This window comes from Thunnus maccoyii, chromosome 1 (genome assembly GCF_910596095.1).
Source record: "Thunnus maccoyii chromosome 1, fThuMac1.1, whole genome shotgun sequence".
Classification (NCBI taxonomy): Eukaryota; Metazoa; Chordata; class Actinopteri; order Scombriformes; family Scombridae; genus Thunnus; species Thunnus maccoyii.
The window spans coordinates 22,437,499-22,725,856 of NC_056533.1; the positions used below are offsets into that span (position 1 = coordinate 22,437,499).

At 39.1% G+C, this 288,358-nt stretch overlaps 8 protein-coding genes and 1 non-coding gene across 28 annotated transcripts; all 9 read left to right on the forward strand.

The window, feature by feature from the left end:
- Positions 1-2,613: 2,613 nt before the first annotated feature.
- Positions 2,614-44,086, forward strand: dennd5a (DENN/MADD domain containing 5A). 4 transcript variants are annotated; one of them, XM_042406927.1, is made up of 24 exons: positions 2,614-2,866; positions 13,150-13,221; positions 14,040-14,149; positions 14,743-15,427; positions 21,670-21,857; positions 28,034-28,345; positions 29,647-29,862; positions 29,968-30,202; positions 30,611-30,694; positions 31,738-31,888; positions 31,998-32,091; positions 33,570-33,701; positions 34,227-34,379; positions 34,475-34,562; positions 34,664-34,751; positions 37,897-38,025; positions 38,463-38,584; positions 38,696-38,841; positions 39,772-39,890; positions 39,986-40,167; positions 40,505-40,587; positions 41,191-41,314; positions 41,415-41,583; positions 42,541-44,086. In XM_042406927.1, exons 1-24 carry the CDS (start codon positions 2,767-2,769, stop codon positions 42,722-42,724), a joined length of 3,966 nt encoding a protein of 1,321 aa, XP_042262861.1. In that variant the 5' UTR covers positions 2,614-2,766; the 3' UTR covers positions 42,725-44,086. The 4 variants fall into 4 exon arrangements, with proteins under 4 accessions (XP_042262861.1, XP_042262877.1, XP_042262871.1 ...); XM_042406943.1 differs by lacking the exon at positions 30,611-30,694; XM_042406937.1 differs by lacking the exon at positions 13,150-13,221.
- Positions 44,087-44,972: 886 nt separating this feature from the next.
- sinhcafl (SIN3-HDAC complex associated factor, like) lies at positions 44,973-49,565 on the forward strand. 5 transcript variants are annotated; one of them, XM_042421456.1, is made up of 6 exons: positions 44,973-45,075; positions 46,139-46,293; positions 47,020-47,119; positions 47,210-47,324; positions 48,218-48,371; positions 48,472-49,565. In XM_042421456.1, the coding sequence occupies exons 2-6, from the start codon at positions 46,166-46,168 to the stop codon at positions 48,653-48,655; spliced, it is 681 nt and encodes a 226-aa protein (XP_042277390.1). In that variant the 5' UTR covers positions 44,973-45,075; positions 46,139-46,165; the 3' UTR covers positions 48,656-49,565. The 5 variants fall into 5 exon arrangements, with proteins under 5 accessions (XP_042277390.1, XP_042277422.1, XP_042277408.1 ...); XM_042421488.1 differs by having other exon boundaries at positions 48,221-48,371; XM_042421474.1 differs by lacking the exon at positions 44,973-45,075 and adding an exon at positions 45,093-45,267.
- Positions 49,566-52,082: 2,517 nt separating this feature from the next.
- scube2 (signal peptide, CUB domain, EGF-like 2) lies at positions 52,083-72,838 on the forward strand. 5 transcript variants are annotated; one of them, XM_042416982.1, is made up of 23 exons: positions 52,083-52,746; positions 53,284-53,403; positions 53,780-53,905; positions 54,309-54,443; positions 55,332-55,457; positions 55,586-55,702; positions 56,935-57,024; positions 57,808-57,924; positions 58,032-58,154; positions 58,824-58,940; positions 59,100-59,222; positions 59,544-59,660; positions 60,839-60,928; positions 61,082-61,204; positions 61,927-62,094; positions 62,454-62,660; positions 67,535-67,705; positions 69,095-69,262; positions 69,798-69,959; positions 70,113-70,310; positions 70,689-70,841; positions 70,956-71,035; positions 71,552-72,838. In XM_042416982.1, the coding sequence occupies exons 1-23, from the start codon at positions 52,659-52,661 to the stop codon at positions 71,696-71,698; spliced, it is 3,066 nt and encodes a 1,021-aa protein (XP_042272916.1). In that variant the 5' UTR covers positions 52,083-52,658; the 3' UTR covers positions 71,699-72,838. The 5 variants fall into 5 exon arrangements, with proteins under 5 accessions (XP_042272916.1, XP_042272931.1, XP_042272922.1 ...); XM_042416997.1 differs by having other exon boundaries at positions 62,457-62,660; XM_042416988.1 differs by having other exon boundaries at positions 53,287-53,403.
- Positions 72,839-74,263: 1,425 nt separating this feature from the next.
- On the forward strand, positions 74,264-81,319 carry tmem9b (TMEM9 domain family, member B). 3 transcript variants are annotated; one of them, XM_042422044.1, is made up of 6 exons: positions 74,264-74,503; positions 75,831-75,922; positions 76,027-76,135; positions 76,992-77,126; positions 79,977-80,157; positions 80,548-81,319. In XM_042422044.1, exons 1-5 carry the CDS (start codon positions 74,432-74,434, stop codon positions 80,130-80,132), a joined length of 564 nt encoding a protein of 187 aa, XP_042277978.1. In that variant the 5' UTR covers positions 74,264-74,431; the 3' UTR covers positions 80,133-80,157; positions 80,548-81,319. The 3 variants fall into 3 exon arrangements, with proteins under 3 accessions (XP_042277978.1, XP_042277985.1, XP_042277971.1); XM_042422051.1 differs by having other exon boundaries at positions 81,211-81,319; XM_042422037.1 differs by having other exon boundaries at positions 79,977-81,319.
- A 1,756-nt stretch (positions 81,320-83,075) lies between these two features.
- dennd2b (DENN domain containing 2B) lies at positions 83,076-131,986 on the forward strand. Of its 4 annotated transcripts, none has more exons than XM_042408366.1 (20): positions 83,076-83,223; positions 100,018-100,116; positions 103,960-105,240; positions 106,644-106,789; positions 111,049-111,170; positions 111,536-111,751; positions 112,154-112,250; positions 112,429-112,473; positions 112,891-113,075; positions 114,006-114,115; positions 114,485-114,554; positions 116,000-116,077; positions 117,272-117,412; positions 117,630-117,778; positions 125,588-125,765; positions 126,742-126,783; positions 127,087-127,198; positions 129,125-129,364; positions 129,645-129,731; positions 130,252-131,984. In XM_042408366.1, the coding sequence occupies exons 2-20, from the start codon at positions 100,043-100,045 to the stop codon at positions 130,284-130,286; spliced, it is 3,408 nt and encodes a 1,135-aa protein (XP_042264300.1). In that variant the 5' UTR covers positions 83,076-83,223; positions 100,018-100,042; the 3' UTR covers positions 130,287-131,984. The 4 variants fall into 4 exon arrangements, with proteins under 4 accessions (XP_042264300.1, XP_042264291.1, XP_042264283.1 ...); XM_042408357.1 differs by having other exon boundaries at positions 83,076-83,219; XM_042408349.1 differs by lacking the exon at positions 83,076-83,223 and adding an exon at positions 87,664-87,847.
- On the forward strand, positions 127,846-127,917 carry trnae-uuc. Its single transcript has one exon. It is a non-coding gene; the product is annotated as a tRNA-Glu (tRNA).
- Positions 131,987-132,597: 611 nt separating the features above from the next.
- Positions 132,598-150,887, forward strand: trim66 (tripartite motif containing 66). 3 transcript variants are annotated; one of them, XM_042416954.1, is made up of 18 exons: positions 132,598-132,676; positions 136,569-136,788; positions 137,619-137,832; positions 139,683-139,812; positions 140,139-140,255; positions 140,442-140,556; positions 140,824-140,970; positions 141,650-141,767; positions 142,111-142,946; positions 144,997-145,203; positions 145,847-145,976; positions 146,076-146,157; positions 146,252-146,438; positions 147,747-148,666; positions 148,778-148,901; positions 149,018-149,092; positions 150,253-150,405; positions 150,567-150,887. In XM_042416954.1, exons 2-18 carry the CDS (start codon positions 136,780-136,782, stop codon positions 150,801-150,803), a joined length of 3,801 nt encoding a protein of 1,266 aa, XP_042272888.1. In that variant the 5' UTR covers positions 132,598-132,676; positions 136,569-136,779; the 3' UTR covers positions 150,804-150,887. The 3 variants fall into 3 exon arrangements, with proteins under 3 accessions (XP_042272888.1, XP_042272904.1, XP_042272895.1); XM_042416970.1 differs by having other exon boundaries at positions 146,252-146,426; XM_042416961.1 differs by lacking the exon at positions 132,598-132,676 and adding an exon at positions 132,688-133,225.
- Positions 150,888-155,528: 4,641 nt separating this feature from the next.
- Positions 155,529-158,958, forward strand: rerglb (RERG/RAS-like b). Its single transcript, XM_042417317.1, has 5 exons — positions 155,529-155,580; positions 156,578-156,634; positions 157,148-157,238; positions 157,680-157,814; positions 158,673-158,958. The coding sequence occupies exons 1-5, from the start codon at positions 155,529-155,531 to the stop codon at positions 158,956-158,958; spliced, it is 621 nt and encodes a 206-aa protein (XP_042273251.1).
- A 1,754-nt stretch (positions 158,959-160,712) lies between these two features.
- Positions 160,713-178,317, forward strand: stk33 (serine/threonine kinase 33). 2 transcript variants are annotated; one of them, XM_042417311.1, is made up of 15 exons: positions 160,749-160,809; positions 164,955-165,068; positions 166,912-167,028; positions 167,567-167,680; positions 167,784-167,888; positions 168,000-168,138; positions 171,116-171,201; positions 171,762-171,849; positions 172,913-172,988; positions 173,101-173,213; positions 173,408-173,493; positions 173,580-173,652; positions 174,674-174,843; positions 175,492-175,578; positions 175,959-178,317. In XM_042417311.1, the coding sequence occupies exons 3-15, from the start codon at positions 166,912-166,914 to the stop codon at positions 176,184-176,186; spliced, it is 1,482 nt and encodes a 493-aa protein (XP_042273245.1). In that variant the 5' UTR covers positions 160,749-160,809; positions 164,955-165,068; the 3' UTR covers positions 176,187-178,317. The 2 variants fall into 2 exon arrangements, with proteins under 2 accessions (XP_042273244.1, XP_042273245.1); XM_042417310.1 differs by lacking the exon at positions 164,955-165,068 and having other exon boundaries at positions 160,713-160,809.
- Positions 178,318-288,358: the final 110,041 nt, after the last annotated feature.

Here is a 288,358-nt window from a genome sequence, read left to right on the forward strand (position 1 = left end):
GTATGAATGGTTTGAACATGTATTAACAAGGAGTTGATTTACATTTAACTCAAAAGTACAAATACAATTTAAAAACTTAAATCTGAGTATTACATGAAGTGACCACAATATCATATTCTTCTTTGGAAGTGTGTAACTTATTAAATAATAAGGAAACAGAAGCAGCATGTTAAGATTAAGATTTGTTAATAGCACAACTAACTTTGTGAGAGTAAGATGTTAGTTTTGCCTGCTGGAAATTCAAAGGCTTGATGTGTTTTGTTTTGTTTTTTTAAAAAAACATTGTCAATTTGTTATTGTGAGCTCATAAATTGTTAAACTGTGAAACATTATCATAAATCCTGCTGTGAATTGTTGAGCAACTGTTTCATAAAACTTGAGTCCAGCCTGGTGTGAACATAACAAAACTGTCTCATGAAAGAACAAACGATATTATCAGAGAAGGAACAAATCTGGCTTCAATATGTCTCACTGTATCAGCCAGTGCTGCATTCAAGCACTGTTTTATGAATAAATTGTACATGTAAATTCTATTTTACGCTTTTGTCAAGAATATAAACTGTATTATTCAGTGATCTACTCAATATAGCAAATGAAAGATCTTTACATCTCAGTAAAAATCAGAGCATAAGAAGAGAGAGAGGAGATGAGAGATTTGGAGAATTTTGATGCTTCAGTAAACAAACAGCCAACAACCACTGATCCTTTGCCTCAAAGCAAACTGCACTAGAAAATTGGAGGTCCAGTGGACAGTAATCATGGCTGCACTTTGGCTGCTGAGCATCAATAATCCTGAAACGTGCTTGTAAAAACATCAGCAGACTGTTGTGGGTGATGATTACAGCTGTGGACCAGAATGCATTTCGACTGCAACGCTCAGATTTTTTTAGATGTGTTAAACTAGAGAGAACCCGGAAGTTAAGTAAATTTCCTTCAAAATAAAACAATAATAAGTCTGAACAATAACAATCACATAAAGTACACAGTAGAGTTAATTAAATAGACACCAGAACGGACTGGGAGTGTTTATCATGTGTGTCATTTGTGCAATAATGGACTCAAAATGGTGTCACTCATCTTTTGGCTCAATTTGTGGGTCTGCATTTTCTTTCTTAAACCACTTAAATGATAGTAGCATATGTCTCAGAATCAGAATCAGATTTATTCGCTAGTAGCAAGTTCAAGGAGTTCAATGTGGTCCAGATGAAGCAATAAACATATGAAGCAATAAACATAAACATTAAACACAAACATAACAGTGTAAGAAAGGGAGAGTAATTTACATTTCTGTGTAGCGGAGGTGGATTATGCACTTGTATACTGACATGATAAAAACTATGTGTGCAAAAAAGCAGAATATAAATAGAAGTATGAATACCAATGTAGATATAAATATAAATCTGAGTGTAAATAAACTGTGTGTGTATTAACAGGATATATATGTACTGTTAACGATTTAAAAAATAAAATATATACACATCTACACAGTGCAGGACAGACAAAGAAACAGTATACACAATATGAATTAGAGTGAGAGTTGGTAAAAAAAAGTTGGTATGTTTACAGAGTTTTATTACCGGAAGTCTTTCAGCATATAGTGTCCATTTTGATCTCCAAATGGCTGACTTTTAGGGCATTTCTTTCTTAAAATATTCCTACAGAAAATAAACACTCAATGGTGGAAAGTAACTAAGTACATTTACTCAGGTACTGTACTTAAATACAGTTTTGAGATACCTGTACTTTACTGGAGTATTTCTATGGTATGCTAGTTTATACTTCCACTCCACTACATTTTAGAGGGAAATATTGTACCTCCTGCTCCACTACATTTATTTGACAACTTTAGTTACTTTTCAGATGAAGATTTGACACAATGGATAATATAACAAGCTTTTAAAATACAACACATTGTTAAAGATGAAACCAGTGCTTTCCAACCTTTTTGGCTTTTGACGTCTTACAAAAAGCAGTGTGTAGGCAGGGTCACATTTCAGGTGTCTATGAGCTATTAACAGCTCCACCAAATAGTGATTTTTTCCTCTAAACATGGTTTCATTTCAATAAATGTTCAAATGATCCAATATTTCACTAAAAATCAAAGATTATAGAAAAAGTCCGAAAACTGAAAACAGATTTGTGTATCAGAAGTTAGTTTTTTCTTCTTTCCCATTAATCAGCTCACAACCCCTCAGATTTACCTGGTGACCCTTTGGAGGGGCTCGACCCCTAGTTTGGGAACCACTGGACTAAACTAGCTAAGTGTAGCCTATATAAAGTAGTTGAAACCAGCTCCATCTCCAGCAGCTACAACAGTAACAGGCTGCTTACACACTGATGCTTCAGTATTAATAGTCCAATGATGTCATATATAATAATATATCAGTCAGAGGGACCAAACCACTTCTGTTACTGCAATACTTTAACTACATTTTGCTGCTGCAGGACTTTTACTTGTGATGGAGTACTTATACATTGGTACTTTTACTGAAGTAAAGGATCTGAGTACTTCCACTACTGTAAACCCTACAAATTAAAGTTTCTGTTTATAATTGTGGAGATATTGTTTTACTCTGAAGGGTCCTGCCGGATGTGGAACAGCCAACTGACGGTTGCTCTTAGCTCGTTAGCTTGGTATCTGTCGGTACTGATTTTCGAGCTTCGCAGTAACGTAGCATCCGTGATGGCAGGGAGAAATCACCTCCCCGAGTTCCTCTAATATGCTCCCTGTTGAGGGGATAAGGGAACCACCGGACCAGTCTCAAAATGACCACCGGCTTCAGCTCCGGTTCCTGCCGGTTCGCAGATTATTTTGTGATCTGCGGACTCGACACCGAAAGCGGGCTGGAACCCGACGAACTGTCCGGTAAGCTCAGTAGCCATCGCGGTAATGTCGCGAAGGGGGGTGGGGGGGCAGAAGGCAGGAGGATGTAGCCAGCATATAAAAACACCAAGCCAGCCTCATCCTTTAGATTTTACTGTATGTGTCGTGTATATATTTGTGTAACATTAACTGGAGGCTGTTAAGATGAATAAACGGCGTATATACCATTAATGTCAGGCCTAACGTTAGCTCATCTTTTCCCAGCCTGTTTGTTTGTAACGCGGCTCGGTGAACAGCGAGCGGATTACTGGCTTGTTATGTGTCTTTTAAGACCTGACATGAATTCTGATTTAAAGGTTGTAGCCTACATAAATTCCCTGCTGTTTTTTTTTATTCTCTTAAATATCAAAAAAGAGTCGATGTTGCGGCGCATTTGTAAATATTTGATGTGTAGCATTCATCTTAGTAGATTGAGGCCGTGGTGGTTGATGGTGTTAACACTGATGTCAATTTAAAACCTCAATACAACTGAAGATGTGGTCATTGTGGCTCTTAGCTGTCAGCGACCTAATTAGATTATACAACACACAGGGCAGGATAAACTTACTAAGTGTAAAAAAAAAAAAATGTAATGACAAATATAAAAGTGGATGATCAGAGAGGAACACTGGCATAGAAGGATAGGGTACAGGATATGTAGGTTGTTTTTGTTTTGTCTGTTTTGTTTTTTGTTGTTTGATGTTTACCCCTGAGGTCAAATAGGATGTGTTGTTAAAAGTGTTACAAGCTGTAGCTACAGCCTACACCTTTTTCAAAGTTGTGTTGTTTTCAACTGTGGTATCTGAGTATCTGCCTCTTCTCGATGTGTTTATGTATGTACAATATGTGAGTATATGAATTCAAATTTCAAAAATTTTCAAAAAACCCCCAACCTAGATGCCTCGGGGCTAAAATTTACCATGCCCCCCCATTGACCCCTGACATCCCCAGCATCCACACAGTGCATGTACACTATCCTCAGAGGGCACACCCTTCACAAACAATTATATAATATGCTTAAACCTCTACTAAGAATACAGTAGGTAATGACACACCTGAAACCAGTCTGTGTCTGGACCTGGAATCCTTTTTGATTGTGACTTGACTTGTGTCTTGATTGAAAATGAGAAGATGCTGCAAATACTGTATACATGCATGTGAAACTGTAGCCTGTGGGTCAATGGTTAGTCTGAGCCCTGAGCATGACCTGTGGGTAATAGTGCTGTTTTTACCTCATACCATAATGCTGATCAATAGATGTATGGTTTTTGCATCAATGTAATAACCTTTCTTCATTTGTCAGGTATTTTGTTTCACTGGATTAGATAAAAATAGAAATAATCCATTAACAATTTCTCATTGTATTTTCCAAAAAATGATCTATATGATGATATATATTGATATTATGATACAAAATTACATATATGATAGCGAAAGGGGAATTGATACATTACACACTTCTATCATTCAGATATTACAAATGGTTAAATTTTTTCTCTGTGTGTTTGTAATGACTTAATTAACTTGGATTTTCTGATATAAATGGTACAGACGGTTGGGAATTGGGTTACAGTAGGTCTTGTTACCCTTATTGTTGGTGTTTTTGGACAAGACACTTGGAGACAATACATGGTTTTACCATCTTGAGCATTGTGAGAAATGATAGACACTGAATCCAAGATACAACCTACCAAGCTGCAGCTGTTTAGTGACAAGCTAATTCATGTACCACATCTACAAAACATCTAAATAACATATATAATGAGGTGAAGGAGTCATTATGTGAAGCTGAACAGGAACCATTAATGTCAGTTTTGAGTATTCACAAAAACCTTAACTGTTAGCTGTTATATCAGTGACTTTAATGCGTAAAACCGTAAGTCTGTTATTGGACAGATATGCTCTTAATTGCATGTTAAGACATTTTACTGCAGTGATGTTGCATCACCCAATCCTCACAGATATGATTGCATTTCCTCTCAGAAATTCTGCTTTTCATTGATTAATTGACTTTATTTGATGATCCAAGACAAACAGATTTAAGATAGTTACAATCATCTAGAATTGTAGAATTGTTTTTGCTGCAGACTGAAATGTACAGTAGTACTGCATTTATTGAGTGAACTGTGGATGATTAATTTTCACTGTCAATGCCTTTTAAGTAGTGTTATTGAAGACTTTTGCTAATGAATTGTATTGGTTTTTTGTCTCTTCCTTGGGTACATTAGTGTTTCCGGGGTTGTGTGGTTTTGTGTCAATATAGTTTCTCCTTAAGGCCTTCCACCTTGGAAAAAAAATGATGTAGTAATGAATACTCTTGAGTCCTTGTCACCTCTGGGAGTTATAGTAGACTCAGGATATCAGTGGAGATGGGTGTTGTGTTTGTTTTTAATGGTGTTTTTGACTATGGAGATTTGTGTCATTTGGACTTTATGTGAATACCCGGTAGCGCCGACATTTCCCACATAAGATAATGTCAGGGTTTTCCACAGCACTACCCCTGCAAACAAAACATCGTGGAGGGAACAAGTATATTTACCAACATATGTAGTTTCAAGCCAAATGCTGTACTTCCTACTGCATTCACATTCAATTATTTTATACTATACACATTACGAGGAATCAGAAAATACTCTCTAAAACTGTTTTCACTCATGTTAGACTCCCGCTGACAGTTGTTATGGTTGAGTCAGGCAAAGTATCCAAGTGTAAACCCTGTAATGTGAAATAATAGCCTTAAGCCTGTTGTGAGTAACTGTCTTACGGTGTATAAGCTCTCGTTGACTGGGTCAATGGTCCAGGCTGTACTCTTCTGGCTGCAGACAACCAACCATTTTGACTGATTTTCTGAACACAGAAATGCGACACAGTGATTGATAAACTTGACCTTTTTTTGCCTTTATCTATTTTCTGCTCTGTTTCTGTGCGATTTGTTATGACTCAGCAGGTAACGAGAGGCCTGTAGAGTTGGCTGATGTAGTACAAAGAAAGTTTAGATAAGGGGTTTCCTCCTTGAAGCAATGCTTAACCAGAAATCATTTTAATTTTTAAAAACTCACCCCTTGTACTTCTCATTTTTACTTCCTTTAATTCGACTTCCTGTTTAGATCAAATTAATGTATTCATTGAACACAAATGGAAAGATGTTGACCATTTTGCTTTGAATTGAGGACAACCAGGAGTAGAGCACAGATAGACATTGCCTCCTATGTCTATACTAATGCGGTTAAGTCTGAAAAGGCATCTTTTTCTCTCTGTTTTGGCCTTTCGTCCACAGTAAGCCTGCATTGTCTGCAGCTGAGCACTGTCCGCTTGTGAAAGTACAGCTTTTGGAAAATGTGTAAATGCCATTCTTGCATTAGTGTAGAAAGAGAAAACACTGTTGTATGATTGTCATTCTTCAAAGCATGCTTAGTTACCATTATGATACCATTCAACCTGTTTGTTTTTGACACATGTAAATGCCATAAATAAATATACATTTTATTAATTTTTTTAAAATGGAGATTAATGTCCTGAAATTTGGCTACACTGCTCACGTTTAAACTAAATCAGCTGTATTCTCACGTTCTCAACAAGGTTTCTTTGTGGCATTTCCGATTGGGCAAAAATGTAAGCGGTTGAAACCCGGCACAGCAGTAAGATCTGGGGCTCTGTGGTTATAGATCACTGAAGTTGTTCTACTTAACTGCATGTTGCTGCTGTTTACTGTAGACAAAGGTTAGGGGCTTGCCCTCATCAACTGTTTCAGTTGTGATTCAAAGAAAGGAAATGATGTGGAAATTCCATTGTTACATATGTTTATTGCAGTTTAACATCTGCTATAGGTATACCTACCAGTTATTTTGCATATAAATTCAGAAATGAAGAGAAATGCACCTGTTGTTTGTTTGTTGTTACAAATATCGAAGTTCCTAACTATATCATACAAGCTCACTAATTAACATGTTAGGTCATGTTTGTTTAATTCGTAGAAAAAACTATGTAAAACCAAGTGGTGGTTTTATGGGGGGTTATGTGTGGACTATTTTCTGGCCAGGCGCATTGACTTCCTAAAGCCTTGGCTTATTTAAATATTCCTTTTAATGAAAGGGTTCTTGCCTAAAATTTTGCTAACAAAACTGCCGGCCATTGATGAATACTTAGCGCCATGAATGACATGAGCCAAATCCAACTCTCCAGTGGCTTCCTCCAGTATTTAACAGGACCACATTATGTTCCACTTATTTAATATGGTGCAGTGGTGATTCATGTACAGTGGAACACAAAGAAATGACCAAAACTTTCTTTAAGCGCAGTGTTTGGCAGCACAGCGAGGACCTGATTAGCATATGTATGACCTTGCCGCCTCACAGGCGACACTGGAAAACAGGGAGCCGAGGGACATATGTACACTCGCACACAGGCTCCACTTATTCAAATGCTAAATATCCTTTTGAATTTCCCAGGCAACCTCTCTCCCCCAATCCTACTCAGCAAACAAATGAGGTTGAATGGCTCAACATGAAAGCTGGCTTTAAATGCATGATGTGGGCTTTCATATTTTCACTCTAAGTTGTTTATTAATGCGTCTGTAAAGGGACCCCTGTCAGCGATTTAAAAATCTGCTTGATAATGTATCTGTGAAATTTTGGATGCAGTTTGAAGATTCATTCACACATCTCACAGTCCCCCTCCGAGGAGGGTGCTGTGTATCTTGATATTTTCACACAGAACATAAACATAGGCTCATAAGCTGTAGATTAAAGATTTTCTTATTAATCAATAATGGGCTTTATTATAATATCTGCTAATAGTCTGTTTTTACTTAAGTTATATAGATTTATTTTCACAAAACACAAATGCCCACAATAGATTGCATTTACACATGAATCTTGATTAGCTAACAACTTACTAGCTAATATAATCAGATGTTAATTATTGGAATTTATTCTACTGGAAGGGTAGAGTTTTACCTCTCTGTATATCTACATAAGCATAACTTTACCTTACTGAATTTAGGATATTGTTACCCATCTCTTCTGTTCCCCGTGTGGATAAGACTTTGTGTTGGTTGTCAGTCACCAGTTTAAATTTGCTCAGTCCCTCTTGGTGAGGACTTACATTCTTTCCCATCGGCTCAGAGTAATTAAACCTGCACATTCTTGTCTGCAAGTCTGTGTATTTTCTGTGGGTCAGGTTTTCAGTCCAACCCTTTCGCTGCTAACAGATGTTTTAAGAACTAAATTTTCAGGCTGTCTTGTGACGCCAGTGCAGTGTGAGATTCAACGACTTTCTGTCTACGTTGTCCTCCTGTTATCTGGAGATATGACATTAATGTTGGATGAGCTGGAATAAAGTTCAGGATAACAGAGGAGTTCCTGATTGTACTTTCTCTTTAGAGAGGGAGAATCCTGAGACGGCCTAAACCAGGCTACACCATGGCTTCGCTGAAAAGGTCATTTTCAATATTATTAGTCAGAGGAGCACTCTGCTGAGCTATAATACCAGTATGTGTGTTTGCAGTAAGTCCAGTCCCATTAATAGGATGCCCTGACATTTTCTTTATCACATCTTTTTTTCACCAAAGTTACCCATGAAACAAGATGCTGGTATATTTGGCAGCTAGCCTGTAAATGGTTTTAACCACTGATGTAGATGTTGAATGACAGTGACACACAGTTTACTGATGACTGGCACACTAATGCCAGTCATCAGTAAACTGAAATGCCATTTTAGCAGCTTCTCTCACTCTGTAACAAGTAAAAAATCCCTTTTAATCAGACAAAAACCCCACAGTCTCTATTGATAGTATAAACTATGAAGGCTTTGAGTTTAAACTGAGAGTGAACTATCATGTTCCGTCAGCACCGGATCCTCTGGGGGAATAAGTGTTTATGTCTTTACTGCCGAGCTGTTTCGATGTGTTTGTCGTGTCTGCACCGCATTCTGCTGCGGGCAGTCAAATCGAGTCGTAGATGAATATCACGTTCCAGTCAGAGAGGTTCATCCCTTCACGTCTGAGCCTAGTGGGCCGTGCGACAGTAGGTGTGAGGGTGTACGAATACAGGAGGGGTGCGGAGCTGTGGGTGGTCCCTGGCTTACAGACTGAGGGAAATGGCGAGGAGCCAGAGCTTAGTGACGCTTTACTCCCACTGCTACCGGTCCACGCTCACATCATCATCATCATCATCATCACTTGTTGGAGAAAACACTGTCCATTTGCTGGAGAATATGATAAATCAAGAGAGTGTCTACAGTATGGTGTTAGAGTTTGTAGGTGCTCTATGTCAATGAGTCTCCGCCTCAGGTAAAGCAATTAACGCTTAATTATTAATAATTACCAGGTGAATAAGTGAATGAAAGGAGCACCTTTGTAATCTTTGTACAGGAACAGGGATCGGCAGCCAACTGTGGTAGAGCAGGTCGTCCAATGTGAAAAACAACAAATGGCACACTGTCAGCACAGTTCTTTAAAATTAAAATTATATATTTAATTTAGTTTTCCTAGAATTATTGGAAGGAAAGCTATCATAGTCATATACGAGGGATAGGTACACACTTTTATTTATAGCATTTGCATTAAACTTTTCTATTTCAGTAGTTTTTAGGAGATTTTCATTTCCATTTACTTTTCAGTAACAGTATCTATTTGGTTTTTTCAATATCCACTTTCCTTTCTTGGTTTCCCTTTTCTTCTTAACATTTACTTGTGACCTGATTGTTCAGAGTCCTGTAGTACAGTATAATAATAGTTTATTTGCCATTTTCTCTTTTAATTTTCCATTTCCATTTTTTTTTTTCTTCTAATTTTCATTCTGGGTCGACTCATCCTCCATCCACCCCACATAAGGCATCTTTATGTAACCAATCAGTTACTATGCACGTAATCGATAAAAAGAAAACAAAGTTCACAACAGTCCTGTCAAGTAAACGACGCCATAAAGGAAACTTTCTGCAAAGTCACTCTTATCATTTAGCTAATTTATATTGATTTGACTTTGGAAAACAGTGTTGTTTTTTTCCGTATCTTTTGTAGTCTTTAAGTTTCCTGTAATATTCCTCTGGTATATGCTGTGATAATAAATGTGTTATTTTCACAATCAACAAGCTTTCCTGTGTTGGTGCAGAGGCCTGCTGTGTGCAGAATGTGGGTGTGAAATATGGAAATTGAACATTAGACACGATACATTAAATTCTGATGACTTTAAAAGAACGATAACTGCAACTGTTGGTCAAGTAAAGCAACATGTTGCGATCTACTCTGGTTCAGCTGTGTTTCACTTTGGTTGGTGTCAAGCCAGATGCCTCCAGATGTTTGTTGCATTACTGCAATGCTTGACTTTGACTTGAAACGGTTTACAAACAGCTTCAGTCACATCATCATGTTTCATGTTTGTTTGCAGTTCATGTCATGGAGAAACATGCATGTGAACAACAGAAGTGAATTTGTTATTTCAGCTATGCACTTAAAGCATTTAAATAAATATGTCCAAACATAAAACCAGAGTTTTATGCCTTAAATGTACTGATGAAACACAACAACAACATTATTTTAGGGCCATCAGTGTGGTATGAAAACATCAAAGAAATTATAAGGAAAGGAACTGAGTCATGTTTTCCCAGCCTTACTAATCATAATAATCTCCCCGTCTGACCTACAATATCTGTGGTTTCTGACATGTTTGAAGTCTGAGTTTGTGCTTCTGGCCTAGTTTCTTCCCTGTGGGCAGTTTTGATATGAAAGTAACCAACAGATTAAACCACTTAATCCTTAAGATTTTTATTCCCTTGACTGAGTTAGTTTCACTGTATTTAAAATGTTTAAAATGTTTGTCGTTCCACTCAACATCTCCTGTCTGCAGAAAGAGAAGACTGTGGAATTAATGGGGATATTTAATCTCTGATGCATTTGTGGTCAGATAATGTCAACTGCTAGCTCGAACAAAGACAAAACATTTATCCATCATTCTGAAAGTCTCAGCTAGGACGTGAATGTAGATTAAACAGAAATGTTCAAACAAGTGGAAGAAAGAAATTCATGTAATCACCAGGGAAGACACTTGAGAGAGTCTTCATCGTCATTTCTTGTGTGTGTGTGTGTCATAACTGAGACACATTCTTAGTGTAATGTAAATGGATTATCTGCAACCCAAACTACAAAAAGCCCTTTAAGGAAAGTGGAGCTACAATGATTAGATGATTAATCGATTTCTCAGGCAACAGAAAATTAATCGGCAACTATTCTGGTAAGTAATTATCCCCTTACGCCTGGAGGGCATCATGCCATTGGTCGTGTGTGTGTGTTCGTGTGCGTATCTGTCCGCAACTAATCTCACATACTACTGTACCCGTCAGCCTAATATTTTTTGTGCACATTTATGACTGTATGCTCAAGGACCTCTCATAGTTGTGATTATTCACAGTCTTTGAAAAGCCTATTTTATAACGCCATTCCTTACCAGCCTATCGTGAAGCTTAGACTTTGGGGGGGCAGGGAGGGGTTTATTTTGTCTGGTGTGTTACAACAAAATGTTCTAAATAAGTAACAATGTTTAAATTAAAAAGTTTGGACTTATTGTCCCGTTTATTGTTTCCTTATTAAGTCTATACAGTGTGTGTTGACATTGTGTCTCCATATAGTCAAGGTTACACCTTGATAATATAACCTGCATATTGTCTGCCCTTCATTCCACTACTCTCATTCTTACACGTCGAACACACAGCCCACCCTGCACTTCCTGTTCCCCACCCACATGACCACAGACCCACCTGACGGAGATCTGCACGATCCTGAGTGCACTCTTTAAGTTAGTGGTCATTTTTCAAGAAAAATTTGAGGATTCTCAAATGTGAGGATTTGATATTTTAAAATTTTTAATATGCATTTTTCACTAATTTCTTTTTTTTTTAAGACAAAACAATAAATCCACAAAATCTGCAGGTTAGATTAAAATAATTGTTAATTGCAGCCCTAAAGGAAAGTCTTAATTTGAAGCTGACATGTTGTAAATAGAAAACAGTCGATGGCATGCTCTCATTTGGCTTCAACATACTGCATGAATGCGTGTGCCCGCCAGCAGGACTGTTTCTTTGAGGCTTGGCAAATGTCATGCATGGAGAAGACTGCAAAAAGCATCGCCTGGCTGCATAAAGGTTCTTTTTTATGTAAAATCTTAGATAATCTAACAGCCCCGAGTCCAATTAGTCTGTAACACAAGAGCAGCCATTCACTCTTGTCAAACCCATGACTGTCTACTGATAAGAAGCACATTTCCATATAGACTAATTTGAAGTGTTTTTAGTGTGAGATCAAAAGGGTGAACTGTTGAAATTTGTCAAAATGTCACATCATTTTTTGTAAAATACAATGCATTACTCCTGGTAAATCATCTTAATCTGTAAGGTTGTTATTATCGTTTATATTTCTTATTGTCAACAAATCCCATGAAAAGAAAACAATTTGTTGGTGTCTCATTACTTTCTGACATCGCAACCCTGTCTGTGGCACTGGGCTCCAAGAAGTAAATGTTACCCAGACAGTTTAAGTGCATCAGTTGGGGACTATTTTCAGCCACGGATTAATCCACATTTGGTTCTCTGGGAACTATAACGGCAGCAGGACGGTGTGTGTGGGATCGATTCAAAATAAACTACAGTGTCTGCATTCATGGTAATGAAGGAACACGTCACCCAGTGGAACGGTTTGGTACACGGATGTGTTTTTGAGTAGTTTTTGGACAATAATGGAGCTTGAATGGAGCACAGAGAAATAAACAGTACCAGGCAAGGAATACTTATTAGAGGGAGCAATTCATTGTTTGGTCTTTTCATGGGATTTGTTGACAAAAAGAAAAATATTGAATATTGCCAACCATATCTTATAAATAATAGCACATATGATTGACATAACAAAAGATTTTCTTTCACTACACAATTCAATCTTCCATCAGTAACGCTGAATTTTTGCCACACTGGCAGGTTCATTCTAGTGTGTTTATTGTGAGAATATAATCCATATCAGAGCAGTATGGATTTGCATGATCTCCAGAAGAAGAGGAAAACTACAACACACACACACACACACAGAGTTACTGTATCCTTGTATCATAACCGCACCAGTTGTCTTGAATTAGCAAACCCACCTGACAGAGACACCATCATGTCTTGAGTCTGAGTGCAGCTTGTTCCCGGAGCAGAGCTTCGAGGACAGAGCTGTCAGGGTGTGTTTGCACAAACTGAGAAGTGATGCGCTACCCATCCAGAACCGGGCTTTTAATTATATTTTTGCTTTATTTGCTGTGTAGCTTTATGCCAATATATAGAGGCTACTAAATTCAGAGATGGGGCCAGAGGAAAATTGGCGAGTGCAGAAGAAGGTAACCCTCCCACCACACACTCTCCTCCCCCTCCTAACCTGTGCTCAGCTTCAACCCTTCAATTTTTAACCTAGCACACTTTTTTTTTTTTTTTTTTTTTTTGATTTCCCAGCAGCGCACTTTTGTTACTACAAATTCTAAGTTTTCAGTTATTTTCTGCACAGGTGTGGGGACCTGTCCTTTCTGTTTTGCGCACTCTTGATTTCTCTCCTCCTGGTTTTTTTTTCCCCCCGTCCTCCCATCTCCCTCCCATCCTTCAGCAGCAGCTGAACAATGAGCTGATGTTTGACAATCGCTGCTTCTGTTCCTCACACACACACACAAATCCGGTGCTGCCTGCGCTGGTATTGCTTGGTCAATGTTTACTCTCCCCCTACACTCTGAATGACTTTTCAGTACTGCCTTGGTGTGTGCATCACTTCTGCTTCATTCTGGGTTCAAATCAACTCAGTTTGTGCTTTCTCTGATTGATTATTTTGTGTGTTTCTTTTGTATTGCCATTAAAGCTGTCAGAAAGCATCGTAATCTTTAAAGGTTGTATTTTTTTTTTCTTTGATTCCTAGCATCATTTTGTTTATTTTCTAGCCTGGGATGCAGACGGCAGCTTTATATGATGCAATACAGTCTTCCTCTCAAGACAAATATGCTGACTTGCTCTTCCCTCTGGAGTTGTGCTTGGCACTTTAAACCTGCTTCTGATCAAACTGTTCCTGTGCTCCTCTAACCTCATCTAAAGTATTGTGCTGACTGGTTGTCTTCTGTTCTTGCTCTCCTTCTTCCTCTCCTTTCCTTTCTCCTCTCTTTTTTTTCACTTTTAGGTGAGAATTTTGAGCAGAGTCCACTGCGGAGAACCTTTAAATCCAAAGTTCTTGCACATTATCCAGACAATGTGGAGTGGAATCCATTTGACCAGGATGCGGTGGGCATGGTATGATCTCTACATAGCTAAAACATTTTTCTCATGTCTTTTAAAAATAATACTAGGTCGGGGTGTATAGTTGAAATCATGACAAAATGAATAAGAGTATTGTTCCTACATTGACTTGTATCATGTTATGGCAAATGTATGCAAAGTAGAACTGCAACAATTAGGTGATTAATCAATTTATTGCCAAATATTTAATGAATCGCCAACTATTTTTATAATCGATTAATCATTTTGAGTCATTTTTCAGAAGAAAAATTGCCAAATTCTCTGATTCCAGCTTCTAAAATGTAAACATTTTCTGGTTTCTTTAGTCCTCCATGATAGTAAACTAGTAAACTTTGGGTTGTGGAGTGTTGGTCGGGACAAATTTTTTTTTTTTTACCATTTTCAGACATTTTATAGACCAAAAAACTAATTGACTAATCAAGAAAATAATTGACAGATTAAATAATCGTTTGTTGCAGCGCTAATGCAAAGTTACATAAATAAATGAATAAATTCTATATGTGTTTAATGCAATGGACTTTGTTCTACTACTGATCTACTACTAACACATATAAAAGACAAATATCAGTAACTAATTTCTCCCACAGCTCTGCATGCCAAAGGGTCTGTCGTTCAGGACGCAGGTTGACTCTCGGGAGCCTCAGTTCCACTCCTTTATCATCACCAGAGAGGACGGCTCTCGGACCTATGGCTTCTCCCTCACCTTCTTCGAGGAGGTGACCAGTAAGCAGATCTGCAGTGCCATGCAGACTCTTTACCACATGCACAATGCAGAGCAGTACGACATCTTGCACACTCCCACTTCCCCACACGGACCTGAGGAGCAGCGACACCAACACTCCCAGCCTCGGCCTGTACTCCATGCAGCGCCCGCCATCTCCCGCCTGCAGCGTTTCAACTCGTATGACATCAGTCGCGACACGCTGTACGTGTCAAAGTGCATCTGCCTGATAACACCCATGGCCTTCGCCCAGGCCTGCAGGAAGGTGCTGCAGCAGCTTCACCAGGCTGTCACCTCCCCCCAGCCCCCACCCCTCCCCCTGGAGAGCTACATCTACAACATCCTCTATGAGGTGCCCCTGCCACCCTCTGGGCGTTCCCTCAAGTTCTCAGGCGTCTATGGGCCCGTGGTGTGTCAGAGGCCGAGCACATCAGAGCTGCCACTCTTTGACTTTGCCATCAGCGAGGTGTTTAATCTGCTGGGGGTGGAGAACGTTCTCCAGCTGTTCACCTGTGCCCTGCTCGAGATGCAGATACTACTCTACTCACAGCGTAAGTAGCTGCTCTGCTGCAGGTACACTCAATGTTGTCATGAAACTTTTAGTATCAGGCCATATCAAGAAGCATACAAGGTGGTTTGCATCTTGCACATGTTAGTGCCAGAGTTTAAAAACCAGATAGACAAGTGTGAAGTCTTCCATTGAAATCCTATGTAGCATGGACACAATTCATCAGCAGCATCATATAAGTTTTCTAAAGTGCTGGAGGAGGAAAATCAGGAAAAGAAAATCATGCATTATCTAAAACAGCTGTTTTCTAGGACATACAATAATGAGATCCTTAGTGGAGGTGGTCTGTAGACAATCAGCAGTTGCAGCTGGAGCTGGGAAACCGTATCAGGACATGTGACCAGACATTATCTGGGTTCATTGTCATTATATACTAATGTTGCTTAAAGGCCTTCTTTCCTCTTTAAAAGAGTAGATTATGGATGGATGGATGGATTTTATATTACTAGTTGTGTAAAAGTAGTCTCATTACAGATATTTAGTTTAACCTAAAAAAAAAACGTGTCATAAATATGGTGATTTAAGCTTTTGTCTATTGCCTAGATTTTCAGTATTTGTATTTTCCTCGAATATCCTTCAGTAAAATATTTATTGTGAGTTCAGGAAATGTTTTTGACCTGATGGTGGTCTTTTAAATTCCTGGTTGAAGCTTGTTTCCTCATTCGCCAGGGTCTAACAGAAAACACCGTCACTCAGTGTAGTCGGTGGCGAAAACAAAATTGCTGAGCTCTTTGTGCTTGTCAAGACAAATTAGACCGTCACTTCTTGGCAACGTCTGCCTCACCCAGAATCCTAAACTTAAAACATTAGCACAAGAAGAGAAAATGTTGCACCTCATGTCATTACTACGCTGTGGCTCTATAGTACAGCTTTATGGCCGGTTGCAGAGTTTTTTTTATTTTTTTAGATTTAAAATGTCCGGATGGTGCTTGTATAAGAAGAGAAACTGTGGCAAGGACACATGTTTGATATGCATGGCAGAACTATTATCCAGGAGATTACGTAACCTGTTGAGTGTTTCCATTAAAGTGATGCAGTGTGAGTACCAGCTTGTGTAAATGTCGGTCCCCTCACCCATTACAGGCGGCTCCTACTGCCAGGACTCACATGTAGATGTGGGCATGTCTGTGAGAGGTTTTTTGTATGAATTGCTATGTAGATGCTGCTTGTGGGCACATTTAGGATGCTAAGCAGAAGACGTTTTGTCGGTGGTGATAAGTCTCTCTTTGTTCTCCCTTTGCTTCATCCTTGCAGCAAACCCACAGGAAGAATCTGATAAACAATTTAATTAAAAAAAAAACTCTTTTAGAGGAGCTAAAATACAGAGAGCCTGTTAGTATTTATTCATAGTAGTAACTGCTCAGAAAAGATTCAGTTAATCCACACTTTGCAGAGCAGAACAGGTTTTTATAAAGGTGGCATTGTTCACCATTATGAGTGTGTGTGTGTGCATGTGGAGAAACAAGGAAATGATTTAAGGATACTGGGTCTACTGTGGTGTTTGGATCCATTACAATATATAATGGAAAAGTAACGCACACCAAAGGTTGTAGTGATGTGCTGATTACTGGAAGTAGACTTGAGAGTAGAAAAAAAGTGCTGCATACTCTGGTTCCACATGCATTTCTCTTTTATTTAGATGATGTTTCGGCCCTCAGGCCTTCTTCAAGATCAACAATAATAATAGGACACAGGCAGTGAGGTATGTTATGTAAAGAGTACCTAGGGGTAGTTTGTTTTCACCCTCATTTTCTAACTTGTAAATGGGCTTATTTGAAGGGAAGTTTATTTACTCATGGCTTCAAGGAGTATATATTCTCATGGAAGAGGTACTTGGATGATGTGTTTTGTTTGTTTAAAGAGTCCAAGACCCAGCGGGAGTCATTTTTTACATACCGCAACTCATGTTCTGAATTTCTGTCATTTACTATGGATTATGACTACACACACACATCAGTTTTTTAGATTTATGGATCACTAGAGAGCATAATTACTTGTATACAGTTTACTGACTACTGTTTACTAAGGGCAGATTCTGATCACCCCTTATCTTTAAAAAATTGTCTCCTGTTTAGTCAGTTTTGCAGATTAAAACAAATTGGCCAGAAAATTGATGATTTTGACAGGAACATGAGTGAAATGAAAAATAACTTTCAACAAACAGGATGCAAGATAACATTACGACAGGATAAGAAATCTGTCGCAATGATGCTGCCACTAAAATAAAAGACAGATCTAGGTCTGATCTCTTAAAAAATAAACCTACAGTGAAATCAAATGACCGTATAATATTTACAACAGATTATCCTAAGAGTGCACAAGAGGTAAGGGGAATAATGACAAAACATTGAGGTATACTTGAATCTGACCACCTGGTACACTCATATTTACCTCCTCCTCAATCAGCCTAAGCTACTTCATCATCTATTCCTGAGGGCAACCACCACTGTGGTTGTTGTAGTTAGTTTAATTTTAATTACCGTTGTAACAGTTTTAAACATCCTTTCACAGGTAAAGAGATCCCTATAAAGGGAGTTATTTCATGCCACACTAAGTTGGTCATTTATCTTATTACTTGCCCTTCTGGTAAGTCATATGTTGGAAAGACGAGTAGAACACTGAAAACTCGTATCGCTGAACATAGAAGCACTATGAGATGCAAAAACATGAATTGTTGAATTTAATCATCTTATTTCCTCTCTAAGATATATTAGTATTAAGAAGGTATCACTCCCCCCAAGATGAGGTCATTTGGATGATTTGCTTTCCAGGAGGGAACACTATTGGATCCGCCGTCTGAGAACCCTGCCACCTCATAGATTGAATATAGATTATGACTTGAAATCTATATATGTGATATTAGACATATAGTAGTTGTCACTTTGTTTGAAGTGATTTGATTGGCTGTAGTTCCTGTCACTGTTTGTTAAGAGTTCTGATTGACTGAAGGCCTCTTGATCGTTTTTGGAACATGATTGTCTAATCACCATCAGATGTGATACTAGGGTGTGGTCTACATACTATATACTAGTTCCTGTGTCTTACTATTATTGTTGATCTTGAAGAAGGCCTCAGGGAAATGCATATGGAGCTAGAGCGTGTGACACTTTTTTTTTTTTCTACTCTCTGGATCCATTACAATGGCAAGACGAGGCAAATGGTTTTACAAAACGGCCGGGGCCGGGGGGAGAAGCTCTTAAGGGGGAAAGCCGTGGTGTTGCTAGGCGACCCGGAGACAGGGAGGATAGCAGTGATGCAGGATGATTATTATTGGCTGGAAGTGACATCATGCCACCCCCCCACCAACCCAACCCCCCCATGGGACTCATCACTGCAGAACGTGTGAAGGGTGTTGTGTAGAGTTGAGCCCTGGCAATCTTCCACTGACGAGAAATGAGGGATTGTGAGGAACAAATGCTACACACTTAAACACACACACACACACTGAGGAGAGGGATGCTCTGCAAATAAGGAGACGACTGTATGTGTGTGTGTGTGTGTTGCGTGCTAAAAATAACGCTGGAATTCATATCTCTGATTGTAAAAACATTGGCCAGCATCTCTCCCATGCAGCCATAAAAGAAATGTTAAAATCCCGGCTGCTGTTTCTCCCTACCTTCTCAAAGGGGAAACTTGTCATGTGTCAGTCATGCGTCAGTCATTGTGACATGCTGCAATTAAAGTCATTATTTATCAGCATTATTTCACAGGCAGTTTCTGCTTTTATGTGATTTGTGCAGTAGAGAGTGACAGGGAAAATTGAGCGAGAGAGAGAGAGTTCGGGGTGTGTAGGAGAGATCTGAGCTGAGGATCGGCCAAGCGAGCCACCAAAATAGCTTCTGAAATTAAGTTTAAAAGCTTGGATTTGAAGCTGGATCTTTGACAGCACAGTGGATTTGGCTGTGATCTTAAGATACATAATTAAGCTTGCATTTCAGCTATGTAAAGACACTTTTACATTTTAGGGAATAGCATTAACATCCTTCCCACCTTTCTTTATTTATTGGATTAAGTGATTTAGTGCCTGCCCACTTCACTCTTCATTCAGTTTGTACCTTTGTGTTTCCAAACCTTGCTTTCTTTCTTCTCTCCCTTCAGCTTTTTAACAACCTGTCAAACACATTATCTCTGTTTTTTCATTTTATTTCTTCCTTAATCTGCAATATCAGTTAGATAATGTAGCTTAAACTAGTAACTCCAAGAACTAGACACTTGCTCCGATGAACAGTATCAGAATCTGTAAGTAATTTCAGTTACTGCTAAGTTACAAACTGTTGAAATGAACGCTGTCTTTTGTCACACAAGCTGTTTGGTCAGTTAAGTGCTGAGATGGAAGATCTGTAGCAGTTTCACTTCTGTGTGTCCAGTGTTAATTTTAGCTTGCTGTAGTGCAAATGTTTGCACTATGTAAACTGAATAGTGCAAGTATAACTAAGGATAAACTCCAAACTGCTTCTAGTTTTCAATGTAGACAAGCAAAATTGGAAAATTTAAAATCCCATTTTGTGATTTTATGGTTGTTGTTTACAAGAATCACAGTATTTAACAGTTACTTTTGCTGTGTTCATGTATAAAAGCGACAGTATTTGACTGTTTCATAAGTGGATGTGGTTTCTTCTTGTGGCCTCATTTAAGAGCAGACAGAGGATGTTAGTATTCTTGTCCCCATCCCGGGAGAGAGAGGACGCCTGGTGAGAGGGGGGGGGGATGAGGGGGGTTAGAGTCTCTTCTCATGGAGACCAGCATATGACCAAATGAAGGAATGGTATTTATTTTGGCACCATAACAGGAGAGGCAGAGCTGCTGCTGAATGTACAGTAGGTGTCAACAGGATAGAGCAGGAATGCAGATGAGGAGGACTGCACACATATTTGCATGTATACCAGTTCACTCAAGTGTGATACCATGAACATGAAGGAGTGTTGCTTTGTGAAGTCATGACAAAGGAATTTTGCGGTAGCCAGACGGCCAGCTGACTTTAGCTGCGTCATAGTTCAGAGACTGTGAGATTTTTCCCGAGCTCATAAAGGTCCTTCCAAGTTAAGGACCAGGACTTTGTTCTGGGAATAGCCCACAAAGCACAAATACAAGAGATTACAGTACAAGTTCAGTGCTGGAAGAAGTATTCAGAAACTTAAGTACAACAGTGATACCACAATGTGAAAATGCTTCTTTACTAAAAAAAAAAAAACATCCTGCCAAAAATTCTCCAGTGTTCAGTGGATAATGGAGCACTGAGGGCTGCAAATGACGTACTAGTTGTGTTGTCCAAATTCAGGCATATTGTTGAAACATTTCTGGCTGCGTGTGGAAGAATCTTTGAAATGTTGCTTTGTGTGCTTGTTATGAGATATTTGGTCTACAGATGTGGTCCACTCCCTGTATTTGGACACAGCTCACGTCTCATCACAGCTAATTCATGTAAAAGATTATTGATCCAACTCCTCTTCCACATTTACAGAACAGAGAATAAAGTTGCTTTCTTTTGTTACATTAGTCCACTCAGTTCTGGTTAAACTGGTGCTTTCTTAAAACTTTCATACATATTGTACATCTCTGATTTGGCCACATCTAACAGCTGTATATTGTTTTGGACATTTCAAAGTGAGACATCAGAAATTCCCTGCTGAATGTCCCGACCTTTATGTGTTCCTGTTGACCACCTTGTTGAACAGATGTGCTTGCTAACAAAGCTAATGCTACTGTTTAGCAGGATTGACTATCATGCTGTATAAGAAAGTTAATACATCAGAGAGTAATCAGAAGAAGAGATCTGTGTTAGATAAAAATAAAGACGATCAGGTTGCGCAACTCTTCCGTTTTAGAGGAATAAACAAAACATTTATCAGGCAAAGTCAAGCTAGCCGATCAATCTAGGGAAACATCATGAGTGACTACATCTGCAGCTTTCTTCCCGTATATTATAGGAGAAAATTTCCACTATTTACTGTTAAAATTTGGCTGAAAACACTGAAAATCCCCTACTGCTGTCATTGAGCAGGTACTTGACTGCAGTGAATTTTGTGGTCGTGCTGTGGAAACCACCACTCAGAAAACAAAGTGATTGCTGAGAATCATTACATTAGCTGTGATTACGATTCACAGAGCCTTTAAAATAATAATCAAGCCAGGAAATTAACCCTGAAATCTGCATTGTATGCACCTCTGGTACATTATATTAGTTATATGGTTACAGTCCCTGTTTTCTTTATGTGTGTGAAACAGATTACCAGAGGCTGATGACGGTGGCAGAGAGCATCACAGCCTTAATGTTCCCCTTCCAATGGCAACACGTGTACGTTCCCATTCTGCCCGCCTCCCTCCTCCACTTCCTGGACGCACCTGTGCCGTATCTCATGGGCCTCCACTCCAATGGACAGGATGACCGCACCAAGCTCGAGCTGCCACAGGAGGTACACACACTGATACACACAGTATATTCTTTCTATACTAAGTTAAGCTTGTCTGCTTTTCTTTTATTTCAGTATTTTACATCTTGCAAAGAATAATGAACAACTTAAAAGGTTGTAAACTGCTGCTAAATTCATTGTGTGAAAGGGGTCCATCCCTTTACCTTTGTACAGTTATTCTTGCTTTTTAGTGTTAATGTAGTTTACTAGCTTTTTACTTCTTTTTTATCTGTTCACAAAGATGGAAAAAAGATGTTCAGGATTTTAGTGAATCAGTCCCTCCTTATATTTAGCTTTTTTTTCTTCAGACACACAACCATGGTTTGTTATAACATGCCAGTGTTTTTATTTACACTCAGAGCAAGCAATTTTATTATTGCCATTCTGCATAGATAGACCCTTTGTTGTACTGCAGACACGATTATTTGCTGAAGGCCTCTTGACTGTTTTTGGAACATGATTGTGTAATCACCATCAGATGTATTACTAGGGTGTGGCCTACATAAAATACTAGTGCCTCTACTAGTGCCTCTGCCTCTATTGTTTATCTTGAAGAAGGCCTGAGGGCCGAAACATCATCTAAATAAAACAGAAATGGAGCCTGAGTGTGTGACACTTTTTGTCCTACTCTCTGGATCCATTACAATGGCAAGAGAAATGGCAAATGGTTTACAAAACAGTCAGGGCCGGGGGGAGAAGCTCTTGGAGGACAGTTTTACTCTTCGCATTCCTTGTTTGTCTTGGTTTTTTAAGCTGCTTTCAAGCATCCAGTGACTCCAGATATTTTGACTCTCTGTCTTTTAATGTAGAACATGCACAGTGCTCTCATTGTACAGGGCTGTTTCCACGGGCATCGCTTGGCTTGGGCATTTGGGGCTATATCCCCAAAGATTTTTTCTTTAGCCCTGACTAATTCTCCACTTTCAGCAGTTTGTCACTAAAGAAGACGGCAGTGTTGTACTTTTGTATCTTCAGCAAAGAGAATGGAGGCAAGATCATTGGGAAAGGTTTTCCAGGAAAATATGTGAAATACTGGTGTCTTACTGGCTGACATGTAATTCTTGGGGTTTCCATGCCAACTGCCAGTTCACACAGTCAGTCAGTGTGAGGAAAAATGGATATACGAAGGTTTTTACTGGTAAAAGGGTTGAAACCGAGGCAGTGGCACAAACATCCTCTCATGCTGAGCCAGGAAAACAAGGTGTGTAAAAGTCTGTATGAGTTCCAAGTTACGTGAACATGAAATGAGCAGAGCTTAAGTTAGATACAGCTAACGTACATTGGATTGCACTGCCCAGCTAAACCGTTAGCAATGATAGCTTAGTTGTGCCTCTCCTTGGCTAGCGATACCAAACTAGCCTAACTAAAATTACCGTTTTTGGAAGACAAAACACAGAACATAACAGCAATTGTATTATGTGTTGTGGATTTTCTGTCATATAGTAATAATGATAATATCTGATGTGACACTCATTTTAATGGAGACACATTTATGTATGTTGATGTTCATTTATTTGTCATAGAGCTGGAGAATTGACCATTAGTTTTTGGCTGTACTGATACAATTATCACAGATGAGCCAGACAGGATAGATGAGGAAGAGAGAACAGGTGATACAGAAGGAAAGGAGACAGAAGGGGGAGATAAAATAGACAGTAAAGATGAGGAAGACCAGAACAGAGGGCAGCGAATATCCCAAGAGGCAATGGGAAACATCCCAACTGAGCTCATTGATTTGGGGACTGCAGATACAGGGCCAAGGCGAGTAAAACATCTCTGCTTTCCATATAGCATGTTTGGCCTGCAAAAAAGATCATTCCAACTAAGTTGATTTGATACATTTGACTGGCTGGAATACTGTATTACTGCCAATGTAGATTATATGGCAAATCAAAACAGGCAAGGGATCAAAAAGATACACTCCCCACCACAGGTTACAGAAACTGGAAGAGAGCATTAGATTCTTTTAGAGAGCATGAAAAATCCAACATGCACAAGGCCTCAGTAATGTGTTGGAAGAGCTTTAAAACCACACAGGTCCAAGGGGATATCTCAGAGCAGCTGAAAGCTGCAAATGTCAGTGAGAATGTGGATTGTAGGGAGTATCTCACACGTATAGCACCAGTGACAGCCTTTCTTGGGAACAAGGTATTGCTTTTCAAGGTCACAATGAAGCACCAGACAGTGACAATAAAGGAAACTTTATGGAGTGCATGCAACTTCTTGAGAAGTTTGATCCTTTCCTGCAAACAAACAAACTGCCTTCATATGTGACCTACATCTCTCACAATCATCCCAAAATGAGTTGACTCAAAGCACCTCTGTTGTTATGACGTCAAGGATCATCTCTGAGATTAAAGAGGCAAAAATCTACTTGATAATGGTGGATGAAGCAAGGGATCATCGTTGGGAGCAGCTTGCATTGTGTGTGTGATACATTAGTCCACAGGGCTTGCTGAAAGAGAGATTCCTTGGAATTTCCCAGCTTGAGGCATTTGATGGTTGCTCCATCACTGACACCACAGAGAAGGAACTAGAGAAACATGGAGTAAGACATTCTTCTTACAGGCGTTGTTCAATCCTACGATGGTGCTTCTGTTATGAGTGGAGCAGTGGGAGGTGTAAAAGCTCGATTCAGACAAAAGCATCCAGAGGCACTGTATATTCATTGCTATGCCCGTGAACTTAATCTTGTCATTTGCTCCACTTGCAAAGCCATCCCAGAGGCATGCCACATGTCCATCATCATAAATTACAAGCTTTTATGAAGAAACTAGGGGTGGGGAACAAAGAACTTATCCAGCTGTCCAAGACTCGCCGGGGGTGCCAGATTGAGTCTGTGGATGCCACTCTACAAAACCTCCCTGCTTTGATCCAGACCGAAGGGAGCATTTCAGCACCTCTAGCTAAGCGACTGGAAAGAAAGCTTTGGAGATTCATTACCATCTACATGCTTGTCATGCTTCAGACACTGCTCTCAGTAACTCAGGGCCTGCACGAATACCTACAGAAAGAAACTGGTGATTTTGTGCAGGCAATAGAAGACAAAATGGTAGTTCAAAGTACACTCACATTTACTGGAACGATGAGAAAGCACATGAAGTGTCTGAGAAGACCAAGGCCCTGAAGATCTTGATATTCATGCTACTGGGACACAGAGGAAGAAGCGAAAGGCATGGAGGACTATGTACTCGAGACATCTTGTGGCACAAGGTCAGAACTCACTGCTGTTTGAAGGGGTTTGAGAAAAGGTTTTCTGGAGTTGGGGGGAAAAATCTTGATGGGCATACAGGCATGTCATCCTGCCTCAGAGCAGTTCCTGAATGAAGAGGCATGAACATTACAGCATCCACCATCCACAGCCTGCAGAGATTAATGCCACAAAATATTTCCTTGAAAGAAAAATAAAAGTAGTACCCAGCATCAAAGTGTCTTTTCCCTTTTGGATGGTGACATGTTCCCCTCCCTTAATGCCCTCTTTCAAGCTTCTTTGACCATCCTGGTCATCAGGCGCAGTTGTGAAAGGTCTTTCAGTGCCCTGCACCGACTGCACACATTGCTGAGGAATACAATGGGTCAGGACAGGCTAAGTCATTTGGCGATAATGTCAGCTGAGAGGGAGATGTTGGCTGATGTGGGCCGACAAGACACTTCCGCCTAGCACTTCCACCCTCAAAGTGCCAAGAAGAGAAGTGCGGACAGTAAACAGTTTCATAATGTCACAACACCCTCTTTCCCTTCTCCCTCTGTAACTCATGCCCTCACGCATAGTTACACTCAAAGATTGACAAGACGGAAGCCAAACTGCTTTTGGGATTGTCACAAACACCATTGTTCAAAACTATTTATTTTGCTTCTGATCATTTATTTGCATATATCTGATTAATATCATGTGATATTATATGGCTTGGTGGGTAAAGTTATGACCTTTGAACTAGTCTATGTTTACATTGAGAGAAAACCAACCTATGCTAGGGTGACTCTGAAAATAGTTTTAGTGTCATGGAGAGCACCTTTGTCATTCTGAAGTGTTATCTGTTCGTTTTTGATCTTAATTGAAAGCAGTTTAATATCTTGTGTTATTGATGTTATAGTCTATTGTGTAAATGTAGACCGATGATGCTCAGGAGCTTTTTGTGAGAACTGATTTTCAACACAAAGGGAACGTAAAGGCTTAGTTGAACCAAAACTTGATGGAAAAGAAATTGTTGCCGGTAAGTTGGATAATAGGCATTTAAAAGGTCTTTGACTTGATTGTAGAAAACATTCTGTAGTGATGATAATTATAAAAAATGTGTTGGTTTTACTGGCAAACTAGACAAGGCAAGTTTATTTGTACACACATTTCAACAAGGCAATTCAAAGTGCTTTACATAAAACATAAAAGGCATCAAGACAGAATGTAAAAGCCACACAAGGCAATGTAAAAAAACATTTAAATACAATTTAAAAAGTGTTAAATTGTAAATAAAAATAAGCTAAAATAGAATAAGACAGATGGAACAGGAGAGTAAAAGTTACAGAGCAGTGTAAGATTAATAAAAGGCAGCTGCAAACGGAAAAGTCTTCAGCTGTGATTTGAAAGAACTGAGAGTTGTAGCAGACCTGTGGTTCTCTGGGATTTTGTTCCAGATATGTGGAGCATGAAAACTGAACGCTGCCTGTACATGTTTAGTTTTGACTCTGAGAACAGAAAGCAGACCTGTTCCAGACCCCCTGAGAGGTCTGGATGGTTCGTAACGTAGCAGCAGATCAGAAATGTATTTTGGCCCTGAACCATTCAGTGCTTTGTAAACCAACAGCAGTACTTTATAATCAATTCTTTGACAGACAGGAAGCCAGTGTAAAGATCTGAGAGCTGGGCTGATATGATCCACTTTCTTGGTCTTAGTGAGGACTCGAGCAGCAGCGTTCTGACTCAGCTGCAGCTGGCTGATAGATTTTCTTCGGGAGGCCTGTAATGACACCGTCACAGTAGTTGAGTCTACTGAAGATAAATACATGGACAAGTTTTTCCAAATCCTGCTGAGACATAAGTCCTTTGATTCTTGATATATTCTTCAGGTGATAGTAGGCTGACTTTTTAATTGTCTTAATGTGGCTGTTAAAATTCAGTTGTGAGTCCATGACTACGCCAAAATTTCTGGCTTGGTTTGTGGTTTTTAATATTATCGATGGAAGCCGGGCGCTGACTTTTAATCGTTCTTCTTTGGCTCCAGAAACAATTACTTCAGTTTTATCTGACACATCCAATCATCAATTTGTTCAGTGCACTGACTCAGTGCTTGTACTGGACCATAGTCCCCTGGTGATGTGGTTATGTAAATTTGTGTGTCATCTGCTTGATATTACTAAGTAATATTAAACATTCATAGATTTCAAGACTGTACTTTTCACTTCCTTGCCAGCACAGTTCTATTTCTTTCTTTCTAATTGCAAATAATTTCAGTCATCATTTCATTTCATCTTACCCTTATGTCTGTTAACTTTCTTATATTGCAACATTTTCTCATGTTTTACTACTTGTAGCATTGAGGTAGAAATTGTGGTTCATATCAAGTAGATACATCAGCAATGATTTCGCAATCAAAATATGAAAGTTTACTCAGTCACTTTGAGTAGTTTTCAACTCTCTTTTGTGAAATTGACAGTGTATTATGGGTTTTGAGGATTTTTTTATCATATAGGCATAGTAATAATGGTGGCAGGTATGACATTTTGGTTTAAGACATTTGAGTGACTGGAATATTCATGTGCAGATTATAGGGTAAATCAAATCCAGACCCTTCCTTATTTCTCCAGTTTTCACATTTTTAAGCAATTTGTAGCACTCACATGCAAGAAAAAAATGCATGGAAACAGTCTATTTAGAAGTACCTTTTTAAAATGTTTTTGATGGAGAAGAATCTGGGCTCAGCCGCTGATGGTTGACAGTCCAGCCAATACCCCTGGGTGTTTCAACATCTGCTATTGCTCTCAGCACTGTGTGCCAGCTTCGTTTTTCAGTCATCAGTTTTGCCTCTCACTTTTTACACACTTCTATAAATAAGTGCAACATGTGCTGATGAACTGTCAAATGTACAAGGCCATAAAAAATATGAATTTCACAATGTGTTATTCTCCCAACTCACCTCATTAACTTCAATATTTTTTATATTTTTTGCCCTGTTTTTCTCCAGGCTAACTTGTGTTTTGTGGACATCGATAATCACTTCATCGAACTGCCAGAGGAGTTGCCGCAGTTTCCCAACAAGCTAGAGTTCATCCAGGAGATCTCAGAGGTGCTCATGTCCTTCGGCGTGTCTCCAGAGGGAAATATTCACTCTAGTGACAGCCATGCCAAGTACCGGGGCTTCCGATCTGTGGATATGGTCTCTGACAAGCGTAACGGCAACCTGGCTTCACCCCTCAACTCCTACCTGCTGAGGGAGAATGAAACTATTGCCAGACTGCAGGCTCTGGTCAAGAGGACAGGTGTCAGTCTGGAGAAGGTGGGAAGTGATAAAATCTCATAAATCAAAGTATGATATGATTGGGGGTTGTCTTCTCCAGTTGATGATCATAAAATATTGGCCGTTGATGTAGACAGTGATACATTTTCTGAAAGAAATTTTTCCGACTATTAATTGTAAATATGTCTAATCAAACTTTTAACAAATTTAAGATGTTTAGGATCAGGATTTCCATGTTAGTCATAACATGCAGACCTACAGTTGTATGTATAAAAACGTATTTGTGCCAGCAGCAAATATATTTGAATAATTTGAATTTGTAAGACATCGTCGTCTTGAAATCCTGTGTTTGATAACATGTAGATGATATAGTGAGCAAAGACGACACAGAAACCCACAATAAACACGAGAAAGCCCCTCCTACACTTCCCACTACAGGCAGAAAAAGAGAAAAGTGATGTCAAATGTGTTCAGTGGTATTTATCAATCATTGTAATCATTGATATATGAATGTCAGCTTTGAATATACTGTTCGTGTTTCACATCTGTGGAGCCTCAGTGTTGTGAGCGTCAGGTTGATGGAGCAGGTGGGTGATGAAGATGTTTTCCAGGAGACCTCTACACGTTCAAAACATCACCTCCTGTGACCTTTAAAATGCTGCTGGTTGACATCTTGTAGCTCGGATGGCGGAAATCTCTTTACAGACGTCAACAGATGAAGTTGGCATCTGTACAGTCTAATTTCCTTTTCGGCTCTTGTGCTTTACAGACAGTAGTAAGTCGTAAGTAGTGACGAAATACTCTGAAGGTTGATAAATGGATGAATTAGCTGCCAACTAGAGAAAGTCTACATGCAGCCTATAATCTGCTTTATGCAACGGTGGCCAGCATTAGCTTTCCTTGAACGGATTAGCTCATTAGTGTATAGCTGTCCAACAACGAGGTCAGGCCTCACAGATACTTATTACTGTACTGGATATGAGGCTCTCCAGTCATGTGATCATGTCATTGGATTGAGACTTTGTTTTCTTATTCATACATACATACAGTGGTAGGCCTGTTCTGTGTTATTTTAACCCCCCAAATGTTGGCATCTGTACAGCTGACCCACTGACATGCTAAAAATAGAAGCTGTGTTTCAGTTTGCTTTCAGCCATAAATCAAAACACATGTCCTTGACTTCCTTTCCCATAACCTTGCTGCTTCATTAGCAGCCTATGATAACAGTCAGAAAAGATAACATGAATATATACACTGATCTGCTCCTTTTCTTTATCTAAACCTCTTTCTCAAAGCAGTTTCCCTCATTTCTATCTTTTCCTCATGTCCGTGCGCATCAGCTGGAGGTGAGAGAGGATGCCAGCAGCAATAAGGATGCGCGGGTTCAGTGTGACGAGGAGGAGCTGAAGATGCACCAGGTTAACATCCAGCTGCGTGAGGTCTTTGCCAACAGATTCACCCAGATGTTCGCGGACTACGAGGTGTTTGTCATCCAGCCGAGCCATGACAAGGAGTCCTGGTTCACCAACCGAGACCAGATGCAGAACTTTGATAAGGTGAAGTGTTATAGATAGAGATTGTATAGTGAAGAATATTGTTTTCTGTTAAATATGACATTGAATTCCACCCTTTTAAATGTGTTTGTATGTGTGTGCGTGCAGGCCTCCTTCCTATCTGATCAACCGGAACCCTACCTGCCTTTCCTGTCTCGTTTCCTGGAGACACAGATGTTTGCGTCCTTCATCGATAGTAAGATCCTCTGTCACGATGACGAGGAGAAGGAGCACACGCTGAGGGTGTTTGATGCCCGCGTGGATAAGATCCGCATGCTGAACGTCCGCACGCCCACTCTACGCACATCTATGTACCAGAAATGCACAAACATCGAAGAGGCGGGTAAGGAAAGACATTGGCCCTTAAAATCCTTGAAGGCTTTGTGAATTTCAGAAAAAGAATAAAAAACCTTAAAAATAGCTTTTAAAGCACCAAACATTGTACTTGAATGTATCAGTTTGCCTCAGCTCTCTGGACGTTGGTTGTTGCTTTCCACTGATAAGCCACAGGTTTTTTATTTTGAAAATTAACATCTTGACTCGAGACGGGTAAAAATTTGACCTCTGTCATGTTTAATTATGACCCTGTCTAAAGCCAAAACATTGCAATTTTGTGGATTTAATAAAAAGACCTTCAATCATCTAAATGACTGTGGGGATAAATTAGCTTTAGAAAATGAACTTTTGACATACTACATAGTGTTTGAAGTGTCTAATTAGCTCTGACTGGTAATTGCTGTCTTATTTGCAGACAACCTGCTTAAAAAGCGATATGAAAAAGCCGATTTTGTCGCTCCTGGACCTCATGACATTTGTCTCGAGAACGACAAGACTCGTAATATTTGCTCTCTATATCTTAAACATCTTTGGGTGGCAGCTCTCTGAATGTGTGTGCAATGCATTACGTGTGGTACGCTCACAGAGGATAGACGGACTTGTCTGCATAATAATTGTCCACTTTAATCCAGAACACACAATAATACTGTTAAATATAGAAAACCTGCTAGATTAGAAATACTATGAATGTGTTTTTAATGTATTACTATCAATTCAAGATACCTCTGTGAGATCCTTTGTGCGTTGCATACATGTCAGTTTTTCAAAGCTTGGTGAACATAATCTTTTTAATCTAAATGCACTATCACTGATCTTTTTAGTGGTGATCTGATAACTGGCAGCATGCAGGGAAATGTGTGATAATTATTTTCAGGAAATCAAATCTTTGTACCAGTGAATCACAGCTTCAGACAGTGTGAGAAACGTTTTCTTTCAGTCAGTCATTGTCCCGTTTTCTCTGCTTTGTGTCCTTACATGGACGACTTGATGTGATCTTTTAAAAGTCTATTGTGTTTCTCTAAACTCGCGGGTGCTTTTGTTAATATGTGTGGGTGGGTTGTTAAGCAGTTATCAGAGAATCACTGTCTAAAGCTGCATTCATGGATGATTCTGAACTGGTTCCTTTAGAGAAAAAAGAACTTTCTGGGTCTTTAATCTGTCACTTCTTTTGCTTCTGTGGGAGTTTGGGATGAAATGTTTTGTTCAGTTTGAACTTTGTCTCTTTATTCAATTGTCAGACATTTACTAAATGAAAAATTAGAGGTTCTTCATTATAAGTATCCTGTTTTCCCAACACAGCATATATATTCATGCATATTTATTTGACATGAGAATAAGTTATTTATCTGGGAAAATCAGAATGCATTTTATTGCCTCCTTAATATCATTTTTAAAATTCATCCTTCACCAATGATATATGTATAGTTGTCAAGTCTTGACAATGAAATCACTATGATTTGGACAAATTAAGACAATGAAACTGATGGATGCATCCTGTAACATCATCCCCAACTCTTGCGTCCATCCCACATCTTCTTATAGAAAAGGCCATTGAGATGAGAGTGGTAAAGATTGACCACACTGCCCTGCACCCCCACCTGCTGGACATGAAGATCGGTCAAGGACGCTACGAGCAAGGCTTCTTCCCCCGCTTGCAGTCTGACGTGCTCTCCACTGGGCCAACCAGCAACAAGTGAATATTTCACATGACCTTTTAACCTTTGTCCGTACTCGACTTGAGTCTGACTGCTGTGTTACGATGTTTCACGACACAGTTTATTAAGTGTTGTCTTGTGTTACAGATGGACCAAGAGGAGTGCTCCTGCCCAGTGGAGGAGGAGGGATCGACAGAAGCAGCACGCTGAGCACCTTTATTTAGACAACGACCAGAGAGAGGTGAGAGTCCCCCGCGTTCTCAGCTCATATTCATACATATCGACTGGCTCAGCTTTGTTGTGTCTTTTCATTTTTGCATGACCGTTTTCTCTCTTTGTTTTATTTTGACTTTGCTTTTATCATCTTGTTCACCCCTCCCCCCCTCACACTTTTGGTCACTTTCTTTCTTTCTCTCTCTTTGTCTGCCTGCCTCGCACTCACGCGCTCTCACACACTCTCAGCATGTAGAGTGTTTGTTTCCGGAGCTGCAGCTCCTGCTGTTTCTTGACTACTACTGGCTCTCGCAGTCCTTCAAGCCCTGTCTAAAGTCGGTGACTGTGGATGTGGTATGTGTTGGTAGTTTGTGAGGCTTTAGCTTTCATACTGGGATCACATGACCTGTCCACTCATGTGGTCTCTACCTTTAGCTCTTTACCCCCCTCTGCTTCCTCCACTACCAGCTGAGCTTTACCTGATAATCCATGTTATGTCAAGGCTGTGTCATGTTTTAGGTTATGACAGTTGGAACTCATAAACATGAAATGATGCAAACAAAGTTGATTGAAAATACAATTAAATTTATACATTTTCTCCAGAATTATTAACTTACTTTGTTAAAAACCTGAACAATTTTAGGCCTAATTTGATAAACATAATTACTGTTCATCACAGTTTGGTTGCTATTTGCTATTTAGCCAGCCAGTTTTCTGGTTTCAGTTAGTGCATCTGTTACACTAGAAAGTTAATTTAAAGTTAAAATAATTGAGCTTGGGAACAGTACTTAAACAACAATTGAAATTATTTTGTACATCTATTGCATATAAATCTTTTCAATAATTATGTTAACATGCTCACTCACTGACTAGCCACTGATTTTCAATGGCAGTACTACACAGGAAAGTAAAGACAACAAAGTAAAGAAAATGTTCAGCCGCGTTAGAGCCACCTGGAGCTCTAGACATTGGTTTTACTTTTATAAAATGTAGCAGATCTATCAATAAAGTTCTTTTTTTTGATAAACACAATTTTTGTGAGTTTCACCTCTCATATCGGTTATAAGTTCAATATCTGAAGGCTGAAGTCTAGATATTTCCAACAGGAATAGTATTGACAACACAATTTCTCAGTGCAAGAGATAAGAAACTGTGTAGCAAACATATTTTGTATATTTGACTCTATATAGTGAACACTGGCAAGACCTTTGAATCCCTTTTAGAGCAGAAAAATAAAAGATAAAGTAACCCATCATCAGACAACCTTCATTACCTTCATCATTAGTCGAACAAACTGTGGTTGAACTCTCTGTGGTATTCCCTTTCTGTTATTGAGTGAGGTCGGTTCTGTGGTTAGACAAACATTTGTAAGAAATTTTGAAGTAACCTCCACTAGTGACGTCAACCCACCGGTATTCTGAATTGATTTCTCTGACATAGAGGTTCTCGGTTTCCTTTTGTGGTTAGCTATTACGTGACTGAATTCTCTCTTGTGTCTTTTATCAGAAATATATCCAGGAAGCCAGGAACCTGGGCACCACCATCAGACAGCCCAAACTGTCAAACCTGTCACCTTCTGTCATCGCACAGACTAACTGGAAATTTGTTGAAGGATTGCTGAAGGAATGTAGGAACAAGGTTTGTGCATGAATGAGCTTTAGTTATTCAGTTTGATCTGTTTGCAGTGGCCAACTCGGTGCAGCATTATTGTAGTTGAGAAATGCTCACTGCATTTTGTATTCATATAGATATTATAGATATTTTGGTCTTTAAGCTGGTTTTATACAAAGTTACTTAATGGGAGTGCTGCTGCTATCTCAGCTAAGAAAGATATAATTAAAAACAAAAACATCAATTTGACAAACTATAGTTGAGGCTTAAATTATAGTCAGTTTGTGTGCAGTTAATTGGTTCACAGAAATGACAATAAAACAGTGGAACATTGCAAAACCAAACCAAGGCCTTGTGTTTAGCTAGATGAGTTTCTCTATAAATCATTTTTTCCACTACAAAGAGTTGAATATCAGGACATGGCTTGTTCTGAAATTAGCAAACAAAACATGAAATAAAAATTCAAAATTATTAGTTTGATTGCGGTATTGTATTAGAACTTCAAGTAACAACAGATTGTGTGTTTATGCTTATCTGTTTACTTCCCGGCAGACTAAGCGTATGCTAGTAGAGAAGATGGGTCGAGAGGCAGTGGAGTTGGGTCACGGAGAGGTCAGCATCACTGGTGTGGAGGAGAACACTCTGATTGCGAGTCTCTGTGACCTGCTGGAGAGGATCTGGAGCCACGGGCTGCAGGTTAAACAGGTCAGGAAGCCACTCTGCACCTAATTGAGTCCCAACAGCTGGTTGATAAACTCTCACAGTATTTAATGACCATAGGGTATGTTTTTTTCTTTCAGGGTAAATCTGCCTTGTGGTCTCACCTGCTGCACTACCAGGAGAGCAAAGAGAAGAAGAATGCGACTCCAGGTGGTTTGGGACCTCCAGGTACAGTTAATGTTAAAATCAGCTCATCTAATTAATAAATTGATGAACAAAATAGTGACTTTTGACCTAGAAAGTGCCTAATATCCTTCTTTCTACCCCAGGTTTCATCCATGATACCGAGCGACGCAAATCTGATGGTGGTGGATCAGCCATGCCCCCTCTTAAAGTCTCCCTGATCCAGGACATGAGGTGAGGAAGGATGGTTGTCATTTAGACATGAGCTAATGTTGATGTCATGAAGGAATGAAGGATAAAGTCCCTTTATTCCATCCAGTGCAGCTAAACTGTTTTAGAAATGTGTTACTGTACTGTCAGAGAAAAGTAAACTGGATTAATACTGCCCCCTTGTGGTGGACTGTCAAACAACACCTACTCAGAGTTCAAGCGTTCACAAGATAGACGTCCTCAATGGAAATCATGTATAAAACTGCCTTTTCCCCACATACAGAACAGAAACAACAACAATCAAACACAAATAGTACTTTCCAAGAGTTTCCCCTTCAGACTAAATGTCCAATTTGGGGTTTGTGACGTAATGTGTGTTTGTTTTTGGTCACTCATTCAGTCATTTGGTCAGAATACATTTATCTGACACTCCTGTCTCAGATAAATGTATGCAATGGTCTCTTTATTGGCTTCACTTTTGTAAATAAATAACATGCCTGATGCCACACAGTTAATTAGTTGTAGCGGCACTCTTTTCTGTTTTCCACATTTGCCACTATTGAGTTAAACTCTGACAGGAAATAAATCTTCAAAAAAACAGTAACTGCCTTGTTCCACAGACAGACTAGTTCATTCTTCTGCACCAAAGAGCTGTTAGGAATAAGTCATGAATAGATGCAATGCAGCATCCCAGTAAAAGAAACATTTTAAATACTACAAGATTATATGTCGCAACACATTTTCAAGCCCACTAATATTTCAGAAACACATAAAAATTTCACATAACAGTGCAGAAGGTTAAAATACTATATCACAACATTAATCCAGATATTGTTTTTTCTTATTATTATAAAATTAGTTCTTCAACAAAGCAAAAGCATCAACTGAAACTTCCAAAATGTCAGCTTTTGGTTGACATTTTTGTCAGACTATTGCATTGAACATCCAATAAAATCACTCCCTTACTTATTACTATTATCTCAGTTTTTTAAGTATTTTATGGGAAATTAGGGGAAAGAGAGAATGGATGAAATGAACCAGAGGTCCCCAGCAAATCGGACAGCATCCCAGACCTTAGGATGCCTCAATTAGCTCAATACTTTTTAGTTTTGTATATTTATATTCAAAGAACACAAAGCCTTTGAATGGAGGTGGGAGCTCCTGCGACACACCCACATGCTGTAACAGCTGTGTGTTTTTGATTTGCGTGTTTGTTCGTGTATATGATGGCAGCCATTGCTGTCATCACGTCTGCTGTGCACAGCCAGAGTTGAGGAGTCAGGATTTGTGTGGCGTGTGTAACAGCACGTTACTTCCAGCCTAATTACCAGACCCCCGCCAGCCTGGCTGAGAACAGAGGAGGGGTCAACTTGGGCCACAAACACACACGTCTACACTGCACTGCGCTGATAGGTAGAACCTCCTCCCCACCCATGTAAACGTCTGACGGCATGATCATAAACATACTCTGACACACAAGCTACCATCACCCACCCTTAATGAGTTTTAATAATTAATAGCATTATCTTAAAAGACAGTAGATGTTTATACCTAAAACGATGAGTATATGTTTGATTTTATCACATTTCTTAAAGCTTTTTTGAGATGATAACAATATCTTATATTGGTGATATCTGCTGTCTTTTCTGGGTCAGAGGTCACAGTAATATTGGTGCATACAGTGGATGTTTTCCTCTGTTGCCATGGAGATAACGAGCAGAGGAAACTGGGTTACCTAGTGTGAGTAGAGGGTGGAGACATGGAGGGGGGGATGGAAGGTGGAGGAGGAGACATGAAGAGCTCTCAGAGAGCAGACGAGCTTATGGCACAGGTGGAGTGGAAGGGAATGTGTCTGGACATCAGAGCATGATAGTGGCTCGGAGCGATGACACAGGAACTAGCTCACACACTCAGGGGGCCCGCTGCAGTAAAAATGCCATGACGGAGGCAGACTGAGACATCTTTCTGGCCACAACAACGAAGTAGATCATTCAGTTTATGCTGCAGAAATACAATAGAAGTAATAACTAAGTCAGATTTTTTAAATAACATTTTTAGTGCTGAAACAATCAGTCCATAAATTAGGTAACACTTAAAGTTAGTTAATAAATGGTTTATAACACACTATAATTTAGTAATGTATTTGTCAACACTCATAAGTGAAGGCTGATATATAAACAGTTGTGAGAATATAAAATGTCTTCATAGGAGAAGTTAGAATTGTTGACACTGTACATTAATAAACACTTAAAATTGTCCTTATACCTGCTTCTAACCACACTGTAGTGTGTTACAAAGCATTTATCAAATGTTTGTATACTAATTATAAGTATATAATTATAAGTTTAATTATAAATGCTAAATAGGAGACTTAAAGTAAAGTGTTACCATAAATCAATTAGTCGATTGACAGAAAATTAACTGCCACCAATTTTGATAATCTATTGATCATTTATCAAGTAAAAAATATCAAAAATTCACTGGTTGCAGCTTTTGAAATGTGTATAAATGGGTGTTATATCATATCAAACTAAATGTATTCGGGTTTTGGAGACGTGCGAACAAAACAATTTTAAGACATCGCTTTGTTATCGACAAATGAATCAATAAAGAAAATAAGCATTAAGAGCAGCCCTAAATGTTTGCTTGGTATCATTTATCAGTTTAGACAATAGACTCCTGTATTACAATATCTGGATGTATTCATATCACCATGGTGGTTCCACTTATCTAGTAAATGAAAGTGCATGGACACTATTTTTTCTGATTTTTCTTTTGTTGATTGGTTGGTTTAGCTGATAATCATGAAATGAAACAACTACATGAATATAAGCCTCAGTAGCTTTTAGCATTATCTGGTTCTCTAAGATGCATTCTGCAATTTTGTAATCTTTATTGTTTGTAAATAATGTCTATTCTAAGCATTTTCCTCGCAGTATAAGATCTGTGTGTATAAGTTTGCTGGTACTGTGTATGACCACTAAGAAGTTATCAATGCTGTAAATAGTTTGAGTGTACCTTCCATGATTTTATATTCAATCCATCCCCATCTCTGCCTTGTCTTGTTATTTTCACACAATAATAATGATTTAAAATATGATCATCGTTTTCTGTTTATGTGTAAGTTCTTCTCCTCTTCAGACTCCTGACCTTGTCATTTTATTTCCAGACACATTCAGAACATAAGTGAGATCAAGACCGACGTGGGTAAGGCCAGAGCTTGGGTTCGCCTCTCCATGGAGAAGAAGCTGCTTTCCAGACACCTGAAGCAGCTGCTGTCTGATCACGAGCTTACAAAGTGAGCAAAAAGAAACAGAAACGGGACAATTACAACCGTGAATCTTACATTTTAAAACATATCTCATTGTTTAATTTTCCCACCTCATATTTCGTTGACCTTCTTTCTGCGCTTGTGGAGGAATGTCTGTCTCATATGAAATTAAGATGACGTGTGATCTACTCATTTATAATACATTAACTCTTTTGAAATTGCAAAGCATCGTACTGTAGTCCACTGCCGCATCAATAATTCACAGCTTGCTCCATAATTGATATCTGGGTGATGAACTGGGTCAGTGGGATTTTTTTTGTCTGCTGTTGTTATGTCTTCTACTAAATACAAAGCAATACGTACTTTGTTACCCATCAATTGTTGAGACACTGTTGAGGAATGTTTTATCTGCTAGTCATCCCAATTTAATAACGGAAAGCATCTTTGTGTATTTTCATTTTTAGAAAACTTTACAAGCGATACGCCTTCCTGCGCTGTGATGACGAGAAAGAGCAGTTTCTCTACCATCTCCTGTCCTTCAATGCTGTGGACTACTTCTGTTTCACCAATGTCTTTACCACCATCAGTGAGTGCTACTTTGATGCCATACAAGCCTGATAACACCGCCAATTAAACTACCAGATCGGTGTTGATTGTTTGTGACTGACATGACATTTCTCTCCTCTCTGTCTCCCAGTGATCCCCTACCATGTGGTGGTTGTTCCCAGTAAGAAACTGGGAGGCTCCATGTTTACAGCCAACCCTTGGGTGTGTGTTTCTGGTGAGCTGGCTGAGACCGGGGTTCTGCAGGTCCCGAGGAATACTCTAGAGATCACTTTTGAGGTTTGTGTTACAACTTGGGTCTTATTTTTTTTTTATTTTTTTGTGATTAAAGTGATTATGGTCCGGGAATGTGGCAGTGTTGCCACAATGAAATCCAATAGGACAAGAAACATGAGTGGTTAGGATATCAGACATTTTGTAAACAAGCCAACAATTTAGGCAGATTATCTAAACCACTTTATTATGAGTTAAAACTGAAAAGCAAGCGGACCCAAAATGTCAGTAATAATCACTCATTGCACAGGATAACTGTGTGTAAGTACGATAGGTCTAAGTTGATCCTGTAAGTTTATCTGTAAACTGTGATGGATGTTTACAACGCACAGTTTGTATTGTAATTTTACTGTTTGCCTTTGTTTTGGCTTCCAAATAAGTTTGGTAAAGTAGGGGTTTGTTTCATGTCTCTTGCCCAGCTGGCGTTTAAAGGATAGGTTCACAATTCCTCAAGTCTGTCTTAAAACAACAGTCAGGTGCCAAAATGAATATTGAAACAGGTTTTGCTCACTGTAATCATTCCTCCTGTTCATGCTGACCATTGGAATATCCCCTTCAAATGTGCTTACAGTGGAAATGATGGGAAAGTCCTCGTTTTTAAAAAAAAAGCTTTCTGCAAAGTTTATCTGAAGATAATATGAAGCTTGAAAATTCCCTCTTTGTGTCTCGATGGACGGTGTTTTCCTGTTCAGCTGCAGTGAAAGGTTTTTAACAAAAAGAGTGAATTTGGCTGTAAGACTGTAACTTTGAAAGATATTGACTAGATTTGAGTAATTTGGGAGGCTGAAGCTTCATATTAGCTTCATATAAACTTTTAAACACATTATTGGCTGTGGATTTTGTCCCCCATCACTTACATTGAAAGTGCATTATGATCTTTTTTTGACTTGATTGTTTACTACCAGTATGATATTAACATGCTTCCCTCTCTTTCAGTGCCAGAACCTGGGCAAGCTGACCACGGTGCAGATGGGTCACGATAACACGGGGCTCTACGCAAAGTGGCTTGTAGAGTGTGTTATGGTCCGCAATGAGATCACGGGGCACACGTACAAGTAAGCAATACTGTACCTTTTGAGGAAAATGTGCCTAATATTGCTTTAAACAGATATTTCTTTAAAGAAAATGAACACAATGTGTTTGTGGGCAGGTTTCCGTGCGGCCGGTGGCTGGGGAAAGGCGTGGACGACGGCAGTCTGGAGAGGATCCTGGTAGGAGAGCTGATGACCCCCACCACAGAGAATGATGAACGAATGTGCCGCACACCCCCGATGCAGCAGTCCCCCGGGATGATGAGGAGGTTTGTTACCATCTCGCCAAACAGCAAGCCAAGTAAGTAACTTAGCTGCATAACCATAAATTACCTGGAGCTTATTCTAAATAATCCTGGTGTGGGTTTTCTAGCTGACAGGAAGCATTTGTTTCCTCTTGATTCTCCTTTTTACACTTCAATTAAAGATTCAACTGTTATCTAAAGAGCAGGAGACAACAGTGCCCCCCCTTTTTGTGATGCTTAAAGTCTTGTTCTTAATACCTTCACTAGTAAAAATTGATATACACAAATGATAAAACACAATGACAAATGGATAAAACGTGGATGGGGGATTTTTCTTCCATGTGACTGCTCGTATTGTCTTACAGCATCTTTTTTTCTTTTCTTCTCATCCAGAGTTAAACACAGGTCAGATCCAGGAGGGAGTGGGAGAGGCCATCAACGGGATTGTGAAGCACTTCCACAAACCGGAGAAGGAGGTGAGAGACGGCAGTCTAGACAGGCTCCAACATGCAGTTCTATTATTCATCACAAATGAAGAGAAGCAGCTTTCTGCTCTGGTGGTCGCTGAGCCCCTCAGTAGCTCAGTAACAGACCGTGTGGTGTAATTCAGATTTTTAAAATGTGTTGCTGTTGTTTTTTGGAAATGTACATCAATCTTGATCATTTTTTCTGGCCTAGAATGAAGCCTGTTTTTCCTTTTTATGTGGACACTAATATCAAATTAATAATTATTTCACATGAAGTGATAGTTGCAATTCAAAGGAGAAGCACATTGTAACTGAACCGTTGATTGCAGGTTTTAATAGTCATTCATTGTGTAGTCAAAGAACAAAGGATTTTTACAGGGAAATCCCCTTCACTGTTTCTCCACCTGTTAATATGACTGACACGAGTATGTAAGTTGTTGTGTTGGGTTGTGTCTTTGCACCTTAGTCCTCTTTCCCTGCATCATATTGACAAGTTAGGTTGGTATGTTAATGGGTTACTTGGTTAAAATGTTTATGAAAAATTGTTCCATTTAAATTCACTTTTGGAAGAAAATGTCAACATGAAAGGAATCCTGTTTGTCCTCTTCACAGAGAGGCAGTCTGACTCTTCTCCTCTGTGGGGAGTACGGACTCGTCTGGGCTCTGGAGCAAGTTTTCCAGCATGGTTTCAAATCACCCCGACTCTTTAAGAATGTCTTCATCTGGGACTTCTTGGGTAAAGACCATCAACAATTAAATTATATTCACATTTATACAAGTAGGTACTGAATTATAAAGTAAATAATGTGTCTCTTTATTAAATGATGCTTTTACAGAAAAGGCACAAGTGTACTTTGAAAGTGCGGAGCAGCGAGAGGTGGCTCCGGACGAAAACTGGCAAAGCAGAGTGCGCCACTTCTGCCGCTTCATGCGGGCCATCAACAACACGTCCAGGAACATTGGCAAAGATGGGAAGTTCCAGATGCTCGTCTGTCTGGGTGCAAGGTAGAAACACTCCTACTAACCTGATAAAACAGATAGATTTATATGCAGTGAACAACCTAAACATTTGTTGGGGATGATAAGGAAGATTTAGGGTTCTGAGGGTCTGGGATACAAAGCTGTCCTTCTCGCTGAAATGTCCTTGGCTAAAGTGCTGTTCTGTATCTGATACTGCATCATGACCTGCAGGGGTCAAGTGAACATGATCTCTCCTCTGAGGATTCTTGAAGTATCAGATATTTTAATTGTTTCCTTTAGCTCTGCTTCCCCGACGAAGACTCTATGTGCCTTTGCATTTCTTCCGTAGTGATCCGGTCATTTATCTGTTACAGACTGTTACTGTTCCTCTTTACACAACAGTAGTACAGGTACAATTAGTCAGTTCATAGATTAGCTGATGGACAGAAAATTAATCTGCAACAGCTTTGATTATTGATGAATTATTTAAGTAATTTATCAGGCAAAACATACCAAATATTTGCTCATTCCAGCTTCTCAATTGTGATTATTTGCTGCTTTTGACAGTTTTATATCACTGTAAATTGAATGAGTTTGAATGAGTTTGAGTTTTTAATGTTGGGTAGACAAAATAAGCTATTTGAAGATGTTACCTTGGACACTGTGAAGTGCATTTTTCATTCGTTTCTGACATTTTATAGACTAAACCATTGATCAGTGCAATTATTATTATTATTATATTATATTATGCAAGTTAAATCTATAAATAAAATGATTAGTTGCACCCTTACTTCATAATACACATTTTTATGATGCCTTTCTAGGTGAAGGGATTTTTTATTACAGTGTAATGTAGTTTGTCCATGAAACAAACTTTCCTGCCACCATGGTTTTAAATTATTCTTATTGGAAAAATGCAGCATGAGGTAATTACTATCAGTGGTGCTGCGTTCTTTAGTGTGATGTTGTGTTGACTCGTGTGTGTGTGTCTGTCTGCTTCAGGGACCATTTGCTACATCACTGGATCGCTCTGCTCGCAGACTGTCCAATCACTGCTCAGATGTACGAGGACACTGCACTGATCAAGGACCGCTCATTGGTAAACTCTCTGATCAGAGTACTACAGACTCTGCAAGAGTTCAACATCACCCTGGAGGCTTCGCTCGTCAAAGGTGTTGGTATCTAAACCAAACCAACCTCCCACCGGTTGTACCTGACCAGGAAGAGCACTGGGGACCACTTAAAAGATTAACTGAACCTTTTATATGCAGGAACAGACTTGAACAAAGGATATCTTCTGGCTTATATTACAGCTACTGTTACATTTGCCATATATTAAGTGCAATGAGCCTTTCAAGACATGTTGTTATTTTTATCCTCAATGATGTTGCCATTAAATGTTTCAAATATGTTTTCTATTATGAACCATGATTTTCACATTATTGACGATGACCTACATGTGCTATAATGTTTTATTGAAAGCTAAATATTTTCATTGTTACCGTGAACTGCTGACAATGGCTATATTTAAGGGAAAGCGGGGATCAAAACTGTTAATATATTTTCAGAGAAAAACAGTATTATTTTGTTAAATCAGTCAGGTTGCTTGCTCTGTCGTCAACTCAGATTTCCAATGTCATAATGCAGAGCTTAAAGCAAATGATGTAGAAGTATGCTTTATAAGTATGTGTATGACAGTAGGGAGGTGAAGTGTGGAAGGTGATTTACCTACATAGGAATAAAAAAGGCTGTTACATTAGAGCCTTTACCTGGGAAATGTACTCGTATGCAAATCTTTTACATGGAATACCTTCAGTGGAGAAAAGGTTCCTTCTTGCGTGATACTGAGACTGTGTGGCTTAAGCCTGTATCCAGTGACTGACAGTCGGATAAAAGAAAATACCCCAAGTTATTGGTTTTTGCTCCAGACACAAGTTCTCCGAGAGATGCTCGAGCCAGCTCTCTGTGCAAAGCGGTTCACAACGACAGCCTTCATGTAAATACCTCCAACCAGCCCTTTCCTCAACCACCATCCAAGCCCTTACACTATATCTGCCCTCCTCTCTGAACAAAAACAGTGTCTTTGTAGACTCCTCGTGATAAAGGATGAACTCCTGCTTGTCTGTTGCGGCCATGTGAAGAGCAAAAAGGACTGCTCCCCCCCCCGCGGCCCCCCCACCTGATTTTGTTGTCATGGTTCCTTGCTATGCAATATCCTCAAGAGAAAATGTCCCCCACCCCCCATACAAACTCTACATCGGGGTCTCTTGAGGTATTACTGGGCCCTCCTCCTACATTGAACTGAACTGTGCAGAACAAGAGATTTGATATGTGAAGGACTTCTTTTCTGTGCCAACAACGTCTGGAACGACTGTGTTGTACTCGTCTGTGTACGACCCACACATGAGCATCTTGGGAGATATATATTTTTGTTTTCCAATACTGTTGTACATTTATTGACATAGCTGTGTAATGTAGTGTTTACTAAGTGAGCAACAGTGTACAGTGTAAAAATATATTAAGAATAAAGCATCTGTAATGCGTTAAAGTGGATTTAATTGTATTAGTATTGAGTAGTTGTCAGTGGTAGAACTACTCAAGACTACTCACTACTTTGAGGTACTTGTACATTACTTGAATATGGAAATTTATCTGCAACAATTTGAATAATTTATTAATTGTTAAGTATAATTTTTAAAGCAAAAATGCTGAAAAATTATTTGGTTCCAGCTTCTCAAATCTGATTGAAATCTGATCTTGACTGAAACTTGTCTTCTATAAATGTTTTCACCATTTTAAGACAATTAATCGATAAAATAACGGGCAGTTTAATTGATAATGAAAATAATCTTAAATTGCACCTCTGATATAAATGACTTCAAACTACAACAGTCAAATGCTACTTATACATTAATGGATCAACAATAATCCAATATTATAATTTATGATGGAAGCATTTCTGTATTGAGTACTTTGATTTGGAAATTTTAAGTGCATTTTGCTGAAAATATTTTTGTACATTTGCTTTAGTAATATTTTTACTGCAGAACTTGTAGTCGAGTATTTCTACAGAGTGGAATTGCTACTTTTACTAAAGTAGTAAATGGATTCAAATACTAATCCTGCGCTACTGCTAGTAAAGATTTATATTCTCTGCTTTCTCAGCTGAGAAAATGTAAACAAACTCGTTCGCGCCATGTCAAGTAGCTGTTTTTCTTTAAAGCCTCACGCCAGATGGCTTATGGGACTTTGAGTTCAAAAGGAGGCCGTTAACCACTGTTACGCCACAGAGATCTCTCGCACGCTCACTACACCTCCCGTCATCCAGCTCTACTGAGGAGAACGCGAGCTGCACAGCGATTGGTTAACCCAGGTTCAAACCCAACGGCTGCACTCCTTATTTGGTCATTGTACGCTCAGCCGTTTCATTCCGGCTTTTTATGCAAATGATATTCTAATGAGCAGCTGTATGCAGTAGTAGTAAGAGCATGCGCAGTGTGTGAAAAGAATACGGCGAAGATTCAAAGTTTTTGTTCAGTAAGTACGCTGTTTTTTTCCCTCCCGTTTACAACTTTTATTTGTGAAATGTCGCTTGTTTGTTTTGTGTGACGAGTCTGGTCGTGATGTGGTGTAATCGTAACCTGACGTTTCCAGACGTTTGCGAGGTTCATGTACAAAGACTCGACAACCGGATAACGTGGAAGTGAACGGGAGCGTGGCGTGGTAATGGTAGCCAGCATGCTAACAGCTAACAACAATGAGCCATATTTGGCGCTCTAGCGGGCAAAAGTTTAAATTTAAAGGGAAGGATGTGTTCATAGCAAGTTTTCATATCATGTTAAAAATACTGACACCATAAATTAATTGTGCCAAGTTGATAATCGTGTGATAATTATCCACGCGTGTTGCACGTAATTCAGCGAATAGCCCGGTAGCTTTTTGTTTGTTCACTCCAGAAAGCCGCCGCTGCTGCCCGCTTTTTGTTCCGAGATCTCCCCGCAAACACTTAACTCAGCTGAGCAATGTCTAACATCAACTCTATTTAATGTCTCTGTGTTAGCAAATTGGCAAAGTTTCTAATTTATTGACCACCGTGAAGGAAAGTAAAACCGAGGTCAGTTAACGTTACTAAACCGCTGTGTCTGATTCATCCTAACGTTTACCGTGCGGTGTGTTTGACAGTTAAGCAATTTATCGGTTGCAGCTGCAACAAATATTACTTAACTGGTGCTAATTATTTGTTTCTTTACAATAAAACAAAGAGCAATGGGTTATATAGTTGAATTAAAGTCAGTATTGTGTATTTTTGAGTGTTTCTGTTCCCGCGATTTAGCGTTGGATACTCGGACGCTAAAGTTAACTTTGTTATGATTTTTGTAGTTGTTTTGTGCAATGTATGTAGGTTTGTTGAATGCACGTGTTTCTTTTGTTTAAATTAACGGGTTAAGAGACTGGTTTCTTGCATGTCTGTGTGTGTGTGTTTGCTTGTGGGGACCGCCCCCTTCTCAGTAGTAAAAGCACGGCTGTCTGCAGACATCCACGGTGGTCATCACGGGGACTGGGCTGAGACAATTACTGATCTTTGTTTTTACATTTTCAGGTTTTTTTGCTTTAACACTGACCGACTATGTTTGGCTTTCACAAGTCAAAGATCTACCGGAGTAACGACGGCTGTTGCATCTGCAAGACAAAGTCCTCAAGTTCACGCTTCACAGACAGCAGTCGATATGAAGAAACATTCAGGCTCTGTTTTGGGTAAAATATCATATTCATTTATTCATCTTGTCTATTTGTCTTGTTTCAGCTTGTGTCTGTGTGTGTGTGAGAGAGAAGAGAGATTGCATTCACTGCAAAAACTCCCTCACTTGAAACGGTACAACATTTTCTTTGAACTAGTGATATTTGATCATTACAAGCAAGAAAATCTGCCAGTGGGGTGACCTTCAAACTATTTTTGTTTTGTTTTGGTTTTTAGACTTTGATTTTAGACAGTTTGACTTCATATAAGAAATGAACTATCAGAAATTCAAGTTTAAGATGCTTAAAACTAGATTATTTGTCTTTAAAGTCACCTCAGTTTATGAGTCGTGGTGTGCATCTTCTCTGTTTGATATTTAATATCTTTAAACTCTTTAGGCGTGATCTGATTTTTGAAATAAGTTAAGTAATCTCGTCTTGTCATGATAGACAGTAGTGTGATAACAGTGCAATCCACTTTTCATACTTGCTGCTTGTCAGCTCGACCTGAAAAATAGACTGCATACCTTACTAAGACAATTTAAGTCCAGTTATCTTGAGTCTAATAACCTAAAGTGCATGTGGTGCCTGACAGGAGTATTTGTCTTTGATAACAAAAAAAAGTTCAATCATTCTAAAATAAGATAACTTTCTTGAATTTCCTTTTTTGCCGTGTTTAGGGTGTTAAACTTCAGCCATGATACTTTTCATGATGATTGATTGTGTGTGTCTCATTTATTTAAGGTTGTCAGAGGATCGTGTCGGAGACATTTGCAACGCCTGTGTGTTACTGGTGAAGAGGTGGAAGAAGCTGCCTCATGGCTCCAAGAAGAACTGGAACCATGTAAGACATGTTTGCTCTCTGCAGTGACGCGATAATCCTTTTTTCTTTAATTGCCATGTTAAGGCTTTAAATTGACTTGACCTGACACAGGTGGTGGATGCCAGAGCTGGACCGGGCTTCAAGGTGACAAAACCCAAGAAGATCAAGAACAGCGATGGAAAGAAGAAAAGCAAGCTAAAGAAGCTTCACAAGTTAAAGAGACAAAGTAGGTTGTTTAAAAATATCCTTAATGCAGCACTAACTATATGTGAGAGATATGTCTATTTTGAATAGATTTGAAACTAGTGAGACAAAGATTGACAAGGATTTGTTGGATTTCTCTGATTTGTCGTTGAAGTGTTGAGAGAAAAGTACGTGTTGTCATAGTTGGACAAATAACTGCAGTTTCACTTTGTCAGTCTTGGGTTTGGTGTGTTTTTCTGGTTAGTCTGTACTGACGGTTAGATTAAAAATTACTGTTTGAGCAGCATCTTGTGGTTCTCTGGGTTAGGACATGCACTGTGACTGTGGTGTCTAAGGTTTCACATTAAAGCTGAAACGATTAGATTAGTCAATTGTTAGAAACATAATTGGCAACAATTTTGATAAAGTTAATTTTTTGGCTTTTTTTTTTTTTTTAGGCAAAAATTAACAGATTCCAACTTTTATAATGTCAGTATTTGTTAATTTTCTTAGTCCTCTATGATAGTAAGCTGAGTATCTTTTTGGTTTTGTGCTGTTTATTGGACAAACAAGCAGTTTGAAGTTGCCATTTTGGGCTTTTGGAGACTGTGGTGACCATTTTTTCACATTTTTAAACCAAAAAAAAGTTTATTGATAAAATAATGGGCAGATGAATCGATAATGAGCATAAGTGGTAGTTGTTGCCCTAGTTTGAATCCAGGCTGTTTTTTGACCCACTTATTAAAAGCAAAACCTTTACCAAAATGTTAAAAACAGTGAATGAATGAGTGAATTCTCCATCTCATTGTCAGTTTTGTGTCCAGTGAATAGTTGATAGCTGAAAATGATTTGAGATTTACTCTTTACGATAGACGGCAGTTTACCAAATGTATCTGGTGACTGATGCGTTAAGTGTTTTTGTTTTTGTTTTCTAAGCAGACTCAGATGCTCACAGTACAACCTCCAGTGTGTCTCCTGCCCAGTCTCCCAGCTACAGCAACCAGTCAGATGACGGCTCAGACATCGAGTCCAAACAGAGACGCTCAACTCCGTCTATCTTCTCTTTCTTGGACCGTTCCTACTGGAAAAGGTAAGCAATCTGAACTGATTAGACCACATGACAGGACAAATTTAACTGTTTTATCATTTGTCAAATAACTCAAAACTTTCATCTTTTTTCTTTTCTGTAGGCAAAAGGTGTGCTGCGGGATTGTCTACAAGGGGCGATTCGGAGAGGTGATCATCGATCCTCGACTTTTCAAGCCCTGCTGCAGTTCCAAAAAACAGAAGACACTGGTGTCAACGCAAGTGGCCACACACCTTCCAGACACACTTCCTCCACAACTCCCCGAAGACATGAAAGAAACCTGGTGATTGCTTTTGTTGAATCCCCCTGTAGGGTTATCCATGGCATCCACCTGGATTTGTCTCCAGTGGCAGACTCCCTATTCCCCCCCCCCCCCCCCCCATTAGATCAATTAGTTAGATGTTTCTTTTCTACGTAATATTCCTTTTTTTTATATGGGTATTTTTTTAAACTTTTGTATAGAGTTGATTTTTCTTTTTTTTTCTTTTTTTTTTTTTTTACAGAAAGCAAAAAGGAAAAAAAAAATCTTACGGGCATTAGTGTTATTTATAGGATGAGGAGGCAAATTCTGTTGAGGCTCCGTTTCTGATTCTGAGTTGTTTTTTGTATTAAGTGATCAACGTTATGTAAATATTTTGTCACTTTCATACATATCAAGACTGTTCTATTTTTTCATATTTTGTCAAATTGTAAGTGTGCATATGAAAGACACCAGCTATTTCTAATACCAGCTTTTTTGTGTGTGTGTTGCTGCAATGTTTTGTCCTTTTTTTTTTTGTTTGCTCCATATGTGCAAAAGCGTGATATGTAGGATTTTTTATTTTGTTTTCTTAGTACACAAGGGGCTGTTGGTGACACCAGGGATCATTAGTCCAACTGTCCTCTATGAATTTAATGAGCTTTTAATGTGTATATTAGATGCCAATGCATAATCTCTTGCGTTTTCACGGATTAAGCATGCCACACATTTGAAACACTCCATTATAATTTCAGCAGTCTGAGCACATTGACATCGAATAGATGTGGTTAGACCATGCATGCAGTACGTTCCTCTGCCTTTTTGGAATAACAGAAATGATGTATTTATTTCATTTGTACAGCCTCCAATGAAATGACAATGCATGTTGTAAAGCAAATGTTTGTTTTTAAAAAAAAATAGATCTTGTAAATACAATGTTTGGCTCTTGGTCCATCCAAACCTTTTTAAATTACAGGAATGGCAAACCACTACTAACGCAATGTTTCTGAAAGGTGCTGAAAATGTACTCTTTTCTTTTTCTTTTTTTTTTTTTTACGCTAAACCAGTGTATATCTGTATTCACCAACTTTTACCAAAATTTTTACATCTCATTTTCTCAAACACGTTTCTCTAAAATGCCTGCAAAGCTTTAGCCTGTGCTTTTTAAGTTTGCACAGAAATGTGTGCAAACTGCAGGGAAAGGTAGAGGCTTTGTTGCAGCATCAGTGTCTCTGTGAGCTGTTAATATTCCTTTGCTGTTTGATTGCTAATGGTGTGCATAGCTGAGGACTTATTTGTGGTCAAAGAACAGCATACAGGAAACACATGATCTCCGTTTTTTTTTTTCTTTAAAAAAAATATTGGTGAAAATGTGTTTTGATTGTCATTGCTGTGATTTATGTTCAGAATCAATTGTCAAAGTTCAAACTATGCAGACATTGTGAATGTGCGAAGTGCTCTGGGGCCATCTTATCACTTAGTGCTGTTATAGCGTCAAGTGATGGATCCTGATTCAACCAAATTGGCTTGTAAAAAGCATCCATTATTTCAGCAATAATTTTTACATTTTTTCAGTCACAATTCATTATTGTCTGAAGATATTACTAATGTATTTCATGTTAAAATAATGCTCAGATTGCACAGTTTTAGCCATGGTGCATACTGTCTCTCAAATTAATACTGCAATGACAACGGTTGGTTTAGTAAAAAGTATATTATTGTAAACCATCTCAAACTTCATGAACTGACAGGTAATGCTCTATTAAGTTGCTTAATATATAAACTTTATGCGGCAGGGTAGTTAAATGCTGAACATGTTTTATGATTCTTATTAAAAGGAGAATTGCTGCTCCCTTTTAAACTGGAAAATAAGCTTGTTTTTGTCCTTCGGGAGTTGCCATATTGTTTTTGCGAGGTACATTTTGGGATGTGAGATGTGCCTTAATGAATTACCTGATCTTTTCATTATGATGTTCATGTAATTTATATTTATTTATTACAAATCTCTTTTTTTAACTGAAATTTTGAGATAACTGGTGTAGAGCCTTTCAGAAAGTCTGTTTTTTTGTTTTTTGTTTTGTTTTGTGCACTTCCTTTGAACATGCAATGTAGATTTTTTAATGCTTCTTTTGTATACTGTACCACAAAGTAGAACTGTACTGTAATTAAAAAAAAAAGAGAAGAAAGTGTCTTTGAAGTATTTATTCGGACCAGTAGATGGAGCACAAGAGCCACACAGGGGAAGGCTTTGAATCAACGCACTTTGAACACACTGCTGTGGTGAAGTTTACTTTTGGTTATTTGAGTTTTCCCCTTGCGTTTCATTAAATTGGTTTACAGGTGTTGAACTAAATTGTAACATTCTTAATCGTACTTTTCCACATATTACCCAAAAGTGGTATTTAAATGCTGGCTATCAAAATCTGACCCTCTATAGACTCACCATTTTTTCTCTACAGTTATTACTATCTATCTACTATGGAGGTACCGTTTTTGGTAACATCTATCTAAATACAATATGTGATAAACTATGGTTTTAAAAAAAAACTATTTAGCGGCAATGTAGCTGAAATTCGTAATCTAGGTCACAGAATCTGATGGGTCACAATGTGGTATAACACTTCGTTACCGACAGAAACGAGACCTGCCGAGGACTCGCCTGGAAATACATCTTTTTACAGCCAGTTATGTTGGGAAGGTTTTTTTTTTAAGCTTTTCGTGTTTAGTTAGCGTTATAGTTTGAAGGAAAAATAATGAAATAAAAATAATTTCTTTGAAACAGTAACAGAACACGAGCTACGCGGCGTTCGTCGTCTGTGTTTAATGTTAGATACGTTTTTTAGTTTTTAGTTCAGGATCTATCACCGTAGTAGAATAATAAACTTCATATAACGGAGAGTTCCTACATTTTTAACGGCCATGTACCGTTAAAACCGACAAACGTGTGTTTCCTAGCAACCACGTTGTTTGATTGACTAACGTTATTTATGGTAGGTCGCTCGACACTTTAGATAAGTGTCGCTCGACAGAAATGACGTATTTTCGACAGAAAAAAGTGTCGCTCGATACTTTCCTTTCATGTTGCGCACCTTGGGAATTTTGTTATGTCGCGGACACCGTCATATTTTGTCGCGCAATTTGACTGGGTAGTGTTACTAACGTCGCCATGGAGACTGTAGCTTTCATTGATCTTCCTTATTCATATTTTAGTCTGTAAGGTAACTTTAGATAACTTGTAACGGTCTTCTTTAATTAGTCCCGGTCGGGATGATGTAATGTAACTAAACAAGCCGGCTGGACGGTAGCGTGTGGTTACCATGGAGACGACCGAAACCTTTAGCCAAGGCGTAAATTGGAAACGTCGTGCGACTCTTTAATTTCTGTTGAGCGACACTCAGTCCTATTAAAAGTGTCGAGCGACCTACCACAAATCAAATCTTTCAGGACTAACAGCTAGCTTTTGGTAGGTAGCTAAATTGGCTAACCAACCGTCACTGACGGAAATCCCTTAGATTATATGGCTGTATTATATGTATGCGTTCTTTTTTATTTCATTAGTTTATCTTTCTAAGACAGACACCAAATGCCGTGTTTACAGACTTTTAAAGAACTAAAACAGGTCAAGTTATCGATACGTGAAAAGGAAGTGTGGTCATGGCTTTCAGAATAAAAGCCTCTTACGCGCATAGACATTGTTACGTGTTTTACGTAAAGTCTCGCTACTTCCGTTGCGTCACTGGCGATCACAATGACTTGACGCAGCTCTGCTTCAAAAAGCGGGTTTTTCACTTTCTCGTGCACGCGCTCTCTCAATCACACACACACACATACACACGTGCACGCACACGTACACACACACACACACACACACACACACACACACACACACACACACACACACACACACACACTATTACTCACTCCTTTCTCTTTTCAAAAGCCCCTTGTGAAGCAGATTGACAGGCTAGAATGAAAATGAGGCGGACGCTCGGTCACGACTTCAGTGCGTACGCGTCCTTTTGAGAAGACCTCTAAACTTGGATCATATCACCATGGGAGCTATTTGGGCTGCAAGGGACTTTTGTTTGTTTTTGCTCTTGTTAAATAGTCGCCAAAGCGCAGCGCTTCCAGAGATTCGAGGTGGGACTATAATGTGTGTATGTGTGTGTGTGTGTGTGTGTGTGTGTGTATGTGTGTGTGTGTGTGTGTGTGTGTGTGTGTGTGTGCATGTGTATGTGTGTTGTGTTTTCCAGCCGTGGAGACTTTACGCACGCTTTCAGGAGTGCGCTCTTGTTGTTTCCACTGCGATGACTTAAACATTTTCTTTTAGTTTTTAAATGTGTGGCTGTATAAAAAACTGAAATTACCATTTCAGTACCATTGTTGCTGTAGGAATTGATGTGCTCCCTGTACGCATGAGTTTATAATACAAGTTTGTTTTGTCCGTAACTTATTCATTCAGTCTAAGATTAGTTTTCAATTTGCTTGTGGGCTGCTGTTATTATTAAGATAGTTTATGTTTTAGTCGGATTTTGTCAGTAAAATCCTAGTTGTCTTACCTGATGGTTTTAGCATACGCTTGTAAAATATGACAACGTTATTTTAAATAATACATATTAAATGTCATATTTGAAGTGTTTAAGCAGTCATAACCTATTAGACCTATATGGCTTCCAGCAGATCCTTGTGCCGAGGGAAGTGATGGCTGTCACATTGATGCTATTTGTCAGACTACCCAAGGCTCTTACAAGTGCACGTGTAAAGCAGGCTTTAAAGGAGATGGGAAACACTGTGAAGGTAATTGTGAACTCCTTTTTGTCGATCTGTTTGCTTCACATTCATATCTGGTTACCAAACACCAATATTTAATTGTCAAGCTGGGATCACTGAGTTTGGATGTTTAGTCACATATTTTAATGCTGAGTGGCCTTTTGGATAGTTTTATGTCTGTAAAACAGACTGCATGTTTGTAATTGCCATATCATACTCTTTTTTTTAATCTGTATGTATCAATTCTTAATACATATATTGGCACACAATTTGCTATGATACTGGTACCCATTTATTATATTTAAAATATACACTATATATCTTTCTATTGCACTCAAGTTCTTGTTCTTTAAACCTGTTTCTCAGTAGGTGAACATTGATTTATGTGGTGTTTACTTCTCAGATATAGATGAATGTGACTTGGAGTACAATGGTGGCTGCGTACACGAATGCAACAACATACCAGGCAATTATCGCTGCACTTGCTATGACGGATTCAATTTGGCACACGATGGACATAACTGTCTAGGTAAGATCAGTTTTACACCACTAAAGTAAACGCCTTTTTTGTGTGAGACAGAGAGCTTGAATCATCAAACCTGTTGGCAGAGTTAACACTTTGTGTTGGCTGCATGTGAAGTTTCTCACACTAACTCAGAGTTATTTTCTTGAGCCCTCTCTTGTAAATTTGCAAAAATGTTGCCCAATATGCACAGTTCTGGTTTTGTTCATGCAATCATTTAAAAGACTGATAAATATTTGTTTGAAATTTGACTAGAAAAGCTTTATTTATACTTGCAATGTTTGTAAACACAGACAAAACTGCCTTATTTGATTTAAATAAGTGACAAGCTCAGTTTTGAATAAAAAAAAAAACTCTTCATAGTAGCGTAAACACTATTCATTAATGAAATCAATGTGATATCCTGCAGATGTGGATGAATGCAAGTTCAACAATGGAGGGTGCCAACACACTTGTGTCAATACCATGGGCAGCTATGAGTGCCGCTGCAAAGAGGGCTTCTTCCTCAGCGACAACCAGCACACATGCATCCACCGCTCTGTGGGTGAGTGTACGACAGGCACACTTGTTCTGTAAACAGCAGCCGTGCCTGTATCTCCTAGCTTGACAGCACAGATGAGCGTGAAGTACAATTGAAGAGAGTTTTGTGGCAACTCCAACAGCATTAAATCGCTGTTTTAAAAGATCTGCAGTAAGTGAAATTTTCAACGGTGCCTTGTCCATTTTGAGTTTATTATTTGTAAATTATAGTTTATTTATCATGTGTGTGTTTTTGTGTATGCTTGTATGTGCTAATTCAGTCACGCCGTATGTAGCAAATTCTACAACATTCTCATACAAATCTAAGATTGACGGCACAATGAGGGCTGACAGCTTCAAGCTGGCTCCCGTCTCTGAGCTTTTATCTGCAGCAGCAACATGCTGTGGGAAAAGGATCTGTGTGTCCCGGAGAACAAAATAAGTTAATAACTGCAACACTCGGGTCTATGTGGTCTGTGTCACAGATTAGACTGAAGTGCCTTTGTTTTGTCTTCTTGACTGAACTGAACTAAAATGCAAGTGCTTTCCACTTCATCGGGTCTTGACAACCCTTTTAAATCCTGCGGGCTGATCCAGTCAGCTGTGACCCATCTATATAAATGGTGCTACATGTCTCATTTTCTAGCTCAAAGCATTATTGAGGATGTGATAGACGCAAGGACTGTTTCTGTTGTTTTCAAGAGATGAGCTTTTAGACAACTTCTGCGATATTTCCTTTTCTTTCTAGAGGTGTTAGAAATAACACAGTGGTTGATGTTTTTGGATTGTGTAAAGCGTGAGAACAATCAGTGTCTTTGAGGTTGGCCAGACTAATCTCTCAGTATGAGTGCCTTTGTGTGTAGCCGGTCAGTCACTGTAGGAGAGCTTCATTGTGTACCTCTCTCTATCCCAGAGGGCCTCAACTGTATGAATAAGGAGCACGGCTGTGCCCACATCTGCAAAGAGACACCCAAGGGGGGCGTTGCCTGTGAGTGTCGTCCAGGGTTCGAGCTGGCCAGGAACCAGAGAGGCTGCATCTGTATGTGCTCAACGGCATGAAGCTAACTTTACACCACACACCTGCCTACACACACACAAGCACACACAGATGGCTTCAAATGTTGCACTGACTGTTTGGCTCATAGTTGCATGTTGTTGACCCGGCAGTAACGTGTAACCACGGCAACGGGGGCTGCCAGCACACCTGCGAGGACACAGAGAATGGTCCCATATGCAAGTGTCACGTCAGGTACACCCTGCAACCTGACAGGAGGTCGTGTGTAGGTAAGGACACTGTTAGTTGCTCAACACCGGCAATGTAAAAACATGTAAAACATAATGCTGCTGTCAAAGTTCTGTATGTAGTCTGTCAATTCTGTCTTCTCTAATATTCTCACATCCATTTTCAAAACTGTCCTTTAAAGTCACATCTTAATCCTGTGGAGGATGTGGCCATATTGTCTTAACCTCTTAAACCCCACTGACCTGCCAGTAGGTCAGTCGTTGCACATCGTACTATGCTATATCTATAAAAACATTGCTAAAAGTTGCAGAATTTTATTTTAGATTCTAGGGGAGTTTCAAAAGTTTCCAAATAGACAAAATATGTCAGGATACATTTTTGGGAAATGTGTATAAAAATAATGTTGAAGACCACCAGAATATAAATAAATGGAAGGGTATCTTTGGTTTGAATGTTTCACTCAGTGTAAACATCCTATAACTTAAATTAAGAGCTGAAGCAAGCTGATACAGATTATACTGTACCTGAATTCTATCAGACAATGCAGAAGATTATGTTTTACAACCTTAAAGCTACTTAAGGGAAAACAAAAGGGGAAAACTGGATGTTAAAACTGGTTGTTAAAGTCATTTTTCAGTGTATCTTGTCAGCAATAATCTGACAGTGTTGGCTGGTTGTATTCATACATATATAAATAAAACTGGATGACAGAGGTGTGATTCTGTTTATGTTTTGGGTTCTTGTTTCTCAGAATGAATTGTTCTTAAAATCAAAATAGAACAAAAACTTAAGTGCGTACTCCAGGGCCAGCAAACTTCGTTTCTTTAGTAAAGCATCTGTTATCTTGATGAATGAATGAAAACACAGTAACTGGAAACATCTCTGTGTGTCAGTTCTTCTGTTATGCAGAGTACATTTTTCCTTACAATCGTTATGAAGGATAAGGATCAGCCTTCAGATATCAGGTAATATTGTTCTCTGCAGCACCAGCGTGTGTGAGGTCCAGGCGTATCACTGCAGGGTTGTCTCCAGATTCACTTTCCTGATGTGCTGCTGTTATCTGACAAACACCAAGCCACTACAAGTTGAATATCACAAGTGTAAACATGCATCTGGTTACTGAAAGGTGACCACCACAAACACCCAGAGGTGCTCACCTTAAGACGACTTCCTGAGAGTGAACAGGAAAGTCACAGCGCTTGTGTTATGTTGTAAATGTGGTGACTTTATGTACCATTTTTTTATTGTATTTTTGATTTGTTTTGGGTCACAGAGCGAGATGAAGCCACCACCGAAGCCTCAGACCATAATGCCACATCCTTTACTGAGGTGGACAAACGGGTCAAACGGAGACTCTTAATGGGTGAGAAGTACACTCCTAAATTCATTTTCTTCCTGCGCCAGATAAACTGAAACCAAATGAGGCTAACAGCCCAATTTTGTGCTGTACGTGACCGCATGTTGAGCTGCCAGGAACCACTCAGGGGTGTTAACCAGGGGAGAGGAGTAATGTCTAGTAAACCAACGCATTCCTCAGTCTTTTGAGCAAACTGTGAAATGACTACGCGCTCGCTCTCTCGCCCCCAGCTTCCCCCCGGAAAAATATGCATTTGTGACAATGTGGTACATTTCACATTTTCCTTCCATTTGGGAAGGGTAGAGTGTGAATCTTTTCTTGTATAGTTAGTATTTATCAGTTGTGTGATTTTGGGTCACTCTATACATATAAATCTTTATATTTTCAGCACTTTACCAAGTACATGGCTAGAACATGAGCTCTGGGAGTCTGGTCTTGTGTTATAAATAATACATGTTGTTACAGTAAGCCAGTGTATGGTGTTATGTACAAGTTATCCTTCCAAACAGTCCTCATTTGTCTGTATCTACGAGCAATTATAAATGCTTAATAATATGAATTCTATATTTTTCACAGCTTCAAATGTTCCAAGAACTTAAACTAATAATGCAAAATGTCTATAATGTAGAGTAGTATTACATCATCTCTACAGTCCAGGTGTTTTGCAAGCTAGATGCTCAGAAATTCAATGTTCTGTTTTATACCGAGAATCCGGTATCCTGTGGAATAACGTCTTTCACATGAAGAAAGGTCTTTCATATACATTCACATTGTATGCTGTAATTTCAGAGACCTGTGCTGTGAACAATGGGGGGTGTGACTGCACTTGTAAAGACACATCCACAGGCGTGCGCTGCAGCTGCCCTATCGGCTTCACACTACAGCCGGATGGGAAAACGTGCAAAGGTTAGACTGCTAAGTCCACTGAAAACCTCCAAGAGAGGAGCATGATTTGTGCATTTGTGTAGGAAGTCCTGTTAAAGTGATGCCAGACTATCACCTCTTTCCCACAGATATCGATGAGTGTGAGCTTCATAACGGCGGTTGCGAACACTTCTGCAGGAACACCATTGGCAGCTTTGAGTGCAATTGCAGAAAAGGTTTCAAGCTGCTGACAGATGAACGTTCTTGTCAAGGTAGAAACAGCTTCTGACTGTTTTCCTCAAACTATGGACAGTCGACATAGATTTTGACAAAGTTGTGATGCATAAGTCAGAGTGGCATGTCAGTAGGAGACATTTGGGACATCCATCGTTCCAATGTATATCATTTCTTGTGATTTTTTTTTATTCCAAAGGGCCCAATCCATCATTTTTGATCATGTAAATTAAAGTATATTCACATGTATAATTATAGAGTTTGACCTATAGATAGTAAACATGCAAAAGTCAGGCTTTTGTTTGTTTTTCAAGTGATTGGAATATAAGTTGGTTTTAATGCAGATTTAATCAAACCTTTAAAACATCATAAAACATTAAAGATCTGTCAATCAATGTGAGAGTGATTGCAGCTTCCATTCCTGTGTTTTGATATTTGGTAATGGATCAGGGTCTGTTCCTTCAATGATGCTGACCTGATGCAACTGCAATAAACTGTAAGGCGTCTCGCTGCCTTCTTTTTTACCTGTAATTACTTTCATAAGTTCATACTCTCTTCCCTAATGTAACACACACAACATTGCATTTCATTTAATGGGAGGATTCAGGATCAAATGTAAATGTGTGTCTGTGGGTGGGAAATCCCTCCTGATGAAGATTGCGACTGACTGCCCTGCTATTATGTCATCTGTGTGATTTTGATTACAGATATAGATGAGTGTTTTTTTGAGCGGACATGTGATCACACGTGTGTGAACTCTCCCGGTGGTTTTCAATGTCTGTGCAACAAAGGCTACACCATGTATGGACTGGCCCATTGCGGAGGTGAGACAAAGTTGGGTGGGGGGGGGGGGGGCTACACATACAGTAACAACTCGAGGGTAACACATGAGAGATGTGTTACCAAAATGGGAACCTGTCCATTGATGTTCTGGAAAAAACATAACCTGTAATTCTAATAATGATTTTCCTCTTTGGTCTCAGATATAAATGAATGCAGTGTGAACAACGGCGGTTGTGAGCAGGGTTGTGAGAACACCATGGGTGGATTTGAATGCTTTTGCCATCTTGGTTATAAGCTACACTGGAACAAAAAGGACTGTATTGGTAAGCCAGTGCCTCCTCTGTATGAGAGGCTGTCTCTTTGGAAATTGTGTGACGAAAACGTATATGACATTCACATTTTGGACTAAAACCTGGGGGACAAAAACAGGAGATACTTTGAATTCTGTTCTCTTTTTCTCTTTAATTCTCTGTCACTTGGTTTTTCTTGTGCTTGAGAAAAATATTCAAAATTCTACAGTGTGGTTGTTGCTGTCAAGATGTTGAACTTGTTTGTCGTTGTTCTTTCTGTGCCACCTCTTCCTCCCTGTTACAGTCAAAAGTTTTTCTTTTTTACCTTGGAGTTTTATTGTGGTTTCTATCTAGAGGCTGGGGGTTTACCACCTGCAAAACCCCCCTCTAAACCTACCTTGAACTGTAGTAAGCAGGAGGGAGGGGACCGCTGCTTCCTGACATGCCAGTCCCAAGTTCATTTCAGCAGTGGTGAGTTGCTTAAGCCAGATGTTCACATAGCAGGCTTTGGCTGTGCTGTACCTGCTGTGACGAGAAACTGTCCAATGAGCATATTTCTAACTAAAACTAACAAAACTACTGTTCATACAATAGCTCTTGCATAACATAAGTCACTGTCAGTTTTGTTACACTCCTGCCTATGTTGCTGCTCTTATTAATTATCAAACAGATGAAAGCATCATTATGTTCTCACTGTTCTGCTTTCATATGGTGCACTTCATCAGACCTGTAATGAAGTTTTCTTAATCCTTACAATATTTCAAACAGAAACATGCAGATTCTGCGGATAAAAAAAGCGCAGAAAAAGGTCCGCGTCTATGTAATTAAACAACAATTTAGTCCTTAATGGCTACCCTTTGTGGCCTACTCAAAACTTCCTGCAGCTGTTTCACATTGACAGCTTTCATCATTCCTCCATTTACAGCACCTTTTATGTTGCTGCAGTTCTGAGGCAGCATAAAAGGCAACATCAAGTGCATAGTAATGACTAACATTTTGATGGTTAAACACCAAAATCTAATCATTCATTCAACATAGTCTAATAGCAGGCATGAAGTGAAGAGATGGAGGTGGAGCAGCTGTAGAAAGTGTTGAGTAAAGCACCAAGTTTAGCCACCAGTGCTAAATTTCTATTTGATAAAAGTTGGTGTACACTTAAATTTGGATATTGTTTGATGATTGTTTGCCAGCATATAAGTTTGAAACATTGTAAAGGGTAAATAAACTACATTTGGGTCATTATGTTGGTTGAATAGTCAGAACAGTCACTTCTTCATTGCAACACGTCTGATCCAATCAGTTGACATGACATGATACACCTCAGTCAAGCACATCATTACATTTTGGTCATGAAAGCAAGCAAGACCTAAATTACAGGTTCCAGGGGACACAGCTATAACTGTGTTTAGGAAACACAGCTCGCCACAGTACTGAATGACGAGCAGAATTAAAACATACTAATGGACACATAATTAGTCAGTAAGTCAACCTGCTCAAGGTCTAGTTGTGTGAATAGTCGTCAACATCCTTCTGCAGAGCAACGCTTCATGTTCCTACATGCTGCCTGTTTGCTCTCACCGACTTGGCTTTTGTGGCCCAAACTTTTGTCTGTGTTGGTCTCTGTGTCACGGCCTCTTGTGTGTTTTCAGGGACGGAGGATTCCTACACTGTGACCTGTGGAATGCCTTTGCCCTGCTTGGCTGACGCACAAAAGAACAACAGTGGCTCGCATTGCTTAGGCAAGTACAAAAGATCACAGATTTACATCAGCTTCTCTCTTTCCTCTCTGCCACACAAAACAGCAACTCAAGAACAACTCGCACTTTGATTGTTTTCAGTTGGTGTTTAAGTTGATCAAAATGATGAGATTTCTTTGTTCCTCTGTCTTGCAGGTCCAGAAATGTCCAGTGTTCCACGCATTAAGACCACAGCCACTTTCAAGTCTGGCACTACAAAGTGCAACTTAAAACGGAGTCAAGACAGACTCAAGGAGAGCTTGAACTCAGCACGCTCAGGTACAGAGGTTGCCACACAACAAGCCTAACAGTTCCTCAAAATACAAGACTTAGATTACAGATAGACAAAGATTAAAATTATAGTTCCTTCATGTCACTGGTTAGAAAACATTTTGGGTTTACCGAAAACTGCCAGCATCTCAAGCCACAATCTTGAGAAGATAAAGCAGACCTGAAGGCTCCTTCAAAGTAAACCAAAAAACCAAAGGCAAATGTGAAAGAAGTTTGTGGGGAAAGTGATGTGGTTTTCAGTGTCTTGAACGTCTCAGGGCAGCACTTTGTCTGGCAGTGACAGGGGAGGATGTAATTAGCCATAGCATGCTTTTCAGTTGGGTCTGACCTAGCCATCAATCAAATGAGTTTCCGATTGTAGGATTATTTTGCTTCTCCAGAGGGTTTCGGCATGGTCTTTTACATCCCTCACATCCACTGAAAGGGCACATAATTGTTTCAAATAAAGGAAATTGTCACAGTGACATCCCATTCTTTTCCATTTTCCAGTCTACATGCACAAAGATGATCATATTAACTGCGTACAAGGGCTGTTTTAAACAATCTGTGTATGGAGTGGCATTATTATCAACATTAAATTAGTTTATTGTTACTTTGCTGTTATGCTAGCTGTGATTTTCTTTAACAATTATGCGATTGTTTGTGTTGTATGTGTGTGTCTGCTGGATGTGATGTGGTCGTCGGGGGGTGGTTGTCTCCCATGTCCACAGATAGCAGGTTCCTCTTCACTGAAAATGTCCAATTCAGCTACGTGAGCCTCCGCTGCACCCCCTCCGGGCAGCGTCCACGCAGCCGCCACGGCAGGAGAGCAGGAGAGGAGGACGGCTCCTCCATCACAGCTGAGTTTGAGCTGGATGTGAACCTAGAGGAGGTAACAGGTTGGTCTCTCTGTGCTTCCTGCCTGCCTGCCTGCCTGCAACCTCTGCTTCTTGTTCTCCCCCTATTTCTTTCAGCGCTTTCTGTCACTTAACAAACCAAACCGTTAAAGTATCTCCTGTTTTGACTTGGCGATGGTGGTGGTGGGCTCTAGTTTGGGGCACAGGGTTGAGGTGTTTTTGTTTTTTTAATTTGAATTCTTTACAAATGGTGGCCAAGATTGTTCTTTCCATGACTTGATGGTGCGTTTGTTTATGTGCATGCCTAGATCAGCATGTGAGCATCCAGACATGAATGTACTACAGGTGTACAAGATTATATTTTCTCTGGAGGCAGTTGTGGTATCTAGTGCTTCTCTCAGCAGAGAGCTGTGACCTGAATTGTGTGCGTCGACGGTCAGAGAAGAGGCTCAGGAAGACCATCAGGACCCTGAGGAAGTCCATCAACCGGGAACAGTTCCACCTCCACTTTGCCGGCTCCGACTACGAGCTCGCCAAGAGTCTGGGTCAGCCGGCAGAACTGCCAGGCCACTGTGTGGCGGGTCAGGTGCTGGTGGGCAGGAAGTGTGGTGAGTTTGGCTTTTGTATTTACCTGTTATCCAATGCAGAAACCATGATAAAGGTCAGGACATGCACCCTCCAGCCAGACATCACCTCTATTGGAAATGTTGATGTTTTTCATCTCTCAAGAGCACAGATCCAGACACTGTTGTCAAACAAAAAGGCAGCAATGGCTCTGACTAGGCCTATACACACAGTAGACTCATAGTCATGTCTTTAAGTAATTGAAATAATCCATGCCAGTGAGATATATTTAGACAAGCTGGTTTAATGATTGGATTTGGAGCAGGTGTTGGCCAGATGAGTGCCATATTTGGTTTGCAGACATGCTGTAATGAGCTAGTTGGAGGGGAGAGAGAGCTCACTTGGAAGAACAGAGAGACTGTTGTTGGCCCTCTAAGCTGTGAGATCTTCCAGCATCTCTCTGTGATAAGAGTGTAACATGAGGGCTGATGGCAGGTCCTGTGGTAGCTGTTGCCTCTCGTTTGAGTTTTATATACAACCTGCAATGGAGCAAATGTTCATTAAGTAAGACCGCACACTGTCAGTGTTACTGAGCTGAAGGCTGGCATGTGTTTTCTCTGGCTGTTGCAACTGTGCGCCCCTAGTTTCGGGCCTCACAGTAAGTTTGCTGCCTGCTACATGAAACTGGTGCCTTTCCTCTGTTGAAATGTCTAAATATTTGTTCAAATGGTATGCATTTTTGTTCGATATACGCACATGTCTACCACCAGTGTTGAAGATGTTGGAATCTGATGTAGGCCTAATCTCAAGATCTTAAGTAAACCTCACACAACTCTTCAAGTGTTTTTTGTTTTCCCCTTTTAAACCACCATCCTCCACTGAAGGATGGGGCTGATGGTGGTGTTATTCTTCCTCTCTAGGTTTGTTCATTTTTATTGGATACCAAAACAACTCAGTTACGCTGCAGTTTCCGAAGATGTTTGTTTAAAAATGTCTCAGAATCCATCTGCTTTGTGTTGCACATATCTCCCTGTATCACTATGTTTTTTCGGCCTCCACATTAACATTTAAGTTATTTCTGCTGTTAAGCTGAGCTGACATGATACAAACATAAACAGTCCCAGTTCACAATTTTTATCTCTCAGTGTTAAGTGTCTTGATTCCTTAACTCCCCCACTACACTTTCAGGTCAACATTAAGCAGTCTATTGGCCATGGCAGGGGTGTAGACATGTAATTTGGGAGAGGAGAGAGAGGGGTGGGGGGGGGCTGAAAGGCATTCTTAAACTCCAGCTCTTTAAAGGAGCTATATTTTCCCCTCCTCCCCCATCTCCCGCCCTGGCTTAGCTCTGAGTGCAGTTTAGTCCTTTTCAGTTTGCCCACTCCATTGAAAACCCCATTTGAGTCTTGTTCTCACTGCCTCAGAGGGAGTGTATCCCTCCACGACAACGCAGCCTCCTATGCATTTGGAGAAATGTGCTTTCACTTCTGTGCACCCTTTTAAGCATTTCTACTCTCATTCTGTGATGCGTTCAGGTTACTGGTTGAATTTCTTTATATTCCTGGTCATTGATTCTGGTTAAATACCTGTTATGGATCATTTAGTTTATTAATTATGCAACTCTTTTGTCATTCAGTTGTTTTTTTTGTAACTTTTTAGCTTAACATTGTCAGCATGTGACTGTGTGAACAAGTGTGAGCAGGTCAACAATTAAAAAGTTCCAGGGTTGCTGTGACTAGTGCGCGTCCACGCGTTCGCATCTATTTGACCGTTGTAGTCAACTTGTTTGCATGTTTGTTTTAACATTGAAGATGTTTAGGAAGTGCTGTTGATTCAAGCTGGCAGTTTGAGTGCTGCGTCCCCCCTGCCCCCCAGCTGGGGCCACTTTGCATGACCCCCAGCCACTAAACTGCTAAAGAGAATTGACTTCAGCCACACCATGGGAATCAATTAGCATCAGCTGTTTGGGCCTCTGCTTGATGGGCGCAAGCAGCGATTGGGCCAAGCAGAATGGGGGGATTCAGAAACCTGACCCCTTTTATTGGGTTCAGCTCCTTACCACTGTGATACCGTAGTGTTTTCCTATGTCATCAAATAGGCAAAGACTGAGGACTTGAATAGAGGTGAAAGGTCTTTTAAACCTCTTTGGGGCCATCAATTCGAGGACTCTATAGAAGCGTTCTTTGCATTTGAAAGGCTTCAAGGTTTTTTTTTTCTTTCACTCTTACTCTCTCTCTTCTCTCACTGCTTCCCTCTGTCAAATAAAAGCTGTTAGAGGACAATGCTATGATGGCTCCTCATGGTCTTTCAGAATAAACAATAGGCTTCAAAAAATGAACTGCTCTTGAGAGAATTACATTTTCTTTCTTTAAAGGAAAATCTAACAATTTGCTGAGCCACGTATAATGGATCTACGTTAAAGCTTTTGTGTGTCAAGCTTTTAGAGATAGTGGTTTTCTACTACAGCTTAAAGGCTACAACCGAGGCACATTTTGGACTAAAGGCCCGGGGATTTCATTGATTTATTCTTGTGTGAGATCAGCCTCAGTTTTCAAGTCAAGTTCTTAAGACCATCAGACAGACGCAGTAATTCCCAAATTAATTACAGGCATCACTCTGAGTGGGAGGAACCAAAGCAAAACGGTGCTTTGGTCCCTTTAATCAAGCCTTTGCACTTTTGTGAGATAAGAGGGAAATGCTCTCTTTGATTAGCTTCTGTGTTTGCTTTTAAAAGAGGCGAGCGTGCTTATGGTGGTATTAAAAGTAATTCCCTGATGCACAGCCATGTTATATCAAGTACTGGGACGTGTCAGATGTAGGGCACAAAGGCAGCTATGGAGAGAGGCTTGGTGCTCTTTTGTCTCAGTGTTTTTTTCATGGATGCATTAGTTTGGTTTGCAAAGGCATTTTAACAGCTCAGCGCTGTGGTTTTTTACATTTTGATGTGTCCCTGTCAGTTGTTTACTGTATGTGTATGAGTTTAGTGCATCGCATGAAATGTGAAACACATCATGCAGACCTCAAGGTCTCAGTTTGTGTTTTTGTTTATAGGATTACGCAACAGTTCTTTGGTCCAAAGAAAATATGATTCAGAGCTGATCCATAAAAAATACTTTAGAGTGACAGTGTTTAGTTACTGTAGTGATTACTCGTTGTAATGTAAAGTTATTTGTTTTAATTTTAAGTAAAAATTTGGCAGAAAACATGGTTATATTTTCAGTAATAACATTGTTGCAAATTAAAAGCTAAATGTCTCACCTTTGTTATCAATAAATATCCACTTGAAATTGAAAAAAGAAAACATATCCCAATCCTGATTCTTCTCTCTTTTTTTGGTAATCATTATTCCATACCATAATTTCCTAATTCATTCCTATCCTTTAAGACTGCTCCAGCTTGAATAAAACGTTTGCTTCCTATGTGGAAGTATTCCCTTTAGTTGGATTTGCAAATTTATGACAACTAAGGTCATGGGACTAAATCTAGCATGAGTAATGAGCAAAACTATTTCATTTTAGTATACAGCCCCACAACATTTAGTTACAAAAATCAGACAGTGCACCAATAAAATGGCAAAGAAATAGGATATAATTAAGAAACATACTCTTTAAGCTGTATGTCTATGAGGACCCTGTAGATTATTAACATGTCTTTTTCTCAATTTTCAATTTTCACAGTAAGAATACAACATTCATTACAGACATCTTTAGCAATATTTATGACTACTTCTCTATCAGAGGTTGTATACTGATAACTTGATTTAGAAGTTCAAAATATATATTTAACAATAATTACCGTAATTGCAAGTTATAGAAAGGTTTATGGGTACTTAATAACACATCAGTAAGCATGATCCGTTTTTTTACGTTGCTGTTTATGAGTAGTTATCTATCCATCTTTCTGACATTTCTGTCATGTAGTCCCATATATTCAGAAAATACCATGGCCAATAGCATTTTGTGATCAGCTAAAATAGATCATAAAACAAAAGTATTTTTTTAGGCTGTACCCTATTGAGTCCACATAGTTGAACTGAACTGGGCTGTTATAGTTTCTACCTGCTTTGCTACAGTTTGCTGCACCTCTGTATGCTGTGATAAACTGCATCAAGGTCAATTATATTTTTAAAGTTGTCAGTCATGTTGTGTTCACCATCTGCCCACTGCCAGGGTCCATTTTTTCACTCTCAATAATATTATTAGACAAGTGAAAATCTCAAATGTATTAATAGACTGATAATTTTATCAGAATCAGTTTGAAAATTGATCAGAATCAGTTAATTAGATGATTAAAAGATGCTGAGCAGTTAAATCACTCTTCGCTGTGTTTATCTTTTCCAAGTATCTACATGGTCCTGTTTGATTACACTTGAGAGGCAGCTGATGAAGTCTGGGTTACTTTTATGTTCTTGTCATGCAGTTGAAGTGCTGTATTTATAGTGTAAATCTACAGTGTGGTCAGGACTGTTTGAAGCCACAGGGCATACCGCTATTCATTCATGTCTGTATTTTACATTGTCTAGCTCCCCTCTCATGGTTTTTGTAGTAGAGCGCTACCTGACGCACCAGACACTGATCTGTCTGCTAAAGTGATGTAAATTACAAATACAGACGCAACACTGAGTTTGTGTTTATTAATTCTTTGTTTTCATTTTATGAGGAGAACGTTTTATTACACTGGCTTGAATTAACTACTTTCACAGCGTGTCTTTCTGAGAGAATAGTAGACACGTTTAGAGAACTCTCCGCAGCACTAAGACAAAACTATCACCTGTCAGAGATATGAGAAGCCACCACAAGCTTGGCAGCTCCTTGTAGAAACATTTCTGAAGTTTGGTTTGTGTGAGTCTTACTACAAGTGAGTAATTGCAGAAATAAACGTTCATCTATCCTGGTGTCATTCCCCACCTGTCTATTAGTGAGCTGCAGTGTTGGGACGCACTACGACGGCGATCAGGGAAGGTGTGTTTTGTGCCCGGCGGGAACGTATCAGGACGAGGAGGGACAGATGTCTTGTGAGGTCTGTCCTGGACCTGAAGGAAGAGAAGTCTCCAAGGTGGTCGGGGCTCGAAACATATCAGAGTGTGGAGGTAAAACACTGTTAAACAACCCACATAAATTATCCTGTGCTATCCAGATACAACAAACACAGAAATAATATTGACAGAACATTTTTCAAATGAAGTAGTTTGCCTTTATCTCTATGATTAGAGCAGAAATCAGACATTTTTAATGATTTTCTTGACATTGTACTTACTGATATTTGAATTAAGACACAGCCTTAACTGCAAAATGTCATTTAAAATTACATTTTATCTGGTAAGTTTGGTGTTATTGCCAACAAATCCCATGAAAACTGACAATGAATTGATTCTACTAACAGGTTTTATGTGTAGCCAAAGTCTGTTATAGCTTATTTTTCTTTGCCATAGACCTCAATATAACACAACTATTTATTTTTTTTTGAGTAATGTTTGCTAAAAACTGGAGTTTTTATTCTTATGTAGCCTTTTATAAACCTAAAACTTTTTATTTGTCACCCAATTTTAGAGGATAATGTCTTCAGTAGGAATGAAATGACTGAGTGCCACAGACAGGCTCTTGTTGTTGCTTTGGTCTTTTCAGGCAATTTGTTACAAAAGTTTAAAACATTGCCTTATCCTCTGAAGTAATCAGCGTCATAATATAAGAACAGAGCACATCTACAGTTCACCTACATTCACTGCCAACCAAAATCATATAATGAGGATGTACAAACAGATTCCATCAAAGATCTGAGAAAAGTTTTCTTTCATGCTTTGATATTGTAAGAGCTTGGAAATAAAAAAACAAACTTTGAAACTGCATAATCTAAAGGGAAATAAAATATAAAATCTAGAACAAATAAACACAGGGGAGGAACAGCAATAAAGCCACAGAAGGAAACAAAATGTAGATAAATGTTTAGTGAATATGAACAACACAGGAAGCGATGGTGCCTTGATAAAGATCTCTCCCTGCCAGATGTTCTGCTTTGTGTAAAGCCAAAGAAGCTTGAGCTTAGATGTTGAAGATGTATTTGAATTCAAAAGGTGAACTCCAGTTCTGAATAAAAGCTGAAGGAGCCATCATGTTTTGGTCTCCTCCGCTGCTGTTATCGCAGTCACTTTGTGGCTGAATCCCAGATCCCATCTCCCCTGACAGACTAAACAAGGAGAGCTATCAGCAGACTCCCAGTGGCACCCAGTTTGTATTAGTCATCCAGGGGATACAGAGTGTGAGAGGTGGTGCACTTGTAGATAAAACATGCTATAATTTTCTTTCTTTAGACTCCTGTCTTAATGGAAGGGAATGCATTTTCTGTTTTTCACATGCAACATAGATAAAAACTAATCTAACTTGTACAACTTGCTCCTAAAAGTTTGTAAGAGTGATTTTTTTGGCAGAAAACTTTTTGGCAATTTGAACCCTGACTCAACCAAATGCTTGTGTGTGTTCAGGTCAGTGTTCGCCAGGTCAGTACTCTCATGACGGCTTCATCCCCTGCCTGCCGTGTCCACTGGGAACATACCAGCCAGAAGTGGGACGCACCACCTGCTTCCCTTGCGGAGGAAACCTGGTCACCAAGCGCAGTGGCGCCACTACTTTTCAGGAGTGTGAGACCAAAGGTGTGGCAGTCATCTGTGTTATTGTTGTTGGCGGGTAAAACCCTCATAACTTTAGTGTTCTGTTTCTCAAGTTTCAACAAAATGGATGGATTAGATGGTCCTTTTGGAGCTAAGAACATTTATGAAAACCTGTCAGACTTATTAGATAAGGACAGACTGTGGCTGTTGACAAAAGAAAATTTGATATTTTGTTAGCTTTTCAAGGTTTTCACCTGTCAACAACAGTGTTACAGTCTGTGGAGCATTTTTTTGGCATTGACAGGAAGTTTGCTGCCCTCTGCAGCTGCTGTAGTTTTTGTACATTTTGGTGCTTGAGTCAGTTGAAAAAAATACACATCCTACATGTTAGCCTGTTCTTGCTAGGTGGTTAAAGGTTAGGCTGGAGGTTTTTGCTAGATACAATGCATTTTTAATTTAAAAACATTAAAATCAGCCTGGAGTAGTCAACTGGAGATTCAAACTGTTCACCCAACAGTGACTGTTTGTTGGATTATATTGACTAACACCTCTCTATCACTGTCGTTGACTCCTGTAGTTCAGTGCTCCCCGGGACATTACTACAACACCAGTACACACCGCTGCATCCGCTGCCCCATGGGCACATATCAAGTAGAGTTTGGTCAGAACTACTGTGTCGCCTGCCCTGGAAATACCACCACTGATTTTGATGGCTCCACTAACATCATGCAGTGCAAAAGTATGTATTTCTGTACTACAGTGATGAATTTATGTGTATTATATTACTCATAGACAATGAAATACGGCAGCAGTTAGTGATTCAGTTCTGGATAATTTATATTGCTACATCAAGAACCAAAAGCCTGTTTGACACAGTTGTGTCTTTTCAAAGACCGGCAGTGTGGCGGAGAGCTGGGAGATTTTACCGGCTACATCGAGTCCCCCAACTACCCGGGGAATTACCCCGCCAATATTGAATGCACCTGGACCATCAACCCTCCGCCCAAACGCAGGATCCTCATTGTCGTTCCAGAAATCTTCCTGCCAATTGAGGACGAGTGTGGAGACTATTTAGTCATGAGAAAAAGCTGTGAGTCTGAGCTGTGTGTGTAATAATCAGTGAAATCTGGACTCTGCATGTTTAATCATTTATTTTAAAGTTAAGAGAAAAAGTTTCTCTTTTTGTCTTTTTTTTGTTTCTCGTCAAGGTTAAGTAGGTTAGGTAGGGATGTAGCAATCATGGTTAAGCTAAATCAAGTTAAATGTTAAATCAACACAATGCTCTTATAGAAGGGATGACAACAAGTGTGCGTACAAGCTGTGTGACCAAAACTGTATACAAATTTCTTAGGCACAACATGTTTGTGTGTATCAGAAGCTTATTTATGTTGTTAGGATTACTGCAGACTACTAGCATTATTGTTATAAGCTAGTTATGGAGGATGTCCTTTTAATTCTGATGTCACAGCGCTCTCCAACTCCGTGACGACCTACGAGACTTGTCAGACATATGAACGCCCCATCGCCTTCACCTCTCGCTCCAAGAGACTTTGGATACAGTTCAGGTCCAATGAGGGGAACAGTGGGAAAGGCTTCCAGGTCCCATATGTTACATATGATGGTAAGAAGAGATGTGATGCCTTGTCCTATGGATGTGATGATGCTGCTGTATGTTACGCAAATTTGGTTAAATTTGTCCCACTAATAAGCTGTTTATGGACTTTATTTGTTTCAGAGGACTACCAAGAGTTGATAGAAGACATAGTCAGAGATGGGCGATTATATGCTTCAGAGAATCATCAGGAAATTCTGAAGGTATGAAGTTTACACCCGTTCAACACAAATGTTTAACAAAGAGCATAATTTTTGCATTTTTTACCTTAACTTTTGGCCAGAGTTGGCCAGAAATGTCGTATTTAATAATGATGCCAGCCGGTGGAACGTGTAGAAATGAAAAATCTGTCAGAAATGTTGCCCTGTATAAAAATGTTTCATATAAATTTTGTCACTATATCTGTGTTTTACTTGTCATTCTGTATCTATATTGAGTAGCACATATTAATGGAAGTAGAAAAACATTGAATCAATATGTATTTAAATAGCAGAAATCGGTACTAAGTTGTGTTAAACATTGATTATTCAGATTAATAATACCCTCCACTCCTTTATGTGTCCTTTAAAAAAAACCCACTAGGGATTATATATATGTTTATGAGGGCAGTACATGCTTGAGCATGTACTGCCCTCTTGTGGAGACTTGTAGAAATACAGCCTGCTGCTCACATTGGCTTTGTTTGTGCTTTCCATTAATATAATACATTTTCTCACCAGGACAAGAAGCTCATGAAGGCATTGTTTGATGTGCTGGCTCACCCACAGAACTTCTTCAACTACACAGCACAAGAATCAAGAGAAATGTTCCCTAAATCCTTCATCCGCTTCCTGCGCTCCAAAGTCCTGAGATTCCTGCGTCCTTAGGATGCACCGGTTGCCACACAGTAGCTTAGATACTGGCCACAGTATCTGTTTTATCCACTCTCCAGTTTGAGAGTATTCTGTAGTTATCTGTTTTCACACGGACCGATACGAGAGTGGACTGCACACCTGATAAAACCGACCCCGAGGAGAAAGTAGTCAAAGAAGTGGACTTTTAACCGGAGCTTTAAGAGGGAGAAAAGTGGTGCAGAGCATCCTCAAATAGGCATCAGGATCTCTTCCCTTTGCCTGGAAATGTGTTTAATTAGAAGAATTGTAATGACTTTATAACCTCCTTTAAATTTTCAAGTCACCGTCTCAGGATGCAAATCCAAAGTGCTGGTCTGCCTAATTATGATTTTGTTTGCTGAAGAGTCTTCTGCATTTTCATCTAATGGTATTCATGTATTTGAATATTGCTAAATGCTGTACATTCTAACATTATGAGACTTTTGCTTGTAGCGTGGTGATGAGAAGCAAATACGGTAGCTAAGCAAATATATACTGAATCTCAGTGATACTGTATATAGAGTGTGTATCTAGTTTTAACATAGGCTACTTTCACAAGTAGAGTTGAACTGACAGAAAAACTGCTAAATGAAAGAAATGATTATAGCACGAAATGTTTTCTAAGGAACATTAGCACTACTAAGAAAGTAGTGGGACCACAAAAGCAATTATTCTAATGAATGTTTTGTATATGATGTAAAAAGTTTTAGGTGAAAAACGCTACAATGTCTGGTAGCGACTACATGTTTGACAGTATAGAATTACTGCAGCTCCTGTTTCAGTGCTCGCAACTGTCCTGAAAAACCTTTTCAGATTCCAAAAATAATGGATTGTGGCTTTTTATACATTCATGACACAACAACCGCTCCATCTAAATGACACCAGTGTGCATTAATTTCTTTTTTTTGTTTGTTTTTTTTAATTGTGAACCAACAACCAAAGACAGCTGTTCACTCTGCTGAGAATTGAGGACAAAGGAATGATGTGTTTTTGAGTAACAGTGATATCAGAGGTCAGAATAAATGAAAAGTCTTGTAAAATAGAATTGAGCTATTCACCTGTCTTAGATGATACATGTATGTATATTTTTTATGGTTTTGTACATCTAATATGCTGTAAATAAAGATAGGAAACCTATTTTTGGATTGGATTTCACTCACATTCACACTTCAAACATTGACTGTCCAAAGTGACTCATTTCAGATGTACAGATCTCAAACACTAATTTATGTGCATAATGCACAACACGCCACAAACTCTGACCTAAAGATTCACATTTGAAATATTTTGTTGTTATATAACTTAAAGTAACATTGCCATAAATACTGTACACCCTGCATTACAAATATGTATCTATTCTCCATCCTCTGTCTAATCTTGTGCTTTATACAGCGGTGCAAAACGCACCAATACAGCAATGTAAAAGTACTCCATTACAAGTAAAAGTCCTGCATTACAAACCCAGCAAAATGTACTTAAAGTATTAAAGTACTAATTGACTGATATATTATTATATATGACATCATTAGATTATTAATACTGAAGCATCAGTGTGTAAGCAGCATGTTACTGTTGTAGCTGCTGGAGGTGGAGCTAGTTTCAACTACTTTATATACACTTAGCTAGTTTAGTCCAGTGGTTCCCAACCTAGGGGTCGGGCCCTTCCAAAGGGTCACCAGATGAATCTGAGGGGTCGTGAGATGATTAATAGGAGAGGAAAGAAGGAAAAAAACAAAAGTTCTGATACACAAATCTGTTTTCAGTTTTTGGGCTTTCTCTCTAATCTTTGATTTTTGGTGAAATATTGGATCATTTGAACATTTATTGAAATGAAACCATGTGAGAAGTTTAGAGGGAAAAATCACTATTTGGTGGAGCTGTTAACAACTCATAGACATCTGAAATGTGACCCCAACTACACACTGCTTTTTGTAAGATGTCAAAAGCCAAAAAGGCTGGAAACCACTGGTTTCATCTTTAACAATGTGTTGTATTTTAAAAGCTTGTTACATTATCCATTGTGTCAAATCTTCATCTGAAAACTAACTAAAGCTGTCAAATAAATGTAGAGGAGTAGAAAGTACAATATTTCACTTTGAAATGTAGTGGAGTGGAAGTATAAAGTAGTAATAATAATACTCAAGTAAAGTACAATACTTAAGTAAATTTACTTTCCACCACTGGACTTTATATTATAACTCTAACTCTATCGTCCCGTGATGTTCCGCGGGCCAAAGTTTGGTTATCAGACTGTTTACCATGATGTAAACCAAAGGGTGAGTTCGTTATACTGTCTGAGGTACTATTTCGGGAATCGGTAGGGGCGGAGTGTAGCTACGCGTGTATGGGTTTACCAAATTTAACTAAAACTCTTTAAAAGCAACTAATTCAGTTGTTCAACTGTACATCTTTTTCCCGAGCTAGATTTGATGTGAAACCAAAAACCGGCCGCTAGGTTGTAGGAATCTGATGTGTCACCGCCCGCCGGGACGTCACTATAATAATAATTGAGCGCATCCAACGGTCCAGTATGCGGAAACTGACCTTCATCTCCGGAAACTGCCAGTCAGCTGCTAGGAAGCTGAGGGTGTTTATCCCTGAGTTAGCTCGATGGCTAACGTCGTCAGTCATTAGGCTGTAGCTTCTTCACATCGCTGGCGCTGTTTGTGGAAACAGTTGAACGTTTTCTTTTATTTGGAAACTGAAGATCTGAGACACACTGAGAAGATGAAGTGTGCGTTTCTGCTCCAGGTTCTGGTGCTGGCGGGTTTTGTGCCGTTCATAGAAGTGACAGCGAAGGTGAGGCTAATGCTGGCTAGGTTAGCTCGGGTTAGAGAGATAGATTAAATCTCCTCACCCAAATCTATATAATCGATGTAATAAAGTGTGTTTCAATGAGCTAAAAGACAGTTTGAGGTTGTCTCGTGACGACCAGAGAGGAAAAGTCGCAGGTGACGTCACGCTATAATAAGGACATATGACCACAAACACTCAGTTTATAGATTTTATTAGGTGTAGTTGTCTAGATACAGTATCATATAACATTGAGCATTATAATCTTTATGAAGGGAGGATTTATTGCATGTGTAGCTGCTAGTAAATCACTAACCACTTAGTTTGCATGCAGTGCAGGTTATCTACGGGTCTTAAAGTCTTAAAAAGCAAAGATTTAGGATTCCCTTTAAAAAAAAAAAAAAAAAAAAAAAAAAAAGGCCTCAGAAAGATCTTAAAGTCTTAAATTTCATTCACGAAGGTCTCAAATATTTTTTCCAGCCTGCCACAGGCATTAATGTTAGTTACAAAATGCTTTTTAATGTAATTTTAGCGAAACCTGGTGGTTAAAATCCCCGATTTTATTGTTCCAGACCTCTGACCTTAAATGAATTAGTTATCTTTTAATAGGTTTATATCCATCCATTCATCCAATCTTTATCTGCTGCTTATCCACATCCAGGTCATAATTATTGAGTCATTGGATACATTATTGGGAATGTTATATGTTGCCAGGAAGTAATGACAAAAATGTTAAATAAATGTAAATAAGCTGACATTTATTTCACATTGTGCTTGGTAAATAATTATAGGCTTTATAATCCCTAGTGGTTTTTATTGATATCTTTAATACTTTGAACATGAAACAGGTATTAAATTGAATTCTATGCGGTGTTAAAAATGTCTTAAAAAGTCCTTAAATTTAACTTGATGAAGCCTGCAGAAACCCTGGCAGTGTGATCTAATGACACAAAGGGTCAGAGAAATTAGACAGATATATGTGCAACAGAATGTACAGACGACAACAGGATTAGGTTAGATTAAGATTAGATTAACATTATTATTATTATCATCCCAGAGAGAAACTGGTTTGCAGTGTGTGCACAAAATTTAACATGCATAATAAAAGAAACATACACACTAAGAAGACAGATATTATGGTACAATATGGCTGACAAAACAAAACAGGTTATAAATTGATGTATATTTGGTGGGAGACGTACATATTGCAGTGTCGGTGTTATAAAAGTGTGTTGTGTGTGTGTGTGAGAGAAGTGGGGTATATACGAAGAGGGAGAAGAAGAACAAAACAAATGAATGAAAATATATAACATGTACGAATGATCTCTTACAGAATTCTGAAGACATCCGCTGTAAATGCATCTGTCCACCATACAGAGACATCAAGGGTCAGATCTACAAAAATAATGTGTCTCTCAAAGACTGGTATGTAAAGTGTTGTTTCACTATGATTGCTCACTGCACACTTCCCCGAATGATATTAATTTCCTGCTTACTGGCTCACTAATGGGGTTCGTCTTCTTTTCCAGTAACTGTCTCCATGTAGTTGATCCAATGCCGGTTGACGGGAAAGATGTGGAGGCGTACTGTTTACGCTGCGAGTGTAAATATGAGGAGAGAAGCTCAGGGACCATTAAGGTAAGTTGATGATGAAGTAAGTGCTTCAAAGAGTGAGTGATTCATGAGTACTTTTCATTCATAACCAGGGCTGCAATTAATGATTGTTTTTGTGTATTAGTGCTGAAGCAATCAGTTGATGTTGATTAAAGGATTGACAGAGAAATTATCAGCCACTGCTTTGATTATCAGTTTATCATTAAAGTCATTTTTTAAGCAAAAATACAAAAACATTCCTTCATTCCAGCCTCATAATTGTGAGGTCTTGCAGCATTTCCTCGTCATATATGTGATAGTTAACTGAAAATATTTTGGTTGTTATTTTAACAGAACAAGCAACCTGAAGATGCTCTCTTAGGCTTTAGGGGATTACGATAAGCATTTTTCAAAATTACAATTGGTCAATTTCTTGAGAAATTAATTGTCCTATTAATTGATAATAAAAATTATTAATTGCTGCTTTATTTTCACGATCAAATAATCTGTCTGTTTTTAGAGATAACTTGGGTAATTGGTCTATAAATATCAGAGATTAAAAAAAAAAAAAACAAGGTGGGGTTTTCAATTTTTGTGTTTTGTCAGAGAAATAATCCAAAATCCAAAGATCTTCAATTTTCCAAAGATATAAAACACAGCAAAGCATCTCACATTTCACATTTGAGAAGCTGGACTGAATGAATGTTTTGCATTTTTGCTTAATAAATGACTTAAAAAAATAATCAATTCTGAAAATTGCTGTCAAATAACCTTCTGGCAGTTGACTATTTGCTTATTTACTAACTGTTGCAGCACTACTTCACTACAATGTTTTCAATGTTTGGATTGCTTGTATGTTAAGGGGAAACCAAACTCACCTGTAATCCTTCCATATATTTAGTTCACCATCATCATGTACCTCTCCATTCTGGGCCTGCTGCTTCTCTACATGGTCTACCTGACTCTCCTAGAGCCCATGCTGAAGAGGCGTCTGTTTGGACACTCGCAGCTTATCCAAAGTGATGATGATGTTGGGGTATGTGCGAATCTTTACATCACAGCATTTGAACTCAATACTGTGTCAATAACCTCTCTTTGCATCGAACGTCACGTGTGATTAACACCATCTGGCTAAACTTTAACAAGTTTATGGGTCTCTGTGTTCATTTTCGAACCATTGTGGGAGGCGAGGGAATTGTATAGGTGGATTTATATTATGTTAGAAAGGCATCTAATGTCCAAATTACACTTAAAGTGCAACACAGATCATTTCTTAGCCCCATCTGGTTCCACCTGAACAAATGCTGCAAGCAGTCTTGTGTGGTAAAACCACAATCTAAGCAAGAAGGAGTGATGTATATTTTTTTAAAAATGCTCCCTTGTTCTATATCAGATAGATTTTTATGTGTGGGAGGGCTCGCTGGATCACTGGAGAATCCATTAGAAACCACAATCACAGGCAACAGACTGCAGCAGGGAAGCTCTTAAACTAAAGTGTGTGTGTGATGCAGGCAGCTCGAAGCATTTTCTCTTCACAACACAATATGTTGACTTGCTTTCGGCATTAACTGGATCGTGAAACATTGTGAAAATAAGTTCCTTTTTTCAGGTTAAAGGGTTAAAAGGTACCTGGTTAATGCAGCTAGATTTCTACTGGGTTATTTATGTGAACATGGACGTGACAAAGGCCACAGACAGGGAAAGCACTTTATGTCTCTGATAGTGGTACAGCGGGATTAAATCACTGTTTGTAGCTGTGTGTTGTTGTAGCCAAAGTACAAATCAAATAAAATGTGTTCTCTGATCTCCAGTTGCACCTGCATTGTCACGAGTTCCACAAAAAAGAAGTTTATCTTTTTTAGAAAGCACTAAATTAATCACTTCTAATGACCCATTATTGGTTGAAATATTTAGTAGGAAAGAAAACTAATTACTGACAAAGTTGAAGCAAACAGGTGTTTTAGAGTAATTTTACGATTACAGCAAATGCAAACTATTCTTCTTCTTCTAATTTCTGATGGTAATCTTGCTATTTGCATAGTTGTAATTTTCCAGTTTCTAGCAATTTAAGCTAAACATATCGCCATTAAAATGGTCAAATGCATAAAAAGAGAAGTAAATTAGTTTGGTCTCCTTCGGTATGACACAGTGTTTTAGATATCGACTCCCCTTGTCCTTTGCCTGAGGGGAGAGGGGAAGTGCAGCTGCCTTGCTGAGCACTTTGTGTTTTCACTGGCAGAGTTCAGGGATGAGGAAGTCCTACATAAGAGGTTTCTCTAAAAGCTTTTTGCTGTAAAAAATGTGTCTAAACAGTCAGCACAGAATGTTTCACATGGTTGTTGTGAGTCATTTCTTACAAACTACTTTAGAGTTAGGAATGGAAAATGACAACAAAGTCAACAACCAGAAATTAGCTTAATGCAAGAGGTTGTTCTGGTAAATAAGCTCTTACTTGTAACTTTATAGAAGTTACTGTAGTTAACCTTTGTAGAGGTTACTGCTGTTTGTTTACAACTAACAAAAGATATGTGATTAAGTTTTTGTTCCCTGTATTTAAAGCAGCAGAACAGAACATTTCTACTGCCGAGAGAAATGACAGTAATACTACAGTTATCTAATTGACCCAAAGTTCAGAGTTAATATTTGTTGCACAGTAGCGTCCACTTAAATTGTCACTGGATCAGAACAAAGGAAGAGAGATTTGTAAGCACAGCTAATATAATCGGAAGTACTGCCGCTGCATTAATTATAGAGGAAATGGTGGGCTTGTAATGTTTAGTCAATCTTTGATCCAGAGAGGCTGTTAAGTAAAGACTAGAAAATGTTGGTCTACTTAACTCAACATGTTTGTCACAGATGCCAGTGGTGATCCTCTCGGTCCTTTATTGTTCTGAACTTTGTTTTATTATGTGGTTTTCTGATAATGACAGTAATAACAACCTTATTTTGTTGCCCTTAAAAAAACAAAAAAAACAAGTTATAAAATGTTTAACAAAAACACAAAACCAGAAAATGGCCTGAATGAGAGCAAATTAAACACAACATCTTATTTTAGCAAATTACATTTAAAGTATGAATGAATTAAAAGCACAAAAAAGATTCAGAAGAAATAACAACTTAAGAAAAGGCAAGTCTATGTTGTTTTAAAAGAGATTTGATGGGTGGAAGGTCAGAAATACACAACAAATACAGTCTCAAGATCCATTCTGAAATGTGCTCGTAACCATTGTCAGAAAGCTAAAACTGTGTTTATATACAATCTCCTTACACGGAGTCTCAGGCCCTGATCACACAGAGTGCGTTTTGCATGCCGCAAAATGCTGCTTTTTTTGTTGTAGCCTACAATTTAAAAAAAGAGCACTTTGCTGCGTCTTTTTTTACATTTTTGCTTGACAGTCCAGTCACCAGATCACCTGTCCTTAGCCTTATTGTTTTGCTGTGAAGTAAACTGACTCCAGTCCTGCGGTTTTCTGTTCAGATCATGGTAACTATGGTTGGTAAAGTCCTATAGCTCCAGGTATCCAGCAACAGCCACCACTAGTTTGTCCTCCGTGATTGTTGTCTCCACTTCTTGTTGTCACCACCACAGACGACCCGCCTTTCAATTCATCCGATTGGATAATGGGGAAAAAATGTAAATGACATCAGGCGTTTTTCCACTCTGAGTTGAAGTTTTTGCAACTCTAATTGTTTAGGACACCCTTGCAAAGCGTCACTCTTATTGAAAACAATTACAAAAAGGCATCGCAGGCTGCTAAAAAGCGCTCCGTCTGATTGGACCCTTATAAGAGATGCTTATTACTGACTGCTGTCAGATAAAACTATATCAGACCTTCTCAGCTGATCATATTTTTTTTTCCTGTTTGTTTTCATTGTGTGTATTTAGGACCAGCAGCCTTTTGCCAACGCTCAAAACGTCCTGTCCCGTTCACACTCTCGACCCAACATGCTGAACAAAGTGGAGCACGCCCAGCAGCGCTGGAGGAGGCAGGTCCAGGAACAGAGGAAGTCTGTGTTTGACCGCCATGTTGTTCTCAGTTAAACTGCCCTGCAAGAAAAAGTTACAGGTGGAGCAAAACAACAAAAACACTGTGACAGAGCCCTCGATTTATATCTCTTCCTTTCTCTCATTTGTGGTTTGTATCTCATTAAGTGTGACTCTGTAGACCAGAAGTCCCTGGCAGACATTTAATCAAAGCTAGGAACTGTTGCATAGTCTACAGGCGGCACAGGAGATTACAGTGAATTCATTTTTGCACAATGTTGAATGAGAAGTCTTTAAAAACATTTCCAGAAGTAGAATTTAATCTCTGCCTGCTGTCCAATTTGCAGAAGTGCCAAGTCACTGGAGAATTTGTAATGGAAATTTGATGGTAGAGACTAATAAATGCCAGATAAAAACTTTCCAAGTTCATGTTTCATAACATTCTCCATCTCTATAATCTTCTGGCCAACAGTATGAAGCTGACCAGTCTTACAATTTTACAAGCCAGCGTTTTCAGCATCAAACATGCAGATGTTTGTTGGTGACACTCCACATGGCTGGATAAATGGTCCATCCCACTTGACTGCAGTAATCATCAGTTAGCACATAGCTGGTGGGTATTTTCCACCTAACAACTAACATAATTTAGAACTACTGCTCTCACCGTCGATTTAAGGAAATCATGTAAAATAAAAATCATTCAGCTTTCTTTGAAAATGCATGTTTTATAATAAATCTTTTATAAATGTGTTTTCAATCCTCCATCCTTACCGTAACATTTACTTTCTGATAACTGGTGTGGGATCCATCATTTAATGCATTCAATGAAATTTGATATTTGAGAGTTGTTTCACTTGAACCTCGTTGCAGGTACTGATGCAATTTCTTGGTGATGTCATACAGTAGTAAACGTAGCTGTGCTATTGATCCTTAACTATTGAAGACATTTGAACTCAGTGCCCTCCTCAACTGCCTGAACAAATATAATATGTATTTCCTTTATGTTTGTAGCACGTCTGTGTGCTTGGTTTAACATCATTTCCTTTATCAAGGTCCTAAATAATATTTGTTGTCTAACAGGCAGCATTGAGTGGTGATTTTCTGAGTTACAAGAAGTTTTTTTTTTTGTGTATAGCTGGGCTGGAGTGGATGAAGAATCACAGCTGAGAGTCCTTTGAAAGTGTTCTTAACTATTGTATATGTGATACCTTTAACTTTGAAATAAATTTATGTAATATTTGTGATTCTTGCATTTGTATTGTATTGAAACTTCTTTGTGCTTTACATTAGCAGCAGGACAAAGCAGCAGTGCTCACCAGCAGTTAGTACATATAAACATACGGATTTAAAATGGTTACAATCATCAAGGATTAAATCACAAAAAAAGCCAAAAAGGCAACAAACAGTATGACAATAACAACATAGTACAAATACAAACATGCCAACAATTATATACAATATATTCAAAGGTGAATTAACATGGTTTGTATCCTCTGAGCTCCCTTCGTTATGAATATTAGGTTATATATTACTGAGAAACCATCTTTTCAAGGCCACTTTGAATGTGTGCTATGATATGATGAGTTTAGACTTGAAGGAAGGTTGTTCAATATTACAGCTGTGGAATAAAGGAATGTATTTCTACCCATCAAAGTCTTATCACCAAACAAATGTGTAATTTATCAAATCAGCAGTGGTGGAAGGTAACTAAGTACATTTACTCAAGTACTGTACTTAAGTACAGTTTTGAGGTACTTACTGAGTATTTCAATTTGATGCTATTTTATACTTCCACTTCACTATATTTCAGAGGGAAATATTGTACTTTCTACTCCTCTACATTTATTTGACAGTTTTAATTACTTTTCAGATGACACAATGGATTATGTAACAAGCTATTAGAATACAATACATTGTAAAAGATGAATACAGTGGTTTCCAGCCTTTTTGGCTTTTGACGTCTTTCAAAAAGCAGTGTGTAGTCAGGTCACATTTCAGATGTCTATGAGTTATTAACAGATCCACCAAATAGTGATTGTCTCTCTCGAAACTTCACACATGGTTTCATTTCAATAAATATTCAAATGATCCAATATTTCTCCAAAAATCAAAGATTAGAGAGAAAGCCCAAAAACTGAAAACAGATTTGTGTCAGAGCTTTGTTTTTTTCCTTCTTTCCTCTCCTATTAATCATCTCACGACCCCTCAGATTTATCTGGTGACCCTTTGGAAGGGCCCGACCCCTGGGTTGGGAACCACTAGACTAAACTAGCTAAGTGTATATAAAGTAGTTGAAACTAGCTCCACCTCATGCAGCTACAACAGTAACATGCTGCTTACACATTGATGCTTCAGTATTAATAATCTAATGATGTCATATATAAGACTATATCAGTCAGAGGGACAAAATTAGTATTTTAATACTTAAGGTACATTTTGCTGCTAATACGTATGTACTTTTACTTTAGTAGGGTTTTTAATGCAGGACTTGCATTTGTAATAGAGTATTTTTACATTGCTGTATTGCTACTTTTACTCAAGTAAAGGGTCTGAATACTTCTTCCATCACTGCAAATCAACATAAAGTAAAAACTACTTGTGGCCTTTTTGAGGTAAAGTGAAGTATTGTGCGCTGATGCCTTTGTGGCTCAGAAAATCTCCCTTAATTGACCCTTTTGATCATTTTTTAACACTATGTTGGCAATAGTTTTCTGATCAATAAGTATTTCACACTGCTAAGGGAGAAATATTTTACAGTTTAATTTGGGTAAAAAAGGGTAAAACTACGATTAATTGAATGTATTAATTTCTAGCACATTCAAGAAGTAAGCCTCTAAAACATCTGGAAATGACCTATAAAACTCGTCGTTCACATCTGTTGGACCTAAACGCGACTAATTGAATTTGCAGGCTGTCTAAGACTATTTGATTCCCATTAAGTATCTTCTTTTCTTTTAGCCGAGTGATTTACATACCGCTGCGTCACCATTTCCTGTGCAGTCCACTTTTTTTCATGCAGTTATACTGAGGAGACTATTTTTCCACAGAAAAAGAAATCAGCTTTCAGGCTGCACAGACAGAAAAGCGACAGAGCCTCTGTTCAAGAATGGATCACTGAGAAAACACCTCAACGACAAAGAAAAGGCAGGTAGGCTTTTGTTTAATCTCATTACATGTTGCAAATGTAGAAATCTAACGAAATCTGAACTTCTTTTTTTTCTTTACAGTAACTTACAGTATTTTCTGGCATGTGTGATAGATATGTTAATAAGTAAAGAAAATGTGCCTGTGTCTTCTATAGTCTGCTGTGCTGTTAACATGGTCAACATGGCAAAGGTTAAAGTTATTAACAGACACTGAGTTTGATCGATGTTGGTAAACTGTCAAGTCCACTCTTCTTTAAGGGAAAACTAGTCCCTCCAGGCTTTAGTGCTGCATTTGCAATATTCAGCCTACAGGGGGCGCCTCAGCCTTTGGATTTGTTCTGTTCTAATAATCAAAGTCTTTTTGCAATCTCCAAACATTTTTCATACACTCACCTTTGCTTACTTTTTTCCTGCTTATCCCAACAAGTTTTAGTTTTCTTTGGACATTTCACCAACCTTCTCTTACAACACAACACACTCACAGGTACAAGCTCCTGCGTATGAAACATTACACCGTAATTCAAGGTTTCTGAGTCCATGATGTTGTGGCTGCTGTGTGGTAACAAAACAAAAAACAAAAATGCCATGAGATAAAGGAATGTCCTTGTGCTAAACTTTGCTCAATTTGTCACTGTTGTGCTATCGATGCTGCAGTTATTCAAAGCTTAAAGCGTTTTAGTGACAGTAAGACAGTGTTTTACCTTTTAGACAAAACATTTCAGTTTGTTATTCATCAGTTAACAAAAGAATGAGTTGAATAGCTGCAGATTATTGTCTGTTAAAAGTAATCAGTTCATCATCTCAGTACTTTTCTTTCCTTACTGAGCGTTTGTGTATCACTCATTGAATTGATGATGTGTTACAGCAACAAAAACATGAAGGCATCCTCACCTCTGACACCATCAACACATTAAGGGAGTCATGATGTTGGTACCAGATTTCATAGGCAGCAAAATGGAGTCTGCATGAAAAAAAACAACAGTCAAAACAGGTTTGAAATGCGCCTAAGGCTGTAAACTCTTGAATGCATGAATAATCAAACAGCTCACATTCTTGAACGACAACAGAGTAGCTAAAGTAGCACAGTAAGAGTGATGTGCAGTCAAATATTTCAATAAAACTGAAGAGATAGTCGCACTATTTAAAATTCATTCTTTCCACAGAAGACACTTGCAGCTTATTTTCCTTTGCAGCTGCGACCTCTGCCAGACAAGTTGTGTCTTCTCAACCTGACTCCACTTAATCCTGAAGTTTAAGAGTTGCCTCAGGTCGCTTTCCGAAACCAGATACAGTGTTTATTGTACCAAACTTATTTTTTATTACAAAATGGAGCAGATAACTGTGCAGTGACTTTGGCCTGTTGCTGTTCTCTTCTCATATGTGTTCAGTATTTCCATACTCTACTCCACTTCCTCAGTCTTTGTGAAATGCAAAGGCTGACAGAAAGGATTAGAGGTGAATTTTTGGAGTGTAGGTGGCAAAAGCCCCACAGCTCTGTGGAATAATCCCCCTCGAACGTCTGAGGATTTTGGATTTACGGTGGATCCTAAACAAACACACATAAGGTTCAGTGATTTTATATCTGACAATAAATGTTCACTCCTTTGTGACTGCGGTTTTAGCTGGTGTATAATCATGAGAAGCCAAGCATAATGGAGAGTCCTGTAACAGCTGTAAGGATTTCATGTATTAACGCGTGTATATACATGGAGCGGACGCATGTTGTAGTTTGATTTGTTTAACTCTCCTGTGTCATGCGAGAAAAAGGAAGTGGCTTCTCATGAGAAATCCAGATGGCTCCGCTATCAATGGAACAATGAATTCCACGAGTTTAAGCTTACTTTTCTGGTAAAACATCCCACGAAAAAGCAGCGAGTGTCTCTCTCTTTTGTGTTCAGGCGGTGAGGATTTGCAGGAAGGTCGATCTTTACGAGACCTTGAAAGGTTTTGAGTCAGGCTCAGAGAGAAAAGTTGCACAGTGGCAGAGCTGTAGGCTTCCTGCTGACTTGATGCTACGAGCTGTGATGACGGATGTCTGGGTTTTGCGACTTCCTCTGTTCCCAAGTCTGGGGGATGATAAGACACCCCAAGAGACTGATTGGAGCAGGTTTTATGGATGGGTAGTGCTTCAACATTTGGTGTAAAGATGTTACATGTAGCAGCATTGAGAAATACCCATAAATGGCTACAAGATGCATGTTCAGTTGTGTTAAGGTTTTGATATATTGTCAATAAAAAAAATTGAGCTCTTGAGGAGCTTGACAGTTCATTCTTGAACTTGGAAACTGCCGCCTAAACACCCTCCACTCGAGGTCCACTTATGAGCTCGTTCTTGAGCTTTTGAGTGTATCATACAGTCTTCATCAGCAGATAAAGTTTGTTCAGTTGTCATGGAGCTTCCATTGCATTCCATTGCATGAAAAGGCTCAATCTTACTGATAAATCATGTTAAAAAGAGACAGAAAATCCCTAATTTGTAAATCCCTTAAATTATGATTACCCCAGTAAATTAGATTATGGTGCATGTAACAGCAGAAGTTAAAAGATTAGCTGAAGACAAAATGAGCTCTTTATATAAGTATGTTTTGTTTATTTTCTGTACTGAACAGATACTGACCAGTGGACCACTGAGAAGCACGCAGTAGAAGTTTGAAGTACTTGCTGTTGTCTGGTGTAATCTTTCTATGGAAATGCACAACATGAACTGGACTACATTAGCCGATATATAAAGATGTATTTTCATTTTTCAGAGCCACAGTGAGAGTTAAGAGGTTTCAGTTGGTTGGAGTTAACTCAAACTGAGGGGGGATATTACATTTTGGGCGAATATTGACATTTTTGTGGTCACCTTCACTTTGGTCCTTTTGATTCAGCCCCAAAGCAGCAACACTTGATGTCAAAAAAGTCCAAGCACATGCTGTAGAATATGATTAGAGAGAAGTAGTGGTGGAATTTAACTAAATACTCCAGCATTGCACTTGAGTATTTGTACTTTACTTGTGTATTACAACTGTATATTACTTTATATTTCTACTTCACTACATTTCAGAGACAAATACAACACTACTTTATCTGACAGCTGTAGGTATTACAGTATACAGTAAATATACAAAAACATCTGATCAGTGTCATATATAACAAAATGTTAAAGATTAAACTTCCTTCTTAACCAGCTGCAAACTTAAAATGTTGTTTAACCGTTAATGCACCAGAGATAATAATTCAATAATATAATATCTATAATAACATAATATAGCTAACAGCACTCATTCTTTTACATTATTACATCATCTTACAAATTGCTTGACAGTATGTAAAGTACTTCAAATTAGTTTCAACTGCCAGGATAATATAATACACTGTACTGTGTAGTCATATAACACTGATAAGGACCATGCTACTGCATAATGAGTATGTTTACTTTTAATACTTTAAGTACATTTTGATGATTATGTAAAGGAGCATCTTTAAATTACGGTATTACTAGCGCTACTGAAGTAAAGGATGAATACTTCTCTCTACATTTATCTTTACATTATTGTTATTGGTGCATGTGGAGGTGGAGCTAATTCTACTTTATAATTGGATTTTCATTGGATTTTCATTGGTCAGATCAATGTATTGGAGTAAAAAGTACAATATTTACCTCTGAAATGTGTACAGAAGTAAGTTGCACAAAATTGTAGTAAATGTAAGACAGACGGATAGATAGATAGATAGATAGATAGATAGATAGATAGATAGATAGATAGATAGATAGATAGAAACTTTATGGATCCCAAGGGAAATTTTGGCATCCAGTAGCTTATATGACACCTATAAAACACCAATGCACACAGGAATAAAAGAATAAAAACACAGCAGTGAAGCGATAGTCTAGCCAATGGAGGTAGTGCAAATACAAGATGATCAACAATAACAACAATAATAATAATAATTACTGTAAATAATATAAAATACAAACTGGAGATGAATATATAAACAAATACAAATCGTGTGTAAGCCTCACATATCCAGTAACAGACAGTCCAGCGGTCCCACTAATGTTAGACACATAATACTGTCAGCAACACTGGATTAAAACTAAATTCAGTGCTCTGCTCTGCTCGGTTACAACATTCATCTTCTGACAAATGAAAGACAGCTTTGTGTGTGTGGGTGAAATGTATTCAGACAATGTGTTGCAGCGCTGCCAACCCGGTTTGGTCCCATAAGCAGACCCCATTCAACTGGTGAATATTCATCCACACTCCTGAGCCCAGCATGACAATAAACAAGGGGGGGGGGGGGGGAATAGGCTGAATGCCTGGTTGAGGAGGGCATGGGGCCAAATCCCGAGAAAAGCGGGGGGCAAACAACCCGTTTCCACGGCAACAAGTCCTGCCTCCCACCCCTGCAGGCGGCTGTGAGAGGGGAGGCAGGAGGCTTTTCTTTTTTTCTTTTTTTTTTTTTTTTTTTTTTGTCGGTTTTGGTTGGAAAGACATGAGTCGGAGTTTATTGAGGAGGGCAGGTATCCGGCAAAACCGGCCAAAGTTTTTCACCGCATAGACGAACGGGATTTGTGCGTCGCAAAGGGATTACAATCTCAAAATGTCAGCAGCGATGGATATGAGGAGAGATTTGGAGGTAAAAAAAAAGCCGTCAGTTAGTTAGTTACTGAACACGACTTTTCAGCCGGATGGTTAAATGTTTACTTAGCGGTACAAACTACCGAAAAGATCTACAAAACTTGTGTAAAAAGGTGTTGTAAAAAAGTTTAAAGTGTAGTCCAAATCTCCATGTGACCATATTTGGTCATAGACATGTTAAACCATGAAGTGCAGAAGCTGGTTAAAAACACCAGACTGTTGTTTTTTTTTTTCTTTGACTTGACCCTTTGAATGGAGAAAAACGTCCCAGCGGAGAGGCTGCGGGTTGTAATTAACCTAGACTAAGTTATCTAAACTAAGCTAAACAGCCATAAAGTTAAACCAGTAGATAAGCAAGACCAGCAGGACTCCAGATCACACCACTCTGGACTGGACTCTCTCAATGTGTCCTTTTCCTGTTGTAGGTTGGACTTTAGGAGGGCAATTTTTTGTCTTTGGAGATAAAACCCACATGAAAAAGTGTGTGACTTTATAAAGCTCTGTGTTCTGTATTGATTATGGTCATATTTTATATAGTTTCATGCAAGATTGCACTCATGCAGCTGTCTCAGTAAGTGCTGTATGTATGTGTATGTATACAGTTTGCACTGTACTGATGTATGTACTGTGTGTACATTAAGGCTGCAACTAATGATGCTCTCATTATCAATTAATCTGTCGTTTATTTTTTCAGTTAGTCGTTTGGTCTATAAAATGTCAGAAAATGGTTAAAAATGTCAGTCACTGTTTCCCAAAGCCCAAGATGCAACCTCAAATATCTTGTTTTGTCAGCCCACAACCCAAAGATATTCAGTTTACTGTCATAAAAGACTATAAGAGACCAAAAATATTCACATTTCAGAAACTGGAACCAGAGAATCTTGGTGTTTTGTCTTGAAAAATTACTCAAAACAATGAATCAATTAGCAAAATAGTGGGCAATTTATTTTCTGTTGATCGACTTATTGATTAGCCTAATTGACTAATCGTAGCAGCGATTGCTGCTACGGTATATGTACTTACACAGGTATAGCACTGATGTACTTTGTGTACATTTGGGCTCCAACTAATGATTATTTTCATTATTGACTAGGCTAATCTGTCAATTATCTTCTCAATTAATCAATTGAATGTTTGTCTATGAAACAGTGAAAACTGTCCGCCCCAGTTTTTCAGAGCCCAGACGGAGTGTTCAAATGTAGAGCTAAAACAAGTAATCGATTAATCAAATAATCAATTAATCACATAAGGTATTTTGATAATTGATCAATCATTTTGAGTAATTTTTTAAGAAAAAATACTAAAGCTCTCTGGTTCCAGCTTCTTAAATGTGATTATTTTATGGTCTCTTTCGTCTTCTATGACAGTAAACTGAATATCTTTGTTTGGGTTGTGGTTTTGGTCGGGGCAAAACTAGACATTTGAGGTTGGGCTTTGGGAAACAGCGATCGACATTGTCACCATTTTCTGACATTTCGTAGGCCAAACAGCTAATTGGTTAATTGAGAAAATAATAGCCAAATTAATCGATAATAAACTAATCGTTAGTTGCAGCCATATTCAGATGTCTTGTTTTGTCGGACGAAAACCACAACCCAAAGTTATTCAGTTTACAACGGTATAAAACAGCAAAAAGCAGCCAGTCATCACATTAGAGAAACTGGAACCAAAGAATTTGGGCATTTTTTTCTTAAGAAATGACTCAATTATCTAAATAGTTGCTGATTAATTTTCTGTTGATCGACTAATCAATTAATCAATAATCTAGGTATTCACTGATTACTTTTCTGTTGACTGACTAATCGATTTATCAACTAATCATTGCAGCTCTAGTGTACATACAATACATGCAATATACAATGCAGTAAAGATTTAATGTAATAATTTAATATTGTAAAACAAAAGGCAGTTAAATGCGCCATGTGTTCATTTCAGTAGCCTAGTTGTTCTTTTAAATGTATGCATTTGTTTTAACATGTTTATTTATCAAAAGGATATCATTTTAACTTTAACTACGTTAAAGATTTCAATAAAATTTGGTGCAAACCAAGTAACAAGTGATCGATGAACCAAGTGATACGGATGCAGATCCAGAATTTTCTTCAATTATTCCCTATCAATGAAAGATTAGCATTTTCTAACATTTTCTATTGGCTCCGGCACTTGGATTAAGAAAATATAACTCACTGTTTTCTATCTACTGTGTATTTTGATGCAACAGGTTCTATTATTAGAGTAATTTACTGACTTGGCACCACATTTGTAGTTCAAGTAAGGGGAGTTTTCTGCCTATCATGACTGTTTACATATTAGTTTCCTTGACAAAATGATACATGAATGACTCAATTCTTAAAGGCTGACTTTACAAACAATACAAACCTAACAAACTGAGCTGTTAGAATGCTTCAGCTAATTTTATTTAGCCCTCTTTATTTCCCAAAAGACTTTCTATTGTGCAGATCAAACAATGACCTCACTGGACAGGACTGTCAACATAAAGCTATTGAGGAGGTTCTTCTCTGTTCCCCTTTCAGTGCAACAGCAGTGAGCCTGGCCGGTCACCAGACACATTCAAAGGGACTGTTGTTCATGCAACATCACAATAACACTTCTCTTTCCTCTTTTTTCATGATACTGTATAAATACATCTAGATAGTTTTACTGCCAATCTTAAAAAAAATAAAAACAATGTCTCCTTATTACATTTTACAAAGATTTTAACTGTGATAGTTCACATCTCGTGAACAGTTTTGACTTCCTGTGTATGTACTTCGGTAAAAAAAGTACTTCTCAACCAGACATTTTTCAACAGCAAGGTCTGTGGATTTTTATAAATAGTAAGTCAGCATGTTTATAAAAAGACATTGCTGATGAGTTTTTCAAATGTACACTGTGTGCTACTGTGTACGCTATATTGAGGCTACAGCCAACCGGTCTAAACCTGAGCATTCACATTCAAAATATGTGTATAAATAAATAGCCTAGCAGTTCAGGAAAGTTTTAATGTGTATTTGAGTGAATTGTCCCCATCTTCAATAGAAAATTGGTACCCTGTTAGTAGCTGATTCATACGCAAATTCACACAGCGATGAATGTAAAATGATCAAACTTAATAACCAGAAGTTGGTAAGATATTTTACTCAATTCATTGTTGACTGATCATGTGGCTAAATATAAGAACAAGGTAACAAGCTACTCTGGCAGTGATGTTTGAAATAGTTGCTGTTGTTCCCTCAGTAGAAGCAGGGTAATAATTGGAGCAGCCCTTTGATGGAAGAGAGTATTTTTTGTCCTGTCAAACCTGCGGTGTGGAACTTTTACATATAAATGAATGTCTGTTACGTTCAAGCCCTTGTCAAATGAGTTCACACAATGCTGATTAAGCCTATCACCACCAGGTAAATCTCTCTGTATTTCACAGTATACCGGAGTTTTTAATCTGGTGTTGGTTTGACATTCCCGCTCTGGCTAGATGAATGAATACTGTGCTCTATGAGCAGAGCATGCGCACTAGAGACTTCCATCGGCCGAGCTGGCTAACTTCCAATTAGCCCTCTGCTAATTTGAATAGGATAATATAATTCAGTTGTGAAGCTCTTCTAGACTTTCCAAATGTTATTGGACTGAATGGATCGAAAACAAGTCATTTCGCAGGGGTTGTGTGATGCCCAAAACAATTAATCCACCATTTTAGGGTTAGGGTTAGGGTTGCAACAGTAGCAATGGAGTAGGCTAAGGCAGCGCCTATGACGTAAGTGTGTGTCAAAAGTGTTTTTGCAATTACTCTCACTGCCGGGCGGAGACAAAAGTCACACACTCCAGCTTTAAGTCTTTGAAAACCTTATTTGTCTAGCTGAACTTAGGTGCTGCAGTTCTGGTAATTTCAGGAATAACTTAGTTTTTGGTAGTAACAGTGATTTACTTTGAGAGTTTCACAGATTTTTAGACAGCACATAACTTTTTAGTCGGTCTGTCTGTTGGTTGGTTGGTCTTTCCAAAACTTTTGTCCAGACTGAAATATTTCATCAACTACAGGACAGATTGAAAATTACGTTTTGTGCAGACATTCATGGTCCCCAGAGGATGAATCCTACAGACTTTGGTGATGTCCTGACTTTTCCTCTTGCGCCACCATGAGGTTGATATTTGTGGTGTTGGGTGGAATATCTCAACAACTATTGGATGGATTGCTATTTTACTTGACACAGACATTCATTTTCCTCAGAGGATGATCCTCTGACTTTATGTCAAGCACCATCATCAGGTCAAAATTTTAATTTGTCCCCCAGCATCGCTAGCATGGCTGTAGACTCATCTACATCTTGTTTATCTTCATTTATACTGAAATGTTTTTGGGAAATCATTGTTGTTCATCAGGACTTAACTTCCCACTCATACAAACAAACACATGCCTTGGAGTTGCTGAGTACAAGAGTCTGATGATACTTTTGGCTGTAGAGCAGCTCTGAAGGAGCAGTTTTGTTCAGTATCTTGCCGAGGGGAACTTCAGCCTTTTTTGTATGCATAATTTCCATTTGGCTGATTTCTCAGTCAGGACCATGAATCTTAATCAGGGTTGAGGTCATAAGACCATCTCTTGCTGCTTTACCCCCAAGCTTTACTGAAGTTATCAACCACCGAGAGAATTCTTCCTTTGATACGAAGAAATCTTGCTTCCGTGCTTCATTGACTTGCATGAAGCTACCAAGCCGATGTGCATCTAAATACTCATTCTGTTCAGCTATATTTGTAACCTCCACTACAACCTCCGCTGTGGTTGTAGGCTGTGGCTGTATTGTACCATGTTTCAGCTTTTGTTTCACAGTCACATGGCTCAAAATCACACATTAAATGAAGATGGTTCACACACTTTAAATGCAATGAGGTGAGGCAAGTAGAGTATGAAATAGCACAGATTGCTTATAACCTCCCTACTACTTACTAGGATTAAGAGAGAGTGAGTCACTATCCCAGAGGTAATGACGTGCTGGAAGAAAGCTTCTGCAACTGTGTCTGTGTTAAAACAAATGGAGCAGAGTTGAACTCAAGGTCTCCTTAAACAATTCTTTGTGAGTTTACAACATTGAATTCTAATACACATATGTCTGTTTTGTTTATTTATGCGTCTCTTTTTCCTGGAAAACATGTTTGACTCTGCTGAGTAGTATATGACAGGATGTCTTTTAGCTTGTCCTGTTGTCTCCCAGTGCTAGCTACATTTGTATGACATCATTCTTTTATAATCCCTGGTTATACAGCCTCTGACTTTTCTTTGACACGTGTTGCTATGGAAACGTGTTGCTATGGCGTCTCTGTAATGGTATTCCTGTAAGTTTGCTGTATAGTAGGCTAAATATATAGCATTATAAACAACAACAACAATTAATAATCTCTGTATACACTGTACATTTAGTGGTGTGATATGTTTTTTTGGGTGCAGAACTATTCTTTATACTGTGTAACCGTAACTTGACATCACCATGTGAACACGCCGCGCTGACTCAGATAAAAGCAGCCCACCGTCAGCTTTGATGTCTGTGATTGCAAACACTGTCAGCTGTGTTTATGAAGCTTTAAGCTCTTTAACACTTGTCAGAACCTGTTGATATTCAGAATTAATGGTGCATGTCATCTGCAAAGCCTCTTTATAAAGTAGACAGCTAATGGCCTTTAGTAAATTACTTACTTTGTCTGGGAATATAATTATCATATTTTGACATGGAGACACGATTTCCAGATTGTTTGATATAAGGGACTTGATGCCATTTCTTTTTCTAACATTGTCATCATACACATGATGGTTTTCCTCATGAGATCACTTCCAGTTATCTTCATTCAGTCACTGACCTCTTATATCACAAGTACTAATGTAATAAGTAATAGAAAACAGAGGACATTAATTGAGAGACGTTGAGCAAAATAGTGATGGAAACAGATTTCTGAATAAATCTCCTCTTGTGCTGTCTTTATGAACATAAAAGTTGTTGATGGAAAAACACATTTTCAAAGTTTTTGAAATTTGTACATTTAGGTGGAAATATGATGACAGAAAATCCAGTCTCACCTTATAGATTATAACCTGCTTGACTGTTGACTGACTGAAAAATGTGCTCATTGAAGAGAATGTGAGCATCAATGCAGGTGATGTACAACTTATCATATATTTTTGTTCGGTTAGTTAAACTCTGACTTAAAGACAGGGGCAAACAAGAATACATCTTATCTCCTTTATGTCCTTGCAAAAGTCAAAGACTGTGTGTCAGAAGTCACCTCTGTGACAAAAATTCGAGCCCCCCCCCTCCCGTCAATGCAGCTCAGATGGATATAAGCCTGTTTTCCACATGCCTGCCTCTGCAGCTGTGCATGCTCATATCTAGGTTACACAGAAGGATTTTCCCTCTTTTCCACAAAGAGCAAACACACCATGATTACTCAAAAAAAAAAAAAAAAAAAAAAGCTGAAACGGCTAAAAAAGGAGATAAAAAAAGATTTCAAGAATTGGTTCCACCTGGCCAACTGAGCTATATAGTGGCAGCATGGCAGAGTATGTGGTAGAGTATGAGGGTAATTATGTAGGTATGGCTATGTGCAACTGCCAGTAGCATCAACCTTGGTGGTTTTCTTTTACACTTTTACAGACACATAGAGGCTGTCAGAGCCTTAAATACATACATTTAGAACATAATACATCAGTCTTTCTGTTTCAGCGCAGACGTTTTGCTTTCCCCACCATGTTTTTCCTGCTACGTGTGCGCACATCTCACATACGCAGTTCATGCGTGTGTTGCAAATGCTTTAATGTGAACTCTGATGATGCAACTCAGCCAGCTCAAGTCTCTTTTTGTTCATAGCGCACAAAACTGGTCTGTCTGCAGATATTGCAACAATGGCGTGGATCAGTGTGTGGGCTCACGCTCTCATGTCTGCCAGTGAGTTGTGACGTCTGGAAAGAGTTGAGAATTTACAGAGATTTTCACTCTTCCTTTGCCCATTGCTTCTTGGCTACACGTAAGCTCTGTTGTGGTTTTCAAAAACCTTGAGGACAGGTTGCTGATCAGCAGAAACAGAGGACCGGGTCAGCCAGAAAAGCTGAGTAGCAACAGACTGGATAGAATTACAGTATTAGCCTCTGTTTATGGAAGCTGTTGTGTCTCCCCCTGCATGCCTTTCAGGATAAACAAAGATCTTAAAGGAAACCCAGTTGCAGGAGGTTAATGAAAGTTTGTCCATCATGACATCATGTGCTGAGAGTGTGCATATTTGTGTGTCGTCTTTGTTGCATGAGAAAGAAGCTCTTCTTGGCACCAGGTCCAGGTGTTTCAGCCCCTTTCTTGTGCTTTCTTTCACCCTTTTAAAACATTCTTTAATACTTTGAATGCAGCGGCGGTCTGATGGATAGGGCAAATACTAGTACATTCCTGCATGAAGTGAAGAGAACTGTGTATCAGATGATCTGTCAAATGTGACAGGGCCAAGGACGTGTGGGCGCTCTTTTGAAAAGATATTTAACCTAATTAAGTCTCTCTCTTTCACGCACACACACACACACAAACCCACACACACACACACACACACACGCACACACGCACACACACACACACACACGCACACACACACACACACACACACACACACACACACACACACACACACACACACACACACACACACAAGACTGATAAAAGACTTACTTTTTAACCACATCTCCCTCTCAAGGACATATTGAACACAAAGGACTCTTTTATTCCAGCCCCAATAGTCTAATGGAGACACTGTTGCAGTTCCATTTCATGAATATGCTCTTTTTGCTGGGGAAAATACGCGTCACTGATATGCCTCTCATGTAATCAATTAGTACTTTTTGACTTGAAAATGGCAAAACCAGGAAAAAACCCACAAATGGTGAAGCTAGATCATTAAGATGATGGTGTTGAATTTCTCAAGGGGACAGTTTGGCTTTTGGGATTATTTCTCATGTTTTAACCAAAGACAGGCTAACTCATGGATGAGTCTTTACCTCCCTCTGTGTTGAGTTTGAGGTAATGGGAATAACTGCTGGGAATGTACAAACGAAGGGAAGGAGAACTTTTACTGTAAATTCTCTAAAGCTTGGTGTCTTGTTTGATTGGCTGCTAATTGTAACTTACATATTATAAGTTGCTCATTTTAATTATTTCATTTTGTCTCAAATTCCATTAAATTTTGTTTATGGTCAGTTGTGGTCACTAATTCATTCATTCGCTCAGGGAGGGGGATCTGAAGGATGATCCGGGTCAAACAGATGTGGTTAAGTTACTGAAGCTGCGATATGCCAATCTGGAGGGCAAATGTGATGAAATTGGTGCTTCTCTGGAGCATTGATGTACACGGAAAGTGGCGTATCCTGACACGTTGACACGACCCACGATGATGCACATCTAGCTGTGCGTGAGCTTACTTAGAAAATGGATTATGTGTTGTCCTTTAGACTTGCTTGTGTTTGTTACCTAACCTGGTTGGTCCGTGACATTAAATTCAAAACTTCATAAACACAACACTCCACTCCACTGTCTTTACTTCAAGCATACTTAAATTAAAGTCAATATTTTATATAACTTGAATATTAAGGGGGCCTTAAAGAGACAGTAGATTGCCTGTTTCAGACAGAGGCTGAACTTGGGGGCTGCTGCATGGAGAGCCAGTATAAAATAAATCAGGAGGTTTTTTGAACTGTAAATCATGCGAGGATTTATACCAGTTGGTCCCCAGAATATAAATATAAACCTGGAAACGTGCATTATACATCCCCTTTAATGTTGTTTCATGCCCTGCCTAGTTCTGTAGAAGTTTAGCGCCAATCAGTGTTAGCTTTGTCATCAAGACCCAGTTGTGAGTTAAAGAATGCTCCAAATGAGCATGAAACTGTTGACTTTTCACAGTTGACCGTTAACTTGCCTTCGGCTCTGACATCTCAAGAGAAAATTTGTCTTCAATCTGGTTGAATGCACTTTAAAGGTACTCTAGAGCTTTGTTAGAAGTGGTTGTTTACAGACTGTGATTTTGTGTAGGGAGATGGTATCAGACCTCAGGAAGTCAGTTGGCTAACGCCTTGGTGTTTACACTGCAAAGTCCGTCTTGGGCCTCTGTGACCCATTTCTGTGATTGTAGCTTTCTTAGTCAAAAAAAAGAAAAAAAAAAGAAGAGAAAATCATGAATTCATAGAAACGAATATAACAAAGGCGTGAAGAGCGGATATAATTTAAAATGTTGGCAATTTTCTTTTCTTGGCTTCTTACAGCTGATTGCAGTTTTTCTCTAATCTATTTGCTTTAAGGTGTTACAAATTAAAAAACCAATGCTTAACGTGTCAGAGAAAAATCTTATAAGTCAGTGAAAATATTCAGTCTCACTACCAAAAACATAGAATATTTTTTCAGCAGGTATTAATCAGAGATAATGTTACACAGCTGCCACTGTGTCTGAATGTTATAGGTTGAAATATTCCACCCAAATAACATTCATTTGGTTTAATTTAGAGCAATATGTAAGATTATATTTCTTAAGTTACACATATTTTTTCTCAATTTCCTTTTTTACGTTATATTTCCAGAATGGTTTGTTTTGCTTAATCATGCAATCATAGATCAATTATTTAGCTAATTTTTGTTTATTTTTGGCTGGACTGGTCACAGACCAGCCTTCTAACCGCAGTTGTCCATGAGTGAGTGAGTGCCTGAGTGAGTGATGAAGTTACACGATTGGTTGGCCAGCTGACTGTTGGAGTTTCCCCATTGGCTGTTGCTCTTTCTTTCTTTATGCTACCTCAGTACACTTTACCAGCAAATATTACTGGGATCTCTACAGAAAATTGCAGATAAACATTTAGTATCCAGGAATTCACTTTATAGACACTGCCACTGACTATCTTTGTAACATATTGGCCACAGTTTCACACATTTCACACGCAGTCGTCAAGACTCTTTGCCCCAAATATGGTTAAAGCTCTCTAATTTATAGAAATAATTTGAGAATGATTCTAATTTTGGGACAAATGTCATGTTGCTTGATAAGTAACTCTCTCTCTGAGTCACCTGCAAACTTGTCAAACTTTAGTGCATGTATATCAGTGCACTTTTATGTTTAAAATTCTGTCTGTGTCACAGAAACTATAGGGTCCTAGCGATCCTGCCCTATTTGAACCAGTTTTCTGTAAAAATGCACTTTGAGTGTAATGTTTTTTATTCTCCTCTCGTTCTCTAAAACTCAGAATGACAACAGGAGAGGAGAATTGTGAGCAGGACAGGACAACACCATTCTTTGTGTCTGATGAAAATAATGATGCATGGCCCGTCCTCTTAGCACAGTCCACAGTTACAGGAAATAGCTGACAGCAGGAATGCTCCCTCTCTCTCCTCATCTGTCTCTATAGGACTCAGCTGCACTACTGGTTGGCTGGCTACTTCATACAACAACTTCCTGTAAACAAGTCAGGCTGCCAAGCACCCTCCCATCCTCCACCTCTGATCTCTATGGATCTCCATTTGACCTCCTTATGCACCAGAACAATTGCTTTGAGCTTTCTTGAAAGGGTCAATGTTGCATTTAAAAAAGTGATTTTCAGGGGCAGTGGCCTCCAGTTTGAGAAGAGGGTTTAACAAACTAATGGGTCTAATTTGAGATTAAGTCCAGACAGTGTTTATTGTAAGGAAGTGGTCTTCACAGTTCTTTTTTGGTCTGTTAGGACTTGTTGTAGTGTTGAATAATAATAATAATAACAACGTGTCTGTGACTGTGAGAGCATGCTTTTAGCAATACCCAACAGTGACCTGAATGCTTTTAACATCACCTACAGCTGTTCACCTCCATTGAAAAATCTGTTCACCCGCATTGTATTTGGGTAGAGGCAGAAATCTCAGACAGGGATCATTGGAAACCTTGGCATATAAAACCAAACCTATCTGCATGGTTTGATATTGAGCCACTCTAGACCAGTAAATATTGGCCAGGCTGATGAATTGGCTGAAATTAGATTATTATATGTTGGTACATGTCAGCTAATAAGTAACAAGAAATTGCAGAGCAGAAATGCCAAAGATATGATTGCGGTAATTTAGAAACAGTGTCTCCATTATGTTGTCTGTCCAGCAGAGAACACTGACAAGTTTATTTTTAAACACAAGTAAAAAATTACTATTGGAATTGTTATTGGATGTTTCTAACTCTCAGTTTATCTTTTTCTGTGGCAGCAATGTAGTTTTGTGTTGTTTCATGTTGTTTGATGTTCTAGGTGGAAGAATAGCTGTGCTAGAAGCAACAGAGTTTCTCTGGCACAACACTGTCTAGGACTGCAACTAACAACTACTTTCATTATCAATTAATCTGCAGATTTTTTGTTGATTAATCAGTTAATGGGTTTACAATGGGTTTAAATCCCAAAGTGATATGATCTAATTGCTTGTTTTGTCCAACCAACAGTCCAAAACCAAAATATATTCAGTTCATTATTACATGAGACAAAGAAAAACAGCCACCAGCTGCAATATTTTCATTGTAGATTCAACATGGCAGGTGCGGTGAAGTGCGGAAATCTGTAGCATTTCTTTATTAGCTTACCTTATGAAATGTTGTCAAGTGCAATAACTCACCTTTTACTCTACTCTTACGTTTGAAAAAAGTAGAATTTAGGGTTCAAGTTCACAACAATATTGACTATGGGTTTATACTAATCCTTTATTAAGCTTTTAATGCCCTATAATAAACTTGTAGTTATTATAGAAACCAGTGTTCACTCTTTGATACCAAAGTTAAGCAGTCAGAGGTACATTAAACCAGGTGGTGTGCAGAGCTGGGAAGTCAAATGAGTAGTCCTATTCATACTGATGGCACAGCCACTTCTGTCCTTCGTCCTTTCTGTGGTCGTAAAGGAATGTTGGTCTTCTTTTTTTTATGTGGCACTGGTTTAAAGTCCGTGTTCATCACGGTATTAGATCTTTTTATTACTCTATTGAGTCTTATCCCAGTGCTATTATAATAATAGCATTAATTCCCAGTCTAATTTTCTAATTGTACTCACAAACCCAAACAATCATAGAAGAGTTTTTAGTTGCCGTTATTAGTTCATGTTTTTTGTAAAATACACAGAATGCTGCAGCTTTTCTCATGTTTAACATCCTTGTGTTTGTCCATCAGGTGAGTGGGCGGCTTGCAGACGAACATGACTGCCAACAAGAGTTCGAAGGCTGCGCCTCGTACAGGAGGGGTTAAAACTCCCCGGGACATCCCCGACAGGTCAGTGACTTCTGGGAAAGGGTGGGCTGGTTGGTATGCTCTGCCAGTTATGTCAAATGGTTTTCAAAGTATCTATCTGACTGGATTTTTTTTTTTAATTTTGATTCGAAAAAGAAACAACTTTTTTTTTTTCACTGCTGGGAAACTACAGCCAAAGATTGTCAGTCATTATAAGACTCCCAGATCTTTTGCAAGTACGATCCTGTATCCTGGACAAGGGCCCCATCCAACTTTTAACTGTGAGTGGTGAGCTGAAGCTTGTGGTAGCATGTTGAGAGCTGACAGTGTCCTGCTGTGAGAGAAAAACAAACTTTGGGGATGATATGTGATATCTTGACTGTTCAACCTTACAGTCTGTCATCCTGTCCATTTTTACCATGCCCAAAACTGTCTTCAACCAGAAAGTCTCAAAAGGAATAGTCAGTTTGGTGAGAAAAGGTCTAGTCTCATGTCACAAATAGTAGTTTAACATGACAATTGTACGTCACAACTGTGAAATGTTGTCTGTTTTCACTGTCAGCAGTCACGCCACCCTCTGACAGGCTGATGGCTGATTTTGAACTAGATGATTGTTATCAGTGGTGCTTCTTTTTCCGTTTCTCACACTGTATATAGCAATTTTACTATTTGACTGGCAGTGTTGCTCATTTATTCCTTCCTGATTTTCTTGGTGGTTAACACACAAGACAATATTTCTCACACAGTGGATCCTGTAAACTCAGGCAGCTGTTTTCCGTAACTGCTTGCGGCAAAAGTTAGACCGACTGGAAGTGGCAAACCACACAAATTTTAATCGTAATGCTAATATTAGGATGTGGATAAAATCTGTTGCTATCATTTGCTGGTGAAAGTGCACACAGAGTTGTGCAATGTACGTTATTCCCAAGGTAACCAGGTGAATATAAATATAAGAAACACTTATCTCAGAAGCACAAAGCTCTCTCACCCCATTGGCTGCATTCCAGTGAATGTGAATGTGCATTTAACCTCTTTTGATTAATGTATTTGTCTTTGTACTACAGTCTTATTAACAGCTTAGTGGTCTCATGGGCTCATGTTACCCTAGATTCTTTAAGATTGCATTTAAAGCTCATGACGCATGCATGCTTTGCTTCCACACAATTTAACAGATGGAGAGATGTTAGTCGTGTTTGGTAGTGCTGCACAATGTTTCCCTCAAAATATGAAATCAATCCGACATCAGTCTCTGAGCTAAATTACACCTACGCTGAACATTGTAGCCACATGGCAACATGCACCAACATGGTGGGAAAAAGAACAAAAAACAACAAAACAGCAAAAACAATCATCGTCCTATGATGTGAGTCCACTGTGAGGGGATAAATGAAAACTTATACAGGATCTTTCCTGGCAATTTTCTGACGTTATAGTTTGAATACATGTCCTACACCTCAAATATCACAGTGAAATACAAAAAAACAATCCAGAGAGCGATTTACTACCATCTGTGACCAGTGTTTTATATATCCAGAAACGCATACTCACTAGATTTATCTTACTACTAGTTTTATCTTCTTTCCTGATCTACTTGTATATGTACTGTATGTACTAGACATGAGAAAATTTAACCTCAAACTCTCTTGATTAAAATCCTTTGTCCTTTGGATATACTGTTTGCTAATACAAGTGGCAAACAAGGCATGAAACTACATACTTATCTATGTTGAACTATAACAGGAGAAGTACTGCTCCTGTGAAAAGTCTGCTCCCTCCATCCTGGTCAGTAACAGGAAGTGGCTTGTGGTTAACTTGTCCTGGTAGCCTGAATGAAAGCCAGAGGCCAGGTCGTCACTGGCATCCAGTGCTTCGTATGGTACTTTATGTGTGGCCGGCCCAGCTGAAGCTGACTAAACTGGGCTTATTTTTACAAGCATGATCCAGACCACCAGAACCCCCTAAAAAGTCCCCAAGCCCCCAGCAGACCCAAATTCTGCACATATTTTTTTCTTTTTGTGTCTGAAAGTGAGTCTAACATAGTGTAACAGTTACAACATAAAGATAATGAAATGATTTTAAGATTTTATTTTTACTGTTATGAGATCTGTTGCTAGGTAAACAAATATGCTCATTCTGTTTATTAGATACTGGTGAATGAACCGAAACAAGTACACAAAAACCAAATAATGATAATATCAAGATGAAGTCAACCATGTGCATTAGAAAGGATATTAGATGCTCATTAGTGTGTGTTTGGTCTGGTTGCTACTAAAACATAGCCATTGATATTTAATTTCAGAGACGCTGTTCTCTCTCTCTCTCTGGCTTCCTACTTCAGCCACATGACTTGGCAGTTTAGTTAGGAGTTTTATCCTAGGAGCCAGTTAGGTTTTAATTCGCCAGACAAATTCTAATAGCTCCCTATTGAACCGCTGCAGCATGTCATGTGTTGGACTGCTGATTAATATCAGAGTGTTCAAAACGTATTTTCTTCATAAAACATACAGTGTGTTTGACTTGCAGTGTTTTAAATAAGAAAGTCTGACCTACTTAAGATTTAAATTTTTCCCTTCAAGCTCAAGTCAGTATACTGTAAAATGACACTAATTACTGTATGAGAGTAAGAATATAGTCAGAAGACTTGTTTGGAAACTGAAATGCCTTAGGAAATAAAAACTATTAAAAGTGAATTTCAGACATACTGACATTTAATAATCAATCAATACCAAATATTAGATTGAAAACAACAGTGGTACTAAACTTCATAAGAACTATCATATCCAATGAATTCCTTGTTAACCAAGCGGGGAAAAATCCTGTTGATTCAAACCATTTTTATGCATTTCTGATTAATCACAGTACCTTGACTACAGAGCCCCTTAAAAATCTATGCATAGCACACCAGAATATGATAGAAGAAATTCTCAGACAGAAGTCGCTTTGAGATCTCATATTTCTTCAAGGGAGGTTAGATAAGATGCATCCATCATACTACTTGCAGTTTGCAGGTTCCTAGGTGTTGTAAAAGTCTCTCCGCCCTGGAGCATGAGGAATGAAACCAGGGAAGGGCAGATAGGTGTGAAGCCAGATCTGCCCCAACCTGCATTTTTGGATCACAGTCCACAGTCCTCAGCTTCCTCCTCCCATAACGCTTGTTATTCTAACCGTGACTATGACATCAGATCTCCCAACGCTTCACTTTCGCAAGACTTAGCCAGATTCCAAGTCATGACAAGGTTCCTGAAAGACTATGAGTATTAAGGTGTCTGGAATCTACAGGGAAATTTTGTCTCTCTGTGGAAATCTTTAATGAGGCGAGCACCGTGAGAAACTGTGTTTGCTTGTGGTTAAGGATGATACAGTCAGCAGTGAGCTGGGGAATAGCACCTAGTATAACTTAGCTGCAGAAAGCTTTGAGGACCAGAGAGGAGCAGGGAGACTTTTACAGGTAAGACCACTGTAATAAATCTTTGCTTAGAGCTTTCTGTGTGAGGTCCACTATGATTCTCCTCAAGATAGTTTGATTATGTGGAAAAATCCACAGTGGCATTTTAATGTAGTCTGTATTTCCTTTGGCCTTAAGTTGAATCTCATGTTGCCAAAGACAGAATACTTTCCTGTGGTTATTTTAAATAAGTAGCTCAGGTTTTCATTTGGTCTTTGATCTGGGAAATTAATTCAGAATTTTCAGCTGATTCTTTAAGAGTTTTCTTCCATCTGTTCCATATTGAGTTTCTGTTGCAGTAGGGTTGAGTGGAGTTGTTGGCAGCTCCTGTAACTTACCTCTTTTAGTTTATTCATATCTATTAGACTGAAATGTTTTTATTTTTATTTTTAAAGAAACATTTAAATATTTGTTCACACCTTTCTCTGTCTTTTTTTTAGGTGCCAGTCTACATCACCCTGTCCTGCTCTATCTGCCTGCCAGGGGCAGAGCCAGCAGCCTCTCCTCAGTGACGGTGAGAACTCTGGGAAACAGAGCAGGTACCTCAGGACTGACGGCAGGTTCCTGGTACGTGCTGGCTGGAACAGCAAGGTTGCTACCCTGTGCAGTGGTGCATCTTTCACTGGTGATACTGATTCCCACGGCCGTCTCGTCAAGTCCAAGAGCATCAGTTGCCTGGACAACAGGCTCTCCATCTATAAGCCCCCAGCTCAAACCAAGGAGTGTCAGGAAAGTCAGGGCGTCCAGCAGCTGAAGGACAACCAAGGGGATCTCTCTCTGGGAGATGGACTTAATGGTAGGCCCTTGAGTTGGAGCACACTCTCACTAGGACCTTCCTCTAGCCAAAGCCACAAGCGCACCCTCTCTCTCACCCACTCAGTAGCAGGTGTTCCCCCCACCACAATCCGCAAAAAGATCTCAGAATGGGAGTGCAGGAGGGTCGCTCTGCCTAGGATGAGCTTGTGTCTGGATAAAAGGCCAGGAGGAGAGCGCGTAGGGGGCAGTGAGGGCTGTCCGAGCCTGCTCTCTTCTCCCTGTAGCGAGAAGACGTTTGACTTTAAGGGGGTTCGCAGAATGAGCACAGCATTCTCAGAATGCTCCTACACAGAGACAGAGGAAGAAGAAGGAGTTTCAGATAAAGACGGCCTGGGTCGCTTCCAGAAAAGGATAGGCAAGACAGAGTCTTCAGGAACATTTGTACGTTCCCTCTCTGCTCGGAAGGAGACATCAGCAGTCCTCAACAGGATACAAAAGATAGAGCAAGCCCTGAAGGAGAATCCCAACCCAGCTCCTCCACGTTATCTGAGTAATTGCTACGCTCCAGACAAGATAAGACAAAAGTCTTTTGTGATAGGTGATGACTTGGACAGTACATGCACCAGCAAGCGCAGCAGCATTTGCTCAGTGGCCACTGAACCAGACCCTGTTTTGGTGTCTGATAAGCTCTCTAAACTCAGACAAAGGTTTAGTGTGAGTTCAACCAGGTCTGAGAGCCCAGAGCCACCCAGCCAACAGACTTCTGTCGGCACTCCAGTCAACCCCTTACCCAAACCCAAACGCACTTTTGAGTACGACGCCAAACGGGACCAGAAGGGCGCGTTGCCATCCAATGGACTACCTCCAGCCACTGAGTCTCCCCCACCTCTTCCCTCGACCCCTGCACCCAGCATGACACGCACAGCAAAGTCGGAGGGGAGCACCCCCATCAGAATCCAGGACAGGTTAGACAAGGATCAGTGTACTTATGTCTCTCAACTTACTGACATAAAAATACTAAATATTATTGAAAGTCAGCTCAAGCTTGGAGAGCTGTTGTGTATCAGTTTGTTTCCTACCTTCTCAGACAATAAAACATTTGTGTCCTTTATTATAGTAAACAGCATGTACTAGAGATGTGATGCTACTGCATAAATGTGCACTGTACAACCTGCTTTCTGCTGTAAAGCATAGATGCTAAAGTTTCTAACATGTCTGATAGTCTTGTGGGGAACCTGTGGAGTATTTGCTTTGTTGGTGTTGTCGATTAATAAGTTACTTATCAATGTGTCCGGTTGTAGTGTTGGAGCAATTTGATTTGGTTCTCCTGAGTTTGTTTTAGGTAGGATTTGAAGTGGAGATCAGTGTTGAAGCTTTATTATTATCCATTGAACAACAATAGTGTTTTTACTTCATTTAAAGAGCATTGTGTGATTTTATAAAGGCTTTTCCAATTTAATCCATCATAAGTAATGTCATGATTGGTTTATCATAAGGTGATTGCCTATTGGATATAGGCAAATAACATGTTTATTGTACTCTACAGACCAGATACTTCTCAGAAATTAATTTGTACACACTCCTAGCAAATCTATGTTCAATTTCTTACTAAGTTCACTTTACTCATACTGTAATTGAAGATATTGTGATTCTCCAACTTCCTTTAAACTGGCAGCAGTGAATATCTAATAGAAACTAGTGAAATCTTACACTGAATCATCACGCTCCTCTGTTGTGTTCATATTGGCTTAATCTTTGCTGCTGTACTATTACTACTATTATTTTTATTCTTAACTTATAGTTCTCAGGCTCAGATGTCCTTAGTTTTCTTGCATGAGGGTGGGGCCTCTCCAGATTTTCCCAATGTAAAATGGGGATGAAAATCCTTAAATGTTCATCCCTTGGACTGTGTTTAAAATTCCTGTGGTTCAAGCAATTTCAGACCAAGCTTAAAAGCCACGAGCTGTCGATGGGGCGACATGACCTTACTGTAGATCCCTGCTCTAATGTACCAAAGTTTCTCTGCAGTGCCACAGCTTATGATGTGTATCTTACAGTGTGCAAAGAGCACTCAGAAATAGTAAGATATCTGCATGTTTACTTGTGACTTATCAGGAATTTCCTTGTGATTGGAGCACATGTTATTCATGGCATTTCTCTGTAATTCCCTTTTCTGTATTTTAGTGGCTTCTGATTTGCATTTGAGGGATATGTTAATTTTTTAAACTTGTGTTTATAAGTATTAGAAGTGTCTTAACCACCTATTCAGCTCTTTTCTGTTAGCACTTGGCCAGTCTCTCTGCCTTTCTTTCGTGTGTTTACAACATCTTTCCCCATCTTGCTCTGTTTTGACTTTTTTCATTTCTAGAGAGTCGTGTGAGTCGGAGGATGCTGCAAGCTTGCCATCTTCGTATCCGTCCTCACCTGCAGAGAATGGCACACTAACCACAGAGACACGGAGTCGACCCAATTCCAAAAGCACTTTAGAGGAGAATGCCTATGAGGACATAGTAGGTAAGCACACTGCTACGCCAGCTTTGAAAACAGGAGAGATGACCTGTGTGGTAAATGTGCGGCCTTTTGGATACTGTTTGCTCCAATTCATATCAAGGAGATGATGTCATATTAGACAGTAAACGGTTATGAGTAAGACAGTGAAAGTATGTGAGTAAACTGATAGTTGCTAGTCCAGATGAAGTATTAACGCTAAATTCTGGTAAAACTCTGCAGCACTGTGAGGAAATTCCTTGAAATGTTTAGTTTTTTTATCACAGGTCTGTTTTTCATGGCTTTGCACTGATTTACTTTTTAGATATGTAATTACACAATGACTATGAATTGAAAATATCCATGACTTATGATGGTGATGGTGAGTGTAGTAGTGGCCAGTAGTCATGTTTTACTGAAAGTGATACAGTAGCCCCTGTTTTGCCTGGCTTAATACAGTTAAATAAGATTGTCAGGGTAGCTCCTCCTCCTGCATCTGCCTCATGTAGAAGTGTGGGTTATAGAAAAAGTATCAGCATGGTAGCAGTCAATGAACACTCCTGGGGTCTGAGAATGAAATTAATGGGTAACATGTGGTTGTATAGGCTGGATTTTACTGTCAAGATTGTCTGGATGTCCACAAATTTCACACCGCTGTCCAGCACTATCTACTGACACATACTGAGAGAGGATGAGCTCTCAGAATCTAAACTCCGCCATTATGTTTTTCATAGAGATGGATGTATCGTTGCAATCAATGATCGTGATTATTTTAGCCATAATCATGCAGCCTGAAGACAAAACTAAGGGTAAAAGAGATCTCTATACTTACCTTAAATTTGGATTATTTAGCATCATCTTCTCACGTTGCAACTCTTTTAGAGACAGGTCGTGTATCTTACTGTAAACAGGACTGACACAGAAGTTCTCTGAGGTAATGTGTGCATGAAATTCTTGATATATTAAAGCCAAATTCCTTTCCACTAGCAAATGACCCCAGGCCTTCTGCCCAGTCCAATTCCCAGTTCCCCTAGTGCATACTCAATGCGGTGGAAATGTGTGTCAGAGTGAGTATAGTGTGGCTTAAATATCATCAATTCTGTGTCTTATGGTGAAGTTTGACTTTTAGTTGTGGTAAAAAGTTTTCACACGCTGAAATATCTTTCATGATGAATGTTCAGTGATGACCAAATAAGGGCTAAATGTTTTTGATATGCAGGTATTTCGTTATTTCATGGTCTTTCTACAAGTAGTCATGCTGATCTTGAACAGTGATTAGTGCCGTGCACATCAGAGGTTTACTGAAGCTGAGGATGTGCAGCAGTCTCAGAGAGAGCGTAAGGGCATGACTGATTTTCATATGAATCCCAACAAAGCCTCCATTGTTCCGCCAGCACTGTAGAGTGTAGAGTTTGCAGTTTAGAGAGGCACTTCTGCCAGTGTCTGTTTGTTCCTGACAAAGAGATTGTCTCCGAGTGAGTTTGAAATTGTTCCAGCTATTTCCAGCTATTTCAAAACAGGTTTTCAAACTAAGTCCTAATGGAGTAGAACGGTGGTATCCAACACCACTATGCAGTGGTTTACAGGTCAGATGATCCATTTGAGAAGCAGCCACAGCAGTAGGAAACGAGCCATGTTTCAGTCCCTCTGTGCCCTTATTTTCACAAACAACTCACACAGAGAACCAGAATTCCCCACTTATTTCCTTGGAACATCTACTGTATCATAGTTAGCATGAATTTTATCTCATCATCTTGGTTTTTGGTATCTTGTCTTGATGCCAAACCTCAGAAGTAATTTTTGACCTGTGCTACAGTGCTACTGTAGTGTGTAGTTGATAAATGGTGTGTCAATGAGTGATTTCTTTATAGGCTGATGAATCACACCCTGTGTACCAGTGAAGCTATGATTCAGCTTTCTCTATTATTGAGTCCTGGCGTGGTTCAACCTCACAGTGTTGCGTTATCTTCACTGATGTAGTTTGCTGCTTTGTGAATAAAGGTTTGGAGCCCTGAGAAGGTTTGGTACATGTAAAGAGTGATTGAAATTCAAATCAAGTTGCACTGGCTCCATTGAGCCAATAATTTGTTATTCTTTGGTGCAAAAGAGACCAAAACTACTGTGCATTACTCTGCATAGTTTATCCAATGTGGTCACAAGCAGACTGTTCTCATGATGGACACACTGTATAGTTTGCAGTGCTGCCAAATGTTCTTGCAAAACTGTAACCTATTTTTTCATCCCATGCACATTTGTGTTTAAACTATGAATGGGCGGGCACCGCAACTATACTGTAGTTTGTCCACTTTATAGGGTAAGCTGATACTGACATTGTTGGTATAGTTTGTTCTGTTCCTCACCCTGCCCAGAGAGTCCATTGTGTACACAGAAATGTACAATCACAGTTTGCAGTTGAGGTGTGTCCACTCCCTACATAATACTGTGTGTCTGGGAGTGTGTTAGAGAGAGATCTGGATGTTTGCAATCAGAGGAGTAGATTAGTACCCTCCAGTATATAAGCAGCTATACAGACATATCATTTTCCCAGCAGGCTCTCATTACAGCGCTGCTTCAGTTTAATGGAGTTGCGGCACAACGTGGGGTCAGACTAAGCCCTCTTATTCCGCTCCTCAGCTTCAATGATGCACAGAAAATCACTCCAGTAAGCTAATTTACAATGTACAGCATTTGCAGTTTACCTAAAACAGGTTTAATAGTTAACCTAAAAATAAAGAACAGAACAAAGCTCTGCCTGTAGGTTAATGTTAATCATTTTTAACATGCACAATCATTATTTGACTTTGTGAGTTCATCAGGTTTTCCGCTAACATACTCAGGAAGAAGGAACACAGCTACTAAATAGGTTTTGTTTTTTTCCTTTCTATTAACAGATAACACTGCTTTTCTTTCTTTTAAAAGTTCCTCTCATGCATTTCGACACCATCTGGCTCTGTTTTTATACTTCAGTGTGGTTTCTTCACTTTCTCACAACCTTTTTCAGACCCTGCCAAAAAGCTATTCTCAGAGCGCATGTCTGAATAGACATGGACTGTGGTGTTACACAAGTTTTCTCTTTATTGAAGTTGGCTCTCTGCCAGGTGACATCAGTGAGAGCTGTGCAGTGCTCTGTAATGTGCCTTTCTTTCCTTTTCTGCTATCATCTATCGACTGAAGTATCTACAGAGAATACAGTAGCAAGGTCTGTGCTTATTGGGACTTGTTTAGATGCAGTGTTGCATTTTTCATGTCAGTCCTTAAAATGAAGTGAGTAAGTAGACCCTAGTCAGAGTCTCAAAGCGTATGGCTCTGCTCTATATTTTTCTTATTGTCATGTGCAGAGCCAAACCAACAAAGAACTCATCCTGCTTACAAGAATTGTATCCAAAGCCTCATATATCGTATTTCACTGGGCCATAGACCTCCGTTGTTGTCCAAAAACTAATAAAAACATATCAATAAGCCTCACTGCTGCGCTGGGTGACATCCTCCTAGGCCCGGAAGAGTTTGGGCATGGTAGTTTGTTTAGAAACAGCTCCTAAGGCTAATGACAGCAATCACGTTTTCAGTCTCTAGAGAGTAGTTCTGTGTAAGGCAGACACCACTGTGCTTGTGCGGGAATGTGGTGCCGTTTACAGAACTTTGCTAGCTTGCTATGCTACATATCTCAACCTCTTCACTTTATACGTAAGTTATTCACAGTGGACAATATAGTATAATAGTATGGAAAATGCTTCAGTACTTCACAACAAAGAAAAATAGGCACAGTACTAGTCAAAAGTTTGGACACGCTTTCTCATTCAAATGAATGGGAAAATGTGTCCAAAATTTTGACTGGTACTGTATAACAACGGCTATTTTAATCATATTTCTACAAACATTTAACTTCTATATCCAGAATCATTGTCTAAGAAGATGACCCTCTTCTTCCTCACTGAGAGCAGACAGTTTGCATGCCTGGACAGTGACTCACCAGCAGCGTTGCGTCCAGCAGTTTCAGCTGGGCCCAGTGGGGCCTGTGGGGCCCAGTGCCAACAGCAACTGTTTTGAAAAAAGGGAGTTCACTTGAGCTAGCTGGGAGTGACCTTTGACTTACCTTTAATGACTCATCTCCTTTCAGACAAACCATAGGGAGGCTCTTTTGTGCCCCTCACACCCTTTACTGCCCTGTTTGCCCTATTTGACCCCACAACCTCTTCTGTCTTCTGTCAAAAACAGCCTCTGACAGTTGTTGGCTTTGCTCTTGACATTACGTTTGAGCCACACTGAATATCTACATCATTCCACAGAGAAGGAGAACCCATACGAGGATGTTGACCTGAAGCGGAGGAGTTTGGGTCGAAAGTCTTGTCTTTTGGACAGCAATAGATCTTGGACCACCATGGACAGGAAACTGAACTCTCCACCTCAGGTAAGTCATAAGCCTGCTGGGATTGACAGCACTGGTATGTTTCCCTCTTGTAAATAGAGCTTGTATGTTTTTTTATGTGGAAAAGTGAATCCCCTCACTGGATGTCAGTGCTGAATATCCTGGACAAGATCCTCTAAAGAATCTCATACCTCGTTTGTTACGCTACAGGAAAAAGTTTGACCTGGTGATGTTCCATAGACAGGTCCAGCGGCAGATTTGTCTCCCATGAAGCACTTGTCTCCCTTAAAAAACGGGAATCATTTTTACATCATTAAAAAAAAAAGTAAAACATCTTGAATTAATGGACTGGGACGAATACCAGGTGAAATGTATTAAACCTTCTATATTCTGTTCTCTGTGACTAGTTGCCTTCCAAACCCAGTAGCCAGTCCCTTCGCCTCACTGGGGGCAGCGACAGGAAGAGCCACCGGCTGTCACAGTTGTGCAAACGCCACAGCCATGATGAAATGCTGCTTCTTCCCCAGCGGGGTATATCAGCTTCACCTTGTGGCCTGCTGGATGATAGCCTCTGTGGCACCAGTGATACCCTGGCCTCACACAGGCACTGGAGGATCCCAAAGGTAAACATGGCTAGATCCTACACAAACACCTTCACTAAATCCTTGCAGAGCACTGTCTGTGTTCTTGGTCCTCTCCGGCTTCTCAGACCAGCTCAGGTTTCTGTAGAAAACCCAGTCAGAGTCAGAGCAGATCGGGATCATTTATAATGCCTTCATTTAGACAATAGATATTGTTACACAGTGCTTCAATGCATGTAATCACTGCTTGAGTTTAAGCCCTTGTGGTACCTAACTCTCATTTAAGCCATTAAGTTCTATTTTTCTGCAACCCTTAAAGCATGTACAGTATTTTACAGTGTTACTTTTGGCTAGGTACACCAACTACTTCCTTTATACTTATGATCAAAAGAAACAAAAGTTGAGATTTCCCAACAGAGAATCTCTTCTTTCCTGTGTTTACAGCTGGTCCAGAGGATCAACTCCATTTACTGCACTAAACGTGGGAAGAAGAGGCTTAAGAAGCTGTCCATGTCCAATGTTGAGACTGCATCTTTGAGAGGTAAGGGTTCTCTTTTTTTTCCCCTTTATCCACTGGCTAGATAAGTGTGTAAATATTTGCATCTCAGCCACCCACATAGAGTTCTAGCTGTGTTCCTTCTTGTGACATAAACACATGTTTGTGGAATTGCCCTTTGACCCGTAAAATATCTTCTTGTTTGTCTCATGTCTGCCTCCAGATGACAACAGCGAGAGTGAGAGCGACTCTGATGACAGGTTCAAAGGTGAGTGACCACAGAGTCCATTTCCAGGGGTGAGGTGCTGGACTTCTGTTTGTTCTCAGCTTTTTCTTAGAGCTGTTTTTCTCTGTTTGTGGAGCAGCTTCACATGGCAGTTTTGGTTTTAATAAATTACCTTGCTTGACTGGATGAATTGTGACCAAAACATTTGCCATATGCATGGATTACCAGTAAATCATTCAACATTTATTACATGTCAAATTTAATGAAACAAATGAATACTTATGAGATTTTTGTTTTATGTCTGTTATTGACATGAGCGATCAGTAGTGTCAGTGAAAGTGAATCACAACAGCAAGTACAGCAACATATATATTATAATTTCTTGACAGGCTGAAGATTAATTCACTGTGAGTCTAAAGTTGCATTTCAGTGTGAATGAATGCTTCCTTCCCTCCTCAGCTCACACCCAGAGGTTGTTGAAACTGCAGTCCATCCTTCGACGGGCCCCCAGCTACCGCACACTGGAGCTGCAGCTTATTGAGTGGCAGGAGAGAGAACTCTTTGAGTATTTTGTGGTTGTTTCTCTGAAAAAGAAACCCAGCAAAAACTCCTACTCCCCAGAGGTCACCTATCAGTTCCCCAAGGTAAAGTCATGACAATTGTAACTGAAACCTGCTGTTGGACCTTTTACATCTGGCATAACATATATCCTCAGTGACTGAATTTATTTTTACATGGAGCAAAAATCCAAAACGTCCATGTATCAGTGCCCCCGAAAATGCTTCATAGGAACTGTTTTAGCTCAGAAATTATAAATCCAAAATACTGCAGATACATCGCTGCAGACCTTGTCTGTAAGATTTGATGTAATTTGAATCGCAGGCTGGAGGGTCAATATGTAGTTAAATGAGAAAAACTCTTTTAAATGGTTTTATTAATAATATTAATAAACATTTTGCATGTGGATCACAGCAGATTTTACTTGTTGTTTACTCTTTGCTTGTAGTGCACAAGAATATTTGTTCACAATATAAATAAAACAGGGACCCATTCTTAAAAACATTGCTCCCTAGCACTACTAGTGGTCAGAAACTGCACAGGGTATCTTTAAGATTTATAACACAGTACCAAGGGAGTCTTGGGAGCCTGTTGCAAACACCAGAACCCATTTCTGTAGCAATTATTCAAAGACATATTTTAAAGATGTTAAGATTTGGTTCAGCAGAAGTGTCCCTTGGGAGAAGTACATGTCTGCCAGCCAGGAAGGAGGAAACATACACTTAATTGTTAAGATGATGAGAGTCGGACAGGGCAAAGGTTTAAGCCTGCATGGGAGAACTGTTAGTCTGGGCACTCTGAGATCTATGGGGATCTTTAAAAAAGGAGGCCAGAATTGTTTGAATGAGTATGAGCTAATTGAAACTCTTCTCCTCTCCTCTCCTCTCCTCTCCTCTCCTCTCCTCTCCTCTCCTCTCCTCTCCTCTCCTCTCCTCTCCTTTCTTCTCTTCTCTTCTCTTCTCTTCTCCTCTCCTCTCCACTCCTCTCCTCTCCTCTCCTCTCCTCTCCTCCCACAGCTAGAGAGGCCCACCAAGCAGATAAGGGAGGCCGAACAGAGGCTCAAAGCCATTCCTCAGTTTTGTTTCCCTGATGCAAAAGACTGGAGTCCTGTATCTGAGTACTCCAGGTATGGCTGAGAATCCTCCACATTCAGGGTCAAATTTATTATTACAAACTGGTCTACTGTCTGTTTGTTGTTACAACATATCAATGTATAATGAAAGTTTAGAGGAAATGAACTACCTACCTAACTACTGTGCACGCAGAGCATTGTGAAGCTACATATGTTATCAATAATTATTTTATGTAACGCTTAGCAACACAGCTGTTCAGTGTGATTATCTTGAAAACACCTCCACCCTGTTATTGCTGATATGAAGGATAACATCTTTATCCGTGTAATACAGCAGCTGATAGGAGCTCTGTCTGTACCTGCCTACCTTACTATGTTTATTCATGTTGATTTTCATCTGTATTCACTTGTTCTTTGCTACAGTGAGACCTTCTCCTTTATGTTGACGGGAGAGGACGGCAGCAGGAGGTTCGGGTACTGCAGACGCCTGCTGGTAAGCCACCGTTCAGCTCCCCGTCCTCTGCTCCCTGTTCACACCCTGCTGAGCCTTGTTTGTTGTGACAGACCTTTTCATTCGAACATGTGATACGGTCTTCCTGTGTGTTGCGTGACTGTCCATTGTTGCAGCAGGAAAGAAAATCGATAAAAAAACAAAACAAAAACAACACATGACGGGTGTGAAACATGTTGGAACACAAAAAAGATTCACACACTTATGATTGCAGCAACTATTCGCAGGAGGGTGCAGGGACTTTTCATCCTTTTGTTGTTCAGGTTTGTCCAGGAAATAAATGCAACAGCAGTGTAATATTACATGTAATCTGATATTATACATTTAGTTTGAGTGTGATATAATCATAAAATGATCTTACAAAAAGATAATTACATATAATCTTAATAGAGTTAATACTGCAAAAAATTCAGTAATAGTCAGAAAGCGCATAATAATAATTTAAGCTGAACCCCAGTTAAAATTGACTCATTCGATTTAACAAGAGTTTCTCAGGAAAGGCAAGACAAAGAGAAACCATGAAAAATTTTAACTTTGTCATTGTGGAACGTTTCCTCTATATAATGAGGCTGCAGAGCACTTTGAAGTTTTTTGTTGAGCTTCCCATTTAGCTTGCGGGCACTGAGCATGACTGTGTGGGATTCTGTGAATGTGGTGGTGATTTTGTTTGCCGTTTGGTATTTCTGAGTGTGTTTACAGTACTGCAGTGTGTATGTTCTCAGAGGTTTACTGGGAGTGTCTCTACAACTCTGTATGTGCTGGGTAACATCTTTTTGAATTCTTTGACCAGACTAACTTATGCTGCTCTCATGCATGATGTCCTCTGATGGACTGAAATTCCTCTCAATAGAAGCAGATTTTAATGAAGGTAGAGGAAGAGGTGAGCCGCTCTCCTCCAGTAACTTTGTTTCCTCCCCGCTGTCTGTCCAGCAGTTGGCAGTAACCAAGCATTCCTGAGGACTTGAATCAAGCTCCACATAGTTGATTTAATCATCCATTTGGAAAAGCGGAGGAGAAACAAGAGGAGAAAATTGTATACCTAATATGGACAAGTGGTTTGGCGTTTCTTGAGTGCTTGTGTTCATTTGTGTCTGTGTGTTTGAGTGTCTGTGCCTGCGCCCCCAAAGTCTGGAAGCACATAATGGTCTCTGAGTGTACATAGGAAGGTAGATACGATCAGCAGAAGCAGATAAATCACCTGTGTTTAGGAAGTTGGTATCCACATGAAAGACTTTCACCTCAGATGACTAGATTTTAGACTTCAGCTGCAGTATTTAAACAATTTATCTGTATATTATCATAGTCTGATCCTTTATGTATTTGTTTTTTAAATACATCCCACACCCTTTGATAAGAAAAAAACCACTGTCTCCTTATTAAAACCGAGTCCGTCATCACCAATCAGTTTCTTATGCTTTCTCTTACAGCCGAGCGGGAAAGGACCTCGCCTTCCAGAGGTGTACTGTGTCATCAGCAGACTGGGCTGTTTTGACTTGTTCTCCACGGTGAGCTCAGTCTTGTCCATTCACATGCACACAAACACATATAGGCAGCCACAGTCAGCTAGCTGTGTGTGTGGTGTAGCTGTGGTTAACCCCTCTCATAGCTGAAGTAAATGACATTCAGCAGACCTTCTGCTGAATGCCTGTTCATTGATAAACCTTATTTCAGTCTCTTTTTTTCACTTCTCTGATTTCATAGAGTAATTGTTTCCTTCGCTTTTGTCTCAGTGGTGCTAACAAAGAGCAGAGCTGTCGGTGTGTTTGACTTTTTCAGCCTTATCTGATTACTTTTTAATTCAAAGTGATTGAGTCCAGACTGGTGAAACAAAGTAGCTGCTAGATGACGTGAAAATAAAATAGCATGGTATGTTTCAATATGCAAACATGTGCGGTATTCAGTGTTTAATAATGGCGTCCTTGTGAAGCCTTTTAAGTCTGTAGGCGAAGTGCGATCAAAAGTTGGCAAATATGAAACCTGAAATGAAAAGTCTGAAATGTTTTAGTTGAGTTAAAGCAGAATAGTTGTGCCATGTAGCTATTGATGCTTTTATAATTTGTCATTTAATTTGCAAATTAAGTGTGTACTTGTACTATGGTTTGTCTGGTTTTACATCATGTGATATTTCAAGAGTGAATGTCTCAAATGGCTCTATTTTATGGATGGTACAGCAGCACACCTGTGAATGAATCTAATTTTTTGCTTTGAAGACTTTTAAGTGTTTTCCAGGTTAATGAGAGAGGATGGCAGTGTTTGATTTCAGAGGTAGTTGTGTGTGAGAGAGACAGACAGACAAACAGAGAGATGGAGAGCAAGGTGATATCATATGACCTTGAATAAGAGTGATTCTCCAATCAACTTTCCAGACAGGAGGCAGCTTGGACCAAAACAGGCAGACAGGCAAACTGGGTGGAATTTTCCAATCACACAGGCATGGAAAGAAATGAATTTGCTATTTTTCAAAACAGAAAATGAATACTGAGTTCCAGACAATTGCTAGTGCTCAGACACATAACAATATGTTATATTTTCATGGTTATTACCCTTGATGTATATATATATGTATATGTATATAGACAGATAGGTAGATAAAGCACTACGGACCAATTTATAGGAATACATTTCCACTGAGACTTGTGCGTTGTTGATGTTACTTGAAATATGTTGAGGAAATAATGCTTTTTCCTCTCAATGTTTAGATCCTGGATGAGGTGGAGAGGCGGCGAGGCATCTCCGCAGCCCTGGTCTATCCCTTTATGAGGAGTTTGATGGAGTCACCCTTCCCTGCACCAGGGAAGATCATCAAAGTGAAGACCTTTCTGCCTGGTGCAGGAAATGAGGTCAGAGCTGCTGATAGAGCAGAACACAACTCTTTTTTTCTGTTCTGACTTTTATTATACCCATCACATGGTCATGGTAGCTCTCATCTGATAGGATGTTTCATTAAAACTTCCTTTAGTTACTCGCATTGTTTTCACAGTCAGTTGTGTGACAGAAAATGTTAATGAAGTCTACAATCTGCGATGACTTAAATTCCAGTTCTTTGTGTTTGTTTAGGTCATCGAGCTGAGGCGGCCCACCGACTCCAGACTGGAGCATGTGGACTTTGACAGTCTGTTCAGTTGCCTCAGTGTACGGCAGGTGATACGTGTCTTTGCCTCGCTGCTGCTGGAGCGCAGAGTCATCTTTGTGGCTGATAAACTCAGGTGAAGCTCCACCACCTTCAGTTAGTCATAAGTCTTTCCCCCTGCAGTGAAATGCTTTGATGAAGAGAGAAAGGGAACATTTTTCTGAAACAGGCAGTATAATAAATACTGATAACCATCTCAGTAATAGTATTACACTAGCAAAAGTGAATCATCTTTGTCATTATCTGCAAAATATAGTAATTTCACTGAAACAAAGGCATGTCACGACAGGGCAGTCTTGTTCCTCTTGCACTGTGAGAGATTTGGTCTGTTACCTTTGTTTGACCCATTGTACATATTTTTAAATAATTTGTTCAAAAACAAGATTATTTCACAATCGATGATTTCATGAATTTTTAACAAAATAATGCAGTCTCAAGAACAATGGAGTGAAAGTTCATTTAAATGAATTCATGTGAGCCCTCACAGGCTTCAGCCCTCCCGAGAGCCTCAACATGGATGAATGGATGAATAGATGGTTAAATATCACTCATGGATGGAACTTTTACAGAACTTCATTTCAGTGTTCAGTGTACAGGATACATCTTGTATTTCTAGATTAGTTTGTCCCCATAAAGTCATGTCGGCAGTAATATTTCTCAGCAGTTATTATAGTTAGTTTCTGACTTTTCTGAAGAGAATTCACTTAATGTCTATCATCCAACATACTTAAGGATAAAATTTCCTCTACATGACTGGCTTTTTTTATTTGTTTTAATTTCCATAAATAACTTAAGTTAGTTGGCATGGCATGTGACTACAGATATTATGATCATATGACAGTCAAAAGACCATATTCAGGTCTGGCTCACTGCAAAACTCATAAATATCTCTTTACTTTCACAAACAGTCACCCTGACAGAGTCAGCTTGTGTCCCTCAGCCTGTCCCAACTGATGATGGAAGAATTGTAGTTACTTTGCTTGTAACTTCTGACAAACATGCATATACACCTAGCTGTATACTTGTCAGCTAGGGTCTAATGGTTGCCTCATGTGTGGAACTAATTGATTACATTGATTAGAATGCAAAGGTCAGACAACAGGTTATTTAGTCAGTCAGTCAGTCAGTCAGTCAGGCCTGAACTAAAGTGGGTCACAGAAATGAGCGTCACTGCCAGAGGAGAATAGGGTGGGGCTGATAAGATGTGAAGGGTCTCTGAGGACTCGGTGTCCCAGTCTGTCCTCTTGTTACAGAATAGAGAGGGGTACTTTTGGAGCGTTGGAGGCAAGGGTGGAGTGGGAGGAGATTTGAGGAGAGAAGTAATCTCTCCATGTATCAGAGCCCAGTTTAAACAAACATCAGTGGGGGCAGTGACTGTGAGGGGAAGGAATGCACTTCCTGTGTGCGCGACTCTGCCCTCTGATCTGTGGCTCGACTGTCACCGTTTGACTTATGATGCCACGTTCACTCCCTGCGTATGAGCGGCGGCACTCTCTGTGTCCCTTGAGAAAATCAGTCTTAGATGCTCATTACCAGAGGTGATAACATCAAGGAGACACTGGGTGGGAATCATGAACTAACTCATGACTCATAACACATACTATTATAATATATTGTCCAAGACAGTGATGATGTCCCTTATATACATCTTTCAAGACAGTAATTAATCACAATCTTTGTAACTGACTAAAAGAAATATACTTATAAACTTCTAAAAAAACTAATTCAATCACCATAAAAGATTCAGTCATATAGTACATAATTTAATGTATTATAAAATGGTGTTTTGTGTAACAGAGCATGCAGTGTCTGAGCCTTTTTAACATACACAGTGCCACCATTCAAATTTAAAATGGTCATAAATTTGCACGTGGTTAAATTACTATGAAGCAGAACACTAGTTAAAATACTTGCAGTGAAAGTAGATACATATATTACATTTTCAAACTGCAAATTAAGTTACAGAAAACTGAAATAACTACAAAAAAGAAAATTACAAAATGAAATCTATAATTTTGTGGCTTAAACATACAGTCACTATCCTTGATTGATGCCGTTTACTGTGTGATCAGCTCAAACCCTATGTGCGTGTATGTGGATTTAAATGTGCAAGCGTGCATGTATACATGCAGAGCTCCTGTGTTTTGGTTTCTTTTGAAAACAGTGACAGGGCCTCACTGCAGCATTAATGACTTCTATGATAAGAGGGCTGCTCCCACCGGGGCTCTTGTATAATAATCCATTCCCAAAATACCTCGCCAGTAGAGCATGATGTATTTTTCTTTGCCTTGAAATGTATATCCAATACAAGCAGGAACTGAGAGGAAAAGCCATGTTAGGAAATCGTTCTCTGTGGGATCTTCTATCCTCTGTTTCTTTGGCATGTAGCGTTCACTTACCTGTTGTAATATTACACCGAAACCTTTGGGTTTTGTTTTTTTTTTTATCAAAGGAGGTTGTTGCTTCTACATGAAAGTCTGCAAAGACAATTTCTTTTAAGTGATCATTCACCATCTGCTGCCCGTAATAACACGTCGGATGCCAAGTCAGATGAATTTATCATCAGCTATGTCACTCAGTAATTGCTTAATTCAATTGGCCTGCAGATGCTGGGTGAGTTTTGTCGGTGCTGTAGACTTATGTAAACAACCTCTGTCAGTCCTCAGGCAAAGGTTGAGGACGGTTACCAAATTGTACGTGCATGTCTGGATTTATCTCTTGGCATGGTGATGAAGTACTCCTACAGTAAGAATTTTACGCATTTTGGATCTTAATGACTTTCCCTGATGTGACTCCATTGTTCGGTAGTTCTCAAACCTTTTTCTGTCAAGCCCCACTTTGGATGACCAAAAAAAGCAATCACACCCTCCCGAGCATAAATCCAATAAACTTAACCAATCAACCAATAAGACAAAAATGTTTGCACAAAAGAAATGTATGTTATATTTTCAAGTAAATTTATTTATTAAGTTATTTATGGCATTTCTTATGCACTTGTATTTGTTTTTCACTTTAATAATAATAATACTTTAATAATAGCGCTCACTGCACTTGTACCTGGTCAGCTACTTGAGAATTTGTACCATGGCTCTTTTTGAATCGCTGTCCTCTAACGCATGATTGTCTTGCCTCGCTTTTAAGTCGCTTTGGGTAAAAGCATCTGTCAAATGACAAAATGTAAATGTAAAATGTATTAGACACACAAGACACAAATCTTTACCTCTAGATTGATAATGAACTTGAGAGCAAGATAGGCTTCGTCATATTTTGGTTACGACTGATGTGTTTACTCAGTGAGCATCAGCTCTTTATTTCCCTGCAAGCGTCAGTGCACATGGTTGGTTATAGTCCTTAATGAATCATATTATTTTAACTGTACATGTTTCTACATGTCACAGCGTCGTTGTCCCTCCAGTTTGAGAACCACAGGTTAAGATGATTCAATCCTCCCTGCATCACAATAATTAGATTCACCACACTCACATAATATTTGTTACAGTAAGTGTGTGTCTCACATACTGATTTTGGTAGCAAAGAAGAAGGGAGGGATATAATGAAAGCTGAGAAGTCTTTGTTTGAGAGGAGGAGAGAATGGAAGAGTGAAAAGGAGGGGACTGTAGAGGTAAACTAAACAATGGCTCTGAAAGCTTTTCTCTTGGCCATGTTGAATTAATCATGCTCACTTTTCTGTGGTACAGGCGGCTGCTTGGGTTTCTGCATAGACCCTCTCTGGTTTCTCCTTAATGCTGTTCATTTTGTTCATCTCCATCTCTGCCAAAAGCAAACTCAAAACTGATTATTGAGGAGTGCCCTGGTAGCCGAATGCCACAGCACATGCCACATAACCGCAACGTCCCTGGATTGACTCTGGCTTGTAGACCCTCGCTGCATGTCATATCCCTCTCTCTCTCCTTGTTTCCTGTCTGCTTCTCCACTATCAGCTCTCCATTAAAAAAGGCAAAAAACGCCCAAAAACATATCTTAAAAAAAACAACTGGATAGTAAAAAGTTTGTTTTGCTTTTGTTATAATCTACTGTTCTGAAAGTGAGTTCGAGGCATATAGAGCACCAACATGTTTAAACCTCAGACAAGTAGAGTTATCGTCACTGCTGCTGGCGTTTTTCTAATCAAGTTCATTTCATTTAGTCCTCCATTATTCTCAAACACTTTTTCTAACATGCTCTGCAGTGCTGGCAAAAGGCCAAAACCACTTTTAACAACTTAACTGGTTTCCCATGTGGTATTTAACTCGAGAGGTAGAGTGAAATCCACACAATGTAAACATGTGAAATGTTTCTGTTTTTCAAAGAGAAGAGGAGGTACCCGGCCATTACCAGAGCCTGAACAGCTGATTTTTACATCAGTGTCGCTTTTGTGAATGTTTACATCCCCGTGTAGACGCTCACATACACATGTAGACGCTCATATACACAAACACCTGCACACATTCATCTGCTCTCTAGACAGCCTTGATCAAACTCAGACATTATTGTAGTTTTAATAAGAACATGTATAGGGTTTCCCATCGGGAAGACATTTTTCATTGTAAAATGGCTTCTGCTGCCGTCTGTGGAGAGAGGGAGCCGAGACAGAGAGCTGGAGGTGGAGAGCCTTATAGACAGGAAGAGAGGGAAAACCATTTGGGGACTAAGGGAGCGGAGAACATTCTGCAAGAGGATAAAAATACACCCTGCACAGCTTGTCATAGAAATCCTATAGGTCTATATGTACTCTACTGCCTCTTTATATGATTTCTAGGTGTTATTTTGACCTTGGGAAGCGCTTTAACATTGAAGAATGGTTTTGCAGAGCTTTGCAGCACAGCTGGTGTCTGACAGCTGTGGATCAGTTTGCTCTCAGCCTAGTCCTCTTTGTCCTGTGGAATCAAGACTTTTCAGAGCCAAGACTGGTAGACACAGTGCGGTGCTTTAGTAGAGCTGTGAAGCATGTGGTGGCACAGGCTTTTGTCTCCCTCCCTCTCTTTCTCGGACACTGAAATTTTCCCTCCTCCTCTGGGTTTCACTGACTAAGCCTCTCGATCCCATGTTTCCTGGAGTATCTGCCAGTTTAGCCTCACACACACTGAACCAGGCCTGGCAGACCTACGAGAGCTAATATGCCAGGATTAGCTCCCAAACCTCAACACATAACAGCTCTGCACAGACCTCACCTCTGAAGACCTGCTTCTTTTCTATTTTCCCAGGATATGCTGGCATAATAACTTTTATATGTATTTCTGTAATTAAATTTAGTTCTTGTACTATAATCTTAGAATATTTATGCTTGTGTGATGTTGTAGAATTGTGGGGTTACATTTTTGTTTCATTAAAGTTGCTCTGATCAATATTTCTATATTAACAACAGTTCAAATGACCATGTGTGATGTGAAAGGTGTGGCTTTTAGTAACCAACTAGAGTTAACAGCCAACTCTGCAGTTCCCCATCAGTTTTAGCATCTTTCAGCTAATTGTTTTGGTTTTACGGCCCATGACTTTACTGGGGTTTTTTTCACTCTCACTGCTCTCATGAGCTTCTTGTTTCCAGCAACAACAGGCAGCTGTTTTCAGTAAAAAAGGCTCAGATAAATCCACTGTATGCTTCATGCCTAGCACTAAATGGCAGACAGGAAGAGTTAGCAACTAGCTGGCGAACATAGAGGAACGTTTAGTGGCTGAAAGCCAGATATTTCCCTCAGGAGTTGGTGGAGACCAAATGAGAGCTAAAAGGAGAGTGAATATTGAAATTATATTCGTCACATAGCCCAAAATACAAATCAGTGCTAATTTGGCTCCATATCTGCTTAATATATAAAAGGGCAACTTTTTGCTCACACTACAAATTAGTCCTCTTTAAGCTATGCTTTGTGTAGCCTAAAAGGTTTTGAGTTAATTTGTCCTTCTCTTGTATGTTTTAAAGAGGGACAAAATAAAAAAAACATTAGTAGTATGTACATATATACACAATATACACGTCATATACATATCACAAAATAACAAAGAAGTGTCAAATGCTGAAGTAAAAGGGGACATTGCCCACAAACTCTCCCTTACCCACTCCGCCTTAATTCAGGATGTTTAATTTCCTGTTACTTGTATGTTATCCTCACCTTTTAGAAGTCATTTCTCTTTGTATGGCTTTTATTATGACCCATGTGTGATCTTGGAGTCTGGATATAACACGAATGTCCCTCACTTTTTCCAGAGTTGAGTGGCAACCTCTGGTAGTGCAGAGTGTTTTCACTGCAAGTTCATCTCCTCCCAGGAGTGTGTGGTTGAGGAATGAGTGTAATTGATCCTTTTGGTATCAGTGTTGTGTCGGACCGCGTGTAGCCTGTGGCGAAGGTTTTCAGAGATCTGTGCCCCATCACTCCCTGTTGGAACTCGTCAAACCCAGGAGACGGGATCTGTTAGGAATTATAAAACCCTCCTCAGGCAAATGGAAATTAGACCGGCCAAAGCAAAGCTGCAAGTGCTTGATGTTATGAGTGAACTGGAAGAGGCCTAAAAAGACTGAACGCTGTGGTTATTATAGCCTTTGGGTTTTCACTGGTGTAATTCTATTTTACCCTGTCAAGAAAACACATTTTAATCTTGGCAATTTGACTCATGGGAAGTTAAGATGAAAAGGCCTGTGGCAAACATATAGCCTGGGTTTGTCGTTTATCTCAACACATTGATTATGGATTAAAATACTCTCTGTTCTCTGTATGGTCTTCAAAGGTTTCTCTGTCTGAAGCTGAAACTCAGTGTAAATGAGGTCATATAAAAGGGAGTAACTTGTGTTTACTTGGATGTTCTGTCTGCTGTTGATGACAGCAACCACAGAAAACATTCCTCATTAAAAGTGTATATATCTCAAGTGGGGTGCGTTTGCATACCATGTTTGATCCCTGGTCTTGTTCTTGATCCATACTGATTTAGTGCTCCACTGTGTGTGTGTGTGTGTGTTTGTGTGTGTGTGTGTGTGTGTGTGTGATTGGACCCACAGTTTATTTTCACTCTCTTTGTGTACATGGACTGGACAGTATGTAGAGGACAGAGGGGAGGAGGGTCAGCCACTGTCAACAAGCGACGGATCGTGAGAAAGACGGGCTGCTATTTGTGATCTTGATGTTATACCACAGCTGTCAAAGTTAAACCGAATTGGTGCTTGTTAGTATTGCGTCAACAAGCCTCCAGTTTAACTACAGCAACATGTCAGAGTCACGCCACCCCTGCAGATAGAGTAGAGTAATGTCATAATAATGCAATTCATGGGAATCACTCACATCTATGTGGTTTGTATTAAATGGATTCACACTCCGGGAGAAGTTGAAGTGCACCCAGATTAAGCTTTGAATCATTAAGAGAACTTGTCCAGAAGCTGTTGTATTGTTGAGTCCTTCAGAAAAAATCTTTTTGTCAAAGTGTAAGAACTGTCTGTTTGCTCCTGCTGTTATTCAGATGGGCTGCAGGAAGAGCAAAGTGTCAAAGCCAGAGTACATAGTTGTGCTGATATGCCTCATATAAAAGTAACCGTTTCAAGGAAAAGAGGATCAAGTAGTCAATTTAACTTTGGGAAAGAACTTAGAGATGGAAATAGACTGTTTAGGCACTTATGGTACACTATGTCCCCCAGTCAATGATTTAATGATGGTGATTTAAACATTTTGAAGCAGCGATATTCTTTTTTTTCACTTTATAAAAGTTCCTGATTGCAGAAGGCTCTGTTTTAGGAAAAAGTTTAGGAAAACTCACCACTCCCCTTTCAGCCTGGGAAAAAAAAGGTTTTCATTATCTCATGAAACATCTGCCCTGCTTTTAGTTGAATCTGGTGTGGCCCCTGCAGGGCGGTGTTGTGTGAGTGTGAAGGTTATTGATGTTGTGTGCCCTCTTTTTTTATCAGTACCCTGTCCAGCTGCATGCTTGCAGTGGTGGCGCTACTCTACCCCTTCTCCTGGCAACACACCTTCATCCCTGTGCTGCCGGGGTCCATGTTGGATATTGTCTGCTGTCCCACTCCCTTCCTGGTGGGGCTGCTGTCCAGCTCATTGCCTAAACTTAAAGAGCTGCCTGTAGAAGAGGTAAGTTCACTCTCTCTGGATTCTCTCTGACCATCTGGTTGCAGTTTCTTTCCCAAACGCTGTTGTCTGTTAGATTATATGGATATCGGTGATTGTTCAGTCTGTTTCTTTTTGTTCTCTTTCTAATTGAAGCTTGTTTTTTTGGAATAGTGAACATTTCTGTCTTGGCTGATAAACTAAAGCAATACAGATTCAGAGTAATTCCATTATAAGTTTGGCTGGCTGCTGCTGTATCTGTTCAACCTCCTCTGCCTCTGGTCTTATTATATTAGGGAACCAGCCAGGTGACTTCCAACCATAGGGAAGGATTCAAAACTGAGGCCACAACTTTAGTTGGTAACATTCAGACCATGTGCGCACTGCTTTTACGCAGATCACAAATGACTGTCCCTCGCAAATTGTAGATGCATTTAGTTTAGATTTAGATAAGTGAAATTTAATGAGCAGAAATGATCTCATGTTGCAAATTTGGTGAACAGCTTCACATTTCAAAATATTGTATAGTTCAGGTTAACTTATAAGATGTGACTTTTTGCTTCTTATTGATTTCCTTTTTAGTAAAAGCGTTGAGTGTTTTAAATAAATGGCTTTCAAAGTGTTTCTTGTTACCTGCAAAGATCTATAAACTTCAAGTCCTACCTTTTTTGAACTTTGACTTTAGTTCAGACAGTGCAAGCCTGTGAAGTGTTGCTGACCCTGAAATAAACCCTGCATATATTACATTCATACTGTACATGTCTGTGTAAGCATTTCACACAGATACACAGCAAGTCACCTCAAGTAGTTCTGATGAGGTCAGCTGGTAAAGAGCCAGTAAATAGCAGCTGAAGATCTCACAAATAATTTTGGCAGAGGAATTTGACAGGCCTAGTGAGTCATGCTACTCAATTAGTACATATAAAACATGGAAAAATGAGGAGATGCTGGTTTTTATTACATCTGAAACATGACACACTTATCTTCTTCTTCTTCTCAGGCTTTAATGGTCGACCTGGGAACTGACCGCTTCATCCGACAGGTTTGTCTGTTAACTTGTGAAGCAAAAGATAAAGGTTAAGTCAGAGTCAAGTAAATTTTATTTGTATAGCCAAATATCACAAATCACAAATTTGCCTCAGGAGGCTTTACAGTCTGTACAGCAACACAAGATCATCTATTTTTAGACATTTGATTCTGATAAGAAAAAACTCCCCCCTAAAAAACCCTTTAACAGGGAAAAAAAAGTAAGAAAGATGATAAACATGCAGTTCTCTGCCTTTGAAATTAATTATCCAAACGTTGTTTATCACTGGTGACTGCAGTGTTTTCTGTTGTTTTATAGATGGACGATGAAGCCTCGCTGTTGCCGCGGAAACTTCAGGCAGCCCTTGAGCAAGCGCTGGAGCAGAGGAATGACATCATCAATCAGGACTCTGATAGCGAGTCAGACGAAGGTGAATAAGTTAAAAATCATCTCACTCTATCAAGACAGATGTTCTCCTTGTTAATTTAAACAGTTTCTGTAGCAGAACATGTTCAGTCAGTCCGTGTGAAACTCACTACTTACATCATGTTGTCGTCTACGAGACTCGTCATCACTGTGAGTCACTATTGCTCACCTGGGAAGTGAAATAATATGTTTTTTTCTGCTGATGAGAGGTATGTGTTGAGCTGAACGGTAGTAAATTATACGTATTTTTCATGTGATCCACAAGGTTTTCATTATTCTAAATAATTTGGTCATATAACAACCCTGTAACAACCATATGTGCAATTATGAGAAGAAAAAAACAGTCAAAGATGCAATTTTAAAGTATTTTTCTTTTCAAAATATTTTTTTTAAGATTTCAAACACAAGGACGGTACCAGAGACGCAGCAAACTTTTTCGCATCATTTTTATATATTTTCAATTTTGATTCATTTTTTTTTTTATACGCATGTGGAATTATATAAGTTATTTAAATCAGTATTTCCATATGCTTCAGGCTCAGTTTTCTTTCAGTTCATATTCAGTTGCTAAGATTAAAATATTGCTGTGAACGTTGTCATGTTTTGCAAGTTGCAGCTGTAACCTGATACCTGTACCCATACACATGTACCTCCCATATGGTCTAGCGGTTAGGATTCCTGGTTTTCACCCAGGCGGCCCGGGTTCGACTCCCGGTATGGGAACTTGGATTTTGTCAATTCCTCCCAGGGGATCAATAATATCTTTATTTTGTAAAGCAGCTTTTAAAACAACAGTAACAAAATACTTCATAGAGCAAAAATGAAGTCAAGAATATAGAATGAGATGCAAGATGCTAGATGTTACTTTTTGAATGACGTGCACGCTTTCATGTATTTACACTCACCAGGAAGAGAGCCCAGACGTGGCAGAGACTTTCTGTCTTTCTGCTTTCCACGTCTCTTCCAACATAAAACTTTTACCCAACAGTGAACACTGTTGTTAAATCTGCTGCCTGTCAATCACATTGTGTTCAAGCTGAAGCAAGACACTTGCGCAACCTATAGTTTAGCTAAAAGTTTAAGCTTGACTTTCCACTATTACTACCACACACAACAATTAAGTACCTCGTTATATTTACAGTGTACATTTTCCAATATTTACTTTCAAAAATAGACAACTATTAGGAGAAAATAGTAATGAGTTAGCATAGTAAAGTTAAGTAGCCAGGGAATGCAGTAAAAACCCCAGTATAGCTGGAATTGTCCTTTAATGACTCTTGACAAGGCCCCAGAGATGCAGTTCGTGTTCCTCGGTTCTTGTGGATTTCAGCTATTTCTGTAATATTCACAGAGTTTCTTGGCAAGTAGCTTTAGACAGATTTCTCTTTTGTTCCTTCAGCTTCAACTCATACTTTAAGAAAGTCTTTGTCAGAAACCTCAGAGTTGTAATTCACTGTCTTTTGTGCAGTCATGAAGGTCTGGGCCTGTGCCTCTATAAGCATGCTGAGAGATTTAAATAACTTCAGGGTAACAACCATTTATCATCAACAATACTTTGACCATCACCAATGTAAAAGAAATAGTTGTAATAAAGAGGCAAATGCATCATCATCATCATTATTATTATTATTATTATTTTTATGTCTTTTTTGTTGCTTAATTGGATTCAGGCTGTAGAATCATGAGATATGTCTCTGAGTCTCCACACAGTTAACACGAGTACGATAGTTTTTATTGTTTGTGTGGCTGTTAGTGTTGAGCCAAACCATATTTCTATTTTAATCTAACTCTGACTGCTCTGAGGCCACTTAAAGACTCGTCTGACAATTTCTTTGAGACATGTAAACATGCCAACCACTATGAAATGTCTGTAGTGAATACCAATATACTTGTAATAATGTGAATACTCTCCTTTTCCTTGTGTCTGCAGAGTACAACTCCTTAAACAGTCTGGTGTCAGAGGCTTTCATCCGCTTCTTCCTTGAGACCATCGGCCATTACTCCCTGTTTATCACTCAGAACGAGCGTGGAGAACGCGTATTCCAAAGAGAGGCCTTCCGCAAGTCTGTGGCGTCCAAGAGTATCCGTCGCTTCTTGGGCGTCTTCATGGAGTCTCAGATGTTTGCAGGGTTCATTCAGGATCGGGAGCTGAGGAAGACCCGTGCTAAAGGTAGACTGTCCTTCTCAGAGTGTCACTTATTTCTTACTTAAAAGTTTTACTGTAAGGCAAAGGCTGAACTGCTCTCTATGGATTTCCACCCCTGCTCTAACAGAAGATACCGCTCTAACACTGACCTCTAGTGGCTCCCTTGCAGATAAGAGTAATTGTCCTGTTTGTATGTTTGTATAAAGACTAATGTGTCTTTGGAAATGTTTGGAAGTAACAAGAAGGAAACATTCCCTTTTCATATATATATATATTTAAATGTCTTGTATTGTTCTGTTGACAGGTCTGTTTGAGCAGAGGGTGGATCAGTATCTGGAGGAGCTGCCAGACACAGAACAGAGTGGAGTCAACAAGTTCCTCAAAGGTTTAGGTGAGTTCTGCAGGAGACATAAAGGACTGGACTCAGACAGGAAATTAAAATGAGGCTGCAAACAACCTAAAAGAGAAATTCAAATATTTTTTTTATTTTATTTTGTCTAACATTCTTACACTACAAGATTAGATTACTGATGACACTTTGTTATTACTGTTATCTTACCAACTACACCAACTTTCACCTCTTTTCATGATCACTATTTGTTGTTGCTACTAGTTTGCTAAGGAAGCAGACAGTCCAGATCTTAAGTCATAAGTATCTCACAGGGAAGAAAACATCCACATTCATGATACGGTGTAAGATTTTATCACGTTGGCAGATATTCAGATTTCTCCACAGACTACCGAGGGACAATTTGGGGTAATTCGGCCCAAACTTCCTGTAATCTCAGTCTGGCTTTATCACCATTTACTGTATAATAACTAGACTTAAGAACATTTACATCACTGTGATTATGCACCTCATGTGTTATGCATTATACATGATTTAATGGATTTGTTTTCACTGTTTTTAGGAAGTAAAATGAAGTTTCTCCACAAAAAGAACTGAGGGGAAATTGTCCTGTTTTCAGTTGTATACCAACAACAAACTGAAGACCTGATGTCCCAAATCTCTGCATCATGATGATTCTCACTCTGTTTTTTGTGTAAACTTGTACATATTTCACTGCAAGCTGGCTGCGATACTCTTCAGTGTATGTTTATAGTCCCTCATGAGATAGTGATAGCAGGGCGGTACACACCAGGTGAGCCGTAGAGTAACCACTGATGTCCAGGTGTGCTTGTAAAGAGTGTTATCAGAATGTGTGAGCGTATGTGACTTGATATGGGCATAGATGTACAGTTTCTATGTTTTCATTTTGCATTATTTCACCACAGTGTTGTCCTCTGTTTAAGGAGCGTAGAACCTATTCGAAACTGTACATGCATTAAGACAATGAAGAAGATGATTGTAACTGTTCATAAAGTCTTTTGCAATCTTTTATTAAAAAAAACAATAATTCAAATGCAGCAAATGGCTTAGTGTGCTACTGAGTTTACTAATAATATACATGTTACATATTTATGTTGGTAAATGTTGTTTAATGGTGAATCTGAGATCCAGACTTGCTGCCATCCTGAAGTTGCTCTTATTTTTCATACATCAAGACTTCAGAAAGAAGCAGAAAGTTACTTTTCCTGTCATATGAACCAATTATCAATAACAACAATCTGGCTTTTATAACTTTCTTCATATTGTTTCCCAAAAACAAGTCCCAAATCATGTAGATATCACTTTGGGAAAGAGAAATGTGTAATTCATGTTTTGCCACATGATATAAAATCACCTCATTTTACATGTGACAACTCAATGACAGCTTCCCCCTAAGCTATGCATTAGGAGAAGCTGGTAAGATCCCTAAAGGCACAGTTAGTCTAGCACCAGCTACCACATGCTGCTGCTAACCTAATTATGTCTGTGCACATCACTCTGGTGGCTGTCACTGCCATGCTGTTATTAGCTCTACTAACTGAGAGGCTCACTGTTGATTTCAGCCGCCATATTACTTTTCCTCTGCTTGTGCCCTTTATGGCAATTAAGGTTGACATTTGATGTCAAGTAAGTGTGTTCTGTGTTTAAGATAAACCTGCACACCAAACTTATCTTACAGGACCTATAGTCTGTGATGGAATATAGGAAAGTATATTAAACAATTATGTAAAATTTCACGGTACAGTAGAAGCACTTTATTTCCATTTTGTGAAACTTTATACTTTCACCTCAACAGCTACATTTCAAAAGAAGATATTTTACTTTCTGTCCACTGTGTTTATTTGATGGCTATTGCTTTACATATTAAGAATTTACATATCTACACAGCAGTAAAGGACATGTGGTAGTGATACTGGACCACCTGCTACATTAAAAGACCTTTTGCAAGTTAATGCATCAATAATTTAACACCATGAAGGGGACGGTTCAGAGTGACTACTTTAACTTCAGTGTATTTACTGTCACTGCTTTTATCTGTGTAATAAAATGATTGAATGCTGCTCTTTTTATCAAAAAAAGAAAAAAAAAGTTACATGTGGTAACTTGACTCAAGAAAATGGTAAACCTTCTCCTCCTGACTGTCATTTATTTTTTTTAAATTGTTTTGAAATTTCCTGTAATTTGATGCCAGTAGGAAATTTCTAGACTTTTTGTTTTCTGTGATGATTGTTTCAGTCCATGCCTTGGTATAAAATATGACAGTAGATGTGAATCATTCACATATATTTAGTCTTTAATAATGTGTCAGCAGTAGGTAATGCACCTGTCTGATGTGATTTCTTACCTGCAGGAGCAGGTGGAAGGTTACCAAGTACATTTACTGTACTTAAGTACAATTTTGAGCTACTTGTACTATATTATTTAACATTATTCCATTATTCCATACTTCACCCCATTTTCAGAGGTTAACATACTAATGTACTTTTTATCCCACTACATTTATTTGACAGCTATAGTTACTGGTTGCTTTGCACAAGATTAAAACCTGTAATAAGCATATAAAATATGATAAATTGTCACATAGCACATTAAACGACATTAAAATGTTGCTTATATGTCAATGCATCAGTAATATTATCCAATTCATTAATATGATATATAATAACGTCACACTATTTTTTTGCTTAGTAAGTATTTTTTTAATACAACTTTCAGCTAAAATAGAGAATTTTCTCATTATAGTATTGCAACTTTTATTTATCAAAAGATATGAATACTATACATAAAGCCATTCTTCTAAACTTTATAAGAATACAGTGTCACGCTACAGCTTTGAGAAACGTCAGAAGTATTGCATGACTATAAAATCTCACGATTAACTGCGAGACTTGCAAGCTCCAAAATTTGGCCGGGCCAAAGAGCGACATCCGATGGGGGGACCGACACTCGGAGCTGCACGGGTCAAGGTAAAAAAAAACCCTCTCACTGTAGACAGACACATAGCGCAGGACAGCTGACATGATTGACAGGCTGACAGCAGAAGTTGCTCCGCAGACAGACTCGTCTCCTCTGGACTGAAAACATCCTCACACGCGCTCACACTGATGTCTACTTATTGGTTTTGCATGAGATGTGCACTTGACATATATATATATGTATACACACAGTTTCTAGATGCTTTGTACTGCGTGCTGTCCGTGCGTGCCGACTTTGTGTTTGCAGACTGTCCTCTTGTGTTTTGGATTGCACCACGCACGATGCCATGATAGGGGCGTAATCTCATGCGCACTTTCTAAAAAATAATATCACGCTCAGTGATGCGCTGGAGGTGAAGCTGCCAATGAAACGCAGAGGATGCGGGGGCAGGCACTCTGCAGCTCTGACTGACACCCTTGTTGTTATTAAACGAGGACGCATTAATAAAGTGCTGTCAGACTGACACGTTTATGAACAGGTGGAACATGAACGTGCCATAAGGAAAATCACTGGAAATCCCTAATTCTCACAGCTTAACAGTGAGTAATAAGACACAACACTGTGTTCATACAGGGATGTATTGTTGTATAGTGATAAATAAGCCTCTGACAGTGACACCATAAATGATGATGGTTGCAAAAATGAAGATGAGCCTGAGTTAAAGCTTCCTCTAAACTTCACAATCACAGTAGAAAGTCTTGAATGTGGCAGATATTATCAGGGGAAAGTTTGCAAAGACATGCCTGTAAATTATGGCTGCACCAGCAATATAGTCTGCATGTTATGATTTTTTGACTGAGTCCACATTCCCTGTGAAAAAAAGCCTGTGAAAAATTCTGGTGTAGAAATACTAAATAAGTATATTATATTTTATTTATATGTTTATGAAAATGTTGAAAATTCAAATTTAAAGATATTTAGTCTAAAAAACACAAGAATCATCATTCAAATCTGTTCAGAAGAGTTCAAGAATATCTGATACTAATATCGATGTTTAGGAATAAAAAAATGTAATTATATATTGGTCAATATTTCCTTAATTTATTTAACATTACACATAATCTAAACATATTTTAGGATCCTTTAGATTTGGTTATTAAATCATTTTGACCATGATATGTTCTGAGAGGGACATCTCAACATGCCAGTGCTGGCTGGTGGATGGACTGGAGACACATCTGGTATGTCTGTAATGTCATTTGTTGTTCCATACGGCCCACATGTACACCGATACTGATCTATATCAGCGATAAGCTAAAATTGTTCTCTTATTAAATATCAAAATGCCTTCCATCTGTTTTATGTATTTTCATTGATAATTAACAGTTTTGTTTGTCAGCAGGTAAAATATTGGCACAGATTGTAGTTACATTTTTAGAAATGAACTTGCAAAAAGCTAAATTAACTCTGCATTCATCACTACTTTTTATATCAATATATGAGTAAATTGCTACAAATAATGTGAAAAATATTACTCACAGTGACAAACACATAGACAAAAGAGAAAAATTATCTGACTCTGCTGCTCTTTGAATCTTTATATCTCATTGTTTCAGTTTCATGGCCCACACTTCTGCTAGTTTGCCGGATGTGCAAATATGTAATTGTTTACTCACACGTTAGCTGACTTTAAAATAACTTCAAGTCCCCCTCCGCTCAAAAAATTATTTTTCTTCTTGTTTGTTCAGTTGGATATTTGAGCTTCATTGTGCAGAATGATGTTTGTGCAGAGTTTCACACTAGAAGGCTGTTTTCATATTTATCTGCTGAAAGTGGAAAGTTTCTCTGAGCTCACTGAAAATCCAGTTCTAAGGGGCAGGCCTACAAGCAGGCTTTGTGACATCACAACTAATTTTGATGCCAATCCTGGTCCAATATTCAACTTACACAAGTGTGATGTGGAAACTTGAAGCCTCCAGTGCACAAACACTGGTAATAGTCTTTACAGTGAAGTAGGAGACATCTTGTGTCCAGCAGTTACGTTTTTTAAATGAACAATATTTGCATCTTCATAGATTCATAGATTCTGAGAGTTTTTATTGAGAAAGAAGGATGTAATGTAATTTTAAGAATTTAAATGTAGTAATTATACTTTTTTGTGGAAAAAACATATCAGACACACATTATTGTTCAAAGCAGAGTATTTTTATATGTCTTAATACATGTCTGGAGGGGATCTTTATAAGAGCGAGAATATGTCAGAGCTGTGTGTCTCAGCTTGTGTTCAACTTCTTCTGGCCTCCAGTAGCCAAACAATAAATGGCTCTTTTAACTGCATGATGCAGGTTATACTAAGTTTTAAAATAGAAGATCTCTGAATGCACAAGAGTGAGGTGTCACAACAAAGAAAGTGAAGCTGCAGTAACAAGCAGGACAAGCAAGTGGATCTGCTTTAACCGTTTGACAGGAGGCATGGTGAGATCCCATCAGCTGTAGCAGTTCAAGCACCCCATGAGTACAAAATATTTAGTGAAAACATCTCATAACAGTCCAGTTTCTGTGTTAAACTTGCAGTGACCGAAGCTGACATCTTGAGCCAAGTCGGTCACCAGGAGTTATTATCATTCAGTAAGGATTTCTTTACAATTTAAACTGATAAGCAGAAGACTAGTGAAGACTCTTTTCTGTGGATGAATTCCTTGGCAGAACAGAAAGTGAGTTGTCTGAGGAGAAAAATGGTAAAATGTCTTAATATTTTAAGACTGGTTGAAGATAATCCTGCTTCCTCTGTGATCTCATCAACCTAATGTTAATAGATGTTACATAGGGGTACTTTCAAGGGAGAGATCACTGCGCAGGTTTCTATTATTGTGACATCTCTTGAGATGGCATGCATAACTGGTGCCAGGTTCACTTAGCTGTGCAGAGAAGCTGGCGGGAGGTTTCTGTTTGAAAGATAAATGCATGGAGAGTGCAGTGAAAGTATGTGCGCAGTCTGAAGATGCTACAGAGCTGAGTGAACAGGAGGCAGCGTGCACTACGACTGACTAATTGTGTTTCAAATTGGGTCTTTGAGTGCACAATGGGGAATGGGATTGCTCTAAGCTCCCCACTGAAGCACCCAAGGATGAGAAAGTTGTCAGATTTGTAGGTCAGGCTGCAGGGGTTGTTGTCAGGCAGACTTGCTCACAGCTTCGATGTCACAGCGGTTTGATTTTGGGCTATATTTGATGGTGGGTGTGTGCTTTAAGTTTCGACTGGTTATAACAGTGTCCTGTTCCCTGTTCCTTTTTTCAAGTTTCATCTGCAAAAGAGAACAGTTGCGTGTTTTGCAGATATACAGTCAGAGTATCGTAGCATTATCCTCTCTGTGTCTAGATTTTACAATTAGCTCATTTTTTTTGCTCTTATGGTATTTGCTGTTCATTTTCTCTAACGTGCTGTTTTAAAATCTTAATTGATTTCACAGTGTTAGAGGGAATTACAGGAGTGTAGCCTAGTCCCATCTGGAGCTTATCAGAGCCTGACCCGGTTTTGGTGTGCTACGTTAGCGTGCAGCTCCGCTGGGACCTGTCCCCTCCTCGTGCTGACAAAGGGATGAGGAAGAAGGCCACAGCCAGCCCAGTATAGCCCAAAACAACCTGAGCCTCACATCACCTAGTCCTGCCTCACACTGCTTGCTCTAAAGACCTTAACAGTGCTTACAGTACAATTCTTCCCTCCTTCCTCATTGTAGGTCACTTGGTCTTCCTTCCTTCATTTTGGAAAGCGCTTCCGGGGATATTTTGCCCTACAAAAAAATAATTATCTTATCTCCCTAATTCCCAATTATTATGCACAGGCTTATTTAAAAAAAAAGGATTAGATTTTCTCCCTTTTTTGGTGGCTGCACCAGCGAGCAGGGGATGAATTTGAATGTGACACTCCTCTCCTCCGCTGCAGCGAGGGGGTCCTACACATGGATGAACTGGGGGAGGAGAGAGCACAGTGAGGCTGTCATGTAAGCCGTCTCCTCTGAGGCCACCTCTCGGTGCGCACTGCTTCCTGCCTCAGGTAGAAACCTCAGTGTTTCTGTTGCTGAGGCGTCAGACTGCTCGCTCTCCTCTCCTCTCCCTCCCACTGAGAAGGCGACTCCACTCTCCAAGGCACTGAAATGGACAAGGTAAGGTATTTATTTTAGCATTCTTTCCTATCTTGATTTTAACACTCTTTTTTTCTGACACAACTAGAGGTTGTTTCTTTTTGTGCAGCAGTTTCTTAATTTTGCACTGTTGATCCTGTGCTTGAACCCCTTCAGGGCAAACTGGGGCCTTTTTGTGTGAAGTTTGCATGCTTCTTATGTTTGTGTTGGTCCCTTCTCACCCCGTCAAACTAGTCAGATATTAGGAAAACCCCTGTTGTTGCCCTTTAAAAAGGCACAGTGTTCAAAACTGGAGTTGGGTGCTGCTCAACTGCAGAGGATGAATTTCTCCACAGGGAGTAATGAAGTATAACTTAGGTGAAAATGACTTTACTGTGCATCATCTTACAAGATTTCTGGTGACAGCTTTTGTTCTCTTTTACTGCTTTTATAACAAACTCAGATGTAAACACCAGGGACTACTTTTTTGATAATGACTGTGAAAAATTATTCTTTGATTTCTTATTTGAACAGAATTTATATCCTCTGTTTTTAATGTTTTACATCACAATGTTGAAATGCTTATGGTTGAAAAATTAAATCAGTTTCTAAATTATAGTACACCAACAATGCTCCTGCACAAGTTTAGTTTTATCACGGTGAGGTTTCACTCATATGCTTCTGAAAGTCTCTGAGGCATGCATGAGCAAAGAAAACAACAACTCTCTGGGGTGTGATCTAGCCCAAAGTAAGGTGCGAACACGTATGTTTCTGACATATGCCACCTCCTCTTTTTATCACTTGGCCCTGTGTGTGTGTGTTCGGTGTATACTATATTTTCAACACGAGGTTATTCTTTGTGTGTCTGTCAGAGCTGCTCAGAGTGTTCAGAGCCAACACTTGCACAGAGCCTGTGTACACTCTGCAACAAGTGGTTGTGTTACCAGTGCACAGATGCACATCAGCATCAGAGAGCCACTTCAACTTCCCAGTACACAGACTTGCACCAACAACAGAGGCCCAGTGCCGCCCAGTGTCCCGACATGCACCAGAGAGGCTCCAGCTCCCTGCCTCCGACTGGACAAGGCAAGCATGGCTATTTACATACTTCAAGAGTGTGTTACCTCCACTCTCCAGGCCAGTATGACAGATTATTAGTGGGGCTGTACAGTCTGTCTCTCCCCTTGTCATCTGAGACAACTGCTTTGTTTTCTTTCTTGTGCCCTGTCTGTTTGTTAATCATGTGTCAGTAGGAACCATTGCAATGAATTATGCATGATGGCAACGATGGTTGATAATCGTTCCTGGAGATCCCTGTTTTATTGCACCTTTATTTAACACGTGGCCCAGATTCTTAGGGGCCTGCATGATTTAATTTTTTCTAATATTAGTGTGTTGCTATTTAAAGACCCTCCAGTATGTGTGGCAGCTTTGTACCCAGCTGCTTTTGCAGATCTTCTCAGCACTAGTTATCAAATCATAATAAAAGGACCGTAGATGCTTTATTGTGATGTGGGAGTGTTACTGTTTGGTTTGTATATTTGTGAGAAAAGCAGTGTGACTGCGCTTATAGACAGGATGTGGTCAGTCACGTTGGGTTTTCTGCACACAGGATGATGCTCAGCTCTCTACCACAGATCTGTGATAAGCAGCCATATACAGGCAGGAGGGGGGTTGGTTGAGGTGAGGCGGCCAGCAGAGAGCAGTAGGGCTGCGTTCATTAGCCTTAACCAGCTATTGTTAGATTAACGTTCTGTGGGCCAACAGTTTCTACAGTGACCTATTTAAAAAGGTGTGAAAGATGTTTTTGAGTGTGTGCCTTGGTATGTGTGTGGTTGCTGTTGCATCAAAAATGGATTGGACAGCACTGAAATATTATGCACTCACATCTTGGTCACTCAATACTCTTTTAAACGGTCCCCCTGCAACCTCAACTTGCAGCCTAATTTCCCACAATTGTATCATCCTTGCATCAAAGTACAGATCAAGGCCAGCCTTAATATTACATGCATGCCAATATAAATCATCATTTTACTTTTACCCACCTACTGTTTTGCCTGTGGGATTCTTCACCATATAGAAGTGTCACAGACTGCTTATACTGTGAAAAGTTTCATGATTTTAAACATGTAATAAGTGTATCAATAGATTAGACCTTTGCCTTTCAGTCATTTTAACAAACCCCTGTGGAAAAAAAATGTCCAGGTACAATTCCTGGCAGATTATACAACTGAAACCTTAAAAACATGCTGTCTACATATCTTCAAAGTATAGTCTGGCAATCCAAGCATGTAATAAATCCTTGAAAATTTAATGTCCAAATTCCTTGCAAGGTTCTAGCAATCAAAAATAGACCATCGGTTTTTACAGGGTGCTCCAGCGATTTTGGTATTGCACTTTAATAATGTTCCGACTTGCAAGAGACAGATTTTTAAAAGAATGGCCAAAATGGCCAGTGGCAGAGCCTGAAATATCCTGACTTTTAGTATCAGCTTTAGGTCAAACCCCAAAAACACATTTCCCATAATGTGACTCAGTAGTGTCTTTAGTTTAGAGCCTCCCTGCCTGGTAAATGTCTTTGTCATTCAAAGTCTTTGTCCCAAGTTTGTAAAGGGGTTTTCTGTTACAGTTTTGTACACTCCAAGCCTAAGCAGATAACCTTTGCTGACACCACAATGATGTCATCAGGGTAATTTTTCTGACTGAGCCCCTCAAGATCCAGAGACATTATAAAGCTTTTTTTACTTTTTCAAATATGCTTAAAATAGTACCAGTACAGGCATGTGTTCTCCCCAAATGTGTTCTCAGCTTTTGCTTACACGCTGCACACTTATGGCGCTCTTCTAGCTGTGGGTGTGAATTGCTTGTCGACTGTTGCTAATACTCAACGCTCTCTCCTTCCTTCCTCCCTCCCCTCCCCCCCGTCTGTTTTTTAGGCCCGGGGTCGTATCCTTGTTCCCTCCTCATGTGCCACTCTCACAGACAGGAGCCCTTGGAGCTGTTTTGTGAGTCATGTGACCTTCTGTGCTGCAGCAGCTGTCACCTGTCCTCCCACAAAAACCACAGGTCAGTCCTCTGACACCCAGCACAAGGACACTGCCGAGAAGGGCTAACCACAGGTTAAAAACTTCCTCTGAGCAACAGCACTCTCTAAACGCCCTGTCACTTTTATCATCACTATCTGCATACACTACCCTTGGCCCGCCTAATGCCTTTTAAGTATTCATACACTTTTGTTTTCTGTGATGTTATAGTACAGTAGTTGCCTCTAAGGTCACCTGCATAATGTCTTGTCCCCAGGAGAAACAAATTTAATTCCGGTGTTCTTCGAGGAATAAATTAATGAACTTTCTATCTGGCTGATGCTGTGATCTTGTGCCTCTCATGTTCAGGGTGGTGCAGATTGGGAAGGCCCTGCAGGATCAGCAGTGGTTGTTTGAGAGCCTGATGGTGCAGGTGGAGGAGAGGAGGTCTGCAGTGGAGAACAATGCCAAGCAGATAGAGGACAGGTTGGTTTAGACTCAAAAAAATACTTAAATCTGAGCAGCATCTGTCACAAAAACTCAAAAATTGAACAGTGTTGAATATAGAAAACTAATGCATAAATTAATGTCTGGAATGGTGCTAAAATCTTCTGCATCTGAGATTTTTCTGCTAGGAGTGAGACATTTATTTTCTCTTTTCTGTCTTTGTAGAGTTCATGGAGTAAAGATTGCACACAGGAAGGCGGAGAACCAGATTAAAATGGCAAAGATGATTATGATGAATGAGCTTAACAAACGAGCCAACCTATTAATAGAGCAACTGGAGGTAATTACTGTCTCTCTTTCTTTCTTTCTTATTGTTCAGCCAGTCGTGAATCTGAATGTAAAGAATCAGTAACCGTTGTGATGCAATCAGTCTTGAAAGCAAGCAAATGCGAGTCCAAAGTAATCTGTCAAAGCTGCTTAATCCAACATCTCAGGAACTATATCTGTCAAAAAAACCACAGAGCCATTGATTAGACCACAGTCTAGTCATGACTCTCTGTGTGCCAGTGATTACACATAACTGTATGCATTTTATTGGTTCTTGCAGAAAATCTCAGAGGACTTCCAGCAGCGTCTGGAGGACCAGCTGCAGGGGGCAATAGAGATGTGTGGCCAGCTGGACCATGTGCAGAAGTTCATCACCTGGGCTACAACTCACCATTGCAGAGGCCCGGTGCTCTTCAGCAGGGCACTGGTATGCTGACAGGCCAGTCAACAGATGGCCAGTGTCTTACTGTAACACACACAGTCCTATGAGGAAGCAGTAATTCATTTCTGTGGGGAAGAAGAAAAAAAACCCAGGGCCTCTTTTTTATTCCTCATTAGTAGTTACCTGAAGTCAGTTAAAGGGATTGTTAAGCCTGCTGTTTTAGCACACGTCAAATGGACTAAGTGTAGGTTTATTTTTAAAGGGGAACTCCACCATTTATACTCATAAAGGTCAGTTTACTAGCCACACAGAGTACTACTCAGCCTGTTTTACAATGTATTCTATATCTCTGGAGGACCTTTGTCAGTGTTGAAAACACTGTTGTCTGGTTTTTATGGAACTTGATCCACATGAGGGACAAAAAGTTAGAATATCTTTGCTTCTCTGCTTCAATTTTGAGAATTCTCTTTTAAAGTTGTCTCTTGTTCTTTATGGAAGTGCAGTACTAAAGTGCGACTACTCTTTTAACCTAAAGTTGAATGTTAGATATCTGTGTTATTGGCGTTTGATCCCAGTGGCTTGAGTTTCAACGAAAATCATAAATCATTGTCTTTCCAGGTGTGTGTTGAGTGCTCATCCGTAATTTTACTATGGAAGTCAGTGATGACATTTGAATACAGAAGTCTCTGAAATGCAATATAGAAAATATATATTCTTCTTTCAGATTTCACTCCAGATGCAGCAACTGCTTGAGCCATCACTTCACCCCGACTCTTGGAGTCCCGTGAAGATCAAATTCAACTGGGATGCTAGTTACTGGACGAAGCAGATTTCCTCTTTAGGTAAAATGAATGTCGTTGAAGCAAGCTGGAATATTACAATACTACATGATGAACTCTCACCAATCAAAATCGAAGTAATGCATTAGAATAAAAAAATGAAATGTTTTGCATGACAGAATTCAGTGAATTTCTTAAAGGTTTTTAAAAATGTTTATGATGAAATTATCAGTGTTTCTGAATTTGTTTTCAGTATCCTATTAATATTTTTTTTTTTGCAAAAGGAGATCCCTACCCATTCAACAGGACTTTATACAATGTAGTTATTATTATTAATATTATTTTATGCATGACCTATGCCATGTTGTTTTTGAACACAGCTCTTAATGTGACTGTTGCTCTGCAGGCCAACTGACTGTTGAGGGAGGAAACTTCACCTACCCTCAGGGTTTGGCCTGCTCCAGTATTCTGAGGCCACAGCCTATCACCTGCTTGGCTCTGCCGTCTGTGTGTCACAGAGGACTAGAGTCAGGCTGTGGGTACCAGACCTGCTATGAGTCCCAGATGTGTTGCCTGCATGGTATTCCCTCTCAGCCAGATCTGCCCAGACTGGACAAAAGCCAGCTGGGAGCCACAATTTACAACTCCAGCTGTGTTCAGCCCACCCTTCTCGCTGCCTCCCTGCACCAGAACCAGCAGCTCCAGAGGTGCTGGGACCCAAACAGCTCCTCAGCCTTACAACCATCCTCACAATCATCCCCTGTTGCGATGATCCAGCTCAATTGCAGTCGTGCATCCTCATCCCAGCCACAAGCCGCTGCCTCCCAGCCCCTGTCTCAGACTAAATCTTATCTCTATCACCAACACCAGAGGGAAGCTCTATCAGACAGCCAGGCTCAGCCAAGTGCAGACCGTAGCAGGCCAGGCCGGGGCCAAATGCATGGCCAGCGTCAGGGGAAGGTGCCCACTAGCACAGCTCTGCAGCAGGAGCTCAGTCACACAGCTGTGGACCGAGATGTGATGACTGAAGAGAACTGGGAGGAAAGATGCAGAGTTGAGGAGACTCGCGGACAAACAGCAGCGGTTGAACGTAGAGAGCTACTGGATGAGGAGCTGCAGCAGAACAGGAGGGAGCAAAGTCCTGTCCAACAGCAACATCACTTCCAAGTTTCTCCAGCAGCAGAGCTGAGAAAAGAGAGGACAAGACCTGCACTGATGCTCAGAGACCACAGAGATGGCAGGGTGAGAGATTAAGTTAACAAAACAGCTTGACTGATACTGGATATTGGCAATAAATCTATTTTTTAGCTACCATTAAAAATTGTTTTGGCAAGGATCTCTCAAGTTTGTTTTGGCAGACATATAGTAATATTTGTAACAGTTATATATGTAACTTTGCTGGGAATAAAATTATTATAGACACCTAAAATTAGCAAAACTAATACAACAAAAATGCATTTAACAAGAAAAATAAGGGATAAATTCAGCCTGTAAAATATTCATGTACTGTAATTTCTCATTTAGCCAATATATGCCCTGCAGATTGGTCAGGCTGTACTTAACAGCACATCAGTATATAAAATACATTGTTCTGGTTGGAATAAACTTCATAAAGTCACGTAGTGAAGCAGCATAGTTATGAACATCATTTAAAAATTTGGCAACAGCAGCTGCTGTGAGATCAAAGTAAGGCATGCGGTGGGACTTTGTGTACCTTGGTCTTCAATTTTTCATTTCACACGTGGTTCTGCAAAGTTTCTATGGGCACAAGAAGTTTCAACCCAGCTCACATCTCATGATATGGTAAAAACCACAGAACTCTGTTTACAAACACCTCTCAAAACCACAGTGCATCGGTCAGGTTCAAGCTCATTTCCTATGAAACACAGAAATTCAAACACTTCCTGAGAAAACACAAGCAACAAGACAAGGCTGATTAATAGGCAACAAAGCCTAATTTGGAAATAGTACCATTAAGTGACAAATGCCATTTAAGTCAACACAAAGCCAGTAGGAAAATGTTATATTTATGGGAAGCAGTTATTTTATTTATTTCTGAAAAAAAGAGAGTGTTGAATCCAAGGCAGGACTATATGTTCACTATTAATTGTAATCCATTAACGACTGAAACTAAAAGAAAACTGTTTATTTTAATGCCAGAATGATGACTTCCCACAGATGACAGCTAGTCTGAAAACAGATGGTACAACAGAAAAATGCTTCTTCTTTTATGAAGAAAGGGTGACAGGAAAACAAAGAGCTGCTCTGACAATTAAAGTTGAGCTGTTTATAGCAAAGCATCCTAGAAACCAGGAGAGCACTGTTCAACATAATCATACTTCATGTCAGAGATTTGAACAACCGCATAATCGCCTCTCTAAAAATCCTCAAAATGTCCGATTACAAACACAAATATCTATTGTCTTTACGTTTTCAAGTCATATCATCTGAAAATGACATGAAACCACTTGGGTGCAGTCATTTACTGTATGTACTTAACCTGTCATTAATGAGTCGCTAAGGGAATAGTGGGAGCTGCCAGTTTGATTTCAGCTCTGGTTAGCGCTCTGAGATAAATTCCAACACCCCCCACCCCCATTGTTCCAGAGAGAAGGATTATAGTCTATTTTCCTCCACAGTCACAATCTTGCGTACCTCTCCCGAGGGGCATGGATCAGGTAAGTGTTTTAATCGCACGATACTTAAGAGCACATGCTCTGTTGTCAGCCTGGCCTGAATATGTATGATCGTACACTAGAAAAAGAAAAAAGAAAAAAGAGGGGACGCTTCAAAAGAACTGGTGTGAAATGATTTGTCAGCCCTCCTGCTTACATTAGCTGAAGACAAGGCTGATGTGTGTAAAGGAGCTTTTTGGGATACTTGCATTAATTAAATTGAGGAGGAGGAGAGTGGAGTAATAAGTGATTTGCAGTTGGCTTAATCAAAGGGCCACACTGCAACCCGAATGGTATATTTACATATGATAATTGGTGTTGTAACCAATCCTTTCATTGCCTGTACAATAACAGTAATATATGCAGCCATGTTTATAAGGATTGAGTTGTTTTGAATTAGTCTTAGAATAGGCTCTGAGTGATGTTTTTGTTAATTTAGTGTGTGCCTGTGTGTGTGTGTGTGTGCGTCCGTATGTGTGCCTAAGTGACACTCAAGGTTGTTTCCTGTGTGCTCCTTCTCTCTCCTCTCTGTTGTTAAGGGCATGAACAGGTGCATCTGTGCACGTGATACAGCTTGAAACCGCTGCTCAATTTTGTATGTTTTCTGCTCCTGACAGAGATCCACGTCCCTGGAGGTGTCCATGACAGCCCACGAGTGTGGATCTGACGTACAGAGCAGCAGGCTCAGCCCTAGTTCAGTGTGCGCGAGGAGGAAGAGACGCTCCCAGAGCATCCCGGCAGAACTGGCAGCCCCATCCACCAGGCCTTACACTGAAAGGCCCACAGGATGCACTCCCAGCCTGGAAGCAGGAGCTGCACATAAGGTATCAAAATATAATCATGCATGGGGAGGAACTGAAGCTCTGCTGTCAGGAAGAATAGAGGTGATTCCCACAGAGAGAGCAGATATTCCAAAAGTAAACTCGCAGTAGTTGACAGAACTTGCTCAGTTGTCATGGACTTGTAGATGTTCAAATTTCGATATTTTCTGACCACTTTAAGGTCTTCTTGTCCATGTTAAATAATAAAGACGAGAAAAATGGAAATTTGAACATCTATAATTTCATGACAGCTGGACAAACTCCATTTGCCAATGAAGCTCATGTGATTGTAAGCTCCAGAACAGCCACTAAAGAGACCTTGTGGTGAGTTTGTTTTCTCAACTGCTGTGTCTGAGGTTGAGAATGAAATCTGCCTTTAGCTTCAGATTTGATCCAAATATATATTTTATAACACTTCAGTCAGGAGAAAACGAGTAGTAGTGGCTCCAGTTTTGGCAATGTTTGTATTTTAATACTTAATTTGAAAGATAACATGCTTCTATAACCACCTACAAAACCTTTTACAAGTCAGTGTTTGGATGAAACCCTCCCACTGTGGTCAAGTTATGAGTAAAGGCAAGTTCTTCTCAGCCTAAGACGTTTTTACAGTAATACAAGTTTTACATGATGTCTGTTTTGTTCCTAGTTTGCTGGTAAGGATCCCAGGCAGAGGAGAGCTTCAGATGGCGTGCTTTGTGTTGTCAAGGAAACTTCGTTTGACATGGCCCCCTCCAGAGGCTACCGGTCTCCATTACTGTCCTATAAGACAGAGCCAGGTGCTGGAGAATTGCTTTCAACCATTTACTTACATCCTTGATACAAAATACAGAGTTTTTGATTACATGCATCATACAATACATCTTCCTCTTTAATAGATCACTGTTTTACTTATGTAAATGAAGAGATTGACTATGAAGCCAAGGAAAAGTGCAGGTTGTCACGAAACAGTCACAACAGGTACGTATTTGTAAAAACATCTGTCTGTGCAAAAAAAAAAAGTCATGAAAATAAGTTGTAGTTTTCATTATTTGTTGTCTGCTTGCCTCTAAAGCAACATAGATGTTCAGAAGGACTTGGGAAGGCCCAGGGTTCCAATGGTTTGCTTAGAGCGCCTCAAAATCCTTGTGTCTCAACTCCCTCCACATGGAAGACGGCAGAGTGACCCTTTACCTGCCAGCACGACGGAGAAGAGTGAAAGTTTGCTGCAGCAGAGGACCTGGCATGATGTAACCCTTGAAGTATATCTTATTAATTTTTATACAGTAAAGGCAAGATTAAGATCATTTGAATTTACTGAGCTCATAGGACTTGGTTTTACAATCTTGTATTGTAATCAGCAATCATTCAGTGAGTAGGGCTAAGGGGTAAACCATAGACTGTGTAAAAATGATGGACGTAGCCACCATGACGTCATGGGAGTTTGCGGACTCCTGTTTCAAAGCCTGGAGTTTGGCATTTTGTGATGAGAAGTGACCATATTTGGACGAGAGTGTGGAGCTGGGGAGGAGCTCTCCAGGGTCCAAATACAGCACCTCATGCACCGCCGTGGTAGCGACTTGTCAATCATAAAGTTGCAACGCTCTAAAGCATACCCTGCTTTATCGTCTATTTTACTCTAAATGGAGCCATAATTTACAATATGAACATCATGCTGTATTGAAGAAGACTTGAAACTAGCGATTGAGACCATAAACCCATTAGGAAAGTGTTTACTGAGGTAATAAATCAAGTGAGAAGTAGGGTTGATTTCTCATAGACTTCTATACAAACAGACTTCTTTTTTGGAGCCAGTGGAGTCACCGCCTGCTGGCCATTTCGAGAGAATGCAGGTTTAAGGCACTTGTGCACTGGCCTGATTTTTCATATATTTTAACAGAAAAACACTAAAGATATGATTATTGAAGTATATTGAAGTAGTATTTTTTTCAATTAAAGGCAATATTTTTTCATCCCTGTCAAAATGTGCTTTTAAGTGACATGACATCATATTATGAAATACCCATGTCATGCTGAGAGCTGACCAAGTTCAATACTTTTTGAAGTAAAAAAACTACTTTTGAATATCGAAAATTGTTGACATTAAAAGTTACATTCTTGTTTACTTATTTTTGATCAGACAGTTCCTGATTTTAATCAAAATCTTGTTTTTAGAGTATTTAATGTAGCCAAAAAAGATCCAACTGCTTGCGATGAGACAACATTCAACATTTGAGAACTGTTGCTTCTTTTGTTAACAGAAAAAAAAGTGCTTTCAAATGATACATAAGGTTTACACATTTGCAAATTATTCTTATGTTTGGTCTTGGAAGGCAGTTTAGATCAATACAAAAATGATTTCAGGGTTTCATCCCCCGTAGATGATGTAAATTGTTTCCTACAGTGTTGGGGTGATTGCTACAAATTATTATTTTATTTCATACATCTTAGAAATCACTGAATATTCTAGTTAACATGCTGTTAAGAGGTTTTATAAATAGATTTTAGACAGCATCAAATATCAAAAATAATAACTCTCCTCTCCTCTCTTCTCCTTGTTATAAATGTAGGGTATAACTGGAGGCTCTGAGACCATGAGGACCACACACTCAGTCACAGCGCCACCATATGCAGAGCGACAAACTTGCAATCAGTCTACCACACACATAACCAGCAGTGAGTTTGACACCCGAGGAAGACTCAGCACTCGCACAGTATCTACACTGCCATCCACTGACCCTGAATATGTGCCACAGGGTTGCTCTGCACTTGATCTGGACTCGGACTCTGATCCCAGGTCAGTCTCAGAAGTAGCAGTTGTTTCTCTGGTAGATCCAGACTGTAACCCACAGCTAGACTCAGATGCATCACCAGAGTCTGACTTAAACGCAGAGTCTTCATCTGAGGCTGAACTTGAATGTCTGGCTGCGGAGAAATCAGCAGCTGCAGGGGCAATGGGGCCTCGTGAGGAAACTCACATTGTGGGGGATTCAGAGCCAAGTCTTGAATATGAGGCAGACCCAGAGTCAGATGCAGGAGCGGGATCTGAGGATGTCCAAGGGCTGGACGCTGATGCAGAATCAGGCGATGCTGAAACCGAGTCAGATGTCCAGCCTGAATACGATCCCAGTTTTCAGGCAGAAACTGATTCTGACGTTGTATCCGATCAGCCACTGGACTCTCAAGGCTCCTTGGAGTCTGAACTCGACATTGAATCTGAACCTGAACTGACAACAGACGACCCACAACCGCTTCGCTCTGACCTGGAAGAGGAGTCCCACATTGGACCTAGTCAGAGGCCGCTTCTAATCGCAAACCCAGTCCTGCAGAGGGGGAGGGAGGAAGTCCAACCTGAGCAGGACAATGCAGAGATGGAGAATGAGGACTTCTGTGCTGTGTGTCTGATCGGCGGGGACCTGCTGTGCTGCGATCGCTGCCCAAAAGTCTTTCATCTGTCTTGTCATATCCCGTCTCTACTAAGCTTCCCTTCGTAAGCTTCTTATGTTCTCACCTAAAATACAAATGTTCACTGCAATCCTCTCATGTCCTATTAAACTGTTTACGTGAAGCTGTTATTGTTAACCTTTCTTATCCTGCTCAGAGGTGACTGGGTGTGCAGCCTGTGCAGAGATGTTGTGCAGCCAGAGGTTCAGTATGACTGTGAGAATGAGAGAACGTCGGGGGAACACACATCGGCACATGGACTGTCTGCATGTGACCAGAGAGTAAGTCAAATTTATTAACCATCATTAATAATGGCGGTGGTGTTGTGGTGCTGGACATGTTCAGTGTTTTCTGTGATTGAATTTCCTGCTTTTTTTCTTTCATGTTTGGTTTGTAGAAATGTGAGCGGCTGACTCTTCTGATCTTCAGTAACATCCTGAGTGCTCCCTTCCATGAGCCTGTCAGTCCACTTGTGAGTGATCGCCCTTTTCTTACAGTCCAGTTACAGTAAAAGCCAACTCCCCTTCATTATCTCATTTATTTGTCATTATACTGTGCCTGTAGCAAAGTAGCATCATGAACAGTTTTTCTCATGTTTCTGCTTACATCAACACACTTTTTATTCATTTTGGGCTCAGAGGGATTGATAACGAGCAAGCTCTACTCAAAGAAATAATTAAGCGTTTTGGGAAATATGCCTATTCATTTCCATGCTGAGAGTTATAGTAGATGAGAAGATTTATACATTAGTATCTGTTCCTTGAATATGAAGCTACAGCCAGCAGGTGTTTAGCTTAGCATAGCATAAAGACTGGATACAGGGGTAGTCTTTGCAGGTTTCCTGGCAATGTTGTTGTGATGACAACACTCCAGGAAGTCATTGGTCCCGCCCAAGATTGCAGTTTTACAGAGGCACAAAGGCAACTGCAATCTGTCATTTTTAAACTTTGGTTTTTGTCCTGATTAAACAAACAAGATATAACATGTAAATTGGTGAGGTTTAGGTGGTTTTTCTTAAATTTGCACAGAACCAGGCTAGCTGTTTCTCTCTATTTCCAGTCTTTTTCTTTGTGCTAAGTTAAGCTAACTGGCTGCAAAATTGTTTTTTTGGCATCTTGGCCTTTATTGACAATCAAGAGTGTAGAGTGAGACAGGAAACAATGGGAGGGAACAAAGGTCTTTCGACTTAATTTTTAGTGCACAGACATGAGAGTGATATCAATCTGTAAGCCTAGTGAAAGAGAATAAGTGCATTTCCCAAAACTATTCCTTAAAGCTAACCTCCTCTTGAGTCCAGTGAGGTTAAAATTGCAACCATTGTTTATCAATGACACTATCAAGACTTGTGTGTGCATCGCTGATCCATCATCGTTTGAGCCATCAGCATATTTAACAAGGAATATTTTATCAGCAAGAGGAAAAAGGATTGACTGATTTAGATTAAGACTCTGTTAGCATGGACGTACAGTAATATTCTTCAAACTGCAGTGGCCTGATTTACGTCAATTTGTTTGATGCATTTTGAAGGCAGAAAGATCTACGAGGCAATTCAGTTTGAATGAGTTAGAGGAAATGAAAGTGGCTGGGTGGATTATATAAAAGTCCCAGATACTTAACTGCTTTCTCATGCAGGCTCGTCATTACTACCAGATCATCAAGAGGCCCATGGACCTGTCTGTGGTCAGGGCCAAACTCAACAAGAAGAATACCCGACATTATAACTCGCCAGACCAGTTTGTTGCTGATGTCTGTCTTATGTTCCACAACTGTGCTAAATTCAATTATGTAAGTTAAAATTTGACGACCTCTGTGTGTATTCAACATATCATTTTACTCATACTGAAATTACAGTCATTATCATGATTATAATTGATCTCAGTTAAAATTGATCATACCTTAAATTGCACTGATCTGTGTGTAACAGCTCTTTCTCTCTCTGACCACAGCCTGACTCTGAAGTGGCCCAAGCAGGACGCAGCTTGGAGGCGTTCTTCACCTCCAAGCTGAAAGAAGTTTTCCCTGACAGAGTTTTCCCTGTGGCTGAGGCGGACAGTGACAGTGACGAGTACGATGAGGCCTACAGGGCCGCTGAGAGTGGTTTCCCCTGGCCGGAGAGGAGGGAGCAGTGTCACAGGAAGAGGAAGAGGAGACACTCTCTCAAGTCGAGGAGACATCACTTCTAACTCAGAGGTGAATGGAGTGCAACCAAGGACACATGAGTATGCTGTATTTATGTGTAATTATACTGCTTTGTTGAGCAGCCTTGGGTGGGGGGTGGGGGTGGGGGGGTTTCATGCCGTAATCTAACAGGAACAATGCAGTATGTTGTGGTTTGCAATAATATCACAGTGCTGCCATCTAATGGCAGCTAAACATAATGAAACAATATCTTAACAACAACACAAGACAACTGAACATCCCTGCAGATTTCAGTTGAACATATTACAGAGAGTGAAAAAATGGATTAAAACAAATTTAGGTTACATACTATAAGCTGTGTATTTGAACGCATATCCTGTTGGAGGAAAGGGGTCAACAAACAAGAATCCAGAGTTTGTTGGGTTGCTTCTGCAGCCTGTTATAGAAGAGATTTGATGTTGTAATTGCCACCATCTCATATCATATTTTGCCCATGATACCCCTCTGATGCACTGGAAATTACTTAAATTATTAAAATCATTTACCTGAAGCTTTACGCTATATTGTACAAAAAGAATGCTGTTGTTGGATGTTTAGTAAACTCACTATGTGTCTTTATTAAGTGGATTTCTTGACTTTTTTTTAGGTGAATATAGCCCTGATTATACACAGCACTTTGAAATATTGTATTTACCACCTTGGTAAATGTTCAACATATTTATACATGTGTAACTGTATAGAAGTTTATTTTATTATATTTGCCCCTTTCTTTTTAGTGACTAAATGATTGCAGGCAATTATCATAGGTTTGATTATTTGATATAATTATCAGTAGCTTTCTTGAAAAGCAGCACTGAATCTGACCCGAATGATGCAGAGAATGAATGATAACCAGTGTTAGACCTCAACAGGTCATGGAAATGTACATGTTTGTAATATGATTCAATATCTGTGGATTCAGATCGAAGAGAACAGTACAGTAACTGTCTGTTAGTTAGAGGTATTAGAGGAAATCTGAGGAAATTGTACATTTAACCATAAATTAAGTTTGTGTACATTTTTGTTCCACCAGTGTTGAAAAAGAAATGTTTCCCTGTTATCTTAAGTATCTCAGGCCTAGTAAGAGTGAAATTGATATCATTCATCATTGATAATTATAAAACTATCCTTGCAATTTGTAGTTACACAGTAGAGAGGAAACATATCATTTTATATTACCCGCTGCTGTAGCGCATTTCCTCTTTTTAAACATACTTTAACTTGCTTCCTGCAGCTTAAGATAGAGTTTACTTGACTTTTACAGTTTTACTGCACAAATTATTGTCTGTGCACTCCTTGATTGTTGTCAAGACTAGTGAATATACAGTATATGTAATGTTACTTCCTTTGAAATCAATAGATATAATAGTATTTCCTACAGTATGAAGGAAGACTTATTATACTGTAACTGTACTGACTGTAGTTACTGTCACTGTTTCAGGAGAACAGTCTGGTACATTTTTTTCTCCTTTTTTTTACTGTAACTATGAGCCATAAATGCACATATATGAATATCAATAAAATGCATTCAAGAGAAAATATGTTTCTTATTATTTTGCGTCTGTCATTATTAATCATTATACAATATGTTACATAAGATGGATGAATGTAAAAGCAAGTTTTTTATATCCTCATAGATGTGTTATTTATTGTGTCACTGTGTGGCTATCTAATGTATGTGTTTCGTATTTCAGCCATTTATGGGGTTGGATTTATAGTTTTGGGATATTGTGATCTCTTTCAGCTTCATTTACAAAAGCTGCACCAACAAATACATATAATTCCTTCTGAATAAAAATAGTGCTCATACATGTTTATTCACATTTTATTTCCCCTTTATTTACTGTGGTAGTAGCTCGAATATGATGACGTATCACATTTTTATGGAGATAATTTATTCTGAACGCATTTCAACACTGTAAGATGTATTCAGATTGTTCAATTTGAATAAAACTCTGTGGACAGATTTGGGTGAGCAGTGGAAAAATAAGAATTTTTGGCTCCCTATAAAAAATCTTCTGAGCTTCATCTTCTAGTCTAATTCCAATGTGTCTGCTCTGATTAAACTCAGTGATAATGATGATATCCAGTGCTGAAATCCCTCTTAGGTACGGGGATAATAAATCCGGTGTGTTTGTGTTGGATGATATAACATGGTTTGGATTTCAGAGTGGTGGAATAGAGGCCGAACTTGTTATTGCAAGGATCTGCAGAGGATGATTTCTGCAGGTTTTGGAGATAACGGTCCAACTCAGGGCATGAATATCATGCAGAAAATATCGTAAATATAGTAAATAGCAACACCATTAACAGAGGAATGTCAATGCAGCTTTCCCTGATAAAATTAACAATGTAAGGATCAATTTTAAGGGGATGCTGAGCCACATAAGCCGATACAGCATAAGGTGTAAAGCATATGTAACCATATATAGTTCAAAAATAAATCATGCCATTATATGTCAGTGACATCATAATCTGTCAAATGCACAAGTAAGTCAATAAAAAGGTTCTGGGTATGTTATGGTTAATATAGTTTGGGTGGGGCTTTGACTTGACTTACCTCAAACAGAGCTAATGCTAATGCCAAAACTGCTAGCTTAATTGTGGCCTCACTGCTTCTGAAACCATTCTTGCATTTTTTGGAAAACAATTAACGTCAATATTAATCATATAACATCATGATAATAATAATTTCGGTCTAAGTTTTAAAGCCAGTGTGACTCATAAACAGTATTGAAGGAATATTGAAGTCAATCAACTTCCACTTAATTAATTTTTTAAGTTGTGGGCATATACAGTAGGCTTGTTTACTATTTTTTGGAATACTATGAAAGACACTGATGAAAAAATTATGAAACTGAGGAATCACATGTACCTCCATGTTTCCACATGTGTAACACCTCTAGCAGCACTTTGATGGGGCCTGGGGGTGTAGTGCCTCCTGGAAGACCTCACTCAGGGCAAAAGTACAATAAATTTTGGATTTTGGCTCCCAGGTTTATGAGGCCACCAGCAGCACATTATCGCTCCATGTCATTTTCTATCTTTAATCTTTTTATACTTGCCTCTCATTAATTTTTGTCTGCTCTGAATTTCTAGACCTTTGAGACCAGTTTACAATCCAAAACATAAACTTTTTAATCATTTTGTACCACTGTAGATTCAGTCAATTATCCAATTAAGAAAGCAAGAAGCTCTCAAAATGTTCTTTCATTGTTACTTTAAATAGAACTTTAAACAAATCACTAACATGTGATGATGAATAAGATTGGCTGGAAAACAATGAGAGAAGAGCAATGGAGCTCACTGGAGACTGTCTTCAACACAGACATGATGTCACCCTGCTGCCTGGCCCTGCGGCTTTTTACCCAGGAGACACTGCTGGCTGCTGCCTCAAATCACGCACAAGAAATTAGATAAAGGACTTTGAAAGATTTGTCTAGAACATTCAATTGCATGTAAAACAATGTTGTGATTGTGGTGCAAATTTAAGGGGAAAAGTTCAGAAGTCTCAGGGGCACAACATTTCTTTTAGCTAGATTTTGGTATCTGGATATCTGGTTTATATTTTGTCATAATAGAATGAGGGATGTAGTTTAATATGTAAATTCATTTCTGGAGTAAGGACAGTGTTTAGGACAAATCCCTGGTGGTGTGATGGAGTGTTATTGTTGATATAATAGGACCCCCTCAGTGCAAATGCTGTCCAAGTGGCAGTTTGACATCAGTTCAGTGTTGCTGTAGATATGATATATATTTATATTATATATATATTAGTTAGGTTAATCATTAATAATCATTAATAACACTACACCGCTCATTTTCTTTTTCTTTTATTCTTCTGTTTCTTTTTTGAGAGGACATACAGTAATAAGTCAAAGTTTTTATATGTACACTGTTTTGGTCAGGGGGGCATCTTGCTACGTTTTATTCTTGAATAAGGTTTGTGACCTTTCAGTCAGCAGATTTCGAGTAAAATATTACAGGATCATAATGAGACACTACTGTGACCTTTGGTGAACAATGAAAAGGGCAGAAAGAAAAGCACCGAGAGTACTGAGAGAGAAATGAGAGCTGACCACTGAAGCAGTTGGTGAAATCAAAGTTTGGAGTCTTTTTGTGCTGTGGTGGGGTGAGAGAGGGGAGGCTGAATTTTTGGCCTCACGGAGGTCAACTCACATGTTATATTTTTAAAATGTTTTGCTAGTCTGTGGATTTGATTCTGCAACTCTAACATGTCTGGGATATCATCAGTTTTCTGGCACCCTAATATCCTCAAAGTGACTTTAAATTTTGTGCTCACATCTCTTTTGATAATCATGCACGATCAATTAATTGCATGACCTTTTACCACTTTTGTTTAATAAGGTGTTCCTATAATCATATTTATTTATTTGTTTTTTTTTTAAAACATTTTTTTTCTTCTTTTTTTTCTTTTTTTTTTTTAAAAAGGTTGCTTGTTGCTCCAAAAACAAAGAGAATATGTTTGTATTATTATTATGTTGATTGGTATTATGTCCCCCTGCTTGGAAAACTTGTTTCAGTGGCTGAGAAGCGGCAGAGACTCTGCATGTTTTCAGTTCTCACAGGGGGACGTGTGGTGGTAAAGTAGCTCTTCTAAACACTTGTGTGCGTGCAGTTTCGTAGAGTGGGAGTTAGTACAGTAGAGAGAGAGAGACAGACAGACAAGTAGAGGGAGAGTTTGAACAGCTCACTTCCAACTTATCATCATGAATGACATCAAATTGGCTCTACTGGGGAGCGAGGGTGCTGGAAAAACAGGTGAGCAAATCACACACTGACAACTGAGTGTTTTTACAGTGAAGGCTGACATTATGTGCTGTTTTGCTGATCTGTCTTTGTTGTCTGTAAATTATGCATGGTAGGATGCATGAATGTAGACAATATGAAAGTGAGACAACTTTGTTTATGTGTCTGTTTATCTGACATACTGAATATTGTAAAATACACAAATTGTAACTTTTCAAGCTATGCTAAACCAAGACAGATGCTAATGGCAGAGCATACCGTTCATAAAATAATTTACTCCACAGTCAATGAAGTGATTTGACATGAATGTTTCCCCTGCGACTAACAAGAGGTTTTCCAAACTTTAGCTGAGAGGAAATTAGATGGCATTTCAGTGGATCCTGCTTTCATGATCTCCCTCTAGGAAAAAAACAGTTAACCCATATCACGATTTTTGTGTTTTTGTGTAGGAAATCAGTTATTTTGTTTTACTTAAGATTATACTGCCACAAGACTATTCAATAATGACAAACATGCCTAACCTTTATGGAACAGACTTATACAGACATACTGTTCATTCGAAAATGTAATGTAATAAATTCAACCCTATATATTTTGCAATACATGTCAGTCTAGTGTGATTTTTCTTCAAAAACATATAACAAAATACAATCACAATGAAATAAAATATATTCAAAGTATATTCCTCTTAACTTCAGATATTAAATGTACAGAAAAATACCTTTGAAAACTGGTGATATCGAAATGCAAATACACATTTAAATGCTCATGTACTGTATAAAATACATTTTGTTCGCATAGAGCTGTGCAGGATGAAGACACAAACACACATGTATTTGATGAAGTCTATGAACAATTCCAACGTTCAGCTGTCTTTGCATTTGAAATCTGGCATTCATTTTGAACTGCTGTATGGTTTGCAGAGTTTTGCATTAACTGTGATAGTATAAGTAGCCTGCATGTACCTCCAACACTGAATCTCTCTTTCTTACTCTCTTATTCCCTCCAGCTGTTCTGGTGAGATTCCTGACAAAACGTTTTATTGGAGAGTATGCTTCCAGTGCCAGTAAGTAAATATACTCATAACAGTAACGTTATTACACCACAGTAAGATATATCATATATTGCACTCATGGGTTTTCCGTAGAGTGTCTGCTGGCCCCACACTAATTGCATTATATTTAAGGTGACTCAACTAAATCCTCTTTTCAGTCTTTTTCATATGGGTTTGAAGTCAATGACGTGCACATTTCACCATCACTCAGTGTTTATCTTACAGGCTGGATGACTGTAATAGAATTACAGTTTGCATAGGGATATAACGTTTCAGACCTTTCCACTTCTGGCTTAAATTAATTAGCTTGTTTGCCCCCTCTGAGCAATCATGCACCACAGTAATTATAGTAATCATTGTTCCATAGTTTGACTAAACTGGCACCACACTGTGCTCATTGCCTCAGCTTTGTGCACTTTAATTTACTAAAGTCTCTACTTTTATTCATGTTCATTGGTTAATTTGATTCATAGCACATATTGCTTTTCTAAAATAATAAACATATTTTCTCTTGATTTGTTGCAGATTCTTTATACCATAAAAGACTGTCGATTGATGGGAGACAGTTAAACTTGGATATATTTGATCCATGTTCACAGGTAAATGAGAGTAAAATGTTATATTATTTTGGTTGATTAATAGTTATTGTCCTCTGCAAATAATTTATGCTTTGGTCTCAAGTAATTTATAACTTGTAGCTGAGGACACACTCAGCCTTTAAAGGTTTATTTAGTAACTATATGGCAGCAGAATATGTGTACAGTGAGCACACATGGTTTCTTTAACATCAAAGTTCTTACTTTTATTGACTGCAAAACTCTCAAATAACAGGATCTCCAGGACTATACTGTGCTGTGGCTAATTTATTGTCTCTTTTGGCTCCTTTTTTTGCTTATCTTGCAAATAAGGGGGATCACTTTTCACAGCCTCTCAACAGTGGGGTGGACATAAATATCCTATAAACTTTTCATTGCTTCTGTAGTCAAATAAGTTGATAGACCATGTGCTGTGTTTGAACTCCACATCTACCTTTGCTGTGCCAGAGTGGAGGCAGCAGATGTATCCTGGAGGAGCCTGTGAACTGGGCAGATGGATTTGTGGTGGTGTACAACATCAGTGACCGAATGTCCTTCCTCCATGCCAGAAGCATCGTGCGGCAGATCAAAGAGGCCCGAGAGGAGAGCTGCAAAGGGTGAGTGACCGTAGTCTGCTGGGAATGAAGCCGAGCTGAGGGATTTACTTTGATGAACTAATGAGTCCCATTCCTGAGATGAGCGTGTGTAGGCCTATCAGGTTGAAGATCAATATGGTATGCTGCCAGTTAAGGACTAAATTCCAACACGCTGTACTGGGATGAGCAGACATATACTTGTATGAAGTACAGTTTCAAAGAGACAATATATACATAAACAGGATTGAGGACATTTTGACTTTAGGCTTCATAATGTTTCTTTTATGACTCCTCCAAGTTAATTAATGAAGAATATTCATTAATATGCTCAATTAAATAATCCTAGAATGCTTTATATCAATTTTTTTTGTCTGAGTTAACAGAATTGTGATAAAATACTCAAGTACTTGGTGAGTTGTAGTAAGATTTTTGCAAAATGGCTGAAGTGGGTGAGTCATGACAGAAAGAGAGGATGAAAACTCCCTGAATTTGTATTTATTTATTACATGTTTTTAGAGACATATAAAATAGTTATCACCTGATTTGTAAATTAAGTGAGGCACTGTGGGCATTTCCTGCACTAGTCTGAAAAGCACACACATACAGTACAAATTAATAAACACAAATCATGCTGAAGTACTGACTTCAATCAAATTTTATTTACTAACTACAAACTACAACTACTAACTACAACAATTTAGATTGACACTATTCAGGTGTTTTGTCCTGTAACATAGTGTAATAAGCACCCAGCATTTCACATTGTTTCTGAACTGTTTGGATCAGGTCTACTGTTATAAATCTGACCTGCCTTATGGGACACCTTCAGCACCTGGTTGACTGATTGTTGTATAACCCTCGTGCACTCTGCTGTGACAGATTGGTCGACATCCCAATCTTCCTGGTGGGGAACAAGCAGGACCTCTGCAATGCTCGGCAGGTAAGCGAGGAGGAAGGCCGATTTGTGGCTCAGGAAGACCGCTGCCACTTCCAGGAGGTGTCCGCAGCAGAGGACTACTTGGAGATATCCAACCTCTTTACGAAGCTCATTCGTCATGTGATGGAGCACCTTAAGCAACGTGCAGACCGCAGACGATACAGTGGCTCCAAGTCCATGGCCAAACTCATCAATAATGTCTTTGGTAAAAGGCGGAAGTCTGTCTGATGGAGAAAATAATTACGTTCATGGATGTAACCAACCACGCTATTAGACTGAATAGTCTAGCCATTATGTATTGGTAAACATATATGTGGACATGTTTTACTGAGCATTTCAAAATGCCAGTTTAAATGAAATTAAGTAATGTCAGGCTCTCAGATATGTCATGGTTTTATGTTTCACCTCCGTTTGTGAAATCTGACAATCTGACATCTCACAATAAAACAATTAATTTAATACATACATACAGAACATAAGAGGCACAAGGTTGGGTCAAAGGTTAAAGATGAGATTTTTTCTTTCAACACAAACATGTTATGATGTATGCTTCAATTGTAATATTCAGTGAATTTTTGAAATTCTCAGTCAGTGTTTTAGTTGAAAAAAAAAGGTTGATTTATGCTAATTTTGCATTGTGACTGGTTTGGTTTGGTGTGGGTTATAGACACAGATTGGTTGAATTTCTGCTGAGAATGTATTGTAATCTGCTTTATATATCTGCAAGTAAAACTGTCATTTTGTATTGTTCATAACTTTTGGAGAAAATTATATCAGAAACATTCTTAAAAATAAATCACTTTGCAATTTACAGTTAGTACCTGAAAAACAGTTTGCAACATGCTTTTTTCTTTCTTAATGTATAGAAGATGGGAGAGATTCATCCAGAGGGCCTGCTGAAAAGCAGATGTTATTCTAGTAGGATCACTTACGGTCAAATATGGTGTGCTTGGGTGTAGTTAATGGTCATGCCTAAATAACAGTCAAGGTTAAAGATTTACTGAGGCCCCATTCCACTGTTCACTCTAAACTGTATGTGAAAAGCTCTGATTTAACCTAAATGTAGCTATGGCCTAATTCAGTTAAAACAGTTTTTCAGTGGGATTATTGTTGTCCCACAGTTAGATAAATGAGCAGTGTAATGATAGAAAGGAAGAATAAAAATTGTAGACAAGAAGTATATCAAAAATCCAAACAAATGCGTGATGAAAAACATTTGAAGGACCTGAATGAAAACCAGACAACATTAAAGAGGCAATTCAAAATGTGGCTGCTGTTCTGAGTTTAGAGTAGACATTTCAATTGTGAAACAGTTGCTAAAATGATGTTCTATATTTCTTTTTTGCAGTGCAGTTAAAGATCTGAGGACAGAATTGTAGTAACAAACTAGTAATGGTGTGAGATTGTGCCAAATGATTTGCAAACAAAATTAACAGTATGTCTCAGTAAAATATTTCACAGTGTAAGAGAAAGGTGGTTGTTAACGTTTGCTCCCATAGCTACTTTAATCACAGACATAAACTAATTCTTAACCTTTCCTACAGTACATGTCAAATTATTATTATTTTGTCAGGCTATTTCCTGGTTTCTTTAGATTTAATTGCAATCTGTGATCAATCACAGATCACAAACTGCAAAATACTGTTAAGTGTTGACCTTCTAAGGCAATAGTTATCCTATTTACAAAAAGGATAACAGTGATTGCTCCAAAATCTAACACCGCCATCAAAGACAACCCTTCAGTAACAATTTTCTCCACTAGATGGAGACTAATGACCAGACAAAATCCAGGGTGCCACTGAGAGAAACCGTCCCCATCACATAAAAGAACTAATGGTTCTTATGCAAACTGGAAATTCAGTGCAGTTACCATGTTTATCGTGAAGTAAGGTCTGCTTTAGGTCAGGTAAACAGGTTTAGCTTCATACACGATCCACCGGGGGCGCTGCAAGCCGCTGAATCAGGAGAAGCCCCGTTCATTCATAAGAATTTTGTCCCTCTTCGCCATCCGTAGTCACTCGCCGAAAAAGTTTGGGGTTAAAACCGACCTGCGGACTTAAAAATGATGTACTCGAAGAGGTAAGAAACTTTTTTAGTTGAATTTGACAAAATCGACTGTCAGGTTGTCAACGTAAATTAATACTGGTATCATTTAACGCATCCTTATCCGTATGCAAAGACGTTTGTGCAAGTTTATGTGTCGTTGCCATGACAACGTGTACCACGGGGAATGCTGTTTGCCTGAATTTCCTGACAGAAACTTAAGACTGACTTTTTAAATAAACGTTATTACATGATCTCTTACTTAGCTAACTAAATAGCTTATCGTTAATTAGCGAATGTTAATGTTGTTGAACGGTTGTGGAGTGAATTGAATTGTAAAAAGTATCTTGAACTTTACGGAGCACGAAAACACCTTTTATAGGTCTATAATAATACCTAATTAGAGTTAACGTACGGTAACGTTAGCTGCAGCAATTGCTGTCGAATGAGAGTAATCTTTAATGTTTTTTGCACTTGTATAACTTAGTAAATATGTTCGCCAGCTGTTCATTTGTCTTCCTGTACAACCCCTTATCGAAAAGGTGTTGATTAATTTTTGTTTTGAGTGAGCTAAAGCCTCAACTGTCATCATTTGTTATCGCAGATTTCTTTGGTGTTTGTGAAGGTTGTCCTGCATCTTTTGTTCTAGTTAAACAAACATTACGTTATCAGCTTGGCAGTTGGACAGTGAATGATTTATAAGTGAAGGTGTTGGACAGCTGTGTGCTCCGATATGAATGTGCTGAGTTCTCTCCGGGTTGTCACTGAAATGAATTTGATTTGTTCTTGTTTCTGCTATGGCCTACATTTTTCTAGACGTGTGCCCTCCTAGCCTCCTAAGGCTGAGCCCAGCAAAGGCAGAGATTAGCCTTAACCAGGATTAAACCAATGAGAAATTTTGAATTTGTTGGCCCTTATCTCCTAGCAACATGTGGAGTGCTCTGAGCAAATGGCAGAATTTGATCGTTTGCTTCCTTTTGGCAAAGCATGTTTTCATGCCAATTGACACTTATCAAACATGACCATTGAAGACAGAGGGAATTCCTGAAGGGAGGTATAAATTATTTATTTATTGGGACACTACATGCATTACTTTTTTGCTGAGTGTAGGAAAAGGAACTTGAAGGGAAGGTTCACAATTTTTCCAGTCTCTCTTAAAACAACACTCAGGTGCCCATATGAACAGTGAAAGAGGTTTTCCTCGCGATAATCATTCCTGCTGTTCATACTGGTTATTAAAAGATCCCCTTTCAGTGTAAGTGATGGGGCCAAAATCCACAGTGTGTCCACACAGTCATTTTGTGCAAAAATGCATTTAACAGTTTGTGTGAAGCTTATATGAGGCTTCAGCAGTCTGACTTAGTCATATCAAATGGATATCTGACACATTTACAGTCTTTTTACTATCAAATTCCATCTTTGTGTTTCCCTGTTGAGCTGCAGTGGAAGTAAAGTAACAACAAGAGGGACTTTGGCACTAAAAAGACTGTAACGTTGAAAAATATCTACTTGATTTGACTAATTTGGACAGCTGAAGCTTCATATTAGCTTCAGATCAACTTGTGGCTTGTGGATTTTGTCCCCATCACTTACATTGTAAGTGCATAATGAAGTGATCTTCTAAAAGTCAGTATGAACAGGAGGAATGATTACGGCAGCAAAAATCTATTTAAATGTTCATTTTGGCACCTGACTATTGTTTTAAGACAGACTTGAAAAATTGTGAACCTATCCTTTAAAGCACCTCCAGTATGACGCGTCATTTGGTCCCTCAGCTGTCAGGTACAGTATATTTTCACAGCTCTTTAGTAATGGCTTAATGTTGATGTGTTCTTGGTATATTACATTTAGACCACAGGCTTTGATAATCTCTCTGCATAATATTAGGATTCACCCCATAACATAGTGAAGTAGATGGGCTCTATATTTGCATTCTAAACATGCAATTTCTTGCCTCATCAGGTAATGTAATTCCGCGCTTCATTAGGACTGTGAAGTTTATCATTTGTCATCAAAGCCAAGCTGTCAATAAATGATTAAGTTTCACATGAGGAAAATGTAATATTTGGGCTCAAGCAAAACGGATAGAGTGTACATTTTAATTGCAGTTAGTAAGACTCTGTTTTTTGTTTGATTTTCAGGCTATATTTTAGCGGCTGCTTGTTACAGCTAGAGGCACCGTCATTACAGAGCTGCTTAAGCCTAATTTATTCAACTGCCTGTGCCATTAAAGAAAACAAACTTCTAAAGGCCCTGCACAATAATTGAAATGTGTAATATTTCGATGATGTGGTTGAGACTTAAAAGTGGTAACTGGTTTGACACTGTGGTTTCAGCAGCATATGCCAATTCTTACTGGGATACACTACTGCTGACTTTTGGTGTGCTGCAGTTGTACTACAAGCAAATGCCATTTATAAATAGCACTAAGTTCACAAATAAAAATTATTTTAATCATTCATTAATCTGGCAGTTATTTTTACGATTAGACAGATACAGCATTTGATAATTACCGTATTAGAGCTGCAATGATTAGTTGATTAATTGATTAGTTGATCAACAGAAAATTAATCGGCAACTATTTTGATAATTGATTGAATTGTTTTGAATCATTTTGTAAGAAAAAATACAAAAAATCTCTAATTACAGCTTCTTAAATGTGAATATTTTCTGGTTTCTTTAGTCCTCTATGAGAGTAAACTGAATATCTTTGGGTTGTGGACTGTTGATGGAGACAAAACAAGACATTTGAGGTTGCATCTTGGGCTTGTGGAAACAGTGATCAACATTTTTCACCATTTTCTAACATTTTATAGACCAAAGGACAAACTGATACATTGAGAAAACAATCAGCAGATTAATCGATAATGAAAATAATCATCAGTTGCAGCCCTGCATGGTATTTCTAGATAGAGTTCAGAGTCTGTTCAACACATTTATATTGTGGGATGTAAAGAACATTGCAGCCTTTAGAGGCTAGTATCTAGTACTCCTACTGACATTAAGGGTGGGAGAAAAAGTAAATATACATTTCCTTGAGTTAATGAAAAACAAGCTAGTTTTAGTGAAGAAAAGTTACAAAGGATCAGAGCCATCCTTTGTATGTTCACGCTCTCTTTGTTCCAAATTGACATTGATTTTGTGTGCTTAGTTCTTACACAATATCCCCCACACTCACAGTCACTGGGTCCTATTGTTTTTCGCTCAGTAGTATAAATAAACAGAAATTGCTGTCTGACAGAATGATGGAGAGATGAGGCAAGTAAGGACTTGACTTGTGATGTACCGTCAGCTCTAATTACTTCCTGCTGAAACTGAAGATGAAGCAAACTCTCAGTGTAAAAGGTGGACCACAGCCTGTGTCTCCTTGTGGTTGGAGTGTGTGTGGATTTTTCAGCATGTCTGCGTGTGAACAAAAACCATTATGTTTTGACATTGTTACTTAGAAAAGAAAAATAAATCCATACAAAGGATTTGGTGATACTGTAGCTCTCTGAATATAATCAAAACAATAAAAATGAGGATAAGCAAAGTTTCGATTGTACAGGTATAGTTACTGGACAGAGAATTTGCCTTAATGGAAAGCTTTATAGATACACAGTTGGCACAGCAGCAAAATACTGCTCCATCATTGCAGAGAGGTTTATTTCCCAGTTGTATTTCTAGCAATCGGTCATGCATTTCAACAAACACAATTTGATGTGTGTGCGAGTGGGAAGCCAGGAAAGGATCATTTCCTTGTCACTGCGCTAGCACCTGCCCTGAAGAGTGGTGGTATACGAGAGGAAAAGCAGGAACTGTCTGCCTGTTCCTTACTGGTGGGTGAAAAGAATTGGAAGTATTTGTCAGTAGCATTTATAATACACAAGATTATTTCACTGGATAGTAGAGGCAGAGGAACTGTGTATGTTTCTCATTTATGAGAGTTCAAATGCAGTAATTCTTGGGTTCATTCGGGCCTTAGTCTGATCCTTTCTGGGGTCATCTTCTTCCTCCAGCCCTTCAAGTCCTTGGTTTGGGTTGGTGGTTGGGTGCAGGCTGCAGTGTGTAAGTTATTAAGTTAAAAAAAAGCATCAAGTAAGTAACCTATTTTGTGTTTCACCTGCAGTTTGACCCGTAGATGTAGAAAAACAGGTTTAGAAATTGCAGATAGACAACATTCAACCCCTGTGTCTGTTTAGTGACCCTTTTTAAGGTCAGACTTCTCAACCTGACCTGACCTTGATATCCCATTTCCTTTGCATCGGGGATCTGGGGCCAAGGAACCAGACACCTCTGTCTTGGAGACACCTGAGGTAGACAAGACCCTTCTCTTCCAGTCCTTCAGTTCCCCAGTGATACACTCATTGCGTGCCTCTGTCTTCCACAAATGAGCTATGATTGAGGTGATTGGAATTTCCAAAGGCTGTCACAATCATTTTGATTGGAAAATAGACAGGAGATAATGGGAGAGACAGGCCTGTTATGAGAGCCCTGTCAGGGCTAAAATAATGCATCAGAGTGAAGAGGTTAAAGACACCGCTTCCTTGTTAATAATTAATTGCTGTGCGTGTGGTGGATCCACTTCATCGCTCCCAGTCATCACTTGATAATTGCTTTACATTTAATTTGGCTTTAGAGACTGTTTTTCAAGCTGGGTAAATTGTGCTTAAAGTTGATATGGGCTCAGACAGAGACAGCAGTTTGGTCATAAACTAAGGATAAAAAAAAAAGACTAGTTAGAGCTTGGGAACTAAGAGTCAGTGATAGAGTCAAAGTCACTTCTTGAACTCAGCTAACTTAAATACTGACAAAATCAATGTTAAGTGTCAATATTCTGTTCATCTCTTTATGCTCTTCTACTAGCAGAAGTGATTACTTGTAATAGACAATATTTTAATATTATTTATATTTAATATTATCAAGTTTTTTTTCAGTATTGTATCTTGAAATTTAGGCAAAGTGAAAACAAAACGGAGTTGATTTGATATACACAATCTCTCTGGAAAAATATTCTTTCAGTTAGTGCTGCAACAATTGGTCAAATGAAAATTTATCATCTTAAAAGTGATAGACAAGTCATAATAGTACTCTTGTCAAATGTCTCAAACGTCAGAATTTACTAACTTGATGCGCCAGATGGTTAGTTACACAGAACCATTTGAGAAGTCGTCCTTGCAAACTGTTTGGAAAAGGGCAGGAACTTTCACTTTTTGGATGAACCATCTGTCTATCATTGTCTATCACCGTCTTACCTTGCAAGGCAGCTGGATTCGTGAGATCACACAAGAATCCTCGTAGGACACCGACACAAGCGCATAACTTGAAGCCTCACAAATGATGATCTCATGATGTCATGATCTCGCAAATCCAGCTGCCTGACATGGTAAAGAATTTACTGCTTTTTCTCTGTTTCACACCGTATCATTGCAAATATAATGCCCTTGGTTACCCAACTGTTGGTTGGCCAAAAGTCACCTTGGGCACTTGGTAGTTTTTATGGCCATTTTCACTATTTTTGAGCTATTTTAACCACTGTTAACTATTAATTGATTGGTCAACAATATCAAGAAATTTATCAATAATGAAAATAATTGTTAGTTGCAGCCCTATTTTAAGTTGATTGGACAAACTAACAAATACTTAATCTGTGTTTTGGTTGGTATATTCTCTTTCCTGCCATGTTGCAGTGGTGATTTAAGCCATCTACTGAGATGCCAAAAGTCTAGTATTGGTTGGGCTCTATTGATTAGGAATGACAGTAAACTGGGTAATGAAAGAATGGAAGAGCTTTTAGTGCTTATTGTCTTGGTCTACAAGGAAAATGTTTGCTCAATTTGTCTTTTTTTTAAGGTTGAGCATGGTCTTCAGTAATGTAAAATGATGTATCACATCTGTGGCAACACAACAATATTCACAAATGTGTGTCGGTCTTTACTTAAAAAAACAACAACAACAAAAAAAACCCAAATCCCTCTGCATGACTGCATTCATCTGCAATAATAACATTACTTGAAAAATAATTTCACTGATTGTTCTATTACAATAACTCAATGATTCGTCAAAGAAATGCAGTTATTATTTATTAGCTAAGGATTTCTTTAGTCATGGCTTGACAAGGAATTGCAGAGAGATAATGACTTCTCCTTCCATCTCTAGATGACACAAGCAGATGTTAGTGGACTATGCAAGAACATGGTGTCCCAGCGGACAGGCAGGAACACAGTGGAGAATGATGCACCTCACATACGTCTGGATGATGACGCTGACCTTAAGGTTTGGAGAGCTTCTGTACATGAATCCACTACAGTCCTGTGTTTTGCTTTGGGCCCACCACTGAATAAGTCACACTCACACACCGGTGAACTCTATAGTACTGCATCTGCACCAGAAGAGGATCAAACTTCATGTTGCTGCTGTATAGCCCCGCTTCACTGGGGATTTTTACTGCTCCCTTTGCCAAATCCAAAGCAGCCAGTGCTCAGCCTTGCATGCACACAGATAATGATCAAGTTAATTAGACCTGAGATTGAACGAACTGCAGCAGCAACTTAATCATTTGTAACTTGATTAGAAATACTATATTCTGCAGCTCCAGAGACCTGAAAACTTTCAGTTTTTTTAGAATGCTTGAAATTAGGATGTACTGCAGAATTCAGGTCTTGAGCTAAGACATAATGTTTTTGTAATCCAAAGCAGTGAAATGATCCTTAAGTCTTAAACACAAGCTCAAGGGAAATCCCCTGCTGTCTCTGACTGACAGTGAGCAGGTGTAGATTGCAAAAGCGTTAATTTTATTTTCTCCTCCCCCTAGGAAATATATACATTTGGAAGGAAATTGGGTCAAGGTAGCTTTGGGGTTGTTTATGAAGCCACCCACATTGAGACAAAGACACAATGGGCTATCAAAGAGGTTTGCAGACCAGGGGTGAGTGCATTTCGCAATCCCTCTGGGAAAAGTTGAGTTTAATGTTTGGAGAGAAACAAATGGCCATAGCAACTCAGCTGTGATTGACTTTCTGTTACTTCAGGCAGGAAGTTCAAAAGTCAAGCTGCTGGAGCAGGAATTAAAGATTCTCAGACAAGTGAATCATGCTCATATAATACATCTCAAGGAATCCTACGAAACAGCTAAGGTGAGTCTCAATATAATCTACTATTACTGTGCAACTCTGCATAAATATCTCTGATAAGCATGCACAAATTGGCTCTGTGGTGAGATGTAATTCTCTCTACTTGTTTTCTAGATGACTTATTTGGTTACTGAGCTGTGTGTTGGAGGTGAACTGAAGGAGCTGCTGCAGAGGAAAATGTTCTTTACAGAGGATGAGACAAGACATATCATCCACAGCTTAGCTGATGCCATCGTCTACCTTCACAAAAGAGGTAATGACATTCTACAGATTGACATTTTGATAGTACGTATTACCTTTACAGCACTTGAAAATCTGTTTTTTATGACCTCCATAAAAAAGTGATTTTAGTCCTCACCTTGCTTGTGATGTGGATGTGTACATCCTGAAATCACTGTTAGGTGTGTTTACAGGTGTAGTTACTTGTGCAACAGACATGAAACTTAAAACAAGAAGACAAGTGAAACAATGCTTTTCAGCTTGGTGTAAAGTTATTTTTTTAATATATTTTATATCTTTACCCTTATTACACTGTAGTGTGGAACTAGTGGTATGAATTATGTTTTATTGTTGTAGGTATTTTATAAATTAAACGCCCATTTTAAATTGTGTGTTGAGCAAAGTGTGCATCAGTTACTCTAAGTTGTAATAACACCACGGTACCATGATTCCACTCAAATTGTGTTGCCATTCATTATAGAAGGATGGCTCATTTTAATAAAAGTAATAATAAACAACTGCTTGGAAAAAACACAACAAACATTTTAATTAAATCTATGTGTTTTATTGGAAATGCCGCTTCCCCTTTTAATGGTGAAATCTGTGGTTAGAAGTAATTTAGGACATTGCCTGGCAATGAGGCATCATTACATGTGTCTAATGACTAATTTACAACAAGCTGGGGAGCAATCCTGATTAATAGGTGTGTTTTCAAATAGAAAGTCCCTCCGTGCTGGTTTGTTTTACCTCTACAAAGACTAATGATACTTATGAAAATGTGCTGGCTTTGAATTAGGTAGGCAGGTCCCTTTTTGTTATATGACCAATCATGATCATGAAAGTCTCTCAGCTTGATGTTGTTAGGCTTTTCTCAGATTATCAAATTTTTGCTGTCCATTGTGAGCTTCAGCTGCCATTTGTCACAATCAGGTATTAGTCTTAGCTGTACTCAGGCTCAGCTGTGCTTTGAGCTTTAATGCTAACACATGCTACAATTAACAACATGGTACATGAAATGCTTAATTTCTCAGTGAGTTAACAGGATGATTACCGAAACGTGATGCACCCCAAAAGCTGTCATAGTTGGTAGTTATTAAGTGATTTCATCTCATCAGTATTTTATTAAATAACCAAAAGAAATGTATAATTATTAAATAGAGACAGTTATAAATATGAAATTGACAGATATGCTGCCAGCAAGCAGTTGAAAGACCGGGCTTTAATGGAAGAAAAAATATCTCAAGATGGCAAAAAGAACATTTTCAGGTGTTTTGTGCACACCAGTTGGTCTAACTTACCTTTCACACACCATCAACACTGTTGCGTTGTATAATTGGTTGCTTCAAACAGTGCAGTGAAAAAGCCTGCCCAGGGCAAATTGTATTTTTCCACCTGCCATCTCTCACTTCACCAAGTTTTGTTAACGAGGCCCTTTAGCCTGGCATACTGTAAGCAAGGTAAACAGAGCACTGTGTTAGTGTGTGCGAAAAACAGTTTACTGTGGTGACTGACATTAGCAAATCATGTTGCAATTAACTATGATCACAGGCAATATTTGTTTTCATCAGTTGTCCAACACAAACTCCAACCCTGAATCTATTTATTAATCAAATCAGATTATTTTCATATTATATATGAAGAGAAACCAAAACATGTTGCAAAAGCCTCCACATATATTCAACAGTTTTAGGATGCCATGTTGGGTGACGTTTCAATACATCAGCATGTTCCACTGGCCAAGTCAATAAATATGCTCACCATATTGTAGGGCTGTAGTCAACCAAAGAAAATGTTGGTTTACTAAAATCGTACATAATCTTCAACTAATCGATTAGTCGCGGGGAGAGGGGGGGGCCTCCACCGTCACTTCTCTGCTCCTCGCTCTTTCCCGCTCGCTACGCAAACATAGTCAGGAGCCACGCTACCAGTGGTTTCACAGGCAACGACACGGAGCTTGACTGACGTACCGGAACAGCGCTGCACAGAGACTCCCAAATGCTGTCGATTTCAAATATTAAAAAATATTTTTTTTGGCCTGGCGGGGGTCATTATGGAGAAACACAGATTCAGTAAACATTCAGTACGTTCAGTAAACGTTGAGTACAGTTAGACCCTGCAGTCTCCATTAGGTTGGGCGAGATCAAAGTTGTGAAAACAATGGGGGTGTTTTGAATACACCCCCGTTTTCACAGGTAATTTGTTAGTCTGTCCCTACCGCCGCAGGAAATAATGGATTACTCCTGGAGAGCTATTGATGTAGCACTTTTCTCCTTATGAAAATAACACAGAGATTATTCGACCAATGAGAATTTAATCGGACGAGAGCATATCGACCAACTAATCGACCAGTCGACCAGCAGACTACAGCCCTACCATATTGTTTTCTTTACCACAATGTGTTGTTGAAATGGTAGGTTTAGATAAATTAGTCTTTATTAATTCCCTGTAGGGAAATTTGTTCTCAGAGAGATCAGCTCTTGGTCAGTGCCTTGGTCAAGGTCAATGACTATTACCAACATGTTTGTCTTTTGGGTGGGGAGAAAACCTGAGAGGTCACAGGGAGAACATACAAATATCCAGTATGGTGCTCATCGATGATTTACCTTGTGACAACGAATATGAGGGATTGGGGGGAAAAGAAACTCACTAAAGAGTGGTGGTTATCTCAAGTCTTTAAAGAAATCAGCAACAACTCAAAATGTCATGAAGTAATAAGATAATTGACTTGTGAGGTGCTATAAATTGTAATTTAAAATTCTAATGCATTTTGAGATTGCACAGACATATAGAGATTAACTATGTGGTGAATGCTTGCACAGTTTACTGTATATAAATTAAAAAGGGCCTTGAATTATGCGTCTTTAGCTTAAAAACAATCCTGTGTTTAAAACTGCAGTAATCAATTTTTGCCACTTACAGCTTACAGTGAATTTATTTGTTAAATACATGATGATAAAACTGTGTTCAAACCCATTATGTATGTGTAAAGGTTTTGTTTCCTCCACCTACAGACATAGTGCATCGGGATTTGAAACTTGAAAACATTCTTGTGAAAAATGATCTCGATGAGGATGATAATGGCAAGATTAATATCAAGGTAAGATGGTGACACAAACTGTGAAACTTTCCATCACTGCCTATTATCCGTTCGTTTCTGGACTGAGCACAAGCCTCTGATGGGAAATCTTTCCTTGCCCACTATCTCCTCTATATTTAGTAAAGGCTTTAAATACTACCTCATTATGACAGACTCCCTCTGGTCTGCCTTTATAGTACACCTGTACAAAGAAAGGCTCAACTGTATCTTTAAACAAATTACCAGCTGAGCACAGCATGTTGTGTGCATTGACAATGAGCCAGCCAGAGAAATACCTGGTGTGCAAGCTAAAATGAGGCTAGGCCTCACATACACAAAAACACACATAAATGTTATAAGAAAATGTTGTCATGGCACAGCATAAATGACTTCCATTTCACAGGAGTTGATCTGTTCTTTCTCTCGTTTTGTAATTATGTGATATCCCGTAGTAAATATCTGGACCCATACAGCCTTTACAGCTAATTTGTTCTTAAGGTATAGCCATGTTTTCCTTTAATTCTGTCAGAACATCTAAATTATGTTCATCTATATTTTTTTCTATTTTGTTCTTTACCTAGGTGACAGACTTTGGATTATCAGTAATGACAGGTGGTGTCGGGATCGCAAACATGATGACGGATGCTTGTGGGACTCTTATCTATATGGGTAAGATGACATCTGTATCTTCTACAGCATACTTGTAGGTCTGACAGATGACCACAAGGGTACAGCTCTAAGTTTGAATGAGTATACATTTCTACACTGTCTTTTTGAGCTGCCAACGCTGGAAAATTTTAAATCCCACTCATGGCAGTGAGTGTTATTTTAATTTTTGAATGAAGAATGTATCCTGTATATTTTATTTCGTCACTTACTATATACTTATTATATTTATATTATACTCGAATGTTGTATCAAAAGTATCCTACTACTAGTGGTGCTATGGAGCATTGTTTATAGGAGCGGGTCCCTGTTTTATCTGCTTCCTGTGCTCTACTAGCATTCGTAAAATCATGATACAGATGTGTAGAGTATGCAAGCTACAATGTGAAATCCTTTGTTTTCAAGCTGTTTCACTGATTGACAGTTGGTTACAATTGGAGGTAAAATGCCAAAAAATGCTGAAAAATGTAGAAAAGAAGAAGACTGCCAGTCAATGTTGGATGGATATTAAAAAAAACATGGATATAAACAATGCAGGTTTCAAAATATCACAGATTGGCTTTGTGAATATTTTATGAGAAAGGAAATACATTCAAAACGTTTGGTAGGCCTCAAGGCACAGCGTGTTTAGGGAGAAACACTGAATCTAAACATAACATTATCCACAGGGTATCTTTAAATCAGGCTCCTCTCTTTACCTACATCATCACTGACCTTCAAAACATTTTATTAAATGTTGTGAAATCTGCATTATTGCCAGCTTGCAGTCTTCTTCTTCTCCTCCACTTTTAATGGTGCTTTACCACCTTTTACGGTTCATTACTGCCACCAGCTGTGGATATGCCTTCCTGCCCTGTTTATCACATAACTCATGTGTGCTGATAAAGCATGATATAAACAGTATGGGATTTACTCACTGAAACATTGCTCAACAAGCAGTGCCACTAGTGGTCAGAAACTAGTTTTAACTAGTAGTCATTTTAAGCCCTAAATTTTCCATATCTCCATACTGTACGTTTGTGTGTGTGTGTGTGTGTGTGTGTGTGTGTGTGTGTGTAAATTTTAGCTCCTGAGATGATGAGCGGTCGTGGTTACAGCCAGTGGTGTGACATATGGAGTATTGGAGTAATTATGTATATATTGTAAGTACACACACACACACACACACACACACACATTCACACACACACACACACACACCTCTACACACACAATGGAGTACATGTGTCTTCATGTGATCCTGTGTTCCTGTAGGCTGTGTGGGGAGCCTCCATTTGTGTCCAAAACAAGGGCAACCCTACTTGAGAAGATTACGAAGAAAGAACTCAAATTCGCTCAACCCATTTGGGCCACAGTCAGTGATGCAGGTGACACTTCATCTCTATTCTCATTCTTAAATAAATGTAATCCTGCAAAAAAGAAGAAATTGTTTGTGATATGTAGTGAGGGAATATGTTTTTTCAATGACAAGCAGTACAGGATGGTGCATACATTCAGTTTTATCAAGCAATTCAGATTCCTGCTAACAAACTCACCGATTGACTTGAGTTTGTCTCAACAGCAAAAAATGTATTGACTTGCCTTCTGAAGGTTGACCCTGCCTACCGCATGTCAGCTAATCAGCTACTGGAAAACCCCTGGATTACAGTAAGGCACTGATTCTTCCAGCTGCATTCAGAAACTTTACCAGATGAGTCACATGAGAAGCTCTTATGGGGTGCTTTATCCAACAGGGTGACACTAATATGCCTGCTATACCGTGCAATGTGCTGGAGATGATGCGTCACCACCTGGAACAGGAAGAGAGTAAGACTGATGAAGATTTAACTTAGTTCAAATAATTTGGTAACACGTTCTATGACGCCCATGTCTATAATGCATTATAAACATACGTTATAATCTGATTATGTCAATCTAAGTGGTTATTGGATGCTTTAAGTGAAGTAATGAAATTCCTGATGTATAGGCAGATAATACATCACAAGCTGGTTATAAGTCACTATAAGTGGTCATCGTTTGCTTTAAGCAAAGTGAAAAAAATATCATTAAATCTATGCAAGAACAACACAAAACTTAAAATTAATTTATTTGTTTAATGGGTCATAACAGACAATGAATTAAGGTCACCAATTTGACACAACTTTTTGATGATGAACAACTGAATGATTGACATTTACATTTCACTAATGTAATGTATCCCCAAAAAACACTAAATTGACTCAAATTATAGATAATACCTGAAACAATTTCTACTTTACCTGTAGCTGTATATTTTACTTTTATGTAAACATTTGATCAACAGTGACTCCTTAAAAAAACTTGGTGATTATAGTGCATTATAAAATGAAACAGCTATGAGAATCATAATACACTATGATCCCTGCAAAAAAAAATGTTGGTCAGTGACCAGCAATGATGAAGTATTATGACACTTGACCTTATAAGTCATTATAAAATGCTCAATAATGTGTTATGATTATTGTTATAAAGCATTATGAATATTTATGGGCGTACATAGGGCGTTACCAATAATTGAATTCAAATCTTCCGGGTCATGATTTGATCATTTTAAGAAACAATAATGTGACAGTGATAATATCCGACAAGTTGTTCTGGTATATAAAAATAATGGATGAAGTGGAGGCAAAAAATGGAAAGTTTTTAACTATTTTTTAAAAAGTTTGTATTCTGTTTAACTCACGGTTGTTGGTTTGGTTTTTTTGTTTTTTTCTTTTTAGCAATGAGAGTTAACTTGTAATGCAGCATGAAGTGTTAGTATGAGTACAGATTACTTGATGTTGATGTTATTTAAAATTGTCCACAATAGTAACAAGGACTCTGGGGGACTTGTCCTTTACTTCTTCTGAGGACACTCTGGACCCATCTCTGCTCTACAGTGCAGCTTCAACAGAAACAGACAGCGGCTGTAAGAGCCACGCTAAGCTCAGCCCTGAGAGAGACGACAGCTCCTGCACACCCTCCACATCCACCAAACCGGTACTGTATGTCTGTATGTCACAACACTGTTGACCTGATCTGCCTGTGTGTTTTCTTATTCAGGACTAAAGACTAAATTTATATGCTAGTAAGTACTGTAGATAACACTTAGAGCAAAACTGTTTTTACAACATGCTGAGGTTTTGGTCATTATTTATAATGGTTATGATTTTTTGTACCAACTTAGAGAGCTCACAAGGGTGAGCGATATTAGTGGTCAGATGATCAGGACAGTATCACCTTAATAATTGTGTCATCATTATTGGGAAAAAACCAAATGAGAATATTAAGGTTATTACACAATCTTCTGTTAGAATTTACAAAGCTCCTTTGTGGTTTGTACTTTAATTTTCAGTATTCCCTGCATGTGGTTTTACATTGCAATGGGGAGTTAAAACATTTTATTTTGGGTGTGCTCATGCTGCGCTCTTGAAAGTTACTGTATTTATCAGTTTCTCATTTGTAAATATCATTAATGTCAATATCCAAATAGTAATTAGAACTGTGACTCAGGAGACAGGTTAAAAACAAAACAAAACTGAATTTTCCACTCTGTAGATCAGCCTTTATCTATTATTTATGGTCATGGAATCCAGCTATGGATCTCTCATGTTTCTCTTTGGGTTATCCTTGTATCTTGGTATGAAGAGTAAAGAGGGTGGTGGCCATCTTCAGCAGGACAAGCGCAAAAATGTCTCTGAAACCCAGGGACCACCTCAGCCCAGCACCACACAGGTCTGTTGAACCTCTTACAACTTTTCCTTTTCAGTTCAACTTCAATTTATTCTTTAATTGATATATTTTTTAAATTTATCACCAGTAACATATATTGCACTTTCCATATTTTGTAGTTTTTAATGTTACATGTTTTGATATAAACTTTCAAACAATAAATGTATATTGCTGTACATTCCAGATTTTAAACACCAACTATCTTGTTGAGTTGTGTTTTCATATTGCCGTGCATACTGCCTTTCATATTCAATCACCACTAGATGGTGCCAGATTAACCTGTTACAGCAGATGGTTATAAAGGTGTAGTCATGCAGCTGTTTTTAAATTAATGTGATAGTTAATACTGTTATGTAAGATGAATATGAATCTTATCCCTGCAGTTTCATGCTGGTCTGAAACCCTCAAGACAGCCGAGTGCAAAGCAGCGCAGGCCTCAGGACAAGAGGGACGTCAGCACAGTACAGAAACCAGCCCCTGACCTGAGTAAAGCAGGCGACCAGAGACCTTCTACCTCCATTAAAAGTAAGACTGGTTTCCGCAAACCACCTGCTGCCTCTAAGACCACTACCCCTTCAGAACGAGACAAAAAAACAAGCCAGATCACATGAGAAAGCGTGAGACAGAGCACATAAGTGGGTGAGGAAAAAAAAGTGAGCATAAAAGAGAGAAAAACTAAATTAGAGGTGGACTTTATTTGATATAAATTTTATTTAATGTTTAATTCTGGTAATTGTATGTCATTCTGTGGTTTAGCAGTGATGTGAATGTAACTACTGTGAATGGTGCCACCTTTATGGTGATGACCAGAGATCAAGCAGTGACAGCAGTGTCAAATGAATGGGCCTTATACAGTGTATACAGGTTCACTGTGTGAGAGTAATAGAAGTCTAGTTTAGATGAAGCTCCAGCCTCAGCTGTGCTGCGTGCCAAAGGAAAGGGCCCCAGTCTGAGGTGATACCCCGGATGGGGCAAAGCTGCTGCACAAATGCTTACTGTTACACGGCCAACTGTTTGAGAATGCCAAGCAGCACAAATACAGACTCTTCGAGTGACCAGTAAACATAGAGACTGAATGGGTTTGTCACATTTTACTGGTGGCCTCTGAATGTTTTTATTATAAAGCAGCAAACTGGAGGCACTCAGGAGATTTGAGCAGAGAACAGCTCAGTCCTTACTAAAACTGCTATTTAGTACTTTACTCACTACCTAGTAGCATATCATTATTGTAATTATCAATGCCATCTCTTTATACACACTGTGAATGTATGACTTTTCCATACAGAAAGTAATCGTCACTTGAAAATGATTAAATCTCTTCTGTTAAAAGGGAATGTTAATTTATTACTTTGGGAAGAAATACAGGGATGTACATTAATAAGGTTTGTGTATTGTGAGAGTGTGTTTTCAATATCCAAACAGATATATTTGTAAAAACAAATGTATAAATAAATTCCCAAAGAATTAGTGTTTGTCAAAAATGTGATTACAATTTGAAGCTGTTTTAAAATCAGTAATATTTTTGTAGCCGAGGGATAATTCAAATATGTACTCTTTATGTCTGTATGTTTTTTTTTTTTTTGAGAAGAAGACCTTTAAAACAATGTGCCAAATATCATAAGACATAAAACTTTGTACAACAATTTTTATTAAAATACATCTTGTTATTTAAAAAAAAACAAGATATTTTTGTTGTCTTGTAATTATATGCTAAATTTCCCAGACTACTCAAAGAGTACAGGAGGTTTCACTGTACATCATTTCAAAACACCGCAGTGAGCAACGGGGATTTTCTTTTTTCTGTTCTGACCTCTCAATTCCACGACACCCTATATGCAGTGACTGCACCCACTCAGTGTCAAAACAGAAAAACTGTCACACAGGCTGGTTACGCTCCATCTGAATGCAGAGGATTGGGACTGAGGGCAGCCACGGGTCTAATCTCGTTTGGAGGCCATTGAAAGCAGTAGGAGCTACTTTGAGGGCACTGCCATTCAAGCACAGGTTTTTTCCGCTGTAGAGAGAATAATCCCCAGCATAGATACAACATTAAAGTAGCCAAGCATAACACACAGAGGCTGAATTTCAAATCCACCCATTTGCATCTTGAAGTGAATGAGTGCCAACAATGGGGCCCCCCCTGTTCACGCACAAGCTCTGTGTTTTTAGTGCATATGTGTAAATGTGGTGCGCATTTGTTAAAACTGTTTTCAAAAGGTGTTTCTATATTTCAGGGTAGCGTTGATGCTCTTAAAAGTGGGGACACAATATATTTACCGTTAATAAATTCTGTCCAGGTAGTTCTCGGGTGATGTCTCTCAATATAGTGAGTAGGTATGCAAAATTATTTTTCCCTTTCTGATTTTGATGTGTGATTAAAAAAAAAACAAAATAGACAGAGAATAAACAAATGACACATGAATTATCTTTGATTCAAGCTACTTGCCATAAAGACTGCAACATTATTATCATACTGTATGCCTTTGGTTTACTCGGACTGGTATAAACAGCAGATGGAGCTGTAGTAAGTTGCTGAATTCATTTCCTGGAGTAAATCTGACAGGAGAGTGCTTTCCCTAAAGCTTACTACCTGGTTTTATGCATGAAGATGTGTAATTAGAATTGATTGCTTGAGTCACTGCCCATTAAAAACTGTGATGTTCATGTAATGTGTCACTAATTAATATGCTGTATGGTTAAGTCTTGATGGTCCATTCAAACAAAATAAATGGTTAAGACATGCTTCTGTTTGGCTGCTGTCTTATTTTACAACATGTGATTTTTGTTTGTGGATAATTCCAGAAATTAAAATCAAAAAACACACAAATGATTCATCCAGTTAGATAAACCTCTTTCCCCTTTAGACTACCAAACTGGATTTGCATAAAGTCTGTTTAGACAACCTCCTGTATGGCTAATTTTTTGTCAGAAGAGGAGATGGGATTTCAGCATATGGTCCTCATTGTCTTGTGCCAGACTTTTAATTAATTATAGGAACACAAAACAAAAAAAAAAGGTCCAAATTGATTTGTGCAAGTAGAGTATGACCTACAGCAAATTATAGGAGTGCTTGTACATGCCTCAGGGTAGAACAAATTTAAAGAGACTGAAACACATCAAGAAAGTACGGAAAAATCAGTGCCTTCGTATATGATAGAAGAAGGTTCAGGTGAGATGAAAATACTGTCAGTTTGTGTTGCTGCAAGCGAACTGGAGCCTCCAGTTTTACTTTTACTGTTTTGGCCAAAACAACAGAGAGAGGATGTGGGAGGGGAGGGGGGACAGAAGGAGCAAGGCTGTATGGTGGATAGGTTAGGGGCGTGAATTTGGGACAAAGCATGGAGGCAAAGGAAATTAGAAAATTCGTCGGGATGGAACAAGGGATGCGCCCCCTGCCCCCTCCACAGTCCTCCCCCCCTTTCCTCCAGCAGTGCTCCTGACAGATGGAAGTAAGGGTGGGTGGGTTGACGGGATGGAGGGATTAAAAACTCTGCAGCCCCATTTTGGAGCCTGAAGAGAGTGTCACTCCTGCAAAGGTGGGGTGCAGAGAGGCACTTGTGGCAAGAGTCGTGGGGCGTGTGAAGTGGGTGCACGCAGGCTAATGTCAAAAGAGGCCCCCCCTCTGCTCCATCCACCTTTATCCACTGAGGAGCGTGGAGGGGGCTGCTGAGAGAGGGGAAGGGGGGTGCATCTCAATAACCTTAATAGAGCTCCCTTTAATTAATCAGCTCATCTGCAGAGGCCCGATACCTGCAGCTGACCCCCCACCCCCTCACCCCCCTGCCTCCTGTACTCCCCTCCATCCTCACCCCAAACACAACATCCTCACACTGCTGCTGTGACATTGTGGTAATGAGGTAACACAGCTACAATGTCATGGAAATGTTGCGGAGACGTTATCTGTGGGAGCTCATCACACATGCTGATGTTCCTGATCCCCTTCAGTGTTTGAGTTACCATGTGTGTGTGTGCGTTCATTTATGCTACTGCCCCCTCCCCCCCCAAAAAAAACAAAACAAAATATGGCCATATGATACATATGATACAAGATACATATGGCCAAATGGCAGGAGGAAACCATGAAGCTGCTATTTCCACAGAAGGAGAGAGGGGGTAAACCCCGCCTCAAGTAAACATTTGAAACAGATGGCAATTTCAATGCAAGAAACGATAAGAAAGACTCAAACATCCCAATACCCAACAGGATGGGTGCTGGATCAAAAAATACCTTGCAGAGTATAACAGAGAGATCCGCACACCAAATAGCTCCCATTTAAAGGACTTTAACTCAAATTTCAAAGCGAGCCTCATCAATCTTTGTTGACACTACCCTTTTTTTAAAAACTACACTTATTTGGGATATTTGCAATTATAATAAATACTGTAAGCTCATTTGAATATCAAATTAATTACTGAACACACTGGAGTAAATACCTCTTTTATAAGTCCTTGTTAAAAGTGAAAAGTTCTTGACTACGGTTGGATGGCGTGTTAATTTACAGTGATATCTAATCCCAGGTTACTTCACATAAAAGGCATTACTATACATATTTTAATGGGGAGGAGGTTGTTTTCCAAGCAATTTTCTGCTAGAGTACATTTTTAATTTATTCATATTTAATTTATTGGTCTCTGCATACCCGCTCAGTAAAACTAATCAACACCATGTATGGGCCTCTTAAAGCCGCATCTCTCCTTGGCAGACAGACAGACAGGCAGCCTCTGCATTAGGATAAGCTCTCCTCTCTTGTGCACAGAGCTGGGTGAAATGCCCCCCATTCAGTCAAGCAGGAGGATACCACCTCCAAGGAGACTGTTCAGTTCTCACAAACAACCTTTTAATCACAGCGAAAAAAGGGGTGGAAAATGAAAAATGCCCAGCCTTGAATGATCCAAAACATTTCAATTTCTGTGGATAGTGACCACCGTCACTATCTGGGGACAATGCCCCCCCCCCCCCCCCCCCCCTCCTCTCCTCTCTGTTACTTCTTGCCCTCAAACTCCTCTGCCCTTGAATTGGTTTTATGGAGCTTTGGCAGTCATTTAGCACAGTATGACTGGAGTTCTTATCACCTGACTCCACTATACACTCCAAATATCTATCGACCCATTGACACACCTTGAGGAGGGATCTACACAACCTTACACATGGAAATGATTTCAATTAATTACCATTCCCCTTTGACAAGGCAGAGAGGACGGGGTGGGGGGGAAACAAAAGGAGCCCAGACAACAGGAGCATTTCTCTGGTGTAATGTGCACCATGTGTAATGAGCAGCGGAAAGGTCATTTGACACATTTCTGCCAGAATGAATTCATTTATTTCAAGCACTTAATTCTGTAGTCACCTCATTGGTGCACGGCTTGGCAGTGCACTGAGAGGGTGCATTAACACAAGTGGAGGCCTAGTTTCTTCCCAACAGCTAGTGCTGACCACAGGTCTGTGAGAATGCCTGAAGAGCAGAGAGATAGGGAAATGGAGTGTGGGGGGATCCAATCACCCCTTCTATCATAGGAAAATCACCTCCATCACCTTCAGCGTAATTGGAGCATTCATTACAGTTCAGTAAAAATGCAGGTTGCCATTAGATGGGCAATTTAAAAGTAGGCTTCTGGAGAATGAGAGACTTGAGGGGTCATGATACGGGGTCACAGTCAAGTAAATAATGGGAATTGGTCCCATGAGGCTTGGAAAACCACAAAGCCTGTGGTCACGCACCAAAATACAAGTCGGCGTAGAAGAGGGGCAGAAATTCAATCATCAGACAGAAAATAAAATGCCCCCTGTGCCCTCTCAACATCACAATAATTACAATTAGAGAGGCAGGCTGCAATTTACCGTCTTACATTTACTCTAACCTCAATGAATTTAGAGAGCACTGAAATGTGACAAGTGGAAACATTCTTAAGATGTAGAAATTCGAAGTCACACTGTAGATTAAACAGCATTTTGCCCCATCAGAGATGCTACCTATATATACTGCATGTTCAATCTACAGAAGATCTTCATGTTGATTATTAACACACTTAAGCACTTCATGAATGAAGAAGAAGAGTAGTCGAGTATGGAGGATGTTGCCTTCAGCTGCCACTAGAGGCCTCAGTCTGGCTAAAAGTTGTACCACTTTGTTTTTACATGCACTGTTTTGCTGCTGCTTATGTTTTGTTATGTTTTTACATTTCTCTAGCGGGAAAATGTAACTGTAAGAAAAACCAGAAACATTTGGTTGATCAAAGGAAGCATATTTAATATGTTTAGGTTTGAAAACGGAGTTGTTACTTATGTTCTGAAGGTTATTTTATAAAACTTTGTTCTAAACAAAGAAAGCAGAACAATAGCTCAGCAGTCTATGTGTGGCAGCGCTTCACTAACTGCAAACATGCCTGCAGTCACTACTGATAACACGATTTCAGATTCTCTTTGAGAGATTTAAACACTCTCACAACAAATCTACGCGTTTATTCTTTTGCAAAGCTCCCACTAATGACCATGTTTTTGGGGGAGAAAATGCATCTGCATTAAATATGAATAAACACATCATGATGAAACAATTAGGCAATAGTCTTCTGTGTAGCTGGATTATATATTTGGATGCCTAAAAAACTGTAATAACAAAAACAAAGCTGTGCTGTATTGACAAGCTGTGGTGAATTCACAAATTAGCCTCTCTTCTCAGTGGAACAAAATGTAATTAGTGAGTTTTGCTGCGAAAACCCACACAGGCCCTCTCCTGGCAAGACTGAAGCTTCATGCTTTATGGAATAAGATAATAATCAATGAAAAGTACGCTTACCTATCGGAAAGGATGCCCAGAGGTTCATGGTGGAATGACACGCGGCCTCCAAGTCAGGAGCTCTCACACAGCATATGGGGTGTACTTTCCCTCAGCCCTTTTACCACTCAGGAGGCAGATTGGACTTCTCACTCTCAGCTACTCCGCATTATTGTCCATTATCACACCGTGGTCCATGTGTAAGGTGACAGTGGTGCTCTGATGGAGAGGCGACAGGGGGACCTAGACTGCAATAACATATTATTAGCTTTTTTCACAGCTCCACTGGGCTGGATTTACACTGGATATCCAGAGACCTCCGAGGGCAGCCCTCTGTCACAGCGGTGTCCACCAGCAGCGCAATTGCCAGAGATACACAGGGGTGTGTGGACTGAATAGCCGTGCACCCACGCAAGGCACGCGGGACATATGTATACACACACATAGACACACAAACAGAGCGTCTGTAATCAGTAACAGGCCTTTTCCAATTAGCCTCAGTGTGCTCGTTGTCATTCTTGTGTGCTATCGTAGTAGTGCATGTTCTCCTTTTGTTCTGTAAACTGTGAATGCATCTCCTGCCATCACTGTGGTGTTTCAACATACAAACACATAGATAAATAGATGTAATGGATACATGCAGTATATGCTAAAGCAGAGTATCAGAGTGCATTCAAATTCCATATGAGGGGGAGCGCGGCACATGTGCTGCTCCTGTTTAATGCAGGATGTTCTTGTCCTTGGTAATGTTAACAGTCTCCCTTGTGACTGATGTCTCTTGTCCCAGCCCTGTTTATAAAACAGTCAGAACTTCGTTAAGGGACAATAACATCAGCCATGCTCAATTATAGTGACATTTTGCTGACATGCAGATTGCCTCCCCTCAATCTTTTTTTATGTAAAATACTGATGTGCCAGTCACATATGGATGGATGAACTTTGGGAGAATCAATGGTATTGATGAATCATAGATCATACAAGTCAACAAGACTGACACCAGCAGAGTGAATTCATTGCACGCGGAAAGTCAATATTAAATTGTAATCATAATCAGACAAAGTGAGTTATGTATAATCAATAGCACAATTATGATAGTGCGTAGGACTTGTCCTTGAATTGCAGACAATAAATGCATTCAAACAGGCTGCATTGTGTTTATTACAGTATGAGCCTGTGTAGATGTGTACATGCATTCATGCTCTTCAGTTATTTATGGTGGCATACATTGTCTCAGGCAACTTATTTAATGATATACCTGAACAGTTAATCACCAAATGTAAAAAAAAACCCAACTAACTAACTAATTAATATACCAGTGACTCTTCATTGCAACATGTGTAACTCTAAGAAATAAATCATACACTGCCATAAATTGTTAGAAACTATGGAAGTGACCACTTTTGTTCTGAAATATGTTGGAGGGAGATTGTCAGGAGGCGAGCACAATAAGGCTGCTAAATCCAGTGAGACGATGGCATTTGATTGTCCTTTGGTGTGTCCTGAAATATTGGAAGGATTGCAAAGTGTATCAGAGGAGCTACACTCAGCAGCTTCATCTGATGTTGGCGATCTAACAGTACTGGCAAAAGTAACCAAAACTAATTTAGAATATTATGTAAATGAAAAAATGTAAAGTTATGAAAATATAAATTATTAAAATATGACACACTTACAAAGTTCTCTAGATAATTGTCTACAAATTATTTATCATTTCTTTCCTGAATTCTTTGATTCTGAATGAAAATAAAGTTACCAGCAAAAGTGTATGTATCACCTAAAAATATAGCATAGCAAATGGACAGAAATGCCTATTTGGCACAAGTAATCCTGCACTGAATAGCGCAACGCCCTTAAGAGAAGAGTAGCTTAGGACAGCCAAGAGTAAAGTTTTGGTGGTGCAAATAAATTACCAAGCAAGATGTAGAAAGATCAGAGCAGAAATAAGAACAGATAATGAAGTGATGAAAGACCAAGCTCTTTCGTGAACACCTCTGCACTCGATGGACTGAAGGAAGAGAAAAAACAAAAATACAAAAAAAGAAAACAAACAAACAAACAAACAAAAAAAAAAAATCTGCTTCTATGCACTCTATGTGTTGCATCTGTGCACCGTCTGTTGGCATCTACATCAGACTCAAACTTAGCTTTATGGTACTTCCTTGTGTTGTTCTCTCCTGACTAGATCCCTGCTTGTGTTGTATCAGCTCTCAGATGTATGTCGCTTTGGATAAAAGTGTCTGCTAAATGAAATTGTAAATTGTAAATTGTAAGTGGTGAAAATGATAAATTGCAGTTTGTTAGATAGACCCTGTATGAGTGTATCTGGAGTTATATTTAATATTGGTGGATGATCCATAATTGGCAACTTGGCAACTTTGTGATTACATACGTCCTCTATGTTCACCAACATTAACAGGTGTGTGTCCTGGTCCAGGTACAAGGACTCTATGATTGTTGTTGGCAAGTGTTGAACAGTAAAAACAAACAGAGATCAAACTTTTCCCTATTTAGAAAGAGAAACCCGCATTTCAGATTCACTCTGTACGTCATATTAAACGAGTCAGGAGGGAATTATTGTTGAGCAGACACAGGCAGGGAGAGCTGAAGGAAGCCAGGGATTGGAAAATGTGAGCTGACATACTGTAGAGCAGCAAATCAAGACAATATATCTAGAAGGTGGACAGGTATCTACACATGCCTACAAATAACTTTCATAGATAGATGTGGTTGTGTGAATAACTGCACATTTTTACACATCCTGTAGATAAACTGTAATGTGTCACATATTTTTTCTCATATTCTTGTTGCACACTGTTGACACTATGTTGACATTCTGTTTTTTGTGACATTTTTGCCATTTCACATTTTGTCATACAATATCTCAGTAAGGTCAGCTGTTTTGTATATATTATGTAGATCTAAATATTATTTCCAAAGTCTAATACTTCATTTTGCACATTTTCATAAAATTTTACTTGATATGTCCAATGTTGGAATATATGTTTATGTAATACAGTATTTTTCCTTGTAGGTATGTTGACAAAATTGTGTCCACTGTTGGCACTGTAGAGCAATATTCGGATGGGCAGGACCCCGTCATTTTCATACTGTATCTCCGCACGGACAAGGATGGTGTGATTGGATATATTTCTGTTGATTGAAGAGCATGAAAATTCATGTTGACAATTGGTGGCAGTAATGCACCATAAAGGTAGCAATGTGCCAGTAAAAGACTAGAAGAAGAAGAGGACCACACATTAATTTAAAATGATGCAGAATTCAAAACACCCAAAGCGAAAAGCCTTTGCAATGACTGAGGAAATGAATTCAGGTTGTTCGTAAGGCCTTCAAAATGCATTTTGGTGAGGAATGTTGAATGTAGACTAAACTGTGTTAGTTTACAATGCAAACTTTAAAAGGTACCTTTAAAATATTACATTACTGCATTACTGCTGCAGTGCCCCATTGCAGTTTAATACAACATAACATGATGTAGGTGATGTAGTCTGATCTGACACCAGACCTGGTGCTGTAGTCTAACATTTAAGTACCTGTTTTACCTGTGGGTACTTCTCTCTTCTGGGAAGACATGTTGTTGTTGTTGGATGCAGGATGTAGTGGAAGAAAATCGCTCAAGAAAAACCTCCAACAGCCTCCTTAATTCCTGTGTCATGTAATGGTGTGTACATCATGGTAGCATGAGTCCATGATGTCCACATTGTCCTCAGCTGCTGATGTAATTGTTTCACACTAGTTGAATCTATTGCTTGCAGAGACAGTTCAGTTTATGAGCAGCAGACGGTATGTTTCATACTTGGGGGTCAACCATCTCAGTCTGTACCTCTCTTTGTACAAAGTGGTCCGCCAAAGCCGCTCCTCAAAATAATTTAAGACCAAAGCCCTCAAGCTAGCAAAACTCTTGGCCAGATGGCGTACTGTACATTTTGTCTTAGGAAGTTACTGAGCAGAAGACACCCTTCTTTCCACTTGCCATGTGTGTCACTTCTGTTATAACGTGTGACAACACAGACTTAATGGCTCCCATTTTCAGCCTACTTATGCTGTATAGTATCAGTTTACAATCAATTTCAATGTTTTATCAACTTTAAGGTCTGAGTTTGAAATATTCATGGCTAAGAACTAACTTTTTGACTTCATACCACTTGGAGAAAGTGGGAGTACATTCTGTGATTTGGGTGACCTTAACCTTTAAACACACATTTTTACCCTAACCTTAACTTTAGTTGTTGTACTGTCAGCTAACCCTATCATGTCACAAAGTGTGTGTTTTAGCAGCTTCTTCTAAATAGCCCATAGAGTTCTCCTACCGAACTCGACAAGTCCCGATAAAGCTTCAGGCTTGGGTTGGGTACAGGTGTGGTTATTTTAAAATGTAATTTATTAAGAAAGGAAAGAGACAGAGTGTATAGCCAATGAATTTTAGCCTTGAGAGTTAAGCTTCAGGTCCTCAGGTCCCAATTTGGCAGTACCAGTAGGGTTTAGTAGGTTTGGGTCTTAAAGACACAGGCATTACCCAGGTCTGGGTCTCAGTTTTAGGCTCATGTATGTGATCTGACATTGTAAAGCTACTATGCTGATTTTTCACTAGATTTTGCACCTCAAGTGCAACTGAATTCAACTTTGACCCCAAATTTGCTGACCTCCATAACACAGATCCAATGGGATTCTGGTCTTGATGGAATGCGGATGTTATGGCGGTAATAATTTTACTGTACAGAAAAACAAAGGAAAAGTTCATTTGGAACCGGGAGTCATGTAACTCTTCTCTCTAATCCTATCTGAACTTGGGTATAAAATCACAAGCATGGCAGGAAATGTCAGAGAGGACGGGGGATGCCAGGTTAAAAAAGTAATACAAGTAATGATTTACATTCCTATCTAGTTCTCCGCATCCTAGTTAGCCGCTTTGTAGGATTACGTGCTGCTCTTCAGTTTGCACTCTATCTCACACAAACTATTTGCTCTTGCATGTTTGGTTTGAAAGTACCATTCTGCACATTAGTCATTAGTTTGATTTCAGTTTATTTAGACATTTATTAACCTGAAAGGGACATAAGACCACTTTCATAATTCAAGTAAAACATACCAACATGAATTCAATTCAATTCAATTTTAGAACAGCACAAAGGATAACAATTACATATACAATTTACACACACATATGCACTATTATAGATGGGCACACACAGATGCAGGATGCTATTTCTCTCTCTCTGACACACACACATGCACACACACACACACACAGGATTTATGCAACTCAAAGAGATATTAATATATTTTCAAGAGTGAATATAATCATCAAAACAAGCTCTCCCTCCCTCCCTTGCCTGTGACTACAGCAATAAAAAGCATTACATATGACTCACATGATGTGAGGCTCCTTTTTCTAAAACATTCCCCAGAGAGTGAGACAGCCTCTCTGTCATCTTCATTAGAAGATGACAGCTTTTCTCCATCAAAAAGCTCATCCCAAGGATGTGTAAGTGCTTTGAATCAGATGCTGTAATTGCTGACCAATAAAAATATTCAAGGCTGTGCACAAACAGTCTTCACTGAAGCTTCATTTTCTGTTGTGTAGATTGGATGGAGCTACAAGGTCTAATAACTTCAAAAACCTGATAGGTGCATACTGCGATACTCATCCTCTCCTCCTCTATCAACTTTTTTCTTTATTATTTCCACTTAAGTACTGACAGTTTAGAGGCCACAGATTTTTCCTGTTCAGTGTGCACTATTAGAGGGACAACCCATGAACTCTACCACATCGAATTAATGTAATATCCCTCGGATAAAAGGTGGGTGAGGTTTAAGACCTGCACCTCAGTTTTTCTCCATTTGACATCCCTTTGCCCTTCACTCTGTTGTCTTTCATTCACTGGCTTTTGTTGATTAACCATAATGAGGTGACTTACTATAGACCCAGGGCCAGCCCCCTCCTTTGGTAAGGTGGCACAGATAAAAAAGTCCTTCCAGGCAGCCGTCATAGGGGGTCAGCACAAATCAGATGGAGGGGCTTTCTTGTGTCTGGCAGCCGACACTTTCAAATGTTAATGGATGGGGGCGAACAAAGTTGAAGTGGGTCTGAAAATGCTAATTGTCCCTAATTCATGTAAATAGGTTTCTTAATGGAGGAATTAAGCATTTTAAATATGCAATTGGAGGCAATCAGTCCTTTCATTTTGCGGGGTGGCACAGGTGTAGTGGATTGAAATTCATCTTTCACACAGGGTGGCTCATTTGTCATTTGGCTGTGTTCAGGCATGGGTGACGGGGATTGGAAGAGAGGTCCTTCTGCACTGATATGTACAGATATTGGGGAGAGAAACACGTTGCAAAACCTATAATTGTGTTCTTGTTGTTGATCGTATCAAGACAGAAGGAAAAGCAATTAACGCAGACTCCAATCAATACTGGTAAATACAGCCAGTGTAAAAATATAATTTGTTCTCACCACTTAGTTGTGTTTTTATTCTATACTATACATGAAATTATACATATGAATATTGCTACAACTACAGCAATACAGTATCGTGTTTTGACTCAAAAAATGAGAAGAACCAACAACAAAGGAAGAAGGCCTACCTACATATCACAGACAGAGGAGCAGCAGAGTAGACAGCTCTGACTTATTATTCTGATCATCTCAAACAGACAATAAACCAGGAGGTCATGTTTCAGCATGTAATAACATGGTGTAGCAGCAGGACCAGAGACAGAGGGAAACTCACAGACGCTGCGTATGGGCTATGAATCAAACGGGCAATGCATTGTCTCAGAAAATGACTTATTAGTCAATATAAAGGGGGATACTGTGTCTTTGAGGTGTAAATAGCTGTGGCTCTGCAGAGAAAAGGAGGCAGCCCTGGTTAATGAACGAGACAAGAAAAACCTTGTTTAAAAGGACAAATCAGATCACAAGATTTCAAACCCATTAGCTGCTACTCACAGGGAATGATAATAATGATAAAGGATGGTAGGGCCTTTTGATTTCGCAGTAGCAAACTGTGTTGTCTTGGGAAAAAATCTTTTCCTGGAGGAGAATCAAAGAGCAGTTCATTTTCACACTGACCTTCAGGGCTCAAGGCGGCCAGACAAGGGCACAAACAGATTGAGAATTAATTGGTGCAATTAACATTTTGTGATTATAAGGACTTCAGATCAATACCCTATGCAAATAGCAGTATTGATGTGCAGCAGAAACCTTGTTAATTGTGTTTGGCGAACAAACAGGCCCCTGTGTTACTATTCCATAATGGAACAGGAGGCATGGACAGGTTCAAACTGCTGACCACTTGAGATGCATGAGGACATGCGGCCATTTCTCTCTCCTCCATCCCACCAGTCCACCCCTTCACCCTCCACTCCGCTCAAGACTCTTTAGAAAAGTTGCAGAGTTTGATGATCTTGGTTGCTTTTAAGTTGGCCTTTTAGTGACTCTTTGAAGAGGCTCTTGAAGGCTCGATGAAGATTCTTCAGTGTTTCTGTGATCACCACGCTTATGTCAGGCTGCAGCAGATTACACAAATGGCCTTCTGCCTTCTTTATTTTTTACAGTTTTTAACAGTGGGAATGGGCATGTAAGGAAGAATAGAAACACTCTGTGCCGACAGCCATTGAAATGAATTAGTTTCAGCTTTATTGCTATGGACTGGATTTTCCACTCCCGTTATTAAACTGTGTTAAAAATGCACTTTCATTTCAGATAAGTACCAGTAATCCTGTTTGCGGACCACAGCAGATGAAGTTAAATATAATTTAAGCAGAAACGGAAACGGGTGGAACAATGTAATCACTGAAAGTGAGATTGAAGTGATGCTATTCTTATCATTATTATTATTTTCATTACTGTTAGTGTGGAAAGACACTAGTGATGGCAGCAGCAGCAGCAGCAGCAAGCAGAAGGTGAGAAAAGAGGAAAAAAAAATAAAACACTCCATCTAATAACTATCAGAGCCAACAAATCCCTGCCCACTGCTGCCCATCTCACTTTTTCTTTCTGTGACAATTGGCTTGCAGATTGTTGCAGATCCTGTGGCCTTGAAGAAACACACAGAGCTGGCAACATACAAAAAGCACAGAGCTACTGTTAATTAGCTGAGTTTACAGGCCGAACAAACAGTTAGCAGGGTCTTTTATGTGCTGTACTGCCTGCTGCGGCTGTGGTGTTGGTGTAATGATGCTGCACTTGATATTGGTTTACCTGTCTTTAGTACTGTTATGTCACATTTGCTAACGAATGAAGCTCAAAAGGTAAAGATTCTGGTGAGAAAAGAGTGGAGCTGTGAAAGAAAGATGCTTTTTTTACCCCTTATTTATTAGATGTATGTATTTTCACTAATTAAACTGATTGACATTTAAGTAACTCTCTATCAAATTTCAGCATACTTTAAAATGAGGTTCTCAAGAGTAAGATTACAGGTTATATAAAAAAATATTACAATTGCCATCATATTAGCCATTTGTTAGCTCGCTAATTACAGTTAATTCTTTTCAATTTTGGGCTGTGCTCCTTTAGGCATTAGCTTTAATCTCCCTGGTGATGAAGTTGGTGTATTAAATAGAAAGCACTAGAGGGAGGGGAGAGTGGACATGGAATTAAACAATCATACTTATACCCATGTTCAACAAACACCAGCAAGAAACTCACTTATTATTGGGCTATTTGATAATGATTGCAAATACCTTTCTGTAAAATGCGTTTGTGGAGTGAGCCCTCATTTTAATAACAGTAATTTAGTAAAACAAATATATAGTGACGGATTCTGACTTCACACTGTGATGCCCAAAGAGATATTTATGAAAAAAATAAAGATTAGATTTGTTTTGTAAAATATCTCTTTGTTAAATCTGATGTTGAATGTATAGAAATGAAAGTTCAGTTTCAACAGACCCAGCAATATCCAGACGCAACATATTTTTTCTGTATTGGAAATCATAAGGTAGTTAATATGTACACCAGACTCAATCCTGTGGGGCTGTATAGTGACCTTGTGGTTTTACTGAATCCGTTCATAAATTGATGCAGTTGCAAGCTGATGAACTTCCTCTTTGACTGGATCAATTAATGGCAACGGTCAAGAATGTAAAAATCAAGATTCAATAGAAAATACAAATACAGGAGGATGAGGAGCAATCCAAAATCCATCTATTTAAGATGACTGAAGTGTCTCTGGAAGATGAAGCTGGTTTAATAGTAAAGTAAACATTGCAAAGAGTATAAAGATGATTGTGGTGATGATGACATTGATTTTATCAATTATTGCACCTGTTATAAAACTGATTGTATCTCTGCTGTAGGAAGGAAGAGACAAGTTATTCTACCTAAGCAGTCAACATATAAAATATACAAAATGATGACATGTGAACCAATTCCCAAACACTACTATAGAGACAAAAACAATGCAGATAGTAAATCATAAACCCAGCAGTAGAAATACCTATCTATGGTCAGGCTGTGGAGAGCAGGTGAAAAATACACAATGGTATTGCATTTTTAGATGTGGTTCAAAAAGACCTTGTCAAGATTGATGTCTCTCTTGTAGCTATAGTTAATAGTAAGGGAACACTCCTGAAATTAGAATCCACTTCTTTCTAAATGCACCCCCTGTGAAACGAGGACATCTGAGGGGAAAAAAAATGGAAGGGTACATGTCATTTCTATAGGTTGCCAAGACACAGGGAAAGGAGAACAGCCAATCTGTGAGGTGTAATGGATATGTCAAGAATTGCTAAATCATAGGTGTCCAAGACAGAAAGACAACTAACCCAAACATAATGTCATTCTGGAGGCAGAAAAGAGGCGATGCGAGAAAGAAAGAGGAAACAACACGGATGGATAAAGAATTTCATTTACATTTGGTGACCCAAAAATGAGAAAAAAATATTAACTGTTTATTTTCTTGTGAACTGTTCTTTATTATTACCTATTTGGCATCTCTGTCCGGGTGCATTATGGAAATGAAGTAATGCTACTTTGCTTAACAATAACACACTGACTTTGAATCCTCTTACTTAAGGTTTGATTGCTTCTTGACGGTGGTTTTAAATGAATTGTGTTGAGGAGTGATAAAGAGCTTATTGCCAGGAATAAAAGCCCAGAGCAATGAAGAAAAGCTACACATGGAGTGGCTAGGCGATACAGGCTATTACGGTGAGGGAATGGTGTCCTTGACTGCCAGGACGGCTTAGAATTTTATTTCATCTTGTTTTGCTGGCTGCTGACAATGATGCGTGACTCTGGCACCGGAGGAAGAGGGCAAGCATGAGAGCCATTTTAGATCTCATTTACATACAGTGTGTCTAAAACAGCATGCATTTGTATAGTATAAAGTATTGTGAGTGTGCATGTGTATGTGGAGCCATGAATACAGTATGTGTACAGGTGCATTTGTGCATGTAAGCATTTAAAAGTTTGTTTTTTAAGCTTTACATGGTGGGATTTAAGGCAAAGTTATTATGCCTGCTGTATCGTTCTCCTTGTGCTGCATGTGTTTGTGAATACACACTTGCTTTGACCTCTAACGCTCACATGAGCAGAAGCCCCCAAACCTCATGTAAATTCGGACAACGGAGGACTCAGGGACTCTGGGAATTGTTGTTTATCAGCGCAGTGAAAAGAACGGTTGAGCTGTAATGGCCCTCCAGTGGGTTCAGTATGCAAACTTCTCTGTGTAGCAGCAGTTTGAGGCCTCCCTTCAGAGCTGCCCATCTCTGTGTTATGTTGGCTGGCTGCTGGATTTGGACGGGATCAGTTCAGTTAGAGGTTATCGCTGCTTCTGTCAAGGTGAGTCAGTGTTTTTGTGGCATACAGCAGTGCAAATGAAGCAGAAAGATCTTCTAAATTCATCTTTACTGTTTTGTTTCTGCCTGCAAACTGTGCCCAGCGTACATTCAGGCACAGTGGCTAAGTTGTAACTTTTAATTGATGTTAAAGATAGATCTTTAAAATGTATGATTTTCAATAAATTTGTAACAGTCAAGTTAAATGTCACACTGACTTTAATTAGTTGCTTTTTACCAGCAGATATAACTGTCTCCGCAGTCTGTGGCTTTACATTAAAAAGTCTGCTAGAAATTAATAGTGACACTGAAAATACCGCAACTGCTTCGAAAAAGAGCTGTAGCATATCAACACCACTCTACAGCTTTAGGTAGAAAACAAGTTATATAACTGACAAAGAAAGCAGGAGCACTTTAAAATAACGGCTATGCAGTGTAGACTGTATTACATCAGCAACCGCGTGCCTCCCTCAGAGTTTAAAGGGAAAAGCATGACAACATTGTGTTTATCGCAACCAGATGCATGAAATCATCTGTATAAAGTGAATATTCCATTCAGTGAAAATGTGGACTAAAAACAGCTAGGTCCACAGCTATTATAAAGCTTTTGCATTATATTTTTTATAACATTAAATTGACGGATTTGAAAGCAATATATTGAAACAAGATGAGCATCTACAGCCGTGCTCAGGGGTCTGTGCTGTACAGCGGTGCTTTGAGCTACGGTAAATGCTAACGACAATTTGCTAACATACTCACAATGACAACACAAGCATGCTGCTGTTAGCTTCAGGTATAATGTTTACCTTGGCCACCATCTTGGTTTAGCCTGTTAGCATGCTAACATTTGCTGATTATCACTACACACAAAGAGGGTTGATGGGAATGTCATTAGTTTGGCTGGTATTTGGTCATAAAGCAAAGTGTTGGACAAGTTAAAATTTTGACCTGATGGTAGCACTGGAGGAAAACTTTAGTGTAGTCTACTTTAACTAGTTGTCGAGACATTTCACTAAAATCCACAAATGTTAACCTCATTGTAGTGCTGGAAGAAAAGTCAGGGCATCAAAGACATTAGGCTTCATCCTCTGGTGACCATGAATATCTGCACAACAGTTTATGACACTATGGCCAATAAATGTTGATTTCTTTCAGTTTATGTGGTCTAAGTGGTGGACTAACAGACTGGCCAACAAACTGACATTGCCATCCTTTGAGCCAAACTGCTAGCATAGCTTAGTGCTACAGTTAAATTGTTGATAAATTGTTCCAGTTGAAGCTGAAAAATACTATGTAGAAAAATATTATGTAGAAAATCAAGCATACAGTGATGAAGAAAGTATTACAGAAGAACAGTTTGTTTATAAGCAACAAACTCCAAGCACTGACTTCCTGACTTTCTGAGTCAGGCATGCCAAAAGCTGTTACTCTTTAAGTAAAGTATATGTCCAGTAATTATCTCATATGATGCTGCGTGTTTTCAGGCATACAGAAAATAATGATCGTGTGCCACAAAGTGCTTGAAGAACTGCAGGGGTGAAACCTCTCCCTCTGATAGGTTTAGGCATTTCAGACATCCTTTTCCAAAGAGATTTGGTCAGAGCTTTTCCTCCACTTAAACACAGAAACACTGAGGATCAATTTGTGGGATTAGTGGACACTGCTGAGATAAAGTTGGTGCTGAAGAGGCCCACGTGACTATCGTCCCCCCAGTGTCCCGCTAAAGTCCTCTTAGCTCCATTCCTGGCCGCAGAATAAGCCCATCCAAACCCCAAATGCAATCACAACCCCAGCTCAGTCCGGCCCCTCAGAATCATCATCTCCAACAACACCAGCCTAAATTGCAGCTCTGTCCCCGATCTCCAGCCCTCCCTGTCTCGTCTCCTCCCAGAACTTTATTTAATGAGTGAAGTTTTGTGGTGGGTGTTCGGGGGTCTCACGCCAGGCCTGGAGCAACAGAGGAGGAGCTTTCATAAACCATGGGCGAACAAATGGGATTTAACACACAAGAGGCTCTGATGGCCTATTAATTCTGCTTTGGCTGGCATCCAGAATGAGCCCAGCCTCTCTCCTAATTCATGGCTAATTTCTATCAGAGGTATCGGGAGACTTTTTTTCTCTGTGCAGGATGCATCCACATAACTTTAATGGATTCATTCAAGGGCTACGGCACGCAGACATTGATTAGATTGCCTCTAAGGCCCTGCTGCTGGTCGCTTGACATAGGCAGCAAATGAAATGTGACCTCTGGTAAAAGGCCTGAACCAGCCAGCCCCAGTCTAATCCATTAGCTCAGAACCTTTCCCAATCCCATTTAATTAATGAAGTGATTTGAAAAAGGGTGAACATTTACCAATCCCTGGAACTGGAAAATAGTGGGCATATAAAGTAACCGAAACAACACGAGCAACAAGAACAGCAACAGTCTCGTTCAGAGAACAAATACCCTTCACAAAGTAAAAGCATAAGAGTTGGGTTGCAGAGTAATTGTTTGCAATGAGATGGAATATTATTCCAGCACTGAGACAAGATGGTCCAACCACAAAACACATACAGATGTGAGGTAATGAGTTGGGTTAAGGAAAATTGCCTTTCTTTGGCTGGATTACTTAAATATTTGTCAGCAAGAGAGAAGTCAATTTATTCAAATTCATCAAAGCCAAACAGTGACAGCAGGGGACGGGGGAGTTAATCAGTGAAATGTAAAACAGAAAGAGAAGAAAATATTTTCCACTTTTGTCTGTAGAAAGATTTTAACAGTATGTTCATTTTGGCCATGCAGCTGTGATCCGCACTCATCAGCACCACCTCAAATCTGCTCTCTGGAATTCACATTTTCTACAGTCGTTCCCTTTTAACAAGGATCTCTTTCTGTGTGCAAGTTCTTTATTCAGACAATTGGACATGGGGCCGTGGCACAGTATTTTTCCAAAAGCAAAACCTCAATGTCAAAAGAAAGACAAGCACAAGATCTCTGTTGGTGCATATGTTGCATTACTTATTTTTCTAATTGAATTCATTTATTTATCTTCAATTAATAATTTATGATGCAACACACAGTGATATGCAAATGAACAATTTAAATTTAATGAGTTTTTAATGACCAAACAAATAATTAGTAGAGCCTGGTGTGGAGTGCATGTAATTTGAGAGGGAATGAATTTGAGAGCTTTGTTCAATGTTTGAGTACAGACAGGCTAATTTACTTATAGACCAGCTTATGCAGCAGAAGAACTGTGTGGTACATACAGAAGCATTGGAAAGTCATTACCTCAAGGTCATTAGGAAGTCTCCAAAAGGCCAGTACTGCACATTTTATGCTAAAGAAATAATGTGAGCCATTATATTCCACACAATCATAGCAAATAGCAAAATAGAGGCACATGCTCTGAATACATCTCACATGCTGACAAAGGAAAAATCCACTATGGATATCCTAAATATTCTAACTATTCCCATTGGTGTGGGAGAAAAAGGCAGAGGGCTAGATGCCACTGGTGCCAAATGGCATTTGATAATGGCTTTTTTCAGCAAACCCAAAAGACATTGTTAAGATTTACATTTTCAAATATATGCTGACCTTTTTTCCCTCCACTCCTCTGTTCGCTTGTCATCAGCACTGTAATTGAATCAATATATTTCCTGATCAGCCCAGAGATTGAATAAGGTCACGGGAAGCCATGTGTGGACATTAAAAATCATTATTCTACTCAGATTGAGCAGAGATGGCATAGACCATTCAGGGTTCAAAATGAAATTATATTAGAGTCTATTACACTTTTACAATTATAGAGACGTTCCAATATTACAACGGGAAATGAAGTCATAATAAAAAGCCCAGGGGTGTATTACAAAGAAATGACCCAACTATTTTTTTTCACTTTTGCACTGTTATTGAATTGATGAAGAGAACTTGGTGACATTACATTCACTGATAAGTGACCTTATTCATGAAAAATAGAGGTGCCTGTTTCAGTTGCTCCATTTTCTTATTTCAGGTTTGCCATGGAGCCGTTTTCCACCTGAAGTCAGTAAAAGTGTGCACAGCTACATTTCCTCACAGACACTTTCCAGGACAAGTGGTACTAATGCAGCAGCTAAAGCAGTTACCACTTTAATTGCCTTTAAGCATACATTTATTTTAATTATTCATTTATTTTCTGGGATATGGGATTTTGCTTTATGCACATGTCTGTGCAGTAAAAATGGCTAATTAAATAGCCCAATAGAGTTGTGCAATGGGAAGACAAAGTTTCAATCCTTTTAATCCAATATTCCAGAAAAAAAGTGGAAAATTAAATTAAACCACACTATTAACTGTGAATTTTCAGTCTAAACTCTTGCAAATTATGCCTAACTATTAAATTAGATAAAACTCCATTTTTAATTGGCTTACTCATTGAAATGAATAACACTTATCAGCGATCAACTTATCAAAGCTGCATGAAACAAGAATGAGCAGGACAAGAAAAAAACCACCAAACTTTCCCCCCGGCTTTACAGTCATTCTTATGGTCCAGTTTCTTATAGCTTACACACTGAAAGATCAGGCTTAGTGTATCTCAAATAAGACAATTACATGGCTTCACACATAACAAGTGGTGACCTGTGATTTGTCTGCACTGTCACGTCCATCTGGTAATGTGGAGGAAGAGGTTCATTTCTTCAGTTGTTATACTTCTGTTTCGCTTAAGGCACAGCCCCTCTGGTCAATTAGGCGTGATGGTCACAATGTCTGCAGAGCTTTAACAGTGTGCTCCTTAAAGCCTGTCAAATGACGGTGAACAGGGAAACCCAGTCGCCTGGAAACGTCGCCGGCTCCCACAGCCATCATCATCATCGCTGGATGTAAATAGCCTTTCATCTCAGGTGGAACAGAGCCATTGAGCGAGCACATCTACGTTGCCCTGTTTAAACTCTGCTTACAGAGGGATGAGCGGTAATGAAAGGACCATTTACACCGTCTCTCCCACCGCCACCTCTTCAGATTTTTTGAATATAAAACCTCAGAGTGGAACGTTTATGAAACACATAATGACAATCTAAATCAGTGGGCGGCTTCAATCTACAAGGATTAGTGGGCTTGATGTAGTTCAACACGTGAAGGAATACTTGTCGCCTTATTACTGTAAGAGCTTCAGAAGTCCTCCCTGAAGGAGTGAGTGAGGGAGGGGGAACACTCAACTACACCACAGATCTCTGGCAGCAAATTAGGGACTGTGTTATCTATTCAGTATGGGGAAAAAAAGAGGCTATGAGATACTTGGCCTGTCACATTTTTCAGGTAGAAGAAAATAACTCGGTGGTGGATTTTTACTTTAATGATATGCCCCGAACATTGCTGCCTCACACAGCCAAGCAACTCCTTGCAGATGAGGAGTGATATATGTATGTACACTGGCATGTTTAAAATGACACCTCTGTTCATTAGAGGTCTGCAGTTTCTGGGTTTTTATAAATGTCTATTTGCTAACACTCAGCAGTGACAAAATTAAAGGCGTCACCCAGGTCATGCACAGCACTCAGCCCCTTGTGAAGATTAATAGAAAAGAAATCACAGAAAAAAAGTAATTACAGTGATTAAACAGGACTGCAAAAAATGTTTGTATGAAAAATGTAAAGTGTTCATAAAACTGTGCAAATTTTTGTATTTATTTAGTTTAAACAGTTGATTGAAAGACTTGCAGTCACATCTTATTTGGCTAATAATGCTTCATGTATGACCCATCTTTATTCAAAAATGTCTAGTTAATTGACAGGTTTCTGAGCAATGTCAGTGTGAGATGCACTTGTATGTGGGGGGTAGAAAACCATCACTGAGAGCAGATTGGTAGATAAAAATGAGACAATCCTTAGAAGGAAACAGCTCAGAGTGCATAATTAGCTATTATTAGCATCTAGCAATCTGATCAGAGCTCTGGATTTTAAGAAAGCAGTGGATAGTTTTGCACAGAAGTGTGAAATATCTATTTCAAGGAAAGACCAGGCCACACTGTTACTCTGCAACTGAAACACATCACAACAGAAATTTTCTGGGGACACTAAAAATTGACCACTTATCAAAATGGGCTAATAATGTCTATTTAGTTTTAACTTTCTGTTTGCTTGGTTCTGACATTGGCTCAATAACTAATTTAAACCTTTTATTAGCACTTCAATCAGTTCTTAATATGTCCTGGAAACTTATGTTGTGTTGTAGCTTTGTTCTGTTGGACTGTACAACTTGCAGCGTTTCTACTTGCTTGCTTGTTTCCTTTATTTTCATTGTGTGTCTTTAGCTAGCGAATGCTGCGAATGTCAAATCAGTGAATGTGTTTCATAATTTGCTTGTATTAACTTATTTGCAACATTTTTTTCTAAATGGATGTACAATGAATGCTGTCAAAGTGATGAAGATGTATTTTTTATTTGCTTGTATTTTGTCTATTTACACGTGTTTTCTTAAGCTGCACTGTGTTGAGCTCTTTCAGCCAATGGACAACCCCTTTTCTCCTGCTATCTTATCTGCTATCTTGTTCCCACCAACTGGCAACTACTTCTATTGACTCTAGAAATAGTAAGTCAATCATTTTTTTTCAACGAGTCATTATAGTCTCAATCGCTAAATTTGGGCCCTCAGTTAAGTGCGCTGGTGGTCATTTTGGAAATTATTGCCACATTAATAAGGTTTAAAGACTTATAGTAGCTTTGATGTCTGCTGTGTGGGCGTTGATTGACAGCTGTGATTGACAGTTGGATCACCTGCTCCTCTCCTCGGCTCTGAGACTCACAGAGTCTGACTGTTGTCGCATTATTTTGGTTTAATGTTACTTGATTGCGATACCTGCCCTGTTAGAACAATTTAGCTAAAGTAGCTAACATTAGGTCCTGGCTCCAAACGGAACATAACATGACGTCACACCTCGCTACATCCATCTTTATATACATTCTATGGTTCCTACAAAGTTATAGCCACACTATGACCTCACAATAACCACAAATGTCACTCGCAACCTGCAATAATACTGCAATGATATGACGACAACAACCTGTTTTAGAGGACTGCGGGTCATGATGGATTTACTTGATCCTGCCCCACTGAATATCTCAAAATATAAATGTATCAACAGCTTATATAGATACAGTATGTTGGTACATGCCAGTCATGGTGGTGTACAAAGATTAGGATGAAATAATGAAAAATAAAAGGGTGGAGTGTGCCACTGAGAGCTCTTGGAAATTTGTGTCATTGACTCATGAATGAAATAATTAATGATCACACTCCAGGGACTGAATGTACAGATGAATAGACGTTTATACATGGACACACATGCAATCTCCAGTGCACACAAAGTGCTTTAGCCATCGTGCTCTGCAGTCTGATCATCTCCTTCTTCAGCCAAACCGGCTGGCTCGCTCTGTCACCCTGGTTTGTTGGAGGCCCGATGGTGATGAATGTCTTTTCCTTTTTGTGAAGTCCCCCTGAACTGCTACAGCATGCCAGGCAGAATGAAAAACAGATTAAAGAGGCAGGAAACCGACACAGAGAGGATGTTTGGCTGTTGGCTATTGAGTTATCAGCCCTTTTCACACCTAATGAAACAACTTTCAGCACTGCAGCTTATTAAATATCCCCCAGTCACTGGGCAGAGCTGCAGAGTTGCCAGGCCCTGAGAAAGCTACATTAGATTTTAATTAAAAACAAACAAATTACCCAGAGCTGCATGCATCCAGGAAATTTAACTCCGTCATCCAAATAGGACCTAACTTTTAACTGTGGAATGACTCTTGTGAGGAGGTCTACAGGTACACTGTTGAAAAAAACACACCTGAATATCTATTAATGTTTAGAGGGGAATTATATCAAAGAAGCATGAAAATGGCATGCGATAAGATAGCAAGGAAACTGAATCCAACTACATCAAAAAATACATCCCATGAACTGAGCAAATAGGAAATCATCATTGGCTGATTTATTATTTGATAATCAATTTTATCTCATTTGCCTTCACCATGGACCTTCACCATCTTCAGTACATCCACAATGATTCTGAAAATCATTCTTAAAAAAGGTAAGTAAATATTTCAGTTCCTTATGTTCTTGCAGAATTTGAATAGATTTTATTTTAGAAGTTAAATTCAGGTGTAAATTGTTCTGTAAGATGTACACATATAGCTGTTTTTTTTTCTCTGGAGATCCAGGTCTTTAACATAGAAATATAATACCTGTCTGTGTTTATAATGATGTTTTAAAAAATCTATCCATCGCTCTGTCACAGTTCCTCCTTGTGCAAGCCAAGTCATATCATTACTTAGATTTTCTCTCTCCCTCCAGCCTCACCAAAGCAAAGCTCACACATCCGGCTTTAAAGGGCATCGTCTTTCCTCAGAGCAGGGGACAGTGTTTGTTTTAGCAGTGGACACTGTACAGATCCTTCATGTGAAAGAGATTCAGCTCATTATTGAGATACAGATACTGTATGAACAAGTAAATTTGCAACAGGAGACAAATAAAGACAGAATCGAGGCGAGGAATCGGCTGCAAGGCTGAAGGGTATCTATCCCAGGCTGCTAAACCAATGTGGACTATTTCTTCCTCTCCAGGCCTTTCCTCCCAGCATCACTCTTTTTCTCCCTCTGGATTTCTGCTGCCCTCCAGCTGCACACATAGCAGGCTTGTTCGTTTCATTTGGATTTGACCCCTGCTTACCTTACTTCCGAGTGGGCTTCATTAAATGTCTTTCTGGCTCTTTCAGGGCCTTCTCTCTCTCTCTCTCTCTCTCTCTCTCTCTCTCTCTCTCTCTCTCTCTCTCTCTCTCTCTCTGAGACACTCTAAGTGGGAGAACTGTAACAAAAGGAAAGCCTCCAATGTGCAATTCTCAGTGGAGAGGGTGACCCCAACTTTAGGGAGAAAAAGAACCTGAGGATAATAGCAAATGAAGCCAAGGGCTGCGTTAATGGGCAGACGTAGCACACTGAGTTCCTGGTGCTGCTTAAACTGACAGACATGTATATTAATACTCAGCACTTTTTTTATCGAAGTGGAAGAAATATGAATATTCATCCTCATTTATATTTCAAGGCATTTCCATTCCTGCGGGGGCCTTGGTGGGTTTTGACCAATTTCCATCCCCATTACGGAAATGACAGCTCTCACTCTTGGGCCCTGACAGAGGTCTGCCCAATGCACAGGAGGTCCTACGAGGAGGGAGCCTGCGCCCGTTCCCAGCTGTCCACAAACACTCATTAACAGAGGAAAATATCCAACGGAATCTCTGTGAGAATTTTTAATCACACAAAGGCCCTGCTAATTAGGCAGCTGATGGGGCATGGAGAGCACAAGGACGAATTCTTTAAACAAAGGACTAGAAACTTTAGGAGCCTTAATTACTCGGGCAAAGAGTTCATTCCAGAATGGCAGAGCACATCATTCCACTAATGAGACCAAGTGGCAGCACATATTAGTGAGAAATAATGTGGAAAGTTCAATTATATTGTGCTTTTGGAGCCTTTTCCCTCTTTCCCTCCCTGCTACTTATGCACACACATAAGACAAAGCCTGGGCCAGCGCAGGAAGGAGGCAGGCAGGGGCGGAGGACACGTAATCACTGGCACCAGCACTCCGTTCTTCACGTGTATCTTGGCAGGCTTGATCATCTTAATTGCCCATTAGAATGTTCTCCTGTTTGAAAATGAATATCATTATGGCACCCAGTTCTGGCCTCTGCTGGAGAAAGACTTGCTGCAATTTCACCATTCAATACCACATGTGTCTTGAATTCCAAACACACAATTGACTACCAATTTGCAGGAACTAAACCTTTAGAAATGTTATGAATTAAAAGGGCAAAGGTGGAGTTAATTACGTATTATTATGTAACTCTTTTTTTTTGCCTTGCCACATGAACAAATATTCTTAAATAACACGTTGTATGAGGTCCTGTCTGTTTACTCCCTGTAACGTTTTGTCATTGCAAATTCTGTCACCACATGGGGTATTTCTTTAGGGACAAGGATAAAAATCATTCTCTGTTGGTTCTCCTGACTTAATCTGCTGCCTTTCATTATTGTGCTGCCTTTCATTACTGGTCTGCTCATGCTGTTATAAAAACAGTGCAGTCTTTTAGTGCTACATGCAAACCTGCGTTCGTGGATTTGGTTCTATTTCAGAGCTGTTGCTTGAAAAAAATCACCAAAGTTTTTAGTCCTCAGATGACGTCATTATCACCATTGTGCAGTAAGTGTGTGGAAACAAAGTTATGCCTTCTTGTATTTAGCTAATAACATTAGCCACAATCTTTAACTTTGTTTCACAGAGAGTATGGGTAAATAATTGTGAATGACAATCAAATAATGTGCTTCTGAAAGGGTAATATATGCGCATTCTCACCTGCGTAAAATATTGTATTAAAAATCCTAATGCCCACATCAGGAGGTGCCTACATACCAATTACAGCAAGCAGGAAGCAAATTTCCCGTGAAATAAAACAGCTAATGGGAAATGGAGGGTGGCAGGCAGCATTCCTTATTGACGGCTAAGCTGGAACAAGTAGAGGAGGCAGGCAGAGCTGCCAAATGTCCACAACTGGCCTGATTTTAACCACACTGGAGCCGAATACATCATGGGCCTTTGGAAATGGGGCAGTTAAATATGTTTGTCCTCAAGATTATGTAATTTCTCCTCATATACTGTAGGACGACATATTTTTTTCTGTGTTCAAAATTAGACTCACTGCTGAAGTAAAGTGAAATAGTTACTTTTAATAGTTTGTTTTTTGATAATTAAAAAAAATTTGGGGGTATTTTTTTGGTTATTTCCCCATTGAAACTGAGAGAGAACACACATACATATAAGACAGAGACATGAACTGATCACAGGTTCTGGGCTGGACTCAGATCAATGATGTTATGATTATGGCAAACACCAAATGAATCTCAACACTGGTCCTCATAATCATTGTTATACTTTAAACAAACTAAAACCAAGTCTACTCATCTTTACATAAAAATCCTCACGCATGCAATATTTTATACTTTGAAGTATCTTTTTATATATTTGATGCAGAAATAAGCACCAATTATCAGTTATTCACTCAGAAGGGTGTACTCAAGCAATTTACCATTGAACTTCCATAACACAGGGAAATGTCTAAAGATGGATTAAGAAGAGAATGGTCCAAATCTGTGCAGCAGAGATTTTCTGACCTTTAGACCCTGGTATGGGGGCCGAGCTCTAAAAACACTGGATCCTAAAATTACCATAATGCAACTTCACACAGTCTTTTATCTTTTGACCCTCCCTGAAAATTACTCAAATGAGTAATAACTCACTTGACAAAGCTCCACCAGAGATATAAGAGACATTAAACAACTGTCGAGTTCCCCTTTAAAACATGAACATGAAGTAATTTGAGTCTGTAATAAAACTAACCTGCATCTTTTGCTCGAAGCTGTTATCTTTTTGTGAGACGAAACCCCAGTCAAACATTTTTGTACTTCTTTTTCTCAGGTAGCTGTATGGGTTAAATGCACATGAGCTGTACTCGCAGGAGAGCCCCATTATAAAAGACATTTGGAAATCAAGAGCAGGTTGACTGTTTGTTCCCCTCCCTACTGCTTGCAGACAGCTTAACCCAGAGAGAATAGTCTGACCAGAGAAGACCCACCAGTGAGGGAACCTATTGATTTTTTTCTCCCCATGTTCTGTCTGCCAGAGTTGTTTGTTTCTTTTTGCCCATTGCCCCTGTTTTATTTACAGGCAGTAGGATCAATAGAGACACTTCCTCACTTGCTTGTTTCTAGCTTTATGAAAACACATCTTTCAGCCTCTTAAGCACACTGGCAGATCTACATCATTTCTCCAGTGGTTCAAATCATTTGAGTTCAAATGATTGACAAGTGTAATTGTGCAAGAAGGCTAGTGTATAGAAATATGAAATGCTGTAGCACTCAAGTGAACTCTTAATATGTATATTTGTTGTGCACTTTTCTGAGCTGTCATGAAAGTTGAAAAAATATCTCCTGAATATCGACCTTTGCAGCTGTCAGTTCTAAAGAGAAACTTTAAAAATGTGCAATGAAGACTTTGGTAGGTAAAACTGATTTTCTGTAAGGTTGTATGAACCTGTTGGTGACAGATCAATAGTTGGTCGTGATTGTGGGTTTTTTCATCCTGCAATTACGATCGTATACATCGCATACAAAAGCAGGAAAAACCTGGTTAGAAACATGGTTGATGCTATTAAGCAATTACTTCATATTGCTAAAAGTTGGTGTAGGCCTTTACACCAACATCTTTACTCCTTGTTACATAATTCTCAGATCATTCTTAGTGATAAGTGATTACCTGAATAGTCTTTTCTTCATTTTGTAAAGTAACTAGCATGTAATCTACAGATTTAAAAAGCTTTGCAACTCTTGTTATTGGGGAAATAGTTGCTTCTTGTTGTCCCGCCCAGTATCCCTGGAAAATTTTTTTCATACTGAGCAATTCCACAACACATAATTTATGTTCAGTGCCAACGTTCAGGGCCAATACATGAAGAAGCATGCCCTTTAGGTAGCAAGACAGAAGGTAGCAGGAGATTGGAGGGGTGGACAGGTGTCTAATTCATCCCAATGCAACTTTCATTTGGGAGTTTGTGTTCCATCACAATCCAACAGTTCATATTAGCTTTTTTCTAATGATGATCTGTCCCAAAATTGAACCTTAATCTTAAGTGTTTTCATTTCCTAACCTCAGCCATAACTTCTGTAGTTTATTTGCCATAACCATAATATTTCCCTAAACTTATCCATACCATATTTGCTATAAAAAAACATTGGCATTGGTTTAGCATTGTTGTTAAAAAATGTTGCCATTGGATGTAATCCAAGCTTTTGCAGAATTGTCCAATATCATTGTTTTGTCCGGTGATATAGTTGCGTTGTTATACATACATGCACACATGAGTACATGCATTCATAAGAGCTGACACTCTTTTTATGGCAGAAAAAATATATATTCCACATAATCATTTCTTACATGTGTGATAAAAAGTATAGTAATATAAGTAAGAATAGAGTTACTGCATGCATTAACTCAAACAAAGGAATAGTAATGCTTATTTTAATATATTATGATATTTCACCTTTACATCCATTTTATGAGGATTTGGCTGCTGCAAGTTCAACAGCAATCATTATCTATCTAAAATCCTGAGAGAAATGACGTTTGGATTTTATAAACTGGCCCTCCTCTCCCACCTCCTGTTGACTGGCAGGCTGTTCCTGCCCTGATACACAATGCTTACACACTCATTTTGGTGCAGAGGGTGCTACACATTGAATTAAAAGAGTTCTGATTGATAAGGTAGTTGAAGGCAAATCTGCTCCCACTAATTGTCTTTCAAATGCCCTCATTAATCAAAGCGGAGCCGGCCCGGTGACGGGCGGTCCTGTCAGCCGCTCTGCTACAGGCTCTCCTCCGGCCACTCACCTCCCAGCATGATGCCTGCTTCCCCTCTGTCAGGCGCCGCTGTCCGAGGACTACAGGAGCACAGGCCATCCGTCCGTCCGCTGCACACCTGCCTTCTGCCAGACAGGATTTGACCACCCCCTGCCACTAGGATGGCCCCAGAGACCAATTTAGCAGCCACTTAATGATTCATGACTTAAAGTGGTGGAAATGAGGGCAGCATATGATAACAGGAATAAACACATTTAATTAGCTCCTCATATACATTATTTATTTATTTACTTGCACTCTGATTAATTTATACATTTTGTGTTTGTGTTGTGGGGATTTTTTGTATTCACAGCATCTGGCAGAGAGCCTTTGTTGTGTGGCTGAGAGAGAGCACGTTCTCCCACACCTTTCTTTTGGGAGGGGGGTTAGTGGTGTACCTACTCCTTATCTGGGGACCTTTTGCAAGGGTGCAGTGGGGTGGGGTATCAGCAGGGATTTGGCAAGCCCCCCACAATGAAATGAAACGAAATGGCTGGGAATATTAGACTTTAAAATATACAGCTCCCTGTGCTCTAGGTAGCCTTGTTTGTGAATTTCCTGACAGGTAGTTACTCCCCCAGTTTTCTTTGAGCATAGGGCATACATTTTCATGGAGGCACTAATCAAAGCTGTGCTGTGGCAAACAGCACAGCCACAGTAGGCCCAATCAAAGCCATGTACCTGGCTCTCTTCCATAAGGCTCCGGGAACGCTGATGACAACTCTTACCCTAGCATCTGCCATCGCATCCATCACAGGTTGACTTCCTTCACTCTCACTCTCCACATCTCTCTCTCATAGACACATGAGCGCACGCTGCACTATGAGCTCTCACTCAACAGTACGAACTTCACATTTCTAGGAGTTGAGTAAATGGAGGAACAACAACTTACATCTTGCAGTAAAAGCACTAAATAAGTCTGTCAAAGAATAAAGCAAAATTACTGTTGAGCGTCAGATTTTTGTGCAGAATATTTTGTTATTATCATTTTATGGGATATCTTAGATTTGTGTTGAGATTGTCTAATACTTACACTGATTAAACAGGCTACAAAGGGAGGAGGAGGTACAAAAAACCAAAGACAAAAAATGCTTTAGACAGTGTCACGGATATCATATCCTCTTAATTAGGTGTTGAGGAAATACGCTATAATTGTCTGCATGGCAGGGAATTAAAATGTTGGGTGTAAAACAAGCACAGAAACACTAAGGGCTCCACACTGTGGGAGTGACCTCTACTATTGTCTTTTCAAGGCTTGCTCTTGTTGTCACTTATGTGAAAGGAAATCAGTGAGAGCAGTGGGAGTGTGATGATGACAACGAGTTGAGGAGGTGAGAAAGGCCTGTGTCCAAAGCGGTGGGCGCTGAGATTCCCACCGCCTGCTCTCCAGCTCTTCTCTTTTCCGTCTCTACGTCCCCCTCTTCTACTCTAATCCCCGGCCGCTGAAGACCTCCAGACGCCCTCCTCTCATAATGACACGGCTATCAAACCCAATTGCTGTGGCTCAGACCCAAGGCAGTGCATTAAACCCCTTAGTGTCTGATTGCTTCTCTAGAGTCAAGTGGTTGTGTCCTCCCTGTCATTCCCCTGGCCACCGCTCATCGCCGCCCCGGCTGCTTGGAGCTGCTGAGACGAGAGCCCTCACACCGGCCTGGTTGACCCACTCACCCCATTCACACTGACCTCATACATGCAATGAGGCGAGAGCCCACACAAAAAGAGTGGTGATTTCACTGAAGGCTGCCAAGATTGTTTTTAAGCAAAATAAATTGAATACAGGAGACTTTCAAGATGACCTGTATGATGAAAGAATTCTCTGTAGATTTACTATAAAGCCTTCAGTTTTGTGCGGGGAACTGTGGGCTTCAAGAAGAAAAATAAATGACATTGTTTTCATTTATATATTGAAATAATAAGATAAGCGAAAAAATGCACTAAAACTTAGTAACTGCTTCCTATTTCATTGTGTGCTCATTGTTAATGGCATCCATGCTTGATGCTCAAGGAAAACACATTTCGGCAAAGAAATATTTATTTAAAAGTAAAATTACTTTCAAAAATACTCACAATAGTAGAAATACACAAAAAAGCTTAATTTACAGTTATCAGTATAACATTTTTTTCATTATTCAAAAATTTAAATGTAATAGATGGTGTTATGGATTAATTCAGTTATCTAACTGACTACACTCCTAATATCTGTTTTAACAGATATAACAGATTTCACAATACCACAAGCGCAAACCGGATGTCGGGAAAATCCTCTTCTGGTTACAGCGCTAGCTTAACTCGCAGTCGAAACAATGGCAGAGTCCAAAAGCAGTCAGGCATGTAGTGTGCCTTATTGTTCAAATTCAAAAAAGAAAGGGTCGTATTTGTCGTTTCACAGCTTTCCAACCAATGAACATTTAAAAAGGAGATGGATTTTGTCCGTAAGAACAGACAAGGAAACAGGATTTGTGAGGAGAGGCAGTACTTATGTGTGTGCTTTGCACTTTAAGGAGGATGGGGTCCTTGCCTACGAAGAATCCGGTTGCAAATATTTAAAACTGCAGGCAGTAACAGCGGATGATGAAATGGAGTGTGTTGATGTTACAAAAATTTGACAACCTAATGTTTTCAATATAAAGTAGCTTTTAGCATATGCCAGAAGCTATGCTAGTTAGTAGTCAAGCTAGGGTTGTCAACCTATACATGTTAGTGAGGTGAATGTCCTAACATTACTTTTTCACTATTTCCACTATTTAATAATGACACGTGAGGGTATTTAACTCTTGAAATAGATGTCAGAAAAGTTCAACTAGCTACCATTTAGGGTTCCAGAAAGTCTAGGAAAATCTGGTGTGTGTTTGGCTTATTATTCGCGGCTGTAAATTGTATTGTTACAGGAGTTTCGAGCAATGAGCAAAAAACTATACAATACTTATCAACAATAGCTTGAAATAAGCGGGAGAATTTTTACTGCACATGAGTAATTATCTACAGAGTGCATATAGTGCAGTGCTGTTATGGATCAGATAACACAAAACATTCATGTTTTTTTTACTCTTTGCTTTTATTGAATTAGGTACACTTGATGAGGCATTGGAAAAAATACAAGAGTTGGGAACTGGTGACATGCCTTACTCTCTCTGGACCCCTACTGGATAGATGCTGTGTGTCAGTGATAATCACTATATCAGTCTTTTTATTCAGGACTGAGTTCCTCAGTGTCTACCGGGTCTTGCACTGCCATTCAGGTCAGTGCCACTGGTGGCATCATATTTTTCCTGTTAGACATCAAACATAGTAGATATAATAAATAGTCTTAATAGTTATAAGGTAGTTATTGTTTTTCATCAGGTCTTACTTAACAACAAGAGATGTGTGCCATATGTAGTGAGAACACATGACAGTCAGAGGGGCCCCCAACCAAATTTTGATTAGGGCCCCCGAAGGTCTAGGACTGGCTCTGCATTTAGTAGTGAATCATAGACAAAAATTACTCGATAACATGCAGTGAAGGAAGTGCTGGATAATAAAGCTGTCCTAGTGACTAACAAATGATCAGGGACTCCCCGCAGAGCATCTGAGTGCAAATGCAAAAGGTTGAAGACATTATCAGCAGAGGAAGAACAATCAAATATATAAAAAAAGTTGATTTATGAAACTTTCAAGAGTCAAGACTTCATGACACAATGAATATCGCCTCAGTTTGTCAGAAGCCTGATTTTTTTTCAGTCTTTTCATCTGCGGATCTTCACACACGTCACACTGTGTTACAAACTGAACTTTTTGTATTTTAGATGACGTAAGTTACATAATGGCATAGTGTCAAAAGGACTATATTTCAAAACATCTTGTTTTTAATGTTATGCATAATTTATTGCTCAGTGTTGTGAACCACCACTACAATAATGATTGAGCAAGGGAGCCGTCACCAAACATTGCTGAAGGGAGGTTCCTACAGTGCAAATGGCAAAGTATTGCACATGTTGCCTGCACACCCATGGTTGCACTGAAGGGAAAAAATAATAGGAATGAAAGCGCAAATATCTGTAAGTATTTGTTTGTCAGTGTGTGTGTGTGTTCCTGTACGGATGTGTGTACATGTGCATGAACAGTGTATGTGTGCGTGCCTCGGCACCGGTGTGTAAGATGGAGTGCAGTGTCGGAGTTTGGGCAGAAGGTGAATAACTACAGTGCTTACAGTGTAATCATGGTTCCTGTCAGCCTTGCTGCAGGAGAGGAGGGGGCGCCCAGCAGACTGAGCTCCTCGGTGATGAAGTACAGGCACCGAGGAGCGCTCTACACCTGGATATTTATTAACACAGGCCTGACAGTAATGAGGCCTGAACAGGTGGGCTGGGACACACATATCAGAGTGAGGAGCATCCGCCAGGAGGCAGTGGGGGAGACGGTGAAGACGAGTGGGAGAAGTTCACCCTGCAGGAACGAAACCCTACAGAGAGCTGAGGCTGCACACCCACCCGTACCTACACACATGTCCGACTTGAAACTAACAACATCTAAATGTTTATTTCTCCTGTGCTGCTCTAAGATTTGCGTGTCATAGCAGTTTTGGAAAAACTGTGTTTCATTTGGAATTAATGAATCACTGAAACATTGATTTTAGATTTGAGAAATGGGTCAGACTGGCCAATTGGCAATTACAGAAATGTATTAAGTTGCTTGTTTTTGTGGCACTTTTGGTGTTATACATTCTAATAATTGAAAACAAACTCTGGGAATGAAACAGGATGTGAATACAGCGAGAGGTATAATTTGTAAGCCAATAGCTCCTGTTATAAAACAGTCTATGAATATTTGGAGCAGTCTTGTGCATGGTTTACCCTTTAATTTGACAGGAAAATACCACTGATCTTCTTTTGTTATTTATTATTTTGTTATTTTGTTAGAACACCATTTTACTACTTTATTTAAAAAATATACTGCAAAACTACTTTGTTAGCATTTAAGCTTAACAAAATACTCGGAAATTGTCTGCAATTCAGTTGGACACTCAGTAACAAGACTGGGTCAAAACCTGGTATATGGCTGGACTGTGTATGAAATGCTAGAAGGCTTTCAATTTGTATGTCATCTGGTTATTATGTAAGTTTAAGTATTTATTTGTACAGCACTTTTCATACACTAGTTGTAATTCATGGTGTTGTACACATAAGAAAAACATTAAAAATACTTACACAAAAATACATTGCACCAGATCTTGGGTGTAGAATATATGATGCTGTTGTTGTAAGAAGGGTTAAGTTAAGTTTTAGGCTATTTTTTGTATGTTTTATATATTATTCCACTTACCTACAACCCAAGAAATAGTTTTAATACGGTAACTATTAAGTATATTATATAAGTGAATCATTAATCCAAAGTGTAAATGACCCGATACAATGTGTTTCATGTTGTATTGCTTTTATTTTATTTGCTATGATAACGGAAGTGCTTTATTTTTAAAAGACACCACATGCATGTGACGTGAAAGTAAGATGGTGCATAGATCCTCCTCTCATGTAAAGTCACACAAAAAAGAGGCTTTATTTGGATAAACTGACCACATATTGGCAATCTAAATGATTACTTCCTCACCTGAAGAAATATGAAAACTTAATCAAGTGAAATATTAACAGTCCTACAGCACCCTGTTTACCAGTGTGCACACTGTCAGTCAAAAACTATTTTCAGCAATACATTGCCTAAACCAGTTGTCAATCAGTTTTTAATTCAGCGAATCACTTAAAGCTGGTGGGGGACTTTTGTCTCCCCCTTCTGCCAGTGTGAGTAAAAATACTGTCAACACATGCTGACATCATAGGCTCTGCCATAGCCTACTCCGTTGCAATTGTTGCAACTGTAAAATGGTGGATAAATTGTTTTGGGTCACACAACCTCTGCAATATGACTCATTTCACTATCAGAATTTGAACCATTCGGTCTGATAACATTTGGAAATTCTAGAAGAACCGCCCGATTAAATTATTTTATCCACATTCAAGTTAGCAGAGAGCTAACCGGAAGTTAGCCGGCTCGGCTGGCAGAAGTCTCTGGGTGTGCGTTCAAACAGCGGGAATGTCCTGCCCGACATGAGATTTAAAAACTCTGTATACTGTGAAATACAGAGAGATTTATCTGGCGATGATTAGCTTAATCAGCATTATGTGAACTTGTTTGGCAAGGGCTTGAATATAACTGACGTTCATTTATATGTAAAAGTTCCGTACTGAAGGTTTAACAGTATTATAATGGGGGAGATACACAAAGAACTCATGTTCCATCGATTTGTTTTGTACGGTTTAGGCCTATACTACAGGGATTTCCATTACTGTGCAGACATTATTGCTTTTATGCTTCATTCGATTCAACCGAAGAGGTTGTGATGATACAGCAGGCTAACAATAAATATTCGTTACTGTAAAATAACATTAGCCTTGGGTTTGAAATTTGTGTCCCTATTGATTAAAAACATTGCTGTCTGTTGATAATTTGATCCTTTGACTAGAGCTAAAACAATTTTTTGTCATAACAGCTGACTTGACATGTGACTCTAGATACCACAAATATATACTATAAATTATATACTGATGCAATTAATATCATGTTGTGTCAACTGCTACTATTCCTGGCTCATCCACAGCCTCGTAACTGGTGAACTGACTTGCATCAATTTACATAATGATCATACTTATCACTTTTCAGAGAAATGTAGAGCATTTATATAAACTGAATAAAAATATATTCATAGCATTACACAATTGGAGCTAACTGTTTCACCTGAATAATGAATATTTATGTTTTTATAATAGCTACCCCTCTTCCGCCCTCCTCCACTCCTTAGAGGAATAAAAGTAGAGGAAATGTAAAAGAACTTAAGTAGAGTGTTGAAAGAGTTTATTGCAGCTACTAAAGTACAAATTTACATTCTGTTTAGAAAATACTCAGATTTGAGGACTCTTTCCATTTTTACTATAAAAATGGTAAGCCTTTCTATTGCCACCTCTCTCAAATTTTATTGGAGATTAAGGCCAAATAGTTCCAATTCACTGTCAAAAAAGGAAAGAAAACAGTGAGTCGGTAAATAAATAGTATTGTAGACTTTTATTAAGCTACATAACAGTTTGGATTTTTATTATAGCTACATTACAGACTGAATAACATAATGTACTGCATCTCTCTGTCAATTAGGCTATTTTTTGTGAGAAAAAAAAGTGTTAGTGGAGCTTTGAGTTCAGATTATTTTGTCACAGTACAGTCAGGTAGGTGTGTTGTAGGCAAGTTCGACTTGGGAGTACAAACTTCCGAGGACGGGAGGACACTTAATACGATAAAAAAAAAAATTAATATAGTATATCTGTACATATAGAGCCCCAGAGGCAGCACTGTTGTTCTGTCCAGTAAAAACATGAAGCTTCACTTTACATTCAGACAAACTAATGTGGCAGTTACAATTGCTCAGCTCAAAATCTGTGCCATTGTGCTGACTGAAGAGATGCAAACCTCGTGTCGAACCTCCGCCTTAGGAGGTCCTATGAGAAAGATGATTAGCCGAATTAAAAAGTAATTGACAACTAGTTCCTGTGGTTTCAGGCGGCATAATGGTGAAATTTGTTGTTGATTGACAGAGAATCGTAAGCCTCTGTTTGGCCAAATTAAAAAATGATTGATAGTTACCCTGCACATTGAAAGTAGTTACTCAAAGTCTCAAAGTCTCCGGTCTACTCCTACTCCTACTCCTCAGTCCCACTGGGAGTGAGCTGTGCTCGCGGCTGCACGCAGTCCCCCTGAGAGGCTGAGTGACTGCGTGGAAGCGCTGTAAACGCCCCCACATAACGTAATAGAAAGCTGTTTGCGCTGAATCATTTTGAAAGATCAACAGCCAATGGGGAAACTCCAACACTTGGCCGTCCAACCAATGGTGTAACTTCATCACTCAGTGAGTCATTGAGTCAGTGACGGACAGACATTCGGGGTTATAGGGCTGGTCCATGGCCAGTCCAGCCAAACATGGTTAGAAACAAAGGATGGAGAAACATTCAAAGCAGTGTGAGTTTAGGCCCTGAATTCATGCTTAAGTGCTCTTGGATTTAAACCAGAGCTTGACATCAAGGGAAAGTTACAGACAGGATAAAGGAAATTAGAATAAGTGGTTTATGGCTTTTGGTCCATGCAGTGTTTACTTCGGGAAAAGCAGCAGAGATGGGATCTGGTTTGCTACTCTCTCTAAATCACCAATACTTGGTAATTTTCCAGACCTCTCTAGGGTTAAGGACAAAACCCTAACTATGAGGACAACTCATAATCAGATAAGGTTAGCAGAAAGGCTGGGTATGTAGTGATTACAACTGGGTGATCCGGTGTGTTTGTGTCTGCCTTGTGCTGCCTTTCTGTACTCTGGTTGTCTTATTAAGACCCTGAGTGAGGCTAATCAGTGTTGTCATCTGACGCTGAACAGATGCACTGAACAAAGAAGAGGAGGAGACCACTGCAGGCCCAAGGTGCATCTGCGGGGGAGGAGAGAGCTGTGCTGCCTGAGCTGATGCTAGCTGATGGCACTCCCTGTCAAGTACCCCTATCAGAGACTAATGGGTGGAGAAAAGGTAGAGGGTGACTACGTCCAACATTTCATGTCAAATCCACCCTAATAATTCGTCATTGCCAGCTGTGACTGACACAAACTGTGGGTTAGACGGCCTCTTGTGTCCACCCAAAATGGCACATGGGAAGATTAACTTAACTAACGTAGTCGGCTCTGGATCCAGTCTGCAGCACTGTGGGTAATTTGAATTTCTGGTGTGTGAATAAAGAGTGAAACTTGTGCTTTACAGAGGGGACATGAATTTGAAAATGATTAGAGGAAAGGGACGGATGATGGTGCCACATGAACACTCCCTTATTCTCCATTGTTATGTCTTTCTTTCACTATCAATTCTATCTCGGTCTTCCTGTCTTCCTGCTCCTGTGTCTCTTTCTTAAACACTCACTGTACTACCCATGGATGGAGGCTGAGAAACTCAACTAGGGCTGCAGACAGAATTTAAAACCAGAGCAGTGACTATTAACTCATCTCTGCAGCCTTCCTGCTGAGTCTGCTGGGAGCTTGCACTCATTTCCTATGCAGACACTCCTAACAGATGACCTTGGTCTTATCAGGACAGGTCTAGATCTCGCCAAAACCGGCAAGACATAATATTACTATTAAATATATTTGTTGAAAGTAGACAAATATCATTGTTCATCTGTCTTTGTGTTCCAGTTTAGTCACTATAAGCCACACTACGTGGTAGCAGTAACGAGAAGTCAGTGATCTCTGCCATCTAATCATCTACAACAATACTTTTAGATAAGTCTAATTTCAAAATGTGCGATACTGTAGCTTTTGGTTAATCTACACAGATGCATATCTACCGCAGAAGGACCATAAGCTACTTTTGTAAGTGCACGTTCTGGAAGAAAGTCCACTACAAGTGTAATTGGAAAGGCATGCACTCTACATGGATTTAAATGAATACTACACATGTCCCACTTTACACGTCAGTAAAAAAGGGCTTTCTCTTGTGCACTGGGTTCCATTTTTAGCCCTCCAGTCAAACCAGTCACATAAGCATACAACAGGGCTTTATTAGCCTATCCCCCACTTTGCTGTGCTAGGAGGACAGATCTCCAATCTGACGAGAACAAGCAGTTCCCTTTAAAGATCCTGTGTCTGGGGCTAATCTGGTAAACTCCCATTTATGCTCTTCAACACCCCAGATGGAAGGAATTAGCAGCCCCAGACAGTGCAGAAAGGCCTTAAGCCTGTGATATACCTCTGAGATTAATTAGCTTCTAACTTTAAATATTATTATAGAATCTTAGGTTGCCACAGAAATTACCATGTCTTCAACTCCATTAGACAGTTTTGTGCCGTGGACCAGGCAGAAAGCCAAGGCGCTTAGCAAGGCACTGTCTTCCATAATGCATGTTGGCCTCATCCGTACTCTGACAGCACTTAAGAAACCTACAGCCATTTGAGTGACAAAGATCTCATCTATTTTTCAGTTTTGACTCTCACTGCATGAGGGGAGATCTTATGTGCCAAGGTGTATGTGTGTGTGTGTACGTGTACGCACAGGTGTCTGAAAATGTGCACGAGTGTGCGTGAGTTTGCAGGGGCAATTAGAAAATATGTTGTTGGACAACAGCATCGGATTTACGCACAAATTATCTCAAATCAGTGCAAGCTGGGGTGTCTCCGTGTGTGAGTCACAGTTTTAATGAGTTCTTTTCATGCAGTCCTTCGCAGCCTCGCTCGCTGGCGCTGCAGATTCACTATTTTGCTCGTACAAATCTGTGTGTTTGAGTATATGTGTAGGATAAAGCTTCCAATTGAAGGAAGATGAAGGATACACACCGAGAAAGGAACTACACCTTTAAAAAAACAGACAATCTGCTGCCAGTAAAAAATCTGTAACAAATTGTTTTGTGGAAATGACCTAGAGTGGGCAGCTCAGACCTCCATCTCTGTCCGTGTCAGAAAGCTTAGATTCTGAGTCTCCCAATCATCCCCTCTGCTCCCTCTGAAATGAATTTTATTTGATGTGGTTTAAAAATATATTATTAAAACCACACTATCACCACCCAGATAACAGGCAGAATGTAATCCAAGCATGTTATAGACATTCTATATTGAATTAATGTGAAATAAATTTTCTAAATGTCTCAAAAAACTCATTCTGAAAGCAGTTATTGCCTGGTTGTACTCTGTTTGTCAAATTTGTTTTTGTTGCATCATATGAAAAGCTAAATCTCAGATTTGAATTTGTTGCATGCATAAATATCTTTCGACAGCACTGCTCTGCATGATAAGTTTCACTCTTACAAAGAGGTAGGGCTACATAATCCATTAATGTAGCATTAGACCAAACTTTAAAGCTACTTCAGAAAGGCCATCTCTAGTATTTGGCAACATCTGAGATGGGTGGCTTCTTATTGCACACAAGTGCTTTTAGACACAAGAGCAGAGAATGTGGTGAGTGATGCATTAGGAGACAGACTGTCGAAGATATGTGCTCTTTCATGGATGCCACTTGTATTGATTTCTATAGCCTTTTAATTTAAGGTACTTTCACTTAAGGCTGAGACAAATGTGAGAAAAGGCTGGCTGCATATTCAGCTGTTAATGCTACAATCATGTTCAATTAAAAATGCATGAAGCCACAGATTTAAAGATAGTTTCTTCAAATCAGCTCGTGTTTTTCTCGTCATTAAATAATTAGGATTTGTAAAAAAAAATAAAATAAATAAATACACAGCACAATGTTAGAAATGCTTCTAATGATTATCAAGTGACTTAAATGAAGGAGAAAAGTCAGGATACAGTTTGTCAAAGACCATGAATAAAGCAGAGTGAGGACAATGAATCCCTTGGAGGCTCTGGCTGACAAACCAGGTAGATGCAGCTAATTGCTGAATGTATGACCTTGCTGAACAGCCTTGAAAGCACAGGTGACCACTCTTCTACTTGATAACTTTTCCCTGGCTGCGTGTGCTAAATGAAATTGCTGTTTTCAACTATGGAGATGTTAGGCTGCAGGTTGACGGCATGCAGAGAGAAAAGAGGGAAGAATGCAAGGTACCTCTGTCTGTTGAGCAGACTGAGGGCACCCGGTGTCAAGCTCATTAACCTCGGCAAGAGAAATGTTACAATGAGACAGAAGATATGCGTGGCACCGGGTCACATCCTGAAGTGCAGCTCCTTGTAAAACCTGAACTCTCACCAACTGACACAGCAGCATCGGCATTTCATACATTAAAGGCCTTTTTCTCTGAAGTGGTGGAATAGTTTTTGAGAGGAGAAGGGGGAATTGTGTATGATACTGTAAGTAGATTTAAATATTCAGAGACAGAGGTGGCTGATGTGAGGTATGAGCCTGCTGTGTATCTTATGATGGAAGTGAGTGCTCGTCATTATGCCGTTACCATGGCCTCTCAGCATATCTTAATTTATAATGCTTCTCATACAGTCATCTACAATCTTGACCTGTTCAAATAAAGCCTTTGTACCAGACAGCCACAATCAGAGTGATGAGTAAACACATACACTATGTCTATCTTGCCTATTAATCTGGGCACCCAGCTGTGAGGAAGGCTTTGCTGCCCTATCTCCTCTGGTCCACACAGTAGCCCGTTGGTATTGCTGCCCGTGTTTGGATTTCATCGAGAGCTCGGGATCGTTTCACTGCAACACAGATCAGAGCACACCAGTGAATGAATTGTGGCTGTTTCTGTGAATATTCTTGTAGATCTGGAATATGAATGACTTATCCTGGAGAGATGGACAGAGAGGCAGATAGAATAATGCAGAGAGATGATTTACCTTCATGCTTGCAGTGACACAAAGCAGCTCCAAAAAAAAACATGGGGGGGGGGGGGGAATCACAAAACTGTTTTTATTAGCATGAATTGTTGCTAAGAAATCAGTTTATATATTCTTGGTGTTTATTTTTACTTATGTGCTTACCTGACCAACACTGTAATTACCAAAAACAACATTTTTGTTGTATTGTTGTATTTATTTTTCTGCTGTGATTCCGACCTCTACATTAGTGTTCTCCTGGGGCGAGGAATTTTGGTACCTGTAATTTAATTGGTGCATTATCTGTGTGGATGGGCACTAATAGTTTGTAATGTCACTTTAATTCAAACAGTCTGATCTGAGTTTGACAGGCTGGTAATTTGCCATTACCACAACTGAATCCATGAACGACAGACAGAACCTACAGTATCTTTTCTTTAAAGTGGGACAGACCACTGAATGTGTGGAAGGCGTTCAGATAATATGAACAAAAAGTAATGTCTAGTGTGAGACAGTGCTAATGTTAGCAAGCTAGGCTAACTAGCTTCCATACACAAAAAGTGAGAATAATTAGAATTTATACATTTTATAAATTTATACAGATTGTAGGGATGGCTGTGAATATTGCCCAAAAATGCCTTGCCTTGCCTTGATGAAGTTACATTATGAAGTTACTCCAATGAAGGGCAAGCAATGGTGTAACTTCATTGGTCAACTGAGTGATAACAAATTCATCAGTTGTCTCAGTCGAGTGTTGCCACTTCCTGTATCTGTCATTTCAAATTACAAGTCCTCTAGCTTTTCATACACGGTCCAGACGTATACTAGATTTGACCTAGTCTTGTTTCCTCAGAACAACAGTTAGACTGTCTCACAAGATTTTTGACAAAATTGCCTGTCCACGTTTTAGGCTGGTACAGCTGTCACTTTCTGGTAGTCTACGATTGACATGAATGCAGCAAGGTACTTCATGTTAGTCCAGTGTACTGTCATTTCATCCCTTCAGCTGGACCAAACCACTAAAGACAGGCCCAGGAAAGGTGGGAAGTCACAAAGATAAACTGTCAAAATATCTGTTAAAGCAGGTTCATAGAAGGCACACTCCTTGATTTGCCTCTTTACAAAAAAACCCTTAAAAATCTAATGTGAAAATGTGGTATCCTGTAGATATTCTATAGTTTAGTGCTATGAACTTGACTTGGATTATGGATAAAATAAAATGGCACAATCGAATGTAAACAAAACTGAGATTCTTGGATTAGGAGTACTAGCAGCTGTGTGAGGCTGTATGTAGTCACAGCTATGCTTTGAGCTCAATGTGTACATCAGCATGCTAATATGCTTCACTGACCATGCTAACATGCTGATGTTAAGCAGGTATAATGTCTATCATATTGACAATCATAGTTTAGCATGATATTTGCTAATTAGCAATAAACACAAAGTATAGTTGAGACTGATGGGAATATCATTAGTTTTGCAGGTATTTAGTCATAAACTTAAGTATTTCGACAAATTGAAATGTTGAGCTTATGGTGGCATTAGATGAAAAGTCAAGAGATTACCAAAGTCAGTAGGCCTCATCCTCTGGGTACAATCAATGTCTTTACAAAATTTCATGGCAATCCATTAACAGTTCTTGAGATATTTCAGTCTGGGCCAAATTGGAGGAAAGACATTACCACCCCCAGAGCTATGCTGCTAACTTGACTAAAAAAATGCTATACCAGATATATGGTCTGTAACTCTGCAGGTGAATATTCCATGACATTTCATCTCCAGTGGTATTAAGGTGTGGGACGACACTGGCCATGCGGGTAGGTGGTTGGTTGAAGCATGAAATTCATTGTCAAGGATTTTCTTCCAGTTTAGCACAAAAAAAAAAAAAAAAAAAAAATCCAGATATGGTGAAAATAACAGCAAAAAAAGTAACTACTTACAGGTATGAGAAATGTCCGATTACAAGCTGATTTAAAACCTTGAATACAAAATGCTACATACTACAGGCATTTCTCGTTTCATCATGATCAACTGCATCATAATGACTACCATCACTGCATTTTAGATAGCTCAATTCATAGAAAATATAGGTGTATTAACAGAATATAATAGAAAACCTATTACTCTTTTGAATCTCAGTGTGAAATGCATAAATTGCAAATGGGGTGGTCTGTGGAACGTGTAAGAGACCTGTTAATGAAGGGCTCTGATTAGCATTTGTTAAAACTCAGTTAAGTTCTTCCATGCTAAAGGTCAGACTGCTGTTCTGACATGGGGAGATGAAAACGTTCTACTTTTTGGGGGAATGTCATGATTTGAATTAAGATTGTCAGATTGGCTGTAAGCTCGTATCACAGTGCAGGCGTCTTGTATGACCTTTTCAAGGAATTGTCATTTTCCGCCCCTGTGATGCCACCATGGCTCAGCGGGGGAGAGGCCACTCTTCTCTCATCATGTAATTTGTCCTGGGTGTTACCATTCACACTGCACTACTCCCAGCCACTCGCCCAAACGCCTATGTACCTACAGACCAGCAGGCTGCGACTACAGAATAACGAGAATGTAGCTGCTCGGGTTCTACTCTATGCTCCGTATGAAGCAGGAAAGGCCTGTACTCTGTGCTGCTGTTAGTATGAACACCACACAACCACAACCCTGCATGGCTCCTGTGCTGGAGCAACCACTGGTCTACAGCAAATATGATCGCAGTTAACGATATTCACTACACTCGCAACAACAACTACACTCATGAGCGATCAAGCACTGGAGCCAGCTGTAGAAAGTTGTTGTGTACTTTGCAGTAAACTATTTTTCACTCACTGATGTGTGTTCATAACAGACAACAGAACATCAAACACTACGGTGAAATAAATCATGTGATGGCTTCTTAACTCTCACTTTAGTGATAGAAAGACACAAAACGTAAGGAATTTTCCTCTACATATTGCCATGATATTATTACAAATAACTTGGTAACCCAATTACATTGATTTGATGATTTGTTGGTTAAAAGATATTCTGGCATATATGTTAAAACTGGATTAAACATGGTTGAATAGGAATTTTAGATGTCTACGTTACCATATGACTGTCATTTCAACAGGATTTATATTACTAATTTTTATCCTTTCTATGAATGACAATGTCCATCAGTCAGTTGGTCCACTACTTTGGTTCAGACTGACAACTACTGAATGCATTGCCATGAAATTTTGTACAGATATTCATTGTTCCCAGACAATGGACCCTAAGACTTTGTGATCCACTGACTTTTCCTCTAGCATCACCAGGAGGTTGACATTTTTTTTGGTATGTGTGTTATTTGGTGTTTGTCCCAACAATTGTTTGTCTCAATTGCACTTGGAGTTTAGTCCTAAATAGCAAATATTAGCATGCTAACATGCTAAACTAAGATGGTGAACCTGATAAACATAATACCTACTAAACGTTAGCATTGTAAGTATATTAGCATCCTGATGTAAGTGTTTACTTCAAAGCACAGCTGTGAAGTACAGCCTCACAGAGCTACTAGCATGGCTCAAGTTTTAACCCAGATGTCTAGACATTTATGTCACCTGCAAATCATCTAATCAATGTTTATGTCAATGCTAGCATATGATATATAAAAGAGTTTCTGTGTGAAGAAAAATACATTATGCTGTGGTTAAAAATTACACTAATTGCTACAATAGTTCATAAAAAGTAATTCTAACTATATTTTCTAACAAAACAGCATTTCAGAGATATCTGCCACACACACATCTTGACACAGGACAATAAAATAAGGATGAAACTTAATATTCACACGAGGAAATGCAGAAACACTCCCAGGCCATGTTGCAGACCTGTTACAATGGCTTTAAAGATATTTACTCCTGTTTGCAGATGTGGGACTCCACACATTTAACCACGTTGACATGACATGTCTGTCTTCTGAGATTTGCACCTACGATGAAGATCATGTGGTATAGCAGCACTGTAGCTGATGTGGCACTGCTGCCCTTTCACAGCTAATTGGTCGCTCTGTGCTCATCATCTGGTTATCAGTGGTGATTGGCTGATGGTAAGCTGCAACTGGTCATTCGAGTGTCACTAGCCTGTGTTCCTGTAATTAAAATCTGTCATCCAGAACCACATCCCTCGTCGCCACTAAACCCTTTCATCAGATGGCAGAGCTCAGATAAACTGTCCAGCAGCTTTCTCTGATGAAAGAATGGCACGTTTGTGGTGCAAAGTTTTGGAAACAGAGAAAATGGTTAAGTAAATGTGGAAAAGGACAAACAGTATAACAATGGTCACATTAATAAACCGATGAAAGAGATCTTGAACCAAGCAGTCACTGTGTTTGACTTAGCTGTTTTAGAAAACACTGGAGCTAAAAAGGATAGCTGTCGTTATCAAGGACATTTTGAGGGGCTGTTGCAATTTGATTGTAAAAGACGTGTAGGCTACCTTTATGGAGATCATACCATTTCAATATGGCATAATGGTCCTTCATTTAATTCCTTGTTATAGAAAGCAGAAGCTATATAAAGCATTTAAACTTTGAGGAAATGTTTTTGAAACCAAAAAAGTGAAAACCGAAACATTGAAACTTCAAACATAAACTCTTTGAACTGAGATGATTATGAGTTGATATTGTATGCATAATGTGAAGTAAAAATTTAAAGGAAGATTTTGCAAATTCAAGTAATTTTAAATGTAATGTATTTTACTGTTATCATCCAAAACCAAATATTTGATCGCACTTATATCTCCATGAATGAATACCACAGAATGACAGGATTACAATAATCAACATTTCTGTCTATGAATTTTTCAGAGACAATAATATAAAATCAGTGCCAGAAAAAATGCTTTCATTCTTTTTAATCCATTTCCATTTTATTTCTATAGCGCTTTAACAAAGCATTTGTCACACAGACACTTTACAGACATACATACAATTTAGAGAGAAAGAACTTCAGGCATCTGTTGAAGTTTTGGGGTATCAACACATCAGTCCCAACAATAGCAAGGCCATTACAACAAGGCCTAGTATATGACAAATTATGAGGAGTTTTTGTGTGTGATTTCCTACCATCTCCAAGTATTCCAGCCTGCAAACCCTATTTGTGACCATACAAAAACCTCCCTTCAACCCACACAACTATGAACAATTTCATATTTCAAATGACTGCACATCCTCCTCAAAGTTTTACAACTGAAATCAGCCTTATAAAAAACATTTGGTTCTTCAATATGAACAAGAGCATAACTCAGAAGTTCGCTGTGTGTAAAATAATACAATGTAAAAGTTTACAAATGATAACAGAGCTGACTAATAAACGCCATGTTTCTGTTATTTCAATCTGGCTCTCATTCAAAACACAAAGCAAAGCAGAGTACTAATGAGTAAACATCACGGACATCAAAAATGTTGTGGTGGACCGAACAGCAGTGGTGCTGTTCAGATCTAGAAATGCAACATTCTTAAAAAACTTGAGTCACTGGAGTTCAAAGCGTTATAGGAGAAGCCTCCTGTTGGGGACCATATCAATGAAAATCTCCAGGACCTCAATGTTGTCAATAGGCATCTCTCTTCCTATGGCCAGTAGGAGGAGATCTGACAGCTGCTCTTGACCACATTGATTTCTCAGCCTTGCTTTTACTAGTTTCAGCTTTGAAAAACAGCATTCTTCAGTTGCTGTTGAGACAGGCAGGGTGGCATATGTTCATATTAACTGTAAACAATATCTAAGCTAGCATGATTGAACAGTCAAAACCATCAGATCCCTGTATCTCTACAGAACGCACAGTTTATGTAACGGTTGTAACTGAGGAGTTATCTTGCATGTAGCCTGCTGCCTATATGTTAGCTAGCTAGCTAGCTAGCCAAGATTGGTTCATGCAACAGCATAATATAAGGCAATATTGCGTGACGTGATGCAAACGTGACAAGCTACACATTGTTCAGAAGCATATGTAGGGATTTTTATTCATAGGGCATCCCATTGGTTATACCATTCATCGTTAATCATTTCCACAACTTTCACCCAGAGCCCTGACACAACAGCAACAATACCAAGTTTGGATGCTACAGTGTCAGATGACAGGGGGCATAGGGCATCGCTTTGCATCACATTTAAATTTTTTTTTTTTTTTACGGCTCTGGGCTATCCCATCTCTGTGTCCCATGGAGGCATGCCTATAAAAGTATTAAAAGTTTGGATGATATGATGATTTAATTTGTTCTAACTTCAGCAATTATGGGATAGTCGTATTTATGCAGCCTCAACAGCTAAAATAAAATTATTATTATCATTTCCTCCAGCAGGGCAGCTTGGCTGAAGAAGCCAAATGGGCTGTTGCTCAGGCAACTTCAGCCCAGCCTTGTGCATGTCCTTGGTTATTATGTTACTCTGAAAGTTTTAACTGCAACAGTGAAGTGTTTTGTCATTGATAGAAGAAGTAGATCTACTGTAGATAATGTAGTGGTGGAGAAGAGGAAGTGAAAGATACTTGATATTTTTAATGATGTTGAACATTTGTTCAGGGCTTTAACTACTGGAGGGCACTCCACTGTTGAGTTTCCACCAGGCTGGCCTTCAGACCATGGATGACAGAAATCTTTGGAAATTAATTAGAGACAAATCCCTCCTCGCTGCTGAAGTGTGGCATTTAAGGCATTGTCCTTGGTGCTCGTATAACACCACCTTTCAGTGTCGACCCCTCTCCTTCCACTGGCTGGATAATGCAGCCTAATCCACATTAGCAATCACTCCAGTCCCTGTTGTGTGGTGGCAGTCCTTCCTAATTGCTTGGCATTATTAGGTACTTTACTTGTAAATTTGAAGAGTAGGAACATCATTCTACTGCATCCAAGCAGCAAATGATCCAATTTGCTTAATTTCCAAGAAACACCACCAGTCTGTTTTCCCCTTACTGCTCCCCCTACTGTTAGTTAAGTGAAATGATAGAGGAGCACATAACCAGAGAGGAGAGCTTCAGATGTTTTACTTGGCATATTATTTGAACATTATTTCAGAGATAAGAGGAACCATATATAAATACATTCATATTTAAATAGAAAGTTACTGTACTGTATATCCACAGACAGAGCAATAAACGGTAAGAATTTCATCAGATTTGTCTGACTCCATATCCGGCCTCAATCAAAATGCAGAAGTCTGACTGAATCAGCCTCTATTCAAATGAACTAGTGTCATTGTTTAGAATTTCCAAAGGAGGCGGATGAAAAAGAGTACCTTTGATCTAATAGAGCGCCTATCCTTCAGTGCCGCAGAGTTGTTTACTTAATTAGAAAATGACATTCATTTATAAATGGAGCGAGGCACATGTGATAGCTGGTGCATCAGTATCAAGGCAGAAATGAGCCCCTCAGACGCACATGCTGCTTCTTCTCTACTGGTGAAAAATATCAACTTTAATTCCCTTAAATATCTGAGTGACCTAATCTGAAACTCGGACGCTGGCCTGAGGGGCGGGAAAAGGGAAAGTAGTCTCATAATCTGTAACCCACTCATTCTTTATATCTTCTCTCTGTGTCTTATTCACACACTCCGACACAGACACAGCATGGCTTTTTTCCCCCTCTCTACCTCCTTGATGTTCCTCTTAAAGTTTTATTGTCACTGTCTTGGCGTCTGTTTCACTTTCTCTTCCAAAGAGATTTGCTTATGAGTTGTTGACTGCTGGTCTGTCTTTATTTCTCTATCTGCATTAAGGGGTATACACAGCCCAATCCAACTCATCTCTCCCTCTGCCTGTCAGTCAGCCAGACGGCCAGTGTCCCTGGACTGCATGTGGAGGGAGGGGAGGAGAGTCGACGTGGCCCAAGGCATGCCACTACACACCAAGGGGGAACAAGGCAGACATGACAGCCTGGTGACACTTGCTTTTGTGTATCATATCATTTTACCAATCATCTGCATTTCATTTATGTGAGACTCAGTACTCCAACGCAAAGTGTCAGGCCGGTTGGCCTAGTTAGGGTGAGAGTGAAGTTGGCTGGGTAAAACGCAAGCTGATGAAACCCTCCTGTCTGTGGCCCACTGACAACTCCAGCACTCCAAATGAAAGTGGAAAGGCAGGCTTATTATAGTACGTTTCATACAGCAAATGGTGAAACAAATGTGACTTGATATCCCAGGATGCCCTTTGTTGTTGTTATTACTGCTGTGGTTATTGTCAATAATGGTGATGATAATGCCCGGTGTTTTGTTTCAGTGCTCTCTTTTGTTGTTCTACCCAAACACGGTTTGTTGGCAGAAGAGCTGCTGCAGCAGGGAAGAGACACATTTCTCACACTGAGGACTCCACTTTGTTATTGTGATTTTTGAATTTAAAACTTAAGATGAAAACTCAAGATCCCAAGTTCATCTTTTTTTAACAACATGGTAAACAAGAGAGATGTGTTGTGAGTGTTAATCCAAGCCTAAAGCAGAAAGTTTTGTTCTGTCTTTAGATTTGTCTTGTGTTATTTTTTTTTAGCAACCATATTCTGGGAATCTTTTGTATTTAAAGTGTATCTTGTGCTGGGCATTGAACACATATATCCCTTGACTTTGCATTATTAATGATTTTTCTAATCTGACAACCTCTTTCATGAGGTTGTGGAAAATTTACCATTAGTGTGTCTGTATTGATTCCTTTTGTGTGCTTTATCAATAAGATAATGGCATTCTATAGCCTACACTGAATAAAATTAGTTATTAGAAATGTACTTCAGATTTGAACAAATACTCCTTGGATCCTTTGAATTTATGTTTCGGTTAGTTTAAAGTATCAGATCAAATAGATTTGTGCTCACATATTTCCTGAGCCATACATAAAACTGACGCAACTGAGGTGCCCATTGTGCATTTGATATATCTTTAAGTGTTGACACAAATGCACCTTATATATTCTGTCCCTGCACTTACAGTAAGAGGAGCACAGATTAGCAATTAGGCCCTCTTCCACTCTTTGTTGGCACTACTGCCAGTTTTCCACAGAGACAGGAACACTCAGAGATAAACATTTAAAAGCTCTTCATGTAAAAACAGTAGGAGAATTCTTTCTGGAAAAAAAGTTTAAATACAGAAATGAATAAATAAATACAATAAAATGTGAGCACTGTTCTCATTTTGCAGCTTGGATGCAGCCTTGTCAAACGGCACTTAAAAGCGAGGGAGCTGGTCTTGGGGGAGGTTGAGATGTTTATTCTAATGGATGCCATAATGAATGCTTACGGAGTCAGGCCTTGGCTTCGATAGGGGGCTCTGTGCCAGCATGGTTTTAAAGGAGAGCAGTCACTGCAGCAGCCCTGGGCACTTGGCACGGCGAGTTCTCCACAATCTCCCGGCACACACAGAAAATGGCAGCAAGGACCTGGAGATAACCACCCGTGAAATCTCTCATCACATGCCTTTGATTACTTGTCCACTATTTACTGTTTTTAAACCCTGAACTTCAAACACAGCAAATAAAACACAATTCCTATGACATCTCCCTTCTCATAGGGCCATGTTTATTGAAGATGTCTGTCTACAAATTGTCCCGATGTTGTGCTGTCTAGCACTTAAGACTCTTCGGAGGCACAAAAAAATGAAAACCAAATGCTGGATTGTCACCAAGTATTTAATTCTTATGCTCTTTCATGGAGTTTTGAAAACGGCAGCAGCTTTCTGTAGATTTTATAAACGTGTCTCTACGCTTTTCTAGATTGGATATTGTGTGCTATTATAGTGTGAACTGTTTGTATAATTTGTGCATGTGTTTCTGTGTGTGTGTGTGTGTGCCTGCTGGGGGTGAAGACTGAAGCGCTTTATTAATATGATGAGAGCAAGTTCAATTTGAATCATGCAGTGCCTGTCAGTGGCTTCTCGAATTGCAGGGCTGATGAAATTGCTCTTGCGGTTATTTAAGAGCAGTTGTAATCCATCTGAAAATGCTGTGATATAATCCATTTAATTTCTTATTCCTTGCAGCAATAACATTGAGTAACAAAAATATATCAAAGCAATGTAGCCTGGTGATTTAGTAATTATCTTTATTTTACATTACTGCAATTCAGCCAGGATTAATTGGAGTCTTATCTGAACAGAGTGGCAGGTCACTTACCTCAATACACCACAATGTGTTTTTATCTTAATTATCAACCTCCACAAACTCAATTGTGACCCACTGTGCAAAGAAATGATTATTTTCTGATGCATAAAATCAGCAATATATACAGACAGGCATACTGAAACCACCAGCAATTAAAGTGCCTTTAAGTGGTTCTTCAAAATAAACATAAACACGGTAAAATAAAGACAATTGCAGGACTGCGATCAACTTATCAGAAGAGGTGGAAAAATAGTGTCTGTGGGAGGAGCAGCAGGATGTATCACATGGTAAGTGTCATGTAGTGATTCCTATCTGGGAGAACTCACCAAATATCCATCATTGATCAGCTGTTTAAGTTGAGTTAATGTATGAGCGATGCTGAATGTATTCCCTAATGGGTAAGCTGCCTGTAGGCAGTGCAGTGGTAATAAGACCTCAGACAGCCACATAACTCAGGCTGTCTCTAAGACCACTCTCTTTTTCCTCCACCTGGGCAATCTGACATCTGATATTAACGAATTCACAGGCACTCTGGAAAGAGGAAATAAGGGAATGAACGAGAGAAGGAGCCTTACACGGCCTACGAAAGCTACGATGAGCGAGGGGGAAGTAATTAGAGCTTTATTCACCATGAAGTCACCAAACTGCTTTTGTCTGCATAATTGCCACATGTGTAGAGTACTGATTGCTAGATTAAAGGACTATTCTGGTGTTTTTGTTTTCGTCTTTTTCTATTACTACAAATCACATGTAGCTTGGATTACTGTCAGAGATTTTCCAAAGAACAACATAGACTTTAGGTGTAATGAATGTCCAGGAAGTCATTAGTTTATGTCCATGTCATTGTGGTATGAAAATATAGATGCAGAGACCTGAGATGTGTTTGAGACAGATGATATATCTCAGGGAACATTTTGTCTGTAATTTTTATGTATTTTTTGGTCAATGCATTATAGTGTTTTGAAAAGTCTCACGGGTTATATTTTCATGCTCATGTAATATGCTGGTGAAAACCACCCAAATGTCACAGTTGGATGAATTTGAATGGAGTCAAGGACCCCATCTTGCTTTAGACCCTCTATTCCCTCCTCCAACATATACTTTACTCATTGACTTAATGAAGAAACTGCATACAGCGATTCTTCTAAAAAGAATCCACAATCCTGTATTACGTTCACACTTAGCCACACTTAGTTTTGTGTGTATTTGTCTTTTTTTTTATTGTTTCTTTTAAAAATATAAGATATAAATAATAAAGAAATGTACAACATTTATGAGCTATGTTTTCAAAAAATGAAACCCGCAAGACAAACAATTAGTAATCATAGTGCAATCACAATTGTAGAGGGTCAGTACCTGACTCTCAACAGGAAGCCTGGACATCTGAGGTGTGCCTCCCATTACCGCTTCAGCACAAGCTAAAGTGGCTTGCCTACAGCTGCATTACCACAAAATGCAAGTTGATTTTCATAATGTACTGACTACTTGGAAAATCCATCTAAATGTTTTCTAAAATGATCAGCTATTAAGTATGCACATATTATAGTGAAGGGCCTATAACATGGAAAGTAAGGTATGGTCCTTTAATGTTTATGTCTGTGTTCTTGTGTTAAGGACATAAGCAGTAGTGTTTGCTGCCTGCCTGCCTGCTGGTGGATAAAATACATAAAGGACTGTCCTCACTAAGATTAATTGATTCCTTCACATTTGGATTCAGTTCAAAGAACCAGAGAAATTGGTTGTTTTGACAGTAGTGTGGCGTGGCTCTCACTCACTCACTCACTCACTCACTCACTCACTCACTCAGTCACTCACTCACTCGTGGCTGAAAACACATACAATACTTACCATGTACAGTATGTACATGGACAGCTTTTAAACCAGCTTTAAAGACTCTCTGTCCATAATGATGGTAAATGCTTTCTTCAGTTTTGGTACATTAGCATTACTGACGTAATGATTATGAGGAGTCACTTAGGTCATCCATCTAAAAACATCTTTACAGAACGTTATAAAAACAACTTGTGCTCTTTAAACCACTTATGCCATGCTAATGGCAGCACTGTCATCATCTGTGTCTTCATCGCAGGAAATAAATACATCACAGGCGGCAGGTAGAAAAATCGTTAGTTTTGATTTGAATTTACCTTGCCCGTAGGTATGAGTGTATTGATGCCATAGAACATGCACAACAGGCCAAAATAGACACATGTAAACCCATGGCTGTGGTGGGACTTCATGATGGCATTCTCATGTATTTTGATCATACCCTCTGCACTCCCGGAAAGCCTCTCACATGTTCTGCAGCATAAGTGCTCATGCCTAATACCCTCAGAGGACGTTTTGGTCTGTCTCTATGAGTCTAATTTACGGATATCTGCATGAATTGGGAGGGCCTGGGGCCAACCATCTCATGTCTTTTTAAGGGAGGGGGTGGGCTGTTGCGTTAGTAGGCCCTTTCGGGACAGGAGCAGCATTTCAGATAAGATCGGCGGAGGGAAGTGGTGAGCCAGGCCGTTTGTTCTCGTTGGCCATCTCTCATGTTGCACCACTGATTGGGAGGAAAGCTAAAATTGCTTTCACCGGGGCTCACTCCAGCAGTAGGCAATGATAACTAACAATGCCCCTGGGACCTAGTTAAAGCTGCATCACACGCGCTGGAAAACCACTTTAATGTGGCAGCATTAGGAAGCTGTCAGTTGGGTTGGTGGGGAAAACAGATTCCAACTCATCGTGTATGTTGAAAACATTTGTTATCCCCACTTCAAAAATGCATATAATCAAGGAAGCATTTTTAATTTCATTTCACACAGCTTACCATGAGGAGAAAAAAAAGGTTTAAAGATCATAAAGCGAGGATACAGAACAGAAAATTACCATGCATCCACTCTTCTCTCAAACCCTCCGCTGCCGCGCTCAGTCGTGGGGATCGAGGAGCTCATGCCATACAGAAAAGCAGCAGGTTGTGAGTTTCTCCTGTCTACTGTGGTTATGATTCAGGTACTGTTCAGTGCATGTATTTGGTAGTACTCTCACATTATTGACCCATCTGTGCAATTTCTCTAAGTGCTACTTAAAATTAGCGCTACTTATAGTTGCTGCTAATCACACTAAGGCTTTCCTTGTCAACAGTAAAGCAGAAACACAATATAAATAGTCCTCTTTTTGAAGCTTGATATGATGGAGCTGTTTCTTAAACACCACTTTCATTAAGAAAGCCTCTTACCTAAAGGTAAGAGGTTGATCTAAACTGTTTTTATTTTACAGATTTTTTTTTACCTTGTACATATCAACATTTTATCTCTTGTATTTATGCTATTTGAGAAAAATCTGTACTATTAAGAGTTAAAATACATTTTTGACCTGTGCTGTGCTGTAGGGATTGCCTACTGAGAAAATGCAAGAAAACTGAGAAAAATATATTGACCAATAGATACATTGCATTTTGAAATGCAATACAGCTTCAAAACACAAACAAGCAAATACAAAAACACAACAGAAATACAGCAAAAACTGTAGTAAACACTGTATGAAAGGATGAAACCAAATATTTCTTTACAAAAATAATGTCATGGTAGCACTGATGTAAAAGTAAATCATCAAGGAATTTTACATGAAAAACAACACTCACCAACTTGGTCCCACCATGTTAATTCTCTAAATTTGTGAGTGACCAAACATGTTCCAGATGTTCAACCCATAATCACACACACATTCACCCTCTCTGTTTCTTTTATCTGATATACAGGGCTGCATAGGTAGTTTACTTATTTATTCCTTATCAGGTATGCTTTATCAGGGATTATGTCTTGAATAGTTCACTCATTTAGTATTCACTATACAAGGAAACCTTTGTACAAAACTATATACGGTGCCAATGTCAGTTCAATCAGAAATATAATGTTGAGATCATCCACAGTGTTTGGTCACTTGAGGATTTACTCATTTTCTCACCTGACAATTTTGCACTTCACTTGATATATATCATCAGTCATCTGTAGTCTGTTATATCTTATATTTTGTACTTTAATGTTACCTTTGAAGTTTCTAGAATTATCTTTAGGTGTTTGATGGAAAAGCCATTAAATGCCTTTTCTTTCTCTTTTATCAGCATTTCTGTAAAGTTACACAAGCATTAGCCTCAGTTTCAGTAACATTAAAGGGACATTATTGCTCTTCCCAAAACTAAAAACACATAGAGCATAAAAGATCCACATTTGCAATGCACATTTGGTCAAAGATAGGTTGAGCAGCTTGTGCTGTTGGATGTGAGCCAGATTCAAAAATTCAAATTGAAATGAAATGCTAATTCTATAATAAACAGTATAATGACTAATGGACACACTTTCTATGTTCGAAAAGACATTTTCTGCATAAAAATGCATGCTGTCAGGATCCATAAATGGGTCTTGTAACAAGAATGTAAAAACCAGGTAAGATTGAAAAAGATAACATTAGCCACTTATATGATTTCATGAATATCCACAGTATATGACACTGTATATACTGTTGGAAGAACAGACAGGCAGATGAGAGCTGAGAGATTGTTTCAGATACTCGAGCCAGTGAATTAACATCTTTGAGGGGGTAACACCTGGTTCGTGGTGGTAAGGAATCCCACAACTCACACCATTCATAAGTTGTGTATAAGCCTCTCACACCACTCAAGATATTTTCATTAAAAAAGGTGATATGTTAAATCCACATTTTGCAAAATTATATTTATGCCTGAGACTCTACCAACCAATTAAAAAGGAACATGCAGGCTGTAAATGTAGAGTTCATTACAAATCTTAGCACTTTCTTTCAGATAATTAAAAGAAAAAATGCATTTTTAGTCATTTGAAAACATGCTGCCAGTCAGGTAGAGGGATAAGAATTATGATGCTAGTTAAATGTGTCTTCTTTCTTTTTGAAAAGAAAATGTCAAAAACAAGGTATAACATGGAACCGGATCCATGAACACACTCCACTCTGGCATAACTCTGATCACTCAACAAAAGACACCCCATCTTTGCTTAATGCCTTTTCCTCCATTTGGCAATGCTCTCTGAGTGTCCAAGAGGTGTTCTTATCCTTTTAATATATGCTCACAGTGTATCCTGTCAAATATAGATTTGAATCAATAGCACTCTGGAGTGGCTCGTTAAACTTAAATCAGCTTGGAAGTGGTGCATGCCTGCCTCACAGCTGCTGTCATTAACCACCGCCTTGCAGATTATTGGAGAAACGTCCTTGTGTGAGTAGATTCACCAGTTTACCCGAGGACTGTCGGCTGGAACTCCAATGTAGGATAAACCAGTGCTGAAGTGCAAACAGCTAATATCCCCACCCTCCAGTCTTAAAGTGATATTCCATGTAAGATCTATCTTTTGAGTGTCAAACATGCCCTGCCATAGACTTGGAGAGTGGCTGTATAATGTTTGCAGTTTTGTCCCTCACAGAACTTGGCAGCTGCAGTCTACCTGAATTCATATGAATTCTCATGAATTCTCATAGTGAGTCTGAAATCATCTATAGAAACTTCTCACTCTACTTTTGTGTGCTTAGTGTGTTCAGTCATGTTTCACCAACATGACAAAAACATCACAAATTTCGAGTTCTCTGAAATGTACCACTAAGGAGCAATTATTGGAGATCACATCTTTAATTGGCACACCCCATCTACTGTACCTTGACTTCCTTGACTGTGTTTTGTACTTAGTAAATTAGTTAGACTTAAATGATGAGCAGTTATATAACTCACACAATTTGAAGCTAAAACATAGAAAACTACCAGTATGATCCTTTAAAACATTTTCCCCACATGTCTCTCTCTGCTGGTCCTGGATGTAAATCCTGCCGGGAACGTCTCTCCTGTGTATTCTTCTCTGTTTTCCAATTCAATGAGTAAATAAAAATACTGAAAAGTAAGTGATTCATCCACTCTCCTGTAAAGAGTCTAGCTCATTGCACAGCCACGCCTTGTGGGAAAGGGTTAACTGCAACAGCAACAATAATGAGAGCGCAGTGAGACGTGTGAAGTAATTAGTCAGTCTGCTCTCCAATATTTATCCAGTTAATTATTTGTGAGTATTACTCTTGTCTTCCCTTCAGATGGCTGCCTGTGTTGTTTTTTCCACACCATTTGTCACTGTCCACCTCTTGTGGATTCTCATCCCCTCTTCCTGTTGTTTTTCTATTTTTCCTTTTTTCCCCTTCTTCCGTTATGTGGCAGGAGAGTGGCATTTTGGTGAACCCTTGCCAGTGGAGGTGTTAGACCGCTGTCCCTGGTTGTGTGAGGTCAACCATGTTTATTTATTCATCTGTCTGTTTGTCTAATGTTAGTAGCAAGATGTGTAAATGGTTGCTAACTTTCCAGAGTGGTGCACACCATAGAGAGGTCAGAGTGGGGACAGATAGTTTTAACATCAACTGTGAATGAAGGGCCTGATTGTCAAGTGATGAAGGAGAGGGTGTAACAAGTTCAAAGGTCACAACGTCCAAAGTAAACCTTACCTGCATGCTTCTTAAGAAGCGCAGAAACAAAAAATTTCATAGAAATATATTTAAACATGAAACTACTGTATATCTCAAAAGAATTACCACAGATGTAGTGTGTCTTAACATTACAACCTTACAACAAACTTAACCTCATATCTGTATAAATATCCGCATATCAATATAAGTGACCGAACAGATACAGGATAAGGCTGACAGAAATCTATTATCACTGTCATTGTTTAATTAATGTGTCATATATGAAGGAAATATTTCTCTGACCTGTGTAACTGGGGGAGGGGTCACATCAGAGGAAATGGGGAAGGAGTAGGGGTGGGCTTGGTTGGTTGAAAGGGAGACAAAATAGTAATTATTTCATTATGGCATGACAGCAATAATATTACAGTAGTGCAGTGTGCAGCGCGCTTATCTGTGGAACAAATGAGCTCTTCCCCAGGAGAGCAGACTGCAACACTGAGCCTAAGGTAGGGTTTGCATTGCTGTCTTTCTTTCCTCACCCCCCTTTCTCTCTCACACACATTTTCTTCCCCCTTTCTTAGCCACCTTTTTTAATATTCTCATTCATAGCACATGCAATTATTTTAAAAATAAATTTAGCAAGGAAAAAAAATTGGGCCTCTTGGGTGACGCAAATGACTTCCTTGTTTTTATTAGAAGACAAGGTGTTTATTAGGGGCCTTGTTGGCTTATTGCAGGAGGTTTCTGAGTTTGAGTAATTGTCCAATTAGGTGTAATTTCAGGATTGGTGCTAACCCAGCCGATTGTGCTGTAAGAGGAAGACTACCACCGGGACACACATTAATGAATCCCACTGAGACCTGTCTACCTTTAAGAAAGAGAGACTGTGTCTGCTTCTGTTTCGCCTTCCCAAATCTTTTTAACGAGGCATTATAACTGGGATTTACAATTGAGACAAGACACTACTTCTCCCTCCCCCACTTCATTGTTCCTTCTTCTTCACCGTCTGCGCACTGGGTTACAAAAATAATTCATCATTCATGTTATTTCAGTTCTCTGAGCAATTGCCTCTTATTCAAACAGAAAGGTTACCTTAATTGTTATGTAGCTCAGCTATTTATGCCCTGGCATAAAAATGCATGTTTGCTGCTTCATGGAAAGGTCATTCATTACAACCCAAATAACTTTTTCTCTGTCGATGTGGACTCCTCAAAGTGTTTGTTGGCTATTTCAAACTGGGAGATGGAACAAGGTTTGAGTAGGGGGCTCCAGAGGATTACAATTGTTGCCCTCTTTCTGATGTGATGAACTCATTCTCTCTCTGTCTCCCACTGTCTGTATTTGACTTTATCCATATGGATGTTGCTTCCATCCCCTTATTTTATTCTAGCTTTCTATACCATGCCTTTACTGTAAAACGTAGGCAGTCGCACCTCTTCTCACTTCCTGTAGCTGTAACCTGATATCCCCATGGACAATGCTGACCAGGCCAACAAAGCCCCAGCTTCCCCTTTGTTCTCTTCTCTTTTCTCTGCCCACACTCTTATCTGATGGCTCTCTGACCTCCATGTAGTCTGCTTGGAGCAGATGCACTGAACTACTTTCTTCATGGCAGTGACAAAAGAGCCTGTCTAAGATCCCTGGTTAGCTAAGTATGCACGGCTAACTGAGAGCAAACAAGTTTATTTAGCGCCAGAGGCTACAAAACAAAGGCTGCCAGCTAACTTTACAAACCACAGGAGCCACTAAAGGAAGGACCTGTTTCCCCTGACCTGCACGATGGCACCACTGACTGCACAGCAAAGACCGCATCATTCGACACTGGAACCACAACTCTTCCCAGCCTGGCTCAACCGCAACTGACGGAATCGCCAGCTAACAAAGCAGAACGCCAAAGAGCCTCTCTCCCTTCATTCACTGGTAAAGTTAACTGGGCATAGCACAGTGTAATGGCACACGGCTGAGCACAGGACTGTTTAACTTTCGTCAATGTACATGTATTTATTTGGTTTAACGTTATTCACTGAGCTTTATTGCTGTGATGTCTTTTCATAGTTAGGTTATTAGACAACCACACGGCTAAGTTGATGTAAGTTACGCTTCACACACGTATTCATACGACTGGAGTTGCATCTGGTAACTATCATGTCTTGCATGCAAACTAACCTTGTCTTTTCATCCACCATCTTGGATCTGAGTCTGCCATTTTGTTTTGTCTGTTTCTTTCAATATTGTGTGTTCTTACTCTTGTTATCTTTTAAATAAATGCTTTTAAATATACACGCTGGTCTATTTAATGTTGCACAAGAGTGAATGCGCCAAACCTCTACTCTTCAAAACCCTTCAACCTTTACTAGCTATTGATATGGTAACTGGTTGTAGTTATTAAGTTAATTATTAATCAGAGTTCCAAACTGATGGTTTAGTATATTTGATGCGACTAAATTAATTAATTGGCTATCAATTTTCCCATTTTGAAGAGTGGTGCCCTGAGGTGAATTTAATGCAAATTCTATTATTTAATGTAAACACTGATAATTTCTGATAGCCTTTTAAGCTGTTGCACCTACACCTGGGTCGAACTGACTCCCACTCAAAAAGCGTGAACTTCTCTCTAGAAATACTGAGTTAATTATTTTTTTCAATGAGTCATTATGGTCTCAAATGCTAAATTCAGGCCCCCTAATGAGTGTGCTGCTATGTGGGTGTTGATTAATAGTTGTTATTGACAGTTTGCTCTCCTGCTGCTCTCTTCTGCTTTTGTCACAATATTTCAGTAAGTTTAATGTTACTTGATTACAATACTGGCCCTGTTAGCACAATTTAGCTAAAGTAGCTAACGTTAGTCCAAGTGTGCACTGGTCAGTGTTCCCAATAAGTTAGCATTCGCTTTGTTCCAGTCCAGAGTGTGAAAGGCAACACCCCAATCTCCTTATTTGGAAGGTCCTGGTTCCAAAACGGGAAAGATGGCACAAACCATAAGCAGCAAGTCTGGGCTTCAAACTGGGTCCAATGCAAATCAATGGGTGATGTCACACCTCACTTCATCTATCTTTATATACAGTCTATGGTTGTGTTAATGTATGCTTGTGTGTGAAAGCACTCTGTTGCTTAAAAAATACATTTATATACGACTAATTTGCTTTACCAAATACATTTTGGAGTAAATGTAATTGCTGTCTTGATAATGTTTGCTGGCAACTTTTTCTATAATCCAAGAGGTGTGATTTTCATATACTACAAATAAGTCATAGCACAAGACACTGGAGACTTGGGTTCAAGGCCTGTGTATCACATGTTGGCTACAAAAACACATCAAAAGGCATCCCATCTCATGCTTCAACATGTTTAACCTAGATCACAATGTTAAAACATGAATCATGCTTTAGGCACCAGGAATGTAGGTTGTAGAGACAGTGAACATTTTGTAGATATGTTTAGTATAAACATGATGAGTTGACAGTGAACACTTATAAGATATATTCAAAATAAATGTTTCATCATCCAGGGAGCTTTATGTGTCCTACGCAAATTAGCTGTATACAAATGTAATTTTTAGGAGGAAGTGTTGCTGATAGAGAGAGGAAAAGAGACAGACAGATAAACAGAAAGAGACAGAAAGGAAAAAAAGAAATGAAAATGAGGACAGAATTAGGTTGAGAACTGAGAGGACCTGTAATAGACACATAGAAACTAAAATATTAATAAAGGTGAAGGCTGTGATGTTTAAACTCTCGGACAACAACCTCCTGCCTGTGTTTAGAGGCTTGCTCTTTGTGGACAAATAATAGGTGTTGGGCTGGTCTGAAAAATTCAACACACTGCATAATGTACAAAGGTTTTGCACGGAAGCACAAGGAATAGAAAGATGACTCTATCATGAAGGGCCTGCCTGGTGTTCACAATCCACACTTGCTCCCAGTATCACTCTGTTGTTCCATCTGTATGCGTCTAATGCTCCAGCAGGACACAGAGGGTGGAGATGAAGGAAGAAGTACACACTGAGAGAGTCTTCATTAGCTCAGAGTTCAGTGAAACAGACATGGCCTCACACCACTTGACCCACAGGCTTATAATGCACACAGCCCTCAGAGTGGACATCATGCAGGCCCACTTGCTTTCAGCCAGTAGGGAGATAAAGCACTAAGCTGCTCATATGAATGCCGGCAGCATCAGGAGAAATGCGTCTGAAGCTCACATGTAGTTTGGGTTCATGTCAAGGTTGCATTACACCCACCCGCCCATCACCAGTACCAACACCACCCTCTCTCTTTCTGTGTCTCTGCTTCATCCCTTCTCACATTAGAGCCTCTCACAGTCTCACCACAACCACTGACACCACCACCAGCACATCACATCCTCGCAGCAGCTACCCACTGCTCATCTTCACACTAAACCTTGTCCTTCTTTCAGGCTTACGTCTCAACACTCCCTCAGAAATAAGCCATTTCAAAAAGATTCATGAGCAGCTGGAGCCGCCATGCTGTATAACTGCAGCCATCACAGGCTTCTTCCCTGATACAGCCTGACGTCTCAAAAGGCTCCGGGATTCAAAACAAAATCAGGTTTCCTGATCCAGCGACAAACTGAGCTATTGGGAAGGCGCTTTTGCTAAGACTCTTTGTGACATGATGATTGGGAGACAGGCTCAAATTCCCTATGAATATGGATGCTACTGTTTATGCCTCCAGGAGAAAGAAAAATCAAGCACATACTTGACTGGTAAATATTTGTAAAAAATCTCAGAATGCTTTTGGCAAGGTAGGCTATATATCTGTTTTGTTAGGGATAGATTATTTTTTCCAGTGTGTGGGCTTGGACTGTCAGTTCATACTATCTTAAAAAGGATTATCTGATGCACCTAGGTCTGATTTCAATTTGAATAGGTGTGAATTTATTTTGCAGTGCTCAATATCACATACAAATAAGTCCCCTATAATCCAATTCCACCCCCACCAGAAAAAAGGATGAAATAAGAATCTCATTATACTGTCCTGCTTTATGTTGGCTTGTTCCCTCACAAACAATCTTCTGAATTCAATATCAGCATGTTTACTCGCAGCTCTTGAATGGACAGAAATGTAAGAGAACGACAGGTGATATTTTTCTAATTTCATAAAATTCAGGTACAGAAATTCGTCTCCAAGCATTAATTCATTTTGAAATACCTGCACCCCATGTCTTATTTACTGCCCCTGCGACACTGAATTCATAGTGATTGAATGTGGTGGTATGAAATTAGATTGCATTGTGTGTCTCTGGCTAATAACTCCAGATGGAATAGCTCCTCACTCTGCTTGACATGATGCACCCAGAAAGAAATATGGAGGCAGAGAGGGAAAGTTAAGGTTGCTTAGGTTCATCCAGAGGCCTGAGAAGCACAATGAATCAAGCTTTACTAAACCTTGGGAGTGGTGAGGACCTGTGTAATTTGCTCCGAGAAGTGTCCTCTGAGGAGGTGTGTGGTGCTTCTGGCCCCAGGAAGAGGCCTGCCCTCTTCTATGAGTATGGTGTGATGTGATGATAAGATGAGGTGTCTTGTTTAAGGGCTTGATTAATGACAGAGGATGAGCTGACTTCTCAGCACAGATACTGTTTGCCTTTACCGAAGCACACTTCTGTTCAGGGAGGAGAGAGCTCCTTAGGTGCTCCACTTCATCTTTGCCTAAACCCCAAATTACCACCACCACTGTCACCACAGCTCATCTTTACTTAAGGCATAATGGCAAAGATCGCGATCAATTTTCACAAGTTCATTGAAGCAGGATCCTTCATTATGTTTAAAAACCATTCACACTGATTGATCCATGAAGAGTGCATGGTATTGATAAATAATTAAAAAGCTCTCAGTTTAATTTGGGGGTAAGTAGAGGATGGGGAGTGTAGGGTGGGGGTCGGGGGTTGGGGTTGTGTCAGGCGAGTGGGCTCTTAGTTGGTGTAATGAAGCCTGGCCCCCTGCTGTGGCACGCCCAGCTGCAGCTCCCTGTCTGCCTCCCCACTTTGTCCCAGTGGACGCACAACCAGCTGGATTCGTCTGCCATATTCACAGCAATCAATGCAATCCGGCTTGAAAGAAAATCAATAAGATGTGTCCACTTATGCCTCAGAGTGTAGGAGAGGATCCTTTGCTGGGGCAAAGCTGCAAAACCAACACTTGAGGTTTCATAAAATGTTCTCTGAGATGTCCCTGAGGTACTTCACATTTACTCATATTTTTGAATTATTTCAAGCACACATCTTAAATTGAGACGCATCTTGTTACACAATACTTTTGTGATAAGAGTCCACCAAGGCTGCAGAGAGAGGAAATCTTAAGAATTTTCTTTGAGAACACAACAATGAAGAAGATTGTTGACAGTAGATCACAGCTATTAGTGGAGCATAGTAGAGGACATACTGACAAAGACTGTCCTCACCATATAAAGCATTTGTTTCATGACAAATGATCTGTTTTGTCTTTTAGTTTGGAGGACTTGTTCACTGACAACTTGCGGTTGTCTATGTAAGCCAGGTTAACATCTTTATGCATTGTTGGCCTAATGGAGACAGGAGGTGATTCACTTCAACGGAGCACTAATGACAAACAGTTACAGACTAGCGCCCCCTTAAGGTCATCATTTCCCCACGGACATTGGATATAATCATACTTTGCATAAATAATGGACTGGGAAGTTGAGGGCAGAAGCAACTTTAAACATTTTTTTTTTCATTATATTTACACAACATAAAGAAAGTATTTTTTGTATCCCCTCCAGACTTGTTTTAAGACATAAGACATAAAATTACATACATAAAAATTATATTTACTTGAATATGAAAATCTTGTATGTTTCAAAAGTTTATCAGTTGGACACAAGATGTTGATTTTATCTGTTTATTGAAAAGTGTATGTGCACTGGAGGCTTCAAGTTTCGACTTCAAACTTGTGTAAGTTACATACTGGACTGTAATTTGCTCCAAAACTAGTTGTTATGTCACAAAATCTATAAATCTAATATATATCATGCTCTCATTTAAAGTGAGCACAGAGAAACTTTCCCCCTTCAGCAGATAAATGTGAAAGCAGCCTTCTAGTGTCAAACTGCACATACATCATTTTACACAGTGAAAGTATAGTAACAATAAGCACATTCTCGATTGGAGGTGGACTTTAATATTTATTTAAGACTTAGTAATGGTATGTGATTATTATATGTAAATATACAGTAAATCTGTGATTATATAAATATCAATCTAGCTTCATCCAATACTAAGGACCAGAAAAGGATATTGTATTTCAACCTGGTCCTCTTGCTGATCGGGGAGGCTTTGGATGCTATTTAGACAAACTCTGTGGGCATTTTAAACTTATATCAGGGAAGAACTTCGTTGAATTGTTTTGGGGGTGGGTACTGTGTTGACAGAAACGGTTCAGTAAAACAGCAGAGAAACATGTGAACACAGTGTTATATTTGAAGGTATCAGAATGTTGCTGGCTTTTTTGGAGAAGAGTGTGTGTGTGAAAGCCCGGCGAGGAGAAGGTGTTGTCCTATACTCTGGGGTTCATCAGCTCATAGGGGTTTTTAATGCTCAACCCACCAAATCCTCCACCCCCTGCTATTGCCACCTGGCTAAACCAGTTAACACCGCAGGCTTGAGGTCATGGCTCAGCGACCCTGATGCAGACAGCTCCTAGAGGTGTGATATGAGGCCTCTGGTGATGTCTGTGCCACAGCCTCACCCACAGCTGAATATCACTACATGCCAGTCATGGACTCACACCTCGACTGAAGAGCATGATGACTGTAAATCTGAAACAAAGCAAGGTCAACTCTGACACAGGCAGATGGACACACAAACTGAGAGGCACATACACACACTGCAAGACTAGGTAACTGAACACACACAAGTTTATGTCAGAGGTGATCCATACATGTGTGTGTGTATGGGTGAGACGTCCTGAAGTTGTCATTTACTGCCTCTTTGTAAACCAAAAAACAGCAGAAAGAAAGAATATTATGCTGTGTCACACTTTTTAGTGCTGATATCCGTCTAATTGATGACTTTGTGCCACATCAATCCATTATGCATAATTTAACATGGATCAAGTCCCACATTAACATAATCACCCATTGGATATTCTGCATAGTGTGACACGCTAGTGAGGAGCAGAACCCCAGCCTGAGAAGGAGTGACAGGGGAGATGCACCCCGCATGAGTTGGCAAACACACCCACACTTTTCATTACACACACACAAATACACACACACACACACACACACATACATGCAGTATAGGCTGGGATGGGGCTGATGTTAAGATGTCAGATCCTTATTCGCTTTAAGCGAATAGTGGGAGTCCAGTCTGAGCATTTTGTGTTTATGCGGAGCCACATTTGAATAAACAGCCACACACACACACACACACACACACACACAAACACACACGCACACAGTGAACAGCTTGGAGAGTGAGGGGTGTAGAGCCGCCTGCTTAGACGCTGCCGTTTGCAATCACTAAGCAGCTTTAGTGTCTCCTACCACAGTCCTGATTTAAAATTCATAAATGCTAATCCTTCATAATTTACAGTTTAAAAAGCAGCCCTGCTCACAGGCCCTGTGGCCACAGCTCTGTCAGAGTAATTATACCAAGGAGCTGGGAATGGACTACTAGCAGAGACTTTCAACAGTCAAGGAAATCCCCCTCACTGGCACCAGACCCAATTACTCCAAATACCTAAACAGATTAGCAAGTCATTTTCCAGTTCAATCTGGACATAGGTGCCAAATCGGTGTTATACTTTAGTCAGGTGGGTAAATAGCATTAAAGTTGGGACATGCCTGTTTCTTATTAAGTGGACGGTATGCCAAGTAATTTTATTAGCCATTTCATTTAATTTGTGGCCCCAGCGATTGTCTTTTACAAGGTTACTAGGCTCTCTCTCTTTCTCTGGTGTCAGAGGGTGATTTGCTGGCCTCTCACTGTTTACTGACATTGCAGTGAGTGTGTCTATGTACTGTATGTACGTGTGTGTGTGTGTGTGTGTGTGTGTGTGTGTGTGTGTTTGTGTGTGAATGTCACTGATGAACGGATGCCTCTGTTTGGGGAGGTGCCAGTTTCTAAACCAAATTCTTTGTCCTTGCAAGGACAAAATACATTAGTTTAGATGTAGATTATCTGTGATTCTTTCATCCAAGGTCACTAATAGAAACCCATTATCAAAATGGTCTGATTTCACTGTAATGGACCACAATGACACCACGAAAACCATTGAAGGTCCTATGAAAGGGCCCTGCTTTACATGTAGAAGCTCTCAGTGCAAAATGGCTCACCATCCTTTTAAATGCATAATTTAGTAGCTATCTCAAATATTGATTCATCTCTCATCCTGATGTACTGTATGATAGAAAAAGAAGTACAGACATATGTAAGAGAAAGGGGTGTTTAGTCATTTGTGATTACAATGTTCAGCAAGTCAGCAGATGACATTTTTTTCATCAGTGCAGAGTGGTACACAATCCAGCCTTTAATTTTACATGACATCAACCATTTAAGGTCCAAGTGACTCCGTAGGCAACCCTTTCTCCTAGAAATTCTGTAATATACAATGAAACTATTGTTCCAATTACGTTGCATCGACAAATGTAATTGCTGCCTGGATTGTGTTTTCAAGCAACGTTTTTCCAAATGAATGCAGCGCTACACTTAAATATTGCACTGCAGTTATAGGTGGGAGGTCGGGGTGGATGGGTAGTGAAAGATCGTGGTTTTAGTTAAATGCTGATAGACATGTTGTGAGTCAAGTCACTGTGCTCATTTTTCTGTATTAAACCAATACCATTATATTTCCTTAACCTTGACCAAGTGCTGTCAGTTCCTAAACATAACCATAAAAAGTTTAATATTGCTGTTGTTACAATGATTTATGTTGTCACTGAACATTTCACTCAGTATCAACATTTTTGCAGATTCCCAGATGCATTAATTGACAACATTTTCTCATTTTGTTGTCAGAAAATATAATTCGGGCAGCATTATGTTTCCCTACAAACGTACTTGCTGTTGCAAAGTATATAAATGTAATTTCTAGGAGATAGGGTTGACTATGTAAATACATATTAGTGCTGCAACTACTGTTTTCTTTATTGATTAATGTGCTGATTATATTCTCAATAAATCAATTATTGTTAAAAAAATGTAATTATAATTTTCCAGAGCCTAATGGCATGTTTTTTTCAGAACAACACTCCAGATATACAGCTTACTATCAACAAAGAAAAGCCTCAAATCCTCTAATTTGAGAAACTTGAACCAGGGTATATTTGGCATGTGTACCAAGACTGAAATGACTAAGCGATTATTGATTTATCGATTATTTTCTATCAAGTGACTTATCAGTTAGTTAACTAATCATTTAATCTCTGATGCATATAAAATAAAATGTACTTATAGTAGACATTATTACCTGTATACATTATAAGTGTTATAAGCATAAATATTATTAGTCATCTTAAGTCCTTCAGCTTTCAAAATATATTTTTTTTAAAATTTCAGCAAGACTAAAAGAATCAAATAACTACTGGAAAAAAGCCATTACACAGCTCTTTTCATTTTTCACTGCAAAGCATCAAAGAGAACTCAGTAAGCATTTTGTAAAAGTGCAGACAGTCTTTATACCTGTCTGATATTTCTCTGTCCTATCAGAGATGGCCATGGCCTCAAATGATGCCTGAGAACTATATCACAGCAACTCCCATCTCTAAGTGAAAGAAATCAGGATTCTATTAGAGCAGATTAGGACGAATGCACTGGACATCATGTCACAAATCCCAAGCTTTAAAGTTTTTCCTCTTTTTCTCTGTAGCCATCAACCATGAGGGGTGATTCTCACAACTCAGACTTCTCTTTCTTTTTGACAATATAACTGTAGAAGACCAATGCTACTGTATACTGCATGTGTGTCTACTGCTATTAAGCTTTGTTTTAGACACAAATGCACACCAGTCACCAGCAGTCCTCCTCACTAGTTTTTTACTACTTTAAAGACATTTGAATGTGAGACAGTGAAATGAAATAAGAAGAAATGAAATGAATGAAAGTTTTTATTTCATCTGAATGAATGAATGAATGAATTTATTTAATGATTATAAAACACATATAACGCTACACTGCAGTTATTACATACACTAAAAATCACAGAGGATGAAAACACAATAAAGCCCGAAGGCTTATTTCCATTGCGGATCTGCACTGTTGGTTATACAAATACTAAAGTTATACACCCGCGACAGACAAAAGAGCTAACCTAATATTACAACCATATTTCATTTCAGCAAGCTGTATTTTAAAGTTATTATAATCAGTTATTTGTTTTTCAGCAGAGGCCTGTCTCAAAAAGTGGAATTACTGCATCGATGAGCCAACTTTAACTTTAACCCTGCATAGCTTTTAGTGTATTTTCACGAAGATAGCTCGCTTTTGCTCAGGATGGCTGACCATGGTAACTGAGGCTGTATGGCTTTGGAACATGTTAATTATAGGATGGTGCAAAAAAAAAGGTCCGCTACAAGTCAAATTAAGTCACCAGCAGCAGGCAGCTGTTTTTATTGGACCAAACGGCAAACAGACAAAGTTAATGGCTAGCTGATGAACAGAGTGGAACAGCAGCTAAGGGGCCAGACATTTCCCTCAGGAGTTGGTGGTGACTAAAACAGAGCAAAAAGGAGAGTGAATATTGGAATTACATTTGTCGGGTGGCCAGAATCATGACTCCAAATGAATCAGAGATGCTCCTGCTGGATGTGTTAATGAGTAATTGTTTGCTAAAAGGTTAGACAACAATTTTGTAAGGTGATGTTGTTGTTGTTGTTATTGCACTTCCCCCAAGTGGATAAAAAATCCCTTATTGCAGGTTTAAGTGACAAAGAGAAGGATGGTTACATATTGCAGCAATAGTTCTATGATAAGTGCTGTCAGTGCTTTATAGCTCAAGCAGCAGGTAGTCAATTGACCATACAGTTTTATTATCTACTACTATTATTATTATTATTATTATTATTATTATTATTATTATTATTATTATCATTATTATTATTATTATTAAAGGATCACTGTGTAAGATTTAGTGGCATCTAGTGTTGAGGTTGTAGATTGCAACCAAATGAATACACCTCCCCTCCCCTTCAAAGTGTGTAGGAGAACCTACAGTGGCTGTGAAACTCGTGAAAAATGCGAAAGGCCCTCTCTAGAGCCAGTGTTCGGTTTGTCTGTTCTGGGCTAGATGTAGCCCAAATGTAGCACAACAATGTAGAAACATTGTTGTGCAACATGGCAGCATCCATGGAAGAGGACCTGCTCCTTATGTAGAAATAAAGGGCTCATTCTAAGGTAATGAAAACACAACGATTCTTATTTTCAGGTGATTATACACTAATAAAAACATACTTATGAATATTATATTCCATTTCTGCTAAGTCTGTTCTGCTAGATGCCACTAAATTCTACACACTGGAAGTCTATGATCAGAACTGCGTCCTTAGCAATGGTCTGTAACTCAGAAATAACAGAACGTAGAATGCCGTAATTGACCAATCAGAATTGAGTATTCAACACCACCATGTAATAATCTATTATGATGCTCAGCGATTAACATATTCTGACATTCATAGTCTGCAGTTTCTCTTCAAAATAAATAATTTTGGGGTGCTCATTTATTTATTATATTTTGGTCTTATCAAAAGAATATCAGAAACTTGTTAGTTTTTCAGGAACCAAAATTCACTATTGAAGATTCATAACATGTTGAAAATGTCAGCAGTGTATTATAGTGCCAGTATAATGCCACAACCAGGTCTATTATAGTCTTTATTTTTTTTTAAATGTTTTTTTTTAAAATGTTTTTTCAACTATTTCTATTGCTTCCATGTTTATTTTCAGTTAAATAATTTAATTTTATACATTTCACCCTGCTTAGAAAATTATTCCACCATTACTGATTTAATTTCCCCACAGGGATCAAAAGTTTCATCGTATGTAAACATGCTGCCTGTGCTCTGTTGATGTTGCATGTGATTGGTTGAAAAAAAATGGGATCAATCCAGTTAACCATCATGGTAATTACCTTGTGTTAGTCTTCAACCCACTGTTGAACTCACCTCATGAAACAAGGCTGAGGTCTCTTACTATCAGTGTTCAAAGAAGCAGTCTCAGAACGACAACACACTCACACATGCAGCATATCTCCTCCAAAACACATCATGGCTTCTAATGTGTCAGGTTTGTGGTGCCGCAATTTCACAACCAAATAGCTCACAGGGGTGATAAGAGTTTCATTATTGCCCGAACAAATCAAAGGCAACAAGCAGCATCATTCATGAAACAGATTTCAATATTTCACCTGTTTTAATTTAGGTGTTCAACAAAGCGACGGAGAGATGGAAGACAGAGCAAGAAATAATGGAGAAGGTGGGTATAAGTACACAAAGAAAACAGCACTCCAAAGGATATTGCTTTTAGTTATTCTAGTTGTGTGCTAAAGTCTGCGCCTAGTAGTTGTGCAATTTTGAAAAATAAAATCTAATCAAAACAGCAATGCAAGAATAAAAGACCTGCCCTAAGGCTCCGTCTTACACTTCAGCTGAAAACAATATAATATTTCTAAGTTAGTTTAGCTTTGAAGCCAACCACAATGGCCTCAGCTAAATTCATATCTAATTTTAACTCTTAGTTTTCAGGGCTAGAGAATAACTGAAAGAATAATGGAGTAATTTTGCTTATTATGATCTATTTTGCTAGAAAACATTTTGAAAGTTTAGTTTGATGTTCACAAAACTATCAGATAAGTTCTGGTCAATTTAACAATTTGATAAACTGACCATGGGAGTAAATATATGGAGTGAACACAAAAGCGACACCGGTATTATTTGCTGTATTACGATGCAAATATCTCAGCAATAAATCCTCTATTTTTAGGTCATTAAGTTCCATTTTTGTCAACATTGTGTCATTTATGAATTAGTAGTTTGTGGTGTTGTTGTACCTAATTGCATAATATTATACTGGTGTTGCTGTTATAGTGTCCACCCCCTGTGTAGTACATAACACCCAAATCACTGTCTACAATAACAGCTGCAGTGTGTTTCAGGTACCTATTAAGCCATGGCCTTGAACACACAAACAGCAGTTAAGTGCATAATCATCTGAGCTAACAAGGCCAAAACACCCAAATCAAACATTTTATTTTCTCTGTGTGCCCGCTCCTTTTCCACTCATCATTCAGCCTTGTGCACACAAAAGGCACAAAGCACCAAGACTTACTAAAGAGTAAGCACTGAAGAAGTTCAATTGATGAAAATATAAAAGGATCGAGGAATACTGCCTCTGGTATGATCACAAACAAAAAGCAATTTTTATTAAGGTCAGGGGGAGCACAGGGGGCGGCTCAGTGGATTAAGCACAGCACGAAGGTCCTGTTGCGAACATGGATGTATTAAGAGAACTGGATGCCGTATTCCACAATGAGACCCAACTGATTCTAATGAAAGCTATTTACCAGAAAAGTTGCCTCCCAGAAATTACATTTATATACAACTAACAGCAAATACGTTCCTTTGGATACATGTAATACCACCAGGATACTTTTTTGATTAACATAATTAGGACATTTTTTGATGAATGTATCTGCCAAGTTTCAAAATGTTAACATATTTGTAAGATGATCACTGACAATGTATTTTATTTGTTTTACCTACAATAACCACTCTTGTAATACAACATCTGCTCATAGCAACTAAAGCATGTTTGAGGATTTTATGGTTATGTTTAGGATCTTGCAGCACCAACCTAAGGTTAAATAGACCGTGGTCATGGTTAAATATTGAAAAAGTTGAAGCACAAGACATAATGTGTTTACCATTTTAACATTTAACCGAAACCACAATCTTTTCCTAAAATTAACCAAAGTGCTTTTGTTGCCAAATCTAACCACATGTGGGGACTCGGGATGCACACCCCCCCAGCCTGTGGTGTCAAAGTCCAGTGCCATGTACACCCACCACCCACCCAACCCACTTCCTTACAAGTTGCATGCAGTACATAGGCCTACAGTAAATATAGTGCTTCCTTCATTGGAAAAAACGTTGCCACATGTTGAGGCAGCAATTACATTTCCTGCCAAACATATTTGGCAAAACAAATTAGTAGTATATAAATGTAATTTCTGTGAGACAGGGTTGTTAACATGGCTCCTGCATTTTGGGCCCACAGAGCATGCTCATTAGAAACGTTCTATGGCTGATCTGGCAGACTCCCCGCACACATTAATAATATGAAAAACTATACAGGTACATCTCTTTAAGAAACTTTATTCGACCTAATAGCTCAAATTTCTGAGTGACAGAATCATTTCTCTTTCACCACATTAGATATTGTTTGTTTCATTTCTGACGCCATCTTGCTTGCTTAAGCTGTTCATCTGTGGTAATGTTTTATTTCATAATTTTCTGTAATTTGTCACCAGTCTCACAATTGATCAATGAGAGGTGTTGTTTATAATGTTTTCCTCTTAGAATTGATCCTTGCAGATACTTTCTTTGTATTGGAACAGTGACACCATCAAGAAAAGCAATAACGGCAGCAGTTCTGTAGCTTATGTCTACATTCAAAGCTCAGGGCAGTGTAGATAGAGCTATACTGTCTACACTTCTTGCCTTTGATCTAGTTAGTCTCCTAGGCATTGGTAATAGACCCATCACTATTGGAAAAAAAGGAAATTGCTACACATTTCAATAAAAGTAACCGGTTCTCATGCAGACAAAAACAGCCGCACATTTGCTGTCACTATGTATACGAATGCAAATGTAATTACCTTGCCTGTGAAGCCCCTCTGCCTCTCTCCCTCCTGCACTCTCATATGATTATGGTTTTCTGCCTGTGTTATCTGTGAGAGAAGTGTGCTGCTGTGCTGATTAACAAATAACTCTGTGATGAGCCCCACAGTGTCCAGTTAGGTGCAGATACATCGTATTTGGACAGAGAGCCGAGGCCTTCTGGGAATAGAGAAACTGCTAATATAGTAATACGTCTTTACAGCTAGAGGGCCAGATTTCATTATTATAAAATACATTTATGTCACGTTTCTGTTGCAATATGGTTTAATACTGAACATCCACTCACATCATTTCAACATAAGGATCAACCACCACTGGTGGATGTGTAGCAGGCTATTCAGAGCTGCACAGTATGACTCTCATAACATAATTAGTCCATCTCTCTAGGAGGGTTTGGTAGCTTTACCTATATGCCAAAGTAAAGTGCAGTCACTTTGTTGATAAAAGGGATAAAAAGGCAGAGATAAGGTGGAATGTTGAGCAGAGCGAGGCTGGTGTGAGCCAGCCAGTGGAGGTCTAATTGGATGAAGGAACCCTGTTGCATGAGGCGTTCTTCTCTGAGAGTGCAAAGACATTATGAAAACCTCCCTTGCTGCTTTCAGTTGATTCAATTAATTTATTTTTCTGTTAAACTGATGGAAATATTGCCTCTTTTCCAATAAAAGCCTGACAGCTTTAGCACTGTGACATGACTTGAAGTCCTCAGCTCTAAGGAATTAATTGTGTATGCATTTTGCTCCCGTCACCAGCCCTGCCCTTAGCCTGATCCCAAAAGGATGACCAGAAATTACCCTGTCTCTATGGCGGCCTAGCCCAGGCCCAGCCTGTGGTTGAGTGATCTCATTCAGTATAATAATTCCCCTCTTCCATGTTTGGTGCTGTGGCTTTTGTTTTGACCAGGCTGAGAGTGAGCCTTAACTGATCGCCATGCCTCAACGCAGCTGAGGAAAAACATTGGTTCAAACAATAGGCAGAGGATCAGAGAGGTAGGAGAGTGAATAATGTGTCAGGTGCTCCCAATGAATTAAAGTGCAGAGCAAGGCTGTGGAAATACCTCTGTGTGAGGCCCTAATCAGTTGCAAACAAGGGAGGGAGAGAAGGGGAAAAAAAGCTTTCATTCCTGTAACTAATCATTTGCGGTTTCCCAATGCAGTCAGCCAACGCCAAAGGCAGAGACTAATAAACTGGGAGGCTGTGTAGATTTATAAATGATTAATTAAGGGGCCTCCCACGGGAAGTGCAGCAGCTATAAGCAAAAATATTAATTAGTTGAGATGAGACTTAAACTAACAGGAAAACATTCCAGCCATGTTGGAAAGCACATGGTGGGGGCAGCTTGTTTGACTCTGGGCTGACAAAGAGAACCCTCACCACTGCACCACATCGGGAAAGCGGGTAGAGGTGGGGAGGGAGGGGTTGTGTTGAATTTGGCTGGAGGATAATGAAGAGTTACATAGAGTGTCAGACAGAGAGACACACACACAGGTCCTTAGTATTGAGTTGTAAGGAGAGATGACTGAGTGAGTGAGAGGGTTAGGATTGGGTCTGAAATGAGTTCTCAACTGCCTCAAGTACCTCTGTACCCCCCACCCCTCACATAGCAACATTACCATCTCTGGTTGCCTCTCCTCATGCCTGCCCTTCAGGGAGGTCTCTAAAGCCTCTCTCCTCCGCTTCTTTTCATGAATGTCAAGATGCTGAGTTTAAAGTCCTGCAGATTAAATGGGAAGTGTTGAGTTTATTCTGCGTCTAATGAAAGAGCTAGGTAATTTCATGCAAAGGATTTCAATGTCACAATGCTTTCCAACCTCCAGAGCAGAGTCTTCTTATTTTCTTCCATCCTCTGGGAGGGTAGCAACTGATTTCACCATTTTAGATGACTATAGTATCATCCAGGATGAGGCTACCTGGGTGACATAACCCATCCAAAAAGAGTGACCCATCCAAAAGAGTTTTTGTAGGTGTGATACCGTGTAGTGCAGCGAGCACCAAGGTTCCATGGTGCTAAATCTATTCATGGGCAGTGTCAAATCTGATGGCAGATCTGATTCAGTTTCTCTGCCATCTACTGAGTCAGACAGACAAGCTGCAAAGTCAAACAATAATCTGCCTCTTGTACTTCATGTTTGGCTGCTATATGGACTATCTGTACTGATGAATAATAACAAGTCCTCCTTGTTTCTTGGTAATACCCACATCAAAACAAGGGGCCAAGAGGCTTCCCAAGAAAGATGAAACTGACAAATTAACAGCAGCAAAAACCCACACATATTTATTTCAGGAATTCTACAAACCCAACATTAGTTTCTGTCAGAAATCCAATTTGTTACAATTTGAAATCACATATCAAGTCTCTGACATATGCCCCCTCCGGTCTGTATTCTGAAGAGTAATGTGACTTGCTTCTGCACGCTTACACATACAGCATACCACAAGACAAACCACTGAAAAATAGCTTGAGATGGCAGCCAGTATGAAATAAAATTACAAAAAATAATTTAATAATTACAATTTTTTTTCATTCAATTCATTTGTAAAGGTCCTCCGTCCTTTTGAAGGTCTTGGTTATGAGAGCAAAAACCACTGGAAGCAAAAACTGCCTGTGCCAACTCAAATATTATCACAGTTAGTATAAATTGGGTCAGACCTGTGGGACAAATAATCTAAGCAACTCTTTATGAGACCTGAAATAATCAGGACCTTATAGAGAGTATCAACAATAACCTGACTATACTGCGGATGACTTAGATGTAATCCATCCACAGAAAAGCCGAGGAGGAATCAGCCCTGAAGTGACTACATCAAAAATCCCCAAATGTCAATCTTGACTTCAGTTTCGTGTGCAGGTTAAAAAGAACTGGCCTCGACTGTTTTCATGTTTTCAGCACAGAATCAGATGAAAAGAGTCTGAGATGAAAAATTAGGGCCAAGTAGACACTTGAAGAGAGAGGCAGACATTCCTTTAAGCCATCATAATTGCCTCACTGGAGGGCCAGGCTCTGGTGGCGGTGAGGTGCTTCAGAAGTCAATGTTCCCAGGATCTAGTGTCAAGGGTGAATACATGTTTTTAGATTTCATAAATAAATATTTCATTCAACTGTCAATGGCATGTATGTGGTGGAAGAGAGCCCTTTCATGTCACTCTGGTTTTTGGATGGGTCGGTGGTATGTGTGCAGGAAAATTGAGGCTACTAAAGGCTACCAGCAGGAGTGAGCCAGAAAAAAACTCCCATTTGAATGAAAGGCAAAGAGTAGAAATGTTTTTTTTCCTGATATGATTGCTGAGGGTGTCCAGCAGGACTGGAGTGACATTTGACAACAATTAGTGGTGCTGCTTTGAGCTGTGACAGGCAGGCTTATATACAACACAAAGCAGACTCTTGCCCCAAACTTCACAGCGGATCAGACCTCCATACATATCAGCCCCATCATATCTCCAGACAAGACTGATACTGCAAGGCAAGTCAAGAACACAGGTTCAATAAGAACCACAAAAAGAGTAAACTTCCATCATATAGGCCTGCCCAGCTGAAAAACTATACTGATGTAGCCAACAAGTCCTCCAAATGTCCCTATGTGCATCACAACATAGCTTGTGACACCTTTCCAAAACCATTACAAATCACAGTTGCAGATGAATTGTATTGTATTGTACTGTCTGGATGATCTGATACCACAGTGTTTAAGGTTTGGTTAGGTTTTGGCACAAAAAGCTCCATAACTAAGTCAGGGTGCTTCCACCTTTGCTCCTTACAGACAAGAGTCATAATTGACACGAAGGCAAGAGACCTTTGTGAGTTGAATGTAAACATATGTTGATTTTTAGGCATTTTCACCCTGAGTATTTTACCTGTTATTGTATCTCTTGTTGTAGACCACTGGTTGTCTTGTTTCCTCACACTGCTAATATAGATGCTATATGCTAACACTGCATAAGTTCAGCAGCAGACTGTCAGTCTGATTTTGATTGAGTGTTTGAGCAAAATACAATAAATTAAGCGCTAAAAATCAATATCTAGAAATGACTCTTAAATCTATCAAATGTCATGTACATGTTTGCATAGAGCTTTTGCCTTGAGTCGACATGATACTCTACATGGCCAAAAGTGTGTGGATATCCAAACATTGCACCAATATGTGATTGTTGAACAACTCATTCTATAACCATGAGCATTAATATACTGCTATGAGAGTCTCCACTCTTCTGGGAAGGCTTTCCACAAAATTTTGGAATCTGGCTCCCATTCAGCCACCAAAACATTAGTGAAGTCAGCCGCTGATGTTGGGAGATAAGACTTGGCTCAGAGCCAGCGTTGCAATTTATCCCAAAGGTGTTTGATGGGGTTAAGGTCAGGGCTTTTTACAGGCCAGTCGAGTTCTTCCACACCCAAATCTGAAATCAATTTCTTTCTGGATATTGATTTGTTTACAGGGATATTGTCAAGTTGAAACAGGAAAAGGGCCTTCCCTAAACTATTGTCACAAAGTTGGAAGCACTCTGTTGTCTAAACTATCACTGTGCTGTATGCTGTAACATACAGTACAGTTTTTTCCTTGACTGGGGCCTAGCCACAACTTGAAAAACAGCTCCACACAAAAAGTACACAAACGTATGTAGTCCACATACTTTTGGCCACATACAGTAGTGTACATGATGTGCAAAATGAACGAGCAAGTACTGGTTTTTTTTTTTTTATCTGTCTCTGTCATAAAGTGTTATAGCATCATGAGGCAATCCAATCACAATGGTCTGTATCAGCAGTACATACTGGTTTATATTTATTTCCTGGATTATGTATACAAGTTCAAAAGGTTGCTGTAACCCTCCTGTATTTAAATGCTGATGTTGAGTGTGTAATGTAAATGATTGTGTCTTGAGTAAGTTGCAAGTAAAAGAAATGACTTCAGGAGCTAAAAACAAATTTAGGCAATAATTGAAATGTAGCATAAAATTGCCCTTGCAAATAACCATGAGCCATTGCGGGAACACATTCACTCCTTTCACTGGGAAACCAAACCTCAGACACACAAAAACGGTATGCATGCATGAACACACACACACACACACACACACACACACACACACACACACGCACACACACACAAACACAAGGTGGGAGAGACCTTTGAGGGTTTTACAATAGCACATTTATCCGCAAAATTAAAAATGGTGATTGATCCATGGAATATTAACGGTCAACAATGTTTTTCATTAAGTTGTGATGGGGAGCGAGGGGAGGCATTCTAGGAGAAGAAAGAGAGCAGGAAGGAAAAGGAGAAAAAGCTTTATTTAATGCTGATCCTGTACTGTAAAAGGCCTGAAGAGAAATGTAAATACTAGACTCCAATAACACGACAGTACACTAATCATATTTACAAACTATATTAAATCTGCCCATTGTGTTTGCCTTGCTGAGGATTGGCTACCATGTAATTGTCATTGTAACCAGTGTTGGCTTATGGGAAAATTTAACTGCAGTGATATAAGGTGACTGGTAGGATTATTATTACTTTATTATGACCCAGTATATGTTTATTAAAACAATTTGTCATGCAGAACAGGAGTGGGGAATGGAAACATTAAATCCTGCTCCACTCTGGCCGCAGAAATGAGTTACAATAAAATTAATGGCGGCGAGGCCTGGGCTGACACCAGAGTGGTACGTAATAACCTGCTGCTTCGTTTCATTTGACAATCATTTCCTGTTGGGCCCTCATCATTAAACATACATGCTGGGGATTATTGAAATAGCCCTGCGACAGCCATTGTAGTGTAGTGTGTGTGTGTGTGTGTGTGTGTGTGTGTGTGTGTGTGTGTGTGTGTGTGTGTGTATGTGTGCGTCTTTCTGTGGGGCTGTGTGTGAGCTTGCACAAGAGTGTGTTTTTGCTGGAAATGTTGCTTTTATGTGGCCGCACATTTGATCTTAAAAACACCAGCGTCATGGCAATATGCCACAGTGTGTTTGTATTTCTGGTTGAGCTGTTATGAGAGGAGAGATATTAGGACAGAGAGGCAGTAAGGCTGGGATCTGAAGTCTTAGGAGGAGGCATCATTTCACTAAGTGCCTGGGAGGGGCAAGATTAGTCTGTCAGTTCTGTCTAAATGACTTTGAGGCTATAGTGACAGGGATACAGCAGAAGTTTAGCCAAGGAGTTAAGTGCATTTACACTGAACAATGCCCTTCATTCCCCTTGCGATTTGGTGTTTGTGAAGATTGCCATAGTAAGGTGTAGACTGATTATATGATGTGGCCATCATTTTTTCTTTTGTACCTGGTATGATGTAGCAAATCTAAAACAAAATATAGTATGCAGCAGGAATAAACTGACTATAACTAGCATAACAAAATAACAGCAGATCTAAATGTCAAATAATGTAAACAGTCTGCCTAAAACCTCAAGTATTACAATTGTTAATATTTTCAAGTAATCTATCATGTGATGAGTGAAATGTTAGTATAAAGCAACTTATTTGCAAACAAAAGGACACATACAGTTTAAGGAGGATCTGACCATCCTAAAAGGTCACTAACTTCCACTTGCTCAATACTTTCTAGTTTCTCTTTTATTGTAGATGCCATTTTATCAAGTCACACTGAGGCAACTAATCAGGGAGTCATTCTCGTTCTATCATACAGACATTAATGTCAGGGTTGCTTCAAGTTCCAAGGTTCAAATCTCAGAACAATAAGTGTTTGAACAGCCATATGTCCTGTGTCATTGAATAAGGTGCTGATTACGCTGTGGTGGGAAACATAATCACTGTGTAAGTACAGGACTTTAATACCAGAGACCGTGGTCCTACATGTAGTGAAGTGTTGTTAACAAAACCTGGTTAGTTTCCAGTTTAGGAGAAGTATCTTTGTGTCTGTGTGCTGACCAGGATTTAAAATTTTTTACCTAGAATTTTAAATTGTGAATCTCGAGTTGTGAGTTTTTTACTTGGTGATACTTTTTTACCTGGATGAAACTGCTGAGACTGAGTGAATATCTACATATGAGGTCTTGAGTACAGTGGAATGTGAATACCCGAATTCCAACATTAACTTACTTTTTCGTAAACAAACTGTTAAAAAAAACTTCAGATATGTTGCTGCTTACCTCTGTTTCTGACTGTCTGAGCTGTCATCAGTTAACTCAGAAGACTGCTGAGCTTGAGGATCGTATTTCTGTATTGTAGCAAATACAAGGACACAAGTGGCTGCTTGACACAGTAGTAGAAGTGGCATCTAAGCTGGCCAACAGTGATACTATCTTGTGGCATGATCCACATGACAGTGACGAATTTAGCAGTCCAAAAGACAGGTCACCTCAGCTGGCATCATCCTCTGTATTGGAAATGTTCTCAAATAGTTCCAGTTTTCAAATCTGATGATACAACCATAGTGTAAAATTACTTTACCAGTTTTGTCAAAGATACTTGAAAAAACCCTCACTAATCAAGTAACAGAATATCTTGAAATAAGTAATATTCTCAGTGATTCTCAGTAGGGTTTCCACTCTAACTAATCAACAACATCAGCTTTATTATTTTTTACTGAGCAGATCTGCACTTCCCTTAACAAATGTGATGTCACTGGAACAGTATTTATTGACCTACGTAAGGCATTCAACACTAAACCATCAAATATTACTCAGTAAATTAATCTCTTCTCAGTTTTATCCCTCTGTTTTGAAAGTGTTTCTTCCTTGTTATCAAATAGACCTCAGGTAGTTCAAAGTGGTCAAGAAACTTCTTCCCCCTTTATCTGTGATATTGGGGTACCTCACGGTAGTATTCTTGGTCCCTTACTCTTTCTCCCGCACATTAATGACTTGACTACTGTATATGAATATTCCACTTGTCTTTTATATGCAGATGATACTGTAATTTTTTTTCTGACCAAAATACTGATGTGATAAATACTAAACTCTCTTCTGATTTTAATTTAATACTTAAATAACTGGTTCCAGGAACATCACTTGAGTATTAATTAAAAAAAACAAAAAACAAAACTGAATGTATGTATTTCCATTCCCCTAGGAAACCTTTGTCTATGTCTCGACACCCACCTCACATTTGAAGAGCATATCCAGAGACTAATAAAAGAGTTGAAAAAGAAAATTTATATTTGCAGTCAGATCAGGCCATATCTTACACATTTGGTTTCAAATACAGAAACTTAATGCTGTCATACTTTCAAAAATGTCCTAGCGTCTCCTGATTTGGTCTCTTACTACCTCAGAACTCATTGAACCAATAGCTCATAAAATTCATCTTAAATTTTCTCCTTTGGCACATCATCGTGTGGTACTTTCGCAATCTAAATAATAAAATTTTTAATTACTGTATAATCCCATGAAAATGAAAATTGTTGTGTTTTTGTAACCTTAGAATGAGTCCTTTACATCTTCCACGGAGCACCACCATGTTCCTACAGTAGCCCAGAACGGAAAACCAAACACTGGCTCTAGAGGGCCTTTCACGTTTTTTGCGAATGTCAAAGGTATTCAGTTGCAGCCAACTGAATATCCTCACCACTGGATGCCACTAAATCCTACACAACGCATCTTTAAGATCATTTTTCTGTACATATGCTAAAATTTGGAACAAATTCCACATCACATCAGAAATTCTCTCTCCTTTTTACACTTTAAACATTTACACAAATATTTCTTTCCTCTGGATTGTCTCAATAATCAACCTCATTGTTCCCTCTAAATTCTGTGTAATGTGTCTGTATACATGTAAAATTTGTTTACTCCTGTTTTTTTTTTTTTGCTAAATGCTGTACAATTTTATTGACAATCCACCCTTAAAAATAGGTATGTTTCAGCTCATATATATGAAGAATATTCTTTGTCTAACTTGTTAACTTTTACTATCTTCCTGTATTGTTTTATATTTTTATTGCTTTTTGTCCTCACTGTGGGACAGCAGGAAACCTGGTGGAAAACAATTTCTAAACTGAGTCAGGCCCACAGCTGGTAATGGTTTTACATTGCTCTGCTGTTTTTCCTGCTAAAAATAAAATAAAAATGGAAAAAATGAAAAAAAACACTTTGGTTAAGGTTAGTGACGATTGTGTTTAAATGTTGATAAATACACATTATGTGTGCCAAAACATAACCATAAAAATATTCCATCATGCTTTAGTTGTTATATGAGTGGATATTGTATTGCAAGAGTGGATACTGTAGGAGAACAACTGAAGAATGTCAGTAAACATTTCTCTGATATAGTCAGTATCAACATTATGCAATTTGCCAGATGCGTTAATTAACAACCTTTCCTCATTATGTTGATAAAAAATGTAATCTGAGTGGCATTATGTTTCCTCCAAAACATATTTGCTCTTGCAGATTAGTTTGTATGTAAATGAAATTTCTTTCTATGTAAAGTATACATCGGCAAAGTAAAGCAGACTTCAAATATTTGTAAAATGTTGACAATCTTTGTGCAGAAAACCAGTGTTGAACCTAAATATCAGTGTTATTCTTATCAGGCACATATGCCTCAGACATTTATTTATGTGCAAATAATGTGTCTATGAACTGTAAACTGATTCAAAGAAATTGGCAGTGTAACTCTGTTCACACTAAACATTCGCTTAGGTCTTTCAGTGATGTTGTCATTACAATGCAGTTTATTATTTATTATTTATTATTATGCTCTCTCTCTCTCTCTCTCTCTCTCTCTCTCTCTCTCTCTCTCTCTCTCTCTCTCTCTCTCTCTCTCTCTCTCTCTCTCTCTCTCTCTCTCTCTCTCTCTCTCTCTCTCTCTCTCTCTCTCTCTCTCTCTCTCTCTCTCTCTCTCTCTCGCTTGGAATTTCATAGTTGTATGGAAAAAAGAATTGGTCACAGTAATAAGATAGGATCCATCCAATGCCATTCAAAATAGCCTGATCAGATCTCTGGTCGGTATTGTGTTGTGTTTTTGAATTTACTGAACACCAGTTATGCCAACAAAGCCTTAATTTTCTAAGAAATGTTTCCTTATTACACCGGATACACAAATAAACCAATCCTACCCTCTAATTCCTCAATAATTAAAAAATAAGCCTGTGCTCACCATTACATGACTCAATGTTCTTTAGTGGGCTCCAAGACCTCATCAGCTCACAGAGAGGCAGAAAATGAAACTATTTGAGTTAGCAGTGTAAATCTCTTCATCATAAAGTGTTTGAGAGAATAACACAATAAGAGGAAACTTTATGATCCTTTTTTTAAAACATGTTTTAGCTCCTAAAATATGTAAATATACCACTGACCATTTTCCAAAGCATATCAAGCTTACAGTACATTTCCTGCCTTGTAGACATCAGTTTAATTTAGTTTACTATGACATGAAAAAACAAGTTGCAAAGACTTTTGTATGTTATCATCACAGGCATTGCTAATGCATTTGAGAACAGGAACTGTTTTAATGACTTTCTCTGGGTGTTGACTTTACATACTTGTGAAAAACATCTGAGAGTTTGGGTGCCAAAGAGCAATCTACGGATACTACTATCTAAGATACTATCTAAGATACAACCCAAATCACACTATCACTTTTGTTTTTATTTACAAATACAGAAAGGGGTCAAAAAATTTGGCTACTTCTTTAAAAACTATCTGATCACAAGAGGGTAGAAAGTCCCCTGACCACTATAAAATTAGCCTGTAGCAGCCTATCAAGGTCATACAGCTTAAGTGTTACAAAAGTTACACATTAAAGCTTTTGAGCAGAGATGATAGAGTGGACAGATTTATATAAACATACAAAATGTTGTTTTATCAGACAGGAAGACTGGAGCAGTGAACTCCAAGAGGCTGAAATGTGCACAGAACTGCAGAGTGAAGGTTGATTCTCAGTGGGATCAACAGTAGTAGCAACCCTTTAATGTTATAGGCAGTTTTTGGAATGTTGAATAAAATTGCAACAATAAGGTTAAGTTTGTTCAAAAAAGAATAGAATTGGGAGGGTGCATTTTTCAGGACCACCCAAAACACAAAGGGCTTTCAGAACACAAGGGGCTTCATTTCAACTAAAATGAAGAAATAATCAACACTCCTCTTCCCTTCAGTAAACTTAAAAAGTGTTCTCTGGATAAATATAATAAGCATGTATCTCACGTCTTTTTTTACTGTATCATGAGCTGTTATCAGTTTTTGGAACTGTAAAATGGGTTTTTTTCCTTACACAGTACAGCAAAAGTTTGATCCTCACATGTATCCTACGGTATGTTACTTAACTTCCCTGGTCCAAATGTGCTCTTGCATGCACACTGTACATGCGCACAATGCCTATGTGCACCAGAAGGGTTATAATGATGGCATTCTTGAAACACATCATAAAAACTGAAAACCAATTGTTTTATTGTCTGTAGAGATCACACATGTTTCATATGATTATATCCAACATAATCTGAAAGCTTAAATTATACTTTGTTACTTTATCCATGTCATTTTTGGCAAAATCACTGTCAAAAAAGAGGTGGTAATCAAATGGACAATTAGTTTTTAAGTGAGGTCACAGTGCTCATTCTTCGTTTCTACTGCCTACCTCTCATCAGCTCCCTGCACCCCCCACCCCCATACAAAGCCTCTTATGGACACATTAATGCAACTAATTACCATGTCAATCACAAGTAATGCTTATTAATTGCCCCTCAGAAAAGGGCTATTTCAAACAGTGAGAGTGCCTTTAAAAGCCCACTGAAAGGCTGACTGTAGGGTAGGTTATGAGAGAGAGAGAGCCATGTTTCAGCCCTACTGCTGGCATTAGTCAATCTGCTGTCCAGATGTCTTCCACAGGTGACAGCTGCAATAGCCTAACAAGCAAATTAATCACGGAGCTTTTGTGGGGCTTCATTTTGGGGAAACTCATTTCGTTTCATAAAAGGCTTCATCTCGTGTGAAAAATGACAAATTGCAGCCATGGAGTGATGTGGAGTATGGAAGCCTATAGGGGACTATATTAAAATGATAATGTAAACTTGAAAATGAAAATGTAATTCCACAATAGCATTATAATTTTACAAATATGTTTGTGTTATATGAGTAAAAGTGAAAATGCAATAATCCAATTTGCATTTTCATTTTTTCACATTCTCAGATGACTTAACCTGCTGTACTGTGGACAATATTCAAATGCAGTAAGTGAAACAGCGGCCCCAATCTATTGCATTTTACATGTCACCATGCTCTTGGGGTCAGAATGAAAATGAAAATGCAATCTGTCAGTTCTCTCATCAAGGTGGATCTTCAGTTAGGACGTCACTTCCTCATTCAGTGGCTTGGTTCATTAACATTTACAAGTTGAACCACTGTATGACTATTAACACGTCACTTTATTAAGTTTTATTCATTTAAGTTTTAATATTTTTTCAGGCAAGAAAGTAACCATTAAGATTCCCAATATGTACCTACATATACATATGCATATATATGTCATACATTTATTTTTATTTGTCAATAAATACAAATGTATTAAAATTAACATATGTTTATATTAAATTTGATTGTATTTTATTAAGATACATAAAAGTTTGGATTTTTATTATAGCTACATTACAGACTGCATAACATAATTAACTGCATCTCTCTGTCAATTAGGCTATTTTTTGTGAGAAAAACAGTTTTAGTGGAGCTCTGAGTTCAGATTATTTTGTCACAGTACAGTCAGGTAGGTGTATTGAGGACTTGGCAAGTTCGACTTGGGAGCACAAACTTCTGAGGAGGGGAGGACTGAAATAAAACTAAATTTAATATAGACTGATCTGTTCATTTTAATACATTTATATTTATTTGAATTTATATTTATTGTCTGTACATATAGAGCCCCAGAGGCAGTGCTGTTGTTCTGTCTAGTAAAAACATGAAGCATCACTTTACATTCAGAGAAACTAATGTGGCAGCAACAGTTGCTAGATTTAATCTGTGAGACCAACATTTATCTTCTAATCTATCTTCATTGGATCACTTTGTCCCCGGGATGACGACTGGCCGATCATCTCAGGAGTTGGGCTCTAGATATGTCAGAGCAGATTTACAAATGGCATTGTTTGGATAAAGTGACCACATATTGGGAATCTACATGGTTACTCTCTCGCCTGAAAAAATATTAAAACTTAATAAAGTGACATATTAACAGTCATACAGTGGTAGCACTTGTAAATGTTAACGAACCAAGTCACTGAATGAAGAAGTGATGTCCTAATTGAAGACCTGCCTTGATGCGAGGACTGACAGATTGCATTTTCATTTTGACCCCAAAAGAGCATGATGACATATACATGTAAATGCAATAGACTGAAGGTGCTGTTTCACTTACTGCATTTGATTATTGTTCACAGTACAGCAGGTTCTGAGCAGGCAAGTCTTTGAAAATGAAATGTTAAATGCCGTTTTCATTTTCATTTTCAACTTGTTAGAAAATTGCATTTTAATTTGAATTGTGACTTAAATATTGTTTGCATAAATAGAAAATCAGGTTATATTATTTATATTGCACTGTATTTTTCAAATTTGAATTAACATTTGAATATTACGGTGCGTGTAAATGAAAATGCAAATTGGATTATTCCATTTTCATTTTTACTCAAATAACACATACATATGTGTAAAATTAGAACGCAATTGTGGAATTGCATTTTTATTTTCAAGTTTACATTATCATTTTAATAAAGTCCCCTATGGGCTTCCATACAGGAGGACCAAGCAGCCGGCTCTCATTTCTGTACCATGCCTGCAAGGTACTGAAGAACAGAGAGGCAGAGAGACACAGAGCAAGGGGAGAACTGGGCCAGAACCAGCAACTCAGTAATGAAGCCCAGCACTACCCCTGTGGGCTCAAGTTCTGACGAGCCTCACAGGTGGCACGGTCAGATTAAAACCCAGCTTGGTTATAAGGATGAGGCTTTGAATGAGGGGATACACTCTGTGGTCTGTCAGTCATTGTCCAGAAATTGCAACATGGTGGACATTTTGAAAAGCTGGCCCAACAAGGGTTTGGTAGCAGGGAGTCTTCTTTGATTTAAATCCAGATGGCTTGTTGTACTTAAATGCGTTTTTTTCAGTTGATGTTTTATCCCCACAGTTTAGTGGTGGTTTCTGGAAATTTGCAGCTATTTAATGGCAAATTAACAACTACATATGAACCCAAATATAAAGAGTGGCCACTTACCAACTAAACAAACTTAACAGTTTTTTCTGTGATTTCTGATTATTTGTACCAAATTGCACCACTCCTTCTGTAAAATGTCCTAAAAATGAATGCCCCAAGATGACATATGTTTACATTTAAGTGACAAAGCCCTCTAGCAGCCATAGGAATTATGACTCTTGTCCCTCTGGAGCAAAGAAAGAAATAGTGTTGGGTTGTTATTATTATTGAGGGAGGAGGTTGGGGTGGTTGGATGAGTCAGCAAAATGACAGACTTTGAGACTATTGTTCGCTTCCCATTTCCTACTACAACAATCAATGTTGATTTATTTTAACCACAACCACAATCGTTCTCTAACCCTAACTAATCAGTTTTTGTACCTGAACCTAACCTAATCAAACTGTAACCATACCAGGGTCAGATCAGAAAACGATTATTGGAAGGCACTGCAAAATATCGCCCTGCTGCTTCGTTCAGAAAATACCTTCAGCACATGCGTCATTCTGGAGGACATACAAACTATGTATTTTTGGAGGACTTTTTGCGTGTGAGAAGGTTTTAAATTGGACCCATTTAGTTGCACAAACAGATTGACCCCAGGGCAAACCTAAAGTGCACTCCACGTTTTTGATCATGAATGGAACATTGTGTCTATATATTTAGAGGAGCAGCTGAACTATGGAAACAATTTTATGACAGAACATCAAGAGGAATGTCACATCACAACTTAAAGGTATTTCAAACAGAAGTATGGAAAATTGAAAACTCACAATGGGCACACAGAACCAACGAATTAAACTTTTTGGATTTAAAAGCTTCAGAAACCCATTAATACAAAAAGGAGATAAATCCTTGAAAGCCGTCCAACAAAAACTGTAATTATCATTGTCAGTAGAAAAGAAAAGAGCACAGGGAGGCAAGAGGATTACACTCCTTCACAACAGAGGAATGTTCTGTGTTTATTTCTCTTCATTTGTTGAAAGAAATTCTGGGGTGACAGATGTCAGCAACACTTTATAATTTAGCATAATTATCATGTTCACTCTATTCTACCAGTGCATATTGTATTCCACCTTCTATTCTTCAAATTCTTACCTCAACTCGCTCTGATTACGTAGAAATTTATAGTCCCCCTCTTGAATGTTTGACCATGGCATACAGAGAGAGTCTTTTGTTAATGGATTAACAAAAGCAGATTCCTTGACAATACAAAGAATGTTTTGCAGTATAACTGAAAAGTTTTCACCTCATTTATCTTTGTTGGAGTCTTCAACAAACTTTCTCAGTACCTTATACCTTGCTGTTCGAGGACTTCTGACAACATTTAATTTTTAGGACATTTTACAGAAAGAGTGGTGCAATTTGGTACAAGTGTAGATGCTTATGTCTGTAAAGAGAACAATAACCGTTAATAATAAACTCAGTTTTCTATTAAATGGACAATATTATTGTTACTGACTTGGTCTGCAAGCTATTTACTCTTAGTTTACTCTGAGTTATTGTATCAGAATATTCGAGATAGGTTATAATCTAAGGAGTATTAATACTTTGTAGGTTGCGGTTTAGTTAAAATGTGTCTGAAATATTTTTAAGACCTGAGAATCCACAGAGGTTACCACGTTTAATAAAAATGCCTTTCCAAACTCAGTGATGCTTCTTGTGTTCAGGAAAGTTTATTTTGAAGTTGAGCCTTTGATAAGAAGTGAGTCTTTTCAAAGATGCAACTTGTATGAAGAGCTTGTTCAGCCATTTCCAAGGTGTCTATGATACATTTTATGTGCACATATCTTAATAACAGCATAGAGTACCAGGACACAGTTAAGGTGTCTGACTGGCGTCTTGCAAGAACTCCATGAAACCCACAAGGGAAACAAAAATGTGTTGTTTAATTATCGCCACACAAGGAGTTCAAGGAGGCAACAATCATCCAATAAGTGATGGCTCGATCTCGCCTCACAGAGTAGCCTATGCGTTGCCCTGGAGATCCCAGACCCTGACGCACAGATGCAATGCCTGCCCAGAGACTGAGATAGGGCCAACCTCTGACTCTTCAATGTGGTCCCACTGGCAGATATGCTCTTATCAGGGCAGGCTGTAGCATACATCTTCCAACACCAAAACACAGATATAGAAAAGAGGCCCTAAAGAGTGTGATAGGTGAAATTCTTAGCACAGGTGACTGTTGTGGATGATCCATTGAAGTAAAGTCAAGATCAGACTACGGTAGACAAACAGTTATAGGTAGATATGGTGTATTTCTCACTTTAGATCAACCAGTATGAGTACTGTCCATGTTAAGTCATGTTTTGGAATGGCTGGGAGGAATGGCTCGACATCTAGGGAAATATGCTTATTCTCTTTCTTGCTGAGAGTTAGATGAAAAGATCATTACCTCTTTCATACATATACAGTATGTCCATTCAATATAAGGCTACAGCCAGCAGCCTGTTAGCTTGGCACGAACGGGTAGGCTGGCTCTGTTAGAAGGCAAAAAGTCTACTAATTTACACATTATATCTTGCATTTAATCTGTACAAAAACTAAAGTGTAAAAACGACAATGTAGTTTTATGGGGGGCTCTGTGCTGGACTATTCTTTGACCATGCACAGCAACTTCCTTTGAGCTGGAACAAGAAGCTTGATTTTCTTGAGGATGTCTGTCTTATAACATTTATCATGGTGAGAGGAGGATGACTTTGCATTATCTTACAAAGTGACTTTCACTTAAAGGAGAGATTAATTACCTCTTTGCATTTAGTTTAATTTTAGGTCGTTAAGTATCTCCATGGTTGTTTTGTTAGCATAGCTAAACATGGGGATGTTTTTGAGTGTGTGTGTGTGTACGTGTGAGTGAGGGGGTGGAGTGGGAATGAGCAGGAAGTGGACTGGTGTCGACTTGAAGATATAGCAATATATAGACACTCCCTCTCTCCCTCTCTCTCTCACACACACACACACACTCGGACACTCAACACCCCCCTCCCCTGAGGGCCTAGAAGCTAATTAGCTCCTAAAGCATTTATTTATCACAGATAAACTGTCAAACAATCTCACTGGCACATCCCCAATGGAAATAAGAACTACTCATTAGTTTGTTCAATTAAGCTTTCTTTTCCCACTTCAGCCTGCCCTCCCCACATCACCACGACGACGGGAATACACTTTTTGGTATAGTGCAAAAGTTGCTCCGCTTAAGCAGACTTTCCATATACACTGCAGACAAGGTGGAAGCTTTCAACATCCATGTCAGTTTGTATCTGATCCAAATTAGATTTAGAGTCTAAACTGAGTTAATATGTACATATGTGAAAAATCCTTGAAAAGAGAACCACCATTAGAAATCCTAAAACAAGACGACAAGGAGATTAGTTCTACTTTTATATTCTACTGTAACAGCATTCAAAGAAGCAGCTGTCTGCTGGTGCTGTTGAATAAACTCATGAGGTGAATTCACTTCACATTGCTAACTTTTCCACACGAAGGCCTATTTGGGATTATTTTGAGCTGAATGAACTGAATTCATATTGTTGACTCTGCTGCATTTTATTTATGCAGTATGACAACAAGCTGGGACCAAGTGGATCCAACTTGATGTCGTGACAACTTGGTGTCAATAGCCAATTATTCAGTGTGCTGAAATAGTACTTTTGAGCTTCCATCTGTACAGTATTTGCAAAAACATGTTCTTATTTCAGGTTGGATGGATTGTGTTTGATCTGGAGGCTGAGATATGCAGCTTATACTGTACTTTCTGAGGCAATATAATCTTTAACTATACAATATGCACGGTGGCTCAGTGGTTACCACTGTTGCCTCAAAGCAAGAAGGTCCTGGGTTCGAACCCTGGCTGTCGCAGGTCCTTTCTGTGTGGAGTTCACATGTTCCCCCTGTGTTTGCATGAGTTTCTGCCTGGTGCTCCAGTTTCCTCCCACCATCAAAGACATGTATGTTAGGGTTAATACTGATGTCAGATACATGTCTTTGATGGTGGAGCAAAAAGAACTGTTGTTGTTTCCCATGAGCTGCACTGCGGCTGTCCACTGCTCCTAGTGTGTGTGTGTGTGTATAGGATGGATCAAATGCAGAGGATCAATTTCCCCACAGGGATCAATAAAGTACTTTAAAAAAAATACAACCAAGGAAGATGCCAGGCAGCTCAGATGGATTTAATGTTTAATGTAATATTTAATGTACTGTACAGTAGTTCAAATAACGTGCCAGTTCCATCTTATTAATTTATGTGAACTTAAGTTATTGTCTTCCATTATATACATTTTTTCCTTCTATTCTACATGATATAGGAATTGGTGTGATACACAGAAAAGATGTCAAAAGATTTTATGATATATTGTGCCTTCTTCTGTTCTTCCTGTTCTGACTCATTTCATTAAATCATTAAAAGCAAATTACATTTTAAGCACCACTGGTATTTGAATGTCAGAGGCATAATAGATTTGTTGAAGTAACATTGAAGTTGTTAGAATCCTCTTCTTAAGGTCAAACCCTCATCACAGGTAAAGGTTACAGAAATTCCCACCGATTCCAGCCTCTCCTTATACACCAAAATACTCAGCAGAACAACAGTCATCAACATTGCATGGAGGCAAACTTCTCTGGCCTGCTGATGAATGCGCTGAACTTGGAGAGGAGTTTTACTTTCCTCAGGTCTGAGTATCTATCCCCTCAAGACAGTATTGCCGAGACACCAGGAAGGCAATATTTGGCCCGTTCCATCACTCTAATTCACTCCCCGCACATCCATATTTCATTTGGCCTCGGCTTTAATGAAAGTCATGGCAACTTCACCACCACTGGAGTCTCTAAGCGCACACATTGAACAGAAAAAAAATCGTAAATAAGGACATTGGCCTTCATACAAAACAATATGAGAGGGAATGAGGTCCCAAAGTTGGGTGGTGGGAGGTGGGGAGTGGGTTCAGCTGCATTGTAGCTGGGGAGGCCATCTGCCTGGAAGAGCCTGGCTATCTCCCATCCCCAGTCCCCACTTTCCCCCCTCCCTTCACTACACAGACAAGTGCCTGTTTATCCCAATGCCCTTCAGAAGACATTAGCACAGGTCTCATGTGCAATCCTGTTATCTTCCACTGGCCTGAATATGCTTTGATTTTAAGTAGGGTTTGCTGTGTTGAGTTGGGCGTTTATATCCCCAGGAAGCAAACATGACATCCCCACTAAAAGGCTGCTGGGACACTAGGGTGGGTGTTACCTGCATATGCATTGCAGCCCTCTCCTCCTGGATACAGTGCTGCATTAGTAGGAAGAGCACTGTGCTAGCTCTTTAGCTCAAATGATGAAAAACCTGAGTACCCCAATTTTGTCATTTGTCTTGCTTAGGCTTTGAAGCTCATAGACATTGTCTGAGCCCTCTAATGTTAATAATTTAATAACAAAATAAAGTGGAAAAAAGGAAAATGTGCCCCTTTTAACTCAAGGAGTAATTTGAAACCACAGTTGCATCAGCCTGTTGACATAAGTACAGGCGTATTCACAGGTTTTTAGAAAGGGATCTTGCAAAATATCTGTGATGTAGTGTAAATTTAATTACATTGCTATTGCTTGGTGTCTCTAAGAACATATTATGAGCCACTTTAAGAAGTTTTGGGAAGCAGTTGTCACCACACTTAGAAGTCTAAACAACAAATACACACTGTACATGTGGAACTTTGTATATTCGAGACCACATAGCATATGTTTTAACTGGATATTACAGTAACTGACAACAGGAACAGCTCAAATTAAGATGTAGTGATGAAAGTTTTTTTAAAAGCATGAGTGAAGAGCTAGTGTCCACTTCCTGTTGTCTTACCTCCACTCTCCTGCACAATACCACAGGTAACAGAGCTCGCTCATTGGATATGCACCATCCCGACTGTGGAGCTTAACTGATTAACACAGCCAGTCACCAGATTAATGAAAGCTGTAAATTATGCCATCATTACTCAATTCATTATTTCTAAATAATTACATCAAACGCACAGGATGAGACAAACACAGCTGCCGTGTTTTAGTCTCCGTCTCCTTGTTTTTCATTAACACAGATAGATAGATAGATAGATAGATAGATAGATTGATAGATATGTTTCTCTAATTTTACTTCTTTTTGAGTGAACTGCATTTCTTGAACATTTCAGGATAAATAAAGGGCATGCAGAAAACATCCTTTACCTGCATTTGCTGAAATAAATATATCAACAAGGTTTCAAGTCAATGGTCTAAAAACAAATACAGATGAGTCTATTATCCCATTATAGCCACTCAGAACGGCATGATGCAGAGAGAGATAAAGAACAGGCTGAGCCCATCAGAGGACATTAAATGGGGCCAGCTCTCGCTCTCGCCTCTCCTCTGCTTTCACAGGGAACCGTGGAGGCAGAGCTGATACAGCGGGCCACGATCACACAAGGCCCACAGAATTACACAAATACATTTAAAATAATTAATTTTTAAAAATTTGTATGCATCCCATCTCATCTAAAGTGGCTTGTTTTTAATTTACATCCATAGGCATCCACCAGGAAGCAGTTCTCAGTTGTTGTTGTTTTTTTTTAAAATTAAGAGCAACATTGCTATTTAAGGTGGAATTTATGCCAAATTTACAGTGCAATGTAGTGTGAAGTTGTTTCTATTTATCATGTTTGACTATATCCACAAACAGCCAAACAGAAGTGGAGACTGCAGGTAAAGACTGGCCTGTAATGACAAAGTGTTTTCATTTGAATTGTGGATGTAAAGAGGATAGTCACAAATGAAAATGGGAGGGAAAAATTACATTACAAATATCCCCTCAAGCTGCCTCTTTCAAGAAGCAGGCTCAGCATAAGGTATTCACTTTGCAGATAAAGGCTTTTTCCACTCATAATCAACATATACAGTAATGCATCATTTTCTACTAGATAGCAAGAGAAGAATTAGCTCAAATTATTTTAAGTTTTTGTTAATTACTTTTGGAGCCTGAAGCTGTTCGCTGCAGCAGCTCATGCCTCAGAACTGCTGGAAAGTTTACAGTCACGCGGTCACATTAGCTAACTTATAATTCAAGCACTTATCACCCGACTCTAAAGCAGTGCTTTATGAAGCATCCCGGTCTTTATCTGTATGTACACCTCCAATGTGATCACATGGCTAAATGATATTTCTGCTAACACTCATCCCTTAAATTAAAAAAGCAGTGGGCGTGCATTTCTGTGGGCATAATCTAATACTCCTGATCTCAATGGGGCATTTATGGAGGGTTTTATAACTCTAATTATCTTAGCCCATTACAGTATATCAACTTTTAGTGGTCCATTGTATTCCCAATATGCATCAACTGGACAGATGCCTTTATGACACAGTTATAGTTATCTCAAATTAGAAGGCGTTGAGGCTAAACTTCAGTTGGATGCAGTGTTTTATACCTATATGATCACGAACACAGTGTACAGATTTCTCAAGTAAAATACAGTAGCACTGGTATTTTTTTTGCTTTGGAACAAACTTGCTCTCTTTACTCAATCACAGTGAGCCAGAACAGCATGAGTGTGGCCTTGTTGTCAAAAAGTGACACGCAGGTTTTACCCTCCATCTGTGACTCAGGAGTTATATTTGCATACAGACACAAAGTAAAGCAGCTCAATGACACCAATATTATTAGCATAGTGAAGCTAAAATATAACGGGCATGTGAAGACAGGGACTCCTCCTATTTACCACTTACAAGCAGTAGATAAACACTTAATAAATGGATAATAACACACATACCATCATTGTAGGAAGATACAATGATGACGTTAAATGTATTAATGTATGTGTCAACAATGATGAATGATTGATGACATAATATAACACAGTTGTAATCATATAATGATATGCCTCCGGTTTTGAACACATTTACATGTGCTTGATTTGTAAATTTGCATTAACAGTTATGAAATGCTTCATATCACATTGTAAATATTTTAAAAATGTGTGTAATACTTCATTAAACATGATTACAGCTCTGTTATACTGTGTTATTAATCATTCATTAACCATACACCGGTAGTAACATTTTATATATATATTCTATCATATGAGGAATTTTAGTTAATGATAAATATATTAATGTACTTATATCTGCTTACAACTACATTACAGTGTGTTATTAAGTGTTTACGAACTTCTTATAAATGCTAAATAGGGTGAAGGTGTTTAAATAAAGTATTAACCTGTATATTAAAGATGTGTTTAGGAAGGGAACTGATCTGAAATGTTTTGTTTTGTGACAATTTTCAGGCGAGTATCTCCTGAAATGTGGGCCCCCACACCACAGCAGCCGGTAGCTCAGCCCCTGACAAAGCTGTTAATGTTCTGCAAAGAATGTGCAAATTGCAGAAACGAGTCCAAGTGTGGGCAGAAAACACTTCTGGTACTTAGAACCAGTGATGGAACAAATTTGGTCAAATTGGTAAAGTGCCCAAAGGGAGGAGGGAGATGTTCCACGGAAAACCAATTCCAAGCTTGGGTGAGCTCAGGATTGTTTGGAAACTCTCCAATCTGGGGGCCTGCATTGAATTGCGTGTCAGGCAGAGACTGTTAAATAAGATTAGAATAAGGACCAAGAGAGCAGCACAGGTACCTCACAGGATGGCTGTGTAATGTTGAAGCACAGTTACCCTTTAACAGCCATACATCAGCTGGAGCAGTATTGGAAAAATGTTACATGAGGTGACATGTAAACTCACTGGACAGTCGCAGGAAACATGAGAGGTTTTTAGTGCATTATGAGCTCGGTTTGGAAGCAGTCTTGTTTCCTGCTTTGATTTATTCCTCGTAGCACCAATTAGGCCTGGCCCTCTCCTGGAGGAGCTGAAAAGCTGACGATAGATATGTCATGGGATGGTATGATCAAAGCACAGGGAGAAAGAGAAACAGAGAGAGAAATAAAAAAAAAAAATCTCATTCAGTTTCATATTTATTAGACCTTCAAGAGACTTGTATTACAGCTTGTAAATGTAGCCACTTCCAAAAAATGCAGCTTAAATCATAAAAAAGGCAAAATGAAGACCTTAGAATAAAATGAACAGACACACTAACATCTTTTGATGAACACTCCAGTGAGCTAATGTGACAGAGAGATCTTGAAGCCTCCAAACACTGAGTGATCCCTGGCTCCGTTCCTCTGGTTCAGTTCATTAAGGGCAGTGAATCATTATGTGAAAAACATTTATAAGGGGCTACACTTACTGTTAGCTTCAGTGTTCTACATTGAATGGTTTTGGACATAGTAGTCATTGGCATAATGGCAGAGAGGGGAGGATTTGCTCTATTCACATCCTGTGATCCTGAATGACTAAAATGCAACATATTCACTATAATATTTAGAATTTGGGACACAAAAGAATACAAATTCAAGAGCAGAAATACATAAAACAAATGGAAGAAGTATGGTAATCAAAAACATATTGAAAGTCACCACTTTTTGTTGAGTGAACGTTTAGACTGTAATAGGGATGAGTGCAGTACTTTTGAATAGGTCCTGTCTCATCTTGAATCATGAATAAAGACAATGACTGTCCAAATACTTGGGCCCTTGTAAACAAGGTCTCCACAGTCTGCATGTGTTGGCACATACATATACAATAGTGCATAAATATAGCTTTAAATTTAGAATATACATAATTTACATACAAGATGTTGTCCTTTACTATTTGGTTCTTCACCAATGTTGCATTTAAAGCACTTAAAGGCAACACTATCTATATTTAGTTCTTCATTTTTGGCTTTCAGTTGTATTAGAAAACAACACTTTAAACTACATCATGTCATTTTCTAATGTTACCCCTGTTAACATACTCAATGCAAACAAATGACGACTTGACTATGAGCACATGCTTTTTTCTCTGTAAGATTTTCTAGGATTTGGTAGTCCTATGATCACTCACTTGCACAGCATTTTGGGTTACTTTATACTCTGGGACTAATTTCCAATTAGTGTTGAACTAAGACTGCAGAACTGTATATCATCTGGGCATTTTCTCCATAATAATGTTGGGAAAAATACATCAACTACATGACAGTTTAAACCTGCATTAACTGACTTTTGGTGGTAGCAGAAAAAAGTTGTAAATGCAAGACATATTTTCATCTTTTAAGCTGACATGGAGAACTTATTAACTAACAGTTGCCTATCTATACATCCAGCAGATATGGAGCAACATTAGCGTCATTTGGAGACGTATTTGTGTCCAATATGCTGTGGTCTGGGCTCCACTGAATCCCAATGGAAATATCTGCCTTGTTAGTTATTAAATGCTCCATTATGTGCACCAGCTAGTTGCAAACTTTGTCTGTCTGCCATTTGGAGCTGGACAGGAAGTGTACAGTGGGTTTTTAGAACAGCTGCCTGCTGTGGTCAAAAACAACGCTGATGAGAGCAATGGGAATGAACCAAAACAGTAAAATTATGGGCAAGAAAAACAAAACAATGAGCTGAAAGACACTCATAACTCTGCAGAGCTGAGAGGAACTGCAGAGTTGGATGATAATTCTCTGTGGGTTTATCACTACAAACAACAACTCCTTTCACATAAAAGTAGTCCTGTGATCCAGTGAAAATGTTGATTATTATTGCTGCTTTGAATTGACAAAACATTCTACTGATCTGCTGATACTGAATAGCTAATAGCTAAATACATTGGTAACAATGGTTGCAAAATTACTCAACAATCAAAGCTACTATACAGGTTCCTGGAAATATTTTGTCTAAGATTCCTGATTCTCTACATACTGGATCTTATATTCTACTGTGTCATATGTAATGTTAGTAATTGGAATAATTCAATGAGGAAATATAGTTTTGGTTCATGTGAAGTAAGTTCATTATTAAATATAAGGATCTGGAATTAACAGGCCACCTTTCTTCCTTTCATCTTCCTCAACTTAGTGCTGTTTGGCTGAGACAGATGGGGAAGGTAAATCAAGGCAGCTGAGTGGAGAGCACTGCTGACAGCACATTAGAGCCTCTCTCAATGAACTGTCACAAGTGCACAGTGAAAGTAAAGTTTGATCATACGTGGCTGCTGTCCTGTCAGACATCCTTAAAAGCAAATGGGGCCTAAGTGCTGCGGAGCTCTGAATGAGCCTGAGATGACAGTTGTAGCTGGTGCAAAGAGAGGGCATCGGCACTCCATCCTCCATCCTGCAAAAGGACAATGAGGTGAGGAGGACTCTGGCAGCATTTCTCGCCCTGCAACCTCATCCTTGTGGTAAAAGCATCTGACAAAGTGTCAGTCTTCCACATCATCATTCGCATCATTAAGGGCCGGCACTAAACTTTTATGCTGCTTGTGCAAAAAGGTCATGAATCTGTGTCTAACTCCACGCTGCCATTCACCAACATGTTTTTACAAACACTGAACAATGCAATTATAAATTGAACGGTTTTATTAAAAAGCTATTTCTCTTTCTTTATTGTGGAGATGTGAACCTTGAATGTTACCCACATTTAAAGAAGCATTTTTTTTTTCAATATTGGCTGAGAAAAGCCCTTTTTCTATAGACTGTTATGAATTATTCACACTCAGGATGAAACCCCCACCCACCCCTGACCACCCAGCTACACTCATAGCTAGCAAGCGTCTTAGTGTGCTATTTGTTTTTTTAAATAATAATAATAGACATCGTCTCCCTTTATTAGATAGTTGACCGTAGACCGTGAGAGGAAACATGAGAAGAGAGGGTGATGACATGTGATAAGGGTAATGTACACTCTGTATGTATAGTATCTTTACCATCATAATAAAAATGAATCATGTTGTTACCTTATTTTCAGGTTAGATGACAAACCCATCTGTTCACAAGTATAATTATTTGGGTCTAAATTTTAGGTTACTACAATTTCAGCGGTTATACATAATGCTAAATATGGCATATGGTAATGTGTTTAAATGTTAACAGCATACTACTTAAGAGGGTCTTGAGCTGCTGATGTGAGCTTTAGATTTTATTTATTTTATCTGCGCTCAAGCTGTTGGCCCTGACGTCATCTGTCACTCTACACATCTTTTAAGCTGCCCCATCAACTGACCTATCAGCACACACCCAGTCTTTTTTCTCTTTTCTTTATTGTTTTGACAGTCAGTATGATGAAATTATGTCATAGGTATAGCACTTTACTAGATATAGTACTTATGTACTGTAATTCCACTGTTGTATTAAAATGATACCAATTTGCTGCTTTGTATTGTCAGTTTTCCACAGCTCCTGTTACACCCCAGCTGTCTAAAAGGAGTGGGGTCTCTCTTTAAATTGCACCTACCAAAGTTTCCTCTTTGTGCTTATGTGCTATTATAACATGCTTTTGAGTCTTTTGTTGTCCTCTGGCCTAGATTGGGAACCATAGTTTTTGTGAGCCTGTTAAAGCTCACTGAGACATTGTATGCAATAATGGGGCAAAACGCGCCTGACTTGACTTAACAATAGAATGATCAAGTTCACTTATAGGCTTAGGTAAGATTTATTGTACTGCTGTACCTACTTCCATGTATTTCCTGTATGGGTGCTTGGTTTGAATCTATTTACCACTTTTGGGAGAAATACAAGTTATTGTAATCACACTTACTTTTACTTACTTTTCCTAGTAATGCAATAGTTTTATGCTCTGTGTTTGATTTTCGGTAATTACTTTACAGACTCTGGCCTGGTGAAAATTGTGCTCCACCTCAAATTTCAAAAGAATTATACTCAAGAGGATTGAATTACTAAACTCCTTTTCAGCAGGGGTTGATGCATTCTCACACAAATTTGAATCAAGATACCAATCACAGGTAAGGACAGGTTGTTATGACTTTTACAAAGCAATAAAAGATAGGGAGTAATGTGATTACTTTTATGATTGAGTGATGATTATTTAAGTGAGTAATAAATAATTATCAGTGGATTGGGAACATTACGTGACCACCCCAACACTACATCTCAGATGAGTTCTTCTTGATTCAAAAGGGTCTGACCTGATTTAAAATAACATCCCCCTATGAGGGCCAAAGACTTGCCTCACTTAAACAGACGTGGTCCCCTAAAGTAAATTGGATTTCTTTCCTCATTGCAAAGGCTGATACTGTCCCATTTTATCTAAAACATGCTGTTCTACTTAGGTGGTTCTGGAGGAGTGAGACAACTTAAAAATACCTCCAAAATTCAAACATCATATTGACGTTTAAGTTGTTTTTAATGCAGGGTTAACTATTATAGTAGTTAGGATTTGGAATAACTACTTTGAGTTTCATTTGTAGTTTACTTTCATTATTCGTATATGCCAATGCTACTGACCCTTAAATGCCAAAATGTGCTGTAATCCGTTCAAAGATACAAAAACTGAAAGATTGGGAATTTTACTTCATGAATGAAAAGAATCCTGTTGAAGTATTTGGGACCATGCAACAAACAGATATTCTTCTATTTCAAACAGAAGTAGGATGCTTAATTAACTGACTGACAATGCCTCACATTAGAATCAACTAGCAAACACTAGCAAACACTTTCACCAAAATACATTTTGTAATTTTTCTTTTTTTTTTTTCTTACTTATCATTCCAAGAAGCATTTACAAAGTATAGATAAATTGAAGATTAGGCTGATTAGATAACACTTGATTGCAGCTTTTAAAAAAAGAAACAAAACTTATCTGTAATAACCAAGGCAAATTTGCTTGATTTGACCGCTTTGCTTTGATTGACCTGCTTAAACTGCAGAAAACACAATCGGGCAGTTTCTGTGGGAATAGGTAGCAAGGCCTGCTCTGACATTTCTTCAATGAATAACTTACAGGCCCTTGGACCGGAGATGGGTAGAGCTTTGTTTACCTCAGCCAAACCTGCACTCCAACACTGTACACTACTTCACTCTTCCATTAGGGTGTGTGTTGAGGCCCGTGCCCACTGTTTAGCCTGGCGCAGAGGTACTTTTAGCTGTAGGAATTTGGTCTCCCACATATTCTAAAACCCACTTTCACTCGCTTCCCAGTGGGCCAGCATACCTTATCTCTGATGCAAAAGAACACTTTCATAAGTGCCCTGCTGGAGAGGGAAAACACACAAACAAAGAAATATCCAGACATAGATTGAACTTTGTTGTTCTCAACCAATTTGTTTGGTAGGTGGTAGTGGGCAAATGGGCTGTTTTTCCAAATGGAATGCTTTACACACTTAAAAAATTTACAAGATGGGTGAGTAAAACATGTACATTGAATGTGGGATCATCATTATGGCATTAAAAATGTAAACATTTCTGGGGGCCTTTTAGAGTCCCTGTGTGAGCGCATTTCTTCTACACTGATGCTTTCAATGTTGACCATTTAAAGCTGAAGTCATAACTGTCCTCGAGGGAGTTTTTCTTTAACAAAGAGGATAAGCTAGTTCAAAAACATTGAACAAAGGACAATGGCAGAGCAGAAATGGTCCGTTAGTCCATCTCATTCTAGCTCAATGCTTTTAACGTCACTGTTCCTTAGACAGACATCACCCTGCATCTAAAAGTGGGTCTGAATCAGGAGAAACAGCCATTAAGAGCAATTCAGCTGCATGAAAGTAGTGTCTGACAGGTCCACTCTCAGTGACAGATGCCATTATAACCTGTAAAATGTGATACTGGCACTATAAGGTTATATCATTTTACCCTTCAACTCTCGCAGCCCATCTGCTTGATAATAAGGGCACTCTCCTTTGTTTTAGGTCATATAGCCAATGTGTTCAACATCCATTACATTTTGACTGTTTATTAAAACAACATTTTAAAATCCCCACTGAAGCGAGTTGCTGAAGAATATTTTTAGGCTGGAAATCTGTTGGTTACTGTGCTGGTCAGCTCAAAATGACTTTCTCTGTGTTACATTATTTTTTCATATACAGTACAAGGCTATTATGCTTTCACAACAAAGCAAAACATATTTATCCCTGTTTCTGAGAGTCTTATAGTTTCTAAAGCTTTAAATCAAGACTCCATTTCTTGAGCTCCAACTCCTCCAAAAAGAAGCCATGAAAAAAATACCTAAATTTCCATCGTTGCCACAGTTCAGATGACAATTATGACAGCCCAGGTTTAATCATAGAATCGGGTAGTTCATTTTCTCAATGTCAACATGAAACCTTGTCAAAAAATGAATTCTGTCTTTCTCTCGGGAGATAAGCAGGCTCCAGTGCACCGGGCTCATTCAGAGGAAAAAAACTTGCAGGTCACAAGGCAGCGACTTGCATGTTTTCTTATTTTTTTTCACCCTCTCGCTCTATCCTCCCCCTCTCCTTTTTTTCTGAAAACCACCCAAGAAGAGATTAATCATGAAGGGAAAACTCAACTTCACCCTCTAGCTGCAGGTCACAGTTCTTATTTCGTGTGGAATTGGCTTTCGGAAAGCAGAAGGCCTGCCCGGGGGGCAGGGACCTGATATGAGAGGAATTTGAGAATGAAGCAGAGGGGATTGATTAGCCCACTTCATATCCCACACTCCGTAAGCACAGTCCAGCTGCAATCTAACACACCGCTGAGCTGAATAGACAAGAGAAATTGGATTCCTTCCTAATATTTAACCTTCAAGTCAGCTCTAACAGCTGTTGATGGGTTGCTCTCCCAGGTAGTTACAAGAGGACTTTTTACATGTTACATAGAGAGGGAATAGAAAAGTGGGAATGTGATGACTTTTCTGTAGGTTATTCAATTACAATGGTGCAAAGAGCAGCTAGGCCATTGAAGCACATCATCTGCATGCAACTGCACTGAGGGATTTAATTTTACACCTCTACTTGTCTGAACAGGCTGTGTGAGTGTGTGTGGGCACACACATATACACCGCTCACATACACGTCAAAACAAGGGCACATACGTGCACGCACAAAGTGCAATTAATACCATGAAAGTTGAGTGTGCAGCTAATGGATGGATCATATACAGCCATAATGACTTACTTTGATGTTGGTTGTCAAAGTAGACCTATTTTAGACTCAGAGCAAAAGGCGCTTGAAAATATCCTGTAATGCCTCCATTCTTTTTATCTCTTTTCACTAGCAGATGTTAGAACAAAGAGCAATGGCATCACTTCCCTACCCTTAGATCTCAAGAGTGACTACCAATCAGATTTCTGGTCCTCAGTCTCTGCTCTAAATCCAGATCAATGTGTAAAAATATTGAGAGCTGACTGATAAATGGTGCATCTCAGTGGTACTGTGACCATATTAGACACCAATGAATATTTAGTGGCTTCATTTATAGGCCAGTTTGATCATATCCACCCACCATCTCTTGTGCCAGTCTTGGGGAAGTGTTGATAAGAGAGCAGGATGTCATCCGGCTCTTTTCTCAAGTCATTAAGCCATACAGTTTATTCCAAGCAAAGTGTTGCCCATTTGAATGAGCACATTAGCAAATGTCTTATGATAATTAAGTGCTTGAGTTGCAGAATTGCAGAATCGGATTCATTAGTAGACTCACACATTTTTTATTAGCACCTTATTCTGTTCCAGGGCTGCAGCACTGCCTAGAGACATGCAGCTTTCCCCTTCCCCACAATGAAGACTAGAAATTTAAGTACCAAACTTCAACGATTAGAGAGGGCATATTGTAAAACTTCACATCATAGATTTGAGGGAAGGAAATTTAAAGCAAATTTAGCTGATTTTTATGTTCCCTATAATAATTTAGGTCAATTTCTCTAGCATATTTCAGGCACGGGAAAGCAATCCAATAAAGTAGTCTGGTACAAATCTATAGATAAATGATGCTTCACATTCAATTAAAGTGAGGATTTTATCTTTACCTTTCAACGATTTTGTCAATTAGTAAACACAGTGTTTCTTAATTCATCAAGGACTCTGGCCTAGTATTAGTCATTGTGTAAGGATTTATTAGATTAGGAAAGGCAGGAGAGAGAGAGAGAAAAAGAGAGAGAGAGAGAGAGAGACAGAGAGAGAAAGAGAGAGAGAGAACACATTAGATGACATGGATTTATCTGTTAAAATAATTCTCAGTAAATGAATGATCTACATTGTGTTGAAGATGATTTTCTGTTATTTGAGAATGACTTCTACCACTTGAACTGGGTTCATAGCAGCAAACAAAACGATGCCAGTAAACAGTCCCTTATTCCTTGAGTTTTGACACATTGACTTTCGAGCAAATACACAGCATACCAAACCAATACACTGGGGAATCCATGCAGGGACCATGAAACTATACTCACAACACAAATTAATTGGGGAAAAAAAACAACTAATTCTGACATTCCCTGAAGAGGGTCTTTCATCTTATAAATAGTGGCTGCAAACTTGAGTATTTTTGCTTAAGTAACACAACGCTGCAGATGATAGGATTCGGTTGGCTCAGCCCCAGGGGCCCAGCATGACAAAGAACACTTGTTTAGCAACTGCATAACCGGGTCCCAACATGGGCCTGTGACTGTGCCCAACCTCACCTAGAAACCTGCTCCATTTGCATTCTGCCTCTCCAGACACCAGGCAACAGAATCTGAGGGGATACAGCGTCCCAGAGATGGCATTGGAAGCTCACACATAAATTATTCTTTATTCCCCCATCTCTTCTACCTCTCTTCTCCCACTGCTGCTCCTCCCCTCTCCCCCTTATTTGTCCCATGGCTTCATCCTATCATGGTTCATACGAGGGAGAGAGTGAAATTCAACTTTAAAGTTTCTTCATCTAATTACAATCTGTATTTACTTTCCTGGGGCTGCTGTGTGAGCCAGTACACAGCATCTGCTTTTTAAGTCTTGAAACCAGTGTTTAATTCAGCATTGAACATGTCCTTTGGAATAATAAAACAACAGTGTAAAATAAAGGTCATCTCAAATTCAAAACGACAATGCAGAATCGCATAATTCAGTTTATATTCATTTTATATTGAAGAAAATGTATCACATTTACAGCTCATACAAATAACTAGAAACTCCCTTTTCTGAGATTATTAAATCTTTATCCTTCTTAATAAGATTCATTTTCAGATCACATGCAGGGTATAGTGTATAACACAGGGTTGTTATACATACTTCCATGCCCCAGACAAAATTACCCATAGGTGAATTTTAAATTCAGTTTAGCTTTTGTGAACAGTTTGACTTTTTATGCCATAATACATCCATTCATTCATACATACATACATACATACATACAATTGAGGTGCAGCCTAAAACAGACTCTTCAATGTTGAGAAGAAAGAACTACAGAATTCTTGACACCTGTCTTTCATGTGATTCCTAACAGATTTCATTCTTCTTCACAAAATACCGAAAAAAAAAAAAATCAACAAAAGAGCTATATCACAACAAGAATATATCATACATAAAAAGAAATGGTTCCAGTAAAAATGAAGATTAAAGGACAACAGATTACTTTAAAAGCTGTCTGATTAACTACATGTACGTAATGGTTTGAGAATACTGTCTCATAACAACAAGGTCATGAGTTTGAATCCCCTGCTCGCTGGAGCCTCTCTGTGTGGAGTTTCTCGTCTTCTCTGCATCCAAAAACATACAGAGTAAGGAATTTTGCGACTCTGAATTGCCCATAGATGTGAATGGTTGTCTGTCTATATGTGTTTGTCCAGGGTGAGCTGGAATAGCTTCCAGCACCCCTGTAATCCTGCACATGATAAGCAGGTAGACAATTGATAGATAATATTGATCACTAATACTATCAAAGCTTAAAACCAAATGTCCCACAAATATACCTTTTTGATAAAATACTGTATTTACAAACTAATAAGCAATTAAAGGGTAGTCCTCACGCTGGCCATCAACAAGACACCTACTGTACACAGGGGATAAATTGGGATTTGTTATGTGAGGAGGCTCTGTGGTTTTAGGGTTGCCATGGGTGCATTTGTCTATGCGCATGGATTACAAAATCGGACTGATATCATTTGACAAACTGTAAATAAAATATAACAAGGTAAGATAAACCCCTGCTCTGAACACTAAAACGCTAATCAAAGTCATTCTAGGAACTACTGGCATGGTGCAAAACTACAGCTGATGACAATAAAGTCTTTCTGTAAGTGCACTTTGCTGTATCATATATAGGAATAGTGTTGTTATCACTAAAGGAGAGAATATTAATACAAAGTAAATAGAACAGTCTTTTTAATAGTTATATTAAACTGTCTGCAAGCTAGTTCCTTTTCATTAATTAATGTTATAACTAGGAAACGGTCAAACTAGCCTGCATTACCTAGCCATGGTGTCATTTGAGTTGCTCTGATATTCTGCTCAAACCACAATTGTCCTGACAATGTTGAAAGATTTCAATACGTGCTAACTGTTAGCTTGCTTGACAGTTAAACGTGATCTGGAGTTTACCAGCTAGCTTAATGTAACAGTTACCTACCAAAGATTAGAGGCAACCCGCCACAAACTATCTTGCATTAAAGTTATAGTATCATTTTGTAAAATCGAATCATTGTTTAAGCAGAATATCAGAGTAATTTACATTGTTATTAAACCTGTCAGTTTCTGACCTATTTTTCTCCCTACCATGCCATCCAGGCTAGGGTGACCAGATGAGAATGGGTGAAATTTGGGACTGGGGAGTTGGGGTGGGCATGGTCACATAGCCACAGTGGGTGTAATTTTCGGGAAAAACAGGAAAACAATTTGGGATTTGGGGCAACTGCTCGTAATTTGGGACTGTCTCAAATTTTTTGGAACATCTGGTCACCCTAGCGTAGGTCTTTGTGCCAGGGCTGAGCCACAGACAGCCCCGGCCCAATTTAACCCCTGACTGTACAGAAGATGACAAATGAAAGAAAATACTTGAATAAATGAGAAAAAACATAACCAATGGAGATGTTGTCATACATGGAATAAGGGGTCAGTGAATGCTTTGATAAAAATCATGTGAATCACATGCTATGGCCTTTAGAGTCAACAGATTTCAACTGAATTGAACGTCTATGGCAGATTTTGGACCAGTGTTTAGACAGCGCCCCTCCACCATGATCATCAAAACACCACATAAGGGAATATCTTTCGGTGTTCATCCCTCCAGTAGAGTCCTAGAGATCTATATAACATATGCCAGCTGTTCTGGCGGCTGATGGTGGCCCAACACCTTATTTAGATTCTTTATGTTGTTTTTTCTATAATTTTTCTGCCCATCTTTAGTTGTGTGCTCAACATACTAAGCTAGCATCTTTTACAGAGGTTTTATTATTGTATTAGCAGCTGCTAAGCTGTTAGCGATAGAGTCCACAGAGCAGAGAAACACTCCCTCCAATCTGTTCATCTAATGAGAAAACGGGAAGACAGAAGACCACTGTGGTGTTGACTCTTTCAAACGCCACCCCCACCCAATCCTTGTCTTTCCAGACAGTCACACTCTTAGTTGGCACATCATTTGCTATTGCCGCAAATGCGATCATTAATTTACCCTTCCCAGTGAAACTTCATATACCCATGACACATTTTTTTCTTTGTCTAATTAAATATAATTTTGAAGCTCTTTAAATCCAACTTCATCCAAATGCACAATCTAATTTTTCATTTGCTTTTGTACATGTTATAAGACATCAAGTCAATAATTTATTAAATTACTTTTCCCATTCATTTTCTTCTATCTATAATTGATCTCTCCAGTTGAAATTCTGTTGTTCCTCTTACTCAGCCAGTCTGCGGAGAGGCTGCGTGACATCACTGTGAACAGGGCTTGTACCTCCCTATACCCTCACTGGAAAACACACACACACACACTCACGCTATCCTTACAGTGAGTATATAATGCAGCACTTTCTAAACTCTACACATATTACCCATGAAAAGATTATTTCCTTCACTTGTGCAAAGTACATTATTTTTGGATATTTAATTTAACAATTTCATTGTATGATGTTACATTTTCATTTGTAAAAATATTGATTAATATACAGTAATACAAAACAAACACTTGATATAGTTTGAGATACATACCTATGTTGGGTAACAATTGGCTTGTTGGGTTGTAGCTATTCTTGGTTGATAATACCAACAACATTACTAAAAAACAGAGCAGTGCCACTGAACTGGAAGTGCACGTGGTTGTAGTTTTACACACTGAAATCAAGCATAAGTCCAATAGTCATATTTTAGTCCACAATCTTCTCTGTAAAGTTTGTCAGGAGCGGCAGGAATGCTACATGCTAACTTGATAGATGAACTGAAACGTTATAGCTACTCACTCCAGTTCTGCTACTTCACACATCCTTTCAATATTGTAAGAGTTTCTCAAAAAGAAATTAATTCTCCTCCCACTGAAATTTAGGAACTGTTGCTTGAGAAGGTTGTTTCAACGGTTCCAATGGAGGACCAGGAGAGAGGTGTTTAATCTGGCTATTTTCTGGTTCCTAAGAAAACCCAGCAACAGACCAATTTTGGATTTGCATCCGCTGAATTGCCTTTCTGCTCACTCACATTAAAAAGGCTGCAAGAGCCAGGTGGTTCACCACTATAGACTTGAAAGATGTTTATTTTTATGATGCAGTGGTGCCCTGAGATGAAAAGTTCCTCTGTGTAGCTTACTCAGGAAGTGGCTTAGAAATACAGCACACTGCTTGTCAGACACATTCTAGATGCCAAGGTCTCTGCAAGGGTACTAGAGTCTTTTTCTACATAAATGACCTTATGATTATTTTGGCCTGGTCCCCAGAGTTGGCCATGCATAATCAGCACAGCACATTGGATGCTGCACTTCACCAGGTTAGGGTTTATCCACCAAAAAGGAGAGCTACCTACTACCCATCAAGCAAGTCAGGTCAAAGTCATGTCAAATTCATTCATAGAGCACATTTAAAAACATCAGACATTTGTTGACCAAAGCTTTACAGAGAAATTTAAAATACAGTTACATAATTAAAACAAAAATAAATACATACATAACTGTATCAAACAAAATGAAACAATTTATTGCTATAATAATAATTTAGAGGACTCAAATGCAGTTGTGTAAAGCTTAGTCTTTAGCAGGGATTTAAAAGTGTTGGTCCCCTACGGCTGGGTATTGGTACTCGATACCTTTAAGGTATTTTGTATGGTTTTGCACGCAGCCAATCACCACAAGTGTTCTTCAATTTAATGAGACATGTGATTGGCCAACTACCGCAGCAGCTACAACCTGTACAGCCTGTGGTAGTAGTACTTCATTGTACAGTTTTGTACAGTTATTTAATAAATATTTCAATAATTTGAACACTTTCAAAATGTATTTGTGTAAAAGTCATTTGGATGGGGAGGAGTGGTGGCATTTTACGCAACTGAATGCTTCCATTCATGTGATGGGTATTGAATGTAGAAAAAAAAAGGTATTGAATGAAGTACTCTATTGGTATCAGTATCACTTTAAGTGTACTGGTATTGGTACTGGTATCAGGATACCAAGCTCTACGGATTTTGACTAAAAACGTGGACCAGTAAGGAGTAACTGATCAGAGGATCTGAGCTGGTCTGGACACAGAATATGGTCTGAAGAGATCAGAGATATAGGCTGGTCAAAAGTGAGGATTCTACCTGCAGCACTTTAAACCAACTTCAGGCGAGTCACAGAGGACTGACTGACTCACACATAAAGAGAGACGTGAGGTAATAAAAGCAGGTAAGACGGTTTCCATATTTCCAAAGGAGAAATGTTTTATTTTTGCTATTGATTTAACATGAAAAAAGCTACTGCAACTGACAGAATTTATTTGTTGCCATCCATAATTTCACGTCTCAAGACAAGTTAAAAGAAACTGTAGAATGTGTATTTCACTTGGTTTCAATAGGAAGTACAGCTGCAAGTCGTCAGTGTAGCAGTGATCAGGGATGTTGTGTTTTCTATAAACAGACCCCAGTAGAAGCACATATATTGAAAATAAAATAGGTAGCT

Excerpts from the sequence above, each read along its gene's own strand:
- dennd5a (XM_042406927.1), top strand. The coding sequence starts at position 2,767 with ATGACCACCGGCTTCAGCTCCGGTTCCTGCCGGTTCGCAGATTATTTT. Across the intron at positions 14,150-14,742 it reads ACCAGGATGCGGTGGGCATG|CTCTGCATGCCAAAGGGTCT; the intron begins GTATGATCTCTA and ends TTTCTCCCACAG. Across the intron at positions 31,889-31,997 it reads ACTGGGCCAACCAGCAACAA|ATGGACCAAGAGGAGTGCTC; the intron begins GTGAATATTTCA and ends CTTGTGTTACAG.
- sinhcafl (XM_042421456.1), top strand. The coding sequence starts at position 46,166 with ATGTTTGGCTTTCACAAGTCAAAGATCTACCGGAGTAACGACGGCTGT. Across the intron at positions 47,120-47,209 it reads CCAAGAAGAACTGGAACCAT|GTGGTGGATGCCAGAGCTGG; the intron begins GTAAGACATGTT and ends GACCTGACACAG. Across the intron at positions 47,325-48,217 it reads TCACAAGTTAAAGAGACAAA|CAGACTCAGATGCTCACAGT; the intron begins GTAGGTTGTTTA and ends TTGTTTTCTAAG.
- scube2 (XM_042416982.1), top strand. The coding sequence starts at position 52,659 with ATGGGAGCTATTTGGGCTGCAAGGGACTTTTGTTTGTTTTTGCTCTTG. Across the intron at positions 52,747-53,283 it reads AGCGCTTCCAGAGATTCGAG|CAGATCCTTGTGCCGAGGGA; the intron begins GTGGGACTATAA and ends TATGGCTTCCAG. Across the intron at positions 71,036-71,551 it reads ATCATCAGGAAATTCTGAAG|GACAAGAAGCTCATGAAGGC; the intron begins GTATGAAGTTTA and ends TTTTCTCACCAG.
- tmem9b (XM_042422037.1), top strand. The coding sequence starts at position 74,432 with ATGAAGTGTGCGTTTCTGCTCCAGGTTCTGGTGCTGGCGGGTTTTGTG. Across the intron at positions 75,923-76,026 it reads AATGTGTCTCTCAAAGACTG|TAACTGTCTCCATGTAGTTG; the intron begins GTATGTAAAGTG and ends CTTCTTTTCCAG. Across the intron at positions 77,127-79,976 it reads AAAGTGATGATGATGTTGGG|GACCAGCAGCCTTTTGCCAA; the intron begins GTATGTGCGAAT and ends GTGTGTATTTAG.
- dennd2b (XM_042408366.1), top strand. The coding sequence starts at position 100,043 with ATGACTGCCAACAAGAGTTCGAAGGCTGCGCCTCGTACAGGAGGGGTT. Across the intron at positions 111,171-111,535 it reads AACTGAACTCTCCACCTCAG|TTGCCTTCCAAACCCAGTAG; the intron begins GTAAGTCATAAG and ends CTCTGTGACTAG. Across the intron at positions 111,752-112,153 it reads GGCACTGGAGGATCCCAAAG|CTGGTCCAGAGGATCAACTC; the intron begins GTAAACATGGCT and ends CTGTGTTTACAG.
- trim66 (XM_042416954.1), top strand. Across the intron at positions 142,947-144,996 it reads GAGACCACAGAGATGGCAGG|AGATCCACGTCCCTGGAGGT; the intron begins GTGAGAGATTAA and ends TGCTCCTGACAG. Across the intron at positions 150,406-150,566 it reads ACTGTGCTAAATTCAATTAT|CCTGACTCTGAAGTGGCCCA; the intron begins GTAAGTTAAAAT and ends CTCTGACCACAG.
- rerglb (XM_042417317.1), top strand. The coding sequence starts at position 155,529 with ATGAATGACATCAAATTGGCTCTACTGGGGAGCGAGGGTGCTGGAAAA. Across the intron at positions 155,581-156,577 it reads CGAGGGTGCTGGAAAAACAG|CTGTTCTGGTGAGATTCCTG; the intron begins GTGAGCAAATCA and ends TATTCCCTCCAG. Across the intron at positions 157,815-158,672 it reads CGAGAGGAGAGCTGCAAAGG|ATTGGTCGACATCCCAATCT; the intron begins GTGAGTGACCGT and ends CTGCTGTGACAG.
- stk33 (XM_042417310.1), top strand. The coding sequence starts at position 166,912 with ATGACACAAGCAGATGTTAGTGGACTATGCAAGAACATGGTGTCCCAG. Across the intron at positions 168,139-171,115 it reads CGTCTACCTTCACAAAAGAG|ACATAGTGCATCGGGATTTG; the intron begins GTAATGACATTC and ends CTCCACCTACAG. Across the intron at positions 173,653-174,673 it reads CCACCTGGAACAGGAAGAGA|TAACAAGGACTCTGGGGGAC; the intron begins GTAAGACTGATG and ends TGTCCACAATAG.